The sequence below is a fragment of the Teleopsis dalmanni genome, chromosome X (assembly GCF_002237135.1).
Source record: "Teleopsis dalmanni isolate 2A chromosome X, ASM223713v2, whole genome shotgun sequence".
Classification (NCBI taxonomy): domain Eukaryota; kingdom Metazoa; phylum Arthropoda; class Insecta; order Diptera; family Diopsidae; genus Teleopsis; species Teleopsis dalmanni.
This window is the reverse complement of record NC_051848.1, coordinates 11,869,953-12,099,150: the sequence shown is the minus strand read 5'-3', so window position 1 is coordinate 12,099,150 and position 229,198 is coordinate 11,869,953. Positions and strand designations below refer to the sequence as shown.

The 229,198-nt window shown below is 29.7% G+C and overlaps 10 protein-coding genes and 1 long non-coding RNA gene across 20 annotated transcripts; 4 read left to right on the top strand and 7 right to left on the bottom strand.

Moving 5' to 3' along the window:
• Positions 1–1,420: 1,420 nt before the first annotated feature.
• LOC119687050 (cullin-3) lies at positions 1,421–9,258 on the top strand. Of its 2 annotated transcripts, none has more exons than XM_038101204.1 (11): positions 1,421–2,001; positions 3,446–3,829; positions 3,887–4,150; positions 4,211–4,708; positions 4,767–4,937; positions 4,992–5,162; positions 6,383–6,497; positions 6,563–6,714; positions 6,785–7,008; positions 8,579–8,717; positions 8,815–8,967. In XM_038101204.1, the coding sequence occupies exons 1-11, from the start codon at positions 1,942–1,944 to the stop codon at positions 8,965–8,967; spliced, it is 2,331 nt and encodes a 776-aa protein (XP_037957132.1). In that variant the 5' UTR covers positions 1,421–1,941. The 2 variants fall into 2 exon arrangements, with proteins under 2 accessions (XP_037957132.1, XP_037957131.1); XM_038101203.1 differs by lacking the exon at positions 1,421–2,001 and adding an exon at positions 2,915–3,355 and having other exon boundaries at positions 8,815–9,258.
• A 6,182-nt stretch (positions 9,259–15,440) lies between these two features.
• Positions 15,441–15,843, bottom strand: LOC119687049. The gene is made up of 2 exons (XR_005253085.1): positions 15,608–15,843; positions 15,441–15,526 (listed from the first exon to the last, which is right to left on the bottom strand). It is a non-coding gene; the product is annotated as an uncharacterized LOC119687049 (long non-coding RNA).
• A 7,390-nt stretch (positions 15,844–23,233) lies between these two features.
• On the top strand, positions 23,234–41,419 carry LOC119687888 (putative uncharacterized protein DDB_G0282133). The gene is made up of 14 exons (XM_038102430.1): positions 23,234–23,655; positions 23,901–24,179; positions 24,679–29,544; positions 30,377–30,617; positions 30,707–30,795; positions 30,914–31,066; positions 31,135–31,215; positions 39,352–39,652; positions 39,991–40,196; positions 40,317–40,585; positions 40,652–40,777; positions 40,833–40,934; positions 40,993–41,023; positions 41,124–41,419. Exons 1-14 carry the CDS (start codon positions 23,374–23,376, stop codon positions 41,229–41,231), a joined length of 7,134 nt encoding a protein of 2,377 aa, XP_037958358.1. The 5' UTR covers positions 23,234–23,373; the 3' UTR covers positions 41,232–41,419.
• A 1,693-nt stretch (positions 41,420–43,112) lies between these two features.
• Positions 43,113–73,117, top strand: LOC119687424 (protein spire). 4 transcript variants are annotated; one of them, XM_038101727.1, is made up of 19 exons: positions 43,113–43,309; positions 44,241–44,763; positions 52,079–52,107; positions 59,324–59,441; positions 59,877–59,983; positions 60,220–60,334; positions 61,989–62,065; positions 63,184–63,314; positions 63,391–63,502; positions 65,167–65,299; positions 69,205–69,407; positions 69,477–69,663; positions 70,095–70,154; positions 70,540–70,715; positions 70,797–70,923; positions 71,011–71,282; positions 71,338–71,541; positions 72,412–72,830; positions 72,897–73,117. In XM_038101727.1, the coding sequence occupies exons 2-19, from the start codon at positions 44,277–44,279 to the stop codon at positions 73,108–73,110; spliced, it is 3,171 nt and encodes a 1,056-aa protein (XP_037957655.1). In that variant the 5' UTR covers positions 43,113–43,309; positions 44,241–44,276; the 3' UTR covers positions 73,111–73,117. The 4 variants fall into 4 exon arrangements, with proteins under 4 accessions (XP_037957655.1, XP_037957654.1, XP_037957657.1 ...); XM_038101726.1 differs by having other exon boundaries at positions 44,129–44,763; XM_038101728.1 differs by lacking the exon at positions 43,113–43,309 and adding an exon at positions 43,899–43,917.
• A 1,953-nt stretch (positions 73,118–75,070) lies between these two features.
• LOC119689538 (la protein homolog) lies at positions 75,071–77,578 on the bottom strand. Its single transcript, XM_038104383.1, has 4 exons — positions 77,487–77,578; positions 75,924–76,729; positions 75,544–75,864; positions 75,071–75,494 (listed from the first exon to the last, which is right to left on the bottom strand). Exons 2-4 carry the CDS (start codon positions 76,569–76,571, stop codon positions 75,300–75,302), a joined length of 1,164 nt encoding a protein of 387 aa, XP_037960311.1. The 5' UTR covers positions 76,572–76,729; positions 77,487–77,578; the 3' UTR covers positions 75,071–75,299.
• A 4,305-nt stretch (positions 77,579–81,883) lies between these two features.
• On the bottom strand, positions 81,884–82,940 carry LOC119689114 (mediator of RNA polymerase II transcription subunit 11). Its single transcript, XM_038103858.1, has 3 exons — positions 82,770–82,940; positions 82,316–82,716; positions 81,884–82,201 (listed from the first exon to the last, which is right to left on the bottom strand). The coding sequence occupies exons 1-3, from the start codon at positions 82,852–82,854 to the stop codon at positions 82,097–82,099; spliced, it is 591 nt and encodes a 196-aa protein (XP_037959786.1). The 5' UTR covers positions 82,855–82,940; the 3' UTR covers positions 81,884–82,096.
• A 1,506-nt stretch (positions 82,941–84,446) lies between these two features.
• On the top strand, positions 84,447–109,203 carry LOC119687177 (rho guanine nucleotide exchange factor 7). 4 transcript variants are annotated; one of them, XM_038101407.1, is made up of 10 exons: positions 84,447–84,720; positions 96,546–96,966; positions 97,044–97,244; positions 97,308–97,506; positions 97,622–97,718; positions 97,776–97,900; positions 97,968–98,216; positions 98,498–100,994; positions 102,760–103,105; positions 104,078–104,163. In XM_038101407.1, exons 2-10 carry the CDS (start codon positions 96,629–96,631, stop codon positions 104,079–104,081), a joined length of 4,056 nt encoding a protein of 1,351 aa, XP_037957335.1. In that variant the 5' UTR covers positions 84,447–84,720; positions 96,546–96,628; the 3' UTR covers positions 104,082–104,163. The 4 variants fall into 4 exon arrangements, with proteins under 4 accessions (XP_037957335.1, XP_037957338.1, XP_037957336.1 ...); XM_038101410.1 differs by lacking the exon at positions 98,498–100,994 and adding an exon at positions 108,122–109,203 and having other exon boundaries at positions 84,453–84,720; positions 104,078–104,332; XM_038101408.1 differs by lacking the exon at positions 84,447–84,720 and adding an exon at positions 93,687–93,834.
• A 12,539-nt stretch (positions 109,204–121,742) lies between these two features.
• On the bottom strand, positions 121,743–137,332 carry LOC119689520 (hybrid signal transduction histidine kinase K). The gene is given in 7 exon segments (XM_038104357.1): positions 121,743–122,171; positions 122,452–122,891; positions 123,557–123,812; positions 123,871–124,101; positions 124,104–124,133; positions 124,220–124,486; positions 136,943–137,332. Coding segments are annotated over 7 exon segments (1,734 nt in total). The 5' UTR covers positions 137,226–137,332; the 3' UTR covers positions 121,743–121,944.
• Positions 137,333–148,788: 11,456 nt separating this feature from the next.
• LOC119688936 (calmodulin-lysine N-methyltransferase) lies at positions 148,789–150,178 on the bottom strand. Its single transcript, XM_038103614.1, has one exon. It carries the CDS (start codon positions 150,120–150,122, stop codon positions 148,950–148,952), a length of 1,173 nt encoding a protein of 390 aa, XP_037959542.1. The 5' UTR covers positions 150,123–150,178; the 3' UTR covers positions 148,789–148,949.
• A 32,192-nt stretch (positions 150,179–182,370) lies between these two features.
• On the bottom strand, positions 182,371–184,545 carry LOC119688966. 3 transcript variants are annotated; one of them, XM_038103668.1, is made up of 4 exons: positions 183,906–184,545; positions 182,707–183,837; positions 182,524–182,624; positions 182,371–182,471 (listed from the first exon to the last, which is right to left on the bottom strand). In XM_038103668.1, the coding sequence occupies exons 1-4, from the start codon at positions 184,435–184,437 to the stop codon at positions 182,457–182,459; spliced, it is 1,779 nt and encodes a 592-aa protein (XP_037959596.1). In that variant the 5' UTR covers positions 184,438–184,545; the 3' UTR covers positions 182,371–182,456. The 3 variants fall into 3 exon arrangements, with proteins under 3 accessions (XP_037959596.1, XP_037959595.1, XP_037959593.1); XM_038103667.1 differs by having other exon boundaries at positions 182,381–182,471; positions 182,524–182,643; XM_038103665.1 differs by having other exon boundaries at positions 182,387–182,624.
• A 9,550-nt stretch (positions 184,546–194,095) lies between these two features.
• Positions 194,096–198,854, bottom strand: LOC119661939 (WW domain-binding protein 4). Its single transcript, XM_038071457.1, has 4 exons — positions 198,733–198,854; positions 198,607–198,679; positions 197,828–198,537; positions 194,096–194,616 (listed from the first exon to the last, which is right to left on the bottom strand). Coding segments are annotated over exons 1-4 (1,005 nt in total). The 5' UTR covers positions 198,735–198,854; the 3' UTR covers positions 194,096–194,396.
• Between the last annotated feature and the right edge of the window lie 30,344 nt (positions 198,855–229,198).

Below are 229,198 nucleotides of genomic sequence, written 5' to 3'. Positions count from 1 at the left end.
GGAGGTGCATCGTCTTAAAGGAAATGCAACCACCAAACATTTGTTCACCTTTTTTTGAAAATATGTCAGAAACAGTTTTCTCAAACTGTCAACATGTCATGAAAAGGTTTTATTTAGGGTATGTATTAATTTGCATTTGGAACATATTTGGAACTCATTCTAACCACGTTGGAACTCATTTATACAGAATGAGTTCCGCTTGAGATTTTGTATGCAAAAATGAATCATCATTTTTGATTTTTGACCAAAATGAACCATTTAAGTCCAGTGTAAATGCCATATAATAACAATTAATTTTGAAAAATATGATGTAAAACAGATTTAATTATTTATTTTTAATATTATTTTAAAATGCGAATAATAAGACTTATTAGTTGATTTTTATTTTTTTAACGATTACTGTTACTGTCCCTGTTATTTACCCAAGTATCCTGTTCAAACTGCAATTATTTATTGTAATAAGAAAAAAGTATTGCAAATACTCAAGAAATAAATATACATATAACCTCGTCATTTAACTATTTTAGTTATTTGTTTACCTTCTGTAAATTCAACACAAATTGTCTTCAAAATATAATATCGAAAAATAAAATAATTACTGCTTTTTATGCTTCGAGTTTACTTATTTTTAAATAAATTTTTTTTATGAATATTCTTAAGATTGTTATCAATTAATCAAAGAGATGCATTTTATTTATTATGAATTAATTACTTATTTTCATTTATTTTCTATTTCTTATTTTCACTGAAATCAATGAAAAATTTAACAAGTATGGCAAATGTCAAAAACAGATTTTAATATTATTTAGGTCTGTCACAAATACTTTGAGTATGTTCAGTGCTTAATTCTTACAAAATTCATATAGAACCTTGCGCTTAAATGGCAATACATCTAGTACTGCAAAATCTGCAATAACAATTGTATGTCACCTCGTTACGATTCGTTTCTTTATTAATGCTATTAGTTATAATTAATTATGCCACTTGAACGAGTAATAAGTGCTATAAGTTTCTACATTTAAAAATATTTATTAAATAAAATTGCTAACTGAAATTATTAAATAATTGTTTGTGGTTTTCAACTCAGTGATAATTTTGAATGTGGAACTTGAAGTGATGCCACTTTGGCCAAATGTCAATCCTAGATATTAAAAAAATTGAATTATTAGTTGTAACATTAATAACAAGTCATAAGTACTCATAATTAATTTATAATGGAAGAGAATTTTTTTACATGTAGTTAATATTTTAGTTTGTTTTTAATATTGTAATTTTATTTACTTTTTATGCGGCAAGTTGAGTGCGTTATCTAGTTGAAGATAGTTAGCTACTATACAATCTTTTCTTTTTTCTTTAAATAATCTTCCATCAATCATTGTGAAAATTTTCCTTAAATTTTATTTTTTAAAATAATATTGTGGATTAATAAAGAAATGAATTTTAATTTCGCTAGGAAGTTATAGGATTTATTTCAAACAGTCAATAAATGTATAAACAGTAATGAACAGAAAAAAATAGTAACTAGAAAACAAGAGAAAACGTAAAGCTGAAAAAAATGTAGTATGTGTAAAATATTTCATTACTGACAAAACAAAAAGCAATTTAAGAAAGTACACATATAACACATTTCTGTTTGAATATTTGTAACAAAGACTATATTTTAGAGGTGTTTTAATTAAAGAAATTCGTTGTTATTCTGTCTTTTGTTATATAAAAATTGAACCAAATCTGCAATTAAAAATCTTACGCCCTGTGGGTGACGCTCTTTATTAAACGCCTTGGATTTAACGTGTTTCAGAACTATAAATAAATTAAAACAGTTTTATATATTTTTAAATTACATTTTCTATGAAAAGTGTATATTTTGTACTTTTAAATCATACCTAAACTACTTTAATATCGTTGTCAAAAAGTGAGAAATATTGTCGTCAACTACAAACCATGAGTTCAAGGAGCACAGCTCCCAAAAAGGAAGGAAAGATGCGTATTCGCGCCTTTCCGGTAAGTTATTTAATATGTTTATAATGAATTACTAAGTATTTTTACTTATATACATTTGTAAAATTAATTTGTTTTCGAATCAATTAACTAATTTATGCATATTCGGCTTAAGTGCAGATATTCGCAATACATATAAGTATGGCGGTGTCTTGCAAAAAATCGCTGATACAACATCTATGTCACATATTTTAGTATATTCTTAAAACTTACTCGTATTATGTCTACAAAAATTTAGTTTTTCTAAATATGAATATTTCTTTGTTGAGACACACAGTGCTTTTAAAACAATATGAAATATTGCAATATCTAAAAGGTAATCATATTGGGTCACAACCATTATTAATTATTTATAATTGCCAAAAGGACGATTTTAAAAAATTAGTTATATAAACTAAATAACTAAATATAACTAAATATGTAATATAAAAAAAAATGTCCAACATGTCCTTTAATTGTAAATTGGTAGATACATGTTCTATTACATTACATGTTTTTATCCATTATCGTAACATCCATTATCTGTGAAAGACATTTAGACAGTCTTTTTTTAATTCTTAGTTCAGTCTTTTCTAATAAAAGTGGAATCTTACTGGCATGGTAAAATACACATTATATGATCTATGCCTTATATACGAACATGCATAAACCCAATATTTTATATACTAGCGCAATTGAATATATATATGCTATTCATATATATATATATATTCATATATATATGATATATATTGATATATATATCATATATATATATCTATCATATCATATATATATATATCTTCGATCCATGCACAGTTTTATGTATTAATTCATAATTAATATAGATTTACCTTAAAAAAAATTTGAATGACAGCTTAATATATATAAATTTATATCTGATTTTTAAATGTTTGTCAAATGTTACAACACTAAAAGTGCATATGAATATTTTTTATTGGAAATTTATTTTGAAAATTTGTGTATCGTTTGTTTCATCCGCTTTACATTCCTGGGGTTTTATGCTGATATGCCAAAATTAAATTTTGGTTAGAAATTGCGATATTCCCAAAAATTTGACAGAGTCAAATATGTAAATTGAGAATATTGCAAACATTTTAAACTAACTTTCTTGAAATTAATTGAAATGTCTACCGAAAATATATTATCTATTGACGGAAACGTCAGAAAACGTCGATCTAGCACTGATCAACATTACAATTGTGTACCTGAGATAAAATGTTCCAAAACTGTAGATGAAAATTTGGATAATAAACCAAGTACTTCGAAGAGTTACGAAGATTCGAAACTTCCCACGCTTGATGAAATAAATCAGAAATATCCATTATGGAGACCCGAGTATAATAAGTATACTAATGTTAGAATCAATTTGATTTTCATTTTTTTAAATAATTAATATTTGGTTTGAGTAAATTTAAAATTTATAATACTATATAATTCATTGCAGGCCTCTATGGATGAGAAATATGTAGAGACGATTTGGGCGAGTCTAAAGAATGCCATCCAGGAAATACAAAAAAAGAACAACTCAGGGCTCTCGTTCGAACAATTATATAGAAACGCATATAATATGGTTCTTCACAAACATGGAAATCGTTTATATTTTGGGCTACGAGAAGTTGTGTCTGAACACTTAGAGCAAAAAGTACGTCAGGAAGTATTAGAAAGTCTGCACAACAATTTTTTGCCTAAACTCAATCAAGCTTGGAATGATCATCAAACCTCAATGGTAATGATACGTGATATACTTATGTACATGGATCGTGTCTATGTCCAACAGCGTGAGGTAGATAATGTTTATAACTTGGGGTTAATCTTATTTAGAGATCAAGTAAGTTATTTTTTAAAATAAGTAAAACAACAATTCAAAGCTCCATTTCTGGAATAGATTGTGCGATACACGGAAATACAAAAAGCTTTACGTGAAACATTACTAGATATGGTAATGGATGAGAGAAGCGGTGAAGCGATAAATCATTTAGCGATAAAAAATGCCTGCCAAATGCTTATGTCATTGGGAATCAATACTCGTTCCGTATATGAGGATGATTTTGAAAAACCTTTTCTAGCACAATCAGCCTCATTTTATAAATTTGAATCGCAAAAATTTCTTGCAGAGAATAATGCAGGAGTGTATATCAAAAAAGTTGAGGTACGTATAGAAGATGACATTTCTTCAGAATCATTCTAAGAACACACAATTTTTAAATAGGCCCGCATACAAGAAGAATCAGCTCGTGCTGCTCTTTACCTGGACAAAGACACTGAGCCACGTATTGTAAAAGTAGTCGAAGATGAACTTATTAAGAAACATATGCGAACCATAGTTGAAATGGAAAATTCTGGTGTTGTATATATGATAAAAAATTCAAAAACTGAGGATCTTGCGTGCACTTATAAGTTATTCTCCCGTCTCAAAGAGGAAGGTCTTAAAGTTATCGCTGATACAATGTCAGCATATTTACGTGAGCAAGGACGAATGTTAGTAAAAGAAGAGGAAACGGATAATACAAACCCAATAACATTTGTTCAAAACCTCTTAGACTTAAAAGACCGATTTGATCAATTTCTACATCATTCATTTAATAACGATAGAATTTTTAAAAATGTTATTTCTTCCGATTTCGAACATTTTCTTAATTTAAATACGAAATCACCAGAGTACTTGTCGCTTTTCATTGATGACAAACTTAAAAAGGGTGGTAAAGGAGTAAGTAATGTTGAAAACCCAATTTAAATAAAATATTAAATATAATTTATTAATTTAGATGAGCGAGCAAGAAATCGAGACAGTATTGGATAAAACAATGGTATTATTCCGGTTTTTATTAGAGAAAGATGTTTTCGAGCGTTATTATAAAACACATTTAGCGAAACGGTTACTTCTAAACAAATCAGTCTCCGATGATTTCGAGAAAAACATGATTTCCAAACTAAAGGTATAGAAACTTAAATATTGTTTATAAACATAATCAACTGTTAGAAATTTATAGACTGAATGTGGTTGTCAATTTACTTCGAAATTGGAGGGAATGTTCAAGGATATGTCTGTATCTAACACTATAATGGAAGAATTTAAGAGTTATGTAAATAATAATAATTTATCACTATCCGGGGTCGAATTAACAGTGCGTATATTAACGACGGGATTTTGGCCAACACAGGTAAATTCCCTATATTATATGTAAATATTTATTACCTTTTTATGTTGTTATGCCAATAATGAAAAATTATAAAAAAAAACTGATTGCGCCATCCTCCCTTGTATGTATTGGTAAAGTCACTTGTGACGTCATGTGATATTGCGTTTTTATTGATCGAAACCAATGTGTTGGTTTGTTCACAATTCCCGCCGCATACATCATGTTGTCAAGTTTTCTGTTTACATATTTTTACTTTGTTTTGTAGTTTATTTATGTTATATTTAGAATTGCATGACAACTTACACTTTGAAATAGTAAAATTTGTAAAATCCATCAAAATATATAAAAAAAATATTTTAGAGTTCTCGCGCTACCTTTTTTTATCAAAATTGTGGAATTAAATTTTTGAGATTATTTGACTTACATTTAAACTGCAATTTCTTTTTAATAATTATCTACAATTACTCGTGAACAACGTAGTTCCTGTTAAAAACTAATTTTGAATTATATTTTTAAATAATAGAAATATTTATTTGAATATGATATGATAACCGTATAAAAAAATTTGGCTATCACGTTATTTCATTTGTGATATGATCTATTGGTACTTCGTTCGAATGTTACAATTTGGTATTTAATCATTATTGGCATATACTATTAAAATAAAAATATTCTAAACTAACTTATCTTCAATCTGATGCAAAACTACTGCCTGCGCACATCTGTTCCATGTGCATATTCTGATTTTTCCTGGTTTTTAACATCGAATGGTTAAATCATCAATACTATCGAATGGTTTCGTAAAGTAGATTCAGCTCAAAATGGCTGAAATTTGTAAATGTTCAATTAAGGATTCATCGAAAACTTTAAAAGATTCAAAACTTTAAGATTATAGTTATAAATAACCAGCTAACGCATACCCAAGCTGGGCAAATCCACTTTGTTACACTACCCAAACCAGTTTTTTAGGGATACCACATTGTATACTCAATGCTCAATGTCTAATTTCGCGCATTAGTTGATCAGTTCGCTAGGGTTGTGAAATACTATAGCTGCGTTGCAGGTTTTCAGGTCTTTTTGCTAGAGCTAAGTTTTGATAGTTTATTTAAATAATAAACTTAAATTTTCAAAATTTTAGCAATAATATAATTTTCAAAAGTGCTTCTAAATAATATATATTACTATTAGTGTTAACTTAAATGAATAAGAAATAAAACATATGAGAACGTTAAATATTTCAGACATCTACTCCAAACTGTAATATACCGGTGGCACCTAGGGAAGCATTTGAATGTTTCAAGAAATTTTACTTAGATAAACATTCGGGCAGACAGTTGACACTACAGCCTCAAATGGGTAAGCATTACATTGTAAATATTACATAAAAGCTTAAAGGATAACACAGTTATTTTTAATTGCAGGTACTGCTTACATAAATGCTGTTTTTTATGGACGAAAAAATGATACAGAGAAGGATAAAGATGGTCCTAGCTCTAGCGTTATGTCTTCAACAACAAATTTTCAGGTGCCAACCACAACCAGAAAGCATATACTACAAGTTTCAACGTATCAGGTTAATCATTTAAAAATATCATAATATAAAATGAAATAGTATTTATAAACTTTTAATTCATTTACTACAGATGTGTGTACTAATGCTCTATAATAATCGAGAGGTGCTTACCTATGAAGACATTCAACAAGAAACAGACATACCTGAAAAAGAGTTAGTACGGGCATTACAATCTTTGTCTATGGGAAAACCAGCACAGCGCCTACTTGTACGGAATTCAAAAACTAAAACGAAAGACATTGATCCCACTGATGAGTTTTATGTAAATGATGCCTTCGTATCCAAATTTACCAGGTACTTGAACTTGATTCATATATAATTTAAAAAGGAAAGCACTGAATGTGATGTATACATGTTTAAAAACTATTTAGTTATTATAATTGTAGTTTCTTTGGTGTTAGACCTATATGAACATTCATTACTTTTGATAAGTTTCATATGTTTAGTTTAAAATAATTTATATTTTATGTAGATCACTGTTTGTGCCATAAACAAAAATAATGTGGTTGTCTGTAAATTAGTTTTGTTTGTATTCAATATTGTAAGTAACTATGTTTTCCAGGATATATATCATGATGATATTATAAATATAATTATTCACTTAACCTGTAATTACTTGTGTACTTGGTTGGTATTTTTCTTTTATCTAGTTTCTATATTCCTAGTGCAGCATATCGATTGTTATGTTCTCACTCTATTGTTCATATTGACTGCTTACTGGAAAACATTATATAATTTAATTTGCGTATTGGACGCCATTGATACATTGTAAACGCTAGACATATGTTGCTTAGTCATACCATTGACGACTATAAACACACGCACTAATGGAGTAGTTTGTTCGAGTTGCATACTGGCATATTCTTTAGTCCTCACCTTGCTCTTTAAAAAGGCACAAATGGAATAGTCCATCGGATTTGCATCTGGCGAATATAAAACCTATTGTTAGAACGAAGTGAAGTGTGGAGCATGATTTTATAATCATTTTTGGTTCACACGAGCTTTATGAGACGGCGCCAAGTTGGTGTCTTATTAACGTCCATGGTGTACAATCGAAATGTTTACATGCCCGCGAATCTAAAGCAACTTCCGAAAGATTTTCCCGATAATAAATTAAATTGACTTTGACATCAGGTTCTATGAAAACGATTGAAGAGCGTCCATCCGCAGTCACAGCTGCCCATACCATTACTTGAGATGGAAAATTACTTTGGGTAGCCATTTATAGTCTCAAATTTTTGGCAGTGCGTTCAGTTTAGTAAACACGATCATTTTGAGCAGTTAGAGTTTATGAATTGCTCAATGGAGAAATTTTTCTCATCAGAGAACGCAATGGAAATTCGATACGTACGTGCAAGCAAAATAACTACTTTGAACTTTCAAGTGTAATTATTTTTTGCTTTGGTGTAAGATCTTGTTCCTTTTAGAATTTGTAAGGCTTTACCTTGAGCTTATTTTGGAATATTCGTCGGATGCTTTGCTAGGATATTTTCAGTTCTTTGACCATTTGATTGCCATTACGACGTGGCTTTCGTTTAAGTCGAGCCTTCACTTTCCGAACCATTTCAGGTGATGTTGCTATTTTTTTTTTCGTTCAACAGCATAGCGTGCTTCTACCGAAATTTACAATGTTGGAACTTATTTTCTAACAATTAAGTATTTATCTTGCGATTTTGGCTATTCTACTAATCACAATAGCTAACTTAGTGTGTTAATATGTCTTAAAAAAATAGCTGCTCTACACATCCTACGATGTAAATTTCTGGATTCGCGCCTGTATATAAATATATTTAAATAATATATTAACACAATTAAAAAGAATATAAATAAAGTATTGAATTATAATTTTTTATTTATATACTAGAGTTAAAATTCAAACTGTTGCCGCAAAGGGAGAATCAGAGCCCGAACGTAAAGAAACTCGTGGTAAAGTTGATGAAGATCGTAAACATGAAATTGAAGCAGCTATCGTACGAATAATGAAAGCGAGAAAACGAATGGCGGTATGTATAAAGTATATAGTATATCTATGTGTGTATTATATGAAAATATATATTTATACATACTACAATAATTATGTTTAATATTGTACAATTCTAGCATAATCTACTCGTTTCCGATGTGACGTCTCAACTTAAGTCTAGGTTCTTACCATCACCTGTATTTATTAAGAAACGAATAGAAGGACTTATTGAACGAGAATATTTAGCAAGAACCCCAGAAGATCGAAAAGTTTACGTTTATTTAGCATAGGCTTTTATAAACGTTACTACAATTTTAAGTGCACCACCCGTCAGACACAAAATCATTACACGAACAGTTTATCTATACATCTCCCTAAATTACGTCACTGAACTTCTCAAACTAATAACCGAAATTTATGGAACTTTGTTTCCTACAGTTATAAACTTTTATTTTATATTTTACAAAAAATTTTTTTGTCTTTTTCCCTAACGTACAACTTTTTTATAAGATTCATAACTTAATTGATTTTACAATAAAAAAATAAAAATAGTAATGTGGAATGAAGTATTGGTGTGAGAGTTGTTATATATGTCTAATATATACATCCATATATATTGTTTATAAATATATGTCTATTTATATGGCTATATATCCATATGTATTGTGTATATATGTGTCTGTATGTATGTACATATATATATGTGTATATATTTGCCTATACATATATCAATATATATGTCCGTATATTTATAAATATCCACCATATGTATGTTGTAATATTTTGGCATATATGAAAAATTGTCTATACATTTCATTTACAAAACAATAGCTAGATACATGCAACAACATAAAAAAGTTTTGTTAACATATTTATCTAATCTAAATATTTATTATTTTCTCTTAAACATTTTTAAGACTGTTCTCACTCTCGGAAAATAACTGCAATAGCATGATCGTGTATACATAAAGCAGTGTAACATTTATATATTTATTTTAAATATTTCTTATAAATTAATTTTAAGAATAGAAAGCTTTCGAATTAAATGAAATTGTATATTGAATTTTTAATAAGAAATATGAAGTGCTTATTTAAATAATGCTAAAATTAATTACTTACAAATCCTTGGGCTTTGAAATACATATTTTTAAAATTTGCAAATCATAATTGAAATTTTTATATATGTAAACAAAAATTGTGTTTAAATTTCTATTTTTATTTAATTAATTTAATTAGGATAAATTTTAAAATTCGTAATATGAATACAGTTTACAGATTTGCAGGGTTGCAGGTTTAATGAAATAAGTTTTTAAAACTATAAAAAAAAACTACTGAAGCAATTGTATTTAATTTATAATCTTGCACATTTAATATTATACAAATTCAGTGCACAATGGGTACTTAAATGTTAATTTCATACTTCCGTTTTTTTTTTTTTGTTCAATTGAAAATGTTTTATGGGAGACTAAAGATGGAAATCGCTTTTCTTTTTTTTTCATATTTTTATTTTCTTCTCACAGTAGCAATAGCAGCTATACTACTAGTATTATTACTATTTGACTGCTAGTCAAATTATAATAATTAAAAAATCTTATCCGTATTTATCTGATGCGAACATAAAACTAAGAATTTTCATGTTTATAATTTTTAAAACCAATTCCCTTGCCTTATATTACCATTTGATTTTAGTTGCACAATTCTTATATTAAATCAACATACATCCTTACTTTTTCTGTCTTAAAATTACTTGTTGCCATTATGAATATATGTTTGGTTTGGTTCTTCATTTCACTGGCAAGCAGTTATTGCTTAACTTATATACATATGTATATTATATATATTGTATATATTATACATATTATATATATTATATATATTATATATATTATATATATTATATATATTATATATATTATATATATTATATATATTATATATATTATATATATTATATATATTATATATATTATATATATTATATATATTATATATATAATATATATTATATATATTATATATTTTATATATATTGTATATATTATATTTATTATATTTATTATATATATTATATAAGTTATCTTAAAATAACCAAGAATAGAACGTGCAAGAACGTGAAAGAAGAAGAATAAAATAATAACAATTGACAAATGAAAAAATTTTGTTAGGCTTATAAATTTTTATGAAAAACCTGAAACATTTTCAATGACTGACTTTATTAATTTGATTAAGAATTTTTGTTGATTTGTTGTTCACTACTTGCCACTCCCTAAGTGATATGAGATAAAAATAAAAACGAATTATTTCTAAATTCTATATCAAAATATAAGTGCCATTTGCACTGAAAAACGTAGAGTCCATAGAGTAATGAAAAAAAGCTTATTAAATTGAACCCGAAAGACGGCAAATATAAGACGCATGATTGAATGTAAAAATAATGTGAAAGATGATAAAAATTATATTTTGAGATAAGTTAAATTATTCGGTTTACATTAAATAAAAATGAATGAATACACCATTGATAATATTCGTTGAAAAGTTTTTAAAACCATTGACTTTTTCCTATTTTAATTATTTTCGATAATACAGTGAAAACTTTATTAACCGAACATCGGCAGTAGTAGCAGTTACATCCGATTGAGAGAGTTGCCCATTTAAAAGAACGTACCTTATATGAAAAGTGAAAATTGAGACTAGCAAAATAACACGGTTAAGAGAGATGTCTCTTCCTCGGAGCGACCGTTTAATAGAGCTCTCACTATAGATACTTCTACAGGCAGTAATCTTTTTACTGTAAAATAATTACTAATGTATTTCAAATATCTAAGAGTTCAGCAATACATTTTTGTTTGTTGATTTAGATATTATTCTTTCTACTTTAGCTCATTGCAATAGTAATGTAAATACATTAACGAAAAGTACTCTTCACTACTTTTGCTTTATTATACTAAAAAGTTGAATGATTCAACCAATCTCTATTAATAAGATAATTCCTCCTGAAGAATCACTGTCACATATTCATACTGAAATTATCAGGACTTCGGGCTGGTAAATTTTTGGCATTTCGATTTAATTAAAACAAATACATGGATGCGATCTGATAAATATATCAGTTTTTTTTCGGTTTTGAGTTCAGTTTCATGTGAATATTTTTTACGTATATACTGTTATAACTATTTGTCATTAAACTATTTATACCCATATATAGGAACGTACCGAACTGTACAATGTTAAACCGATATTTTTTAGTCTGGTTCCAGTTCGGTAAAGGCATAGGTGATTTCTGTTTTCGATTCAGTCTCGGTTTGAAACTGTGCAAATTATAGTTATATATATATGTCTTAGAAAAATTAAATATTTTTTATGATATAATAATAATTTGAACAATGTTGCTCTTTATATATAACATCGCGCTCGGTGTGCGAGGTATTTTAACTGCGAATTGAGTATTTAGGTGAAAATAAATTTATATAACAGAGGTATCTATATATTCTTGTCTTTATAAATCTTTCAGTCTTAGCTCTTTCCACATGAATTAATTAATTAGGTGAGCTAAGATCATACCACACCTTGTAATCCACTCAAACTACTCTAAAGGTCTCTTCCGGTTACGAGAACCACAGCTAAGAATATAGCAACGTATTGAGTTTTTGTTCAAAATGCAAACGATAAATTTATATTTTAATATCGTTTTTTTGTACAAAAGACAAAGTCAAAGAAATATGTTAAGATGCTTTCTACAGAATTCTTAAAGTTAATTTTTAGAGAAAAAAGATTCGGACATAAGAATTTCAATTTAAGACATTAAGTTAAAGTTTTTAGTAAATAATTGTAAGTTCATGCTAAAAAAATTGTTATTAAATAATGTTTTTAAATATAATTTAATTATGTATAGATTATGTTAATGTTTCGAGAATAAGTTAATGATTTTATTTGAGATAGTTATTATTATTTGCTTTAAAAGGTTCTATTGAAGTATAATATTGGAGATATATTAACATAATTAATTTTATAACTGATATTTGAGGATTTATATGTGTACGATGTGGTATCTAAAAAGCTAGAAAAAGAATAGATCCTTAGTTATGATTCAATGAATAGATTTGAGATTTTCATTATTCTATTGTAACATAATTTTGTAATCTTCAATAACAGATATATTAATACTATAAGCGAATAAATTTTTTAAAAAATAACTTCATTTGGTATTCTAATTATTTTGTTTCATATAATATTATTATTATAATTTAAGCTTGTTGCGTCGTATGATTTCGTTTTATATTTAGATAATGACATGTATTTCTAAGCTTACAGCCTCACAACCTTTCACCTCTCCCAAATAGAGACTAGAAACATATATTGCAATGATTTACTACAATAACAATAGCAGTTGCTGGAAATTAAATAATGAAAAAATATAATGCATAAGGAGAGCAATCAGAATATATAAAAGCGAATCAGAGAAGATATATACCAGCTGAAAAGCAGAGTCATTCGGTTTGTCAGACGACCAAGTGCTACTGACCTGCTCTAACAGAGACTTAAGAATCAAGTTTATTGCTTGCGTTACAACAACAACTAAATATATATTTTTTTTAATATTGTATTATGGTATATGTGGCGTCGATGACAGTAGAGATGTATTAGAGTTAATGATGCATCATAAAATTGTTCTTGAAATAGTTTTTTATTTAAATTATATTATATTATTAAATTTGAGTAGTGTATATAACTATTTTAATAGATTAGAATAATAATTTCCATTTCAAATCAAAATGAAGTTGTAAGGATGGAAATTTGTGTCAATTTCCAATCTGTAAAAACTGAATAACACAGTACTACTTCTATCTGCATAATGGTTAATAATAATTGTTGGAGATATCTGAAAAAAAAAATTGGTTAATTTTTATAATTGATTTATTACACGATAAAAACACTAGCACCGGCACTAACAAAGCGGTTTTTATAAAATCAAAACAAAGCAAATAAACTAGAAACGCCAGAATGCAATGAAGCTTTTGTGCAAAAGTGTTAAATTCAATAAATTCAAAATTCAATAAAGATCAACTCAAAGTTATGTATACGTTACACAAAAGTTTCAAGCGGATGCATTTAAAAGACAGCACATTTCGCAGAAAAGTTAGTGAACCCCTTATTGGCCAACGTGCTGATCTAGTTGGGTCCTTTAAGACCTCTGACTTAGAACTAAAAATCAATGACACTCCCATTCAACTTGTTGACAAGCTAAGATATCTATTCACTCCTAAGCATAACTTCATCTCTCATGTGAGTTATGTCATTCAAGATGCCACCGCAAGACAAAGACTATAAAAGTGCACTTCGTCCGCATAATAAGCTTAGTAGCAAGGTAAAAGTACTTTGCTATAAGCAACTTATCCGAGCCCTACTTTCATACGCCTTCTTCATCTAGTCCGGAATTACTTTCCACTAGATGGAACTAATCAGGCTCTTTGAAAGAAAAGTTTTTCGGATTGTGTGAATCTTTCGTCCTTAACTCTGCTAAAATGACTCGTATATTTTAAGATATTTTACTCGAGGCCGAAACCTCGAATACGTTCTACAGGTAGATCCCCTTCTAACAATGCTGCTTGAGACTATGAGGCAATTCCTAGCTAACTATCTTGAGGAAGAACTTGTCGTTCTTCTACTTATTCCGCTCTGTAATCGTGGTTTTCGTGGTCCTGAGTATAGGATTTATTCATAACTAGACCTCCCTCGCAATTTTACGCAAACTCCACCCCCTTTATCAATATTACTAACTCTCCTAACTAAATACGTCCATCTTCAGCTTTAATAAATTTAGCTTGCTAAGCACTAAGCCCTTCTGCTCTCCTTCTACTCTTGATTGCTGGAATGGGGGTTAAGAGGCCTATCCTACTATTCGTAAGAGGCGGCTTTAGTGGATTCAAGTCTCACATTGTGGTTTTTGATGCTTTCCGCCTTCAGCAAAAAAAAAAAAAGAAGAAAAGAACTGGTGAAAGTATCGATGTATTATCGATATTTTAGAATCAACCATCGATGCCACTACGATACCAAGTAAATGCATTTTTGTGCATTACATGTCATAGGAAAATCATCGATGATTTATTGATACCTAGTCATACTTAAAAGCATTATAACGGTGGTGGTTTTTTGATGTAAACGAAGATGTGAAGGAGTAATATAATTGTGTGGTGGAATCAAAATTGTTTTGTGGCGCAGTTTTTATAGCTACCACAATGCATCAAAATGTATTAATAAATTAAAAAATATTCAAATTCAAATTAGTCATTTATATTTGTGAAGAATAAATGTATATATATTTATTTTGAAATAATAAATTAATATTACAAACTATATAAAAAAGTTGTATAAATTCATGATTGATTAAATAAAAAAAAAATTGACTTAAAATTAAAATAAAAATTAGTTACAAAGGATTCATACATAATCCCTATAATTGATGTGTACAGATTTTATTATTGTTATATTTATTTAAAAATGATAATTAAATTATTATTATAATTGAAAAGAAAGAGAAAAACAGATAATGTCTTTAATAAAAGTAAAAGAAGAAAAATGATAAGTAATAGAAAAATAAAAGTATTAAAAACAAATTTTGTAAAATTATTTCAAAATAAATAATAAGTAATAACTATATGAAACAGAAATACGAATATTGAAACAAAATAATTATTGGATATAAAAATATCACGTTAAGTTGCTTCTTTTTAAAGTTCCATCCGCTTTTGAAGATACTTTTTTTATACATTTTTAATTTGCAATTCCGAAAACCTTTCCTGAATGCATTTTCGAGGTCAGTATAGCTATTTACGTCATTCTTAAATGCTTCTGAAAATTGAACATAATTTAAACTAGTAGGACGTTATAATTTTTTATTGTAAATATAATAAAAAAGCGGATGCATATTACCAAAAACAAAGTTATTGATACAATTTGTGGGAGATACAAGCTGAACACCACCATTTATATGTTATAAGCATTCACTTCATCTAAAAGTTCAATGTGCGGGTCTTGTTCATAATTTATCTACGCATGCTATTTCGCAATCAAGTGGTGCATATGTCTTTTGGAAATACCACAAATTCATTTTTGGATTTTATTTACACTTTTTTATATAATTTAATTAAATATACAAATTAAAACACTGATTAATATTAATCATGAATATTTAACAGATTGTTTAATGTTTGTTTTTGAAAACACAACGATTTTCAAAACAGCTACTGCAGCTGTAAATATTTTGCTTAGCATCTGTTGTCGTTGCCAACAAAATATTCTCTATAGAAATAAATATTAATGCACAAGTGCATTAAGATATATTAGTTTATAAATAATATTACTATTTATGAATATTCAACTATTATTATATGACTTTAAATAAATGTTATAACGTAAAATACCAATAAAATATATAAAATAAAATTATATTAAATTAATAAATAAATAAATCCATAGTTGTAGTTCCATCAAATATAAAGAAAAAATATGCGATATTTCTAGAATGGCAATACCACTACTTTGTGTTGAACACACACAAATATTTTACAAAATATTCGGGTGAAATATAGCATAAAGCAACAAAGTCCGCACATTGATTCTTCGAAGCTGACTAAAGCATCGATACCACTATAAACTATTGAGAATAAATATAAAATATTGTCTGACACAGCGGCGGTTTTAAGTCTAAGTCTATACTATATAAAATATATACATTTATGTATATAATTGTTTACAAATATGAAGGCAGTTTTAAGTCAATGTACTTGAACACTATTATATGTATATGTATATATACAATATTTAAAAAAAATATATTTTGCAAATCCGTTTTTCCAAAAGGTAGATCAAACACAGAAAGGATCATAGCAAAAACCGGCATTGTCAACGTTTACCCAACAACAGTATCCGATAAGTACAAGACAAGGGGCGTGAATTTTAAAGGACCCAAACTGGCATCATCAGCGTAGTCACCAAGATATACATATATGACATATCACATCTACATCGAATTGAATCAAATTTTTTTTTAAATATAATTTTTAAATCTAATAACAACATAATTTTTAATAAACTTTTCTCTTTTAAATTTAACATAACTTGAGAAGTTCTGTCCTCGCGAATAAAAATTTATTACAGCGACTTTGGACAAAAACTGAGGATGCCCCAACAAAGATTATAATGAACCGAAAAATCCGTGTCGTTGCAAAGTAGCTATTGTGAAGAATAAAACTAAAGTTGAGTAACGACAAATTATATATAAAATATATCAGTGTGTTTACACTAACGCAATTAACGTAGCGAATACCTAGCAAATAGCATCATTTTTAATATAAAAAATATATATTTATATTCAAAAAAATGTGATGATGAGATAATGTAGTATAAGAAAGATATTAATAAACGAGAGTCGTTATAATATATAAAAAAATATAATATATTTATATATATATATACATATATATGCTTATATATAAATATATATATAATAATTATTTCATCTTCTCGCGCAAATTTTGGTTACTTGTCATTGGTTTGAAAATTGCATAGATAGGAATAGGAATAAGCGGGGTACTAGCTCCCAACGGAATGGACCACTGCGACCATGGTTGATATTTTGTGCTGAGACAGACCCTAATCGAACAGAAGACAATCCGCCTTCCGAATGAAAGCTAGAATGTTGGCCGTTGAGGACCTCCTAACGCTAGAAGGAAATTGCATAGATATGTATGTGGATTTTTGGTATTGAATAGCAAATTTGCCTCTTTTCTTAATAAAATTTCGGACTTATTGAAAAACTTATTGCAAAGGAAATTCAATACTATTCATCATTACTTTAAGCGAAATATCGATTTTTGTTTTTCACCACCTTAACAATTTCAGGAAATGATTTCTCCGATTTAACAATTATTTCTTAAGATTCGTAAGCAAAATAATGATAACTTTTAATTTTGTTAACAAATGTATTAAGTAAATTTTAAATATTTATATCATCCCCTTTACTTTTACCACCGTAGTTTCAGTTTAAGAAATACAGCTGAAATGGTTATTTAGATGTGGTCTTAAGGTCGCTCTGCGATTACGCCATTATATCAAATATTGTAGAAAAGCATTGTTTTTTAATGTGTTTTAAATTTAAGAATTAAATAAAATTAAGACAACCTGTTTAGTTTTTTCACGTTTTTATCATTGGTAAACATGTTAGGACACTCACATCTTGCTTGAAGCAAGATTTATAATGTTTTTTAGAAAGTCTCACAAATGTTTATTACATTCACAACATTTCCATGAAATAGTATCATCGCCAAAGGCTATCTCTAATTTAATTGCTTTGTTAGACGAAATAGCTTTACTAACACAAAAGCTTAAACAAAAAATTGCCAATCACACTTATATATCTCTTACTTATTCATGTGATAAACATACAGTTATGACGTACCCTTGATCTGTCACAACTTATGCATAAAAAAAATTCGACTCGATAAAAAGGTTTTTTTTTTGTTTATTTATCTATTTAATTATTAGAATATAAAGTATAATATTTTACATATTTTCATTTTTACATCTTCATTTTTCTTCTTTATATTAATTTAATTTAATTTTACTTATATTTATATATTTAATTTAACTTAATATCAAACTACAGATGAAGCTAATCAGCCTGTTACCAAAAATTTTAAACCGCCTCCAATCTACTTGCGAGAACGCAGCTCAAATAACCTAGTTGCAAATCTGGCACGTCTGATTGGAAATAATACGTTTCATATTGTTCCTATAAGTAGGGCAATATACACGAAACCAAAATCCAAATCGACTCTGAAAACAAATTTAGGGTCATAACCAAATATTTCGAAGACAACAAAAAAATTACTACACATACCAACTAAAGAGTAGTAAAGACCTTGTTGTCGTTATTAAAGGTATTGAATCAGATGTAGAACCCATTGAGATAACAAATGCCCTAAGCGAAAAAGGCTTTAGCGCTATAGCAGTTATAAATATTGCTAACAAAGATAAAATCCAACAACCTATGTTTAAAGTTGAATTTCACCCGGAAACTTCTAAGCTTAAAAAAATGAGAGCCATCTCATTTACAACCTAAAGTATTTACTTCACCGCAATTAACGTTGAGGAGCCCAACAAAAGAAATGGTCTAGTGCAATGCACAAACTGCTAAGAGTATGGCCATACTAAGTCATATTGCACTCTTCGAACAGTGTGCGTAGCTTGTGGCGAGCTTCACCATAACATAGTTCCGAATGCGATAAAAAATCAATAAAGGACACCAAAACCTAAAAATGTAGCAACTGCAGTGGAAATCACACTGCAAACTACAGAGGCTGTCCTATTTATAGGACATCCTACAAGAAGCAACCCCATTAAATTAGTTGAAGTACCCCAACCTTTAACTTCTAAGTCTGTTACACCAGGTGTTTCATATGCTGATGTCGTTAAATCTGACAATCAACAAGGCCCTCCAGTTCAAAGTAATAGTTTGGAAATCATGATTTCCAGTCTCACCCAGAGCTTAAATCAGTTGTACATGGAATGCAAACGGCTTAAGCCAACATAAACTTGAACTCACAAATTTCATGTCCCGAGAAAATGTGGATGTAATGCTTTGCTTAGAAACACATCTAACAAACAAAAATTTCTTTTCTATTCCTGGTTATTTATTTTATAAAACCAATCACCCAGATGGCAAAGCACATGGTGGTACAGTTATTTTGATACGAAGGCGTCTAAAACACAATTTTCTAGGTACATATGCTCATAATCATATGCAAGCCACATCAATATGCCTTAAGCACAAAGGAAAAAATTTAACTTTATCGGCAGTTTACTGTCCTCCCCGCTTCAACATTACTGAGACCCAATTTACGGATTACTTCTTAACTCTAGGTTAAAGATTTCTTGCGGCGGGAGACTACAACGCCAAGCATACGTATTGGGGTTCACGACTCTGTAATCCAAATGGAAAACAGCTCTACAATTCTATTCTAAATAGAAAAAATGCACTATACGTAAACTCTCCTGGGCAGCCAACATATTGACCTGCTGATAACTATAAAATATCAGACCTAATAGACTTCACCGTGATCAAAGGCATAAGCAAAAATTTTATCTTAACATACACAAGCTGCGATTTGTCTTCTGATCATTCTCCAGTTACATTTTGCTTACTTGATGGTCCTCAGTTAAATGACTGTTCCTATAGCCTTACAAGTCCTAGAACAAACTGGCTCAAATTTAAAAAGTACATTAAGTCACACATACACACAAATTACAAGATAAAATGTAAGTCTCAGCAACCTCGGTTTTAAATTCAATTTTGATTTCAGCAGTAGAAAACTCTACCCCCAAAGACAATAAAATTTACAGATTCAATAAAGTATTTACAAATAGTGACATAGAGAATTTAGTTTTACAAAAACGTAGATTAAGGCGAGAATTACAAAAATCTAGGTCCCCTTTAGCGAAAAACTTATTTAAGGAAGCCCAAAGGAGACTTAGTTCTGCATTAAGCAAGGAAACCAAAGTCAGGCAATATAATTATATTCAAAGCCTATGTCCAAATGGCAAAAACCATTCATCCTTGTGGAATGCTAGCAAAGGTATAAATTCCCCCATAGAATCCGATTCTCCAATAAAAAAATCTCTCGGAAACCGGGCGCGAAGTGATGAAAAAAAATCTAACATTTTTGCTGATTACCTAAAAGAGGTGTTTCAACCAAATCCTGCAACAGGACAATATGATTTTCACACTCAAAATCTACATGCACCATCTATTGACATGAATATCACGGCCAATGATCTTGTTCAAATAATCACAAACAAGTTAGATTGCAAAAAGGCACCGGGATATGATAATATCTCACCCATCATGATAAAAAACTTACCCCTTTTGGCCATACATTTTATCACAAGACTTTTTAATGCCATTATTAAATTTGGCTTTTACCCAACAGAGTGGAAAACATTCATGATTATTATGATTCATAAATCAGGTAAAGATCCCACGCTTGCCTCTTCATACAGGTCAATAAGCTTACTGCCATGCCTTTCTAAACTCTTTGAAAGAGCACTGCTTTTAAAGCTAAAACTGTTCCTTGACGTTCAAAACTTAATACCCTCCCACCAGTTTGATTTTAGGGAAAAACATGGAACTATTGAGCGAGTGAATCGTATAACGAATGAGCTCAGAGAACATCGTTCCGCGGTATTCCCCGATGTTAAACAAGCATTTGATAAAGTATGGCATAATGGACTCATGTATAAGATACGCTGTTCATTACCTGAAAATGTTCACTCAGTTTTAGAATCGTATCTGCATAATAGAAGTTTTAAAGTGAAATGTAAATCATATACTTCTAATAATATCCCAATAGAAGCTGGCGTTCCACAAGGAAGTGTTCTTGGCCCTATCTTGTATGTACTTTACACATCTGATATCTCGATAAGTAGTTTATGTTGTCACCACAACGTTTGCCGATGATACGGCAATTTTATGCCGAAACAAAAACGCTGTGTTAGCTTCAAATCAACTTCAATCTCACTTATTTCGGGTGGAGAAATGGCTGTCAAAATGGCGAATTAAAATTAATGAACTAAAATGTAGACACGTCACTTTTACCTTAAATCGGAGTACGTCTCCAATAATTTCATTAAATAACATTCCCAAACCACAAGCAGATAACATAACGTACTTAGGTATTCACCTAGATAGACGACTAACTTGGCGTAAACATATTGAAGCTAAAAAAATTCAGATGAAGCTCCAAGCCTCTAAGTTGCATTGGCTCATTAATAACAGACCTTCCCTGTGCCCAGAGTATAAAGTACTCTTGTATAACAGCATCATAAAACCAATATGGGTTTATAGTTTCCAGTTATTTGGTAATGCTAGTGCTTCAAATATTGAAATTGTACAAAGCTGAATTTGACAATATAAGAAAAAAACACAATAAAAGGCTGACAGAGCATGTTAATCCCTTATCAAGAAATCTCGCAGTTTTATCCATTACTTCCCGCCTAAAAAGAGCTGATCGTCCAGCCATTAATTAATATTCAACAACTTTAAGTAATAATCGCACCTTTCTTTTTAGTAATATGATAAAGTTGAACCACTTTCTTAAGAAACCACCTAACATTCACTCCAATGAAATTTAACCCATTAGTCTAAGTGAGGTTCGTGATATAAGGTTCACTTATTTTATTTTATTTTATTTTATTTTATTTTATTTTATTTTATTTTATTTTCCTTTATTTTATTTTATTTTATTTTATTTTATTTTATTTTATTTTATTTTATGCAATAAATGCAATGTGTAATAAATAAATGTGTGTTTAAATAAAAAAAAAAAGATAAAAAGGATATAGAGCGCGCAATTTCAAAACGTACGTTATTTTTTGATTACACCTAGTATATAAGTTTCCAGATGACGTATTAATATTAAAAATTTTAATTTAAGAAAAGGTTTTATGTAGAAAAGCTTTATTTATACGAGAGTCACTATTTACATTTTGAGCCTTGGCAACATTGGTTGTTGTCTCGTGTCGATTAGTGCACACAAATGCTCAAGAAGTACAACGGCGGCGGTTTAAAAGAAGTATATGAGTATAAGATTGTAACAGGTGCGGAATCATGGATATATGCGTATGAGACGGAACGCAAACAACAGTCGGCTGTATGGTTGTTTCAAGATGAACTCCAACAAAAGTTGTTCGCGCTCGAAGCACTTCGAAACAAATATTCGCTTGTTTTTTTAGGAAAACTGGTTTGTGTGTGTGTGTGTGTGTGTGGCAACTATACCATTGTATGGACGTAAAATGGCCAATTCCGCGTGATATACAATGGTAAATCATTTGTTTACCGAAAGTCCAACCATTCAGTGAAATATGGAAAACAAACAAGCGCCGTCGGATCATTCTCTATCTCCATTAAGACAATGCGGGTGCTCACACATCTCAACTAACAACCGACTATTTGAACATTCAAAAAATCGAATTGATGGGTCATCCAATGTATAGTTATGATTTGGCACCTAATGATTTCTTCTTGTTCCCGAACGTCGAACATGAAGAATAAATTGTGTGGACCCTCGTATCTTCATATTTTCAACAATTTTTAGAGCACTTCTATTATTCTTATCTCCGACTTCCGGTATTATTGGTTTTGTAAAATGTGGACACGTCTATGCTATATACAATTGTAAATAAATATTAAATTCATTTGCAAAGAATATTTCATATTTTTTAATTTAGTTCTATCTACCATATTAGATCTATTTATCTATTAGTGTAAGCATTGAAAATACTTTTTAACGTGTACTTGTCTGATGATGTAAATGTAATTAAAAATTTTTTGTTTAAGTAGAAACCTTTCTACTGTGAATATTCTCGTGTTCATTTTTTTTCGTTAACAAGGAATTCTTTATAGGTATTTTTTTTTAATCATAGTAGGCTGACTTTTTATTTATTCACTTATCTATAGAAGAAAATTTTGATTCAAATTATTTTAAAATTGTTTCAAACACATATCTCCGATAAAATTACTTCTGCCTACCATTTTGCGTTTACAGAAAATGAATAAATTTTGTTGTGAATTTTCGGTGATAAGTTTTAACAACTGAAATTTGTAGATAGTTTAAGTCGCTCATTGCGCTATATAGAATACAATGTCTAACCATTCACTAGCATCGAACAGCTCATGTAACAACTCACTTGAATCAGTACCATACAAAACAACTGATTGTTCAAACTCAGACGTGTCATTAGTTATTTCATCGTCAGCAACAGAAGTTGAGAAATGCGAGGATTCTGAGCCTGCACAGCAGGACTGTAGTGGCTCAAATGCACAGACAGATGAAGGAGAGGCCTCGCGAATTAATCGGGAAGTAAATTTGCTTTTTAAGCGAAAAATTGAAAGTTTGGATGATGCTCAGGATCCCGATCACAGCGTGAGTTTTTTTTCATATTAATGTATATATATGTACTTATTTAAACAAAAGAATACATTGAGAACTAAAGCTTTCTTTGCGATAATATTATACTTAATACTACACAAAGTGTGCTTAGAAGCGTAGCCAATAATTTTTCTAACATCTGACAGTACTCTCATTTTCATATTTACCTATAACAGAGACCATAGATATTATATAGTTAATAGCTATGTTTAAACAATTTTTTTGGATTCATTTTTAAGAAACGCAATACGGCATACAAGGAGTGGGTAGTAATGCTATTAAAAATGAACGACGCCATTGTTCGAAATTCCGAATTGCTCGAAACTCGAGTCTATCAGCGTATATGTCAAGAGCAAGAAGGTGGGAGCAAGCACGGTAAACGTCGTAAAAGTTGTGTTGAACAGCTGAAGTGTGATTTAGATAAGATAAAAATTATGATAAGGAATGCGCATTCAGATGATGATTGGAATTTTTTTAACGTGGAATTCGATGCCGTACATAAGGCACAATTTATAGCTGTAAGTATAAAATTTATATATTACTCTATATATTTAAATATATGTTTTTCACTTCTTATGGACAATTTCAAAAAGAATTATATCATGCCTTATAAATATCTAGATTTATAGTCTAAACATTATTGCTCATAATAGAATAAAAGCATAAGATAAGAAGAATCATTTCTAAATAAAATTTTTATATAATTTCTATTCTGTATATCGGAGTAAACATATCACAAACTATTTAGGACTATATATATATCAACAGAAGTGTTGTTCATAACATTAAATTCATAATTAATGTTTCAACAATATTTTTGTAAATAAGTATTTAATAAGTAATTAGTGAAAAGTAATGGATAATTAAGTGGCACAACTATGGAATTTCATAAAGTAATTTTAGTTGTCTAATAATTTAAATGATTCAATAAATTTAGTTTTATAGATTCCATTTGACTATTTAAATGATGAACATGTTTTCATTTCACTTAATATAAAAATAATTATTTTTCTTTAGAAAGTTTGTGGAACAGAAGAGAACAATGAGCCTCCGGAATCTGAGGATAAAACGGAAAATGCAGAGACATGCAACGACGATGAACCTGAGAATCCTTTTTTAATAGATTTCAGTAGCTTTAAGGAATGCTTCAAAACGAAAAATCCTTTCAGGACAGATGGATCGGAAGTAGGTTCTGTCATATCTCTAAAAACTTTTGAAGACTTTATAGCTAAAATAGAATCATGTTGTAAAGAAAAAGAAGAAGAAGAAGAAGATATTGAAATGGGAAATGCAGTAACATGCAACGAAAAAGAATTGGAGACAAACGATCCGATTGAAGAATGCAACGCAAGTGAGGAGGATGATGATGTATCGGAACAAAATTCTTCCACAAGTTTTGAGAGTTTTGACGACTGTTTTATTCCAAACATTTGCGACTGTTGTGAAACACAAGATGCTAAAGTACGCTCAAATCTACAAGTTAAAAAAGATAAGAATGTTTCCAAAACTTATAATAGTTCATCTGAATGTTGTGAAGGTTATGATTGGTGTTGTAAAATGCAAAATGCTCTAGAACGCCCAAATATTGAAGGTGGACAAGAGGAGGATATTTCCAGTACTTACAGTACATGTGAAAATTCCGAACTAGAACCATATTCTTCTACTAATTTTAATAATACTGAAGAAGCTCGTAATATATTAAATGCCAGAATATATCCAAATAGTAGGGGTAGACAGAACGATGATACTTCAAACACTTATGATAATTCATGTGAATATTTTGAACTAGAACCACATAATTCTACAAATTTCAATAATACTGAAGAAGCTCGTAATATACTAAATGCCAGAATATATCCAAATAATTGGGGTGGACAGAACAATGATACTTCGAACATTTATGATAAGTCATGTGAATATTTTGAACTAGAACCAAATAATTCTACAAATTTCAATAATACTGAAGAGGCTCGTAATATACTAAATGCCAGAATATATCCAAATAATTGGGGTGAACACGACGATGATACTTCCAACACTAATAATAATTCATGTGAACATTCCGAACTAGAACAGTATTCTTCTACTAATTTTAATAATACTGAAGAAGCTCGTAATATACTAAATGCCAGAATATATCCAAATAATTGGGGTGAACACGACCATGATACTTCCAACACTAATAATAATTCATGTGAACATTCCGAACTAGAACAGTATTCTTCTACTAATTTTAATAATACTGAAGAAGCTCGTAATATACTAAATGCCAGAATATATCCAAATAATTGGGGTGAACACGACCATGATACTTCCAACACTAATAATAATTCATGTGAACATTCCGAACTAGAACAGTATTCTTCTACTAATTTTAATAATACTGAAGAAGCTCGTAATATACTAAATGCCAGAATATACCCAAAAAATAGGGGTGGACAGCAAGATGATACTTCCAACAGTAGTGAAAGCTCATGTAAATATTATGAAGCAAATGAATTATCTTCCACAAATTTCAATAATACTGAAGAATCTCGTAATATACTAAATGCCAGAATATACCCAAATAATAGGGGTGGACACAACGATGATACTTCCAACACTAATGATAGTTCATGTGGATATTATGAAGCAAATGAATTATCTTCCACAAATTTCAATAATACTGAAGAAGCTCGTAATATACTAAATGCCAGAATATACCCAAATAATTGGGGTGAACACGACGATGATACTTCCAACACTAATGATAGTTCATGTGGATATTATGAAGCAAATGAATTATCTTCCACAAATTTCAATAATACTGAAGAAGCTCGTAATATACTAAATGCCAGAATATACCCAAATAATAGGAGTCGGCAGAACAATGATACTTCCAACACTAATGATAGTTCATGTGAACATTCCGAACTAGAACAGTATTCTTCTACTAATTTCAATAATACTGAAGAAGCTCGTAATATACTAAATGCCAGAATATATCCAAATAATTGGGGTGAACACGACGATGATACTTTCAACACTAATGATAGTTCATGTGAACATTCTGAACTAGAACAGTATTCTTCTACTAATTTCAATAATACTGAAGAAGCTCGTAATATATTAAATGCCAGAATATATCCAAATAATAGGGGTAGACAGAACGATGATACTTCGAACACTTATAATAATTCATGTGAATATTCCGAACTAGAACCACATAAATCTACAAATTTCAATAATACTGAAGAAGCTCGTAATATACTAAATGCCAGAATATATCCAAATAATAGGGGTGAACATAACGATGATACTTCCAACACTTATGATAGTTCATGTGAATATTATGAAGCAAATGAATTATCTTCCACAAATTTCAATAATACTGAAGAATCTCGTAATATACTAAATGCCAGAATATACCCAAATAATAGGGGTGGACAGAAAGATGATACTTCGAACACTTATGATAGTTCATGTGAATATTATGAAGCTAATGAATTATCTTCCACAAATTTCAATAATACTGAAGAAGCTCGTAATATACTAAATGCCAGAATATACCCAAATAATAGGGGTGAACAGAAAGATGATACTTCCAATACTAATGATAGTTCATGTGAATATTATGAAGCAAATGAATTATCTTCCACAAATTTCAATAATACTGAAGAATCTCGTAATATACTAAATGCCAGAATATATCCAAATAATTGGGGTGAACACGACGATGATACTTCCAACACTAATGATAGTTCATGTGAACATTCCGAACTAGAACAGTATTCTTCTACTAATTTCAATAATACTGAAGAAGCTCGTAATATACTAAATGCCAGAATATATCCAAATAATAGGAGTAGACAGAACGATGATACTTCGAACACTTATAATAATTCATGTGAATATTTTGAACTAGAACCACATAAATCTACAAATTTCAATAATACTGAAGAAGCTCGTAATATACTAAATGCCAGAATATATCCAAATAATAGGGGTGAACATAACGATGATACTTCCAACACTTATGATAATTCATGTGAACATTATGAAGCAAATGAATTATCTTCCACAAATTTCAATAATACTGAAGAAGCTCGTAATATACTAAATGCCAGAATATACCCAAATAATAGGGGTGGACAGAAAGATGATACTTCGAACACTTACGATAGTTCATGTGAATATTATGAAGCAAATGAATTATCTTCCACAAATTTCAATAATACTGAAGAAGCTCGTAATATACTAAATGCCAGAATATACCCAAATAATAGGGGTGGACAGAAAGATGATACTTCCAATACTAATGATAGTTCATGTGAATATTATGAAGCAAATGAATTATCTTCCACAAATTTCAATAATACTGAAGAAGCTCGTAATATACTAAATGCCAGAATATACCCAAAAAATAGGGGTGGACAGCAAGATGATACTTCCAACAGTAGTGAAAGTTCATGTAAATATTATGAAGCAAATGAATTATCTTCCACAAGTTTCAATAATACTGAAGAAGTTCGTAATATACTAAATGCCAGAATATATCCAAATAATTGGGGTGAACACAACGATGATACTTCGAACACTTATGACAGTTCCTGTGAACATTATGAAGCAAATGAATTATCTTCCACAAATTTCAATAATACTGAAGAAGCTCGTAATATACTAAATGCCAGAATATATCCAAATAATAGGGATGGACAGAACGATGATACTTCCACTACTAATGATAGTTCATGTGAATATTATGAACTAGAACCACATAAATCTACAAATTTCAATAATACTGAAGAAGCTCGTAATTTACTAAATGCCAGAATATACCCAAAAAATAGGGGTGGACAGCAAGATGATACTTCCAACAGTAGTGATAGTTCATGTGAAGATTCTGAAGCAAAGGATTTATCTTCCACAAATTTCAATAATACTGAAGAATCTCGTAATATACTAAATGCCAGAATATACCCAAATAGTAGTGGTGGACAGAAGGAGCGTTCTTCGAAAGCATATGGTTCACGTGACTGTTCGGAATCTGAGCAATATTTTTCTTTGATCTCCAGAAATTCAGAAGAATGTTGTAAAATACAAAATACGGAAGTGTGTGACAACGACAGACGAACTTCTACAAGTTTTGATGAATTAAAGGAATGTTTTGAACCAGAAGAATATTCTATTAATTTTAATGATTTAAAAGAATATTTTGAAAAGCAAATTGCGAACGCGTGCACATGTGGTAAATATAAACGGGCTTCTAAAGAAGATAAAAATTTGAAAGAATGTACTAACTCATATACCCGAATATGCCCTGGTGATACGGACAGCCAGAATTCTACAAGTTTCGATAAATTAAGAGAATGTTCTCAAACGGAGGATTGCTCTTCCACAAATTTTAATGATATGAAAGAGTATTTTGAATTACAAAATGCCCTACTAAGCTCATGCAATAGCAATAAACGAACTTCCAAAGCATCCAATAATTCTGAAGAATGTCTTGAAACATGCTCAAGTGTTTCTACAAATGTCAGTAATTTAAAAGAATGTTCGAAAATGGAGGACGTCCTTACACGTCCAAGTGATAGTGATAGCCAAGACGAGCAAGATTGTACTCAATTCGAAGAATATTCATTTGAAAATTTCAACGATTTGCGTGAATGGTTTAAAATGCAAAATGCTCAAGTAACCCCAAATAGTTCTTCCAAAACTTTCAATAGTTCAAGTGAATTCCTGCAACCAGAGAAATTTTCTGCTGCAAAATTTAGTGAAAGTTTTGAAATGGAAACTCCTGAATCCTGTAAAGAAGATATAGAATACACTTATATGGAAGGTGTTGTAATAGACTATAAGAATGAAGAATGCACTCAGATGGAAGCAATGAGAAAATGTGCTGAGGTTTGTAATGATTTGTACGAAATGTAATATAATTTATTTAAAATGTAACTTTTTCAATCAAATCTAATATCACAACAATTCTATTACCACAACAAATCTAATATCAAAAATAGTTTCTCACATATTTATTAAAATCATTCGAACGACTTGATTATTAGGATATTTTAGAGATCTTCAGTTCATTTCATTATATTATTATTTTTCTATATATTAAAATCATAGTTTTTTAGTTAAAACCTGTTTTGTTTTTTAAGAATGTTAACTTTTATTTCGTGCGTTATTTTTTAGTATAATTCTATACGTATTTCGGCAAATTCGCTTTTGCCTTCATCAGGAGGATTCCTAATATTCTTTTTTTAGTTTTTTAGTTGTTTGGAGTTTCTTATATAGTGACAATCAAACTATTAGTTTAGATTTCACCAGGTTAATTGGTGGGCAGCTCTTAATGAAAATCTTTGTTAAAACGTTTAACAGTTGTGCTTATAAGAAAACTTGCGTTATAACCCGAAATTGTTGTAATCATTTCCTACCTCAGATATGGCAGACTATATATTAGACATTATTTAATTTAAAATTTTTCAAAATTAAAAACTTCGACATATTCCCAATAAGAAAACTTTCCAGTAAAATCTGTAACTATCTGAATTTAATCTGTTTATTTACAAGTGTACTTAACTCGATTCAGTAAAACATAAGGTTTAGTATTATATTTTAGTTTCTTAATACCATTTATTCACCGTAAGGTCTTTATATTTATTATTAACTCTTTACCCAATAATCTAGTATAATTATGTTGTAATAATTCACGTTATATTTTTTTACCCTGATTCAGGAAATGGAAAAAAAGGATATATGTAGCAAATTGGAATTCTTTCGTCAATTTCTAATATACCTAAATACTGCAGATTCTGTAAATATTCCTTTAGACGAATGGAACCTTGTATCATTGGAAGATACAACATATGACCACGACATTCAAATAATAGACTGCGTTAAAGCAAGATTCAAGGGAATGTGTGATTCAATAATGGATCTGCATTCAAATGTGGAACAACTGGAAAATGAACGGGATGGTAGGAAATTTATTCACATATATTAAACGTTATAAACTTAATTTTAAACTGTCTTTAACTATTAATAATTAAATAAATTTTTACTGCAGAACTCTGTGATATCTTGGATATGGAAAAACAGAATTCTCAATGGTGTATTGAAACTCTTCAAGATTTGGCCTGTATTCTAAGACGCTTGGTAAATACAAGAGTACATAATTATAAATAATTATAATTCGCTACTTATAACACATTCACATGAATATATATTGTACAGTCATAGTTATAATAACATATGTTGTTGTTCTGTTTACCAGTGTGATGAAGATCTTTCGTCTGAAGACCTACACATGTCTAAAAAATCTAATAATAACGAAAACCCTTTTCTTGATACTGTTATTAATATCGTAGAAAAATATGAGAAAAGGTGCGAAAAACTTGGGCTTTGTTTAAAAAATGCTGATAACAAAGTAATGAATCTAAAATATATATGTACAATATACTTTTAATTAAATTATTTATTTATATAATTAAACAGTTAAAAATGTTGGAAGATATGATCACGAAAATAAATACCGGAGGAAAAGGAAAAGGACAAGAAGCGTTAATCCAGAAAACAGTATGTTAAATTGATTTATTTATATTTATTATACAAATAATTGCAAAAACTTTTAAATGTATTTTGTAATCTGGCAAACATGCGGATTGCATATTCTTACGACATATATTAAAAGTTTCAATATTCAGTTTAGAACCTCGCAATATTTCTGTAAATTATGGTGGTTCCACTTTTTTTATACAACGTCGTGTCTTCTTGTACACCACATAGATAACTCTTTTAATGAAATTTCAATCAGTAGAGACACTCCAACCACTGTATTTGCCCGTCCATATATTTGTACGATGCGTACATCTAACATTATTACAGTGATGAAATGGAAAATGGAAATAATTTTTGTTGTCAACTACTAATGACAGTTTTCTGCTCTGGTCTCCCATAAGACATTCTTTTTAAAATCGAAAATAGTAATTCAGTTTCCAGACGTTTACTTATTTTATCCCAGAAATGAAGACAGTTATCTAAGTTATGTCAGGGTGTAAACACATATGCTGAGAGGTTCCATATTAATTATAAATCCATTTTATTTCGAACGTGTATCCTTTCTGCAACTGCACCCCTCATAATGTCATCTATCCATCACGCAAAATTAGAATCTAAAGAATGTGATAAAATTTCTAAACTTTGCTATGTATAATAAAAGCTCTGTTAAATGAACGCTATCCCTTAACTGTAAATTGCCCGTCCTCAGTTTTAATTTTTCATATAAACTTCGTTCTTTTTAAGAAAATAGACAGTTTTCTTTGTCGGAGATAATTACGATTTTTGTCGCTTTTCGCTATAATGAACTATCATTGCTCATCTCTTCCTTTACCAGCGTGCAACATTTTTATCACCTAATGCTGCATACATCCTTAGTAGGATATAATAGTAGGGTATTATAAAAATTATTTATGTGGCGCACAGTTAAATAACATTAAGGAACTTCTGTTCTCATCTAAGGTGTAAAAAATCTTCTAACAATGGACACAGTATAATTTTAAAAGAAATCAACAAGAGAAGATATCTCAAAATATGACAAAAAAGTCATATTATCTTTCTGATCCCTGCAGTACTTTTTAAGGTAAAACTACGTTGGTAGCATTTAACTTTCGAATATCACTATCTTTGTGAATTGTCAGCCAGCAATAAAAATAATTGAGTTTCGCACGGTTAAATCAAGAATTATAATAAAATATCGCATCTTACTAATGAATATTGATCATCACACGGTCTCTCTTTGTTGGGTTTCTGGTCATAAAGATGTCGAAGAGTATGAACTAGCAGATAAAATGACTAGGAGAGGCTACGAAATTGACATAAATGAAATTGAGATTTCAATACAAGACCCGATGAGCGTTCTGTTTCGAAATTAATTATGAATTAATTGCGTAGCCTGTGTAGTCGTTAAGACACTAAGTTCTAATTAAATTATAGAAAAACAAAGGATTCAACAAACCTTTGAGATCCTACAAATCGTGTGCTTCAACAACAGTTATCATAAAGAAAAGGAAGTGAAATCCATCAATTATTTTCATTGTTATTGTCCAGAACTACAGAAAAATCCGTTTCTTTTCCGAACTTGCAGATTTGGCGAAAGTAGACTTATTGGATCTGCTTAACTTCATCTAGAAAATCAAACGATTTAACAAGGACAGCATGTAGAATTATTTTGGAAACAATTGTTAGTCTAGCTCATTTCCTTTTGATAACTTAACCTATGTTTTCATTTGGAGCGCTAATGATCAGTGATTTTATATTACAATCGCAATTTTACTTTTATGTGTAGGTGCATATGTTCTTTTTTGTTGCTGAACTTTCGGAAATAGAGACAACATATAATATATATATATATTTATATATATATATATATATGCATTTCTTTGATTATGCAATATATGATAAGAGCAGATTTTTCACAGAAGTTTTTTTTTACTTAAAAACCCGATTTCAATACCATTTTTTTTAATTTCATGTTAAAGAAGTTTGTAAATTAGTTTTTTTCTTCGTTTAACATCCCCAATTGTAAAAGTTTGCGAGTTACTATCTCCACCGACACGCTTCTTTTAATCACAATTGGGGATTCCTATATGGAAATGTTCTCTTCGAAAGCACCAAATTGCAGAAATTCATGCTCAGTATTCATCAATAATCATTAAAACGAGTTTAAAATGTTCGTGTTTTAATTTTATTTAAATTCATTTTACCCATCAATAACTCAGCAAATAAAATATATAAATAATGGGTGATAGCTAAGAGGAGAAGGAGGATGAGGGGGAGAGAAGGGGAGGCAACATGTTGAAAGTTAAATAGAATATATGCATAAATGTAAGACAATGTTATGTTTTGCAATGGAAATGTGAAATAGGTGATAGGACATAAAGGGCGCAAGTGAAGTATAGTGTAGTCGAGTGCGGGGATAATAGAGCGGTAAGTGGAGCGGTAGATGGGAAATGGGAAATGGGAAATGTATTAGGTTAAAAATATTGAAGTAAATTGTGAATTAGTGTCATTTGAGTTCGAAACAAACGATAGACAACATATCAGCAAGTCTGCAAGTTGGCAAGTCGGAAAGTCGAAAAGTCGGAAAGTTTGTGATGATTGAGTTCTTTACAGTTTGCATGCAAGCATTAAAAGTGTATTTCAATACTTGAAAATAACCGAAAATAATTTGTTTTCAATCATTTTATTAATTATTTGAATAAATAATAAAGTGTTTAGCAAATTGTTAAGTGCAGCTCGTGCGTGCAAAAGGAATTTGTAAAAGCAACGGTCAACAATCAACGGTGAACAGTCAACGGTCAACGGTCAATCCTACGATCCATATGAATATTTCTGAATATTTCTTGTATGTGCAAATGGTTAAAGTTCTTCAAATTTGAGAAGTAATTAATAATAATTCAATTAACACAAACATTTTTAATTCTGATATAATTTATAATCAAAGTAATTTTAAAATCGCTTTGAATGTTGAAAGCGTAAAATTTACGTGTATGAAACGAACTTAGTGTGCTATTCCATTTGAATCCCTCCCAATCTAAACCGTTTAAGTTAAATTGTGTTAAATTACTCGCTGTATGCATAGACATATGTGCATATGTTGCTAAGGATTTGACCTACTTAAAGCGCTATTTTGATCAAAATATTGATAGGATTTATTTGTTGAATTGTGTTGATTATTGTGTGTCGGTTTGGTTTGGCTTGGTTTGGTTTGGTTTCTGTAATGTTTACATATAAGGGGTGTTCAGTATTTAGTCCAGCTGACCGGGTAGTACAACATTATTTATAATGTAAAAACGTTTGTTTGTAAAGGAATGTAACACTTATTAGTATATCTTATACTATTTTCACTTTTGGACATTTTGATCACAACTTTCATGGTATCAGCTAAGACCTGAGCGTTTCAAGAGGTTTCCAGAAAAATTCATCTTAGACCATAGGTTTTCACACAAGTAAACATTTCTAAATAAATTTATAATTTTAAGTTAATAATTGAGAATACGCATATGAAATCGTTAATATTTGAATATTCGACCCCAAATTTTAGTGTCTGACAAACGCGTAATCTGAGGTGTGAGGTTTAAGTAACTGGAGCTCATCAATAACTCACACTATGACGTAATTTGCATTGAAATAAAAACCGTAAATAAAATTTGTTTATTTTAGTACGCAATTAAACCGATACACGCTGTTAAAATGCGCATAAAAAATTTATTATTTTTATTATTATTAAAACAACGCAGCATAAAATAGAATAATAAAAGAAATTAATTTCAGGTTTCTTTGATAGGCAAAATTTTAGGTATGGAATGTCATATAAGAAGCTTTAGATATTTTAACAATTTATCTATATTCTCTATAATATTTCTCCATTTTTATCCATTTCATGTCTTCCTTTTATAGTTGGTTATTTTCTCCATTTATGTAAATGTCCTCTTTCAATATCTTCGATCTGTTTTCTGGATCCTTGTAACTTTACATTAAGTGGTGTCATAATCGTTGTGCTTTAAAAAAACTTGTAATATTTTTATGATCATTATCATCTTATGGATATGTATCATCCTTCAAAAGCACCAGGCCAATAAAGGAAACAGAATATAAGGTCTCACTATAAATACTTATTTGTAAAAAGTCCTGTAAACCTTTAAGCATCACCATCCGTAACTATGCAGTCCATGTAGGATCTAAGCCTGTTTAACAACAGTCTTCCATTCTTCTCTGTTTTTTGCTTTTGTTTTCCAATATTTTTCTTGGTCTCCCTCTTCTTCTGTTGATTCGTACGTCGTTCTCATAAATCTTAAGTGGTACTCTCATATCGGGCATTCTTATCACATGTCCAACCCATCCTAATCTCTGCTTTTTCATACCTTTAAGCACACAATACATTTGCAATCATTTGAAATAGTATAAATATAATTTATTTTTACGGCAGATTCAAGTACTTTGTCATAGGTCCGACTAAGAATTATTTTTCTCTTTTATCCCACATCCTCCGCTTGCTGTCATTGCTTCACTTGTGTTAGAACGAAATTTAGAATTTATTAATATCAGGAAATTTTTACTAAATCTTTTTAAAAACTAAACTCTTAAATTTGTTTATGAAATTATAAATAAAATGTGGAAATAGTTATGACAGTCTGTTACAAAATTAATATCCCTGAATAAACATTGATTTAGTGAAATAAATGACACAATCAGAATATTAATATATAATATATATTTAAGAAGGTTTTTGCAATATTGAATTTGAACAGTAACCTGATGGAGGAATGCTCTGGATTGATAGTTTTTTTGTGAAATAAAACTAGTATTTAATTCACTAACACGAGTAAGTACCATACTTAAAATATTAGGTATCTAAAATACCTAATAAGGTATGTCAGATGAAAGTATGATATAATTCCTTATCGTTCTTTCCGTTATTAGCTCTTTTTCTACTTCGGAGAAGACTATATCATACATTTTAGGATACTTTAGGACTTCTTTAATCAGAATTATATTGTATAAAAAATATATCAAGATATTTGGTTTAAAAATATATAATAATGAGATTATGATACCTGCTGGTATAGAAATAGAATTACTTTGAGAGTATATCTTCACTTAAACGATTACAGAATTGGATAATATAGAAATTTTATAACCAAAGTAAGCAGTATCTTTTATTTAGATTAACATTTCTAAAACTGTGATCTGCGAAAAGTATGTAGTTCTCAGCATTTAATTTTCAGCTTTAAAAGGTGTGAGAACATCTGACTTAGATCAAAATATTTAATGTAATTGATTAATATTACTAAGCAAATTAATATTACTAAAATCAAAAATACTTCTAGAATCATTTTATTTGAAGTAAAGTGCTCTACAATTGTAGAACGTATACTATAAACATGAACAAAAATATTTTCCCTTAAAGGACGGACAGACACTTGTTGGTATTTACATCCATAATTGCATTGAAATGTAAATACCACACTATTGAAATCGATTAACTATATGTGTAACATATATATGCGACATTTGGATGTACATACATATGTATACATAAAAAATAAAATGTTATTAAAATTATACTAGATCGATCGTTTGATTAGTCGTTTGTTCGTTTCAAAAACCTTCTTTGATTCTCTGGACCATTAGTTTGGTTGTATTTTACACCAGCGGCTTCATGTGAAGTTTGAAAAGCCACAATTATGCAGCTCAATAAAACTGAATAGTTATCTGAATCCATTTTATATTTGGTTTGATACAAAATTTGCTTACAATCCTGATAAAATATTTCTGGGCTAAGAAACCCCATACTGCGTTAAAATCGTATTATAATTCTTATAATTCTCTTATTTTATATACTCGTAACACAACTTAAAGTTTCACCCGTCCTCAAAAATCTTAATACATAACGTAATGAGTTTATAGGATGACTAAGAAAACAATAACTCTTATATAAAATTTCATTTTATTCAACGGTTGATATATTTATTATCATATTTCTCTAACATTAAAATTGTTTGTTTTAGTTGTAGCAACCATTTTTTGATGGAAGCTCCTTGGACCAATTTTTTTGGTTTGGAAGCAGATAGTACTCACTGGAAAGCATCTCCAGAAAACAGAGTAGATGGAAAAGCGATTCAAAGTAGAGTTTTGTTATTGTTGTGATTGGATTTATTTATTTGAAACCCTTTTTCGCAATTTCTTCACTATTGATGGTTCTTCCTTTCTTTAGGTAATCGCCGAATAAAATATAGCTTAAGATGGTCTTGTTTATTGCTGCTCATTCAGCTTACTGCAGCTTTAACTATGAGATGTAGTTGTGACTCCATGTTTCATTCTTTTTCGCACACATCATAAATAAACTCCTTTTTATTGCGCTAAAGCAGTTCATAAGAGACATTGTTTTTGACATCGCAAGCATATGTCTGTTCATGCATTGGACCTTAGCTACCATTTTTGCTACTACCGACTAAATTGCCTGTAGTTTTTCATGTGCCCGGCAAATATTGGGTATTACGTCATATATTATTAAGACCTCTTCAAAAATGTTTTGAATAGCTCTCTTCTCTCATTGCGAAAGATGCAAATGTTCAAAATTACGTGTTCTGCACTTTCAATTTCGCTCCGAGAATCCGGATAGGACAACCCTCTTTGACTTAGCAAGTGTTTAAAACACATCTTTCACGACAAAAGTTGTTTCGTTGAATAATATTCATGCTTTTAATAAACTTATTTAATTTAACCACCAAAATCTGACCTTATCGGAGACAGTATGGTCATGTTTAAACTACATATTTATGGATAAATATTTAATTTCGACAGAGGAGAGTTATTACAAAATATTTCGAACCATTCCTTTATCGATACGTTACTCTTTTAACTTTTTGAGAGACTAAATTGCAGACAGTAAAGAACTAGGGATTGTGTAACGAGTATTAAAAATTGAAAATTGGATTATTTAAAATTATTAAAATTCACTGGAATCAGCCAAAGTCTCTATTATTAGTCCACGTTTAAAAACATTCTCCCATCTCAAACGTTGTATATGTATTCATAACATCGGGACAAGCCTATTAAAATGAAGTAATTTTCACTATCAACAAAATTAATTAATTTTAGTTTCTTAAGAAGTGGATGGATTTTTTCATATCCAATTATTCCTGATCACTAGTGATAGATGAAAGTGAATGTGGGCTGAATATGGGGAATGTAATTAATGGAAATTTACAGTGGTGTCAAACATAGAAAATAAAATTTTTTCGTCGAAACGATTGACGTTAAGGATGTTAAGTTTAAAGTACTTTTGACCCTTAATTTTCACCCCGATTTTAAAGATAATTTTTTAATAAAATTATCTTTTTTTAACAATTATTCGTAAATTATACATAGTTCTAACAAGTATTTTCAAGGACTACATTAAGACTGAAAAGTTTTCGGAAATTCTCATTTAAAATTTGCGCGCTGTATATTTTTCGATATTTTAAGTTTATGTAGTTTGGCAGCACTGTCCTTAATTACTATGCCAAAAATGAGCGCGATCTGTCAGACAGTTCGTTTACGGCAGCTGTTGAAACCAGTTCACCTCAGTAGTGCGTTGCGAAATGTCTTCGACGGTCTTACGACCGTCCTGAAAGGCTTTGTACCACTCATAAACTTGAGTTTTCGATAAAACTGATTCCCCATAAGCCTTTTGTAGCATTCGCAACGATTCTGCACACGAAATTCGTTCGAAACACAAAATTTGATGCAAACTCTTTGTTCAATATTTTTTTCCATTGTTTTTTTCGCAACGCACTACTGAGGTGAACTGGTTTCAACAGCTGCCGAAAACGAACTGTCTGACAGATCGCGCTCATTTTTGGCATAGTAATTAAGGACAGTGCTGCCAAACTACATAAACTTAAAATATCGAAAAATATACAGCGCGCGAATTTTAAATGAGAATTTCCGAAAACTTTTCGGTCTTAATGTATGAACCCAATGTGATTTATTAATATGATATTATAAAAAGTTTATGATCAATTAATAAATCGATTTGCAATTGGAATAACTGAATCATATTTATATACGGATATATATAGCACAAGTCCCCTATTATGTTAAAGTTGTTTTTGCTATAATCTGTGTGGTTCTTCACTTTTTACCATTATTGTACATGATCTATTTCAGAGTAAGAAAATGCAATGTACTATAAATCAATTACGTACATTGGTAAATGAAAAGGAGGAACGAATTCAGTATTTAAATAATACTATTCAGAAACTTTCGGACGCTGAAAAAGAAAAAATCAAAAAAACCGCAGAGTCCCCATATGATGACAAAGAGTACTGGTGTGCTCAATTGGCTAAGGCAAATGCAGAAATACTTTGCTTGCGGAGTTCTTTGGAGTGTGCAGAAAATCAGGAACATTTGCATGCTTCACAAACCAATAACCTTAACTTGGAGTTACTAGAGCTCAGACGTAAGAATGGTAAGATCAAAAAAAAAATAAGCTTTCTTATGAAAACAAAAGTTATCATTTTTCCAAACTATTAAATTTCTTTACTCAAATTGTTTGCAAACTAAAACGTTAATTAGTATTAATTAATATTTTGGTAATTTGGTAATTTCATAAAAGCAAATATTAAAAATGTAAAAGTCTTAAGTCGGTGTAAATATTCTTATTGATGATACCTAAGTATCTATTGTTAATAATGTACAAAACTAAATAACTTTAAAAAAATATTTCTAAAGTCATACAATCTTATAGTGCTTTAATAATTAAATTATAGTTTTGATGTTGACCCAAATATTTTATTCCTTCCATAGGGGAGCTGATAGTTTATTTACGCAAATTAAATGGTTTATTGCGCAACCAAGAAGCTTGTCGTGTAGGTTTGGTGCAAAAATTTAAAAATATAGAAGAAAATTATGAAGATCAGTCGAAGTGTCTGTCTTCAGCTAACTCACAAATGAAATTCCTTCAGGATCAGTTGACCAAATTTGAAAAGGTAGTGGAGGAAAATCAAATGGAGGTAAGTAAACGTCTCTTTTTGAGTAAGATTTTGAAATCAAAACTGATAATTCGAAAGTATAATTAAGTTATATAATTAAGTGATTTAAGAAGTAAATTAAATTATCTTTACTGCTTATAGCGAGCGCTATTGCGTGAAGAAGTTATGGGACTTAAAGAAAGAGAAGCAGAATTACTGGGTAAAAACAGGTGTATAGAAACTCAATATAGTAAATTGGAACAGGATCTAAATAAAGCGCATGCTATCATCAAGAAGCAACAAACAACTATACAGCACAACGATAATTCACATGATGATCTCATTAAACAATTGCAGAAAAGTAATGAAGAAGCTGAAACGAGCTTGAACTGCCTAACTGAAGAAAACAAAAACCTCAAGCAGGAAAACATGTAGTTTCAAATAAATTTAATTAATTTCATATACAAATAATTTTTATGTTATGTATTTCTTTTTAGGAAATGCAATGAAATTAATGAGCACAACAAGAAAATGATTGACTCTTTTCGAAAATGGAAAGAATCTCAATTGGAGGCAGATAACAATACTCAAATGAGCTTTGCCCACTATGATGCGCACATAAAGTAATTTTTAGTAAAATATTTATAAGTAGATTATGCTATTATTCATTTTTCACAGATTGCTCTTGGAAGACAGGCAGGACTACATGGAGAAATACACAATCTTGAAGCAAGACTTCCATATGCTAAAAGATGAACTGGATCGTTTACGATGTTTTAAGTGATTTAAGTTAAAAAAATAAAAGGATACTTGTAATTAACTTTTATTTTTATTTTAGAAATTGTATACCAGAACAAGCGGATAATGTGGTAAAATATTTTTTTAATATATAAATATTTTATAAAAAGAAAAAACAATTGAAAAATGTTACTTACTTCATTTGCATTTAAAATATATTTTTAATTGCAGCAAATCAATCGTCGTACAGACGTTGTCCGTCACACTTCTCAAAAGGTTTCTGATCAATGTAATCAATTAGAGCGTGCAAAACGTCGTAGCAGATCTAATAAGCTCTAAGCTTGGTTCAACACTAGGAGTATTGAAACACCACTTTATTTTTGACAAATTTATGAAATCCAACAAAACAAAAACAACCATTAATATATTTGCTAAATGTTTTATAATAGAAAATGAAGTGTATGCCTCCATTCAATTAATCATTCAATCATTATCAATCATTTTTTATTCACTGTCATATTATCAAAAACGAAATTCAAAAACTTTTTTGTAAAATGTAAAAATGAGTACGGCATTATACACTGTTGATAATTATTCAACAAAAAAAATTTTGTTTTTTTTTTAAATAATAGCGAATATTTTGAATTTTTAAATAACGGTTATTTCAAAATAAGATCCATAAACTGATAACCGTTGTCATGATCATATGTGTTTATAAAGTAACGAGTAACCAGTCTGTTTGCGTACTTTAATAAGCGCTATAATCTTATTTCCTTTAAAAGTGGCAGCACTCTTATTTTTATTATTTATTTAAAAAAAGTAGTTTTAATAATTTAACGCTATAATTATATTCGAAATATTTATTTTATTTAAAACTGTTATGCTATTTTTTTTATTTAAATATTACGTAGTGAATGATTCGATTAGAGTTGAAACCATATGGATATTAGCATAGAGGAAAAGTAAAATTGCAAACTATTTATAACACATTGATTGAAATGATTGAAATCAAATATATAGTCAAATGCAAGTTTCAGGAATTAAAAAATAATTATTACTAAAATCATTGATATCAGCGTTAGATATTTGCGATGGTGTTATTGAAACTCTCAAGCCTTATATGCCATATAAATTCATCACATTAGTATTGTTTTTATTTGACCACTGTTAATTCCGTAATATTTATGTCATGCCTTTTTTTTATCCTTAAAACCTGTGGGTAATTAATAGTTTGCAATATTGGTAACAGTTTTGTATGCAAAAAAAAACCTTAAAAAACATTCGCTCAAATATTCGCTCATTACCTGAACATAGATTGACAGATGGCAGTGTATTATTTTGGAAACCTTGCACAAGATTAGATGAATTTATTGCAAAGTTCACAATTACCCTGGTGCACCATCCAGAACTGAAAAATATATATTAACTTACGAGTGTCTGGTGATATATTTTCCTGGTGATGAAACAATAAGTCTTGTCGTTTTAACATGTTTTTCTTAATCTTATCATAACATAGCTCAATTTTCTAATAGAATTGTAACAGTAAAATTAAGACAAAAATATTTTCTTAAAAAAATTTGTTTGACTATGATTACTTAAATATGATAAAACATCTTCAATGATATATTGTGTTATACTTTTGTGTTTCACATTATTTGATAATAACATAATTACATGATTTATATGTGGATATTTAGAATTTCACTGTTTTTAATTTTTTTTAATTAATCTTTTCGCACAAGCCCTTTTAACTTGTAAATCTTTTTATTGAATTTAGTAGTTTAATTTGAACTACTTGTGATTATATATTGACGAAATAATTAATATATAATTAATAATAATTAAGTTATGATATAACTTGAAAGTGCGAATAAAAATATATATTAAGTACAAAATTTAAATTTAAATGGAAATAGTTTTTATTAGCAACACACATAAACATAAAACTAAATCAAATTACTTATTAATTATTTACATCACTTGTTATATATAATACATATTCATTACAAAAAATTAATTTTAATTTTTTTTTTCAAAGTTTGCGTTATCATAATTGAATTTCAAATTCGCGGTAATATGCGGGCATACAACACAATAAGAAAAATGAAAAATATTGAATTGAAGAGTGTGGCTACCCTGCACCTAAACAAGATTTTCAACATAATTTCTTCTGTCATTCTCTTTACTTGTTTTCTTTTTGCTGGAAGTCAGTTTAAGTTGGTCTGTCAGTGGCAGTTGACCAATATATGAAAAAAGAGAGTAAACGGTTGATCGAGTTGAAATATTAAAATTTGTTTTGTTTTTCTGTTTGGAAAGTAACAATGCAAATCGTGAAAAATATAATTTTTAAATGAAAATAAATAAGTTATGTGACTTAAAACGTAATTTGTGGTATTAGTTTGCTGCTTTAATCAAATGTAAGAATTAAAATAAAATTATACTCAAAGTGCAAGTTTGAATGTGCTCAAATTGGTAGAATAATAGACGTGCAAAATTATTTTTATTAAAAAAGTCGAGCTTAGTGTGTTAAAAAAGATTTTTTAGAAATTATTAAGGATAGGTTTTCTTTTGAAAATATTGTGCCAGTACCAAGATTCTACGGAAGCTGCAAAACAACGGACGAAAGGCTTTAATAAGATTGTGACTTGAGCTCACTTTAAACCTGTTGCACTTGCAACAAGTGCTTTTGTGTGTATTTACAAACAATTTTTCGGTGTAACAGTAACTCCACTTACATTTTTATCGTGTAATTAATGATAAAAGGAAGAAGAAGAGAAGAACCGATAGATGAAAATGTTTTGTAAATTACAATTTAAATGTCATTATTTTACAATTTTCCAGCAGCAGTCACTGGAAAAAAAAAACGAATCAATTTAAATAAGTCCAACCGTTGTTTATTTCCTCCCAAATAATATATTCATAATAGTGTATCTGTGCAAATAAAAAATAAAAAAGTAAAAAAAGTATATTGAAAGTAATTTTTATTCCTATAAATGTGAAAATTACTGCTCTTCTTGAATTTCATGTAATTTTTATTTTTTTTTTTTTTTTCAACAACAAAACAACAAAAAGCATGTGTATTAAATATATATGAAATTTTTTTATAACTTAGAATGCTTTGAACTATTTTTAAAAATGTGATATTAAAGCACATTTCAAATTTCATTAAATAAATTTCATATATATTTTTTCTACACCAAATCTGTTTTCCAACAAAAAAAAATAAATATTTTTAGGCCAGCAAAACTAGAAATCTTATACTTTCGAAACAGACCCGTCATTTTAATTTTATATTTTTAAAGTCTAAATTCAAAATTTTTATTTTATAATTTGATCTAAAAACTGAAGACATTCAATAATTAATCGTGGTTAATCCCCATCGTCATGACTGAAGGCGAAGAAAATTGTCTGGCGTTGCAAAAGTTCAATTGCAACTCTGAGGGCAAATCTTCACAAATGATGGCAAATGAAAACAGTACGGAAACTATTGACTCCACATCGCCAACTAATTCAACAGACTCATCTAACACGAGTGATACAAGTGAATTAACCGTGCCCAGTGCTACCAGACCAAATTCAATCCATGGTTGCGCAAATCCAGAAGGATGCGTGACACTGCAAAAAATATTGGAATCATTCAAATCTGCTCTTTCGGAGGAACAGGCCTGGGCACTGTTATATCAATACACCGCTTTTTACAAAAACGCAGCACAACTGAAAAATGGCTGCATCTTTCAAATGGCAGAGATACCTGAAAATATTGATCAATTCCACATACAAGTAGATGGAGCGGTGCACTGTTCTTGTGCTATATCCACAACCACAGAACTCACAACAAAAGACGTACCACCTGAAAGAAATAAGGAAATTGGTAAGCATAAACAATTCAAAATTAAGTGCATCTAAGTATATGGATAGAAATAGAATATAAATATATTGATGTTTAGAACAATTTATTAAATTCAATAAGTTAATGTCGTAGTGGCCCTTTGCGCCTTATAGGATCTACGGGAACTAATATATATAATGTTCGTTGACATATTATAAAATACATTAAGATATATACCTATATACACAAATACTATTAAAACTAATATTTTCTTAAAATGCGTTAAATTTATTCGCTTACTTCAATTATTCTTTCCCTTTTAATTGAAAATACTCGTTGATAACAAATAGCTCGTTATATGTTAAAAAATAGGTAAGTTGAGTCATGTGGTTTTGATTTCCATATATGGGCTTTTTGAAATGATTTAAACGCAATGACTCTGCAAATGTCTTTAATTTGATAGTAGCGAATCAGAAACGTCTATAAAAGTTTCGATTATTGAAAATATAAAAACTAAATGGGTGAGGGTATCAATTGGACAACTTATAAACAACTTATATACTAAATACTCGAAACAACTGTATGATCAACCAAAAAATTCAAGCATTTATAATAAAATTTTGTTGCTGTGATTCACTACTTTTCAAAACCCTTCTACTAGTAAAATAGTTTTCTTCTTCTTTCCTTTATAATTGATTCCAAAAAATAAATTTAATAATTATTTTATTTCGGAAAATATAAGACCTAGAAAATTTTAAGATTAACCGGAAAAGCGTTAAATAAAAAAGCTAACCACTTTGAAAGTCAAATCTCAGAAGAATTCATGGCATTGCTTCGTTGGTAGGACTGAAATTCTTAAAATTTCCAAGTACTTAGTGGTACTTGGTGTAAATTACACCAAGTACTGTTCTTAGTGGTAAAGAAACTCTTCTCTGGTTGTAAATAACGGTTTATAACGGATAACGGTTTATAGTGCATTTATAAGATATTTTGATATAAAATGGTTTTGTTTTAACTTCAAAATATCATATTATAATACTAATCAAGAATATATATAGTGTCTAAAATAAATATATAGGTAGTCACAATTTCTTCAAAGAGGATAAAAATTTTTAATCTTTTAAGGGTTTTCAGTATCAGACGGAGGCAAGAGTCCCCCCATATAATAAATTTGCGTTGATAACAATAAAAAAAATGCAAAGAAAGAGGAATTGTAAATTTCAACATAATTTTTGTTTTATTTAGTTGAAATAAAATAGTATTCAGTAATAAAATAGTATCTTCTGTTCTAATTGACTTTAAAAACAAATCTAAAACTGTGAATATCCATTGCAAATTATTGTGAACAGCAGAAAAAAAAGGTCTTCATTTATTAAGAGACCTCTTCGCTATTCTTTAGTACCTTCGACAAGGCTCAGTCATAATATTATTGCATATATTTCTCAATAAGAAATATATAAGAATTCCAAAGACTACAGTGTCCTTATTTGGAGATTTATTAAACATTATTTTTATTTAATATTGTGTATACTTATCTATGGCAATTGGTGTCAGTAGTGTATGTTTTATTCATAAATCACAAATGCGTTTGAATTTATATTATTATGTATCGTTTACTATCTACAGGTAGTTTATAATCACAAAAAGAAAAAGAATGTATATATTATTTATTACTCTTCACAAATTACTACATACTTATTCATATATGTATATATATAACAGTTCCTAATTTTCAGTTTTTTTTTAAAGATATCTATTCCATTTACAGTAGTTTTATTTAATTATGAAAATGATAATAGGAAGATCATATAGTATATTAGAAATTACTAGTGGACATATAAAATAACTCTTTAAATTTAAATAAATAAATCAAATTTAAATCAAATTTGTTAAAAATAGAAATAAATTAAAAATATATAATTGAAAAGTTAAATTTGGTAACGCAGTATATTTACTAATTTGTATTTTCTGTTTCAAATTAAAAACAAAAAAAAAATTGAATTAAAAATATTAGTTTCACTTTTTAGTGAACTTGATATTTAATTGCATTCAGACTTTTGCATAGACCTATATGTACATCTTTTAAAATAATAATAGCGCCGACGACTATCAGTAGAATAATAGCAGTATAAGAGAAAGGGAAGAAGGAAAAAATGCTGAAAGAAAATAAAAATCTTATAAAAGTTATATAAAATAAGAGGAAATGTTTTCTGTTGGAAACCTCCTTTCGAACATTTTCAACGTTACCAATCTCAGAGTTTGTTTATAGTATAATCACAGAAGTATTATTTAATTGAGATTGATAAAAACTTTATGAAAGAGTTTTATACTACGCACTAGAGTTATTGTCACTCGAATATAATTAATGTTCAAAATATATCAACAGTTTTATTATGTAGACAATTTTTATCAGCCCCAATATCAGTTAAGGTTGCAAGAATATTTTTTAATGACCTATTTAATACCTTTGCTCCATATTAGATGTACAAATGCTAACATATATGTTAGTAGACCTCATGGCGTTATTGTGCTCTTAAGCTTATTAAGCTCTATATTGTAGTTGGTCTCTTTGATAACTTTATGCTTGCTGACTAAGGTGCTGCTGGCGACACGAAAAAAATCTAAAGGTCATTCGAGCATATAAATTAAAACATAGACAGATACGTTAGACAATATATATAGTACATAGTCGCTGAACTTATCCATTTGCTTATTCGCTTCTTCGCCTTTTCAGTGATCACATTTTCAATTAAAAATTGAAATCGTCGACAAAATTTTACGCGAAGCGTATATCTTATCAAGAACATCACACATATGATTATGATTATACGTATGCTTGTGCGTGAACTTTCAAAGTACAAATATTATCATTTGTTTTTAGTGGTTTCACTGATAAACGGTTTAAAATAAAATAACACCAAATTATTATTTTATTTGACAAAAGCTTCGTAACGAATTTCATACTGACTCGATTTTTTGCGCTATTCACGAGTATTGATAAACCAAATAACAACAAGTGTTGAGTTCTTCATTCGGGTGATGATTCTTGAAAGCCACACTTGTTAATATTAATATTCCAGTCACATATACTTTTATGATTAATTATCCACTTGAAATGACTTCATTCCCTAATATGCAAATACACATGTTACTATTTACACAGACTTAATTAAGAAATAAATTTTATACATATAATTAGAAAATGATTAAATTATCTAAAAAATATGTGGACAGATATTTTCGGTTACGATGATTTATGGCATACATGGATCCTTCTCTGTCAACGGTTAAGAAAAAATAAAAAATAAAAAAAACCGTTAAAACATATTTGTGCTCTGTTGAGATGTGACATCATTTAGTATTTTCAAATTCTTAGATCATCAATGTGGTATAGGTATTTAGAAAGCTTCTATATAGCATAAGAAGAATGCAGCTCCAACTATTTTGAGTTAAGCTAGCAGTTATCTTTTTTTCACAATATCTGGATTGCAGAATCATACACAAATCTGGGTCAAGGTCTTTTATCAGGGCTGAAACAAAACGTAATTACTGGAAAAGTTGTAAAGCTACTATTATTTATTTCATTACATGCCTGTTCTTACAACAATAAAGATACTTAGGCCTTAATTAGTTGTGCTCTTCATACTATCTAAATCAGATTACAAATATTTGTGTTTTGGTTACTACTCGTAATTTCATTACAATTGATGTTACAATGCAAGTGTTCACTTTTTTAAAGATACAAAACCCTTATCACTTGAAATTTCCTATTATAGAGTTAAGTAATCTCTTTCACAATTAACTTTTATCTACGAAAGTTTGTTTTTATAATATTGTGGATTTAATGGAACTATTTTTTCAAGTTTTGGGTTTTATATAATTTTTGAGACAGAAAACTATTTAAAAAATACAGCAATAGTGATAGTTTATAGTAATAGTTTATTATTTCAGCACTTTGCGCTTACATATTAATTATTGATGTAAATAAACTCTTCAAGTGTTATTCCAACTGTATAAAATCGGGCGTTTTAATGCCAGAGTGAGAAAAAGTCATATGAGTGCAAATCACAAGTGAATATAAAGAGTGGCTCACCTTACTGACGCATGTAATTGCCACTAGATGGTCTTACCGTAAATACCTATTTTATTTTAAAATGTCATTTTTACTTTAAAACGCACATAATTAAATTTTCTTATGACATAAAAAACATCTGCATACCCCTAAGAATTTCATTACAAATGTAGTATATTGAATTTCTTGAGTTCCTACATAGTTCAAAGATGTGAACTAAAGACGTTGTAGGCGGCTGACTTGTCAATTCCAGCGTACCGTTTGCTTTGTTAAGCAGGATGATGTTTTCCTGAGCATGTGGAAAATCTACTTCCGTTTTCTTCTTTTGATTTTAGTGGACGCCTGGGTTTGTTCCGTACGTTCCCAGAGATCAGTATTGGATATGTGCTCCGGCCACCATATTTTCAGTATTCTTCTTAAACATTTGTTTATGAATACTTGGATGCGCGATTGAATAGAAGCCGAGTTTTTCCACGTTTCACATCCGTAATACAAAGTTGATGACGGTCGAGTTAAATAAACAAAGCTTAGTGTGAGTGCTTATTTAATTAGAATCACACATTATTTAACTGCCCGAAGGCTGACTTGGCTTTACTCAGTCGGGTTGAGACGTCTTTTTCAGCAACACTTTTATCCGTGATGATGCTGCACAAATATGTAAATGATTTTGTATCTTATGTCTTTTTGTAGCAAATTATTACAATTTCTGTGACGCTCTGCATAACATGCATTTTGGTCATAGCCAAAAAGAGCTAATTTTGATGAGCCCATGATACTCTACAAAGCATGGCCCTTAGAAAAAAAAATAGTTTCAACTTCTATTTAGCATTGCATAAATTATTATTTTATTTTTAGATGAGCAAATCAAACCATAAATAAAATTATATACAGGTGCAAATTTTTCCATTTGAATATGTCTATCACTTTCCATATAGTTCTAAATATCACAAGTCATTTTTGTCGATTACACACTATATCAATTGTTTCTTAGGTGGTCATAAGAAACATAGGTGGTCATTGCTTTAATGTGTCTAGATCTGGTCTCAAATAAATCTTATAAATAAACAAATAATCAAGCACATTCTGGAACAAATATTCTGGAAGCCAAAATAAAGTGTAACGCTGACGGGTTAGTATAATTGCAATGATTGGAGACAAACTGTAGAAAATTACATGTCGAAAACGTGATTCAAATGAAACGATATATGCATTATGTATATGTATATCCGAAGACCAGAAGAAGATCACCAAAAAAAGTAGGACATAAAATATTCGTTCTTAGAAAAAAACTTCTCTACATACATATCAATAATTCCATAATTAGTTTAATGAAAATACTGCTGATACAGTACCGCATAATAATGTAACTGAATTGCCTCATTTACCGTACATAGCTAGTCCTCACTTGCCTATATACTCCTACATATATGTACATATGTATGTATATAAATTTAATTAACAATAGTCTTGAGCTGTAAAAGAAGTGACTTTATGAAATAGATTGACCCAATATTGAATTGGAAACTGAAACCTAAAAGTGCTAAAAAATGGTATGTTAGGGTAACCTAAAAAACAGAAAAAAAAAAATAAATAAATCTTAAAAAAACATGCTATCATGCCACATCAATCTACATACGTACATCAAGTTCTCACATTATTACTCCGTACATTATACATTATTTTTTATTTTTTAATTACTCCCATAATAATAATAATAAATAAAAAATTCATATTTGTTTTTTACGAGCACCTTTTTCTTCTTCTTCATGCACTTCTCATTGTTTATTTTTTAATAGAAAGACGAGTAGTAAAATTATTTACATACTCGTCAGTTTTTATTGAGCAAAAGTAATTTATTTTATATTTTTTAAAATAATTTCTAAAGAGCATTTATTATCGTTAAGTAATGAAGTCGTTATCAGTTATTATTGAAATCGCATTAAAATATTATAAAGCATGTGCTAAAAAAAGCACGATGACGTACATTTACCGATTTACTGATAATTCCGTAAATTAAATTTGTAATCATTTGTGGTAATTATAATACTTTCTTTTCTTACTTTTGCTTTTCTTGCTCTTATTTCACTAAACTGCGTTAGGATCTTGTACAACTCCACCACCAGTAGTTACAACATCTTAACAGAGTACTTTCTGTAGGGTCAGAATTATTAAAATTTAGTCGTAGGCAATTGCGACTGTTCGATGATTCAATCAGTCAATTAATGGATAATAGAATACTGATCTTTTCTTGCTCCAACTTCAGTTCACAGTGTCAGGTAAGTCTTAGGATGGTGCTAAAGGAGTGGGGAATATACTAGAAAATATTTTTCTTGGGAGTGTTTTTGCAGAGGGAGTGTCAGGATCATACACAATTCTGTTATCAGTCTTTACTAAGTCTTAGCAGAGTAGTATTCAGTAGAGATATACTAGAAAATATTTTTCTTGGGAGTGTTTTTGCAGAGTATTATATACAAATTATATTGTCAAGGGGGATCTATAATGATGAGTATAGAAGTTCGTTCCTTAAAAGGTATGAATATGTTAAAACTATACTATCGACAATTATTTCTGTATTCCAATCAACTCAAATTTAAAGTGTCAGTGCCTCATAAAATTAAAAATATTCTATGGTATTGAATTGGAATCATATTATTTGGATTTTGGACTGTATATCTCTAATCATTTAGTTCTTATTAACAACTAGCATCTAGTACAAAACTGAATAGACTAGTTTGTTTTAAAACAATTAAAGCATATCAGATATATGTTTCAACCAATAACTCTTATAATGCATAATGAAGTTAATTAATTTATTTATAGCTTAATCTTCTGCTAAAGTCTCTAAACAAAGTGAACTGTCGAAACAAAAACAGATTTCTCAGTAGAAATGCCCAGATTGATTCGGCTCAGTGAGCTGATCAAAAATATGCTTGACTTGGTGTTATATTACATATAACACTAGTATGTTGAATTTAGACGGTTTTCAGTAGATAGCACTTTCAGATAAAGATTAGAGAGCTTTATATAAAATATAAATATAAAACTATGTAAAACCTGAGATTAATGTATTTCAAAAGATTTTCAGAACAATTACTGCATTATGAAAACTTTGAACGGTATATAGCGACAGTATATATTTTCTTTATATAAAATAAGGTCTCTAATACTTTCTGCACTAGTTTATAAATATCTTAAAATAATTGTGCTATTATTATTATTTGTTATATTTTTAAATGAATTTTAAATTAGTTCAAGAAACTCACCAATATTAACATTTATTTTCAGATTTTCACAAAGCAGTTGCGGCCAAATTGGTAAGTAACACTTACAATACTAACAATTTATAGATCCGTTATAGAATACAACCCATAACATAAATACTCATCTTTGCAGATTAAAAATAATTTTAATTCAAAAAAAGTTTCAATCATTTGTCAAACTAATACGTATTTATTACAAGGTTTTTAGAGATCACTATTTCAAATTTTATTCTGATTATTAATATCGGAAGATTTCTAAGTAGATTTTTCATAACCATCACAGAAAACTCTTGCATTTATATTTGCTAAACTACTATTTATTGAAGTGCTCTGGCATGAATATAGTTTTAATATTTAAAATATATAAAACAAAGGTAACATATATTACGGATTTACCCTTCATATTTATCTAATCTGTTATAATATCTTTAATGATCTATATAATTAATATATTCAGATTTAAGACTAGAGTTAAAAATTTCGATCATGATGAACCAAATGCTATAGTAAATACTCGATGTTACAACTTCATTTATTCATTTTTAGTTTTCATATTTATTTAATCTGTTCTGATATCTTTAATGATCTATATAATTAACATATTCATATTTAAAGCTATAGTTAAAAATTTAGATCATGATGAACCAAAAGCTATAGTAAATACTCGATGTTACAACTTCATTTGTTCAAAAAAATGTGCATATGTATGTATATATATAAATATTTAGCAATGCAAATGATGCTGAATATCATCAATATATTCCCACTAAATACCTGCTTTGCATTTCATATATTGTACTACCTACGTATGCATAACTTAAATTTCATCTTCATCTTGTTTTTTTCATCTTGGATTTAATCAACACTAAAAACTCCAAAAAAGTTTTACCAACAACTCAATGCCGATACAGTGATACTTGATGTGTTATATAAATGCATAAATTCGATCTGTTTTGTTCGGTTAGGAAGTGTTCACCGGTAATGCAATGCCTACATAATGAGCACTGTAAGACATGCTCATTTAATCCAAAGCATTTAGTATCTTTACCGCATTGAAAATAACCTAGAAATAACCTAGCCTTTTGTGGTAAATGCTGTAGATATTTTGTTTCCGTCATTGCTGTTTGTAGTGCATTTTCAATATTTTGATTATGTACATATTTATTTTCTATGCATAATTTGAGATTTGAACATAAATTGAAATTTATTCGATACTTATCCAAATTGCAAATAAAAATTAGCCATAAAGAATCAAAATTTATATTTCCTCAATTCTTGTATGAAAGCATTTTCCTTCTTAAGCTGTAAGCTATTCTCATCCACATTTACTAGTCTATGGAAATTTATATGATTTCATTAGTGCGATGAATTATTAAATATAATTACTTCCTGCACACCCACAGATCATCTGGCATAAAATTTTAAGTAGAAGTAAGTAGGGTATTGCAATATGTTTTTATTTCTTCTTGAAGCTTATAGAAGTCTAAATACCATTACTTTATCGTTAGACAAACAGTTTTGCAAGAACGATATAACATTCCTTACTATTTGAGACCCAGAAATTGTATACACTTTTGTCAGATTATTCACTTTTGTAAATAGGAATCCTATAAAGACACAGACTCTCAGTCGCATAATTGATATTTAGCTATTTTTTTGCACCTTCTTCACAAAAACTTTTACAGAAGTCTTGATTGGTGGGGATACCCGAACTAGTTATTAAACAATAACTCAATTAGAATAACAAACGTAAGCTTCTTGTTAAATTTGTTATAATTTTTTTTTATGTATTTTTTTTTTGTGGTGCGTGTATTTTGATCAGAGCCTGAATTTTAAAGCTGAACCAAAAACGGGAAAATTCGTGTTTTTGATAGAACAACAACCGGTGCCAAACCGTTTATTTAGATAACGTTTATTTAGACAAAAACAAAAAACAAAACTCAATAAAATCCCTTGCTATAGTCAGTAACTCTCAGAAATAATTTTTATTGAATTCTATCTGAAGCCAAACACAGCTTCATTTCAGCTTCCGCCATTAGATTATGTCTTCCTTATCTATTGCTTTAAAGATTTTTATCTAGAAAATGTTAATAGTACTGACTACAGCAAGGGATTTTATTGAGTTTTGTTTTGTTTTTGTCTAAATAAACGTGATTTTTTCTGACTAGTAAAAGTGAAGGTATATTCCCTATGCGACACATCAGTACAGAAAGTCATACAGAGAAGTAAAAATGTATCAAGTATATATATTGTAAGTTCTTAAATTAACTTTCATGGTCAATACAGGAGAACGTCAACCAAAAATAGCATCTCCAGATTAACTGAAGTAAAGCCATTAGCCAATGCATCTAATGCAGCTAATGCTTTCGTAATTGTTTAGTGTCAGTTTATTTAATTAGTTTTTAGTTTTTTCAAATATAACAAACACTGGGAACGTATATGTAACTTTCTTTGAAGAAACGTGAGAGCCCTTGATTGCTTCTGCAAATACTACACACATCCAAATAATTTCGTTTTACATACAAAACAAAAGAATTGCGGTCGTTGTATTTGCTGCGTTTGTTCTACATATATGGTACTATATATATGTATATAAATATATGCATGGGTATATATTACTTTTTCCATAATTTAATGTCCATTATATACTCGTTAATTTTCCAACCCAAAACAAGGAATAAAACTAGTTTTACTAAAAACAATACCAAAACTCTGAACTCCGTAGCAATATGTGTTTCTGTAGCTAGTCCGTTATTAACAATGCACCTCTGGAAAAAACACTGCTTCATACTGCGAACACCCCAAGTTGTATTTCACGTTCATGCTCCACGATGCGCTTGAATGCCTCCGGTGCCATGTCATAGTCACACATGCACAACATTTTTCGCTTTGCAACTCAAGCATGCAAGTTAATTTCCAAAGAACAGAGCATTTTTCGCACAGTACAGTAGGAAAAACGTGCATTAGAACCAACTTAAAGGTACTTTTGTGTGTTTTCATGGTCGAAATCTTCTGTTATTGCCCAAAGTTCTTTCACAAACTCCTATTTCTCGAAAAGTGTGTTCTCGAAATTGCTTGCAGTGTTATTGAAACGATTTCGTTTTTATAGGAGTGCGTGGAAAAGGTCACACCTTTACTCCATTCCCTTATCAGTGGTTATTTTGTTATTTATGTGTATTTGGATGCAAAATAATCACGCTTCAATTCATTAATAAAATCGTTTGAATGGAGCAAATAATTACGTAGACAATGAGATTGGAGTTGCTGCCATGAGTCGCCATGAGTCATATACACAATAAATAAATGCGACTATTGTTTACACAAATTTATTTTCATATACATAGTATGTATTTTTAAAATCTGATTCAAGGTTTCAAAAAATAATTGATAAGTTCGGTTATTTTGATACTAACCATGTATGACATAGATAATCTGTTATTCTATTTATGGACTATTGTGTATATATTAAAGGGTCTTATCGACTTCTAAGTAGTTAAGACATTTATAGAACAATGTTGACAAAGAAGTATGAGCTAAATGAAGTGAAAAATGGACTATACTAATGATAAGATATTTGATAGAACAACCTTTAGAAAGAGCTTTGAAATCCTCAAAATAGTTTTTTACCAAAGAAATAGAGTATAGAGCAAAATTTGATAATTCGACTTTTAGAATTTTTGTTGCATTTCGGCATAAGAAGAGGAAAGTCTCAGAATACGAATACTGATACAATTTCAAAGAAATCAATGTTATGTTACATATATGTATATACATACCAAGTGTATTCGTATACAGGCATGCTGGATCAGTTTTAGTTTTAATCGTAGAGTTGTAGATGATAAAGATAGTTTTAAATACACTCATCTACTTAACAGTAGACTTAGTAGTGTTTAGAAATCTCTAAATGCTAGTATGTTTGCATTGATATTAAGTCTGTCTTCGATTTTAGTAAACCCAAACCCATGTTATCACTGATTTGTAATATTAGCAACATACAAATCTACATGAACTGTATTTATCTAAAAACACGATTATCTTAAACTTTCTCTGCCACAGGTGATAAGAACTGAAGACGGTTTTAAACCAACATTAGTACGAATATAGAGCTGCTATTAGCAGTAAATTTATGATGAAGAATCACTGAATGACACTGAATCTAAAGAAGCTAATACCATGAGTTTTGTTGGCCTGTTTTTAGTTTTTGTAATTAATGAACATATTTATTATTTATAGAAAAGCATTAGAGATTATCGTAAGTCTTAATTTATATCTTGTGACAGGTGGTGAGTGAAAATCCAGTTTATTTTTTATACAAATTGTGATTAGTCCTTAGCAAAGAATTTACTGGCGAAAATCTCTGCATAGTACTACAAGTTTGAGTTACTATTTTAACGGTGCAGCAGCGACCGATTTGTTTGCATGAGCATGGGCAGATGGGATACTTGGTAATTTCAGAATTTGGAATTTGACACAGTCGGGTAGATGTGTTGAGTAAACTGGCAATCTGCTGAGGGGATGGGTTTGTACCTACTGAGGTGGATATAGGCCCATGAGGGTGACGGAGCTTCAGTCTACTAATTGCCGACTGAAGGTCTGGGCACCAAATTAAAAACAAATTGTGGTGTGCACTTTCGAAGTCAGCAAAAAGTAAAAATTTTACGTTTATTAAATATTAACTACGAGATCTTAATTGAAACAAACAAATTTCTTTTTACGAATTTTTTTTTTAAATTCCGCAACAATTAAAATAAAAAATAACAATAAAAAAGCTTTGCTATCAAATTATTTATACTCTTAATATTAATATATTCATTATGATCTAGTTTTTGAAAATATTTATGATGTATTGGAGGGATATATGTTAATAAATCAATTATATCTGCAAATTTTTCGAATGCCATGAGTCTAGAATGAGTCTAGTACTATAGTTCCAAAGTTCTGTGGTATTCCCCGTGAGGGTTATAAATTAACTGATTTAAAATCTTTATTCTCACTGAATAAAGTTTTAGAGATATTGTATATGTGGTTTGCTTTTTGAAACCCTTATCTAACACATCTTCAATCGATTTTTTTGGAAAAAGTTTGTGCATAAAAACTTCATAGTATATTATATTCATTTTTATCATTTACTAATTTTTTGTCAAAATGGACTTACACTACTTTTAAAGAAAACGGGTCATTGATTGATGAATAGAAAATTTTGATAGTATTTTTCTATTCGTATTTGGTTGCTTAACGATCTTATCTTTATTATTTTTATCAGAATCTTATAAAGCAGTCATCTAACTTTCATGAAGAAATACTATTTTAAAATAAAAGTCTTACAATGCTACTTTTGACATTAATTTACCATAAAACAGTTATTAATTTTTATTCAATCTCTATAATTAATTCAAACTTTTTTTCTGTATTTTTATTAAATAAAAGAACAATAATTGATATATTACTAATTTGAGTATATCGAGTACTTTCAACCTAGTAACCACGTAATTCGGTAAATAATACCGTAGTGTAGTAATATCATGTAATTTAATTTAAGCTTTTTGCAGTGTGGTTTAGATAAGATAGAGTTGCAATTAACAGTTCCTATTTTATTAGAACTATTGCGTCACTTTTTAAATTACAATCAATATTTTACAAAAACTGATTCTTTATCAAGTTTGGGTTTATAGCGGTTTATAGTATATGCGAATACTAAGAGATTCATAATTTCCCTTAGCTAGCTTTACTCTTAATAATATATATTATTATATTTTAATTTAATTTTCTCCGATCTGTTGCAACAACAATAGTGACTAATTTCGTGATCTGAAGTTTGACCTATAGTTTTAATAAGAAAAAAAATTTGCCGATTGGATTTATAAAAAATCTTGTACAATTATGCGGTTAACAGAATGACTAAGAAACAACACCTTAAATTAAAAAACGGACAGACAGACACATTGACATCGTTAAATCATCATTCAAATCAAGAACGGTAATTTAATCATACATAAAATAGTACGATAAGTTTCACAGTCTTCACAGTCAACCGATTTTGTACTTTTTTAGCACTTCTGTCAAGTCTAACTTCTGTCGTAAGTCTTTCAAATAGCATTGATGTTTCACTTAACCAAATTATATTTTTAAAAACTAAATATGGTCCATTCTTTAGATAAAGTAGCGAAGCTTTGTTCGTCTACATTTTGTAGATTAGTTGGTTATATTTATGTTTCACATGTTTTCAATTTGTTCATTATACCAATATTAAGGTATTGTTCTAATTAAGACATGTAGAGAGTTAACCTTTAACATTTTTACTATCGCTGATTTTCATCTGATAGTGTTTTGTTTATTAAAAAGATATTGCTTTTTGCTTTTCCTGAGTATATTTGTTTGCTTGCCTAAGATCACTTTCACAAATCAAATCTACTTTCCATTTGATTTTGTGTCAATAAAGAAAGTTGCAAATACAGGACTTGGTTTCACATGTTATAGCCCGTTAAAAGATCTCTTCAGCTACGTGTGGACCTAGTAAGGTATACCACACTCACCATACCCCGTTAGTTTGCAATATATGAATGAATAGGAATATAAAACATCACTCATAGCAAGGCATCAGAGCAACGTCGTCACCTTAGTAAATTAGTTACGGTTTGATTTTTATAAACAAAACGTTAATTTAATAGATGGAGCTTGAGGTACAAAGCTACAGTTTATACACACATCAAAACTAAATAAGTTTTTAAATAGTACTTCTAAGCATTTAAATAGTACTTCAGCATATGTGCTGAAGTGCTTTATTTCATATTGTAGTGAAATTACAACATAGTCTAATAGTTGGTCTACTATCTCTTGGCTTGAGATGACTTTGAAATCATGTCAAAATAATTTTGCTGCTCTAATCAACCCTTTTTCTTTCTGACAGATGATATTTAAAAATCTGTTGGAACTTTAATTTCTAATATACCTAGACCTCGTCATTATCGGGTTTTAAATTTTTTATACAATTTTGTATATCTTGAGATTTATGCAGTTGTCAAGTTGATTTTTGCTAACCAAATATTTGATTTACTTTGATTTTCTTATTCGTTGAGTTTGTTATCAAATAATTGTCAATTTTTTCTACTTATTATGGCTTATGTCCTTCCATATTTGTTTCATTCAAGGGTTTAAGTTGAGTAAAAAATATATTGAACGAATTTAGGAAACTAAATAATAGCTTCATAATATATAAATATATTTTTTGTTTTGATTATGTAGATAATGTATGTTTCTAATCTATTTGCAGATACTACGCAGGATTGCCATCAATATTTATGCAGTGCTGGATTACAACCTACCAGCAGAAGAACAATGTCAAATGTCACAAGAGCTAGAAAATTTGATAACTTTAATGACAGCTGATGGTAAATATAATATGTGTTTTATGCATAAAAAAACATTTAATTTCTCATATAAGACCCAAGTTCTTAATTACATAAATAGTCTTTTAACTATTTAACTTCTAAAATTATGACGTTAATGTGAAAAGTTTGTGGTTACAGTCATAATGAACTAAAATAACTTTAAAAAGGAATAAAAATTTACCGAGAAAAGTATAGACCTGTACATCCAAAACTTTCTTTGACATTGCAAATTAGCGATATATATATATTTTTTAATGAATTGTAGACAACATCAAGGTTTCCTGTTTTCTGTTTCCGAGAAAACAGAAAACTGTTAGTTTTATTTTTCATCACTTAAACCCGTAGGCATTTTCTATGGTCTAATAACGGTTATACGTACCTATGTGCCCAATCAGTGTTAAGAACCAAATTTTTATATTATTAATTTCTTTTCAGAAAACGATGACGATTGCGTTGATGAAGGAATTGAAGATATTAAACGTTGGGATGAGTATGGTGAAGATAAAGGCGAAAATTTTAATGAATTTGAATATGTATTGAAGGTAATCATATAAATCTTTACTATTTTTGAACCTACATATACCAATTGCAAACATATTCTTAACGAATTTGTTAATTAATTAACAATTAAACTTAAAATATGTTTATTAATTTTAACAGCGAGCAAAGTCAACAAATCAAAATTTTTTATTAAAATTTTTATAAATATTGTTGTTAATATATCAGTATTTTTTTTAAAGCAATTAATTAACTTTATTTCTGCTAAAATCTCTTTTAGGCATGTGAGGAACACATAAAACCAACAAGCCCGGAAGATCACTATAAAGCTGTCTGTCGTGCTTTAGTATCCGAGGCGATTGAATTTAATGCATTTCTCCAACACGTTCTACATGGTAAGTCCTACCTACTTATTATCTAATCATTTAGGACCATCATAAAAGTATTAGAAATTTGTATTCAATTTACCTCATTTTGTTAATTTTATTTCAACGGACTTTTATTTTAGCTTAATTAATAATAATTAGTAATACATACATAAATCTATTTGACGCATTGTGTCACATTTTGATATAGATATGTATATCATATTTAGATAAAGATATGAGTATGAGTATGAGCAATTATAATTAGTATGGTGTATTTATTACAAAATTAGTCATTGTTCATCTGGTGCGACAATCCAATCAAGTGACGATCACAGTATTTAGGTTTTCTAATTTTTATGGCTCATTTATATAATGTATGTATTCTATTCATAAGTTAAATTGTTTGTTGAGTCAGAAATATATACTCACTGATAAAATTATAATATTTCCAAGCAATCCAATCAAATCTGGGGTTACTAGATAAAAATGTTACTGACAAGATATTTTATATTATATTAAAACAATTACCATACATACTTCTCAAATAGCTGCATTCGTCTGTTATACAAAATCATCTTGATCTCTCTAACAATAGGTTTCTAATATTCGGAATTCACTTTATGAACAAGATTAGGAATTCTCTCCTAAAAAACAAAACCGACTTCATGTTCGAGTTTTGTTCAGAGAATGATGATACCATTTCTTTAGTATCTCTTCTAATCTTTTCATATTATTTCTTTTATTGGGCATTTCTGAACTATAAGCGCATAACATAGTTCTTTTCAAACATTATCTGTTATTGAAATAATAACTGCTAAATTTTTTTAGTAAAACATAAATCAAAACACAATTGATATGTTAACATCTTTATTTATTCTTCTAAATAATATTGTATAATACGTAGACTTAAAGATATATTATTGTGGGTAATAGCCTTGAGATTTAACCTTAAGTCCCTAATATTTTTTCGTTTTTGCAAAAGTCTCTCTTTGTTCCCCTTCGTTACGAACGTTAAAATTCCGATTCCAATACTAAGCGTTGCTTCGTTGTAGATGACGAGCAACTCCGTGAAGGAAGCCTACGCCTTCATGGATATTTGTTAAAGCTATTATCACATATTCTCTCTATGTAATATATATATATACTACGTTCAGCAATGCTATTTGTCTTAATTTGTGTGTCTCCAAGGCACATATTCAAGTACCTTTCTTAGTTTGTTAATCATAAACGATAGTATGTTTCGAAAGTTCATTCACACGCTTTATGTTCTCATACATTTTTCAAATTAATGTAGTTTATATTACGAAACCTTTTCAAATATTACTTCTAAGCTTAAATCTTTTATATCTGTGCCATTCAAATAAGCCTTACATATATTGTGTTCTCTCTTATTTGCTATCCATTGTGAAAACAAAAAAATTTGCTATCCTTCGAAATTTAATTCATTATTTTATTATTGTTAACTTTTATTATCTTTTTAATAATAATGTTTATTGATTGACACAATGAAAACTTGATCAATTGCTCTTTAATAACCTTAATATACTGCTATAAGAAAGAGTTCTATCTATAATTGTATCTTCATATCTTATTTATATTCAGTAAATTCTACTTTAATGAGATATTTTTGTGTATTTATTGTTATTATAAAATATTCAATTAATAATATTTATTTTTGTAGGTCCTTCAGATATGCACATGGAAGAAGAATCTCAAACATCACAACAAGAATTAGCACAACTGGGTTTTATGGATTGGGTACGATAATTATATTTTTAATAAAAACCCAATTAAGATATTATATTTTTGAAGAATAAAGAAAATATTATTTATATTACAATCCGCATAAGTACTCTGTTATTTGAGTTTCTATTGAGAGGTATGAGTGACACCTGATTGAAAAAGCGAGTGGGAGTAATATCAGTTTACTTGTCATTTTTTGTCATAATTTTTTACATATATTAATATTTGCAATATTGCAATCTTTTAAAATTATAAATGCTCAATGAAATATGCTATAGTATACCATAGTATATAGTATACCATAGTAAATACATTTAGAACTTTTATTTAAAAAGCATAATATTTAAAAATAGGATGAACAGTATAGACTCTTCTTAGTCTAAAACAATTATACCTTTGCATTATAGCGCTTTACAGGACTAAATGACTGCCATCCAATTTTTATCAGTATAATATTTTTAGCTGGATTATTCAAAATTTTCTTAAAAGTGACTATATGGTGTTTTTACAATATCTTACCTTGTATCGAGACGTCGCACATCTTTAATCAAAGTGTATTAAATAAAAAACTTATGTCAACAATATGGTCGACCAACTGGTAAGAACTGGACCACAACATTCCATAATATTAATTCCAATAGATATGGGTATAGATATATTAATTTTAATCAAATTTACTATATATACAGGATATTTTAAAATGGCGTATCGAAAATATCCCGAATAGCACACATGTTAAAGCACACATATGATATGGCCCAATAGTAAAATATGTACAATTATCGTACTAATAGAACACTATCTCATTTGAAAGCATGCCGACTGATAAGGTAGTTCTTTCAATGACTTTTGTTATATGTTAGCATAGGGACATAGAAAGAAGAGATTAATGTCACTTACTACAAAGCGTATATCCACTCTTGGGTTTCTGTCCGAGAGTAAAAGCGTAAATTACTGCAATATGCGTCAAAGACATTACTTGTTATAATAGAATGACTAAATCCATAATAAAGCTAAAATTACATAATCCTCTTAGAACAGAATTAGTCATTTATCACCTTATATTATTATATATATATAATTATATTTACATTAAGAACAAAATCGTTAAATGTTTCAAAAATATTTTATAGGCAAGATTTTGGGTTCAAGTAATTGATGAGCTGCGACGTGGCGTTAGATTAAAAAAGCGAAACTACGAACGTACTCCTATAGAATACGAGTTGACGCCCTATGAAATTCTAATGGAAGACATCAGATTCAAGTAAATAAAACTAATATAATTGTGAATTTTTTGAATTAACTTTTTGAATTATCAAATTATTAACCCTTTTTTGCAGACGCTATCAACTACGCAAGGTAATGGTCAATGGGGAAATTCCACCTAGAGTTCGAAAAAGCGCACATGCACTGATATTAGATTTCATCAGATCACGTCCGCCATTGAAAAAGGTATAAAAAGATTATTATAACATTAAAAACTTCTCTCTCTCTCTATAACCAAATGTCAACACTTTTTTCAAGACAATAGAAAACAAATATAATAATAATAAATAATAGATTAAATTTTATCAAGTGTGATTTTCACATTAATAACTTACATATATATTTCGAGCATATATATAAATTTCATTATTTCATAATAAATAGTAATAAATAATTTATTAAAGACATTGCAGAGGATATGATAGCCAGAATATATATGTACTACATTATGTAATAGTTAATATTCTAAATGTTGGATCATCATCTTTATGGTTGACGGTTGCATTATAAATATTCATTATATTATAAAACAATGGTTTCAATAAATTCATCAAACTGATTATATGTAGTTATGATGTATGTCATATAGTCATATATATTATGCTAGTATAATTTACTAATCTTATTGATCAATACTTTGTCATCTCTGTAATCCACTGATGTAGTTCACTATTGAAATAAATATACAATCTTAAAAATTAAATTATTCTAGTACGATTAATAAATTGGTATGTGAAAGCTCTAGTTATACCCAGTTTTTATGCTACTGCTATTGAACGGCATATATAATAAATTAATCCAAATGCATATATAATACATTTGTATTTATGTATCTGGACATACATTTATATAGAATCTGGAAATTTCATATTAAAGAAAGTCATATTAGTATCCCAATACTTAGATTTTTGGGTGTCGAAATACTATATTTTCCAAGTAAAATCTTGGACATTGTACTATTTATGAAAAGTTCCAGAAACTCATAGCATATGATGCAACCCTTATTGTTGGATTAATTCTACACATATAAATTTGAGATCCTGCACGCGAATCGTACGGATCTATAACAAAAAAACGTAAAGAAAACTTAAATAATTATAAAATTTAGAAGTATCTAGGAAGAAATTTACAACAAGACGAAACTGTACGACATATTATAACTTTATATAACATATAAAAGTAAAAGTAGAATATCCATTTATTTACTAATATATATCTAAACTGCTATGATACCTATACATATACGTAATAAATACAAATTTTACACGATTATAGCACTAAGCAATAACTTAGTATATGTTATATTCATCATCATCATTAGTGGCGCAATGATCCTAGTTGAATCTTGACCTATCTTTCAAAAATTCCTCCATGTGTCTCTGTCGTTTGCTATCATTCTCCAGTTTCTTCTTCCAAGTTGTTGCGCTGTTTGATCCACATGGTCTATCCAGCGTAAACTCAGACGCTCTCTTTTCCTTCTTCCTTCTGGTGCATATATGAAATATTTTTTTATATTTTTATTTTATTATCTATGCTCATTCTTTGAATATGTCCAGCCCATTGTTATTGCTTTAGTTTTACTTTCTTGCTTATTGCTGGTTCTCTTAGCTCTTTTTGACATTAAATCTTAGCCGATAAGTATCGTCTTCTTCTCTAGTTGCGACGTGTAATCTTGCTTTTGAAAATATATGTTATATTATTATATAAAACAACGTTTTTAATATTTTAATTAAACTTCTTTTTGAATAGAAATCGTTCATATATAATACAATAATATAATGAAGTTGCTAGTTATTAAGTTCCTTTTGCTACTGTATGATTTATATTAATAAAAAATTTTTTTATTGTAGGCCTCTGAGCGGAAACTTCCACCTCCTCGTAAACGTGAACTGTCAGCACGTGAAGAACTCTTGGACTCCATTCGTAAAGGACAACAACTTAAACATATACACCCGCCCACTTTACCGCGACTAAAAGATCGGTGTAAGTTTATACAAACTGAATAACAGAATAAAAAGTATAATAGTATCTTCTATAAACATACACCCACAATATTAATAATATTAAAAAAAAGTCAAACGCCGCCATTATTTAAATACATACATATATGTACTTAGATATCAATAAAGGCTGAAAGCTATAGGTGGGCTTTGAGTAAAAATGCAAACAAATCAATAGTACAAACTCTTTGAAAGTAGGTCAACCGATAAGAACTATTTTTAATATTTATTTACAATGTAAATTACATATTTTTTTTCCATATATTAGTTTACAATAGGGAGATGTTTTCTATATAAATTATAATTCATTAAAGAAACATCTGTGAATCATAGGAGCCTTTGTTGCTCATCAAATATTATTTAAAAGCTTTTTAAAATGCACATGCGCTTCTCCTGAAAGCAGGAATATGGATAAACTTTTCATTAACACTCTTTTCACTTGGGGGTTAAAAGCTTAGAGAGCTACAAAAAATGGGGATGTAGTTCGATATCAGAATTATTCCAGAGTTGCATTTTATATGTAAATTTGCATAACTTAAATAACTGCTTTCCATCTTATTATTAAGAAATTAAATAAAAATATGGTAAAACTAAAAGTAATCACTATTACAAGTATAAAAAATATAACTTATGGTAAGTTTCACTTACGTAGGTTTCTGTGCTAATAGTTGATTTTTACTGTAAATGCATTTTTTATGTTTATATATTATATATATATTCAATCTTTAACTCAAACACTTCACAAATGATGTATAAAAGGGGGCTATAGTATATAAATTATATATATTCTGAATCAGCTGTACTATTGTAATCGATATAGTCGCATTTTTCTATACATATGTATATATTGTAAAGTATTTTATTTTTAAGCAGGGTAGGTAGTATCTTAATATCGAGATAAAGTCAATGTTTCTTTCACACAAACATGTTTTAAATTTCATTTAAAGCGATTCAGATTTCCACATAGCTATCAGAAAAACTAACAGCTTAGATATGTACAAGTTTTTCGAGTTTCGAAAAGTAACTCTCAGTGGTTACTCTTTCAAGCCACAACAAATAAAAGTAAAGCAAATGATGCAATTTCTTATTTCTTATGCAAATGATATTTCTTGCTGTTAATTTGTAGTGTTAATTGTGATAGTATATGAGATTAAGATAGCTTACTCGCCTAAAGCTGCCTTTTAGGAACGACCTTTTGCATGGCATGCATAAAGTGCTGTGGAAAGTGCTATAAAGTGAACTTATATTAATGAGATGGGGTCATATGACAATTGTATTATAATCTAAAAGTACGTTGACATCACGTTGTATTCATATCACTTAACATATCAACATAGGACTTTAGGTTGGTCGAACGCACTATACAGAAGTGCGTTCCACCAGCATATTTTCGTGTAAGTTTTACTTGAGTTCTACTACGTGTAGCTCGTGGAACACACCTATTATATTTAATTCCATTTCATATACCTTTGAATGAATTTGATTAAACAAGGGTTGCATTTTTGAACTAAATAGAAAATAAAAAAGTCCAAATAATTTTAATAAGGGTTGCAAATACTATATATAGTCAATTCAAAACGTATTAGAGAAAAACAAATTTTATATTATATTACCTAAATATATATATTTTTTGCTTTTACCTTTAGAACATATCAATGACTAATTAAAATTAAGCCAATACAAATGTATATAAGGACATACCTCTTCTAAAAACGTATATTCGGTGATGAAACAATTGCATGTGAACCTAGCCTAATTTCTATCGATTCGAATAAAGCACGAACAATGAAAAAATAACAAAGACCTGTGCTTTTCCCATATTCAAAAGCTAAACATCTTTCAGTTGTTTATTGAACTCTGCAATGAAACCAAAGAGAATATAACTCTAAAATTGTTAAACAAATTATAAATGATATTATCCATAATATTAGGGACTATTGAAAGGAATTACTAATTAATTTAGTAAAAGTTATTTATAAAATGTAAACAAAGGAGAAATTTAGTGATAGAAATAAAAAATGTGTTAGAAGTTCGAAAAAGTAGTGGCTGCGTAGAGTTCGCCTAACCAATGCTTTCGAACAATTAACAAAAAAAATAATGTGAATCATAAAGAAAAGTAAAAGTAAATGGTTTTGCTATCACCTTAAAAAGCGTTCATTAATATATGTTAACTCTTTAGTAGAGCGAAAAAAACTTAATCTGTGCATTCGAAATCAAAATGGATAAATAGAACAGCAACGCCTTTGCATTTGTTTGTTATATAGAAGCCCTGAATTAGTGGTTTTTTCTTGGTATGGTTATGAACGGAATATATAGTCTACCTACAAAATGTCAACAACAGGTTATCCATCAAATCCTTTGCACAAGTCATACATACCAAATCGTGAAGTTGACGATACTGACTTGGAAGCAGTAGATCTAGCCAGAGATGCCCTGTGTTGTACACAAGATGATCAGCAGCCGCCTGCAGTTGCGCCACGTTATAGCAAGCCAACTGCTGCTCCACGTACAGGTATTGTCACAAACATGCATGGCTAAAACTAAAACTGATTCGATGATCCAAATCTAAAGACTTAAATACGTGTACAAATCTATCTAAATATTAGAAGAACAGATGTGTGAGTCTTCAGACAATCCTTAGACTAATACAAATTTACAGTTCAAAATTTAAAAATTTGATTTTGTGCCTTCTAGTATATGTATATATTTATAAATAGCACGTTATTGAGCTAGCAAATCTGTATAAACTAAGATCTAAAGCTTCAATTCGAATTCACAAAAACTAGCAGATATCCCTTAATTAAGCTAGTTCATGTTTATAACTGAAATCTTAAAATTCATTTCGGAATGCATTATTGAACCAGTACATGAGTATAGACTAAAATCTATTTAATGAAATATAAATATATTTAATGTGTATCAAAATTAAATCTATTTATTTTAAATTTTTAAAAACTTGCTTCTAAATGCACAAAAGGTTATTAAAATTTATTATAACTTCATTTAAACATTATATATACATCAAATTACGGATGAATGAATTTATTAGAAAGACGCTACATTTCCATTTATCCGAATAATGGATTTAACTGAAGAATTTTATTTTCTCTTATTTGTTACTAACAATTATTATGGGTCAATATTATGGAAGAGTAAAAACATATCAAAGATCAAAAAATTATATCGAGTACAAAGGAAGCAAACTAAATTGGTTCTCTTAATAATAACTGGAACACTATCCGAAGTACAAGAACAATACCTGCAGAAATGTTATTTTTTAATAATGCAAAGCATTAACTCAAAGCCATAAAAAATATATGAATAAAGTAAATAACCAGTAATTTCCGTGACTATATTAATAATAATATATACATACATATATGAATGTGTTGGAAGAAAAGAAATTCTTTTTCTCAACATCATTTTAAACAAATTGGCATTTTTTAACCCCTACTATGGGTAATTGTTGACTGCATATCATATTTGGGAATGATATGACAGTTTAATACTATATATAGTTATAGTTATCGAACCTCATTAGCATACTTTTGTATGGTTTGATATGTATAATGGCACTTATTACTACATTTTTGTGGAGTTAATTGTTATAGTGTGAACATATTTTATTCACATATGGCTTTGTATGAATATATATTTTATTTTTCGTCTTATGCTTTCCTCCCTCCCTTTGGGAGGTGCCAAATGGCACTTGATCGTCAATAACAAAGAGTGGCTCCTGGACGTAGACCCACCATTTTTTGGAATTTTCATGTTATAGCTAACTTCGTTTCACTTGTAATTTATATACTTATAATTTTATAAAATTATTTATTTATTTAAAAAAAAACTAATATGACAATAAATTTAATAAATGAAACTTATTTGTAGTGCTTATGTCATCAACATCATCAATTGTTGCTCCTATTGTTACAACATCATCTGCAACTACCCAATCATCCGCACAACCCACATCTGCATCAAGCTCTAACACAAACCTGCAAAACAAAATCAACTCATTAAAAGAAAACCTGGACCCACATATGTCTCGATCAAAGCAGCGGCTCATCAAGGTGGATTTTTCATTGCTAGAAGTAAGTTTTGAAAATATACAAATCGACTATAATAATTCTGGACAATTTTAATTTTTATAAATCCTATAGGACGATGATAATATATTTGATGAATCTATTAGCGCTTCCGTATATACAACCACCAGCACAATGGGTTTGTGTTCACAGCCCAAAATGCCACCTTATCCCATTGGAGGTTTTGTCATATCAAGTAATAGCGGGATGCCCATAATAAAACCACAACAACATCCCACACATAGCGCCCTAAGGCGAACAAGTGAGTATATTATACTAAACTTTAAATTAGTAAATAAATTATTTACTGTTGTTTTTATTTTTATTTGAAAATTATTAATTCTTTATTATTATTATGTTTTTTTTGCTTTTGTTCCTATACGACTTTTATTTTCAAAAAGGTATTTGATTGATATTTTTATTAGTAGCACCTTCTTACATTAGAAGACAACATCATTTATTTAACGAATATATTCGTATATAGTTCATATTATTTTTATGTTAATTAAAATAATTTGTTGTAAGTAAGCTCTCTTTGGTTACTTATAACTTTTATGGTTTTATTGTTGCGGTATTCCACATAGTTAACAAATAAAAAGTTGCTTTTTTAACTAAGAAAACATTTAAGCTTAATATTTTTTTACAATCAAATGCACTTTGTATTGAAAACTATTTGAAAATCGAATGCTGAAGCTAAAGAGGAAAATGGCTCAGAGGACGTTACCCACAGGTCTTACAACACTGAAGCAGAATGTAAATATTGACTACTATAATCTATATTACTATTATAATTACATTCTACCATTTCTACCATTTCTCTCGATTCAAAACGCTTGAATGCTTGTCTTTGCGTTGCCGCTAAACTTTATTTTATTATAGGATTTTCATTGTATTTAAATATATAAATATGTAAACATGGATATTCATTATATACATATATAGATACTCATTAAATCTGATTTTGACATGAAGCAAATGTTTTAAGTAACTATTCTACATAGACACAGTATTCATTAAGACAAAGTTTTTAGAGCATGAGTGCATCCTTTTCATTAAAGTAATATATATGCATATATAATATATACACGAGCACTTGTATATAGCAATAGTTAATATTTTTTTGAAATTGGTTCGCTAGCATATGGTCTATTTTCGGAATGTGAAACACGTCGAACTGCCTCACGACGACATACGATTGTTGGGTGTCAAAGTAATTTCGATGAGAACCACTCAACCCCACCATCTCGATCAGAATCTCGGCAATCGGACGTCAATTCCAATTCTAGTAGTAGAGATATGAACAAACCCAATAAGGTAAATAAGACATTTATTGAAATAGAAATAGCTTTAACAATAAACATCTAATTTATATTGTTTACTGTTTAACAATTTTAGTTGAGCTATTCAAATCAAACACTACTTCAAAGACGAAGAGCTAATAATCAACCAGAGCAATCAAAACTCGTTTCTCATCCCACAGAAGTTGTTCCGGTTACTGATGTCGTCGATTCCAATAATGAAAGTAAGTTATAAACAATAATGATGTAATAGTGAAGTAATGAAGTAAGCGTTAAGAAAAGCAATAACTAATATTGGGTAATTTCTATAGGACCGTGGAATAAATCATTTTTAGATGAAAAAACATGGCAGGAACGAGGTGATGACCGTTTATCTCTCACACTAGAAGAAATTGTGCATATTCGCTCTGTAATGACAAAAGCTGAACTTGAGGGGCTTCCCGTAGGTGTACGTGTTAAAGAGGATGTTGAAAAACGAAAAGTATGTTTCTTATGCCTTCGTACACGTTTTTCCATATTTGGACCTTGGGGTATACAATGCAAATTATGCCAGCGAACTGTTTGTTCAAAGTGTTATACCAAGGTAAACAATATATTCAATTATTATATTTAATTTCTATATGTATTATTGTTTTTAGATGCGCATACCATCTGAGCATTTTCGCAATGTGCCCCTAGTACTTATATCACCATCACTGCTGGCTAGTCCCGCTGGCTCGAATACACCTTCTCCATCACACTATTCTAATCATTCACATTCGGCATCTACTGGTAATATTTTGGATGAAACATTTCCTAAATCCTTAATTGAACGACTGTTACGAGCAGAACCACAAAGAAAGGTACAAAATTAGTTTTTTATAAAAAACTTATGAATATCAAATACGCAATAAAAAAATTCTTGCATACATATAAAATTAGTGAGACAATTGAAAAATCGATATCACGTATCAATTATCGAAAATACATCCAGATTTTGTCAACTAAAACAAAAGAGTGAAACTCGTTCCCTGCTCTCGTAGAGCGTCTCTTTTACACCATTTCTTTTATCTGTCGTAGGCCTATGTTATGTAGAGTGTGAATAGACAAGTCAAAATAAAATTGTTGTTGCTTTCAATGCTAATTAAAAAACTGATAGTCAGAGAAAAAAAGCAAATGCCGGTTTAAATTTGATTATAAGATCCGAGGCTATCTGTGTGTCCTCACTCAGTCAAAGCCGTGTTGTATGCATGTAAGTATATATTTCCTTTACAATTTAGGTACAATAAAAAACTTCAAAAGCAATAGGGGTGAAATAGGGGTATCCGTGGAAGAGCCGCCTAGTCTAGCAAGCTCGTGAAAAAAATGCTGTTTCTATGTAAATGTTGGCTCAAAAATATTGACATAAAAATTATTATACCGTAGACTTTCAAATAATCTCCACAATAATAAAAAAATTCTCTCGCGGGTACTCGGTTTGTCTCTAACGGAGGATCTATGTTTGGCGTAGATTTCATGAACGAATAAAGTAGTCTAATACGACATTTTAAGGAAGCGTTTTCTATTTTATATCCTTCTAAAGCATACAACAAATTCAATAGCAGAAATTGTTAATAACAATTTGTTACCGACTGCTGTCGATATGCAAGTTATATTATATTGTAAACAATTAAATATAAACATTTTAAAGTTTGTACATACATTTAAATAAAATTATTTTTATTTATTATTAGACTCGACACACCGTAGGTAGTGCACCTTCTTCCCCAAAACACCAAAGATCCAATATGAGTACTCCCGGCATCATGACTATGAGCGAAATTACCACTAATACAACAAATTATGCTGCTGCAGTAGCCACAGGTCAAGCGGTTGAGGCAATGTACGACACGGCAACAACATCCTACAAGAGTGGCGTTAATCTAACATCTGATGCGGCATATAATGCTGGCGTTGATGTTATTGGAAGCAGCAATTTCAACAACAACAAAGAATACCACTCTGGTGGTAGTATAATTGCAACGGCAAACTCGACAGCCCAAATCTGTAACAAACATATTAGTAATATGTCTCGTAGTGTAGAAGGTCCTCGAAGCTTGCCTGTGAATAGTCCAGCTCGTCATTATTCAAACAATAGCACCCTAGATAGAAAGTAAGTGAGAACAATTTTAGTTTATAATTTTTTGTTCATAAAATTACTATTACTACCTTTTTTTAGGAATAAATTTGCACGTACATTGGCACTGTCCTCCTCTAGTGCTAACTTTGGCCAAGATCTGAAGGAAAGCATTCGTGGCGAACAAGTACCTGTTTGTAATGACTGCAAAGGCCTTGTTATGGAAATTACAAGATCATCAAAACAAACACGATCATCTGCTCGTAATCGAACTATACGCAATTTGACATTAGACTTATCTCCTGTTTACAAATGAAATCATCCATTACACATCGTATTCTGATTGTTGCCCAATGATATAAATAAGTACGCCCACCTCAACAAATTACATTGTACATTATTATGTCGTAGACATCTCATGGGCTATTTATTAATAATATGGGTTTTTACTTTTGTTTGTGCAACAGTACAAAAATTTAAGAGCAAAGAACAAAAAACTGGAACAAAAATATATTTTAAATATTAGCACTTCTATAGAAATCCAGTTATCGAATAGCAACCTGTATTAAATTAAAAATTAATGTTTCAAACCTTTTTTGGTATAACGTGGATCGATTCCTAAAATTTTTTTGTGTATCATTAAATGTATTGCCTGTTTCATTGTTTCGTAAAAATATGTGTTTAACTATTAAACAATAAATAGCTGTGCTTGTATTAAAATTCCTACAGTTGTATTTAAATTCTTTTTATTTCTATTTCAATTATTTGCACTAGTAATAATTATGAAACAAACACACAAAAACTGATATTTATATACGTATATGAAGAAATGTTAATTTATATATTTAGACTATTCATAATGTCTTAAGAAACTAAAGAATTAATTTTAATATAGTGTAGTTTTCTTTTTAGTTAATTTAAAATAAAAGAACAAAAAATTAATCATAGAGAAATATATCCAATATATGTAAAAAACCCTATACCTTTGATTGATGAGATATCTTATTTGTTTGTTTGTTATTTATTTATTTTAAACATATATAATAAAATGATTTAAAAGCTAATAAATGATGCAACCGTATGTATAAAAAGAAAATTAAAATGCATTCTGAGCAGAACATTTATTTATAATAAACTGAACTAAACTTATCCATATTTATGTATATCAATTGACGCAAGCAGGAATAAAAAAATATTTAAACAAATAAACTTTGAAAGTAGTTTATTTTTTTATGATTCTATTGTAATCTAAAGTAGAGTGCAGTCCCGGTCATCTATTTTATTTGAGCGTTGCGATATTTTTATTGTAAACGTATATGCCCTTATTATGCAAAAACAAAAATTTAATTAAAATATAAGATTTTAATGTTGTTGTTGTAACTCGGTGCGACCTGAAAGCAGATAACATGAAAGAATTTATAAGACCATTACTTGGGTTACGATGAAAATGATTGGTGGGAGATGGGGAATAGGAAATTATGAATAAGACTTTTATAATTTAGAACGCTTAAAACGATCCAGTGTTCATCTTAGCACGCGAATCTGACTGTAGCGCACATTCTAAATAAATGTTCAATTCTTGTTAATAGAGGCGTCATGTTCGCTTATATACGATGATTCCTAATGTGATGTCCACACTAAACACATTTTGTAATATTATACATTAAATACTTTTATAAATTTTTGTTTTTAATTTTTTTTTGTACATTTTCAACCGACAAATAAAAAATTACTATGAAAGTGAAAATAAAAATAATGGTTGAATATGATTAACAGTTTCCATTTTTATATTAACAATGTAAAAATCCAAGAAAACAGTAATTGTTAGGAAACCATAATTGAGCTGATTATGTTTTGTATATATGTATTAAAAAATTTCCTAGAATTATAATTTAAAATATAATCGTATTAATATTCATTTTTCGCATTTGTCTTCGCTTCAGAGATAACCTCGCATCTCTTAAAAATATTAACAATCAATAATACCGGAGGTAAAATGGCCTATAAAAACCCAAACAACCCATTTATAACTGGAAGCAACAGTAGCTTGAAGTGCATTTTGCAATCAAATTATTACTTAATAAAAATTGTAATGTATTAATAAAATATTCTGCTAACATTTCTATATAAATAGCTGCCATTTAGTTTAATTAAAGTACAATGATTGCATAAAAGGTTAGACAGTGTACTACCTAGTGCCCATAATGGAAGACAAACGAATATTTACACAAATAAGACGTTATTATTAAATTGTTATATATTTTAAATATACATTTTCTCTTAGTATAAAGGTCCTTATGTTTATTCTTAAACAAAAGTGGAAATTAAAAAAAAAAGATACATTTCGTATTTAAATATTGAAAGTTTGGTAATAATTATTAATGATTAAAATTCATGTTTATAATCAAAACTTAAATAATCAACTTAATTCGAATGTAAATAAAAACAGTTTAGTTTACACCAAATTCAACATATACAATATGATGTATTCAGGAAATTTTCTTTTTATTCATTTCGAGGTTTTTTGGCGCCAGACCTATCATTTCCGTTGTAACCAAATCCTCGACGCTTTCGACCACCTTTATTCTTCTGCGTTTTACGTCGAGTGGACATTTCGTCCGCTGCCTTATTTAGATATTCAGTTTCCTCTTCGTCACGTAGCAATCGAATTGTCAACTCATCCCCATTTTTTAATTTTAACTAAACGAAAAACAAAATATTAATGATAATGATAAAAGAAGTAAATTACCTTGTTATCCTGAAGTTTTTCGACGAACTTACAAGCAGCATTTTCTTCTTTAAAACGGATATGACCGTCCTTATCACCTTTTGAAAAGCATACATAAGCAACTTCAAAATCACCACCGCTTATATCTTCTACCCCCCATCGAAGCATTTCACGCGTAACTTCATCAGTCACGTCTTGGAAATGCACCACAGCGCCTTTTGGCAATTTCAATACTTCCTCGGCAGCTTGTTTTTTTCCTTTCTTCAATTTCGGTTCTTTTTTCTTGTCATCCAAATACTTGTCTTGCCACAAACGTATTATTTCACGCTCCTTGCACACAACCTAAAAATACGCGATATTTATAAAAAATGAAAGTTAAAATTTTTTACTTTATAATTTACCCTATCCTTGTTGATAAATTCTTCCGCCTGCTCACGTTGCTCAAATGTAACGAAAATGCTTCCCTTAAATTTATAGGTTTTCGAAGCCTTATCGAGATATTTTCTCATAACTACATTAACAACAGTGTCAAAATCAGAGAAAAAAGATAAGAGATCACTCATTTCCATATCCAAAGGAAAGCCTTTAGCATATGCTGTGCGTGCCATAACATCTTTACGTCGCTCCTCGTTATATTCTGGAATTGGGCGCTCTGGGTGGCGGCGAATCTTTTTTTTATCATCACTGATTTCAATCAAACCTTCATCTGATTTCATTAAAGCATTCACTATTACTTCAATATCTTCGGTTAATGATGCAAGCCGCTTAAAGGTAATAAGTACGGAAAACGGAACCCATCCATTCTCGTCCTTCTCGATTTGCGTCAAAAGAAACTTATCTCGATTCAAGTTGGCGTCTCCAAAATAATATTCGACTTGTCGTATGATATCATGCTCGAGTTTAGATGGAGCACCTGCAGCGTCTGTCGCGACAATATCAGAAACCTTTTCTACCTCAGCGGTCTTTCCATCTTCAGCAGGCGCTTCAACCAGTTCCTTTTCAACAATCAAAGCACCAGTGCCAGCGGTTTTATCGCTTTCTTCACCCATAATGCAAAATGTTTTTATATTTCAAAATCACTGCGTACCCTCCAACCAACACGTGCAATCACCACGATAGAAATGAACGAAATGCGTAAGCGGCCTTCGAACATCGAACAAATAAAAAATTGAACATACCGCACGTCATGCACGTCCGCAAACCATATCTTTTTTACGTGAAATGAAGAATGAGAATACCGCATATTTTTAAATTAAGCCTTACAATATTAAGAAAACCGCTCAATATATATAAAAATTATACAAAAAATTCTGAAACAAAAATCATACAAAATATCTACAAATATTTCCACAACATTGAAATTATGTAATATTTTACTCGTAGTAAACTCAAATAAAACATAAGTAAAGTACAAACTGATATGGCGTTTACACTGGCCAAAAATGGCTCATTTTGAATGAGCCATTTGAAAGTGTTTACTTTCGTTGTAATTCGTTTGTTCTCATTTCAAACAGTTGATTTTTCAACTTGCCTGTTGGTTTGATTTTTGGCCTGTGCCAAAAATGTTGCATGAAGGTTAAATATACCTTCAAACCATACAATATAAACTTAAAACATATTTTTAACTTCGATTAATTATTTTTTGGGAAGTAGACGTTCTAAAAAGAGGTGCATCGTTTTCAAGAAATTGCAACCACTAAACATTTGTTTACCTTCTTTTGTAAATGTATCAAAAACCTCTTTCTCAAACTAAAGACAATAAGTCTTTAGTTCAAAAATGTACTCATTTTTCCAAGCTCTATAATTGAACTTTTGTTCAGCAACCAAAAAATTGGTAAAGCTTTTGATACATGTTGAAAAGACCAGAGCTGTTTTGTGGAATTGCTTAAATTGATATTTTTAGCAACATTCTGTTACAAACGTATGTTGATAATGATTTGGTAGTTTATGCAAAAACAAATTACCTTGTATGAATATTGTAGTTTTTAACATCGTTTATCTTCTTCTTTTTGTTTTCAATATGGGTATAGAGACAAGAGTTTTTTCTTCGATTTAATAAAAAAAAAATGCCATTATCTTGCTGCCGAATATTGATATAAAATGAAATAATAAACATGCATCAAAATAAGCAATGCTGTTTTTTTTTGTTATTAATGCATTGAATCAAAATTACAACTGTTATCCTAAAAAAATTCTTATGCATAAATATATTTTTCTTATGTTTAACTTGATTCTAATAGCAATGATAATGATATATATACATATGTACATAGGTACATATATATTTGCGTATTGTTTTTGGTAGGAGGACAAGAAATTGTGAAATTGTGTTACTTGTAGAGATTTTAATAGAACTAATTTTGATTTTATTTTGCGGAGTAATATCGTCTGCAATCCAATTTTAGATTTTAATTAATACTTAATCACTTATTCATAAGAGTAGTTTTTTTTTAAGTTTTAATTTTTAACATTTTTCGATTTTTGTTATTTCAAAATATTAACTTATTATTGAAAATGTCACATTGAAAAAAAAGATATATAAAAATATTGAAGGTTAGTTTGTGATCAAAGCCCAACAAACCAAGCCATTTATAGAAAATCCGATATTTCTAAAAATAATCCCTTCTTTATTTTTGAAACTGGGAATGACAAAAAAAAATATTTTGTTTCTTTGATATTCCTCACATATTTAAATCGATTCGTAATAATTTATTGAGATATCGTTTAAAAGATGGTGGTAATAATTGTGCCAATTGGGAAGTTTTGAGAGAGTTGTACCGAATTGACTCGCAGTCATCTATTCGAGTGTGTCCAAGACTAAGATCTAAGCATATTGCCCCGGACAGATTCCAAAAAATGAAGGTGAACTTAGCTGTTCAAGTTCTCAGTGCCAGAACCAGCGAATTTGTGTACCTGTGTTGTGAATACCTGTTGTGTTTATTAAATAAGATTCATATATATCCCTATTATTTATTAGTCAACTTTATTTTCAACTTTTGTGAATTAATTTTTTGTTGTAAGAATATACTGTTAAGATAGATGTTAGTGTAAGAAATATAATTTATAAAAATAAATTTATTTAACATAATAGAAAAATTATTTTGTACATATTAATAAAGATCATAATTAAAAATGATGAATATTATTATAATGCATTTTTATTTCAGAGACAAGTTCAGATATTGGATTTTTTCCGAGTAGAAAAGCAACAACCTAGCTGAATGGTAATGCCTTGCGGTGATTATTCAAGGGAAACTCCTAAATACTTTAACACGTGCATGTCATTGCGGGCAAGCGCTGAATCGTTCGATTACCTTTTCAAATTTGTAATGCAACATTTATTTCAGCACTGACATGTTCGCTTACCTTTTCGAATTTGTAATGCAACATATCAGCGCTGACATGTTAGCTTACTTTTTCAAATTTGTAATGCAACATATCAGCGCTGACATGTTAGCTTACGTTTTCAATTTTACCTGTGCTATTGATTTTTAAATAAAATACTAAAATTTTTTTGGATGAATTATATTTTATATTTATGTTTTAAAAAATTAAAATATTAACATTTACATAAAACAATATAACACAATTACATATTTATATAAAAGAATATTTTTCTGTAGAATTGACTTGAGGCTTGAAGAGATTTCCAGACTCGACTCGATCACTTGTTCCGGCTTACCATCTGTCCTTAAAGCAACTGTAAATACAAAAGTATGTTATTGTATACACTAAAGTAAATTATGTACAATATACCATACCATTAGTAGACACAACCATTAATTGTAATTTATGAGTATACTTTCTCCTCTGGTCTAATTTACTTGAAAATTTGCTGATGGAACGCACTTATGTATACATTGTGTAATTAAAAGTTACTACGAGTAGCTCGTGGAACAGACCTATTGTATTTGAATTTATATTTAAATTTTTTATTTATTTATTTATTTAAAATTTTTATAGCTCCACCTCTTCAGAAAGCATTACGAAATCATCAGTAAATTCGTTTATATAATTTTCAAACTTCTAACATTACTAGTTAATACCAAATAAACAGTATTTAACATTATTTTATTTTTCATGCAATTGTCTTATAATTTTTTGCTTTTTTTATAACAACTGTGTTTTATATTTGTTTTTGATTTGCACTTGTGAATGAGCATAATGCATAAATTATAAATTCCCTAATAAATATTTAACGAATATCTTCTTCACAATTATTAACCTGTCAGTCATCTTTACGAATTTTATTAAAAAAAATACTTTCATAAAATATTTAAACTTTATTTTTCATTAATATTAAATATTCACACACTTGTTTTAAAAATTGAAATCGAAATTGCACTCAGAGTTTATTTTCATGCGAGTTTTGACTTATTTAATAACTTGTTAAGTGTCTTTCGTTGTTCAAGAATAATCACCGCATATTATACTTTATTTATTTTTAAACTCTAATTATTATTTTCTAATTATTTAAAATTATAAAAAAATTATTATAAAATATTTTTTAAAACTAATATATAGCATAATGAAACCTCTTAAACCATGTCAAATATAAAAAAATTTTTATATATATATTATATTTTTTTTTATATTTATATCGAACTCATGATTCTTTGTATTCCATTGTTAGTGTTTAAAATATGAAAAAAAATGTATAAGAGCATTAAGAAAGAAATAAATGTATCCAGCATGAATGCATGGAATTTGTTCAGAATATTGAATTTCACAACAATTTTTCAGAGTTTTTAGCAATTATTTGCGGACCATCCTTCTTTCTTTTTTATATACAAATATAATGAAGGATTTAACAATACATTGAAATTAAATAAATAATTCATCATATTAAACAATTTTAATATATGTATATGGCATCAGAGGAGTTCATTTAATATTTTAAGTATTGACGTTAGATTATTATAATGCTTCCAAAAATAATAATTCAAATTAATTATTAATAAATTACTAAATAATTAATTAACTTATTAAAAATTTATTATAATTAGTTAACATATTTACATATTATTGTGTTGTAATGTAAATGTGTATAAGAAGTTTTAAAATTTGTATGATTTGCGGTATGTTCAATGATTACGTTTTCTTTTAATGAAGTGAAATAATAAGCAAAAATTTGAACAATTGTAAAACTTATTTTACATTTAAATTTATCACACAATGATATAAATTAAATTATAAAAATTATGCTCTTTTTTTAATTGAAGATTTCAAAGTTTAGAAAATTTTGTTATATTAAAAATAATGGCAGATTTTTATTTAAACGCAAATATGAAATTATTAACTGGGTTAATAACATTCAAGACAAAAGATCAGCTTATTTTTTAATTACATGTTTTCAAATGTTTGTTTTATATTTTGTAAAACATAATTTCGATGTTTCCTGCTTGATGTTGTCAGGCGACAGGGAACAACGGAAATATAATAATCAATTAATTAAACCAACACAGACAATTAACTAACTGTTTCCAAAAACCTCTGTTGATGCATATTTGGCGGTATACAAAATTCTATGATCAGTCCAGAATTTGCTTCATTTCAAATTAAAAAGTTTTTATAATTTTCGTAAATTATTAATTTTAGATTTAGTGTTATAATTTTAGTTCTTAATCATGAAAATAAATTATAAATACACATCAATTACAACAAAAATAGCAACAGATCATATATTCGTAATAAGTGCAACATGTTATTGATGTTATATTTTTCTAGACCGCGCTTTCATGACAGTTCATATATTTAGTAATCCATAGTCCAGGTATAATCTGGAGCAAGTAACAAGTTCTCTACTGTACCGCTCTATTCTTTATATGCGCATAAACCACAATTTTTTACTACAGGACATAGTGCATCTGTTGTATTAAATGCTTTCTATATGCGTGCAATATACATAGGTGTATACACATATACATGTATATTTTTATATATATACTGTGTGTACATATATTTATTCCCTACCATTGATGTAGCACTAATATTGTGATCCAAGTATGAGTTCTACATGTTGGGCATACCGGAATGGATGGCATTTCGTGATTGGCTGCAATAACTGAGAAACATGACTTTGTACAACCAAAAACAATCTTATTAATTAACCATGCGATATGTCCGTGAACCATACGACATGATGTATTATATGCAATGAAGAAGTGTGCTTTTGAATTCAGCATATACAACTTACATATCTAACAAAATGAATGTCGGCTTTTACAGGAAATAAAGCCAAATGCATAATTGAAAATTCCGAGTTTTTTTTTTTTTTGAATCAAAAAAAAATTCGCATATTCAAATGTTCATTTATTAATACTAAATACATGATAAGCCATTTTACTTAAATGTATAAAAATGAGAAACATCTAAACGCTTCTAATTAAACATTTTCTTAAATTTAATAAATGTGCATAAAACTTCGTTAATGTACTGAGTTAGCGAGCACGTGTGAATATCTATGAAACAGTATATTAGGTTTTTATACATTGTGAGCGTATTTACATTTTTCATATTAAAAAAAATAAATTTTTATTTAAAAAAATTCTAATAAATCGAAATCCGGATATATTCATAAACTCCCAGTGGTTGTCGCCTCTAAAGGTGGTGGAGTATCGTGACTGCTGCTGCTGGCATTACTTTCAGGAATAGGAGTTGGTGGCTGTGATGTGGATGGCTATTTAAGTAAAAATAATATATGGCACATCAAAAATTTTTTATTGAATATAAACAAAAATTAGTTTAACATTATACAAATAAAGCAATGTACAAATGTTTGAACTAAGCTCACCAATGGATTAATAGTTGTTGTTGTTTGTGAACTTGGTGATCCTGGAGTTTCGGTTTGTGCTGGTTCTTCCTCTGTTGTAGTAGATGCGGCAGCAGCTTGTTGCTGTTGTTGACGTTGCTGTTGTTGTTGTCTAGCTGCATGAGTAAACTTAGCTTTGGTTTCCTCCAATTCACGAATACGTGATCGAGCGTGCTGTATACGATGCCATGCCATTTGCAATACCTTAGCTGAAGAATAACCGGAGCCTTCGTGAGGTTGACCAGTCGACACTTGGGTTAAGTACATAATTTGTTCTGATAGTCGATTTTCTATATTTGCAAGAGATTTGATGTATTGCTGAGTATGTGTCTCTGCATTTTTCTGAGAAGACTTTTCCTTACTAAGTTCTTGAATAGCTTGACCTAAGGATCAATTATATTAATTAAAATTATTATATTACTTGCAGTAATTTTACCAGCGCTTTGCAAACATAATATTATTTCCTTTTCTATGTCATCTAAGTGATGCATTTTATCAAGTGGATTAATTGGTACATTCATTGTAAATTTAAATTCAGTCGCACAATTTATATTTAGTAACTTTAACAATTTTTGTTTCTGTTTGATTGAGTTGTAGAGTACAAAACAGTATTGCCAAGCCAAAAAAAATTTGTTTGTTTTAAAATCAATACTTGAAACCAACATTTTCCTTTTTAGGAATTTTTTAAGCGGATATTGAACATCATACCTGATTGTCAACTTGATGCACTGATGTGTGAAATTTCAACAAAGTCTTAAGGTGCATCAATATCCAAACGAATGCTTGCGAACGAACCAACATTAGCAGGTAATGTTCGTTCGCTCATATTTGCTCTAATGTGGGTGTACCGTCAATCAATTTCAATTAATTTATTTGCATCAATTTAATTTCTAAGTATTTGTCGATATCAAATATAAATTGGAACAGCGTTGCATGTATATATCCAATCGTATTTGACAGCTCCGAATACATGAAACTTATTAGTGAAAAATAAGTTTCCACATGGAAAAACAATTTATATTGTAAATGAACTAAACTTTTTTTTTAAAACATCCTTTATTGGATATTAGTAGTACAATCTTAACTATTTGTTAATTTATTACTATTGCTGAATTGTACTTAACACGTATTAAGTAATACGAGTGTGCCTTTACTAAACTAATGTTTAGTACCCATACAATGAACTAAATGGAAAAAATTTTTAATTTTTCAAAACTATAAAAAATTCAACAATATGTGGAAATTGCTTATTACTATTTACTAACCTTATTTTATTATGAAGTCTTAATTTATTTAAAATTAATTTATCTTAATTATATACCGAATAAAGGATACACACACATTATAAATATTTTATTTTTTCTTTATTTTATTTTATGAACTAATAAAAATATAGTGTGTAATAATGAAGTCTATTTCATGTAGACTTGAAAAAATAATTTAACATTTGCACAAAAAGTTTGTGCATATCCACTTTTATTGACACTTCAACGAATACTTTATACAGATGCATGTTGAAAAAAATGATGATAGTGAATGTCGGGAAATCGTAAACGCCATCATACCAAGTCTTCAAGTATAATGAATGTATATTAACCATTTTATAGTTAATAAAGTTAATCATTTAAAACTTAAAAACAATGTGAATGTAAATATAGAATATATTGAATTAAATTATTCAGTTAATTTTAGTTTTAATATGACATATCTGAAAAATTTGTTGCATTTGTTTTAAAACATATGTATTTAAAAGAAATGTTTCTGCATGAAATGTTAAATTTTAAGTATTCTTTGAATTCGTTTTCTTTGAATTCAATATACACAATTGTGGACATTTATTTAAATAACAATTACATGAATTTAATGTTTTAAAAAAAATACAGTGCTTGTGATTAGTCTTTCATCTTATAAGATCAATATTAAATAATTATAACAATAAATTTATATATATATGTATAATTTATTGTTATAATGACCAAAAATTTTTAGTATCAATTTTGTTTTTAAAGGGACTGATTGGTCAAATTAAGGTAGCCAATTTTAGGTAAAAAAAAACATTACTCCTAAATAAAAGAGGGTGTTGGTAACTCTGTCGCCATATGACAGTTGTCGAATTTTTTGTGATTTTCTTGCGGTGGCGTACTTATCGCCAATATTATTTTGCATGTATATTTATAAAATAAAAGTGTTATACCAAATAAATATTATTTTAATAAACCAATTAAAGACAGTGCTAAATGTAAAATGAAAGTTGAAAGGACGTTGTGTTAAGATTATAAGATTGATAGAGTGAATTCAGTGTTATGTGTCATAAACAAAGAATTTAAATGTTCATTTCTTTTGAATTCTCTTTCTTTCCCATATAAGTAATAAACACTCAAAATTTGGTAAGTAATATTTTTTAATAGCAATATAAAATTTTTTTTTATGTTTTTAGGCTGATTATAAATAGCTGTTTTTATTTATTTTAATCACACCGTCTGTCCGTCCCCGGATACAAATTTTTACTTAGTAATTTTTGTTAAAATGATTATTTGATTCAACGAAAAACTTTTTATTAATAGAACTAAAACTGTTTGGGTTGGACTTGAGAAAAGTTGAAGTTTCTTACTTATTTAACTATATGCTATAGCAAGTAGTTTATTTAATTAGTTAATAGTTAATTTTTATGGTGATAAATGCTCCTATTCACATATACGCCAATAGGTCGTATTGTGTGCTCCCACAGGGAATTACATTTTGTATTCAGTTCTAACGTTTGGAGAGTTTTTCAATTTCTTATTACTCTATAACTAATTTGAAATAGTCTTTATTGACAGTAAGTATGCAAATTGCATTGCTAACTGTCAATCAGTTTACTTATTCCTTGTCACAGCAGTTGCCCATCAATACTTTGTAGATCATAACAAACATATCTGCATTGAGAAGATTAACGATTTTTGTGCAGAAAATAGAATTTTACAATTAACTGAATTAGTGATGACACTAACTAACTCACAAGTATCCAATAGTTTGAACACTTACAAGGTACAAAGTATCGGTAGTAGAACTCTTACGATATGGTTTATATTGTCTAGTAAAAATAGATTTCTTTCATGTTAGTGTAGGTTTGAACAGAGTTGAGATTGCTGGTGGGATATTTAACGGGTCACCATGGACTGTATTATCACCTTAATAAAATGGGTCTGTCCGAAGAGATGGAGTGTCGACTCTGCTTAGAAGTAGACGAGACTCCCAGTCACATTCTCTGTGACTGTCCAGTTTTGATCTGGGCCAGGAGAAAGTCATTGTGAGGAGAGTTATTCTCCCCTTCTGACATTAGGAGATCCACAACGGCCGACATTCTGGCCTTCATTCGGAAAGCGGAATGTCTTCTGTGCGGTTAGGATCTGTTGCAGCACAAAAGATCAATCTGGTTGCAGTGCTCCGTTCCGTAAGGAGCGAGTACCCTGTTCATTTCTATTCCTGGTGTAGGTTTATTCTAATTGCTGTATACCCTCTTCTTTTAACGATAATTTAAAGTTTAAACTTATATGTTTTTTAAACTCACTCTTTACTCTCTCTTTATTGTTAGGAGTATTAACATTAGAATTAATTTCTATTACTCTGATAAAATTAAAATTATTTTTGTGAAAGGGTGGTTATAAGTCAAACTTTTAGATATCTTATAGATTGATTACTATATTCCGTGTAAATATTTCTGATTAATAAAAGTTAACGCATCTGAGTTGCTAAAATAAAATTATTTTGAATTTTAAACTATTTTAATTATAAAATGATAATATGCATTAGATATTAGTTTTATGTGGTAAACCTAAAATTGACTGGTATTTTAAATCTATAAAAAATGTAGCGAAAGCTACCTTTTACCATTTACGCGTATTCAACAAATAATTGACCATGTTACTATTGTTGTGGGCGTGGTATTCTTCTGTATACAAAACTTCTGTGGACATTGAGTACTAGTAATGTTTTAATCAATTTTGTCTTTCAATGTTTATCATTTCCTACAAATGAAGTTTCTTAAGATCAATTCTATCTTAAAACTTAGCAACAAATTTCTCGACATTGTAAACATTTTTCAAACCCCATATTTAGTTGTCTAAAGACCAATAGAAGTAATAGAAGTTTTGTCAATAAATTTAATTAGCCTTGATTGCGTAGGAATGTATTTAAATGCTACGTAGATACATTTCAAATAGTAAATACAAGTATTTAGAAGCGAAAACTTATCTTGTAACAGTGTCCTATATCCCAATTCACGTATCGTGGATAACTAGTACTTTAATAAAACCATTTCAGATGCGTAAACGATAAATCGGAAACGTGTTTCAAAGTAAAACAGGCGATCATACAAACAAATAGGCAGACAAATGATCCAAATAAAATGTACTACCAGGCAATATTTAGATTAATACAATTATTACTAAACAACTTCAACAACATTTTCTCTAATTAACATATATACAATATGTTTTATAAAGATTACAACAAAATATATACTTTTTTCCATAATTAATACTTAAAGTTTTCAATATTTCAAATACCAATTGATAAATATTTTTGCGATAATAATTTCTTACGGGAATTAGTTGTTATCACACTATAATTAATAATGTTTTGATCATAAAATTATGATTCATCTGTTATTTTTTCTATATACATTGTTTTGTTTACGAAAAAAGACAGTGGCATCTGTGAAGATCCCTTCTGTATATAGGGATATATACGATATATATATAAAACTTATATTGTCACCACAAGACAGGTTTTTCACAATATATGAACTAACTTTCTAGTCTACTTATTAGGTTAAACTTAAAACTAAGATGATCACTTACATACTGTAGGCTCGATTAACTACAATTATGTATACACAGAGAGTTTATAGGAGACCCAGGATACACTCTTCCAGGTGCTATTTTAGTGTGGACAGCATTTCTACTCGCATCAGTAAACAAAATAATTTTCTATTTCAAAAATGGTGTTTTTGCATTGCAGAAGAAAGAAGTAAAAATTTCTTTAAAGAGTAATTCTCACAATATTAAATATATTCTCAAATAGACGCAAAAATATGTCCCCCATAAAAACTTTTAAACATTGCCGTATGCACATGTTCCCGTTCAATGTATAACAATTTTTTACTCTTCAGTATTTGTTTGTTAATACTTATATATTTTATACACATGTATTTATAGTTGTGTATATGTATATACATAAATATAATTTATTTAAAAAAATTGAGTTTTTAATCATATGCTCAACCTCCGAAGATGGCACAAGTTCATCTGCGTCGCAATAAAAGTGTCAGCGGAACATTTCAAAAATTTCAAATTCTTGAATCCATTTTCGGAGTACGAGCTATATTGAGAAGAATGCTAACAGCTTCTCTCTCATTGAACGAAGGATAGCAATTAACCATGTACAATTGAATTGAAATTTTAATGATTTTTTATGAAATTAAGTAATGAAAAAATAAATAAATGTGCTTTTTAATTATATCACATATAAAATTTATAATTAAACACAGCTCTCTATTAACATTCACGATTGCTAAATATATAGAAGTGTTCTGAAATACCTAACATACAGAATAAGAACAAGTTTTTATGAAAAATTTTCTTGAGTAATTACACGTTGTGCTCTATTTTTAATTTATTTAATAATTAATATTTATAAATATGTATTGTACTTGTACACGTATTAATTTGTGTTAACATTTCTATAATTATAAAATTAATAACGATTCTACATTATGTATAAATTGTAACCAATACTACCTAAAGCCACTTCAAATACTACTTCTGAATAGATTGTTTGTTCTTTCGTTTTGTCATAAAGAAAAGAACACAGTTCTCGATTCTGTAAATGAGTATTTATTTATTATATATAATAGGTGAAAAAGTGGTTTGGTATGTGATTCGATTCAATTACATTAGAACCGGATCCTCATGTGGGATAAAATTTCCGTCAGGAAAAGATATATTGTTAAGTTTTGTACAAATGATAAATTATAACGATGAATGAATAAATGATATACGTTGATATAAGTGATATAATTTGACCGGGTTGAGAAAGCTGTGTGTTCTCAATGCTATGATCGAACACAACCCTTTCCTTTTAATTAAAAGGATTAATTAGGTCGCTTTTTTAAAATCTTATTTTTTTGGTACGAACGAATCAATATAATAGTTCGGCAAGTTGGCAGTAGTTCATAATGGATGAACCCCTTTCAATTATATTAAATACATAGCATCACCTTCCACAAATGGCTCAATTTTGTTCTAAGATTTAATGCAATAAATTTTTTTCTTTCTTTTTGTTGTATTTCTTTTTGTTAGGACTTTGTTGTTTTTGTTAATTAAAAACTATTTAGTGGTCGGTCTTCAGTCCGTTAGCGATATCGTACTTGTTCACAAGTTTGTTGTCTGGAGCATTAGTTATTATTTTACCCTCATCATCAGTAAAAGTAAATGCAGAGAGACAGAGAGTGTCTTTATCATTAACAGCCATTTGTCGCATTATACTATTTATCGCAGTAAAATTATTGTTGAAGTTATAGTGTGAAAAGCTAAGATGTGAGGACCTGTTGCACATAAACAGACTGGCTCGGTGATCATCACAGATCCCATAATAAGCGTTGTGACGTGATGTGGAAGTTATCCAAAAGACATGTATTAACATTCTGAAGTATTGTCTCTTCTGAAGCAATTAGTTTTTCTACTTTGTATTCACCCAAATATTATAAAATTTAGGCTGTGCATAAGGATATACTTAACTGATGTATGTAATTGCCGTAGAATGCCTAATCTTATAAGATACTTTTTACTTTGGAATACAGCTTTTAGTTTATAGTTTTTCTGATATTATTGCTTTACAAATTGCCGGCATATTTAATTTTTGCACTAAGGATATAAATGAACACACCTATAAGAAAGTATAAACCGCACCGGCATAATGTGGTTGTTTAAAGCACGTTACGATGTACTATATTAAAATTAACTGATATAAAATGATTTCTTTACTACCTAAATGAATAAGAGAATATCTTATCTGCCCTAATCGGTTTAAGTTTTTCCATATACATGGACTACGTTAAAAATGCATAAAATTAGAGCTTCATATATTGTTTGAGCTGAAGATTCAAATGTTCGAATTTAAGTATAGCCGACCTGTTCGACGTCGTAATGATCAAACGCTTTAAAGCACTAAATAAAAGGTTTAATTATAAATAATTTTAATAAAAATTTTTTAATTAAAAAATTAATCTTAATAGTTTTTAATTATTGTTTTACCCTTCTCACATAAGAAATGCACATAAGAAATGCACATAAGAAATAGATTCCTGCGAATGTATATTCTTACGGAAGAGGTAAAAAAACTCTGTAAAGTAGATTTCATACTACTTTTTATTGACGCAACAGGACTTAGAGACCTACTCTACATGCCTATCAATGATAATAATTATTGTTTTAAAAACAAAAATTAAAAATAGACATCAATTAATCTATATGTCAATCTGTACTTCTATATTATTAATAAACTAAAATAAATTAATGGATCTACAATAGTTATATCCATTTGTCTGGTTGAGGCAAATAAAACCTACAACACGGACTTTTGTGAATAGATCATTGGCATTTGAAAAATCTTGTGCACATGTGGAACCATGTATGGTGTTCGTTCAGATCTAAAGTTATATTTCAGCCAAAATTGACGATGGGTTTCTGTGGTGCTTTTTGAATGCAATGCTTTTTTTTATATTGTCTTGTAGTTTGTTGTGTAAGTAAAAACTTATTACTACATAAATAATTAGAAATTTTTTTAAACTAATTTTTACGCTACTATGTTAAGGTCGTGACCATTTGAAAATGCAATTTGAATTAAGCTTTTCAATGCTACATGATAATTAGTGAATTATGTTATTGCACTAATGTGAATTGTTAGTCTAAATATTAACAAAATTTAGTTTTTAAATTGATATTCATTGTCATTAAACATCAGTTATTTCCCTTTAAAAAGTAACGTGGTAAAAAAAATTAGTAAAATTAAAATAAAATAAATAAAATAAATATAATTTTAAATAATATATTAATTAATATTTTTAATCAGATAACTTTTTTGCTCTCAAATGCACTTACGGGCATTTCTAAAACGATTTTTCTTCTAGCTCTCCAAAGATTATACATATATCGAACGAATAGGGATAAAGAAACTTCAATCAATAGTATCCTTTTAAAAGTTACGAATAGTTAGTCCCGTTTTTAGCTAAATCTTAGAAATACGATGCATGAGGAAACAATTTAAAGTCGATTGTTTCAATTTAAAGTCAATTGTCATTGTGAAGAACGTCTTTTGACTTATGTCTCAGAAAAGAGCAATTATTTTTCTCTGTCCAATGCCGTGATTTCGTCCTTAAAACGCGCTAATAACCTAATATAATATTGACTTTTAATAAATTTTTCTTTTTTTTTTTCGTATTTTATGATGTATTGTATATTACTGACTTTTCACTTTGAGGCTGGAATAATATTTGGAATATTGCACAAGATCAACCAAAAATGTTTACAAGTGGCATTAAAAATTCAAAGACGACAGATAAAGCGTTGAAGAAAAAAGTCGCTCTGAACGATCATTATTATAAACATTATCATTTCCAAACATCTTATTTATCAGCCTATTAAAAACAATTACTGTTAAAAATATGCTTTTCATATATAAATATATTAAAGCCTGTAATTTAGTCAATAAAATTTAATTTATAATATCCGAGCTGAAGGCCCTGGCAGCTAGCGATCGTTTTTCCTACCTTAGTTATAAGAATTTATATTTTGTAATTATATGCAAACCTCTTTATAACGAAGTCGTTGGTGCCTACACAAAACTTCGTTATAGGGAGGTCTTCGTTATTGAGAGGTTGAACAAATTTTTTTTTGTTTGAATTTTTTTCCTTTTTAGCTTTTGACTAAGAAATATGTACGTATTTATTTTAAAAATATATTTAATTCATGTTTATTCATATATATATACAAAACATTAAAAACATTAATTGTATATTGGTAAGTCTGTAATTTTAGTTTGTTCAGACACTTTTACTTTTTCCTTATTAAGGAAATCTTCCAAATCCAAATCTTCTAACAAGTCAATAGTTTGCATATAAAGAAGTTTCTCATATGTGAAAAGTTGAATATTTAACTTGTATTTGAATGAATTCATTATAGAGAGGTTTTTTTGTATGCAAAAATTTGTTTGCATACCTGAAAAAAACTTCGTTATAGAGAGGAATTCGCTATAGAGGGTTTTGTTATAGAGAGGTTCTAATATATGAAAATCGCTATCTTCAACAAAACTTCGTTATAGAGAGGAATTCGTTGTAGGAAGGTTCGCTATAGAGAGGTTTGGCTGTAGGTTTAATAAATAAAAAAAAAAATAGAATTACTGCGCGCTTTGAAAACCATTCCAATAATTTACTTTAAAACTGTTTCCAGCATTGGAAATAACATTAGCGAGGAGTACTTTGAAGAGGATGAAATGAATTTATATTAAAAAATTTAAAAGTTATAAATAATTTCACCTGAGTTTTTGATCACATTGTTATAGTATATAAATTAAGATGTAGTTCTGAAGAATTAAATATTAAGCACTATGTAGTGAGTTATACTATTTACACTATTTTCCTTATCTCTCTCAGTTATCTCTCTCAAATAAAGCAGAAGAAATTAAAAATCATTCACCAAATAAAATAGTTATGTCGGATATTATAATTATTATTAATTATAATTAATTATTATTTATTAATTATTAATTATAATTAATTAAACGTCATGCTTTGCATTTACTTGTATCTTGCAGCGTTTTAAGATTCTTAAAATAAATAAATTAATTTTAAATTAAATTAATTTTCACTTTCATTTAGAATTGTAGACTACAATAATAATAATAATAATAATAAAATTTTATTATTTTGTTAATTAATTGAATTTTCAGCTGACGTGAGCATACAGTTATTTCATCAGTGGTTTTGGCATTATTTCCTATATTTAATTATTCATGAATAATTTTATGAGACTGCAAGTACCATGTATTGAACTCGTATCTAGCCAAATTTGAAGCTCAGAGTTAGTGTTCATTAGGCAACTGACCCACAGCCGTACCTGACTTGTATGTTCGAATTTTGAGTTTTGGAGTTTTGGAGTTTTGTTAATTTGCTGTGAAGATTCATTAATAAATACACTTTTCATTTAATTCTGTTTCGGGCAGTACCTCTCTATTGAAAACAATAGTTTATGTTAAGAATTTACTTTCTTTCTTCAAAACGAAAGTAAATCAATTTAATAATAATAATAATATCAATAACAACAGCAGTAGTAATAGCAGGAGTAATTCATTATACTTCTCATTGCATTTAATATTTACTTATATTATATACGTGGACATAGTAGATATAACTATACATTAGAATACATTAGAATTTACAAATTAGAACAATAGTAGCAGTAGCAGTAGCCGCGGCAGTAACTTTTGTGAAATAAAGAAAAATGAGGAAATTTAAAAAAAACCCAGAAAGTAAATAAATTTGCAGTTAAAATTAATTATTAAATTAAAATAATTATTTTCTGTTAAGTATCTAAATGGTCAAAGATGTATAAGTACGTGAAAATTTAAACAGCAAATCTCTGTATTTTGATTAGCCAGTAATTAAAAATCTATGGTTGCAAGTTAAGGAAATGGTGATTGGTTCTACATAACATAATAATGAAGAGTCATTCCAGCTTTTAAAAAACTTAATAAGTTTTATTAACATTCATATATCTTCTTGTGCAGTACATCAAGTCTGCTTTGCAAATAGTAGCGATCGAGGCGACGTTCCATTGAAATATTGAACTGCCTGGCAGCACACGCGAAAATTACAATTCATCTCTAAAATATGTGATTCCGAATAAAATTTTTGAAATGAAAGCCGAACAGAATCAGAGTCATTCAACGGTCGAGAAGAGCGGATCCAGTGAAATGTTCGTGCAAATTGCAACGAGCAAATAAATAACTTTTAAATATAAACTGTATCCAAACGAATTCATTAAAAAACAACAGGAATTTCCACTTATATCAAGAAAAATCTAGCCGTCACATTGGGGGAAATTGAGTAAAAGGGCGGAACATATGCAGAAAAAAATTCAATATTAAAATTAGTAATTCGCTCAGTGAGAAAACTGAGAAAGAGGAACACTGTTCACGGTAGTTGTGGAAAGCGCTCTGTTGTTCTACTTGACAATGTATCTCCTCACATGGGCGAAGCGAATCGTCGAGTCGAACTGAATGTGGAAATTAGTGTCCCAGTGATTGTGAGGGTCGAACGATCTGAGATAAAACGTGTGCACTGTTTTAATATTCATTTTTAAATTTTTAGAGCAACACTTATGTATGTGCTGCATATTTCTTAATATTTTTTATTTCCACTTAAAAAAAAAATTAGTACCATTTGGGTTCTCACAGAGAAAAGTGTATGTATTTAGTTCAATGTGTAGAAAAAATAAATAAACAGAAAAAAACAACAGGAAAATCAACATAGGAAAAATGCTTGTAATTGTGACCTTGCTGCTAAAAAATCTACCTAAGAACATAAAATAAATACTGCAAATCTTGTTATTGTCTTTAGATTTCATATAAGTGACTTGGATCGGATCGCTTCTTATTGCTCTTCAAAACAACGCGAAGGTGTTCCGGAAGTTGTTTTGATGTTTGTAACTATGATTTAATATATGTACTAAACATATATGTGTGCAATATCTGTGCGAGTGCGAACAAAATTAAATATTCTCAATATATATCACATTAGGATATACATGTATAATTTGGTATTGACATAAATAAAAGAAAGCTGGTAAAATCTTAAGCACCCGGCAATATTCAACGTCGAAAGTGGACACATTATTTAAATGAAAAAACAAAAAAAAACTCATTCATTACATCCGGTATATTATTAATAGACAATATTAAAAATTTATTATAAATGTGATGAGAGGATCGAAAAAAGGGAGAAGATCGTAAAAAAAGTTGTGTGCTTGATGCTCTATTATATCATTTATATCGATTAAAGTATCAGGATATAATGAAAAGAAAATATTAATAATTATAACATTAAATGAGTAACAAAAGTTCTAACTAAAAGATATCATAACAGATCTTTTTGTCTCTACCCCCAATAGGAGATTATAAGTTTAAAGATATAAGATGAACAACAAAACTATTGAGAAATTGGGGCACTGTAAGTAGTAGATCTTAGCTTATACTTTATTTAAAGAGTATATCTATTTTAAAACAGGAATAACAATAACAAACTGAGTTACAATGCCAAACGATTAGAAAAAATATATGTACCCTTGTTACTAAAGAGACTGTTTTGATTTTAAGTTAAAATTTGATGTTAAGTTTAATTTAATGTTAAGTAAAATGACAATTTAAACTTATGCTAATTCTGAACATTTGATATTACAATACTGAAAGAAAAAGAATTGATTCGATACAATCGATTCTTCTAAATGTAGGAATTTTTCTAAGTTGAAACTACTGGTAGTAAATCATCGATAGTTTCGACAATCTATAATAGGTGACCATATTTGCAACAATAATAATAACTATAATCATGTGTGCAACTATAACTATGTCTATAAAAAAAGAATTTAAGTAGTGAAATAGTGTGTCTACTGTTTTCCTCTCATATGAGATGTGACTATAATATGTAATATATCAATATATAATTAAATATAAACAGATTTTGTTTATTTCAAATCTAATACGTATTGCAATCATCATATAAACTGTTTTCTTTTAGTATTATACAAACTATTCAATTGTTTTAAAAACTTATAATAGAGACAAGCTTCGTCTAAGACTAAAACTCGATTTAGGTAGTACTACCGTTTAAGAAGAAGAATCTTTTATATCACTATTCATCGGTTTTTTTAAAAATATTTAAGCATTTCGTTAGTAAAAGCATTTCGTTTCAGTATTTGCGAAGCACGAAAGAAGCAGGCCTTTTTCAAGCTGTCCCTCAAAATAGAAGACAACTAAAGCTGGTATAGAAATTCACTTTGTTAAAATAAAAAACATGGTTATATCACCTGAACGTTATTCAGACAGACGAATTAATACTTGAATGTATTAAAAACTTTAAATTCCTTGGTAAGAATAGAGGAAAGGTTCTAAGCAGTCAATATAAGTTTTATGGACTTAAAATAACCTGATTATGAAAAATCTATCCAAAAAGATTAAAATGAAAACACACTATTGTTAGCAAAAAATAAGGTGAAGTTTTTAATTTAAAATACGCAATGATATGTCACTGATATTTGTTTTAAATTTCCTGTCAATATCTGCATTTTTTTTTTGTGCTAACGTAATATTTGAACCAGTTCCAATCATTTTAAAAGATGTTTTGTGCCTGAAAACAGTGACATCTCATTTAGTGCCAAAAATCATCAATTTATTTGGAAAAACAGATAACGCTTTTTGACTATTACGATCAGATGAAATGCATAATGCCTAGAGATGAGATTTAGATCTATGCACAAACTAATTAAGCAAATACAGTGCAAAAGGTGAGCCAAGACAGAAGAGATCGTAAGAAACCGAAGTCGTTCCAAATCAAAGGTTGTGTTAAGAGTTTTCTTAGATTATCGTGGTGCGGTGCATTATGAATTACTTCCAACGGGACGAGCATGATTTATGTCCATTATAAAGCTTTTTCGATCAAATTTCTTGGTAAAGCATATTTTTGACGATTTCTACTATGATTGCAGTAAGAGTAAACACAATTTAGCTTAGATTATGAACAATTAGTTACAGGGATAGGGATGTTATAGCCCGAAAGAGAGTGTTTAGCGGCACTTAGTTTTCAGTGTTGTTTCGTACTTCGGATACGTTTACTAAGACGATTGAAACTTGTTATATTAATTGCTGAAGATTCTTTTGATTAAAGTATTTTTAGACATTTTAAACTTCATAAAGTCTATACATTCTATTATTTTGTATATAAGTAAATATACTTTATTGTCTATTTTTAGTGAAAGTTCTCATACAGTGTAGGCAAACACTATTAAATACTCATTGTTAATAAATAAAAAATTAAAATGTATTCTAAATCTATTATTCTATTTTAATTATTTTTAATAATTTTTTTATTCTAATTGACGTAACTTTTTTTTTTTTGCAGGATTCACTTTCCACTCGCAAAAGAACACAGTAACCAGCAGCTTGTAATCTGCACAACGTACAAAAACAGTGTTCGATTTTAAAATGGAATCACCACTTATCGTGCAAGCAGAATATCCTTTCAAAGGTGGTAACAACGATGAGTTATGTTTCAAAAAGGGAGATCTCATTACAGTTACTCAAAGAGAAGAAGGAGGATGGTGGGAAGGTACACTTAACGATAAGACTGGCTGGTTTCCTAGCAATTACGTTATAGAATACAAAGTGCCTTTAACCAAAACAGATACAATGAGACCTCCAGAAGAAATACAAGAATATCGCTCTGTAGTACTTAAGGATTTGCTTGATTCAGAAAGAGCGCATGTCGCTGAAATTGAGGGTCTGTTAGAGAATTTTTTACAGCCTTTATTGGAAACAGAAATGTATGTACAGTTTTTGTTTATAAAATAATTTGATAACAATAAATTTATTAAATTTATTAAAAAATCAAATCTTATAGATTGACGCAGGATGAATATGTTCAACTTATGTGCAACTTTGTCGATGTTGTCAATACACATAATGAATTACTTTCTCAGATGGAGGAATGCAATGATCGTATTGGAAAACTATTTTTAACGAAAGCACCTTTAATGAAACATGTGCATCAAGCGTATTGTGCTGCTCATCCAAAAGCGATTGTGGTATTAGATAAACATAAGTTAGTAGCCGTGCAATATAAAATTCTGTGCATATACTGTATTGTAATTTTTCATTTCATTAGAGATGAGCTAGAGAAGTATATGGAACGTCAAGGCGCTGCTACTCCTGGACTTCTGGTATTAACAACAGGACTTTCAAAGCCTTTTCGACGGCTCGACAAATACTCGGCTATGTTGCAGGAGCTAGAACGTCATATGGAAAGTAGTCATCCAGATCGGGGTGATACGCAGCGAAGTGTAGCCGTCTATAAGGATATTGCTGTTAGTATTTAGTATTTATACGTAACTTAATTCTTTTACGTATAGTGAACACTTTTTTCTAAAACTTATGGAGAGAAAAGGTGCTAATAGAATAATTTTATAAATTTTTTTTAAGGCCACATGTTCAGCTACACGTCGACAAAAAGAATTGGAACTACAAGTACTGACTGGTCCTGTCAGAGGCTGGCAAGGTCAAGAACTCAGTTCTTTAGGTAAGAATACAAAATTAAGTCTAAAAAAACTGATATAAATTAGTTTGTTTCTCGCAGGTGACATAATTCATATGGGCAGTGTTGCTGTTGGGTTTGATCACCGTGATCGCTATTTTGTATTATTCCCACAAACACTCTTAATTTTAAGTGTCAGCCAAAGAATGAGTGCTTTTATATACGAGGTATATATTTATATTTTAATTAAAATATATTTCATCGTTGTAATATAACTTTGCTTTCGTTTATTAGGGAAAGTTGCCTTTAACGGGTATTGTTGTTAATCGTCTTGAGGATAGCGATACTTTTAAAAATGCTTTTGAAATAAGCGGAAATTTTATTGAAAAAATTGTTGCTGTTTGTCAAGGTCCGAACGAAGCAAACAAGTGGGTGGAACTGTTAACATCAGCTAACCCCACTATACCAATAGGCATTAAAAGGCAGCTGAGCAATTTAAGTAACTCATCAGTCAGTGGAGCTGCGCCGCAACCACCACCACATGTATGTCATTCATAAGTCAATTGATTTTCTTTGAAAAAAAAGGCACAGCATAGCATACACAGTTATACACTCTTAAATGTTGTGCTGTGACTTTTTTGTTTAATGATATTTTTATTTGTAACATTTTTTGATTTATAATTTAATTTAATTTATAATTTAATTTAATTTATAATTTAATTTAATTTATAATTTACTCCACTACAATATGTTTTCGTATTCTACCAATACCATTACTCTATTTGACAAATAATAATCAATTACAATAACCTACTGCATCGCAGATATCTCATTTCTTGGATACGCGAGGCTATTGTACGCGTTTCTCACTTTGCGCATACTATACAACGCCTTTATCCAATTCATTCCGCGTAACATTACCGCCCAGTAATTATCCACCTGCTGCGCCCTATGCTAACTTGAGTGCACATTTTGCAAAGCTTGTTAAAGACGGCAAACTGTACGATGGTATTGTTAAAATGCTTTTGTATCCACAAATACGTCAGAGTATTGATTTGAAGAGCATTTTAATGAGAAAAAAGAGGAGCCACAAAACCACTTTGACGCTTGCGAAAGAAAAGTGTAAAAATGCGAAAGCCTATAAAGCAGACGATTCAAATATTTCAAATAAATCTGAACTAGAACGGCAGGATGCTTTTGAATTACCAACAGACTCTGAAAGTGACAGTGAAGATATTTCTTTCGGTTCTAAAGAATGTGGTGATTGTATTTCGAATCCATTTGAATATGTAAAATTTTATACAAATAAGCGAAATTCGCTCTATGACTCTTCTCAAACGTTTATTGACTATGGATCTGCAGCAAATACTTTGCAACATGGAAGACACTGCTCGTCAATAAATCTCATAAATTTTGATTCATCTGGTGAACGTCAGTCATATAAACCAAGTTCAGAAGACGCTGATAAAAAATCTATTATTATAGCATCAAATGCTGTTCGTATATTATCTCGCAAGTCATCCGGACAAAATTCCATTATCCATACTTCCACTGCTCATTTTAATTTAAAATCTAATGCTGCACTCAACTTCGGTAAGAAAAATTTTGAAGGAGTGTGTGCACGCGCTGGTGACTTTCAGTATCAAAACTCAGATCTTTCGCAACCTTCTTCTGACTATAACGAACGTCTTGGAGGTGCGTACTTTGCTTGTGAAAATTTAACTGAACTTTCTGATGAAACTCGAATTCATATTGGCTGTGATAAAATACCGGAAGTTCGAGAAGATCGACATAGCATGCCAAACATTTTTGTTAAAAACAGTTTTCAAGGCGATTTTCCATTGTATAGAAGCCAAGATCAAATAAATAAGAGATATACTGCAACGAGTGATGAAATACATTCCAGTTCTATAGATATTCCAGCAGCTTGTCGTTATGCACCAGATAACTTACAAACAGAACTTTTGTATAATAGTGGTGGAGCTCCAAATGAAGAAAAAAATTTAAATCTTTTTGCTGCGCCGTTCACATCCAACAAATCAATTAAGAATAGCACTACAAATAATATGCCATATGAGATATGCTTTGATGATGCATCTCTGGAAAGAATGTATGGCGAACAGAAAATATCGAACTCATTGCGAAATTCTTCAACAGTCGAATTATGTATTGACCCTAAAGATACTCTTCATAGTTCTACTTTGAATGCTCGGCCAAACTCATTAAGGCGCTGTATAAGCTACCAATTTGTTGACATAAGTAATAATGAAGATAATGAAAGCAAAGAAGGTGTCAATATGAAGACACCATCAAATAATAACAAGGAAGCTGAAACGTTTCGAAAATTAAATGAAAAACATTCTTGTGTATGTAAATGTTGTGAAAGTTCACAGTGTCCAAGTCCACGTTCCAGTGATTCTGGTATGGCTGGAAGCTGTACAATCACCTCCCCAGATCCACCAAATACAATTAAACCATACAATGACTACGATTTTACGGATGACGTTTCTTATATGTTACCATCGTTTTCAAATTGTATGGACTCAAAGCATTTTGAAGTTTGTGGAACGTTTCGTAAAAAATTCTTTCCTTTAAGAACGCAAAGCCTTGTTGACCCTGAAGTGCAACCGTTTATTGGGACGGATACACAAAGGGCAAATGCATATCCTACAAATCCTAATATTAGTCCATTTCACTTGAATTTGAAAAAACTGCCAATAAACACAATTGAACCAAAAATTTCAAGTTTAGAATGCCCCACAACATCTGCCGATGATATTTCTAATATGTTTTCACTGCCACTGACAAGCAGATCAGAGGACAATATAATAACAACTCAAACATTTCGATCAGACTTATATGCACATTGGTGGAAAAATGAAAAATTACCAATGGAAGTGGAACGGGGTATCGTATATACTCATCCAAGACATGTGACGATGCAAAATTCGCAGGGTAGCAAAGATGAGAAGTGTTCAGCCTGCACCAACTCCTTATATTCAATAGAGGCAAGGGGATACAGTGAAGGAAATACTTATTGTTCTATTTGCCAAGATTGCGCATCGCTATCAAGTATTGCATATCCGACTACGAATACCACCAATACAACAACAACAACGTTGTCATCCAATAATTCACTTTGTGAGCATAATCACAGCAATGATAACATAATGAATCCAGCAAGAAAATTGGTGACAAATCGTTCAAATGAGTGTCCAATATGTTTGAGAGTTTTAGCACAAGTAGAGTCCTTGGATTCTGGAGATATCGCTGTTGTTGACAGCAAAGTCTTCAATGTCAATACCGTTGCAGTTGGAGAAGGCAAGCAAACTAAAGAGCGTGGTCGTTTGAGCATGCTCTTGTTTCATAATATAGTTTTAAAAATAATATTTTTTTAATCGTATGTTGCGAATATGGCAATTTTCTGTTTCTTCATCAGCATTTTAAAGTTCAAATTAATCGAAACTGTTACTAACTTAAAAATTAGAAGAGAATTCATATGCTTTTTTTTTAAATATATGCTTAAATCTGATATAAATTATTTTTGATTTACCTCAAATCTAAGTACTTTCAATATAGCATTATAGAAATCAGTTGAAATGCTTTACGTACGTCCATCATATCATATGTACCCCATATTATCTTTATGGCATAAGAAAAGTTAAATTTACACATTTTTTTATGCTTTACTATAACGTCTCAAGTATTTTTATATATTTCTATTATATTTCTATCTACCATCTAAGGAATTTATTATTTAAGTAAAACTGGAGAGATCTTGCAGAAAAATAGGACTTCATATACCAGTGAGGAAAAAATTTAAGTTATTGTTATTTGTTAGTCTTTCAAAAAATCAGCAAGTAACACAGCACCGAAATAGGAAAACAATTATTGTAATAATTAACTATTATATATTTATATAGCTGTGGTTTATACGTGTGTTCTAAAAATAGTAAAGTGACAAAATTGAAATTTGAAAAAAAATCGATTTGGTGATTTGAATTTGACAGATTCAAAGTGCTGGTCATGTATGTATATTGTGCTGCGAGCATCACAATGTTCGAGTATGTTTGTACATTTGGTTGGGGGTCAGCAAAACGCTCGATAATATTTGAACATCATAAGGTCTCCAAGTATCTATTGTTATACATATTTGTATAAAACAAAAAATTAAACATAAAATGAAATATAGCACTAATTTGCTGTTTGAACATTTAAAGTATTTGAGGCAAATGTTCGAATTCGAGAATATTCGAGCTGCTCGCACATCACATTGTTCTGACACTTTTAACCATTAATTGAAAAACTTTCCATTTTTAATACTCTGAATTAAGTTTAAATTAAGTGGAAAATTCTATAACTACAACAAATTGCTTAAGGTAATCTAATGTTATTTGCATTAATTCGAGATACTCCAGAATACATATTCGTATTGATTTCAAAACAATACGAAGAGATGTCATCAGCTAACGTATCCATATCCAAAAGAGATTATGTGATTGATAGAAGTTCAAGAAATCGTGCTTTATGTCACATTGCAACATACTAAATATTCTTATATCAAAAATGCTTTTACCAAGTGTTCGTTGGCCTTCTTTTGACTGGCCAAAAAAAAGAAAGCTGTGTGTTGGCATGATTACGCTGGTGACTAATTTTATTAGTATTTGTTTAGAAAAGAATTTCGTTTTGTTGTCAGCTTGTTACTTCATTAAGTTCAATCATTTGCCTGCCAAAATTTTTAATTATGTCATATTATTACTATAACATATTAACAAAATTTGGATTTAAAAAAATATTAAAATTGATTTTAAAAGAAACTCGATCAAGAGGAAATTCAAACCATGTTCACCACAAACCACACCGCACTCTTTTACTGCCTTGCTTGCGCTTTTCAGCTGTGACTGTGGATACATTCACGACTAACTGCAGAAATGTGTCCTTTTGTTATTTTCAATGTTCAATAAAAACAATACCTTATATTTAACCTTTTAAAGTTATACTAATTAAAAGTGAGATAAAAAAATTTAAATATCTGGTTAATTTTTTTTATTAATAAATAATGGTTATTTTATATTTTTTTCCACAGATATCGCCTCCAACGAACATAACTCTTCTAAATCAACGGACAAATCAATCGACACCACTGACAACAACGACCTCAGTTGCAATGTCACATCAGTCACAACACAAACGGAGTCTATCGTTCAATCACCACTTAAGCTACAATCAATACACGCACACTCAGCTTCCACAACTTCTTCATCATCAGCAACAACAACCAAATCCACCAAATCATCCAGTGCCTCTAAACCGCAAATCAAATTTAGTCCAGACATCGAACAATTTTTCGAAAACTCAAAACCCAAGCACGGTGGTAACAACAGCAGCTCCAACAATAACAACAGCAAACGCAAGGACAGGAAACACAAAAGGTTTTAATTAAAATATAATAAAAAAAATGCATTAACAAATATATATTGAAGCAGTCATAGATTTCTCATCTGACGTCTTTCACTTTTAGTAAAGCATATGTTCTTTTATTTTATTATACCATTCTCCATTCTCGTATTCACTTAAACAGTGAGAATAACTTAACTTGCATAGCAGAAAAGGATGGGGAAGTGATGAGATATAATATAGGAGTGAGGATATGGGTTGGGTAGGGAACGTTAAACTTAACCTGAGTCCAGATGATGCAATCTCCATTGTCGGTGTATTTTCTCTATAGGGTTTTAATTTAGCTATAATTGTTACATCTATATATGTTATAGATGATCTTATGTTCTTAAGTTGTATTGTTCTTAAAATTTTTTATTAGTTCACAGCGAACAATTTTTTCTACATAAAATCAATAGAAGGACTGTAGCATTTTTTGGTCATATATATGAAAATGTATTAATATCAAATAAACTATATATCTATGGACCCTGGTATTTAATGAACGGCGTTTTCAAATCATTTCATAAAATTTAGTAGTGTTTAAAAAAATCTATGTACCTACATATATATAACATATATATATTCTGTTGTGAGAATTAAGAATGGATTTCAAACAGTGAAATAATTTTTGAAATAATAATTAATAACTTGAGGATTAGGGAAAAATGATACATTAATAATTAATAGTTATATGACAAACTTAGCTTTAATAATATTTACATTCCAGGAGTAGCAGAAATTAATATTCAAATAAATTTATATATCTCTATCAAAGAATCCATAATCGCTTTAAAATTAAATTTAACTGCTCGCGTTTACTAAAGTAATAGGTTTAATAAATAATTCAATAATTTTTTTATTTAAATAATAATTTATTAAATTAAAGTAATTTTTTTTGTTTTATAAGTAATTTATTTGAATTTGTTTTTGCTGAAAATAAATCTATTTTTTTTTAAATTTGAAAGCTAATTGGAGTATTACAACTTTACGTCCAGCTCCACCATTGCGTCCAAGTATATATAATTCAAATGCAAGTAATAATGTATCTGGTGGAAGTGGAAATGGTTCAGGAAGTGGGAGTGGAGGTTCCACCGGTTTATCAAGTTATTGCAGTGGCCGTAAAAATCAGCCAACTTTTGAAGAGGACGCTTTGGTGTTGCGTGTCTTCGAGGCGTATTGTGCAGCTTATCAGAACAATGCACGCAATACGGTGCATTCAGGTAAGAACACTAACTATGTATATATTATAGTAAGGATTATTTGTTGGTTTCAGTAGTTCAATGGTTTATTATGATTGCTTGATACTGTTTTGTATATTTTATTTTATTTGTAAGCACTGCTTAAACATTTGCTATTCTTATTGTGTTCCTATTTAAATATTTTAATATTTTTGAATTTTCTTTTAAAAACTATTGTATGGTTTGGCTCTATCCAAATCGAAATGGTATTAGTTTACAGATGAATTTATATACCTCATTTGTTAATAGAGTATTTAAGCATTATTGTTTGGCGGTTTATTTAAACAAATATAATGGCTTCATATTTGTGCACCTGTGCAATAAGTATCTCTCATTTAGTTTAACTGCTTTTTGGTAAAAGGTTGTTTATGTTGTATGTTATGTATGTATTGATATAATAAATTCTGCTGTATATTACAGGTTTGAAATCACTTTCACTCTTTCGCTAGTTATAGTAGTTCTTGCATTGATTTAAAATTTTGAGCATAAAATCAAAAATATTGATAAGGTCGGATAATAGTCGGTGTATACATAGTGGTAAAAAATTACGGTACTATAAATCTACTGTTTTTACGATTTTGAGATGAGATCATATTGCGCAGTGTGCCCTCATCGGTGGGGTCCAGTTACAAATATATTTCCATGCTAAAGTGGCAGAGTTGTAGTGCCGCAGGTTTTTTGTCGCAAGTGTGTATTGGCAATAAAGTGTCGTTGGAATAAAAAGTTTATTTAAAATTTTAATGTTTTATGTATGTTAGCTGTGGTTTTGAAATGATAAAATGTAGATGCAATGTATGCATTTAAAAGAAATTGATTTTAAAAATAAAAAAATAAAAATCCTGAAATTGGATTCTCGGTTACTCCAATTTATTATTGCATTTCAACCACATGTGCCAATTTTTAGGTTTTTATTATTATTTGTGAACTCTAATTATATATTATTTTACTTATTTAGTTAGTTTTTTTAAGTAAAGTGGCTAATCCACTACACAGATGTGCATTTTGAACTCAATTTTGTTCTGGGTTTTTGTTGTATACTTATATTTCCTTAACATCAATTATTAATGTCAATTATTAGACATGTGTAAACGCAAGTGGTTGTATCTCACATTTTTGAGGTTAGGACCTACATGTATTTATTAAGTAATCTAAAAATATTTGCAAATACTAATATATGCATTCCAAACTCATATGTATTTGTTTCGTGAGATACTCGCGCCTCATATACTCATATACTCTGCGAAATCCGTAAACATATTCTAATTTTTCTTTTTTTTGTGCAAATTTTCTGTTTCTTTATTGATACCATCTGTTGTGTGATATAAGAATGTATGATATTATGAGTTGTTGCCGTTTCTAGTACAGTAATTTTCTAGAGCACATTATTGAAGTCGTATATGTTATAATTGCTAATCGCGTATTAGTCCTCTATTAATCAGGGATATTGGCGACATTTACTTAAAAGGTTTATCTTTTTGAATAAAATACTATTAGCTGAGCTTTTAAAGAATGTTTACAGAAATATATTGGAGTAGTTTATTTAAGACATAAAACATTTGGTTTGTCATAAAATTTTTGGTGTCCATAACATAATTTTTCTGTTGGAGGTTGTTTAGAGTATAAAAGAAACATATGAAATTTTCCTTAATTGTATTTGGACTCAATATGAATTTATGTCAACTGGTTTATGTTTCTATCAAGTTATACTTAAGTGGTACTTTTAGTAACCTTATTATATAGCTTTTTTATGATTTTGGGTTCTGAACTTAGACTTTAAATTTTAATGGAACTGTTTTAACGATTTTGATACTGTGTTTGTGATTGAGACAAAAATGGAGAGTTCAAGCCTGGAAAGGTAAAAATCGAATAGGAAAAATGAAATTAAAGTTCCATGCCACCTATGTATTGTTGGTGTTTAAAGTCATTCATATTGTTTTTGAGTATCACCCTCTCCGAGTGCCATATTGATGGTTGATACTGTGACCTCATATATTGATTTTTTTACCTGTTTGTTGATTGTTTCAAGTGGTAACAAAGAATTGCTAATGCCTGTATATATTAAGCGATTGACTATTTCCCATTTTTGGTGCGCTTTCAAACTGCAACTCCAAGCGGCGTATCTTTTCGATATAACAATAAACTATATATTATAAGACCTTAGTTCCTTTCTCATTAATTTTAATTATAAAAATATTTATTCATGTATTTGTGCGTTTATAAAACATAAAAATATTTAAATAAAATAATTCGTTTCATTATAGAACATGATATTTGTGAAGTGTTATTTCTGTAATTTTTTTGCAAGATAGTTGTTGTGTTGACATTCTATATTATTATTCACCCAGTTTTTTGGCAAACATAAGGAAAAACCTAATATATATATATATATATATTCCATATCAACTATTGCTATTTAACCATTCTTGATAACTGTGCAAAACCAACTGTACGCAGTATTTAGTCGTCGTAGAAGAGTAAGGTTTCAAAAATTGACGAACTCATTACTCTCATTACTTACATGATGTATATATAGGGTATGCTTTTTTCGTTAGTTCTTAGTTCGAATAATATCAAATTCTTATAAACGCCTTAAAAACAGTCCCTTAACATGACTCTAATACACAAGAAAAATATTAGTATTTAAAGTGACGTTTAAAGTGACATTTATGTAGCAAAATGAAATGAGTTAAGTTGGGGTTCGTCAAATGATAATGTGACTATCAAACTCCAATTATTATTTTGTTCTAATTTTCGAGATATTTTGTAAGTAATTATTTTATTTGTACCGTTATGATTCTAATACATGCAGTGTAAGGCAGCGGTAAGGAGCTGGATAGGTAACCCATTCCATCGTCCTTAAGATTAATGAAACTGCAATGAAGTTGCTGCATACTTAGTTTTTCATAGATGAATAACTTTCAAATGTAGATTCAGTTATTTAAACCAGTTTTTTTTAATATGATGGTTCTATAATGTATTGTATTATTTCCTTGACAAATCTATACCCGAAAATAGTAATAATATTTATTGCATACAAAGCAAAGAATGTGAACAAGCTCTCTCTATCTGGGCTTTCTCGTGTTTTAGCTTCCTGCGGATTCCAGGGGATGATATTGTGTATTTATATAATTAAGTACCTTAGTATTTTGTACCCGTTAAATTCTATCATCAAGTCCATGTAGTATTTTTAAACTTCTTATTGTAAGGCTTTCGAATTAGGCTCGCTTTGCGTCCTTTCATTTTAAAATCCTTATCTATTCACAGTTTAAAAGTTGTTAGACAAATCTGAAGAAAAACATTGCGAGAACACTCCAAAATTTAATTATAGTACTTTTTCTTTATATATTTTCTTTTTACATTTTTGTTTAAAGCAATCGCTGCTGGAGAAGGAACTGCTCCTTCTTTTTCATTTTGTGTCGCTTACAAAATCGCTCTTTCGCCCAAATTTAGTAAATGTTTTAAAATATTTTAGTCAATCCATGTCACAAGCAATTGGTAACCTGCTATGCGGAACGTACAAAAACACATCCCCTCCAATAAGAGAACGATTTTTCGTTCTGTGCAAATTAAAATTAATGATCATCCCAATTTATGTGTGTGTATAGCAATTAGATTACAATAATAATTTAATAGTCTATATAAGTCCATATAATATTTATTTATTTGCTAACTCAAATATTGTTTCTTTTTGTGCTTTCGTTGTTTTGTTCTATTCTTCCACTATTTTATTTTTCTCTATATCTCTCTAAAATCTCGTTTAAAATTATATAGCACTTGAGCGTTGGACACCATGTTTACCAATACGAGGCGGCAAACTTAAAACCAGCAAACTGTTTTCCACATCAAATCCACAACTTCAATTTCTATGTAGGAGTGGTGTTGGTGGCACAACTGGCAGTCGTCAGAGCTCTACGAGTAGTCTTAATTCGTCATGCATATGGCGGGAAGTCAGTCCAAATAATTTTAACTTGTATTCAACATCAGTTTCGTCTCTCAACGCCAACGGTTATCGTAATTCAACTGTTGGTGCGGGTAGTGCAACTGGTGTGCTAAATCGTGCATTCTCTGAAGAGCGTGCTACGCGTAAATCTTTAAATCGTCTGAAAAGTGGGTTTAGTTCTGGCTATGACAATATTTTTACTACACCGAAAATGCAACAAAAAAACATGTCCCCGCCAAGATTTACAAATAATGCTGTGCATCAAGCTCATCTGCAAATGACACCAAAACGTAACTGTTCAATGGAACATACATTTAACAATCCCACAAAAAAAGATGGCTATTCAACGCCAGGTCTTTACGACCGACGATTAAATAGATCATTCGAAACAACAGACTATCGTTATGCAAATTATGGCGGCATTGGTGGTGGTGGTGCTGGTAGTGCTGGTGGTGGTGGTAGTTATATGATCGGTTTAGGTTTTCAACCGACTTCGTTGCGGCGCAGCACACCTCATTTGATAGATCATAATGATTGTGCAAGGGAAGAGCTACTTAATAGTGACGATGCTGATGGAGACTGTGAAAATGATTTTGGTAGGTGTGGAGTCAATCCGTTTGGGAACAGTATTAGTTCAGACAGAAATGCTCGCGATATCGATGATTTTAGAAATGGTCGTAATAGTCATCACAAAGTAGATGGTGATAGCCAGAATCATTCTGGTAGTTGGTGTTGTGGTAATTTCGTTATGAAACAATGGCGGAAAACTAATAATTATTGATTTAAACATAAAATTATATTGCAAAAAATATATGTGGACATTTAAATATATTCAAATGCCGATGCGCTTGTTTTATTACTGCAATTCTTATTTCCGCTGCTTATAAAGTTGCGAAAATACTAATTTTATTTTTTACTTTGACTTGATAACTGTGACAAAAAAATATACTTCTTTGTTGGTTTTCTACTTTTTACCGAAGAATTATTAAATATTATTATATCCATAGTTTAAGTTTAGATAACTTAGTTAATATTCAAATACAGAATTTTGCAACCTTCTCAACAAAAAAAATTCCAATTATTTCTTATAAAAAAATAAAAACTTATACTAATTAGTATTGTTCTTCTTAATTCCTGGCATTACTAATTTTTAGCGTGTTATAGGTGAAAATGCCCTAAATGCCCTAAAACAACTAAATATTTCAAGTTAAGTATGAGTATATTAAATTTAAATATATACATTGTAGTTACACATTTCAGTCAGTTCCAGATCACACCGGTCTTCAACCGTCACTAAACCAAACCAGTCTTCAACTGGTTCTTAACCAAACTGGTTTTCAACCAGTTCTTAATCAAATTAGTTTTCAACCGGTTCTAAATCAAAACAATTTTCAATCGGTTTTAAATCAAATAGCAACTGGCTCTAATTCAATCCATTTTTCAAATGGCTTTAAGCAAAACCTGTTTACAACCGGCTTTAAACTAAACCAGTCTATAACCGGCTCTAACCCAAACCAAATTTTGACCGATTCTTGATCAAATCTGATTTTACCTGCTGTAAACCAAACTGATTCTTAGCCGATTCTGAATCAGTTTTTAACCAGCTCCAAATAAAACCAGTTTTCAATAATCTATGAATTGAACCGGTTTTCAACTGGGTTTGGACCTAACCGGTAGTAAAGCGAAAATTCTAATTACTTAATAAAAGTAAACCTATTTACGGTCTTAACTGTTATGGCTTTCCTAATCTAGGCTAGAACCAATGGTTCAGAGTACTGAATCACAAAACTGAGCCTCTTTACAAATTTATACAAGACAATTTTATTTACAAATTTTGCTTCAAATTACATACACACACACTCATTGGAATATAAAATATTGTGAGTTGTAATATTATATTGAATTTATTTTAATGAAGTTTATATTGATTAAATACATGTTAAATAATTAATAATAAAAAAAAATTAACAAAATTTTAAAAAAGCCTTATTTAGTAACTCTGGGTTTGGTCAAATTTGAGAGGATGACCAAATACATAATTTATTACTAATAATCATATTTAGATTTGTATTAACTAATCTCTAATTAATTTAATAGACATTAATTTAAGTCTGTAACTGCACTTTTTTAGACCCATATTAATAATAAAACATTTTTCTAAAATTTTAGAGAATGTTATAAATCATTCTTAGGCACCTATTAATATTTTCTGAAGAAAGTAGTAAAAACTATTACGTTAGAAAACGTTTTATTTATATCTCATATGGGATTTATTTTTCACTATATATTCTATTTTTAGACTCTTCGCACATAGCGAAGAAAGCGTATAGTAAATTTGCTAAAATGTGAACACTTTGAAGATACTACAAAATATATGTACTGTTAACGAGACGAGACGATTTGATGAGGTCCGTCTCTTTTTTTCAGGTTTAACAAAAACCAAAATAAACACTTTTAAATTAAATTTAAAAAAAATGTTTCTATTGAGTCTTTAATTAATTAATTAATTAATAATAATATGTTTTATATATAATTGTATTTTTTTATTAAAATTTTAAGTTTAATTTGTGTTTATTAAAAGAAAATAGCACCTATAATTGACGCTAATCTACGCTAATCTATTTTATTTATGAGGAAAATGATTAATTGATTAAATTAATCCTAAAAATTTTTCTCAAGAAGTGATTTATATTAAATTGAAAGAAGTTCTAATAAATATATCAGTATTGAGTAATTATATGAGAATAAATGGTTATATATAATTACATATGGAAGTGCAAAATGGAAGAGTTTTTTAAATTATAAATTCTGGACATTTTATACACAGAATGTATGTGTAGATCTCATTTTCATGTAACTCCTTTCCAATTTTCAGAAAAATTATTTATACAAAAGAAAAAACATCTGCATCTCACAGACAGTATCTTTGATAAATTCCAGATACTTGGTACATTGAATGTAGTGTTTCAAATTGCACAAGATTTGTATGTAATTCTTATGTAGATATACGTGTAATTTAAAATTATATATTGTTTTTTAGTAAATATTTTTTTATTGATTATATGTTGTTTAAAGGAAATATTTTATTTGTCGTAAAAGTTGTATTCAGATTGTAAATAAACAGTAAATATATTATTTAAAAATATACTAGTATAAATTTTATATTTTAAGAGTATTGATTGAGACTGACAATGATTAGGTCGAACTTAACATAATTGGTCCTTTAATTATTTTCATTTTGCTTAGTTATTGTTTTAATAACTATTATTATGTTAGTATATAATATTATTTTTTAAACTGATTTTATTATTCACAACATATTATGTTTTTGTACTCATATAAGTTCATTTTTTTAAATATATTTTTTATTTTAATTTTTACACATTTAATTTTTTTTTAAATATATTTTTTTGTAATTTTTATACATATATTTTTTTTTTTAAATTATACATTTTTTTTTTTTAAATTATACATATATTTTTTTTTATATTTTTTATACATATATTTTTTTTTTAATTTTTATGCGTATATGTTTTTTTTTAGTTTTTATATTTTTATACATACATTTCTTTTTTAATTTTTTTACATACATTTGTTATTTATTTTTATTTATATATTTATTTTTTTAAAGTTAAATTTTTTTTTTAAATATTTTGTTTATTTGTTATGTTATTTTTTAATTTTTTTTTTGTTTTTATATTTTATTATTTCTATTTTTATTTGTTCTTTATTTTTTCAACACAATGGATCAGCGATCCACAGTGGATCCTTACAACTATCTTAATAACGAATACTGTGGTATTTTATATTGTCTGCGGATATATGTTTTTATTATTAAAAAAGTTACTTTTAAAATATTTTTATGTATATCTTTTCATTAATTATTTTTCTTCTTCATTTTTATTATTAATTTCAATAAATAAAAATAAAATAAGGACATTATTATTTTTTAAAATTGTTTTATTGTGACATAGACATTTTAACCATATACTGGACAGACTGTGTACTTCAATAATATTGATTCATTTTCCATCAAAAGTATTCTATAATTTTTGTGCTTTGCAATTATTTAAATTTTTTATAATAATTTTTTTTAATAATTTATTATAATTTATTTTTTTATAAAAAATTCTATTAAATTTTATCCCAATCCTAGCAGTTATTCCGCTGTCTAATTTTTTTATATTTAAAAATTGCTTTACCATTTTGTTATAAAAGTTTATAGATTCTAGGTTAAAAATATTGAGAGATTTTTAATGGAATGTCCCTGTAATCGCACCTGAACGATGAATTCATGTTACAAGGCTCATAGTCTTTTACCTGCGCTGATCATACCCTGCATAGCGTTGATGACGGTATTAAGATTACTTATCATTGATTATCACTGAAGCGCGATAAAAGCATTGTTTGTTCGATAGTTTATTATTGGCTTTATATAGGCTCTTAGTAGTTATTATGCTGAAAAATGATCGTTTATCTTATATATACTACTATATTTAGTAGTATTATAATATAAATCAGAATTTTAAGTCATTGGGCCGATTTACACTATCATAAACGTAACATGAACATGAACTTGAAAACCGGTTACTTATAGATGAGAGAGGGAAGAGAGTGTGATGTGAGTTCATGAGTTTCACGCAATGAAATTTGCTGCGTTTCTTCAGCTTAACACGAATACATATGCAATATTATGTTTATGTTTGCCTTTTAATACTGAATATTCTCAATTTCTGTGCTCTGCACTACTACACACAAGCATTTTATATGTTTACACCAAACAATACAAATTTCACGCTCATGACAGTTCATGATAGTGTAAACTGAACTGACAGTTCCCAGCGGGACTTTCAGCGCTGAGGGAATCGATTCCCTCAGCGCTGAATGGTAATGCCTAGCGCTGATTATTCAAATGAAACTCCTAATTACTTTAACACGTGCATGTCATTGCGGGCAAGCGCTGAATCGTTCGATTACCTTTTCAAATTTGTAATGCAACATTTCAGCGCTGACATGCTCGCTTACCTTTTCGAATTTGTAATGCAACATATCAGCGCTGACATGTTCGCTTACTTTTTCGAAATTGTAATGCAACATATCAGCGCTGACATGTTAGCTTACCTTTTCGAATTTGTAATACAACATATCAGCGCTGACATGTTCGCTTACCTTTTAAATTTTACCTATGCTATTGATTTTTAAATAAAATACTATAAATTTTTTTGGATAAATTATATTTTATATTTATGTTTTATAAAATTAAAATATTAATATTTACATAAAAAAATATAACATACTTATATATATGAATATTTTTCTGTGAAATTGTTACTAAAACCTTGAAGAGATTTCCAGACTCGACTCGATCACTTGTTCCGGCTTACCATCTGTACTTAAAGCATCTGTAAATACAAAAGTATGTTATTGTATACGCTAAAGTTAATTATGTACAATATACCATACCAAAAAGTGCTGCTGTCACATTCTCTAACGCTCTTAAGGACTTCTTGCCTTGGGTACCATTCTCCAAAATTCCACGAAATCTTTCGCGTAATTGGTTGTGTTTTAATAACGCGTCTCATTGATGCAGTCTATAAATAACGTAATAGATGAAAAGAAATGTATGAATTAATAAAATTGTTACATGTGAATATATTAATAAGTTGAAATTGAAAGTAAGAAACATATATAATTTAACTTACAACTACTTCAACGGCAGTGATTTCTTCATTAAATTGAATTAAATCCTCCTCAGTTTGAATTGTAAAATTTTCCAATTGAAACAGCTGACTACATTTTACCCCTTGCTTTAGAATGACTCGTTCTTGACGCAGTAGCATCTACATAATACAAAACAAAAATTTCAATTATCACTTTAAATATATTTACTTAATTTTGCATATACTTACAGTGAGTTTATGATAAATTCACAAATTATATTTTATTTATATTTTTAGATTTTATTTTGATTTTAAATATTAAAAATTGTTCACTGCACGCACTTCACTAAAATCAAAAGCAGACTAAATGTATACAATGTAGGCAAAACAAGAAATTCTTAATACTCCTTTGCTTTTCTTCTTCATTCTTTTATAATTTCAACCCCGAAATTGCCTATGTCGAACACAAATGTCGAAAACAAAGAAAAATAAAAACGAAGAGCTATTACCTCCTCGCTTACTTTTTCAGCGCTGGCATAATGGTGCCGCTGGGTTCTTGTTGTCGTCAAGTTCATCTCACGTTCATGATAGTGTAAATAGGCCCATTATAAAGTCGTTAATATAGATGTCGCTGGGAACTTAGTCTTGTTGTTCGGTCACTGCCAGAAAGTTGGGCTTACATTTAAATAAAATTTAAAGGATAAAAGCTTCTATATGTGCTCCGTTGGTGCAGTTTTGCTTGGAAATAACTTTAGTAAACTACATTAATTCTTTTCCTATTACACTTTTGAACTTTCAATAAAAAGTTCCGTATTGTTTTTCACAGTTTTTAAAAAAAAGTTTTATAAATGGTATTAAAATTAGTCATACGACGTAAATAGTTGCCACTTTTAAGTAACGTCTTCGCTAAGTAAATATAGATTTTAAATATATTCTATACATATTACTAGGCTATAGGTTTTGCTTATTAAGATTGTACTATCTGACTTTATATTTAAAATATATTTGTTTTCTATTTTTAGTGTACTTACTACGTAAATATTACAATAGATTTATATTTATACAGAGGAGTATAAAGAGAAGGACGTGACCTTTTAAAGGTAGTTAGATATAGTTCGTGTGAAAGTCAAATTCGAATAAGAAATCAGTTAATAGGTTTTATAAAAAGAAAGTTATAAAGATTTGCGTACCATAAATAAGAGGATTCTTTGAGTAAATAGGATTGATAAAGGAATAAAAACAATAATAATGATTACAAATTTTTTTAAGCCTTATTAAAAATTTATATACATAGTAAATAAACAAATATGATTAAATATTTAAAGGTTTATTTCGATCTTACCACATTTTGAAGTCAAAAAAATCATTTTCTTTAGTTTTCAAGCTATAGGTTATACACTATATATATTCTTATTTAGCAATATATATTCGGGTTAGCAATATATTCGTATGTTTGTTCAAATCTGCAAATACATTCATCCCTTATATTTTGAAATCAAACGCAATTCATATGGTGATTTCTTGCAAATCAAGTTAATAAATCAATAAAATCATAGATATAGTCATAGAGCTTAGTTCTTAAATATATATATATATATCGTATATGCATTCTTTTTGTTGTTCTAGATTATTAAAAAATCTTGTAACTGTTACGGGTTTAATTTTACCTGTCTTCGGTTTTTTAAGTCTCGAACCACAGATATTGGTTCTGTGTCCAACTGTAGCGAGATTTATTCATAGTATGCGCTTTGTCATAAGAATCGGAAGTCTAAGGGAATCTTCGTCATCTAAACCAAATTTGTTAGATGATATTTGAGTTTACAGTGACTTTTCAATAGTTCAGTGTAAATTTTGATATCCTTACTGCAGAATTTAAAAACAATTTCCAATTTAATCCTTTTTTAGTCTTTTGAAGAATAACTTATTTTTGAAAGTCTGTGACAGAATCACTTGTGCCTCTTTAAGCTAGACAGTCTGATCTTTTAATACTCTATATCTCTAATAGAATAGTATTAAGTTTACACTAATCTGGATCAGATCAGTTCTTTCTGGATCGGATTTGAAGAGTTTGAATAATTCGCAAATTCATTTCGAGGGAATTGAGAATGCCCATAAAAATTGTAAGGCTCCGCTTTTTTTAGATGACATTTAAGTTAAAAGTAATCTGTCTTTAACTCATATTACAGTTTTACATTGTTTTTGTTAAGGTTTAAAAAAATTTCCATTTAAATTTAATTAAACATCAATTAAGATGTGCTTAGTCTTTTTACTTATGGTGTGTTCTTATGAGGTCTTCAGAAATCTGGATGTATTGTTTGTATTTGCAAATTAAATTGTTTGTAAAATAATTGTTAACTTAGCAAAATGATTCGAGGTCTATAATGGAATTATCTAATTATATTAGTTAGAAAATCTTCTCTTTATTCCTTTCATATCCTTTATGACCTTATGTAAAGATTATATCAAATGCTTAAGAAGACTAAGAAGAAGGATTTGGTGGTTTGCCGACATTTACAGTATTTATAAAATCATGAATAAAATATAGAAAATGATGGTAGCTTTTCCACTTCGATTGGATGACGAGTTTAGTACGTGAATGTAATAAATTTTTCTTTAGTTAGTGGTAAGGGAAGCTATAACATAAATAGAAATTGCTTTATAAAATTGGATTTGGTTATTCTAACCTATATGTAATTACATATATGTATACGTTAAGTTTTAATGTTTCATTGTTTTTATTGTTAATAATTTTTATTTCTGTATATATTTAAATTTGTAAAATTGGCAAAAGTAGTACGTATAACTTTTTTATTTCTTTTATTTTTGTATGTTAATTTAAGTAGATTAATATGGAAAATTTAAGCAAGAAAAAAAGCAAACCACAGTTTTTCTTTAATTTTTTTTTCTCTTTTCAAATTCGCAAATAACATTCAAACAAAAAAATTGAATTACAAACTGAAACTATCTAAAACAATGTATCCAACTAATTAACCAACGAACCTATCAATTTAAAAAACAACCACTCAACCACTCAACTAATCAACTAATTAACTGACCAATAAAACTAATTAGGTTTGGAAAATGAGGACATGACTCCAACCCTACGGCAGTTGTGGACCGCGATACGGCAGATGCAGCACGACATGTCGCAAATTAAATTGCAAATCAATGAGGAGCGCGCACTGCGGGTCAATCTGCAACAACTGTTGATGCAACACTTCGACACCGGCGGCACTGCTACAAATTTACCAAAATGTTAGCCTAAAATTAATACAAACCATTTATATATTATATATAATAATGCTTTATATATTTTTTTATAATTAATGTAATTTCTAAAGTGTTATTTTATGCTTTATTTTATATTATATGTACATTTACATATTGATCAGTTGCGGAAATGGCATAAATTCTAACATTTTTAATATATGCACTTCTTCCCTACACTTTGTATATATTGTAGATTTCGATTATTGTTAATATTATAAAATTTAGTCTGTACAATATTGTAGATGCTTTCCTTTTTTACAAGCAGTTCCAATAAAAATTATTGTTTTATTATAGCAAAATTCTTGTAAACCACACCCATAATTTATATTTTATATATATATTATATATATACTATATTATATATATATTATATTATATATATATTATATTATGTATATATATATTATGTATATTATATATTATATATATACTATAATATATATATATTATATTTTATATATATTTATACATCAATAACATTTTTGATTCTGCGAGTAACGGGTATCTTAATGATATACGAAGTCTTTCCGATATGTATGGACCCCATGAGCAAATTATGTGCCTCCATTATTAAATTATCTTTAGGTACATAGGTCTTAAATTTAAAAATTTAAAAGTATTTAAATTTAAAATACAAAATATTGGAATTTTGTTATTATTTGAATAATTTGTTAAAATACAAAATGGCCAAAATTTGAACATTTAATTCAAATTGATTGTAAAAGCAAAAAAAGAGTAAATAAATTGAATAAAGAGTTTATTATTTTTTAATATTAAAGATAAATATATTTTATAAATTAACAATTAAATAAAAATTATTTATAAATTTTTTATAAAAAAATGGGTTGAAAAATAAATTGCACTAAAGATGGTTCACAATATGGATCAAAATATTTGTAATAAACTTAAAAAAATAATTAAAAGTAATATTATTTCATATTTTAATAAAATATTTAAAAAAACAACTAATTTTTTATCAAATAATAAGTAATAATATTGGCAAAATAATTAGATAAATTGTAAAAAATGAATTATTTTCTTATAAAAATATGAAAAAAAAAATATCAATTTCATAGAAAATTATTGTTATAATAAAAAAATTGTTATAAATTAATAATAAAATAAAGCCCAACATTTTTTAAATAATTGTTTTTATATAATTTTAAAACTGTTCCTTAATTTTGTAATTAACTTAAATAAAATATACTAAATAAATTAAAAAACACAAGTGTATGAAATAATAAATAAAATGTTTAGAAAAAATATTTTTCTTATAAACAACAAAAAATAAAAATAACTTATTAGAAATAAATCATAAAAAAGTTGTTATAAAATAATAATCAATTAAAACCAATAATATAATTCAAGAAATAAATCAATATATAATGATTAATATAATTAGAATTAAATTATGATATGTGAACTGCCAAAATAAATTAAAAATTACTTAAATACATTTTACAAAAAAAAAAAATAAAAGTTATTAGTCATTAAAATAACAAATAAAGTGTAACAAATTAGTTATTTTCTTACTAATAAAAAATGATAAAAAATAATTATAAAGAATGAAAAAAATGCAAATTAAAAAAAATATTTTTTTTATAAATGAATTATAAAAGTAATTCATAATTATTAATAAAGTATTAAAATATAAATATCAACAAAATAAATTTAAAAATATATGAAAGAAAAAGATATAAAATAAAATAATATAACACATAATGAGACAGATAAAAAAAATAAAAAACTGTAAAAACTATAAAAAATAGTTTAATATATGGTAAAACGCAGTTAAAAATAAATATTTTTTATTTTTTTTGAAATAATTTTATTTAAATAATTTGTAATAAATTAATTTTTAAAAATGGATGGTTATAATTGTATATTTGTAGGTGTGATATTATATAAATATATGTATTCTTATGTATATTATTAATATCATTATACTTACAAATTATATAGTATATAATATATATTTGTGTGAGGGAGAGAAAAACAGAGAGTGTGAGAGAGAAAGAGAGACAGACAAATATATATATATCATGTAAGTCAAATTATACTATTTTTATTCATTATTAAAACTAGAAATATTAAATACTGCAATGTTAATTTTGTATTATGATTTATGACTATTATTTTAATATTAATTATTTACCGTTAGCAATAAAAGCAAATGGTATTATTTTCTTCCTACATAGTATTAAAATTGAGAAGAAAGTTATATACTAGTCTATTAAGAGATTAGTGCCAAATTGCTCATGTTTGACATACATAAGAGTACCTGAAGAAAGCTATATATGATCTGACTATAATCTGTCTACGATCTAAGATTTATAAATATTTTTCTGGTTTTTTGATTTAATCACAATTTTTTTAAGTTTCCTGACCGCAACTGACTGTTTCATTTTTAGAGAAATTTTACATTTTTTCTAGTGTAATTTAGAGCCCAGAAATAAGATTAAATACTAATATATAGTTTGTCATTTAACAGTAATTGTATTAGTTGATCTGATTATATATATATATTGATAAATTATGCAAATATATATTTACAAATATATTTCAAAATGAAATAAACAAATGAAATTTTCTTTTATATTTATTCTGAGATTTCAGGGTAAGTATCTATATTTGTTTTTCTTCAAACTATTACATCTTCATTAAGGAATATATAGGTAAGTACTTCAATTGGACTTGGATAAATTTAAAATAAATAGGCTTCAATACTCTTCGCAGAGATTGTTATAGTACAAATCAGTTATTTACTAATTTTTAACTGCTGAACTTTATTTATATGGTATTTAAAATTCACATATGTCTATAATTATTTTTTTAAACAAAATTTAATCCACATACATATATGTCAATTTAAATTACATAATTTTTTGTTATAGGCGTTGCCAATAGTAGAGCGTATTTTAATAGCCGCTCAGAGTGTAAGGATTGTACATTACACAATGACCCATTGCAATTGAATGCAATCACTGCAATAGTCCATTCTCCCTTTAGTTTATAGAAAATTATATTGAAAATAAAGAAGAGTTATAATTGCATAATTTTATCAAATATTAACTAAATTGAATATTAATTAAATTGCTTATTCTACTATCTAACATTTTAACCTATTTATACGTATTTGTTGTGCCCGAAAAATACTATAAAGTTTGAAGCACTTAAATAGTTATATGCAAGTAATATTTATAATTGCAACCGCCAGAGATTCAAAGTCTATAATCTCATATAAAATGAATGACTCCAAGACTCAAGGATAACCAGTCAGCAGAAAAATACACAGTCCAGAACGCATATCCATTGTATTATTACAAAAATAATCATAACATACTACCTAATATATATATTTCTTCTAAATTATATTCTTTAATATACCGAATGAGTTAATTTTTTCTCTAGTAAGTATAGTCAAGGTTTTAAGAAATACATACAACTATTTGTGAGGCCGCTGTGGCGCGAGGCAGTCGCCGACTTCTCAGACGTCACTGGCCCTATTAATGGTATAAGTGGGACAGATTACAACAAAAATTGACTTTATCATCTCCTCTTCGTATATTGAGATTTTTAGACTCTTTTGTAAATAGCAATATTTTATAGTAGGCTCTGTTTATGATAGAGACCTTCAGATTTTGAATATTAAAAATAAATGGTTGAATATTTCATTATTAGTTTGAACAATTTTTTACAAACTGCATCTATAGTTTTCGATTGATGTTTAATATTCATACTTATACATAAATAATATATATACTTATAAATAAACCATTTTGATTGTTTGAACGATTTTTGAAAGGTTCAATTAATTATCTTTAATATTTTCAAAAACTTTCAGTAATTATAATTTACAGAGTCTATGTTATACAAAAATTTGTTAAAAATGCAAATTTTCAAAACACCTAAGAAAAAATCTGAAGATACTGGAGTTTTTATTTTATTCAAGGAGCTTATAAAAATTTTTTTAGCCAAATCGGAAGAGATGAGGCAAAAACCCATCGCGTTTTTAAAAGAATGACGCATAAATAAAAGTAGATAACAAACACTACTCATGAAAATAATATTATGAAAATTAGCTAAAGTTTTAATATTACATACACATTGTAGAAATTTATTTATTTATTTATTTTCTGATATCTGCAGTCTAAAAATAATATAAGGAAGATTTAATCAGTAGATGTTTCCAGAGACCATTGCCCTTAGATATTGGACAATATCGAATTCACTTAATTAAAAATTAAAAATAATATTTTTGGGTTTGAAAGTGTTTTCACTCTAAGTACGAGTATTACCAGCTTTTTCTATTTGAAATTTGTTGAAGCACATAAAATGCTTAATGAGATAATTGTATAAAATTATTCAATATACCTTAATAAAAATTAATTTGATTAAAACAAACAATGTAGAAAGTAGTAAATGTTATTTATTATTTATTATTTATTTTAATGACAAATATTTATCAATAATTTAATTAAAAATAAAAATAATATTAAGTAGAAATGCTTTTACTCTTGAAAGTCATAGTCTAATCTAATTTTGGTAGTGTTAGGTTTAAAAAGAAACAATGTTCTATTAATCCTCAACGAGCGTTCCATACACCTTCCCTCACTTATATCAAAGAAATAATTATAGGCAGATTGCTTACGTATTAAAATTATGAAATAAAATTAATTAAATATAATTAATTAAATGTAAATGTGAAAAATTAAAAATAGATTCTAAATTCTACATTGAAGTTTTTGGTGCAATGAGATGGGCGTTGTTTTTGGTTGAAATTGTGGGTTTGTAAAGTGATCTCTAACTCTTACTACTTCTCTCAAATTTTGTAGTCGCACTTCACGATAAACAACAATAATCAGTGTACCCAGAGCAACCATAAAGAGTGTAGCTGCAAGAATTGCACCACCGAAGTTCACGGATATATAATGAATTAGAGACGTCATAACTGAAAAAAAATTACGAATAATTATAATAATTGTGTTTTTATGTTGTTTTTATGTACATTATAAATATTATATATAATAGTTTTATAACAAACATATTGTCGTAATATACGTAAGTATGTACAATTTCTATAAACATGCGTTTATTCATACATTTATTACTTAAAAACTTACTATAAACTTTACTTTTGACAAGTGTGCGATCAAGGCTATATATTAAGTACTTATTTATTATACATATACATACATATATTATACATGTACAAATATATTGAAACTTACCTCCACTATCTTTGTATTCATCCTGTTCAGTCATTAATTTTGCATACTTTGCCGATAATATATTTTTTATTGGCAACTCTGTTTTATTTTCTTTAGTATTAATAATTTTTTTTTTGGGGCTTGATTTTAGACCTCTGATTTGTTGGTTTGTTTCCGATTTTTCATTTACATTTTTTGAACTGGTGTTTGTTGCACTTTTGTTTTCTTCCATAAAGTTTTCATTTTTTTTTGGAACAGACTTGCTCTCACTTGAACTACTTGGTTCTTTCAATATTAACGCACTTTTATCCACAAAACGCATCTGACGCGGTTCTCTACTTGCGCTTTCATCTGAGTTGGCGAGTTCTTCAACGGATGAAGCTTTTCCATTTTTGTCGGGTACTGTGAAGCTAGCACGAACTGTTTGCATTCCAGATTGAAAACTACAAACTACAACGAATCTGTAAGACACAAATGTAATGTTGAAAAGCATAATTTTTATATTATCAATATAGATATTGTGCATATAGACTTCAATATAATAATTGCAATATTTTAATTGCAGAAATAATTTATTTTTCAAAAAGATGCGAATATGCGAAAGAAGAAATTAATATTATCTTTAAGATTTATAAAGAACCTTGTTCAAAGTGCGGGCTTTAAGAATACTTATCAATAAACATTTTAGTCTTCTGTATTTTTACTTTATTCCAAAATTTCTTTAATCGTAATCATATATACCACCTATTTGCCTTGATATGTAGTATTTACTTGAAAAATTTTGCAGATATTTTTCAGTCTTAAACAATGTAGTAGATGCTATATAAGTATCTATACTGTACCGTCCTTGCTTTAGTAGATATTTGAAACTTCTTGTTTCATCCAGTAACTCTGAGTAGAGCATAAGGTTCAGATGATTTCTATAAATCTTGATCTCTTCTTAGCTTAGTTACAGATATCGTTCTATGTATAGAGTGGAGATACGAGTACATGTTGTGTATTAAAAAAAGTCTAAAAGGGGGATCAACATTTGTAAAGACGAATAGGATCATATACATGTAATAAATTCTTTAATTTTAATTCTTTCATTAATATATTATTTTATTCTCATTATATTAAAAATTACCTTCTAGTACTATGTGTAAAGATGTCTAAATTTTCCTGAACTGTGATGAATGTTTCCACAGTGTTGGTTTCTGGTTTAATTAAGCTGCCACACAATTTATGGTCTATACGCATCGTATAATTTTCTCTAGGGTCATTCGAACTCCCTTCTATGCTACAAGCACCACCGTCTACTATAATTTTTCCACCGAAATAGGGTCCAGTTTCCACCTCGATTTCTGAAGCATGTGGCAGACATTTGGTTGCTTCTGCTGAAACTAATAAGGCATTTGATATGATAGTGAACCACAGCAAATAGCAAAGTAATCAACTTACATCCTTTCGTGGGCACTACTATTGTTTGACCAGTGCTGTTTACTCTGTTAACGTCATTTTCGAATTCAATATCCAAAGCTTCAGATCGTTTGGCAACTTTTGCTGCTTTATATATTTGTTGCGGATTTATTTGAAAACTGTACTTGGTTGCCATTCGCAGATTATTAATTGTGGCTGTATAGTGTAGAGTCGGTCTGGAATTGGAGTTAGAAAAGAAATGTTTCACGTCTACTTGTTATTATTATTATTATTATTATTAGAATAGAAATGTAGATTATATAAAATGTTGATTTGAATTAGTAAAGTAGATTTTGATTGGTATATTTATTACATTAAGCATCTACTTGCCTCGAGTTTTGCCTTCCTCTCTTATTTCTTAATTCAAGATGTTGATTACCATTAATTGTCTTAGAACGACACCGCTGTGGTCCTGTTGACTGTAATTCACAGAAAATGATTTGAAATCCTTTTGGTGGTTCCACTTCACTACTGGTATTTGTCACTGTATCTATATTGGATGAGTCTGTAGACAATACTTGAGCCGGTGTCACGAACTCGACTTCCCATGTAAGATTTACTGATTTATAATTTGGATTTCCGGATATAGAAAGTATTTCTGAATAAAGTGAAATTATATCAAATTTAAATTTTTACAATTATTTTAAAAATGTTTCGATTTCTATTTTCGAGTACATCAAAAATACATACGAGAATACTCGAAAAACGTTTAGCAAAAATGTTATGATTATTTTAAAACAGTGTTTGAAATCTTCGCTACTTCCTACTTCAGTGAAGTAAAAGTTTTTCCATCAATCCATTACTGGGATAAAATATGCATCCATTCAAATACACTCGAGATAAAGGTAAAGCCAAATAACGGAACGCACTGAATGAACCTTCTTACAAGAAGAAGGACGGAAAGTTTTAAACCTTTGCGATTATGTCTTATTTTTAAATCTAAAGAACTAGTTAAGAGTAAAGAGATTTGTAACCAAAATACATCATATTGATGAGACTTTCATAAAGCTTGAAGGATTGGTAGGATTGAATCGTGGATCAATCAGAGCAAATAATATGTTTTGATATACTTTTCTAAGAACTTCTTTTACTACGCTTCGTAATTATGCTACTTTATTATCACCTTTAAATCTCATTATCTCTAATTTGCCTCTTTTAATTAATTATTTTCATTTTAACAATTTTTTACAACTACGCATTTAAACAATTTCAAAGTAAGTCTAATAAACTTCAAATGAATTTTTTTATGTCAAAAATTGTACATAGAGGAAGTTAAGACAACCGCTAAGTCCATATTGACCCGGGGTTAAAAGATCTACAAACGCGTTCGTCACGTTTGGCATTACTGGTAATGACCGTAATATTTCGCTGGAAGGAAAGCGGATTCTCGTATAAAAAACGCATTAAATAAATTAGTTTTTGTTTTGTTTTCGTCAGCCGCTTCTTTCTCAGAATAAAAAAGGAAAAAATAAGAAAAATAATATCGAAAATAAGTTCAAAATATTTTCTATTCAGATACATGTAGTTCTTTTCTTTCCAAATTCTGAAGACGCACAAAAAGTGTTAATATATTATTTGACGTATTTGAGTTCAGTTGTCTTGCAAATTCTTTGGAAGTATTGTATACTTATATATGATCTCTTAATACATTTAATATATGTAATATAACAAAAAAAAAACAATAAATTAATGTAATATATAAAAAAATTTAAGATTCTATATTGTTTCTTTAAAACCCTGCATGCGATTTTAGATAGTATTCATAAAGTTACTAATATGTTAAATGTATTGTGGAGGATGGTTTGCATTAAAAATTCATTTTCTTCCAGCATCGTTGTGAGATTTACAGGCAGCAGGGGTAGTAGTTGCTATGGATCAAATTTGAAAAAATAGTGATTAAGCAGACCATTTGAAGCGCAATTGATCTAATTTGACGATTGTAACTACATCATATCAAACATTCTAAGCAAATAACTTATAAATCTATCTCCCGCATCATTTAATATTTACAAAAAAATAGAGTTGATATTGCATACTAATATCTTTTAGGTATTAGGTATTCGCTATATCTCTGAACTTTACTTGAGAATCATTGGAATTTACTCTTTATAATATAGTCAAACTTCCATAACTCGAACTTCTATAACTCGTATTTCTCTATAACTAGAACCAAAAACAGTGCACCAAGGTTTTAGAGAGCAAATTACATACAATTCTGCTTCCATAACTCAAACTTCTACAACTCGAATTTCTCTATAACTCGAACAAAACTTTTGTTCCGTGCCAATAGGAATATGGGAAAGTGCATTTTATAAGTCGAATTTTTGTTTTAAGTATAAATGCATTTTGCTGTTAGGGGAGGTCCCTTTTTCCAAACCAAATGTTTGATTTTTTTCTTTTTTATGCTGCTTCTTTGTTCAAATGCCAGTCGTTGGCAACGTGGTTTAAAGTAAATAGAATAAATTCCAATGCTACTCTTAACGATTATATTGAACTTGACAATGCAATTTGTGCATCGAGCTTTCCTACAGAAAACGATATTATTAAGCACTATAGCTCTAAATTACTGGATCCAATTCTAAGCGCAACGGAAAGTAATGATAGGGTTCGGTGGATGTAATTGTTCATCAGCATTCCATGAATGAAGTAGAAGACTCATTCAATATTTTGAATTTATATTTGCAAACGAATGTTGGTACAACTGATGATCACTATAAAAGTATGAATAAAGTGGGGTCTCTTTTTATTGAAAATAAGAAAAAAAAATAAGGTCCCAAACCCCAATTTCTGAATATTTTACTTCACTATAATTTCTGTGCTTTATTTTATTGCAAATAAATAAATATCTTAAAATGTAATTCTAGTTTCTTTCAAAAATAAAAAAAATATGAAAAAATTATCCCGAAGTCTCCATAAGTCGAACCTTTTCTTTGCAAAATTGGACTTCGAGTTATGGAAGTTTGAGTGTATATTTATTTTATTAAAAGTTAAGAATTTAATTTGAATTTGTTAGATATAAAGCTATAGAGGGCTAAGCTCCTTAGACATTTTTAACTTTATCATATTATTATTATGATTTTATGCGATACTCCATTAGGAACTGAAGGATACAACAAATGATTTCCAACTATATCTATTTTGCGAAATTTGTCTAAGTTCGTTAAAAGATTTGCCAGTTTCAGTATTAATTGTTCTTCGCCATGTTGTCGTTGGCCTGCCTCTACGCCGGGTTCCCATGATAGCGCTGCGTGCGGTATGTTATATCATCATATAATGAACGATTAAATGAACACATGAATTTATTTTATTGAAATACTAAGTATTTCACTAAAACAGCTTTAAATCAACGAATAATGAAATGTCATGCTATGATCAAGTTATGACGATGCTTTAGTTAGGAGTTGCAACTTTCATATATGTGGCGTTATGTGATAATTAGTTATTGGTCTCATGCACTGTCATAATAAACTATAAGTTAGTTAGATTAGAATAGCAATCTTGACCACCAAATCTCAGCCAAACACAAATAATGTATTAGTTTTATAATTTTTTAATACGTAGGGATCTGTATGTACCCGTACCATAGTATTGAGTTGATTCCGCTTTAGTTAAAATAACTGACTAATACGAATTTTCGTTCAATTTTGACTTGGTGAGTCCGGTGATCTGACAAGAATCTTCATTTGCCAACGCTTGTGAAAATCTCTATATATATGTATATATATATATGTATATGTATATATATATATACTCGTATATGTTTAATATCTCGAACGAATCATTTGTTCGTTAATATGCTAAACTTGTTAATATGAACTAACATTCATTATATGCATATATTAACCAATATATAATCTCTATATAGTCTTCCAATTTTATTTAATCACATTACATACATTCTAGAGAACTTGAAATAATACAAGGGTATTTGAAATATCAGTAATTACGATTCTACACTACAGCAAAGATGCAATAATTTTTGTTTAATAGTTCCAGCTGAGAACTGAAAGTACACCTCAATTGGCAATTAAGCTGTAATGAACTGAAAGGGAAATGTCTTATAATTAAGGCCATATTCCTTAATTTCGTTCTAATCTCAAAACTGAAGTTTGAAAGGAAAAAACAACTTAATTTCGCTGAAACGAAGATGAAATTAAGATTTTTGCGAAATTAAGGTATGTCTGAACTTAGTATAACGCAGTGACATTGATTCTTCCGATTGTACTACATTTATCAGGGCATATGCAATTTTATTAACAGATAGTGAAAGTTCATCAAAGCTAGATATATTTTTTAGCGACTTGAGATATAGTCATTGGTTTGAACATTTTGTGCTGAAAATATCAGTGTAAAACATACTAGGTGTGTTCCTCAAGCTACTCGTAGTAAAACTCAAGTAAAATACAAGTAAAATACAAACTGACAACGTAACACAAATAAAGTGCCAAATTAGATTTTGATGGAACAGTTGGTGCGAACACCAGTGCCGTGCAAATTAACAACACAAAAATTTAAACTCAAACCAAAACAGCTGATTCACACATCACACAAGTTTTTACTTGAAATAAAATGTACGAGTAAAGTCTGTGTAGCATTTTCAAATCTCGACAGGGTTGTTACGCTCTCTCAGATGCTCTGATTTACTCGAAAATTTGCTGGTGTAACGCACACTGTTACTCAAAGTTACAACGAGTACCTCGTGGAACAAACCTCCTGAAACACTTTTTTCGGTCAGTTGGTAGCACTACACTCTTTTACAATGAACGATATGTAGCCCAGAGTGGCAACATCAGCAATTTTTGCTATTATATTTTGGAGTGCTCTGCGATGGTATAAAACCATCGCAGGAGTTTTTCGCAACGAAGAAACGAAGCTACAATTTCGAGAAAGGTGTTTCGAGTTAATCGTAATTGTAACGGAAAATTCATTGAGAGAACTGGAGGACATACTTTGAATTGGGTCATCGCTGAAATGATACTAATGCACTGGACAGGATGCAATTTGAAGACGACAAAATAAATTTTTATTGATTGTTGATTAGTTTGTCGTTTACTATGGTTTCCTTAATTCAAAAATTTATTGTTTCTAATTGTAATCATTGAAGCTTGCCCACTGCATTAGGAAACAATTTGAACAAGTATGAATAAAATGATTATAATACTTAATTTAACCTTGAGCTATTACAGTTTCCTTCAATGTGAACGTGTTTTACTTTGATCGGACTGCCTCGGTATGAAGTTGGCACCGCATGGCTGTTCCATAAAGTTCCGTTTTGAATTATTTTCCACTATAATCACGATAATTATCACGAGAAGGTTTTCAAATTGTGCACTTTTACTGATGGCTTTATAACTAATTTGCTCTTTTTTGACTCGAAGATAAAACAAACAAACCGATGTACGAGTATCTGTTTCTATGACTTTTTCTTTGGTTTGGTTTCTTTTTGATTTCTTAACTTAACTTAAGTTAGGTTATTGTAATTTAAATAAAAACGAACTTTCTTCTTATAACCTTAATTAAAATAGAAAGACTGTTTTGTATCTCTAAACTCTATCAACGGTGGTTTCATTTAAATTACTTGTTTTACGTTGCTTCGCTGCCTTCTATTTATGAATTTCGCTTAACCCATTTATTCTTAATAACAATAAATTTGTAACGCAACTCTGCGTGGTTAGGTCTATGCACTTAAGTTACTACGTCGATCTTAATGATTTCTTCGCCACGAGATAAGCGCAGTTCTGAGGCTGCCATTTGTCAAAAGCGTTTGTATCTAAATGAAGTGTAAAGACCGCAAGTAGAAAGATTTCATTCGAAATTAAGCTATCATTTACAAGAATTACCCGTCAATATCGAAGCATTTATAGAGTACGATAGAACCGTCTCATTCAATTTAAATTAGCAACGCAGTTTGAAAGAAAATAAAGTCCTCAATGAAAATTTCACAATCATTGAATATTTTGTGAAAATCAGCACTAAAATAATTTAAATAAGCCGATATAAACATTATTTTAAATTATTAAAATTTTTGGAAAAGCCTTTTACATTACCGACACAAAGGATATTCTAGGTATGAGTGAATTTATAACAAATTTTTGCTATTAATGCTCAGAGAAGTTGATTTGAACTTTATGACAGATTTGTATTATGACAAAGTTTTGTAGTCCTCTATCTAATTCTTTTGTCCAGTAAGTTTTTCTTTGGGTATTACAATATAAACACAAGTTTGTGTGTGTTTTTTTTAAATATTTTTCAAAATGTGTGAACATAAAAGTCAAGTACGGTTTTAGGGCAGTTGGTTAGGTGCGCTGACTCTGAGCTTTAAATTTGGCAGGGCACGAGTTCGATTCCTGGTACTTGCAGTCTCAAAAAATTATTTACGAATAATTAAATACAAGCTTTATTTCCAAGACCACTGATGATGGGTATATGACAATACTCGAAACAGCTGTATGCTCAGGTCTGCCAAAAATTCAATTAATTAAAAATAATATAATATTAATTTTTGTTCTTGTAGTTCACTACTGTTCGAAAAACCTGTTTGCAAAATATTTAGTTTTATTTGAAAATAGAATAAAAATTCTCGGAGATGATATGATATTGTCTTTCACACAATTAATGTTAAAGGGTATATATGAATGTCTATATACTCTGAATCAGCTCGATGAAATAATTCATCGGGGTAATCTCGATAGGGTAATTCCACCATCAGTGGGGTAATCTTTTTTAACCATAAATTTATCTATCAGGTTTTAAGCAAGGAGAATAAGGTGCTTTGTATAGATGTTTGCATATTTGTGAGGGTTAGTGTAGCTGACTTCCTTCTTCAAACTGGAGTGTATCACAATGGGCAATAGATGTTTCCGGCAGGAAGTGTTGAAACTTGTATTAACTCGCACTTTTTTAATCAAATCTAACCTAATATTTTTTTAATATAACTTATCTACGTTATCTATTTATCTAGCTTCAATATGAACATATATACTTATATATTTTCATTAAATGTATTTATGCTTAACTTTTTAAAAAATATTTTCACTTCATTGAACTAAGGAACTATTACAAATGCATCTATTTAAATTGATTTTAATTAAATTGTTTGATTTAATTTTATTAAATTAACTTCAGATCTGAACTCTAATGAGGAGCTCTGTTCAAAATCTTAACTTTGATATATTTTGAAATATTGTTAAAGTATATATTTTAATGCCCAGCAAGTTTACTATTACCATTCTATTTAACTCTGCAGAATTAAATGGAGCATTCGAAGAACAAATAACAATATAATCTGCAAAACTGTGTCTTTCCCAGTTTGGCGCCAGTTATCGTACATCACTCATGTAATAAAGATAAAAACCTGATCTATGACGATTAAGTCAGAAGCAGTTGAAAGTCATACCAAAATTGGAAAATTGGGCTATGCAAATTGTTTTAGAGTTTGAAAAATGATTTGAGTTTTTAGTATCATCCTTTGCGATTAATTTAAAAGAAATAAAATAAGCAAGGGTAAAAAATTTATCTTCTACTATTTTATTTTTAAACTTTGGATCATATTTCAATCAAATAAGGTGAGGAAATAGATTATACCTCATAACATACCTAAATCAGACCAATATATATAAAAAAAAAAACACCTCAAGTTTATTGTCCTCAAACCATGAAATAAATAATACGCGGACGACTAAGGAAATAGATAGGAAAATGAGTAGGTTAGCAACTTGAGTATATAATAAACCTGAGTTTAAGACAAAGATCTCATTTGTTAGGAATATAAATAATTTATTTTGACTGATGAAGTTTTCCCTAAAACAACTATAGCAATAAATATTTATAACTCAAATAAAAGGTTTATGTACGAATAGTATTCAAAACTTAGTGTCATATTTATTAATTTGTATTATAAAGAGGTTTTATTCGAACAGTAGTGAACTACAACAACAAAAATTTTTATTTTTTATATTATTTTAATTAATTGTATTTTTGGCTGACCATACAGCTGTTTCGAGTATTGCCAAATACCCATCATCAGTGCTCTTGGAAATAATTCTTGTATTTAATGATTCGTAAATAATTAGTTTTGATAATTTGTTTTATTTAAAACTAATTAAATATTAATTACACAAATTTGCAAATTGTTGAACAGAGTGAAATTAAAAGTATAGTTCCTTTTTTTGAGTGCATGAGTGGAAGTTATAGCGATCTGCGTTAATTAATTATAGAGACAATTAACTCATTAAGTTTAACTTCATTAAAATTGCAGAACTTAATTATAATTTAATCATCTTAATTGAATAATAATTAAGAACATAATTAATGAAATTTAAATTGAAAGAAGCAAAAGTGATGAATTAATGATATTCTATTAATAGATAGATATGTCAACAAGTTTTTTTATTAAAAATCAAACGATAGATTGAAGAGATTGTTTTTTTTGTCAAAAAAAAGCTTTTCATAAATTAGAATGTAATTTTGGATATCAGCTGCATTTCAAATAAATATTAGAAATTTATTAATAGAACAATATTAAGTATTGAAATTTGGATGAACACATAAATTATTAATATTTCATCGAATTTTCGTATAAGAAAAGTAACATTTAAAGTATCAAATAAGTGTGTTAATTGAACGTAGTTAATCTATGTCAAGTAGTTTATATTATTTCACTAGAAAACTTTATTACAAATATATTTGTGGAAAAATATTGTAAGGATTTATAAACCGTAAAAGTTTCATATATTAATAACAAATAAAAAAAAATAATTGTTAATATTTTTTTCAATTTACACAGCAAGTGCATTTGTTAACAAAACTTTCACAGCAAATTAACAAAAAAAACTCTAGAAAAATGTGCGAACATAAAAGTCAAGTACGGCTTTAGGTCAATTGGTTAAGGTGCGCTGACACTGAGCTTCAAATTTGACAGGGCACGAGTTCGATTTCTGGTACTTGCAGTTTAAAAAAATTTATTTGCAAATAATTAAATATTATTAAATAAATTAAATATTATAAGAATTATTTTCAAGAGCACTGATGATGAGTATTTGGTAATACTCGAAACAGCTGTATGCTCAGGTCAGTCAAAAATTCAATTAATTAAAATAATATAAAAATGAATTTTGTTGTTTTAGTTTACTACTTTTCGGAAACCTCTTTATTATTTTTTTTTTAATTACGTATTTACATTATTACATAATAATTGTATTAACAATTTTAATAGTAATTAATTTGAAGGTGTAGGAAAATAATTCTAATCGTACTTTCAAAAGAGCTTAAAGGGTCTATTTGAAATCAATAAAAATAAAACAGTATTTTTAATAAGAAAATTGTTTAGAATTGCAATCACAGAAATAAAAAACTCAGACTTGTTGAGATATAAAGGAATTCTTTAAATGGGCAAACACATTATACAAGTTTTCATTAATTGAACTATTATATCTGTTTAATTTTCGAATGATCTTCCATTTACTATATGTGATTTATAATGATAAGAAAAATACTTGAAATGCAAGCATTTCGATTGATTCGTTAAATAATAAGTTTAAAAATTAAGTAAGATAAGCTTGTTCCCATAGAGCAAGACATAGTTCTCTTGAAGGATTACACATACCTGTAAAGAGGCTAGTAAATAGTAACAATGCAATAATGAACAGTCATCTAAGATAATGAAGTCACAGTAAATAATAACCACTGATATATTTGAATCATCCTTAACTTGATACCTTGGGGAATATCTTAACTGACAGTTATATGAAAAAACAAATCTACAGCAAATCTACAGAGTTAAATAGAAAGTGGTAAATTTGTAAGTCTCCTCGTTTTTTACTCAAATATTTAATCTAAATATGTCTTTTGATTAAAAAAAATTTGTAATGAAATATTTAAAATTTAGAGAATTTTCCTATAATTTTCTGGGATTTAAAGATATTTATTCTACAACTTCAAGTCCTAGAATAAAATCAAGATATTTCAAATAGTTTTTGATGAATTTGGGGCATAAAATACTTTAAAAGATATATTTTATGAGGTGAATGACGGTTATCTCCCCAATAAGTGAAATATAGTTAAACGAATGAAAATACTTATCTGATGAACGGGCAACATGGTTTGATGTGTTCAAAAAGAGTATATTTTTTTTGAATGATTCTGTCAAATATTTATATTTAAGAAAGAGAACAAATTATGCATTATAATATAAGACTGTAGTTATTGACATTGACGAATAATAATTAAAAGAAACTACATTTTAAGTCCCGAATGAAGCCCAAGCACTATACACTAACAGACCTTTTGTAATCAAATTGATTCCTTACAGGAAAATAGCATTCTGTCTGTTTATAAGTGATCAGAAAATTTTCTATAGAAAAGTTTCTGAATACTATCCTCGTGACACAAAGCCTAGTTGAATATTCAAGCAGAAAATGACATATGGTTACTTAAAGCTGAACCAAGGGCTCAATTGCTTGGTTTTTAATTAGTGAAGACCATTAAAATTAGTTTCTTTTTAACTTTACTACCTTGACAGGTGTTTTAGATGCTTAGTCAAAATGCAATTCGTTTACAAGGAAAACAAATAAACAAGATGAAAACTTAAGTTTGGCTTCGCCATAGCTCGAATACCCTTCCTACAGATAATTATGTAAGTAATTAGCCATTTATTTACTAAATGTTTTTAGCTTTATTTGCACAATTATGGTTTGACTTTAAATGCAGTGCACGAAAATTTAAAATTACTTGTTAATAGTTCTTTATTGGGATGCTACATAATCAGGTTCATAAATATTACATATTCAAAATTGCTCTATCTGGCTACACAAGAAGCGTATTACTGATAGCGAATCTGAGAGACAGACAGATAGGTATCACTTAATCGATTAGTATCGTGTTGCTGATCATTTTTCTTGTCTCCAACATCTGCGTGAATCAAAAATAATAACCTATTTTAAAATTCCCTTTGATTTGTTCCAGTTTATTAGCGATTAAATTATCTATAAACAAGGAAACAGAGAGACGGGTGGAAAGACAGATAAATGTACATCGCCAAATAGATTTGTTGTTTCATGTTGATTTGGGATATAAATAATTTAGAATATCTGGCTGAACTCAAAAAATGTTCAAAGAATTCACGAGTACCAGATATATAGAAAGAGTTTTTTATTTCATAAGAAGGCTGCGTTCACGAAATTATATGTCTGAATTGGTTCTTGTGAAAATATATTAAGTTGAAAATTACAATAATAGTTTAATAACTCTGCAGCAAAATGGAATGATACCTGAATTTCATTCTCCCTTGAATGGCATTCTAATGGATCTTGTCAGTCTAGCCACCCTAGCACCTCTTTGTTGTACTCTATGATATAAGACATTGACAGTTTGGATTGCAGGATGTAGTACACATGTAAAGCTCTTAATAAAGTATTATGGATTCATTTTCTTTTCAACTTATGATAAGTCATTTCTTGACAGCGGATAGAAAAAGTACGTAACATTATCCCTTAAATGAAATCCTAAAACAATTTGTAGACTTGGTCACCCTTGTAGCAGATTGAAGGATTGTAGAAGGAGATTCAATGTAAATATCCTGTTGAATTAGTATCGGTATCACTGTTGTACAGTAAATTCGTATGAATGAACGAAAATCGAATGCTCCAAATTTTCATCGAGCAATGCTTATAGAGAAGAATAGAGACTTGTTATACAATGGGTTTGGTTGAATCTATTAAATAGGAGATTCATTTCTATAAGACAACATTTTTTTTTATTTATTTTTTTTGATACATTCGTATGTATACTAAACAATATAATAAATTTTTGTATAAAAATATTTAATTTCATTTTTTTATGATTAAAATTACTTGTAACATAAACTCAATAGTATTTGTACGCATATGGAGTTAAGCAAACCACTCAACCACTTAAACTAACCACTTAATTTTGAAGAAAAGGTTTTATAATTTTGCATAGAGACATTATTAGCATGTAATGCTTACAGTCTGTCCTATAAAAATAACTTTTACAAAAAATACTACAATCATTTAACCGAACTCTTCATCCACCACTAACCTTTTTACTGTGCAATCAACCAAGACAGAACTTCGCTACGGGAAATTTCCTCCTTAATGGTTAGTAACTATGTCACAAGTGAACTTCAATATATGTGAATATATGTCTACTTCTTTAATATAAAACAAGAGGAAAAATTTATACAAATTACTATTCTCATTGAAAGACCCAACGCCCCAATTTAAAGTAATCCTTATGAATTATTACTTTTTAATTAAATATATACAGTAGAATTTTGTTTATGTCTTCAACTTATTAAATACTTTTACTTTAAGACGAAATATTAGAAAAAACACAATTCAGACCACAAATTTTGGCTGCATCACTTGGATAATTTCGCAAACCCACGACGCACTATGGGCGACCGCTTGCCCTAATATTTCTCACAAAATATTATCGAACATTGTTCATCTATTATCTATCATTTATCATCGCCAAGTTGAAATAGTCATTAATTGCATGGTTTGCGCACATGTATAGGTTTAGGAAGAATAGTGAAAAAATTAAATAAAAAAATAAACATATTTAAGAAAATAGAAATTAAGAGGTGAAAATTGTAGTTACAGTTCTTGGTAAAGTCAAATTAATTCGTTAACTTCGTCTCGCCTCTTTTCTCAGCAAATGTTATTGTTTTTTTTTTGCACTGTAGATTTCTGCGGAGAACAGATAAAATGTAACGATTTGTGTTTTGGCAGTAATAATTACTGGCAACGGGGCCCTATGTGCCACTTGAAAGGTGAAAGAGACGAAAAAAGAAGCGGCAGCAGCGAGAATTGGGTTTCATTGTTCAATTTCGTACAGCATTTGCCGTTTGCTAAATTTTCGTTCTTCTTTGTAGTTAAAAAAAACGCTTTATTTGAAAGTACGTCTCCTAATATGAATCTTTCACATTTTGGTTGTCTTCAACCAAATGAACATTAGTACACCAGAAAGCAAAATAAACAAAATGTTTACGCAGCATCTAAAAATGCCGTCATTTTTAGATCACAGAACTTACCATATTTACCGGAAGTCCTTTTCGTTGCGTTGACTTTATGAGGCGCCTTGATTTTGTTGTCATTTTTTTCATTCGTCTCTGATTCAGGGTCTGTTAAATTTCTCATAAAATGTGCTGGATCATAAACTTTGTTGGTATTCAGTGATCGCGTGCGAATGACTCCTTTAGCTACTGGATCATATTCTGATGTCACGCATTGAATTTTCCGGTGAAGTAACAGCAATTGTGTGACAATAACTAATGCTCTTATGTTTAACACTTTGCTATATTCACAAATTAGCATATTTAAATTTATATTAAATTTCAATTTACTTCAAAATCAATAGAATATTTTTCCGGTAAAACACAGAGAACTTTTTTCTAATATAAAAATGTCGGTAATAAATTCACTCTACGCATTTACGCTTTTTCACACTTTTTTTTAATAGACAATATTTATTTCATAAATTATACAAAAATTAATTTATTATTCCAATTTATTGTACTAATAGGATGCGATCCTACTTGGCGGCGTTCCGGCGTTTATATATCTCTTCTACAAATTCTGCGAGTTCCTTTTCTTCTTGCCTCCACTAATATAGCATTCAGACCATCCGCACGCAGTCATAACAAACAACTAATTTAAGGTAGCAATGAAATCAACAGCTTTGGTGTCTTCTTGCTTAAGCTTTCTTGGTTATTTATTTCCTATTATTTTTTATTTTCCGTTTTAACATCTTACATTTTTATTTTGTATTTCTCTTTTCTTTATAAATGTGCTTTTATGCCTAAAGATCGGAAGAAACTGCATGACGCAGGCACAGTAAAAACTCTTTAACACAAGCAAAAGCATAAACCAGATTTGTATTACGGCCTAAGAGAATGCAAGCATCTATATACTACATATGTTAATGTGAAAACCTGTTAGCAGTTGGAGAAACTTTATAACCCCTGGTTCTATTATAATTACTTTAACATTATATTATTTAAACATACAAGCTGCGCTTCTTATAAAATTTTGGATCTATTTTAGTAAAACCTGTAAGTATATTCTTTTAATTTTTGTTTATGTAGAGAGTTTTTATATATAATTTTATTGTATACAATTAGACTAAATAGTATACGTTCCTTAAAAAAAGTACTTAACCCCATTTTTTATAATAAATCAGTAACTGTTGACTTCCTCTAGCTACGGTCATTGGTTCTTCGTAAGTATACAATTAAAATTTGGATAAAATTAAATTAAATAATCCTCGAAGAGCAGAATCTAGTAGTAACAACACTAATCAGAATTAAATTATAGAATCTATTTCCTATATATCATAGTTCTGTTATATAAACTCATATTACATTCGATTGGAGTAGTAATAGCTTTAGAAAAAATCAAATTATATATCTATTTTATAGATTCTAAAATTCAGTTATATTAATTTATATATTATTAAACCATTCTGCTTTAAAGTATTATTAAAGTAAAGTATTTAGTAACAGCTCTAGACAGAATCAAATTAGAAAATCTATTTGCTATATTCAAGAGATCAATTATATTATCTAATATATTAGGTCTGATCCACGAGCAACTCGTAGTAAATTTGAGTAACACTGTGTATATACAAGTGCGTTCCACCTGTAAATTTTCGAGTAAATCAGAGCTTCTGAGAGAGCGTAACAACCCTGTCAAAATTTGAAAATCCTGCACAGACTTTACTCATACATATTAGGGCTGTTCTACGAGCTTCCACGAACTGATTAACCGATTAAACTAACATAAACTATATAAAATGCGAGTTCACTGTACTAGTACTATTGCAAAGGGGAGTTGTGGGTAAATGCTGCTCTACGTTGCAGTGCTCTTCTTAGTACTAAGTTCGAAGTTAAGAGAACTGTACGCACTCTAAGCTCATGTTGGTAAGACCTAAATACGCTGACCCAAATTGCTCTGGTAGTACGGCAACTACCAGAGGAAGTTCGTTCGCTCGTTCGTTCGTTCGCTAGTTCGTTCGCTCGTTCGTTCGTTCGTTCTACAGCAGAGCTCATTTAACGCAAAATGAATAACGCAACATATTACGTTACGCGAAACTGTGCATTAATGTGCTCCAATACAATAAAGCGTTTTCCATTTCAAATCATTTTGACTGACTGCTCCGATTTGTGAATGCTAGCTAGCGTCTGACTTCAGAACAGCGGTGAAGATAATTGCAGAGTTCATTTTATTTTTATTTATTTATTCTTTATTTTTTTATTTTTTTATTTTTATTTTTTGTTTTTAGTTTTATTTTTTAATCACACCACAAAAAACTAGTCTTCTTTTGGTCACTAGGCAGGCGTCTTAGGCAGTCTTCGCATAATTCATTTTCATTTAATTTTATGACTTCAACTCTGCGAACTCTACGAACTCTGCGGAAATTAGTATCTAAGTATCTTAGGGAATGGCAGTTTTATTTCCTTTACTAATTTTGAGGTAATATACATAGACGTGCTTTTGCAATCGGTTTTGCCGTATTGTTTTCATTCTAAAAATAATGGAATGGAAAATAAAGTTTCCATAAATATGCAAAACTGTATTGGGAATTACGTTTTATTTATAATTTTAATGACTGTGAAGTGGGGATTGTTATTAAAATAAAACATTCATACTATAAGCTAAGCAAAACACCTCACTTTCCTCAGTTTCTGTTGATCCAAACGAAATTGTGTTTATTTACATCCAAGAGGAACAAACTGAAGTATAAAAGAAATTAAGTGTATAATTATGTCATAAAGACGACATTTTGGGAGCAGACCATATCTGTGCGAGATCTGCATTGGTGTGCTTGAGCCATCAAAGTGTGGAGAAAAATGTTAAAATTGGTTCACAGTTAGAGCTTCGGCACCGTTGTTCCCAATTTGGTATTGTTTTGCACACTCTTCTATGACGAACCTTTAACAAAAAATGCAAAAGACAATGGCGAATTTGTTTAAATAAATGAAAAAAATTCCAAGTCAAAGCTCACTGAAGTTTCTTTAGCACAAAATAAATTAATTTTTGAGAAAAGTAATTATTCAATAATTCTTTATGATGAGAAGCCATGCGAGTTCTTGACGAATACAAATTGAGTTAGTTTTTAAATATTTTGCATTTTTTGATGACTTTCTTGGTGTCTTGACCGCGGTGGTCCGTCGGAGCGTTTAGTCAGTGGGTCAGGTGTTTTTGTGCGAACGGATGGTATTTATGAATTGTAGTTAAGATTAGCTGTGGTTCACATACTGGACTGACAAATATAAGATGGAAAAAGGTGTCGCTAAATCGCAGTTTAAAAGAAATGTCTAATATTTTTAGAATACATTTATGTTAAAGATCTTTCGAATAGTTTTACAGTACGAACGCTATCTTTATTATCTGGAAATTTCGTTTCAATGGGTAAAACTTAAAGTAATTAACATTTTTTAATTAAAAAAATGGCTAGAATTATTTATGCATATATTTTAGAGATAACAATATATAAATATATATTCTTTTCTGTAATACGAGTCGGCAGTACCTTCTTATGTGGTTTTTTGCTGGTCATTACGGTAACACTAAAGAAAGGAAAGCGGAAGTTCGTTCTACTTATATATTGACTTGTCACTCCAATCCATGTTTTTTATAATTCATTGTTATTTTAATGTGTTCCGAAATTTTTTTTTAAGATTTTTGTGCTAATTGTATAACATTGTAATAATAATTTAAATATGGATATTATTTCAAATTGATAGGCACTATTTTAGTATTCGAAAAATCCAACAATTTTTTTGTATTGAATACTTTTCTTATTACAGTCGAAGAGGTAGGTAGTATTTGCATATAACGATAGTGTTATGATAGGTATCTATGCAAACGCATAGTTAGAGGAGGGGTTAAGTGACTGAATTAACCTAGCATATATTGATAACATTGTTGTCTGCTTTTAAAATCAACTGTATATAAGAGATCACATTTATATTTGAATATAATAGGACAGATTTAAGTTGGAATTTTATTTTTTTTAAACTATCATCAATGATCTTCATATATTTGAATCAAGTGCTCTATATATATATATCTCCCTATCTTAAAGATATGATGCTTAGGTTAGGTTAAGCATCATACCGACGATTCTAAGCGATCCACTTAGACATATAGGCCCATTGTGTTACCGAAGGGTTAGAATCACTTAGAACCTTTGGCAAAGCTTATAATGCTATTCAGAGGAAGTTCTTATAGTTCGCCAATATCCTCAAAAAAGAAAATATTAAGTATAATGTATAAAGGCGGCATCGTACATGTTGTGTAGAGAAATAAAGCAGATGGGAGGCAATTTCATCGTCCTCACCACAACTGCGGCAGGTGTCGTTGAAAGGGAGATTTAGTCCCCTACCTGAACCACAATGACCTCTAAGTAAACCTACTAGAAGATATTAGTCTCAATGGAGCATCTGAATGCCCCTTTTATTAGAGCATGGCTAAATTGCAAGTCTATCAAGATCGCGAATGGGAGGGGTGTAGTCAATGTTATTGGAGTGCCCATGGTCACTAGCCTTCCATTGTGATGTAGCTTTGAGTTTCAGAGCAGATAGACGGTGTGGTGCAGAGAGCATCACTAATGCAGAGTTCAGCTCTGCGTTGAACCCTATTAAGTACATTACAGTACGAAGATTTATTAAAAGCCGTCCACCAAACACGGTGGTGCCTTATGAAAGTATTGGCCTAATGACAGTCGTGTATAGCCATTGAAAAATACCCACCTTTTGCCAACAGCTTTCTGACATAGGAGCAACGTGAAGTTGGCTTTCTTAGCGCGCTCTAAAATATTTTTCTTTCACTGTGTTTTTTACCTAAAAAATACCTAAAAATTTTACTTCCTCAGTAAATTGTACCGCAAACCTCAAATATAGGATGGGATGACCATATGTGTTCTGGTAAATACGATTTCAGTTTTGCTGGGGTTAACCCCAAGACCACTAGTTCAATTCCATCCATTGAATGTATCAACACAAATTGATTAAAATGTACTTTTATTAAAAAATCTATCTTTCAGTATTTTCAGCAACTATTTCTAACAGCAACTAACATCTAATTCTGTTAAGGTTACAGTAATATTCGACACATATCGTGAAAAGAGTATATATAGACATAGTTGCGTTGATTGCTTAAGGGCTCTGTTTGTGGATTGAATTCAATTACTGTCGGTTTTAGTCGATTTGCATACCTAATAAAAAAATATAAATAACGAAATAAGATATTTGTAAATTTGCTATTATTGCAAATTATCCACAAAGCCGAAAAGAAGGTATAAAATTTAAGTAATAAAATCTAATCACACTTGCCTAGTCACAACATCCTCCACATAAGTAATAGAGCCCATGCTATTCCTGAGAAAAGAAAATATTTATTGAATATTTAACGAGACATTGTAGACTAAAAATAATAATGAAAATAATTTATCGTTGTTACTGATAGATTAATGACTTTGTCAGGCAGGACAGGACATTCCTTCACACAAAATAGTCCGTTTCGTTGCTTTTACATTCATATACCACCCACCGGCGTGGTGGCAGAGCTTATGGCGTGCAATTTGCAAATCCTTGATGCAATGTCGTCATGTATTTTATCTTCATCTTCCAACAAAGACAACATTTTCAAAGACTTTGGCATGCTCATGTGCCTTCCATTGTTGAACATAGCTACCAGAGTATTAATGTGTCTTATTATAAACATTCTCCAATGCTCTGCTTCATGAATTCTAATATACAATATTCGTAGCACGAGTGTTCGTTCATATCCTGAATGCAATGAAAATGTCCTTCAATTTTTCAATATTATTTTATTGATATTTTTTTAAATATTTGCCTGCTTTCATTTTGCGAATCAGTTCACTATGAGTTTACTATGCCTGAAATTTCGAATGCTTGGCAAATAACATTTCCTAAGCTCTTTAAATATTTTTAAATGATTTTTTATTAAATGAACTATTTGCGTGTAGGCATGTAAAACGTGAGTATGGCACATAAAGAATTTTATAGAAGAAATCCAGTGCAATTGAAAATACTGCAAATGTATTTAAATCAAAACTTTTTCGAGAAAATATGAGATATTGATTTATTACTACTACTTATATTCATTATATATTCAATATTTAGATAAATCTCTGTTTCAGCCTGCACCAATGAGATAAGGCTTACTTAGATTTTAATGGTCTAATGACACCACATGTATAGAATTATATATGCTTTGATGGAGATGTTAGTGCAGTCATCGGTAAATCTGAATACACCACAGATCAGGTTCACCAGGTTCTAGGGACATTACTATCAACTGTAAGGCCGATGAATTGGCCAGAAGTGACACCGTGCTACAATATTAATGCCAGTAATATTAGAGTGAACTATTGTAATATTTGGATATTCGTAAATAACACACATGCCTTAGGTAATGTAAGGCATTAATAACTCTCATTAAAGAAAGTAATTAACGACCCCAATCTGGTATATCTACAGCTTCATCAGGTATGTATGTCGGTGATGTTGGTAACAGAGTTGGTAGCTTATTTTTATTTTATTAACTAAGCAACTAGATTTTGTTTACATATGTCAGACAAGTATTATGGTAATACGTGTTTCTGGATATTGATCTGGATCTCATTCAGATGAGATGTATTCATGGATAGTAGCATATTTTTGTATAGAAAATTCTAAGATCTATTTTTTGCTTCATTTTGCTGTATATATATTATTTACATCAAAATATTAAAAATTTTCAACTACCAATACCAATATTCATGTCTTATCTAGTCGAATGTAGTCAAAATCACTGCTATTGTTTTTATTCATTTTCTAACTCTATTTTACTAGATCTCTACACAATACCGATGAGAGCTTATCAATTTTGCTGCTATTTCCAATGATTTGAAAAAAAAAAAAAATAGTTGTGTCACTTACTATGTTGAGGCTAGTTGAGTTGAATCAGTGCACCTGAGCACTTTTACTCTCTATTAACTGCGAGGTTTCTACAATACCCCTCTTTGCGCCTTGACTGGATTTTTGTTTATCACTTCATTAGACTAAGCAATAATTGACCTCAGATCTGCACATCTCCCCGAGGAGCCTGTAACCATTCTGAGATTTGATAACGCGGTGTTAGTAAGACTGTCAGATTTCGCAAATAATTTCAGGGCTCTAATATATCTATGATTTCATGATAATAAATTTCAAGGCAAAAGAGTCACAACAAGACGCAACAAATTATTCTCTTATTATATCTTCTATATCTTTTTTAGTTATGATTTGTTGTGATATTGTTTCGCTTTAAGGAGATTAATTGATTGTCCAGATACCTGAAAGTAAATCATAATTTCAGAAAATAACTCTCTAATATGTAGCTTTGAAATATTTGAAGCTTGAAAAGAAGTGATGTGGTTTTGTTATTTTTATAAACTATGTATATAGTACTTGTATAAGTACCTTTACTTTATATAAGTGCTTGCATAATTACTTTTGTGAGTACCTGCATAAAAGTACTTTTGTTAGTACTTGTTAGATCTTAAAGTAGATCTATAATAGATTTGACTAGAAAAAATGTACGTTCAGTTTTAAATAATGTAGACAATAGAATAGATAAAAAGGGATATACAGTTTTAAATAATGTAAAAGATCTGCAGTTAGTAACTAGTAAGTATAGTAGTTTTTTAATTTCTCGTAGACTGTGGATCGCAATGAGACTCAAATGTTCAATAAAGTTTGATTGCATTTTTTAAGAATGTTAATACATTTTAAAAACCTTTAAAGACTGCAGAAAACTCTGTTAATGGATTTTTATGTTATTTTGTATATAAAATAATTTAGAACTTTTTTGCCGAAACTCCTTCTAAGAATGAGATCAAGGGAACATTGAATAGTTCAATGATTTCATTTAAAATTGTTCACATTGTTTAAGTTAAAATTAATTTACTAATAATTTACATGCATTTTAATCAGTGTTCATATCTTTGTCCCTTTCCAATTAGTAAGAGCCATTCTAAGAGCATTTGCCAGTTAATCTTTGTTTAGTTTGCACTTCTTGCTTCTCTGACTACTTCGATGCGATGCTTCTTTTTAATACTCTATGCATATGGTTGTTCTTGAAGAAGACCTTGACCTATTAACTTACTATCTCTTCATTTTTATGCATTTCATTTCTACACATTTAAATGACAATGCATCGATGAGTCAATGAATCAGTGGATTAAGATGTCTTTTATGACAAACACGTTATTTGGTATTCATCGAAAAATTCCAAAAGAAAGGGAATTAAAAAAATAATTAAATTGAGAAATTTTATTATAAAAATTTTATAAGAAAAAGTTTGTATATGAATAAAATAAAAAATAAATTTGAATAAAATCCAAATGTTTTGTACTCCTAAGTAAAAATTAATTCTTCATTAGCTTAAAATACTTTTTATTTAAAATTAAAAGATTTATGTTAAAATTAGAAAACTGAATTCCGTTATTTTAAATTTATTAATTTTTTGTTTAAAAATTATTCGTTAACTAAATTTATTGAAAAATATTTAATTTGAAAATAGCATCGATTTTGGTTTGCATTGAAAAAGATACAATAGTTTTGAGGCACTCGCGAAGTTGCGCTGATAGAACTTTGTGGAACTACGGATGTCATTGCGGATGTTCATTGTGGTTGGGATCTGTGCGGGACTATGTACTGAAACCGCTTACATTTGTTGTAAGTGCTACTTCCTACACACATGCCACGAAACCTGAAAAATGACATGCAAACTACTTTCAATGCATAAATTGACATATGTAAAATCCCTCAAAGGCAAAATAAAATATCATAAATACACTTAAATATGTGATAATCAATGCATTATTTATTTTGAATCAATTAAACAACTAATCTAGATGTCTAAAAAGACTAGATATCTAGACATTAAGAGGTTTATTATATTTGCTATTAAATATTATAAAAGAAATGTCTACGAATATTACTTTTATTTATACATACATATGTTGTGAATATGGACAAGCAGGTCCAAGATTTTACCCCAGTGCTTAATAAGGCACTTAACCTTGCTGTCCGACTACTCGACCTTGTAGAAAATGAAATTCACTTTGGTGGAATAAAAGATTAGGTGTTTTGCGAAAAGAGTATTAGAGGCTTTTTAATAATACAAAGCTAAATAGCAAATAGAGTGATTAGTCAGATAACAAAATCTCTCCGCAGAAATATAAGAAAGAATTACTTAAGTTTAAGAGGGCTAGTTGGCAGTCGTACTATCAGGAAATTTCTAGTAGCTCTGAAACCTCTAGGCTGCCCAAAATCGTATCTAAGAACCTAACTGTCCCTGAGGTAATTAAAAAAATCAGTGGGCACGTGGTTTATTAATAGTAGTAAATAGTTAGAATTGCTACTAAATACACACTTCCCGGTATCCTGTGCTTCGGCAGCTATAACCTTTGAGTGCTCGAATTTCTCACGGTTAACACAATGCTCATAAACGCAGAATTGTGGTAGATTTACTTACAAGTTATTGTAGATTAGGTAACCATGTTAGATGCTTGAACCTCCCCTTTAATTATACCCATCAAGCCATGTGGAAGACGATGAAAGTGCTTCTCATCTGCTTTGTCTTTACCCAGCGAATGCACGTCGGCGACTCAACACTTTAGAGGCAACTTTTTTTTAAGAATTTTAATCAACTTTATGACCACTCACTAAACAGAATCTTAAGCTTCGCTGAAGGTTCAAGGTGGCTTTGAACCTCGAGAACCCTAGATAGGATTCTAGTTTGAAAAGCGTTTTTTATAAGAGCTTATCAATAGGTTATATTAAGTGAACTTCTAAAATTTAAAATCTCTGTACCGAATCATTCCAGACTTATCAAAGGACGCAATTAGCGGTTAGCTCAAGACAATGTCCTTTTGATATTTAATGAAAGATGTTTCCGATTAGTTATGAGTTATCGATTGGGTAAATTATAACTGAAACATAATTCATACTTACTTTTATACACACTACTAGTAACAAAATATTTCAACAATATATTGTTTCTATATCAAACTAAATTTATTTTAATTTAAAATTAACAAAGGTGCTTTTTACGTATCATAACAATTCATAACAATATTTTTTCAAATCGTAAATATGCTGCTACCTAAATAATCACATAGTTTACATTTTCATTTATCGATAATTAATTTGCGATAATTGTAATTTTACTAAATTATTGTTATACTTAATAATTGTTCTAACATTGTAAAAGGGAATGGACGTAACGGTTATATATCAAATATTAATTGTTTTTAATATAATTTTTAAGAACTTTCTAATTATTATTATTTTTTAAATAATTCATTTATACCTTTTTTTTAATAGCAAAGTTTGAAAGCACCGGATAAACACTTTTAGGAACATTTTTACGAGGACGTAACATCTTATATTATATGTTCAACAATTCGATCTATCCTTTGAATATCCAACTATTATTAATTGAACACAGTTACAACACGTGGTCTTAAAAATCTTGGCTTCTGTAATAAGACATGGGCTTTGAAGGTAAAAGAATTCAACCAGATTATCAGCAGGGATCGCTTCGTTAATTAGCCATCTAAATTCAGGAAACCGCCTTTTAAGGTGAAGGTACTTCAGTGCTTCATCGGCTCAATGAATCCTAAATTAAGTTAGTGGACTTGCTTCATATGAGAATCGCATGACATAAACAGAACAGATGCATCAGAAACTGTAAATGTTAGTGTTTGATATTTGTAAGTTTTGAACCCTTAATTAATAAAGAAACTGGTCAAAATTTATGTTGTTAATCCGATTGAACTAATTGGATTGTCTTAGATGTTTAATATTACCTTACAACTTTATATATGGTTTATATTCGATGTGTCTAAGAACTAACTAAGAGAGACTAGAAAGACTCAGAAATAGAAAACTTCTTTACTAGCTGAATATTTTCAAGAGTACGCCAGCTAAATGCATGCTTAAATCCAATAGATTACATTTTGAACTGTTCCTTATCATGCCTTATTACTTCTATAAATAAACTGATTATCCATTGATATCTAAAGTATAAAGCCAGAAGAAGATTTAAATTTAGTCGCATCATAGTCAGATAATAGATGTGGGTGGATGCATGGTCATCTCTTAACGAATTACAAAACTGTCTTTTGTAAAATGAGATTGTAATAATATCTTCACATTATATTCTTATAATTTAGAATAAAACTGTTCATTAGTTTTAAATCAGGTTTCCCAACCGATTTTGATGTGACCTGGTCTCGAACTGAAACCTCCAAATTTTATATGCAATTGAAACTGATGTTCCATAAGCTAAAAATATTTGTTTAACTTAACCAATGGTTCAAAGAATCGAAAGAGGTTTATAACTCGAACCAGTATTTAAAAAACATTTTTCTATGCACCTGTGGTCTTTAAAAGTAAGCGTGTGTCTTTGTTTAAAAATTTCGGAATTTTAGAAAAGATTTCACCTCTCAACAAATGTTCCTTAAAGTTTTTGTGGTGTGACTTTCTTTGCGGTCTATTTAATAATATAGCTTAGTGTGTACAATTTCCATGGAGTCGTCTTAAAAATTTAATTGAATATGTGCTACATGATTTGCAATTTATATTTTTATAAGTACATACATTCTAAAACATCGGAATTGTATATATAAAAAATAACTTTGGTCATAGTTTTTCATATTAAAACGACAAGATACTTAACATTATTTTTCGCATTTACGAGTATTACTACTTGGTCTATATAAGTCTATTCAAAACATGTCGGTTAAAACGTAGTTAAAAAAAATGTTGCTTAGATAACTTTTATATTAACTTTGGTTTTAAAATATGAACAAATACTGGAATAGGTTTTGCTGAATGTAAATAAGTTAAACGTTTTATTACAGGTGACTTTAGTCCGGAATAAGGCATGGAATTTTTAGGACAAAGAAATAATTGATTTTAGGTAAATACAGCATTTAGAATTGAATTAATAATTAATTTATAAATAATTAATTTATTTCCTTCAGTGGAGGTATGAAGGCTTCTTTGATATATGCAACAGTACAGGATAGTGGAGATCTTCATCATAGAAATCTGAGTTTCGCAAAGCAATATGTTTACGCCAGATATCTTCGTTATATCTCTGAAACAAAACTGCTTGAAACCCTTTGACATAGCACTCATCAATAAACTGTGTAAGAGTTTTGCCTCGTCTAGGAGCCATAATTAAAGCAGTGCCTTCATTTGACAAATAATACCAAATTGTGTCCACTAGAGCCGCACGTGTTTCGTCAAAGAATAAACAATCTGCCGATAATATGATATCAAACTTGCCTTCCTCAATTGGCGAACGAACTTCTTTATCTTCCCATTTAAGTACAGAACATTTCGTGTAACATGAGAGTTCATTTAGACAAAGCGTTTTCTTTACATTTTGCACCGAAAATTCGTTACCATCTGTTAAATGTACAGCATAAGGTTTAGCATACTTCGACAACATTAGACCAGTGAGACAAGTGAAACCGCCACCAAGTTCAAGAATATATTTGCCTTCATATGATTCAAGTTGTGACAGTACATATACTGTAAGCGCTTCTTCGGAAGGCCAAACACATATATTACCCGTATTGTTAAAGCCCATTAAGTCACTGGCAGACCATTGTCGTGGAGCCTGGTAAATATTTACGAAGTACTCCTGCTGCGTTGAGTCACCTAATGCAACACGATATTTGTACCAATTTTCTGGGTTACTCAAACACTTTAGAGCCACTTCGTCTTCAAAACTACCCTGGCGTAACAAGTCAAATGTCTTAAAACGACGTACTGAGGCTGATTGCTCGTCTAGGTCATCAGTTGAAGTGGTTACAGTTTCATCTCCATCCTTCAATAACACTTTTGCTAAAAGCTTCCAACGCTTGCGAGCGTTACTCTCTAAAGTTGGTGTGGCTGGTGGTGTGGGTGGCAGCTCGGGTTTAATGTCGTCGGTATTTGTTTCTGGCGAACTGGAACTTGGCACTTCTGCATCTTTTTCGTCACTCATTTTTAAAAGATTTACTCCACTTTCTTTGATTGAGTTTAGTGTATTATCAATATCGTATTCAAGCATAAGCGATATTGACGATAGTTGTTGAATAACTGCGACGGTTGAGGGAACCGTTCCGGAACTAGTTTTAGAATTTTGTACTATTGTCGACATTTTTTTTTTCTATTTTTTATATCAAGTTATAAATTTATAACAATTCAAATGTTGCTCAGTTTTTCATATATTTCAATTTAAATTTTTGAAATCTGAAAATAAAAAAAATTTGATTTTGTTAAAGATTTAAGTGATACTCAAAGAAAAAATTAAATGCGTTAAAATTACTTAAGCAATCTAAATTTAAATAATAAAATAATTATAATTGCTCTATAATATTCTCATATATTCGCACGTATATATAGAAAGTTAAGAAAAAATTTGATCTCTATTCGACAAACAAAATGTCTTCTGTTGAATCAAGGATTAATTACTGAACACAAATCTTTTAATCTGCTTTACCGGGATCTTAAATATATAACATATAGTCTTATTTTAGTATGCAATTTTGTGTGAGGAGTTCATTAATGTTGTGCAATTTTTTTTCTTGAAAATGTTATTTCAATTTGGAAGTTCATTAGTATGATCGCTATATATGTGTAAAGAAAGTTAAGCAATCGAAGTTTTTGAATACTTTTTGCTATTCAACATTACATTATCATGATCATTAGGTTATAATGAAATCATTTGTATCACACCTCTTTAGTGATAGAATCTATTGTTTTTAAAGTGATTACCTGTCATTAGGTCTTAACACCACGATGCTTTTAACACCCATGCTATAATGCGCCGATAAACGCCCCCAGTAGAATTCCAAGGAGTCTACCGGTATCGATACAAGTCATACGATCAAGGTGTAATGCAATCTATACAGTTTATTCATTTAATGTTATTTTGTTAACAATAAAAACAACGACAACTGTCTTAGTTCTTATAGATATAGTTCGTTAGATTTATAACTAGTTTTTAAATACTAAACGCTCCTATCAGATTATTTTGAAAGAAGTACATTTTATATAATATAGTGTAAAATGTTTATTAATATTCTCTATTCGTATGCTGTAATAAAAAAACCGTTTTCAGTAACTTCAACTATCTTCCGTTGGGTCTAAAGGAGTTTGTAAAAGCTATTCTCATATGGGGCACCTTTTCCTAGTCTCACTACTCAAAATATGCAATTGTTACTACATATTAATAATAACAATAATTATTCATAACTTAGACTGCTAACTTAGGTTATCAAAGTCGAAAGTTGAAAAATTGGACACCATGTAAGCAAAGAAATATATCAGCAGAACACCTAAAATATAACAAATAATAATTGGTAATTAACAAATTCATGTATTCAGTAAGCCAATTTAGAGCAGTAATGCCACAGATAAGGTCGTAGTATGAGTTATATTCATACTGTTCTAGCACTTTCTTCAATTAAAAATAAATTTCACGCATCAATCTGTCGCTACTCGCATTATCAGATATGAATATGCGTTCGGTGATATTTCAGAAGTAGACCTAAAATAAAATCATTAAAGATGGGGTCCAAAGGTGAAAAATTTATAAATATATGAATTATAGAAACATGTTCTGCTCAAATCAAGTGATTTTCAAATGAGTGGATGTATAAATACAAGAAAAAATTATTTATGGAATCAATTTGTATAAAATGGCATATGAATAGCATGAAGCGATTTCGAATGAGTGAATGCTTGTACCTAAAAGTGAGTGTTACCCCAAATATTATCAGATTAATATATCCTATGTCGTCATTGCTCTTGAAGTAATGCCTTATAGAAAGCTTATAAAGTCAGTGATAAAAAGGAGACTTACAGAAATTATGACCTATCTGCAGAATATGATCCATACAATGTTTGCTGTTTTTTTTAAATAAAAAATTAAAAATGACAAAAATCGTAAAAGCTTTTACGGATCTAACGCGTAGGTTCCTCAAAGCGTCAACAGGCGAGACCGCCGCACTCAAGTGCTGACGTTTCAATCAGAATCGCCGTTGCACACAATCTTGTGTTGCGAACCGTGACTTGTGGCACTAAAAACGACGAATCCATTACAAAATGCACACAAACCGAATTTTTCACAATAAATTTTAATTAATGCATAATTAGAGAAAGTTTTACGAGACATGTTTAGGTGTTAAAATAGAAGTTTCAAATACAAAGAAGATTTTATTAGATTTTATATAAAATGTATACATTAATTTTTGAACTGAACCATGAAGTGCTTGCATTTGTTCAAAATCTGTAAGCGCAGTAAGGTAGATGTGGTGGAACATTCCTGAACGAAAACTTCTTTATAAATATTTTAGAAATTTAATTTATGCATTAACATTTGTTATTTATAGAGAAGTTATGCAATTTTCGAAGAAATGTAAACATAAAAATTACTGGAAAAGTAATTGGATTCATGAATTAATTTTACAGCAACTACAAGTTGTATCCATCCAAGTGTTCTCGGTTCTCGGAGTATTTTGTTTTCGATGTCATAACAAATCAATTGAGCTATTAGCTTATACATCCTTCACATATACGATGAAATTTATATTCATTTCTTAATGGGTTGCCTTTACATTTTTATAAAGACATAATCTTTATTAGTACATAAGAGTCCCTCAACCAGCTTCATAAATTGATGTAAAGAAAACTGAGCCACAATTAATCCAAATAAAAGAAGAATGAACCATTATATATCATAGATTTATTGTAAGCAAAGGATTCAATTGTCTTATTGATATTTAAAACTTTTTGAATCAATAATTACATATGTAATTCTGCTCTGGTGGTCAAAACTGAAACAAAGAACCACAGAACCTTAAGTTAACTGCATAGGATAATATTGTATAGCACCACAGCTGAAACTAATTTTGCAGAACCACTTCTTCTATGCTTCCATTTATAAATTAAAAGCATATGAGAGTACATCTCGTGCACTCAGGAGATATTCAATGTCATTCAGGCATACTAAATATAAAATTTAAAGATTCTCAATCATATTCCGCAAGAGTTTGGCTCCAATAAAAGTATTTAAAATTAATGTTTTAAAACTTCAGCCTGCGATAGATTATAGGGATAGTTTTATTTTCCCTTACGCATTAAATGTCTAGTGATCTATTAAGATGGCTTTTCTGTTTAGATAATTTTAACCAGATTTCATAGTTTTTGTTTTATTTTCTGGTATATAATTTTTATGTTTGCATTGCTTCCTGTTACTCGGTTCTAATCGTTTACTCAAATAGCTCACAATTCATTTGTGTAAAGTACGTCGAGGAACAAAATAACGAAAACGCACAATAATTTTATTTTTAATTGTTTGTAGGTGAGAATGTGGAATGCTTTATGCATCTCTAAACCGACCTTGGACAAAATATTGTGATAAACTCCTACTGTGTAGTAAATGACTCCTCTTCGGGATGACTCCTCCTTCTCGAGGTCGCTTTCGCATTACTTTGAAAAGGATCCTTTATTCATTGGCTTTCCCAACCGTATGCATTTTGTGGAACCTGTTTCTAAGCTTCAACTCCAATTCCAATTTGGAAGGTTTCCAGATTAGATTGCTGTTCATTTTAGTTTAGTTTGCATTCACGTCTTTTTTCTTTTTCTGGAGAACGTTTTCGACGAAGTGTATTCTTTTTTTCAATTATCTGCTCGTGCCTTTATTTTTCTTATGATATTCTCGACAGTAAAGTGATCAATATTCTCTTCTATCACATTTCTTGGTATGGAGACCACTTTTTGCATTTGAAAAAAATGTATTTAGCATTGTCTTCGTCACACCCAATATATACAACATATATACAATATATATACAGTTTGGTTAGTCTGCTTTTTTCATCTCGTATAGATATTGTTAAAAAAATATCCATGATTAGATATGAACTGTATGACATGAAAGTCAAACTACACGAAGTTATTTTTAGTCCACAAAATTTACATTCACGAAGCTTCGTGGATGAACATCGTTATCCGTCTTCTACTTGAATCGGAGTTTCACACAAATCTGGAAGGTTTGTTCCTTTAGACATTGAAAGCTTGTTAAATTGTTGGTCGATTTCTGCTTCTAGCATTTCCTTCATTCATAAGCTAAATAATATGAATAATAATAACAACGACAACAATGATAATCCCAGCACCAGTGCTTAAAAAATAAATAAAAATACCGATTGACTTAAAAGATTTTGTAGGAACCCAGTTAACAAACATTGTGGTGAAATTTAAAATAAAAGAAGGGAACACTCAACAATATGTAGGTATCTGTGTGCCAACTGGCAACATTCCGATAAAAGGAAATCCAAAACTCTCATTGCGATACCCCGTAGAGATATCGGTCTTTCGGCAGGTTTACTTACAGGTCATTGTAAATTAGGGAACCATGCTAACATAGAAGATTGTGAGTAAGACGATGAGCGTGCATCTCATCTACTATGTTTTCGCCCAGCTCATCCACGACGTCGACTCAACACATAAGGAGCACCCATTCTTGATGATCTTGAATAATTACAAGACCTGACATTAAATAGCATTTCAGGCTTCGCCAAAGGTTCTAGGTAGTTTTAAACCTTGAGTTTTTCCTACATATACGGTGACACAATGGGTGAATAGGCCTAAGTGGAAAAAAACCGAGGCAACATAAAAGTGCCATTAAAATTACGTGTAATTAAATGTTTTTTTTCAAATATTCTCAAATTATGTACCACACATTTAATTTATAGTACAGCACTCGAAGCATATATTTTTAATTGCATTATTAATAATTCATGTAAAATATATAATTTTCTTTTTGACTTCGTTACGTCGTTACTTTGTTGCGCTTAGGTTTATCTTATCTATTTATTTGAAATAAATAACAGCGAATTAATTGAAGACAGCATAACGAGAAAGCTCAAAAGGGCGAGGCACGGTAGTGACCCTACACTCCACACGGTCCGACTGACCTCATTCATAGATACGCTACTGATGTTTGAATAAGGAAAACGTAAGCACACATGCCTCAAATTGCTTTCATAGAAATGCTTTTCGGAGCGAACATGTATAGTCCAACATGTATGTATGATCGAACATGTTGGCGACCAAATAAAACATTGTAAACAAAATGTATTGCAAATGAAAAACTGCAAAGAACTTTATAATTTGAATTTCTGTTTCGGTTTCTGTTTCTGTTTCTGATGGCAATCGAGTGTCCAACATGTTAAGGCAAATGTATGCGACTGTGAATATGTGTGTGTATGTCTGTGTGCGTTCTTTTGTGAACAAGATTATGAAGTTATTCTGTCCTTAGTTGTTATTATTTTTATAATATTTCACTTCGTACTTGCATTTATTTCTTTTGATTAAATTAAGGTTTTTCTTTGCAAAGTTTTTGTTTTTGTTTTTGTTTTTGTGGTTGTGACTTTTAATAAGGCTAGTATTTCTCTGCTTCTAAGTGTGCAACTGAAGCAGACATGAAAGCCTCATGGTCCACAACTATATTTGGATGCCAGTACTTTTTGCTGTACGAGTACCAAACACCATCCCGAATAATTAATGAGCAGTGCATGGCATGGGTTTGCTTTGCAAATTATCTTAATTGAAATACAAACATCAAAATCTATTTAAAATCTCAATGCAACGAGTAAGTATTATATAAAACGTTTTTAATTAGTTAATTATTTCATCTTAAAATGATTTTATATCGTTTAATTAATAATATAAAAAGCCCTATGGAGGCATATGGGTAATATGATCATATGATGGTTATATGATTATCTGAATTTTTCCTCAGACATTATACTCAGATTTTACCCTAATTGTAATTCTATTGAGATCACGAAACTGATTATCTTCCAAACTGTAATGTTGACATACAACATAAAATCAATAACATGTTATCACAGTACAAAATCTTCTGGTTTCAGTAACAACAAAGATCAAAGATATTAATAAAAATCTCATTGCAATACTTTCTTTAGGTGTCTTGCCGTAAAATCTGGAAATCTGCAGTTACAGTAGACTTTCCAAAAAATTGAAAAGACCTTTATTTGCCTGAAAATTGAAGACCTTAAAATTAGCTGCAAAAAAAATAACAGTATAAAAATATAGTTCTAGTCAAAAACATTATTCCCAAAAACCAGTTCATATTCGACTAGCAAGATGTTCTTAAACTAAAAAAAAGCTCGCAGGGAAGTAAATTCTATAGAAGTGGTGTAATTTGATATCGCTAAGACGTTTGATAAGGTGTGGAAATGATAAAACTTTTAGCTAACTTTTCATCTGATACAGAGTTATTGGTCAAAGTTCAAAATCGTTTTTATTTTTCATCTATTAAGAAATTTGAAGCACGCGTTACTCAAGAATCCCCACTATCTGCTTTATTGTATAATTTATACACAGCAGATTTTCTTTTTATAATCCATGAACAGTTTTGCTCTATGTTGATGATACCTGTATTATGCGTGATGACCAAAATGCTAATTTTATTGTAAATAATTTATAACTACATTTTGATAAGTTGAAGAGACACTTCCGAAGATGGAGAATTAAAGTAAATGTTGAAAAAACAAAAATTCAGGGAAAATAAAAGTCAATAATAGGATGGAAATATGAGTGGAAGATATTATCAAATACTATATCCAACTTTTGACAGAAGATACACTAACCAAGTGTGAGAATAAGGCATTCAAAAAATTGGTTAGTAATATAGGTCTGAATGTACTGAAACCATTAATATAGTGGAAGAGTGTGAAAAATAAAAACCTCTACGGTATATCAGAAATGAAGATATACACAAAAACTTGACAGTCGAGAGTATGCAAAAGTATATCAAAGATGGAATACTGAAATTGCAGTAAATGCTCACTATTATCTAGAATTGCATTCTCTTAAATTAAATGCTATCAAATTTAAACTATACTTCTGTAAATTGGAGCACGTATTTCCAAGACCAAGACGCTAGAAGCATACTTGCGTTCATATATTTGATTAAGCTGTTCATAAATAGTAACCTTGGTATTGTTATGTTTATCTTCTATCGAGGCATACGAGTGTTAGCCGATGTAGTACAATTTTACTTTAATACAGATTTTAATATGCATTTTGTTGAATGGTGTGAAGATTCAAGACCAAGTTTCTTCGTTTTACCGCAAATTCAACTCCAAATTCGTGGTTTGTTGCAAGGCAGCTATAGTAGATGTCACAATCTGCTCTTTTATAGTATCATAGTCCCATCCATTGCCTTTCCTGGAGAACGGTAGTGTCAGCTTTGTATTTCTTGGGCACATTATACTGTATAGATATATCAGCAGTACATATGCACCTTCTCTCTAACGAGTTCGGTGCATTTTAAGTGCATATTCTTAAATTATGTGGATTTAGGCCCGACGCATGGGCTTATTTATTCACGGGGAAAATTTTGCAGACTGTTAGTCATTAAAGTTAAATAGCATTTTTAATTTGATAAACAGAAAAAAGAAACAAAGAGATTCCTACCACCACATATCAATGGAGAGCTCTATCTTCCAATATTATATTCACAAGATATACTTCGATCAGTAACAGAACCGTCTATTCGATTAAATAGATGCTTTTTTTAACAGCTATTGTCGTGTTTGTTAGTTAGAGGAAGCAACAGAATGTGTTGTTTATTTGCTCTGTCATTACCCGACATTCGCCAAAAGACACCTATACAGTGAAAGTGCTAGTGGTTCTTCATGCAATCATAAAGAATTCATCAAAACAATGCAGTGGTGTTCCGAATCAGAACAGCGATACTTTTATTTAAAAATCTTTAGAGAGACAGACAATAAAGAAATCGCCAAATCAATTTGTTTTACTATGATGATTAAATGAATAAACTATATGGTTTATTAGATATATGAAATTGCATAAAATCGATATACTTAGATATGTTTTATATATTATATAGTATACAATACGATAACCATTGTTAAAAACTAACTCTAAATAAAATAATCGTTATCAAATCGGTTCTTACAATTGTTAATTTTGCAATCTTGAGAACCAACCTTAATCCTAAATGTTATAAAATTTCTCTATGAACATCAATTTTGTAAATTATTCCTAGCCTTGTCTACAGTATCCATTCTTGATAAGTTGTAGTGTTGTAAAATTTAAGTTTTAATTATAAAATTTAGAAAAACAAAATTTTTTGTCGACATTTAATTTAATTAATTTGACTCCATTTGATTCCTTTAAGCTGTTATTTTGAAACTGCTATTTAATCCAAATTCCATGGATTAATTGAGATGTTACGAAATGGGGTTTAAGTTTTACAGCTACTTCTGATATTAAATAGGTGTGAACCGCTAGCACATATTGAGATGAATTCGGGTTGATATAGTTATGGTAAATATATTTCAAATATATTTCATTTTTAAAAATTTTTCTTATGCTTCATTTCCAATAATTATTTATTATATATATCGCATACATATAAAAAAGAAAACAGTTCTTCATCAACTATAACGTCTGTATGTAGGTCAAAATATGTCTCCGAAAGTTCTTTATTTTTAAGTACTGAATACTTTTAATTTATACCATATTTTCCATTGATTTTGGCTTTTCGTTCATATTCAACTCTTTAAATTTGATACTGAAAACTTCTTCAGAAGACTTCTTCAATATAAAATATAGTCTTAAGACGTCATTGTTTGTGGTTAACCGCTCGCGGAATGAACTAAGACCCAAATTCAAATTATTCATACAGAATCAAATTCCTTTCTAGAACTTAAACTGTTTAAGATTATTTTTATCGAACTTTCTATAGTTCTATAGTTTCCATTTACTCTTTCATAATCATAATTGCTTCAAAGTTATTTCTCCATTTTTTATTTTTTGTGCTACTAATTCTTGTTCTTATCCTTAATGTTTCTTATCGGTTTACGTCCTCAATATCCTCTAGTATGTTAGTCTTAATTACTTTTTCATCATCTTTTCATCTATGAGAATGAAATTATAAGATAACGTTAAATATATCGAAACATTCTTTTTTTTTAAACTACAATTTCAGATAAATTTGTTAGATCTGATGTGGATCAACATAGCACATATATAATGAGTTTATCAGATGAGAAAGAGCAGTTACCTATAGAAAACTCTAATATGGCATCTAACACCTTCTATCCAACAGACTATAATTACTTTATTGTATGAAAATATTTTAAAGGCTTAAAGTTCTTGAATTAAATTAAACTAAATTAATTTAATTAGATTTGATAAAATAAATAAAAAATTAACCGAATACCGAAGTCTGCAAAGGTTGAAAGAGTTTCCTTCTCAGCCGAAAACAGTCGAATTACATGACTAAAATTTCTTCGATAGCTGCTCTGCGATATCACATCGAACGAAATCTGGTGCAAATTCTTGGACTCGTTGCCAAATTGCAACGTGACGCAAGCATCTTCTGGGGTTGACATGCTCTTCTTTGATACAAGAAGTGTCGAGATGCGACGCTATGCGATGTAATTAAAAATACAAATTATGTGTAAAATATATATTATCTACGAAGTACAGAACCTAGCGAATGCTGAGATGAAATTGTGCTTTCATGACGCCGTAATTAACTTTTTGCACGGCAAAATTCTTAATTTGATTTCGAAATATCAAAAAAATGTCTTTTTTTCTTATAGTTTTAATTAATTAAAAAATGAAAAATTTTAATGAATGCACAAAAATATAATTTAATCAGGTCTGCACTCATTTATTTTGTCAGAGAAGTACTTATAATTCTAAGTACGTTACGTCAGTATTTATGCAGTTCAACCAGATCTTGGACTAATAATGGATTACGAAAGATCTGATCACTATTAGAAGAAAAAAATACATTTTTTATCGTTATAATTTCTTTCTACCTGCTCTTCGTTTTTTAGCATGACCAAAAACGGTCTAATTTATTTGTTATTTAATAATTTATTAAGACAAATTTAGTATTAAGAAAAAAAAAATTAAAAAATTAATTAATCGATTTTATCTTACTAGAGTGTTTCATTATTAACATCATAATTTCGACTTTCAACAATAGTACCATCTATTGATGGTTAGCTTCATTATTTAGAACTTTAGTTTGTTATTATATTGGGGCTGTACCATAGCCAATTGTATATATTGTGGTTTTTTCTCCTTCCTCATTTTTTTAATTCAGTAGTATTTTGTACAGTTTTAGGCTATAAACTTTTTCTACGTTTATTATTTATTCTACTTCATTTACAGACGTAATCAAAGCTTTCTATACAATCAACTTTAATTTCCTGTCAAAAAAGTGCAAAATTGCGGCGATCAATATACAATTGGTACAAATTTTTGCAAAGTGGTGGAACACAACCGAAAAATTTTACGAGGAACTAATAAAGTAAGTAATTAGATATAAATGTAAGGTGATGTACAAGGATCTATACTGAGTTCATTGATCGACTTCGATCAATCGCGTTTGTTGATAATAAAACATTTGGGATAAAAAAAACAATGTTCATAATAATAAAGCATTCCGTTTATCTGGGAGATATAGCGCAGTACCGAAATTCGTTTTGCACTGTCCGAATATTTAAATAAAATATGCCCTTCAATAGATCAAAATTTCTTAATTTCAAAAAAGACATTGGGATTTGAAATAAGATTTTATACGAACATATTAAAGCATCGGCGTACCTAGTAGTTAAAAACGAACACTCCTCCTGAGCATACATACGTATGTCTATGTATTATATCCTGACTGTAACTAGACAGATATTTTAAAAAATTTGCTTTACTGAGATATTAATATGTATACATATATTTTATGAATTGTTTCATTCAAAATTTCAGTAGTAAATTTTATATTGGGGGTGATATTAGAAACTATAAATCTTTTTAAGGAAACACAACGCTTGCTTTTTTTCTGAACATTGTGTAGTGGTAGAATCGAAGTCTACGTCCAGCAAGTGATTCACCAGACACCCGGTTGAAGACTGTTGTTCTATATTGATATATTGATTAATGAAATACTCGTAATTTAAGAATAAAACAAAAAAAAGTAACAACATATAAACGATAAATCTCTCGAGTCAAAACAGAATTCAATTGTCTGTAAACATGCACAATGAATTATATGTGAAAAATTACAATATTAAAAATAATTCAATTATCCTAGTTCGTTTTCCATCATTTTCCGTCTAAGTTAAGACAAGAAAAAGTTAAGACCAAAAATAATCGATGTAAATAAAACCAATATACTTACATACTAAAAGTTTTTACTCGTTCAATGACAATACCATAAGTGCTTGAGATTTTTAAACTGCTTGTTACAATTTACCATTAACACGTCCGATAAAATATTCACACAAAATCTTTACTGCATCGTTTTGAACTCATCAAAGGGAATCACTGTAACCCTGCAGCATTCTACCATAATGTGTGGAGATAACATATAAAACGGGCATTATACATAACCGACCCCAAAACACGTAAATGTAATCCTACAAAATCATTATAACATTTATTAAACGTCAACAAAAGGAATTGCTTTAAATCCTACAACATTTAAGAAGGTCTATCATAACTTGTGGAAATAATATATGATATCCGCCCTCTATACAACAGACCACAAAAAACGTTCTTGAGATCATTATTGATAAATATATCGAATATTTTAAGAATCATAGGGGTCAACTATTTCATTTGGGAAGGTCTTTAATCAAATGACTAGGGATGACCCCAGCAGACGTTATTGTCATTCGTCGTTATTCACCTTTAAGGTCCAAATAAATTTGTTGATTTTAAAGAAATATTGTGTTTGTTTTTTGCTAATAATGAAATTTTGTTAATTGCATTTAAATTCTTAACAAAAAAAAAAAATTATTCAAGAGATAATCACGAACGCACAGATTGAAAAATTGTTTTAAAATGTTTTTGTTTATTTGCTTAATGTTTATTTATTTGTTTTTGTTTTGATTTAATTTGTACAATTGGCATAAACACACTATATAGATGAGTCGGCCCATGTACTCGTACATGTCTACATGCAGACAGACCTACATACAGGCAAGTACATAGATGTGTGCAGCGATGTGTACTCATCATATGTTCAGTCAACGAGCGTGTCTGCTGGCTGTTTAATTTAGACGGTAAAAATTTTCATCTCAAAAATCGGTCACTGAAGATCTTACAGCAATTCTACTATAGCATTCAAATGGATTTATGCTTCTTCTTAGTTGTTACTCAATGTCATAATTGTAGCTATTAGATTTATTACTTGAGTTTAAGATAAATATATAAATTATATTTATGAGGATCCTTAAAATATTCTTAAATATCAAACAAGTGTGATACTATATATATTTGGAGAAACCAAATTTTACAAGGTAATACTAATTTTTAAGGGTCAGTTAGGGGACAATTAAAAATACACGGCTCCAATTACAATAGAAATTCCTAAAAAAAATTACAGGAACAAATAACAATAAAAATAAAAATTTACAATTATGAAATTATAGAGAGATATCTTTAGATCTTATAGGAACTTGCGTAAAACCACTGTTGAGAATTAAATTTAAGCTATTAGTGGTTACAACAATAACAACAACATACCAAGAGATGAACAACGAAAAGATATTAAACAAAACTTATAAAGAGCACAGTATTGCTTATCCAGGGTACTCTAATATATAGATATCCTTAGCGAAAATAAAATTATTACAAGCCTCGTTTCAAGAAGAATATTTGGAAAGAAGGAAGCGTGTGTGTATAAATCGATTGGAAGTTGTGTTTAGATTTCCTTTAAGTCATTGGAGAAAATAAATTTTCCTTTTTATATGTTAGATTCAATAGAGAGGTTTCGAAAAGTAAAAGTTGCATAGTAGAAGGGATAGAAGTAGAGAAAAACAAACCGTAAAAATTAAGCCCATTGATATGTGGATCTATTTGCTTTTGTAGATAAAAAATTTTAGGTAGAATAGATAAGGCAATAGTTTTTTATTTTCAAATTTATTTATGAAGATTGAATAGTACTTAAATAAAGTTCACTGAGAAACGCCTGCAGCTCTATGAGTTAAACTCATATTATAAAGTTTATCAGATATGAAACAGACCCAATATATAGTTTATTAAAACACAAATTCGTAGAATTTATAGGCCATGGGATAGCATTATTCTATTTTTAAAAGAAGGGATCGTGCACTTCGACATAAAAGATCTATTGTACCCCTTAGTCGAATTAGAGTGTCTTTCTAAGTCCAATATCTTTAATGAAAAACAGTATAGAGCCTATCTTTCCTAGTCTTGAATTTTTACGATCCATGAAATACAATTCTATGTGTTTCTATGGCTTGTGCATCATAAACGCGCACTTCCCAAGCACATGGTATGCAGTTTCTCACATGGTATGCTTTATAAATGCATCATTTTAAGTCTATTAAATACACGATTCGTGAGTTTATATGGAACTGTTGAAAGGTGAGTAATGAACCATTGATCACCTTCACTGATTCACTTACAGCGAACATTAAGATATTAAATAGAGTCGTAATAAATGCGAACATAAACGTTTTTATTGTATTATACTATATACTCTTAAATAATGATTAAAAGTTATAAAATAAATATCGAATAAAAAATTTCTGCATATTTAAAAATATTTGAAAAATTTATTTACATTATAAATTAAATATGTTCGATTTATTTATTTATTTACTTTTTTTGTTTAATAGGTCCAACGTAACAACAAATCATAAAATTCAAAAATAGAACAAAAAATCGAAAAATCGAATTTTTACAATAATTAATGCTTTCATATACGTAGACTACTCGAATCTATAAGATTCAAGTTCCAGCAGAAATTTGCTCGAGCAGAAATTAACAGTGGAGAAGTAGAGAAGTAGAGCAATGGAGCAATGCAAAAAAATATAAAAATTATTTATAGTTTTTTAAACGTTTTTTATGTTTTGATTATTAAATTAGTACATAATCTTATTCTAACTATGTACGACGCAATGCTAGATTGCTATATAACCCAAAAACAAAGATTCTCCATTGGATATATATACCATCATTGTACCGAGATATGCGATTGTGCCGAGAGTCAAAAATATGTATTTGTACCTATGGATTCTTGTACTAACTACGAAATTATAAACTTGAACGCTCTGATATTTTTGGTATTAAGTTTTGAAGGAGATTAAAAGAAATTAGTATCAAATACCATTTTTCTAAATATAATTTATTATCGTTTCAAACTATATAATCTTACAAAAACATAAATTTAAAATTATTTAAACAGATTCAAAATTCAAATAATACTCAACGCTCTATTTTGAAACAGATTAATACATATTTACACTTTAATAGTATTAAGTAGAGCACTTAATAAGTTGAGATTTTAATATTATTATTTTACTTTATTAAAAGGGATTGTCATACCATATAGGCACAGCTTAGTACTCTAAGTACTTAAAAGATTTTTAGTTTTGGATCTAATCTGGTTTTTGTCAAAGAATGAGCCTAAGTGCTTCAACTTAAGAGCAGTTTGCAAAATAACATTTTGTGGTCCTATCTAGCACTTCAGTGCTCTTTGAAGCACTTTTAAAATTTTGCACTATAAAAGCGTTATGTCAACTCTTGAGAATGTATTATTTTAATAAATTGAAATTGTGAAGTATTGAAAGATAATTCTTAGAGCTACGGAATCGTTAGACTTGCATATACTTTTCGTTATGAGTCTATTTTGCCATATTTTGTTGTAAAAATTTTATTTGTAATACAAAATCGATTTTAATGTTCGATTTATGGATCTAATTAAATATCAAGATAACTTGATTTGTGAGTTATCTCTATTTGATACAATCACAGAATATCTCATTGAAGTCTGATGAGGCAAATGTTTAGGGGTTTGATGCTGAATGAGATATATACGAATTTTAAAAAATTTTTGTTGGAGAATTTTCAATGAATGTATGAGAAATTTCGTTTCAGCTATATCTAAAGCCAAGCTTTTTACTTGTTAACTTTAAACGAATAATTTCAATAAGTAAAAATAGCACTACTTTCTTATTGCAATATGACTATAAAAAACAACAAAATTAATAAAAAATGGGCTCTACTTCTTTTACAAAAAATACGAATTACATAGTGAGATTTGTGGAACTAGCTGAACGTGAGTTAGGTACTAGCAAGAATATAAACGTTCCTTAAAGCTGTGCACTATTATATATACTTTTATGTAATACTAAATAGTATCATAGCATTGATTTCGAAAAGGATCGAATAAAATATGATTTTAGCAAGTCTACCCGGCTCGTATCAATGTCAACTTTCAAAAGAAAGTTTATGTGTAGATCCAATTTTCGTTTAATGGCTAAATGCCAATATAGTTAGAGAGAAAATTGTGTAGTATTGTGTGAACACAGTTTAGTTTCACAACAATTATAGTATATATGACTCAGTGAAAAAATAATTTTAGAGACAGAGCTCTAAAATTATTCACTAAAGTTAATACGCTGCTTAACCCCGCCCTAACAATCCTCAAGTCCACTTCTGGATACTCAGGAAGATATGCTGATTTAAGGTCCGGCATCAACTAAAAGACAAATAAATTATATGACTTCTTAGTCTAGTTAAAGCCTAGTGTGGGATAGTGACAAGCCCTCCAGCCATTATAGAGTAAAAGTGCGTAATAGCACTAACTCAAGAACAAGAAGAAGAAGAAGATGTGTATATGACATGGAATGTTTTATAAAAACGACATATTTGAGATATATATTTGGTACAACTAACCTAATTTTAGTATTTTAAGCAGAAAATATTCGGCAATTTAATATACGATTTAAAAAAATGAAGCCAAATAATTTGCCGACGACTTTCAAAATGGAATTTAATCAAAAAAGTTTTTTATATATACCATATATCATTCACATTCATATATCATTCAATATATCATTCATATACTAAAATGATACAATTTCTAAAAATATTAAAATAATAATAAACACTACAACAATCAGTATTTCTCTCAATAAATCGTTTCGATTTATTTAAGAATTGCAAGTGAACCGTGATGATTGATTTTATCTCTGTAGGGACAAATGTACGTCGTCTAACTCAGAAGTGTGCGAATATTCCTCATAACGGCCCGTCCCTGCCGGATTGGCATGCCGCTACAGACAACCTGGCAACGTATTGTTTGCGTAAATGTGCAAAGTATATTTGTATCTGTAAAGTGCAGAGTTTCGATGACAAGTTTTCAGGCCGCAACTGTTCTTAGCTCATAAAATTGTTAATGACGTCAAATATAATTCATTAAAAATTTATTAAGCAGAATTTATTGAGACTGCAAATTCGCGTTTAATTGCGAATAATGAATTTAGTTTTTGAATGGTTATGCCCCATTCCAGTAAAATTGACACTTCATTTATTTTAAGCACCCAACGATTTTCAATCACTGTACAATAATAACGGTACAATAACATAGAACACCCCATTCGATTTTTGAGTACAAAGTCTTCTCCGTTTCAAGCAACACCAGCACTTCGTGTTGTTCCTCATTAAGGGGAAGTGAAAATATATAATAAGCAAATAGTATTCAAATAAAATTGTATTAAAATGCGCAATTAGAAAACAGTGGGCGTCGAGATATACAGACTTCAATGTCGGTTTTCGTGACAAAGGCACTAAAAAATTTAAGAAAATAAAACAGAAAATTATGGCGCTAAAACGTCATTTTTATAACAAAAAAGCACGCAAATTTTTATTGCTTTACGAAGTTGACATACCTAGGCCAAACAATTTCACAAATTCACATTAGATACGGGTACTTTCGTCCAATGGAGTTCAGAACAGGACTGTGTACACATTCGTACTTTAAAAACTTTGAGCTATTGAAACTGAAAATATATTGTATAATTTCAATATAAACGTATTATAACTACAGAAAAAAAATGAACAATGATTCACGAAATTGAAACCCAGGTTCATTTAGTTATTCATTGCGGTTTTGATACATGATAAGATTAGGCGCCAGCTCAATTAAACGATAGTCGTAAAATCTAATTAGGTATAAATAGTTGCCATTAGTGTACAGAATGCCCACGCACGGAATGGTTGTAGATTTCTTATTTAAGAAAATGTTATATTGTAATTCGAATCAATGTGGATTTAATGAACGAAGAAATCTGGACTGGGAAGCATACTCGCTCTTGCAGAACTTTCAATCATCCATTAATCCTAAAGTTAAAGCCTCTAACAAGGCACAAATCAAAAAAATAATTCACTTTTTTAAGGCTAACTGAGCAATAAATAATATCGGAAACATACTCAGATAGGAGAAGGACTGAACATTGAAACTTCTGGGCGCTTTCCAAGCTTATCTAGCTTTTCCAGAAATTGTATGTAGTGCATGTAACATATTTTGCAATGCTAATCAATAATGCATATGGTTTCTATGGTACTCAAAACCTTTCTCACTGCTTCGCAAACTTTTCGATATGAATAATCGGTATACTATATGTGTATAATTGTGTAAAAGGCACTGAAATTTCATCGGAATCAAAGCTAATTTTTAACATTGTTTTATTTTAATCATGAAAATAACTATTCACCAAATGGAAGTTAAACAATTTCGTAAATTTAAAGCAAATAAATTTGAGTGTAGAACTGTCATTAATACGGGTAGCAACTGCTCCATTGGTATTTTATCGTCTTCTCATGTCCTTTGGCATTTAAACGACTTTAAAGCATTCGTTCTTGATGCAGTTTATTCCATTGCTAAAAAAAATACAATTTCTTAAGATTACGTGAGATTTAACTGCTTTCATCCCGACACAAGAGCACATGTTTGAGGATGCGAAAGCTCAGTATGACCCAAAACGAGTTAAGAGAAAGGGGAATGAAATACTACTTTTCCTTAACATAAAAATGATATATAAATAAAAGTTTAACAATCGTCTTGGCTTACTAAGAACTCGAAGGAATTGCAAGAAAGTTGGTTTTGAAGAAAGTGAAGTATTGGGAAAATTCATAGCTATTATTCAATATTCGTGTATTGCTAACAGATGGTCAAATAAAATTTGTCTTAGCCTTGGACTAAACTTTTTTGTGTCAGAAACATAAAGAAAACTGCACATAAAGCACCAAAAAATTGACTTAACTTAAATTTAATAGCTATTTTCTCTTTTATTGGAAAGAATGATAGCAACCTGGTGGATTTAATTTTGTTAAAAGCCAATAAAATAATAAGTTTAAACATAAAAAAAATAAATAACATGGCACTCATTATGTTAAGAAAGTAATCGGGCTTACATCAATTTATTTTCAAGTCATAAAAGTATGACAAATTCCTCTCTTAGAAAAAGATGTATCAAACAGTCAACGAACATCCCCAGTGTAACTTCAAGAGTAGTAATGTTCCAGCTAATTCCTAAAAGGTATCTAGCAGAAAACATAGCCAGTTTTCTCATATCAGAGATATCTTGATGAAAAATTAGGTTATGAGGATCACAGAAAGGACGGGGTGGAAAAATCAATTAATATTTGTATTCAGTTTAGTGAACTTTGCCACCTTGTTGTGGAAGGTACTATATATATAAATTGGCCTCAACATTTTACCTACAATGAGATCATTAAATAGGTAGATGTTAGCACAGATCTGCAATTATTTCCATTACTTTGTGGTAATTTAACACATCGTTATGCGTAGGCGGTTACTTTTTGTCCCTAGTAGAGGCTTCCGTTAGCTACGGTTTACTGTTGGCAGGCCATGTCACATAATCTATGTTTGATAACAATGGAAAATAGAAAATCTTGCAAATTTTAACGAAAAGCAAAAAGTGAATTCTATTTACTTATAAAGCATTCTTTGTTTGAATTATTGATTTCCAAAAGTAATTACGTGTTGAAATTATTAAAGTCCCTATTGCTGAAAGTGTTATTACGTTATTATAGCGTAGTGGTATAACATATATTCTTGCAGATACAATACCCATCTGCTAAACGTTAAGTTCTGTTTCAGCAGAAAGAACTTAACGAGTAAAAACAGACTTTTGTTGTTGTAATTCATTACTATTCAAAACCTTACTGTTAAAAATAGCTTCTTTCGTTATAATGACTTTATACTGAACTGAAATTATAGTTTATTTTTCTTTCAGGTGGTGTGCGAATATTACGCACCCCGACTCAAGTAATCTATTGTAAACACTCACATAAACACTTTGGATTTTTTTCGAAGGATAATAAGTTTGTCCCCAAGTTGGATAAGTCTGAAACTGTTAAATTTTGGACATCCACAGAAAACAGAGGTATTCACTCGGTCTTGCAAAGTCATTGCAAGCTGCACGAAATGCAAAAATGCTATACTAAAATATCAATATGAAATACCTGTTTTTGCAACACACCACATCCACATGAGAAGCAACACGTGTCAAAACAGCTGTTTTTTTCCTTTTTTGTTTCGTTGGAAGCATATATCCATGGGTTTAGCATATATCCATGGACTGCAAGCAATTGCAAGAAACTTTGTGTGTATATTTTGTTGTTGTCCATTGCAAGCTCGCGCAATCTGTGCATTTCGTGCACCTTGCAATGAGTTTGCAAGCCAGTGTAAATACCTCGAATGTGTCGAAACGTTCAAAAGAGCTAATACGGAAGAAACAAACAGACAGAAATAAGTGAGCAGGGGTTCAATTCAATATATGTCGGCCACATTGTTATCCATATAATACAATGTTCTACTTTATGGTACATCGGGTTAGAAAGACACATATGGAATTACCTATAATTGAAACTATATATTCTGTTAAAATTTTGCTAAATTCCAAGTAATTTTTAAATTTTTATTATTGAATAAATTTAAATGCTGAGTTGGTTCAGATGGTACGAGAGGAAATAGAAAAGGAAATAGAAGAGAAATAAGATAAAAGCGAATAATGAAAACTCAATTTAGAATAGTAAAATGAAGATGAAACTAATAATGGGTATCAATGGTGGAAAGTTAAATAAAAAGTAACGATAAAAGAAGAACGCAAACTATCATTATTAACTTTTTCAAGAAAAATATGAAGAGGATTCAAAAAAAAAAAAATAAGAAATGAAGTGGTTAGCATACAAAGTAAAGACTGTTAACAAAAAAGCTTATCGCTTACTACAGTCATGAAGTCAGACATTTCAAATGCCCTTATCATGAGAATTAGTAGACTTAATTCCTTGTCGATATTTTTGTTATTCAATAAAATGCAGCTTAAGAAAAAAAAGTGTCCATATTATTAAATTGTTGCATTTTCACAACGCAAATTAAGCCAGGGAAGCGATAGAGTTGGCAAATGAAAGTTTGAATCAAATTCGAAATATTTTTTGGAAGGTTCTTTCATAAAAAATCATAATTTTTATATTTCTTTTACTTTTAGAGAATAAATTTAAATGCTAATATTTGTACTGCTTCAGAAGAAACATCTAGAAACCAGAGGCGAGGCGTCGAATGGTTCAGAGTGTTCACTGAACACCTTAACAAAGCTTCCTTTTTAGATTTTTTTTTATTAGGTAAATAATCTCGCTATATTGCTACTTAACATTTTTTATAATAGCTTTTCCAAACAGATTAACATAAACACAAAACGTAGAATACAAACAAAATCACACATACATACATTAAGACCCAACAGTTTTGAAATTACACCCAACATTCGCCTGTATATATTTTCGATAAAATAGAGTTGCAGCATATAAAACATACTATGAATGCCATCTTGTCAAATCTACTGTAACATTCTAGTAGTGCGTGCAACAATGAAAAATATGAACAAAGTTGCATAATGGCAACGATCGTGCAGAATCGTTGCAATGCTACAAAAGCTATGAGTTTTCAAACTCAATAATGAAGCTTAGAGGTGTACACCGAAATTTCGCAACGCACTAGAGTGAACTGGTTTCATACAGCTGCCGTAAACGATGTCGACAGATCCGCTCATTTTGGCATAGTAATAAGGACATGCTGCAAACTACATAAACTTAAAATATCGAAAAATATACAGCGCGCGAATTTTAAATGAGAATTTCCGAAAACTTTTCAGTCTTAATGTATGCTAGTTACACCCAACATTGCTTATAATTAATAAAAGAGAAAACACATTCCTCTTGAAATATACTAAGGTGCAGAATAAAAACTGCACCGCGTTGCTTACAAAGCATGCAAATAAAATAACATTCACATTGGGACTATGTTCAATATGGAATACACAACACAAAACATACAAACAAATATATGTACGTAAAATAATCTTAACTCTTAAATTAATGCGTGCAAGCAGTTCAATAAAAAAAGTGCACTTCCAATGTTATGCAAAGTAAATACAAAAGAGAAAAGAAATAACTGAGAGGATCATTCCACTAAACTGAACCAAAAGTTTATACAAAGCGTGCAAATACAATCAAAGTCACGGTTGCTGTTTTATATGGGGAAATGGTTCAGTATAAAAACTGAACCGGGTATTGTAAATACAAAGTAAAAGAGTAAATGAATGCATGAGAGTTTCTTACTCTTATATAGAGGTTGGAAATAAATCAAAACAAAGTCATTATTGCAATTTTATACCAGCAAATGGTAAAAGTAAAGAAAGAAATTAAAGAAATTTGAAGTGAAAAATAATATTTAGAAATGGATAAATGTGTGATTAAAGATTTGATTTAATGTCTTTTTTTAAACGATCTTCTGAAAAAAAGATTTTAATTTATAGAACGAATAAACCAACTCCAGATATGAAGAATTTGAAACCTGTTGTAAAAATGTCGAAATCTATGGTAAGTCGTCGTTTTCCTACAGCTACAGCTTTATGGTAAATAAAAACCAGTGGATCACAGGCTGCGAACATTTAAATAAATTGTTTTATTGGTCTTGTACGCTATTTGCTTGTGGAAAGGACAAAACTTAGAAGTAGGGGGAATACGTTATAGTTGGAATTCTGTTTTGATTAAATTGTGAACACCTTGCCAAAAAGCTGACGCCTCGCTACTGCTAGAAACGATAGTTTTATGAGCATACCATGTATGGCTATGTAGACATGAGTATATATGAAAGGATAATGAACAAAAGACAACGCCAGGGTCAAGGTGCTGAAAGCTATTAAGGAGCTGAAACAGAAGGGTGATCAATCTATCTCAATCAATCAATGAATAGCATATACAGTGTTATGGATAAATTTAAAGGCAAAACCATAAAAGGTTTAATGGTATGACGGTAAATTCTTCAATAAACATATATACTTAAAAAGTTTTAATTCTAGAAAAGAATTTAATTTTGTGTGAATAATTTGAATTTTTTTATAATATTCGAACTGACTCTCAGCTCTCTCAGATTATCTCGCGAGCGGATAACGAACCGTAAAAATTGCAATGCTGAGGTGCCCTGAGCTATTGAAGAGGTATTGAAGAAGTCTTCTTATTTCCAGTATCTAATTTAAAGCGTTAAATATGAACGAAAAGCCAAAATCAATTGAAAGTATAAATTAAAAGTATTCAGAACTTAAAAATAAAGATAATAAAAATTTAAATTGTGTGTAAAAATCTTTCAGTGACATATTTTGACCTACGAACAGATGTTATAGATGATGAAGAACTGTTTTCTTTTTTAATATAATATATATAATATATAATAAATGATGAGAAAAATAAAAGCATAAGAAAAATTTTTATTAAATAAAGAACTAGGAATTTGACGATTTTAAGAAATGTTAAATGAAACATATTTACCATTACTATGTATATATGTATATGTATATTTATTTTCATTTTAAAATTTCATTTTTATCGTACGTGAATCTTAAATTAATATATAAATAAATATAATCAAAATAGCGACTGTAACACAATGTCGTCCGTCGACTTATAGTACAATGTATAATAGTAAATGTCTTATCAATCGTTATGGTATATGTTAAGTACCATAACTATATCAATCGTATTTCGTTGCAATATTTGTCACAGATTTACACCCGAGACTCTAAAGTTCATATCTCATTCAGCATCAATTCGATTTCATCTCTATACCTATTTTAAACTTCATACCTCATTCAAAATAATATCAACTGATCAACACAATAGGTTATTATTCCTTAGAAGATATTACTAAAGAAAAACATGTTCAGCTTTTGAGGAATACATAAATTAGTCAGCGAAAAGGGTGGGACTCTGCAGAAACCCCCTGCTATCAAAGAGTAAAAGTGCCCTGATCCACTAACTCGAAAAAGACACAACATAATAGGTGTTCTTCCTTCAAGCAGTAAATGGAAAAGGCAGTTAAGATCACTGAGTCGAAGTCTCCTACTAGTCTACCTTGATTTATAAGAAGCAGCTGGAGTTATATCGAAAAAAGGTTTTGCTCTATCAAATTTTATATCTGTAGTTTCATTTAAAATTAAATTCTGAACTTTGAACTTTTTAATAAATATTGCAATGTGGGATAATATTTAGCCCAACCGAAACCAGCAGGCTAGAGACAAGTTTCAGCAATAGAGGTATTCAGATAACTTAGATATATGAGATTCGTTTTAGATCACAAAATATTAGTATTAGTAACAAAAAAAAACATTAACTACAAACACTAAATATATGCAAAAATAAAGTCTTCGGGATCAATTAAACAAAAGTTTACCGGTAAGTGTTTAATTTTAAATCTTAAGACCTTGACACTTTGGAAAAGAAACTCAATCATTCCATTATTATTTTAAATGATTTTCTGTCAAAATTATCAAATCTATGTAAAATAAAATCCAATAATATTAAAACCCCATAACACAATTGTACAGAATCCTTACATTGTATTACAAAAATAAAAGATTAAAGTATTATTATAAATATTTGATAAAAATTGTGTTTTTACTATTGAAAGGTCTAATGTCAAAGTCTTGCGTCCGCAGTAAATACAATTGATGATTACAATGTCTCTTCAACATTCTCAATGTAGGCATTAGGCATTGTAAGTATCATCAGAATGACGAAGTGGTTTACCGATTAAGAATACGAGGGTTACTATTTATATTTTGAACCTAATAATGAAAAAATACAAACTTGTCGTTAAAAATTGCTTCATTGTTTCTCGAAGTATTCTTCTTTATGATTAATACACTTTTACATGCGTTCGAACAATTTGTCAAAGCATTTTTTGACATTTTTCTTCAAACACCTCCAAAACATGGTTTTTAAATGCAATGACCCATCAATGATCCATCAATTCAATTTTTTGAATGTTCTAATGGTCGGTTATTACACGAGATGTGTGAGCACTCACATTGTCTTTTTCGCGAATGACAACGCTTGTTTGTTTTCCATATTTCACTGAATATTTCCAATAAACAAATCGTTATATACCATTCGGAGTTGACCTTTTTATGTTCCTGTAATATTATAGCTGCCATATGACCAGTTTTCCCGAAACAACAAGCGATCATTTGTTTTGAAGTGCTTCGAGCGCGAACAACTTTTTTTCGATTTGGTTCATCTTAAAACACCCATACATTCGACTGCTATTTACGTTCCGGTTCATACACGCATATATCCATGATTAGTCATCTGTTACAATCTTATACTCATATACATCTTTCGAAGCACCGTCATTGTACTTCTTGATCATTTGTGTACACTTATCGGCACGGACATCTTTTTGAGATTTTGTCAAATGATGAGGGATGGATCTAACAAGAACAAACCTTTCTCAAGGCTAAATCATTTTGCAATATTTTATATATGCTGGTGGAACTAAAGCCTAGTGTGCAATAATGGCTCAGTCTCACAGTATGTCGCATGATGATTTTGCATTACTCGTATCAGTTTTTGCACAGCATCAATGTTTTCTGACACAGCAACTGAATTTGGACGACCTTCACGAATTTCGTCAGTGAGCGAACCTGACATAGTATCTGTTTTTTTTAATTATGTAGACGTCGTAGCGTAGCACTTCATACAAGTTACTCTAACTGCCATTGATAAGTCAGGGCGGTGGGCTGATATACATGTAAATGCTGATAACATAATATATAATATATAAGTAATTTTCTATCTCCTAATCATATAATACTATAAAATGAAAGTATTTCTGTACAAAGATAAAAAAATAAAGTCAGCACAAACAATTCTTTTGGAAGATTATATGTATAATGCATTAAATTTCAACACACCGGCAAAAAATAAAGAAATACTATTCTATAAAATGAATATAATCTTAATGTATAATGTAGAGATGTGAACTATGAAGAAGTCTGATAAGAGGACGTCAAATGTTTGTGAGCAGCAAATATAACGACACTTACTCGATTCAGTAAGTCCCAATATACTTCGACAAAGGCATACTGTCAAGTGTGACACAGGGCAAGCACACCTAGAAACTAGAAAACAAATGAAACTAAATTTGAGATTGTTGTGTACAGAGAATGGATACATGCATCCCGATAACAAAAAAATATAAACTTGGTTTCGAATATGAAAGAGTAGAGAAAATCTGAGCTGGATAGACAATGTAGGAGAAGAAACATCTTGTTTAGAGATACTCGAGAACAAATGAGCCAGAAAAATAGAGAATTTTTATAGGTAGACAAATATTGAACTATATTCGTGCTTTTCTGCCGATGATTATAATTATCAAATAATAAAAATATGTTTTTTATTATAAGTCTTTGAATGTTTATGTGTCAAAATGAGGCATCTATTTCTATATATTGGTATATGGTACAAAGCAGATATGTTGATAATAGAAGTTCATGTTGTAACTTTTATTCTGTACTTAAATTTTTTTTTGTAAAAAAAATTTGCAACATTTTAACAACAATAACACAAGTGAGAGTTAAGTTGTACATGCACACATATACGGTAAACAAATTAGTGGTATTCAGACAGAACTCTGCAAGTGGGTAACTTGGCATTCGGCAAAGTTAGGAGAATATTTCATTTCAGTGCAATAATTAAAAAAATAAAATATCAAAGTCACCAAGATCGTTCTGCAACCCCTGTTGTTTGTTATGCTTAATATTGTCTCGTGTATGTCTCGTAATTCTCGTGCGCAGAAAAATCAATTTACTATTCTATCTAGGTCTATAGCTTTTGTTATAAGGAAAATTTGAAAACTTACATATATCAAGAAAATCCACAACTCTACGGACTCTAAGCAACTCTACGGATTCTAATTTAATTTGAAAAACTTAAATCCTAAGTATTATATTTAATGGTTATATTGATGTATATATATATATATATATATATATATATACATGACATTGGCTTTCGTCATCTCTCACAATAACACAAAAATTTCAAACTCTAAGATTAGCATCCATAAATTCTTGTAGACAAAATTGGATCTAACTTACTGAAGTATTTACAAGATACCATAAACAGACAAATGTCAAGAAAATAGTAATTATAGTAGTTTTCAGTTGAATAGTAATGATTGTAACCTAATCAAAACGGTTTTAGGGCTAACTATTGCATAAAAGTGTAAAGTGTTAGCAAGTGTATTTTAAACTCGGCTTTAGAACTAATTCAAGATGGTGTCATGAAACCAAGCCAAGCCAAGTGTCATGAAGCAAATACAATAAACTATTTGATATGTCCCAACGACCAGCTTAAGATCAAATTGTCTAGAGATTTTTAAAGCAAGCAACTAACTCGCATTAAAGGTCAACAGTACACTGAACTCTAATATGTATTTTAATGAAGACGGCTGAACAAAATTGAGTCCAGCTAGATGGCGCATAAACACAAAAGTCATTAAAACCGTACACTAAATATTACAACAACAACTACACACAGGATATTTCAGTACTCACCACGAATCGCTGTATTGTTTTGATTTCCGATATCCGATATCCGAATAGTGTTATTTATTTAAAGCTTTAACCACTATGATTAATTAAACAGTTATTCTAATTAATTAAGAGTATCATTAAGACACTTATTCTAATAATAGTTGGTCCGAAATTTATTAGATAAGATTGAAATTCATATTACATATACGATCTAATTTATACAATTTAATTGTTAAATTAATTATAATATTAACGACTTATTATTACTTTTGTTATTATTCCTATTGATTTGAACACTATTGCGTACCATAAGGACAATAATAACTCCGCTCGCTGATATCAGGTAGAAAACAATTCACCATTAGACCATTAGAACTTCCGCTTGAGCTCACATATTTCGCTTGCCTTAAATTGAATTTGAATAATTGAATTAGTTTTCGCAATTGTCGTATTTACACAAAACAGCGCGCACCGATAGCCGTACATACTCGTATCTTAATCGCAGGCAGACATTGCGAAACTCCGATAGGAAACCAGGCGACAGTCGACCGTCGACCGCCTTTTGTCAGTCCTTTCTTTTGTTTATTTATTTGTTTTAAAGCTCTAACTTTTCATTTCCGTTCCACATTTAAAGTAACATATGCAGGTGTACGTGCAGTTAAAAGGTCATTATCCTAAAAAAATACTTTAACGTATTTGCTTTAACGTATCCGGAAATTTCAAGAACGGCGGTACGATTTTTGACCGTAGCTCAATTCCCGTTTCGATAGTAACTAAGTCGCTTTAAGGGCTTCTCGAGTAAATAATTTATTGCTGATATGACATTCAAAAAATCATTGAAAGTGAAACAACTTCAGCTGAGAACAGCAAACAAAACGAAGGGATACACAGAATTCAAAACAAAGTTTCCACACTTCTGTGCTATCGCCGTGGAACTGTTAGTTCATTTGTGGCTTTTTTGCTTGTGTGTTCGTCGCCGAAAAACCACCCTGCGCTCACATAACGCATGCACGAATTCATTCGCGACACAGTTACTACTGAAAACTCTTTCGGAAGCGGTCGCCACAGATATTTTGCCAGTTTGCTTGTGTTTGAGTTCGATTCGAACACTTGAAGGTACCCAACACACCGAATGGACTGCTGCCGTACAGCATTTATACTATTTTTACACGATAAGTGATTATTTTATCACGTCTGCCCAGAGGCTTTTGCATTACTCGTATTTGTAGCGCCCTTTCAAGACCCCAGACAATTATAGACAATTTATTGATTCAAAATAATTTCTGAATGCTTGTCTTATGTGATTTATACGAATCATTTTTTTTTTTTTCTAACAACACTAAACTTTTTGCCCAACACACCATTGAACTACAGTCACTGGCTACAGTAGTAAGACGTGCCAAAAAGCGTTGAGCACTATTAAGCCCCAGTTGCTGAGCATAGTAGCTTACTCCTCATTGTAGTCCAATAATACTGAATACAGTAGCTACCAACTGTCTACAGTAGGCGACTCCTCCACAATAGTGCAATAATAATGAATACAGTAGCAAGCGACTGGTTACAGTAGGAGTGGCGACTCCTACACTATAGTCCAATAATACTGAATACAGTTGCTAGCGACTGGTTACAGTAGGAGTGGCGACTTCTACACTGTAGTCCAATAATACTGCTACCAATTGTCTATAGTAGGTGACTCCTTCACAATAGTCCCATAATACTGAATACAGTTGCTACCAACTGTCTACAGTAGGTGACTCCTTCACAATAGTCCAATAATAATGAATACAGTAGCTGGGGACTGGCTAAAGTATGAGTGGTGAGTCCTCCACTGTAGTTCAAGTATAATGAATACTATTGTCAGCGACTGGCTATACTAGTTGTAGTTCAACTTTCACTGTAGTTCAATAATAACGAATACTAGCGACTAGTTATAGTAGCTGACAACTCCCACTGTAGTCCAATGATAATGACTACAGTTGCAAGCGACTGTAGTTGTACGTACTGCAACCAGCGACTGTTGCTTAAACGTCAGTTGAGTATTGTATTGATGTGGTATTCGAAATTGGTTTATTGGGGCAGGAAACGAACCAGTTCGAACATACTACATACTTGTTGTGACTTGCTTTAAACACGTATGTGAGTCGATTTATTATTTATTTTATTGGTGTAGCGTCAGTAAGTTTTTGTGAATAGACGTGTTTATGTATGTGTATATGACAGGACAAACTTGAGGACGATTTGCAGGAGATGTCGATTTTTCGGTGACGTTTTCTTCGACGCTCAAAAAATGTAACACATGTTTAAATACATGCCATCATATAATATTCATTAAATTCAATTCCCGATAGTGCATGACTCTGGCTTTGTTAGATAAATTCCCTGACACAGCCCACCAGTTTAACAGTTGACGTCCCAGCACCAAATTGAATTTCTATTCGCTTAATATTAAAAGATATTTTAAGAAATAATTACAAAGTTTGGCTGCCCCTAAACCCGTGCGAAGTATGCTTGGCGTTCATGTGTGAATATCTGAAAATAAATATCTGAAAATTCTATTATATTCAGTCGTCCTATAGCAGGAAGGAAGAATATTGATTAATAATGCCCATTTATTTTATTTATTTATTCGGAAACGATTACCGATTAAACTTGTTGGTTGAATGTTGTTTAAATATAAGTAACCCTCAAGGGTTTCCGTAATGTCCTTTCTATTTTAAGATACCGTAAATAAATTAAAGTTTATTTAAAGCTTTTTGAATACACACGAAAAGGATTCAAATACGCAAATATGTACATTCGTACACGTAATTTTCGTATGTTAATTTGCTTTATCACGTCCGTATCTGAATTTGTTGATTTACTGGTGTGAACATTTGCGAAAGTAGTCTTGTAGTTCCCAATATAAGTAATGGATAATAGTTATTTTTCAATGTCATTTTATTGTATCGTTGTATTGTCATATAACTTTGTCAGACACAAACAGTCAAACTCCTACTAGGCGCACTAACTACACCTCCTACACGCCTTTAAATCATATAGGTAATATGAATATGGGCGTAGCCACTACGCCACGTATTCACCTCTTTTTTTTGACTAAGTACCACGTATAAATTATGGTCTTCATATTAGAAAATTATAGTATTCATAGGAACAGTACGTTGCTACAAAAATATCTTTTTTAATTACTAGTACAAAAACAAGTACTTAGTGAACTGAGAAAAATTTTACAAGCCCCACCAATGACATAGTAATTCTGATTCCATTAAGTTCTTTGCTGTTATTAATTGCATTTGTCAAAGAATCTTAGTATCATTAGCATTTTATGAAACATCAACACTCACAGAAACAGAAAAACGGACACTTGAATTTTCTAAAAAATTAATGACTTTCCCAAAAACCTTAATGGAATTACTTTGAGTTTAAGTGTACATGCCGGGTTAGGGGTTAGCGGAATGCCAATTTAATATTTCATTTTTTATAAGAAAAATGTTAAAATTTCATTTCGATCTATTACTTCATTCCTTGTCGTATCAGCGTATTTTTAAACAACGAACATAAATTGTTTATTCAAAAGTTTATAGGCCGTGAGAAGTCATATCAAAGTAGTATACCTGTGTAGATTAGTAAACGGTATAGTTTGTTTAAAAGACTTCGAACAAGTCTTGGCGGATATCCACATGAGAGAGATGTAAAAACTGCATCAACAATAGAATTGTTATAAATATACAAAACATGGTTTTGGAAGACTATCGATAAGTTCAAATATATCTTGGCATTGCATATGGAGCTGTGAACAATATTTTATGCCAAATTTTAAGTTTCAAATAGATGTTTGCTTAATGTGTGCCATATTCGTTAACGATACCACATAAAAAACACTCACATATGGCTTTGATATTGATATTGTGCATTACTTTATCACTATAGCGGAATTTCAGGTCTTCCACTTTGATCCGATGTAAATAAAAAACCCTTAGAAGTGTCGTGAACTACAATCTTTGGTTTCTCTTCGTAAATTGGCCAAAAAGGTGTGAACAAAAGTTTTTTGGGTCGTTAAGAAAATTTTGAGGCTGAACTATCTCCAAACTGGTAAAATAATAAACTCTTATTACTTATAGAACTTTTTGAACCAATTGGAAATTAAAGTTTGAACAACCAATTTATTTGATTTCGCTATCTTTGGCTTCTATATGTCCTTATATCTCAAAAATGTTTTCGATTTTCAAAATGTTTTCATTACACGAAAAGGTAATAAGTGCCGTAAAAAAGTATTCTCCATGAGTTAGAGAATCGTTGAACTACGTATATTGAAGTTGAGAAGGACTATACTAAAAAACATAGTCACTCTAACAATTAAAAGTTTGGTTTTTCATTTCCGTTTCATACAGTTTTTATAAAACCTAGTATTCAATTGTGAAATTATTAAATATCTTATTTCAAAAAACTAAAAACTCGGTAAAGTTATTACTTTAGTGGTTTGGTTAGACAAAATGAAGATTCAATCTATAAGTCCAGTTAGCACTTTTGGTCTATTCTGTTATAATCTTTTTTCCTATTGGTTATTTGGTTACAACGACGGATTCGTTTCAGCAACCTCTTAAGTTCGTTATTTTTATTTATACTACTTCCTTGAGATACTTGAAAAGCAATAAATTTAGGCTGGTCTTTGATTTTAAGGTCATGAGTATAAGAAATTGCTTGCAACTATGACAATAAATATTGTTAGAAATTTTAACTGCTTGCTCTTCATCTGATCAATCCAACTGATCTAAAAATATTTCTTTTTTTTCCTACAGTATGGAATATGGATACTAACAAGAAATCAACCCTCTTAACAATGTGGCTTTTATACTAAATGGTGAACATTAATTATTTTTACTTAACCATGGTAATTAAACATTTAATCCTAATTTCTTTATTGGAGAAAAATTAAAAGAAAAAGTAAAATATACTCTCTCTCTTAAGAAATTTACTGGAAAGAAAATTCAAGTCGAGTGTTTTGAATGTTCGTGTGTAACAGGACTAAGCATTACTTTTACGCATGAAAAATGCAGCTGAAGCGAAAGAATAGCTTCTACGATAATTTTCTTAATGGAAACTAATCATCATATTACACTAGATTACTATATCGAGATACCATAGACATCAATGGTATCATTAGACGATCAAATAACTGACAACGAAGAGATTACACTATTAGTGAACCCTTACCTTTAGTGAGTCCCATAAGAATATAGACAACATCGAAACTGATAGACGAGTTTTGTAATATGTGATCCATTTTATACAAATGGAGCACTTTCATTTTATATATGATTACTGCTAATACTTACATGGGTACCATAAAGCAACAACATTTGTTTTAAGTTTAATTTAATTGCTTTATTAAAAAAACATAAAGAATTCTATTCAAATATTAAATATTTTAATTTTTCTTCAAAAATATATTAGGTGATTTGAAAAGATCTGCTTTCTCCAATTTTTTTATCAATTTTTTCACACATTCTTCAGAGCCGGTTGTACAAATATTTGGGTTATAGTGAGACTTTGGGGTAGAGTTCTGCACTTTTGAAGAAATATTTCCGTGTCTAATTCTTTCTTCCCACTCCAACGAAGATTGGCCTATTTTCGGGTTCATTTTTAAAAACGTTGGAACAGAACCACACATGTCAATATTGGGGTTTTGGATTTTAAAGTCTAAGTCAGTGTCATGTTTTACAGGGCTACGTGTTAAATCAGCTAATTTAGAAATTTCCGTACATGTACTATTCTTACCAATTTTATTAGTTGCTCCTTTATTGAGATATGTCTTACGGAGCTCAGCAACGTTGATCTTGTACGGTTCAACAGTAACATTATCTTTTGCAAAACTTGATCTTATTTCCACATTTGTAGCTATGAATTTATCGCAATTATTTGGAATATTTACTGATACATTAGTATTCAGGAATAACTTACCTGCCTTAGCCGCTATTGGAATCTGTTGCTTTGCCTGGTACTCGATTTTCATTCTCTTAACTAGGCCGTGACAAACCATATCTAATTCTAAATCAGAGTTTTCCAACTTAGAGGTTTTAGCCTGTTGATTAATTTTAGTACTATTATTAAAGCATTTGAATGTATTTGTTTTCAGAAGAACTGAATAGTTCGTTGAGAACGTCGAATTTATGACTCCCAACTTCGTATCCCATTCCAAACACCTTTCTCTTGTTGTTGCACTGCCTGGACTCACACCATTTTTTCCAGTAATTTCTTGTTTCCATTTATTTATATAAAGTTTGGGATTAAAATTAATATAAGCTGAGCGTAGATAGTCGGTGCGTTTGTTATTTGGTTCGTTTGATTTGGAGAATAATTTATTTGCTTTAGTCATTATTGAGATCTGTTGATTTGCCGAGAAAGCATTTTGTAGTTTTTTAACTAGGCCTTGACTAATCACGTAGAAGTCTCTATCATATTTTGTTGACTTACAACTTTTAACTTGTTGATCCATATTTTCACTTTTATTGAAGCGAGTACTCCGAAACGACTTATTTATGGCTCCCAACTTTTCTTCCCAATCTATGCAACGTTGCTTGACCTTTTTGTTGCATGGAACTATAATGTTATCGGTCATATGCAATGTGGAAGCAAATTTAGTTGCGAGATCTAAACCATTATTTTGATCTTTCTCGTTATAAATCAAACTCGGATTGTACACTTTTTGAGTTTTAATAGTATGGGCTGGACCGAACACTTGCTCTACTGGAGAACTGTGTAAATACTTTTCAGTTGGTCTGTTACATAGGTTTATTCCAGATGATAACAACTTTTGATTGATTTTCTGTAAATTATTTACACATGCATACATAGTATGGCCAACAGACTCACATTTGTTTGCTTTATCACTGATTTTAAAGCATCGATCAGCAATCAACGTTCCTTTCTTCATAATGCTTTTTGGTGCCTCAACTACTTCCATCTGTGTTCTATTACCTACCATACATGGCCTATTAAATGTTTCTGTTAGTCTCTGCATCTGATTTTCCTCAGCTTGTAGTTTAGAAACTTCCTCAATATCTGGTGTAATTCCAAGATCTTTAATACGGTCTAAATAAAAAAAAATATATTAATAAAACTGCCTACGTTTAAACGTTTGAGGATTATTCACGAATTACCTTCTTCAGGAAATGTGCAGTTTTGTCGACGCAAAAAAGGGCAATATTGATCAATCTCAGAAGAAAATACTCTGTTTCTTTCTGTTTCCGCCTCACTGTAGTGTCGTAAAAGTTTTTCAGCGTCAGTCATTAGTGTAGATTGTATTTCAGTACGTTTGGTATTTTTATTAATCCCAGTATTAGCATTTAAGCAAAGTACACGGCTCTGATCCCACAAAGACCTACCACTTGCCGCATTATAAGGTTGTACAATTCTAATATTAACTGTATGCTTTTTGCATACATAACAAATTCCGGACTTCTTTAAAACTTTTTTTTGGTCCATAGATTGACATTCCCGCGGATTGCGTGAGTGAATAATACGTTCTTTGAATTCATTTGGAGTTGTAGAAATAGATTTCAATACTCTGCCCTCCAACTCTGTCGCTTTGTCAATCAAATGTTCTGTAGTAGGGGATTTATCTTCTTCCATTGCTGCGGATTGCTCCAGAACTGAACTAGTAGTGTTAGCATTATCATTTGTGGGAAGCATTTTCTTATATCAAAATAAAATAGATCGAGTTTAAGTAGTTTGCGGATTATATAGTAATATATAAAAACACTTTTATGTAACGAGTTCCTAGGATTGTAAAATGATTTGTAAAACTTTTTGTTTTAAATATCGATTATATTTTCATTTTGAATTGTGTTTTTGACATTGATTGCTTGACATATTTGATTAATCCAATGAAATGTATTAGAAAAATATTTTTAATTATAAAATTACATACATAAATTAATTGTGGAAGAAAGAAAGTAATAGAGGATGCATAATCGCACCCAATCACATATATTCTGTACATCAGATCATATTATTGCGCTGTTTTAGATGGAGAACAAGATTGTTTATTATCTTCTTTTATTATAATAGAGGCATTGGATTAGAATGTGGACAATTTTTATATTATACATTTTAAGAATCGTTTATAAAGCATTATTAAGTGTTCAAAGATTTTAGTAGCAACTGACATAAACCAGTACGTGTCTTCAATTATCAACAATGATAATTTTTATCATTTAATCAATAAACATTGATTAAACTTTATCATGTCAGAAAGTTAAGAAGTATTCAAGCGCCATACTTTAGACTCACTATGAAAAAACTAAATGGACATCTCTACAATTATTAGTGCTGTGTTTTATGGTTTGGTTATAAGGCAGCATGTATTCCTTCAAACTTCACTCTCTCACATCTTCATAGATCGCACTATTGTATTTTAAAACGCTTAATTTTACACTCTTTTCAATTCTACCTTCTATCTATTTAAGACGAATACTGACTAACCACATACCTTCTGCACATGCCACTTTTAAAGTACTCTTAAAATATAGATCTCATATAAAATTTGAAAGGAAAAGAATAAGTATATTCCAACATCTTATTATTTTCTTCCCTTAAATATAGTTCACTATCTTTCAATTCGTCTGTTGTCATTCTCTTCTTGAACTTGAACAATCTCAAGGCCTCAACTTTGTCTTCAATTTGTCTGGAGTTGTATTTTACTTTACTGGCTCTACTACGCAAAATCAGCTTTCTCAAGTATGCTTGCCTTTAAGCGTATAAGCTGGATATGTAGATAAATCTGAAATCGTTGATACAGTGTAACAGACCTTGTGCTGCTTTCAAATTTTTTATAACCATTAGATAGAGTTTTAAAACCCGCCAAACATATGTTTTAATATCTATTCGTATTCTTTCTTTTTAAAATGACCCACTGCGTGGGTCCCTGAGATTGACATAGTAATATTGTTATATGTTGGGATAATGCTGTTCAACATTTATTGTTTATACTGTTTACACATAAATATGCATATTATTGTTTAAATATATACCAGGAAGGACTTTATTTTTTACAAGATTAATGTCAAATTGGCTAAACTGTCTTTTATTGATATTTTAGCTTATTTTGTGGGTTAATAAGAGACTGGTCATCACATTTGACAAGTGACCTAGCAGCACCCTGGTACTCTATATCTGCATATAATGAATATATTGATCGCTATTGTCTGACATATATCCTCACTATTATTATATTATCTCACACACTATTCTCACTATACCGGATGTACCTAAGTAGGTATCCTCTTTGTGATTTATAGTAATTCGAATATCAACAGAATTTAGTCCATCACCTTTAGAGTAAAAGCTAAATTAAAAGCAGATTTAGTTAACTCATCTTGCATTTGTTATTGTTAATGTTTATTTTAAAGTGGTAACAAGAGCGCCTTCATACAATTGTGTACAAAAAGTTGGTATCAGAGTCTACTGACAATATAGTGTCTGTAACTTTTCTATTGATGTGTGCCAAAAATGTAGATTTTCATTAAATATCACACTATCACGAATATCGGCTAATAAGTCAAACAAGAACTCCAACGCAAAACTTCAGTCAATTAGGTTAACATTTACTTCTAACGTTATTAATTGCTGCAGTAGAGTGATATCCAAAACCTATACCCCATCTTCGGCAATATTCCGAGGTATATGCAAATAGACAAAAATTTCTTCCTTGTTACATGATAATAAAAATAAAACTTTTGCTAATAGACTAAGAGAAATTTGTCAATTTACCTATTTTCAACCTGGTTAGCTATTTTTTGATACTCATTCTTTTAGTAAACAATCTAATACCTTTCTTGATTCTTCAAGTTTTCATGATCGGAACTATTCAAAGTGGATTTCTTTTTTCACAATCAGCTTTCTTACACGAGTTATATTGAAGACTCTAATCGCTGATTGATCTTAAATAGTATATAATTAATAAACAAATAATTTACAATATCTGAGAAATAATTAACTGCGTTATTTTGTGGTGGTTATATTACGTCAGGCAAAACGAAGGTCTTAACATCAGTTAATTGAACCTGAGTGATTTTATGGCAGGAAAGTGCCTAGTGAATAAAATCAGGTACGTACCTAGTACAAATTACTAGATTAACTTTAAAGACAATAAATAGTCTAAAAAATTGATCAACTATATATGACAGTCTCTAATAGATATTTATAAAAGATATTAAAATTCTTAAGTGTTCTCTGAAATGTTACCGTAGGTTAAGGTACCATCTCAAGTGTTTCAGAGACCAGTGATTGCCGCTTTTTTGAAACATATATTGACACACTTAAACATATTATCTTTGAATGCCCTAAACTGAGCAGCAGCAGTCTTGGCTATGAAGGGAACAAACTTCTTGCTTCTCATAACATAAAGAATAATACGAAACCGTCAAAGGTGCTCAAGTTCAATATAACAGACCAACTCAGTTGCGGTGGATAGTATTTAAATCTTAATAATGTCTATGAAATATATATTCCAAAAAAAAAAATTATTTTTTGGAAAGTTGTCGAAAATGTTTTCAAGTTTATTAATCAAATTTCTGTGGATTTTGAATAATTTACATATCAGAAAATATGTTGAAATTTTGTTAATAAACATGCACGGAAAAAGATAAAATTCATTTACATAAACAATATACAAAAATATTAAGATTAAGAAAAGTTATCTAAAATTGATAAAACCATACAAGCCGCTTATCACAACAACGTTACACATAACGTGAGTCGTTTTAGTTTATGAGGAAAATTTTACTGCTGAACTGGCATTGGCTTTAACAGGGGCAACGTCAACTTAGTGTAGACTCACATCATTTCCATCATTTTCAAATAAATATAAATTGACTTAAATAAACCGAAGGGTGAAGTCGACCTATCTTACCAGATTTAATATTATTTTTATATGCACATATGCAAATACCAGGTCGCATCAGAAACTTACATCATCTGATAGAGACAACTTTCGGTAGTGTGGTGTAACAGAGAAACTAAGAAAAAATACCTTATGTCCCGTGCAAAATAAAAGCTATATGGAGTAGAAGTTCAAAGTTTCCGTAAAAAACATCAGTGATTGTCGTGAAAGTTGAGTTGCTTTCACTTTGGTAATGCAAAATCTCAAGCGAACTGTGTCAGAATCAGAGGGGTTTGCAGCTTCCGCGTTTTTGTTCTGTGCCTTGTCAGCCAAATATACAAAACTGGGGAGATACTAACTTAGTACTACCACTAATACAATATTTAATATTGAAGGTGAGGGACTAACAAATGTGAAGAAAACAAATATTATATACTGCAGTTTAACTAAATCTGTTTGCCGATTTGAGTGCATCAACTACATCAACTACATCAACTAAACGGCGATCAGAGGCACTCTTTAATGAGGAGGTCCGTAATATATTAAGCAGGTGTAGAGCATTCTGTATAAATCTATTCAAAATAGAAAAGCTTTTTTATACGCAACACATAACAAGTTGCAAACTTGCTTTATTCCATGGAGTAAAATTGAAACTAGATAACAATGTGAAGCTCACGGAAATAAATTTGGAAGCTCAACATGAATGCAAGGACTTACAAAACAATAGATACACTGCACTTATGTAAAAAAACTTTTGTAAGAAAATGGAAATTGTCGCGCAAAATTATTACATTAGATATACACGTCTACAGTCAGACACATGTCTAGTATCATGCCTTAGAAAAAGTAATTTATACCAACTCCTTAGGCAATGTTTAGAGTTTGGCAGCTGTTTTTACAATGGGGGCCTTGAGAACTACACAGTATGGATGAATGTATACAATAATAAAAATTTAGAAATAAATGTAGGGGTTGGTTATTCTTGGAAACTGTTAATAAGTTTTCTAGCTTTAGACGACTGGAATATGGTAGTGCTTTCTATACTGTCATGCTAAAGTCAAGATCATCCATAAAGTTGGAAAATTGTAAAGTATAACATATTGTATAGTGATCTCTATATTATCACATCGATGTCTATATTGCTATCATTCAGAGGTATTGTGAAGCTCTTCCATTTTTGCGAAATTTAAATTCTTTCATTGTATTGTGGCGTATGAAATGAGACTTAAAGTTAGAGATTCGTCATCCTAAAAATTGTAAATTAAATTAGGATCTATTTTTTATTGATTGTTTATAATTTATTAAAGAATAATAAATCAAACAAACAAAAAAATTTTGGCCATATATAAAGAATAATGTATTTATTTTGCTTTTATAATTGTGTACTTACAGCAGGTAAACCACTTCGCCGAAAAGTGGCTCCGCCACTCATATCATACTGAAATGATTGATTTTAGGACTTCAGAGATAATTCCTAAACATATAACATACCCATATTTTAAGGATTAGTAATCAATATATCGTCAGTTTAAAGGAAAAAATCACTAAGTCTAATTTAGAAACGCTTCAAAAAATATGCATAACCATATAACATACCCGTACCTTAAAGATTAGTAATCAATATTTAGTCGTTTTGGAGAGAAAAGGAGTTAAGTCCACTTTACAAACGTACAAAACGTTAACAATAATATGCTTACAAAAAAGGTTTACCGTATATATAATAGGAAAATTATGGATTTCTTTTATTTGACGACAAATCTAAAAGCACAAAAACTATATTTTAGATTTCCAAAAATATTAAAACCAAAAATTATTTTCAGTTTTTCGCCTCTCCTAAAGTAATAGAACATTTGGATTTGGAACCTTTTCTCTTTAAGCCGACGATAAGCAAAATTTAATCGTTATATTTTAAGTTCACTACAATCCTTCTCAATTTATAAAATAATTTATTAAAATAATGTTAGTGAAAACAATTACCAATAACATTTTATTGCAGAAAGGTTTATATACTATAAAAAATTCTAGATACATATTGTACTATAATTCAAATTAAATGAGCTGTGAAATAGCACCATTTAATTAGTACAGGATTGAAAGATTATTTTTAATAAAACCAGATTTTTTTTATTAAAAATGTTGAACTGCATATAAACTTTACTATTAAATTAACTCCTTGTTTAAAGACCGTTTGTGATTACATCTTCTCCAATACTATTTCTTTCACGACGCTAGAGAACTTTAAAATGAAACATTCTTATGTAGACTAATATAGTCAAAATTCAAAACATATTAAATACAGAAAAAATCACGGAAAAAACTGGAGTGGACCACGGGAAAAGAATAGGATAAGAACTGGTAGCGGTAGAGTTAAGAGGTAGGCTTTAAAACCTTTAAGGAACATCTTTTTATAAATATTTTTTATGTTTTTAAGCAGATGATTTTATCTAAAGATGTAGTACATATTGTTTTTTTGTATTTATAGCCAAAAGGATTTTTTTTTTCATTCATTTCTTTCTGAGTCTCATTTATGAAATTCTTTTGAAAATGAAGTTCTACGACACAAATGAAAAGCAGAAGTTTAATTACGAATGTATGAATGAAAAATCGTCTTTGAAATACTTTAGAAGACAGTTAAGTTAATGCGTTAAAGTCGCTACGCACTGATCTAAGATCATCCATTAATATACTCATAAGTAAGAAACACTTTCTCTTCCGAAGAACAAAGATCATGTGAAACTTGCAATGTAGAAAGATAATTTTTATAATTAAATTTTAGAATAAAAATAAGAAGAGATAGATTTGTAAAATGAGAAAATGTTTTCATACAATAAACTGACGATTATGATCAACCAAAACGGGGTTCTTCAAAAACAAAACAGAACAAAACAAAAAACCGAAGAAAACAATTAATTGTGACAATGGATAAATGATAAGATAAACAAATATCAGAATTAAGATAAAGAATTTAATATGAAATTAAATAAATGGCAGGTTGAATTCAACCTGAATATTAATGAATATTAATAAACGGTAGTGTTTTTTATTTTTTAGTAATAAAAATGATATCAGTTGAATTCAGAGTATGTCTGGCGCGAATATTTATCAGTTTTCACATTACTAGAACAAATAGAGACTGTGTCTTCTTGAAAACCACATTTCGAAACATTTTGAAAACAAAAATTTGATTTGATTCTTACTTGTTCTCATTTCATACTACTCCTATCCCGAATAGTGATTGCACACTATATATTATATATTGTTCTAAGTTTCACACAAAGATGCAACTGAGTTCGATGACAAACTAAAATTAGTTTAGTCTGTCCGTCCTTTAGTTTGTCCGTATCTTATAGATAATAATTTTCTGTCTGTCCATCCAGAAGTTGTGTAATATTTTGTAAATAGCTCGAAGTGTAACTTCGATACTAAGGGAATATTCCTATATGAAGTATATTTATTTGTCATATATCAAACTTAAATATGTTTCAATCAAAAATGAAAAGTTATTATTATTTAATATAATATCCATTTAACTTACTTAATATGTATGATTATTACCATATGTACCATACGTGGGTTGTCACGTCTCCCATAAAACGGATGAGTTCATTGGAAAGTTTATAAAGTGACATTTAAATTTTGAGTTTTTAAAAACGAAGAACTTCTATGCAAACAGTCCTTGAAGGCTGTATCGTAGTCCTTGAAGAGGTTCTGGTGTCAGCAAAATACAACGTCTAAGCACCATTTTTACTGTGCTTCGTTGGATGATGCTCAGTGTAGATAATATAAGATGCCAATGCATTTATATCAATCATGAGGTAGAACATTGCCAGAGGCCAATGCAACGTTCATCGTTTTACTGTGTATTCACTCAACATTTATAGAATTTGATTATCTCTGGATTGGTGCCAGAGATATCTCCTGTCATGCGTGTACTTGATAGAAGCACAACTTTTTTTTTTTGTTTTGGCACATAGTAACAGATTTTTCCTTTATTTTGACAGCTGCATGTTGCTCGGTAGAAACTTTTTATTTTTCTGACTATTCCAACAAGTGCCAGGCATACAAGCAAACTAAGTCAAGCACAGTTCGTTCACCAATGTTTATTTGTCGAGGATCATCTGTTGGTTTAACAGTATAAATGTGACTTTGTAAAATGTAGGCGTGTTTGATGCATCACACATCCAAAAAATTTTAATGCCGTGTTTTACCGGCTTACAACAGGGTTCATATTGTGTAAATTTAATACGGCCTCTGAATGGAAATAATTGTTTGTCGACAGTGCTGCAGTCATATCGCTTATAGGCTTTTTCCAAATTTCTGTTCAACATTTCCTCTGCCACCTCTTAACGTTGTAAAGTTTCCCAGTCCCACAAGAGTTAATATAAAGCGCTTGACCTGAAACTTTTAAAATCTTTCTTATAATGCCATATTTAATATCGCAATAACGGGCTTACCTGTTCTAGATATCGCCTCTACTACAATGTTTATAAGACTCTTTATAATTTTTCCATAAAATAGTAACACTAACAATGTAATTAAACCAGAACCTGTACCACAAATAAAAATATAGAAATATTTTTACCCAACCATAGGTATGTAGAGAATTACAAGACTGGGTATACTTACCAATGCTAACTGTAAATTCTGTGATGAGAATGAGGAATCGGCCACATCCCTTAACAATAATAAATATGTAGAGAATTCGTTAAGTATAGAAGTACTTAGGAAAAGTGAGTCGATTTTTCTAATACCATTAATATATAATAACTTAAATATCTTATCAATATTTTCATTACAAAAGAATGTTTACAATGCTCGTACCACTGTTGTTAATTGAAAGTACGAGTACGTATTGGTCGTTGCCCAACGTTGTTGGCAGGTCTTCATACTGAATAGTTCGGTGATTTAAGCGTCTCATCAATCTCTTTGAAAGGAAAAAAATTCTTATAATACTCGAGCCTTTATAACTCGATCGACTGAAATTATATAGTCAAACTAAATAGTTCAAGGAAGCTAAACTAAACGGTTGTGGCATTATTAAAAGATTTTATTTGGTTTTTAATATTAAATAAAAGATATAATACTTATTGCTTAACAGGTATAATAGCCTTGAACATATTCCACATAGCAGACATTTTTTTAGAACACCTTACAAAACGGTTTTATTTGTATTATATTTAATGATGTAGGCTATATATATAAATAAATATACATAAAAGTTAATTAAATCGAAAAAATGTTTAATGAATGAGCCCATTCGTTATCTTGTAGAGTTCTAAATGTCAAAGTATTTAGATATTTAATAACTTTTACTGACATAAATTGATAATAAAAATTATATCATTGCACCTTGAGTACAAACGAATACTGTGTGCAGCTATTAAATTAAGTGTTCATTATTTAAATTAAATTAATACATAGCAGTGAACTTTATGTTGAATAAGTTTGGTTTACCTTAAATTCATTGACGCTATTTTGGTGCACACCACCAAATGGTGGATCTATATGGGCTCTGTATTTGTTGGGAAATAAACTAATATGATAGATCGATATTTCCCATCCTTTAAATTCAAATGCTATACCTCTATTGAGAGCTCTTCTAGCCGTTCTATAGTCTATTCATTAAAGCACGACCGAGCATAATTTATTCTTTCGTAAATGAAGCTGTTGATCATAAAATTTTACAAAACTAACTCGCACAAGTTCCCCCACTTGATAGGTACCTCATCGTGGTGTGGGGGTCTAGTGCTTCAATGATATGCTACCTTCTGGTAGGGTTTCTCATGTTAAATAGGCCGGCTGGTGAGTAACGAACTAAAACCTACCTGCGTGTACGTCTGTGTTCCTCAAAGTAAGGGCGTCACACAACGACTTCTGTTTTCTCCATATTAGGGGCAGTCGAATCCTAGTCGTTTTGTGCGTGGGGTGGTAGATTTATAAAGAAACCTGACAGAGAGGAGGTGTTTGCATGGCTAATGGCATCAAAAAATTCTAATGTTACGATAGGTGTCGAACGAGAGGGGCACTTAGCATCGAGATGCTGTGACCTCGCAATTCCAATTTCAAATTTATATTTAAATCCAAATTCTATTTCAATTTCAAAGACTAATACTGGACAGGGCGCGGTCTCCAAGCCAACTTTGGGTAGTCAAGGAGCCTTGGAGGGGAAGATTGAGAGTTTAAATTGGATCTCGATTTCTGAACTTGCGCATCGATACAGCAACCGACGATGCCTCGTTATCACAGGTTAGAAACGTCGACGACATAAGTACATAGATCGAGAAATTATTACTCCTACAAGTGGATTATGCAGGAGTTGCCAACATAAAGAGGACATAGAATCCATCAGCCACTTCCTGTTTATGACGGTAAAAATTTTACATTCAACGCCTTAGCCATCTAACTGATAACTGCGGGGATATAATGGATAGCACTAAATAGTGCTATCCATTATATCCCCGCAGGAGAAGGAAATTATAAAAATTTCATTGGAATCGGAATAATCAATTAAGAATTTCTCCAATATGAACAGTTAAATGTGTATCTTTCATAAAAAATATACGATTGTGCACACCACGCATCGTATTGTGATTAATAGCATCTCCACAGGACAAAATATAAGACATAATTAAATTTATATGTAAAATTTGTACATTTTTCTGTTGTCTTGCCATAGTAATACAGTGACAAAATTTCAGTGTTTGTTAATGTTGATCTTTCGTTACACGTTTTTTTCTGAATTAAATTATTTATCAATAAAAATATTATATCAGTCATCCTCTAAACGTTTGCGTGCATTTCCTTTACTGAAGTTCTTTCTTTTTTTGAAAACGGTTGTCTTTGGATCAGAAGATTCATCGTCTAATGATGTTATGGTTTTTTCCTTAAAACGCTTTACTGGCGGTTCTGGCACAATTTCAGATACAACTGGAGCAATATACAACTTGTCAGATTTCGGTAGTTCCCAATCGATTGCCTGTGGTGGTGGCCTGTAAAAGAAGATTTGACTTATATTATATTTTATGCAAAATGATGTAAATATTCATACATATTATTGATTAAATATGAAAAAGTGTTTGCTCAATAGATTTCATAATCATACCTATTATAATTAAATGATTTGGAAATTGATTAGTTCCTTTAATATTAGGTACCCTAGATATAACATTTCCGCGAATAAAATAAATAAAGTCTATAGCAATATTCAGCCGGGACTGAGTAAATCACTACTCGGCAAGCTTTTGCGTATATTATGTTTTTATTAAGTTGCCGTAGAAAAACAAACAAAAGTTTACTTAATATCGAGTTAGATCTGGAGACACTTAATATTTACTAACAGTTTTTGAGTAGGCTTAATTTTGAAAGTTCGGAAAATATCTATTCCGCAGTCAAAGTTTAACTTACCAATACGCTGAATTATAATTTGTTTAAAAAGTTTTAATAAAAAAATATAATTTATACACATTGAACATTGTAATCATTTTATCTGCGATAATAAGCATTGAAAATCTAGCATGTATTGACATGTCCATGAGCAGCTGCGACAAGCACAAGAATTTTAATATCCTTTCTGCCCAATGCATGGAGTTAGTTTATCTTGTATGAGTATGAATACTAGCTTTTGGCTTTCATATCATCTAGCTTTAAATAGTTCTATACATTAAAGCACTAGTCATGTATTGGTATTTCTATAATTAGATGCGGTAGAAGAAGAATTTTAATATTGTTTCAGTTCAGTACAAAAACTTTATTTAAAACTACTTTGGATAGATTTATGAATCTCATAATATTCCTTTGGTGTTTATATTTACTCAATAATTCTCAATAATTCTGAGTTTTAATACAATCTATTCTTTAAAGCAAAATTAAAGCAAAGATTAGCAGGGCTCTAACTTATTGACGTTGAATCCATTCCTATATGATTTTTATATTCTTCATGCACTGGAACCCTCTGCAATTTGGTTATTCAGAATTGGTAAATCCCAATGAATTTCGACCGAAGCTAAAGCTGGTAAGATCTTTTGAGATTAAAAATTCTTTTCCGATTAGATTATATGAGATGCATATTGAACTCTTTATTAATTTATTGTTTTCATCGTTTCCAATCCGCTTAAACATATTAGCAGTAACACTAATAAGTTCATAAGTTTTGTGAATTTTCTTTTAGAATTTTGTAACCCACTGGGACCTGTAAGCAGACAACAGTAAAGGATATACAAGGATGGATGGATGGGTCAATGTGTGGTTAGTGGTGGGGGGTAATGGAAACTTTATATTTATTTTTTATATACGATAGACACAAATTTCGATTTCATTACAATTAAATCTGTAAATCATTTGTAAATATAACAATATATGACAATAGATATGCAATATACATTTAACTTTTATATATATTTGTTAATTTAATGTCTTGCTTGCATTAATACTAAAACAAGCTTTATGGATAATTATATCAATTATGGTAAGATGTGTAATGAAGATTCGAAATTATGAAACTTTTAAGTTAGCCAACGTCTGTGTAAATTTCACGAATAGGATTTGATAATATCGTAATTATATTAAGTTTCCCGCTGGCTTGCTGGTTTATTAGAACTACATTGATACCACAATGGGACTATGATTTGTAGCTCATAATAACATATGTGATTACATTATCTTGACAAATTTGTCTATGCATCAATAAAGTTATAGTTAGTCTGTATGAAAAAAAAAATTGTTCTCTAGAATTAACCAGTGCACCACATTCTGCTAATAATGGTTTCCATTTTATATTTGATGTTTTAAAGTCAATTATGACCAAAGAAACCATATTTCTATTCTTTTAATGGAGACGCATTTTTAACAGTAGTAAAGTGCACAACAGTAAAATTATATTATTATTAATTAATTTAATTTTTGACTGAACATACAGTTATTTCGAGTATTGCCAAATACCTCTCATCAGTGATTTTGGAATTATTTCTTTTATTTAATTATTCGTAAATAATTTTCTTTCTATTAAAGCAATAGTAAATATTAAGAAACATGATTTCAAATTAAATATGGAATTACAATCGAAAATAAATAAAGACACGATATTGGTTTAAATTTTCTATTTTCGCCTGTGCGAATCGTAGAATAACAGCACAACTTTGTAGAATAACAGGAACTTCTTTGTATTAAGTTTCCAAATAACGTTCTACCATATGTACAAAAAATAATGTAATAAATAATGTCTCTACAAAAGAATAGTTTCGAAATTTAAGAATTAATTAATTCAATTATCCTACAACTGATTTATGATTTCGTTCTAATATAACACAGCAAATAAATTTGTTAATAAGCTTTCACAGCAAATTAACAAAAAACTCCAAGTCCGAATATACAAGTTAAGTACGGCTTTGGGAAAGTATTTTATTTGCCAATTCATAGAAATTGCAATTCTCTGAGACAATTTTATTTTCTACGAATGAGTTTTCAGTTTATAATGCTAAATGAAAAAGCCGTGCAAAACTCATTATTGTTTCTGTGTAAGTGTCAAAAGCGACTTTGCAGTATTTTATATTCGAATCTTAAATAAGAATTAAAGATTATCAATTTACACGAAAGGGCTGCATGTTACTTTACTGCTTTACCAAATTGTGTAAATGTTACTTTTCTTAAAAATTATATATTTCCTTATTTGTACGTTTCTCTCAAGTTGCTGATTATATCAACAAAAATAGTACAATATTTTGGAACTGACGAAATCATCAGTTATTTTTTTGTGTTCCAAGTTTTCTTAGTACAAGTACCTTCTGCTATTGTTCCTGATGGCAAGAATGTAGATCTGTTAGTTTCGCAAATATTTTCCATTTGTTGTAAAAAGCTTTAAGCACTGAGTATATTATCAACAAATTACATATAATCGCTGCAAAATCCAGAGAATTAACCGTATTTCATTGTATGCAGTTTTTGATTATAAATTTTAACAAAACTTTGCAACATAGTTTGAAATGCTTTTATTTTGCATTTTGAATTTCACTCTTTTAATTATTTTATAGTGCTTATACGACTTATTTCTACTTCTTGTTTTGTTTTATATAGTAAGGGGAACTTATTATTCCTGTTGGGAGTGTATATTGCCCGGTTAGCATCACATACCAAATTTTGTTCGTGCATTTAACAAATTATTTTAAATTAAAATATCTTAACTGTAATTAAAAATAATCAACATACTTTTCTTCAACGGTTTGCCATGCTCCTATTGTAACTGCAGCAGCTTCTTCCTGCGTTTTATAAGTAGCTCTAATTTCTTGAGAAGTTTTAGTTTCTTCTGTTCCATCTCTTTTACAATATTTTTTTAGTTTCTCCCTATTATAGCGAGCCACTTCCTCGTTGACATTCTCACGAAATCTCTTTGCTTCAGCTGCTTGTTGCATTTCTTGTTGTTTAATTGCAATATCGTTTATGCGTTGATAATCTTCCCAAGAAAGATATCCTTCCTTAGGTTCTTTCCAAACGGATTCATTAGTTTTAACATTCCAATAATATGTATACCCTTTATCACATTTGCTCTCTACCCAAAGAGATGCATTTGGTACTTGTTCATGATCAACTTTATCTGTGCGTACACGCCGATCATCTTCATCATCCGAATCGCCAACTAGTCGCATAGGATCTACTTGTGCACTAGTTTTACTGTTGATTGGACGTTCACCAGCAGAATTGCCAACATTATTCATAACACTAACCGATTGAGCTGTCATATCACCTTTTGCTTGTACGTCATTAGCATAAGAAGCTAGAGCTGCTGCCTCCATTTTTCGTATATCAGCATCCATTTGGCGACTCTCCTTATCTGCTTTTTCACTGAAACGTCTTATTTCAGCTATACGCTTCGAAACATTCAATTTATGGCGTTTACCATTTTCATGAAATGATACACTCTAAATGGAAACAATGAAATATTAGCGTTTCATATGAAATAAAATACAAAGTTTTATATGAATATTTACAACTTTATTGTCACTGATCCAACATTTGCAGAAGTCGCAAAATTTGCGGTCGTTTGATTTCCAATACTCAGTCCTACAAACGTAATGTATATTATCAACATATATTTAACATATTTAAGGACTTACATTTTGGTAAAATTATTGACGCAATGTAAACAAATTTGTTTTACTCTACGGATATATTTCACAATGTATATCGTCCGATTTTCAGTATTGTTCAATAATCTAATAATTGCTTTTGATTTACAATGTTAGAATAATTAGGTAATTGATAAATTTTACTTTATACAACTATTCAATATCAATAATTTGTTAAACTAAAACTATGCTATCTTACTTTTCAATAACAAGAAATAAAATGCCATCAAAATCCAAATGTCAAATAATGAAAACAATTCTAGAGCTGCCAACTCTGTTATTTGTATTTGTCAGAGTTAACCACTTCAGAATTTCTTAGAATAAATTATATATTGTCCAACAATTTACAGAGGTATAAGTTAAGTAATAGACCGTATGCAAGTTCAAGTAAATTGAGGTAAAGTAAATTGAAATTTCCTAGGGTTTTTTGCACTGCACTTATGTAAATATTTATTTATTTATTTATTGCACTTATTTATTATTTTTGGTTAAAAATTTTCAAATTTATTTATTTATTAAACATCTTATGATATTTTCACAATGGTAACACCTAATTCACCTAATTTTTTTCAAATTTACCCTACGCGGAATAAATGTCTGATAAATGTCAATATCGCTGCCATGCCGATATAACTTACTATTTTCCACAACTTACCATCAATTTACTCAAACTCGCACACGACCATAAAGCCTTTTCGATGGCTCGCAAGTATGGCAAAAATGCATGATGGTCTATATTCATAAATTGAAAATTAAAATGAATTCAAAATTAAGAAGAATGGTAAAAATGTTGAAAATTTCAAAATAAAACATTGAAATTTTTCTTTTTTTCCAATTTTCAAATATATATATATTGTTGTTTTGCGTACATTTCAGCAAGTATAGACCAGCAACTTGCTGTTTTTTGCCATACTTGCGAGCCACCGAAAAGGCCTATAGTTGTTTATCAGTTTTGAGTTTTTAATAAAAAAATTTCTTTAATATCAATATAATACGGGGCTATCAGTAATTTAATAATGGAGAATATATTAATGATTTCGAAAAATATTGGCGAGTGTGGGGAATTCTAAAAATTTTCTTATTTACTGTAGTTTGCTACTCTCACTTAAAATTTTAAAAGCGAATAACATAATACGTCTGTTCCACGAGCTGCCAAATTACGTTCTTTACACAGATTTTCATGTAACAGCTTTGTGTGAGGTCTGGTGAAAACACCACTGCCACGCAAATAAACAATACAAAAACTTAAATTCAAACCAAAACAGCTGATTCACACATCAACACAAATTTTATGTGAAATAATATGTACGAGTAAAGTCTGTGTAGTGTTTCAAATATCGACAGGGATGATACGCTCTCTCAGATGCTCTCATTTATTCGAAAATTTGCTAGTGGAACGCAAATACACAGTATTACTCAAAATAATAGCGAGTAGCTTGTGGAGCAAACTTATTATTAGGCGTTTTCGGTGGCTCGCAAGTGTGGCAAAACACAGCAAGCTGTTGGCTTATACTGGCCAAAATGTACGCAAAACAAGTACACTTTATCCTCTCCATAGGCCAGTTGTTGTTTACTTACCAAAGACTTCGACCAGTAAAGAAAAAAGTGTTAACAACGCAATAAGCGAACTATTGTAAACCTTCATTGGAAATTCCAACGAATATTGCAATCATATGTCAAAAATCATATGTAACACAAATTCAAACAAATTTTAAAAATTTCATAAATTTGAAAATTGGGAAAAAAGTAAAATTTTAGTGTTTTATTTTGAAATTTCCAACATTCTTACCATTCCTTTTAATTCTGTATAAAGAATTGCGTATCATATATTGATTTAAATTTAAAAATCGTCACTTGTCTACAGCACAATATATCAGAAATAAATGTAATGAATACTTTATAAGCGAAAATAAAAAATTTTTTTTCATTCATTTTATTTTTTAAATATGTACATAATTTATTTTTTTGTTATGTAAAATAAAATAAAGTAAAATATCTTATTTATTAATTGGAATTATTAATGTTTTAACTACAATTTGACTTCTTCTTCAAAAGTCAAAAGTCGTATTTATTTTTATAAATAGGATAGAAATATCCATCAATTAATTAACTGTAATAAGAGTTTATAATTGCGCAGATATTACAATAAAAAAGAAGCAATGTTTTACCTGCACATAATGACAAAAAACTATATTTAACTTATTCCAGGAATCCCGTTCATTCTAGGATTTGGTTTCCTTCCATTATTCTGTTGTTTTAAATAATAACAGTTAACGCTTGAATTTGTGGAAAAAACTCATGTGGATAAAATAAATAAATAAATAAAAATTTAATCATATTAAATTTGTTATAATACTTTTAATATAATAATAATTTAAAAAAAGTATTTTAAATAAACATTTAAATATATTAAATTTTTTATAATAATTTTATAAAAACATATTCGAAATACTGGTCAACCCATGTGGATAAAATAAAAAATATTAAAATAAAAATTTAAAAATATTAAATTTATTATAATAATTTTATTATAACAATAATTTTATTAAAATATATTCAAAAATCTCATCATTATAAGTCACTCACATATTAAATTAAACTCTTTTTAATTATTTTTTAACTTATCTCCCACAAAATTTGCTTGAAAAATATTTTGTGCAAAATAGGGAAAAAACTCCCATTCCCATATGAGTCAGCATAGGGAAACAGGGAAAAGAAAAAAGTCTCATTCCCATATGATTCAGATTAGGGGTGAAATTGTTTTGCTTCAAAGTTTTTCGTTTTCCATTCGAAATATTGTCTGAAAATTTCTTTTAAAGTCTAGGCACGGATACAGATAATCCAATATCATCCTATACAGACAGTATGGGACAGCACCTAGAATCTGAATATGTCCGTATGTTCGGTCCGACCACACGTCTGTCGGATCTACAGTCATAATCGCTAAGGTTTAACGTGATGTAGTTTACATTTTCTCCTATCACTTACCGATTTCTTCTAAAATTTACAAATAAATATCTGATTTGATGTTCGAGTTAAATATTCGTAGATCATAGATCATAATACACTCGTATATAGTTTTGTCCCATTTAGACTCATTGCCTTAAGATATTAAGCTTTAATTAATAAAAAAACTTTAATTTTAAGTTTTTATTGATTGTTAAATAATAGTATCAAGATATAATACGAGTTTAAATACTTTACCATTAAAGTTCCTTTGTCTTATGATATGGAAAATATTCCAAGACTTTTTCAATGAAACTCCATTTGTCCTATAATTTTAGGTGTGCCAATAATTTTAGCCATATTAGTGTCCATATGTATATGTGTACGCTTTATATCCTTAAATTTTTTTATTAGTCTCTTCATTTCATAGTATATAAACAGCTTGAAATAATTTTTTTTGAAGCTTTTGGTTTTGCTATATTTTTGGTTACTTTAATAAACTTAACTAATTTTGTGCCAATGCATCAATTCTATATGCTTCAGTACTAGCCTCATTCTATTACTAGAATGCTTTAATGGATGTCTTATCTGTTTATTTTTTGCTTTGCATCAGCCATAGGAGCTTTGTAATGCGTTGATGATGATTAATAATGGAGTCAATCCGAAATCCAATGCCTGTCGCATAATTGAATATTATCCCATGCGCGCTTATCCTCTACTGATACCGACTGTGCCACACGAGTACATTATTCCTTATATACTCTATACATTCTCAAACTTTATATCGCCCCTATCCCATTCGTTGGATCAGTGATGCGGTATTTAAAAAACGACGAATTTTCACTTGGCTATAGCCACTGTCATTTCGTGTGAGTTTTTCGTAGGTAAAGAATGTTATGTGGGTCTGCGAGGGTCTGTGAGGGAGTAGAGTTTCAGCAGAAAAAGCATTGATTTTTCAAATGGAAACATTTTTATGGTTTGCATAATGTCTGCTAAATTGCCCACATCCGCTCTCGCAACTACCTCCCACTCACATCCGCCATTCACAGGCTTAAATCCATGATGTGCTCATCATTCAAACGAAAACACATATGCGACGTTAATGTGTTTGTATTTCGCAAACGTTTGGGATTTGGTAAAAAGGTTTTCCATACACGAAAAATATCCTCGGGTAAGATTTGCTGGCATTTCATTCATTTCATTAATATTTTCTATGTGACAAAATCAATTTTAGTTTTGTGCAGATTATATTTTTTTAATATGCTTCGAGTTTTATTTTGTTTTTGAGCAGACAACACAGAAAAATACGTTTAGCTGATAGACTCTGTCCTCTGTCCTTGCTGTTGGTTTAATGAAAATTTGGTATTCTTAAATTTTTTAGCCCTAGTGCAGGTACTCATCACTTTTATGGGTGTGCTAGTTAAAGTAATTGGTAATAATTTTATTTGCATTAAAATTATTTTTAAATACCATGCTTAACTTAATAGAAATGATGAGCTATAGTAACTACCAGTACGAGCAGGAAGATCTCATTACTCTAAAAATGATTTTAATTAGACTGTAAATTGAGCACAAAACAAACGAGTCATGCTGTGGATGCTTAAAAACTGTTTTAAACTACAATAGTTCCATAACGAATTCCGCATTCTCTTTTTCTCCTTATTAACTCGTATAAACCCTTTCCACCTTGCAACATAAAAGCCGTAAAAGACATTAAAAAGAAGCCTTTCTATATCTTACGCTTAACGAAAGAAACAAATTGTACAAATTCTCGAGCGAAACACACTAATCCAGACAGATGAGTGTAAAAGGATAACAAATGACATCAGTTTTAAACACCAGCTTAGAAATTTGTTCAGTTCTTGAGCTCGCACGCAGGTTAAGGTATAAAGAGTGACTACCCGAAATCATATAAAATTATTAGTGATGGCAAGAACTAGTCTGCTTTATTTTGTTGTTGGCTTGGCTTTGTTTGCTCGACTACTGACTACTGATTCCTGATTAGCATTCGCGCAAAGGCTAAGAAGGCAAATGCAAGGGTTCTAAGTAGTGTTTAAGTTCACATGCTGAGCAGGACGATCTCATTACTTTTAAAAGGATTTTAATGAAGCCGCAAAATTAATCTTAAAACAATTTTATGGGTTTGTTGCTTCGTTGCTATTTGGAACTTTGGATTTGTGATTGAGAAGCTATTGCTACTAAACTGCCTTTAGAAAGGATCTAGAAGATTTATTTTATAGATTCATATATAAAATAAGTGTGTCTAAGTGCAAAGTAAATTGGTGTTGGATGAATAAATGAAGCTGAATTCAATTATCTTAAACGTCATAAATGCCATAACGACAGGGTTTACAAAAAAAGATGCCATGTATGAACTTATAGCAGTTTGGAGAAATAATATAATTAATAAAGTCAATAAATATTTATTATGAAGTAATTTAAAGTACTAAATCAATTAATGTTTACAATAAGTATTAATAATAACATGCTCACTTATTAATATAATTCAATATTTTGAGATTAATACACAGAAAAAAAACGTATAAGTTTTTATAGCTTTTGGTGTTCTTATCAAGCATTTTAAATCAGTCCTAAAACACCTTTTAAAACAAAATTCCTATAATGGAGTTATTCACAGTTTTCAATATGTTGAGATTTCGTATATTATTTTAATATAACGTTTCAATTACATTTCAATTAGCTTGATACTCAATACACTGATCCATGGCAGTAATTGCTGCTCCCACTTATAATCTGTACAATTTTATATACTTTGGGTGTAAGTGGTACACTTATAGCATCAAATATGCTAAGAGGTCGGGACGTCAAAAAAGTTAATTCAATTCAGAAAAAAATTAGTTCTAATTGCAGTTTAACAGTTCAATTTATTTCATAATATAATCCGGTTAGTTAAATCTAAAAAAAAAAGCTGACTTCTCTAACATTGTTTAGAATAATCAATAAAATAATTTTTGATAATTTTTGATATTTTTATAAAGCATTTTTAATCAGTTCTAAAGCACTTTTGAAAACAAAATTGATATAAAATACTTATTCAACGTCTTCTACAGGTTGAGATTTCATCTATTGTTTTAATATATATTCTTAATTGGACTTTAAGTTCCATGACAATTAAAATATTGATCCATGGCAGTAATAGCAGTTTCTCCCACTTGTAATCTGTAAAGTATTGCATATCTTAGATGTTATTAATACGCTTATGTTACGATTTAATTTTCGAAGAAACGTATATTTGGTCAAATGAAATTAATATGGAATAATTCTAGTTATCTAGATTTGTTGTGATTGTATGAACGTCAAATATTCTAAGCGACCAGAACATTAAAAAAATTTCATTCACTACAGAAAAAAAACAGCTCTAGTTATAGTTCAACAGTCCAATTAATTTCATACTCGTAATATAGTCCGATTACGTATATTGGAGGAATCAGTTTTATGAATTGAATTATCTTAAATATGCAATACAGTTGGGATGCACAAGAAAATTCGATGTAGGGTTAATAATCCGGACTTTAATTGAAATCTTAAATTTTATTTATTTATTTAATCCTTTTATTCCTAGGTGGAACAGAGGGCCGTAACAAATAGTTTCCATTGAACTCTATCTAATGCAAGACGTCACTCCAGCTCTTTCCAGCATTTCTTAATTCGGCTTCAGTTTGTCGTTTCCAAGTGTTGCGCGGACGCCCTGGTCTTCTACTGCCTTGAGGGTTGAAATCTAAGACATTTCTTGCGATATCATCAGCGGGTTTTCTTAACGTGTGGCCAAGCCATTTGTATTTGCGCATCATTATTTCATCAGTTATAAGAGGCTGATTCGTTCTAAACCAGAGCTCATTATTGGTTATGGTTGCTGGCCAGAATACATGAAGGATGCGTCGTAGACAACGATTGACAAAGGCTTGTAGCTGTTGTGCGTCTCTTGCCGTTAGGTTCCAACTCTCACTACCATATAGTAAAGTTGATTTTACGTTTGCATTGTACAGGTGTATCTTAGTGCGTTGTGTGATGTTGGATGAACGCCAGATTTTGCTAAGGGTTCCAAACGCTTGCTTCGCTTTCGATAGCCTGTACTGTATGTCTTGCCGACTGCCGCCGTTGTTCGAAATGTAGCTTCCCAGATAGCAGAAACTTTGTACATCTTCGATGTAGGAGCCATCTAGTTGAAACTTCGTTAAGCAGTTTGAATTGAGACGCATAGACTTGGTTTTGTTGATATTGATTGACAGACCAGCTGCCAGTGCACGCTTTGCGATGTTGTTTAACGATATTTGCATCTGGGAAAAGTTATGCGTTAGTAAACAGATGTCATCAGCGTAATCGAGGTCAGTAAGTTTGTTATGAAGGCCGAATGATATGCCATGATTTGTGTTCATAGCTTCCGACATAACCACATCTAAGACTATATTAAATAGTATAGGTGAAAGAATGCAACCTTGTCGGACGCCAGACTTAATTTGGATTTGCCCGCTGAGACGCCCTTCGTGAAGTACTGAGCAGTGCGCGTCAGAGTACAAGCCTTTTACTAAATTTATTAATTTACTCGGTATACCTTTACACTCTAATGCATACCAGATGGTGGTATGGAGAAGTGTATCGAATGCACGTTTAAAGTCGATAAACAGCAAGTATAGGGGAGATCGCCATTCGCTAGACTGTTCGACTATTATTCGAAGGCTGTTTATGTGGTCGGCACATGATCGATTATGCCTAAATCCTGCTTGCTCGGCTCGTAGTGTAGGCTCAGCGGCCGAAGTTAAACGTTTATGTAAGATTTGAGCAATAACTTTATAAGCTACATTTAGTAAAGTTATGCCTCTCCAGTTGGAGCATTCCATCAGGTTACCTTTCTTTGGTATATTAATAATGATGCCGTCTTTAAGATTAGGCGGTAATGACTCTTGGGACCAGAAGTTGTTGACAATTGGTTGAATAATTTGAGCAGCTGAAATTTTGTCTGCTTTGAGCAGTTCGGGGGCAATATTGTCCGGACCAGCGGACTTACCTGCTTTAAGCTGAGTTATTGCTGCCTCAATTTCACTGATGTTAGGTACATCTGTGTTTATATCGTTGCGAGCAATATGTTCGTGGTGTCTACTACATAGTTCCTGCTGAGGATAGGTGTTGTTTCCCGCTAGGAGATTTCTGTAGTGATCTTCCCAAACTTTTAGCTGATCTTCGGTAGAGTGTACTAGTTCGCCTCTGGTATTTTTTATTGGCTTTGCAATCCTGTGTTTACGTCCCACCATAGCTTTAGTGATGTTGTGTAGGTCTTTGAGCCTATGTGATTCGCTTGCTTTTTGGGCTTCTGTTGCTAAATTGTCGAGCCATCTGCGCTTATCGGCTCTAGCGCTGCGTTTAACTTTGCGGTTGGCAATCTTAAATAAGCACTAATAATATTCATACATTAATATAATTTTTTATTTCTGGATTAAAGCTAACAAAATATATTATATAAAGTAGTGGTTGCGCTAGGTTGGGGTCAGAAGTAGAAAATCGGTTCAAATACAGCAGCAGTAGTTGATAATGATATTCATTATGATTATGTTACACGATTTGTAGGGCGGTGTAAAAAAATCTATTGTACCTCTTTCATAGATTTAGAGTATTTCCCCCAGTCCAACTTCCTAAGTATGAGTATTTTATTTTTTTTTTTATTTTTTTTGCGGTGAGGCATGTCATGATACCGGTCTGCCAGACTATTACCAACTAAAACAACATATCTCCTTATCAGGGAGACCTTCCTGGGAACATTTTCGTATTACTTCGAGAAGGTTTTTGTTTTTTTTTTAGCTTCTTGTCACAATTTTTGTTTGCTAATAGCCTGCGTCCAGACTTCATCCTTGCTTACTCACGATCTTCTGCATCGAAAGATAAGTTGTAGTATTGAATTCACATTACAGAGTTACGTTACAGAGTATTGAATTTACTGTCAAATTTCTTCGCATAATTCTTTAATTAGTTTTACTTAGGGTTTGCATTCAATTTTTAAATTATTTCAAGTTGAAACTTTCGATAAGCGATTTTGATTGTTATAGCCCTGGTATATTATCTTAACATAGTTTTATTTGTTTCTCTTCTTCTTTCTGAGTAGGTGAGAAGAAGGAGTAAGGCAGATGCCATGTGGCCATTTACGATGACTTGTCAACACACAGCTGACAATAGTTGGGCCATAACTTGATAGATGTTCGTTTTCAAAGCGTTAAGAGCTTGAGAATTGTCTGCATAAAGGCGAACAGTAATGATCTCGAATCGCATAATTTTGGTGACCAATTAACATAACTAATACCTAAATTCACATGCCCGTAAAATTTCTTGAGCAATAAACTCATCATCATTGTTGACATCATTGTGGCACTATCCAGTTAAAATCATATCTTTTCCAAATCATATCTACAATTTCACATTAACAAAATCAATTTGGTAATGAAGTGACTGTAACGGTTAGAGATCAGAATTGACGATTTGTGTCGCAAATTCATCCTTTTCAGAAAATATATAATAGACTATTCAGTGACTTTTTGTCGATCAAGCAAAACAAAAAGCTGATTGTATTGGTATAATAAGACAAATATTGCTTGATCTGTAACGATCATCAAAAAAATTACCTTATAGACTTTATTCACTATCAACTTTTATGAGACAAGTGCTAATATCTTGCTTCAATTCGATCTTAATTTCTCTTAGAATATAAATCAATGTCTATTGAACTGGAAAACCGTCTTTTCAATTTACGACTACTTCTTGCTTATATTTATAAATTAATTAAACTAAATTATTACATTTTATATCTGCCGTGGCTTCTATTAGAAGCTTTATAGTATGAGGTGTGTGTTTAGGACTCAATTCCGCACCCATTCTGAACAAGTGTGAAATCACTAATATTTAACATACTTTGAGATGATTGTATTATTTATTTTTTTTTCATCGATATGTATGTTCATCTATTTTTACTGGTGTAATAATTCATCGAAATAATAACTGGTAGTTATTTGGAAGACCAGAAATCCGCGCTGCTTTAAAGGACTGAAATCAAATAACATAAATTATGAATATAATAAAAAAGCATGAATGACAATTGGTTTATATGAGACCTGGGTAAGAAATTTGCATATGTATAAGTATCTAATAAGTATTCAGACTAAATATTATAAATAAATAAAATGATATTTTTTTGATAAAAAAATATTTATCAAAATGCAAAAAAGGACTTATTAAACTTGCCTTTTTCCTTCCAATATGACATCTTTAATTCCATATCTAATTCCATATTCCATATCAATTTCATTTCGGTGTCTCTGAACTGAAACCTTCATTGTCTTAAAATAAAATTTTTGTTATGACTTCTGTTGATGGCTTACAATCTCTTGTGTAATGCAGATTGAGAATTATTTTTTATGCTGCAATGAAATGGAAGAAATAAATATTGATTAAGTTTTTACATTGTCGTCAATATACTTACAGATCAATTACCAATTACCTCAGAAAGCTTTATTTTTTTTTTGCTTTTACCCATCTTTTGACTCTCCTTAATCTTCCCTTTTTAAGTATTATTCACACCACGTTTTACTTCATATTTTAATTCAGTTTTACAATTGAAAAACGGCAGCGAAACTATTCATAATTTGTATTGGTTGTGCCTTTGTTTGCCCTTTGAATGGAACAAATTTTCCAGTACTTACATGCTGCGGTCTTATGAATTTCACGAGTAGTGAATCAGAGGACATGCGGCTTGCTTCGAGTGCTGATTTAAACGTCAAACGCTTGCAACTGACAGGATAACGAGATTTTCGAGTGGGTGCTGCTCACGCCGAAGTGCGTTAGTGACGGCTTTTCAAACGAAGTGCCAATGAGAATGTTCACACTCTCCTCCTCTTCGGCCTAGTGCGTTCGATGTGTTGATGTTGTGGGTTGATAACGACGGATATGAAGAGATTGCATACAAATTTATTGTGCTTTTAAATGGAGTTTGATTACAACGAATGATAGCGTGGCAGTGGCTTTGAAGAGGACTGCGGCAAAAGTCATATTCTATATATCTTATCATTGAGTTTGAAAATTCAATTTTTTAGAGGCAGATGAAGTCGATTTCACTAAATATCAAAGTATGAGTAATCTGAAATAAGTCAAAACCAGGAGCGATAAGAATTCTTAAACCATCTAAGCTAATAATGTGTACATATAATCTATTAAAATATTAATTAAGATGATGTGTTTGAGAAATGAATAGGTCATCGTAAAAAATAAGAAAAATATTAATGATTGATGATATCGTTATGGAATGATATTTTTAAGAGGGAGATCATTTATTATAATTACTCACTTTTTTAATTTTTTATTAAATTTAGTTATTTATTTTTTTTTTTTTTTCTTAACATTAAATAAATTTTATCTCTAAAATTTGTTTTTATTTATTTTTTATATTTTTTCTTATCACTGCATCGCATCGCACACTTTTTAAAGTAATTTTGTTAATTGAATATCATTTACTAGGTAAGTTGGGGATTAAACCAAGCTTCTGTACTTAACGTTTAAAGCACCCGGTCATTGCCAACGTCAGGGTTTTGTCATAGCAATCAGATTTCATAATACACAAAAGCCTTATCTGTCTTAATATTACAGTCGAAAAATATTATTCCGTATTACAAATCCAGACTGTTTGATTTGTCAAAACTTCATTAAATAAATTCCAAAATATTTTTGATTTTTGAAATCTTTTTTAATAATCTGGAAATATATAAAATCATATGTTTAGATTATTTTTTTGATATGGACGTTTCCTCTATTTTCACAATTATTTACCGCATACAATTTTTTTGTACATATTTTTGAAAAAAGCAGAATTTCGCGTGTTAAGCTTTATATTTTGGAATAAAACTTTTCAATTTTTGCACAATATATACGAAATTGTCATATGAAATGACAATACAACAGGTGCATGGATATACCAATGTAATAAAAAGTTGTGGTTTCCTTGAATAATACTTAAAAACCTACTACTTCTGAGTTATTTATTTAAAATTTTAATCTACTCACCAAAAATATAGGGTTAGATAAAAATATTTTACTTCACAAGAGTACAATATCAATGCTGGAGTTGCTCAGGGTAGTGTCCTTGGGCCGTTTCTATAGTTAATCTACACAGCTGACATTTCACAATACCCAAACAATTTACTGACGACCCTGCTATAGTCAGTACCGACCATGACTGCACTATACTGTCACAAAATTATAACGAGAGAAACATGCCCTGAGCTGTGGACATAGCTCAATCACATTCTGTAAAATATCTGGGAATTCATTTAAATAGAAGACGTGGACAAGTCATATTGAAGCCAAAAGATCCTAATTAAATCTTTAATATAATGAATTGTACTGGCTTCTATATTAAAACTCTACACTCAGTCTCGATAACAAATTGTTAATTTACAAATCAATATTAAAGTCAATTTAGACCTATGGTATAAAACTGTATTGTTCAGCATGTAACTCAAATATAGAAAAACTTTAGAGAGTATAAAATAAAATTCTTCGACAACCTACGTGCGCTCCGTGGTATGTCAAAGACACAAATTTACACAAAGATATAAATCTACAAATAGTTGAAGAAGTTATTCGCCAATACACACCAAAATTCTGAAAGAGATTCAAGTCGCATCCAAATCCTGCACTAAACCTCCTTAAAAGAAAATCATAAATATGAATACCAATACAATCCATGTTAGTTTTTTAACATTCGCAAGATTATTGTTAATTTCTATTTAGAAAGATTCAATAAATAAAAAAATGAAAATAAAGACCGTTACCCTATCTTTCATACATCAAAGTTAGGGTTCCTGAGAGAAGTACCCTAGAACCCATAGTTCTTCTTCTTTATGCATATAATATCTCCATAACAAAAATTTGTCAAAATAGCTAAGTCAGCTGGCAGACTAAAATGTATTTGCTCACTAAAGATGGAACCAATACAAATATTGATCTTACAGATAAAAGATATATTTATAAAATAAATATATATACAGGTCTTCGATACGGAGTTGAAGAACTATATATTATAACAATAGAAACAAATATGGAATGATAAGTGGCCAGGACGTCAAAACAATTTAATTCAAAGCAGAAAGAAATATAGCACTAATTATTACTTAACATAACAGCCCAATTTATTTATTTCAAACTGACTGTTCTAACATCGTTCAAAAAAAATTAATAAGATAATTTTTGATGTTTTTATAAAGCACTCTAAATGAGTTCTAAAACACTTTTGAAAACAAAATTGATATAAAAGAGTTATTCCAACTCTGAGAGTTCGTATATCATTTTAATATAATATTTTAACTATATTTCAGGTTGCTTAAGACTTAATGTATCGATCATTAATTGAATATAGCTGTAGTAATTGTTGCTTCCAATTTTGATATATAAAATATTATATGTTACGAGTATATTATAAATGTTGGAAAGTTATCGTATACAATAATGGATTTATGAATTTTTGTTTTAATATTTCTTCTTTTATTTCAATGATGTTGCAAATTATTTTCAATTTTAACTTTCACAATTCCTCTTCTTTATTGAGTCGCTCCTGCATTTTCTAATTGCATGTTTGTCTATGTGATAGCGACTTTTGACAACTTTATCTTTCATTTCAATATTAATAGATTATTGAACGAAGGTAGTAATCCCACGTCATTCCGCTATATAACCGCGGTTTTCGTGATCCTAGACACACGATTTACTTCTATGCTCGCGCTATAATCCCATCCCCTTTACTATAAGCCTATCTCCCTAATTACGTCAATGCTTTCTGGCTTAAGTAAACCCAGTCCGCTAGATATTAAGCCTATCTGCTCTCATCTCTCCTGATTACTTGAATAACTGTGGCTTTCGATACTTTCCACTTTCTGTAACAAAAAAAAATGTAATCCTTCCAGAGATGTTGTGTAGTTCCATACCAAATCCATTGTATCTCAAGAGACTTCTTTGAGATGCTGAGGCATTTAGAATATAATATGTTATTAGAGCATTTAGCAGTATTCAGAAGTGTTTGAATTGTGAGTGGTTACGATTATCGGAAATAGTATCATCAATTCTATTATCTGAATTTTGCAGTTTTTGAGTTTTATTTAAAGCATGTATACTCGTAAAATCATTTTAAGATTCCTATATGATTGCCACAATCACATATAAATAGTCCTGAGTAAATTCCAAACTCTACCTATTTTTGTGTGTGGGCTGGGCCGTTTAAGACTTTATTCAATAATTTATTTTCACACTTGATATGCACACGCTTTTTAAGTAAACTGAAGTAATTTGGGATTATTAAATATCTGGATAAATACTTTGTTTAAACCATTTGATCGCAGTTGGTGCCGAGATTTAGTATTAAATATTTTAAGGTATTAAATATTTTATTCACAATTAGTAACAGGAAATTACAAAATTTACAAATATCCTTTAAGAAAATCTACCATGGTGAATCGAAGGATACCTATTACGACTCTAAAGACTTAATACTCTGTTTCTATACACCGATAAATATGTATTAATATTTATGCATTAATAAACATCTATTGATAGGTACACAATAATGCATATATATATGAGCATTATATGTATATGTATGTATATATGTATGTAGCTGTAGATATATACAACTTTTTTTGTAGAGTAAATAACCAATCAAACACATATCACTGAACATTTTTTAACTTACAGAATTCGTTAATCAGTAAAAGAAAGAGATGGCGAAATTAAAAATAACAAGAGATAGAGTGAGTAAGTGAGAGGGAGTAGAGAAATAGAACAGTCACAGGCTTAAGTGCAGGCATAAAACGATACAATGAAATACCGATATATCAATGAAAAATGGACAGCAATATTTTAGGGAACAGCTTATCCTGGCTGATCCTTGTTGTTTTGTAAAGTGGCAGAGTGGCAAGCAGAAGAAAGAAAAATTTATAAAAAAAATATGTTATGAAGAATAATGTAAAAAAGAAAATGGAAAAAAGGTCTTCTATTAAACGGTCAATTGAGAACACAATTGAGAACATTTGTTTGTTGCAGATCATGCGTAATTGGAATTGGTTAAATAGCAAATAAGTTCGATCGATATCTGCGATCCAAAACATGTGGGATAACATGGAATTAATGCATTTGTACATTTTGAGAATGTTTCTGTAAAGATTGGCGTGACTGAAATTATGTTTTTATTATCTTGTGTTTACTGTGATTTAATTTCCTTTTTTACTTTTCTTTTTTCATTTTTTTGCGACAACAGTTAAAAACTTAGCAGGTGAGCAGCAAATCCTTGGCTTCAGGTCCTTTTTAAAAAGTGTCTCAATAGGAGAAGAATTTCATATTATTATTTGCTCTTTTCCTCGAGTCTAGCTTCTTTTTCAATTTTCTACAATATAATTGCCTAAAAATTGCAATTACTTGCAAAGATTGTGGTTTATCCTTCGCATGAAAAGGTGACAATTTGCTTATATTTGTATCTAGAAAAAAGATTTGGTCCTCTCACAATAATTATCACACCCATAAAGTTTTAATTTAATGAATTTTATAGCCATTATACTTAAGTTTCGAAAAGTGTTGAGAGATGTGGTTAAGCACGTGACCCATATTTACTGATTTTGTGAACGAAAAGAGCAACAGCAGAAGTTCTATGCCTACAGGAGACTTATAGTTATATGTATATATACAATTATATACAATGTGGATATAAGAGTTGCATCGTATAACATTTTAATGTAGGGCTCCAATGTTTCCAATGTTTAAATATTAAAATTCAAGTTTTAATGAAATATACTAACCACTTATATAGACTATCGGTTATATGGTATATTGCACCGACATGGTGCATAATAATAATAAATAATGTAATAAATAACGCTCGTCGGTGTAATATATAATCATTATGTTTAATATTCGCAGAAATTGAGTTAGAAATGCTCTGATTGTCACTTGATAATATTTAATTTTAGACTGATTTATGCAAATTGATGGTGATTATCATACACAATATATGTATATACATAATATATGTCCACGTGTACTTGTGTGTTGCCGATAGCACGGTGGCAAGCCCGGTATGTTCGCCCGCATTGGAGTGAAGTTCTTGCTATAGCAGCACACAGCTAACATAGCCTTATAAAAGATATATGAAATCAGTACACTTTCTGAACACGATACACAGTCGAGACAATACCAAATCTAACTTCCCATTAACATATATTCGGGGATGAATTTCAAAACTATATGAACGAATCGGACGGTGAAAATATAACAGCTTTTTCCGATGTTTGGATAGTTACAGTAGATACCAGGCAAATGTTATAGCTAACAGTTATAACTATGAGATATTTAAAGTAACAATATGAAGGAAGATAGACAATAGAATAAATCAGTGAATTTAGTAGTTGTTCAAACAATTGAGTTATGTACCATTAAAATCAAAAACTTTGACTGATTGACATTTCCTTAACATAAAAATATAGGAATTAATTGAAAAGTTGAGCTTATAAACCATTAAAATATTTTTATATAATAAATTTATTAGGATATTATTTATGTCGATAAAGAATACCTAATAAAGTGAAAAAAGTTGTCTTAACAAACAATGCACAGGAAAATAAATTGGAAGCCCAACTAAATTCAAGTGAAGTCCAGAGCTGTACTTAAGCAAAGTAATAGAGAAATAAATGATTCTATCAGACTTTGTAGTTGGTAGTATGAACACATGTCTAGTAGTTGATAGACGTGTGTTCACCCTAGAATTAAGATATTTGTATCATCAAACTTTGCAAAACAAGACAACATTAAGTATTTTCTTTGTCACTGTCTATTTTTTCAGAGCTCCGGCAAAAATATTTAAGATATTATCTTTTAGAAAATGTAAAAGGGACCGACGTATCGATACAAATAAACGGAGAAAATCTATCAAAGGTACTAAATGGATTAAAACACAATTAGGATCTCAAGAAAGTATAATAATATAATACAGCTGATGTTAGATGTTGTTCTAACATCATATGTGAGATATAATCAAAATGAAACTCTTTAAATGCCATTGTTTTTTTTTATTCAGATACCTAAAATTTTATTAATATTTTCATTATTTCAATATAAGGATTATTTAATTATATATCGATAGCTATGTAATAAAATTAGATGTTGATAAATCTTACTTCAACTAAATTGTCCGTATTAGACTTTATAAGACTAAGTAGTTATAGCAATTAATATTATTTTTCTACTTGAATATATGTAAACTATATTCAGATCAGCAACAGTGTTTAAAGTGCGTCCTTAAAGACGAAATGCATAATAGGCCATACGCATAAGAAACGGAAATAAAAAATAAGAGAAGCAAATGGCAGAGTGTTAGTCATATACTTAAACTCTAAGATCATACATCGTAGTTAAAAACCTAGAGAAGAACGATAGATATTGAACGTAAATGAGATTCATATGTATGATGGATATATCACTATGATATAAAGGAGACGAAAAGATAAAGATAATGCAGTAATAAATACTCATTTGGAAAGTTAATTTTTCATGAAAAATAAATTATATGATTTTATTGCCTTTTTCTATTTTTCTGCTTTAATAGCGTTTAATTTAATATAAATTGTGTCCTCACGAATTCTGCTTCTTCATGTGACTCTATCCACTGATTTCCTAAATCAGCTTCTAATCTTATCTTTAACACAGTGATGGCATGTTCTGCTATATTATCTTGCTTGTGTGCCTCTTTGCTGTCCTGTTCCAATATATATTTGTCATCCTTAGTATTATTGATAGATGAATTAAAATTGGTGGTTCGTAGTGGACGTTTGATTCATATGTCCCTTCTACCTAATTAAGTTGTTTAAGCACACGGAATATTCACAGCCATAATTTTTTCTTCTTCATCATCAGAAATACGCTGTGTCTGGTTGTGTTACTGGACTATTCACACTAAATAGCCATTAGTAGTAACAGCCTATGGTTTTGTGTAGGCATATATTTGTTTGTCTGTGTAAGTTTCTGGACGTATATCTAATAGCAAATTAAATGGTAAATAATAATAAAATACTGAATAGCTATTAATTAATTAGCAATGCAGAGGTAATAATTAGGAAAAGTGTTATTTAATATTGTCTTTTTAATTTTTAATTAATTACAATTTAAATCTATTGATGACCTCTACTTTCACTCATTTAGCTCTAAGATAAATGTGAAGCAAAATCTAGTGATGACCTCTACTTTCACTCATTTAACTCTGAGATAAATGTGAAGCAATTTTCGGGATTAGTTTGGAGTTATCAAATGTTGGCTCGATGATTCTTTGTGTTTAAGTATGTAACGTTAAAAAGTAGTCCAATGTTAAACTATATTGGAATGGATTAACTATATTGGAAATCAATAGATGCATTCTATTCTATTCAAGAAGGTGTGTATTTAAATGTTCATTTTCATTTAATGAATCTGGTTATATTCTCTTAAAGAATCTTTAGATGTTTGCAATCCTTTTCTTCTCTTTCGCTCTGATCCTATGGTATTTTAATTGTTCTTCCTCCGTTGTTTACACATGTTTTGCTTAAAAGTGTGCAGATTTCAAAGCAAAACAGAATAATAAATAATGATTTCATTGGATCCTTTTTTGTGATGATCGTTTTTATAGCTGCCAGTTGAAATGATGAAGTATGAAAAAGAGTGGACTGTAGAACGTACTGTAGATACACTGTGCACACATTGCATCCTACGCTTGTGCGTAGACTTCAAATCATCTTTGTGCGCGATTCCTTAAAGCTGATATATCAGTGTAAAGAGTTAAAATAAATAAATATTTGATTTACAACCAAAACACGAAGCATGTCACTCAAACAATTAAACAAAATTTAATGAAGCAAAAAGCAAAGACATCCTTTAACAGGACGTTAAAGGATTATTGAGAAACTATTCTCATGTTTTCATGTTCTCATGTATTTATGTATTTATTTATTTTTGTTCTGAAGTATTATATCTCATATAACAATAGTCACGAGTATATTCTTCAATCTGTTTGAAATTGTCGTATTCAAATTGAGTGCGCAGTATTTCTATAAAGGATACTAATTCCATACACTTCTTTCACTTCAAAGATAATTAGGTATAAATTTTGGCTATCGAAAAGTGACTTTTGACTATTGAGAATCATTGACTGGCTAACAAATTTCGGAAGTTTTGCTTCTCCAAGCATTGCTATTATGGTTCTCTACGCTTGTATTCCGAAGTCCATTGAATTGTTCTAATTAAAACGGAATCGAGCTCATTTTTATAATTGCATTTTAATTTTCATTTAAAATTTTAAATCCTATGGGTTTAATATATCAAGAAAACTTTACTAATAAATAATTTATGATCAATGACAAAGTCTTAAAATCATTGATTATAAAAATTAAAATGTTAATTAAATAAAATTTTTGAATAACCACAGAATTGTTTGAGATATTGTCAAATTTTCAAAAGGTTCTTGAAAATATTTTTTGTTTGTATTGACTATACCTATATAATTTTAGACCACAATCGTCAGCTATTGAACCCAACCAAATCTAAAAGTTGGACTCTAGATAATAGTGTATAGCCGATTCACTTCATTCATAAAATATATTAAAGTATATAATAGAGTGTGGGGAATATGGCTACCAAGAACTGCTGGAATCTTTTGGACTCTTTAGAAATGTATTCAAAATTTCAAATCGGCCTTTAAAATTTCCGGTCTGATAAAAATAATTTTTCTAAATATAAACCAATATATGATTAATGTTTTTAATGTTATATATTTTTAAAATAAATACGTACATAAATCCCAGTAAAATGTGAAAAAAGTCACTTAAGAGAAAATTTGTTTAATGAAGTTTTTTGCAGATACCAACGGCTTCATAATAAAGAGGCTTTACTGTGTATTAAAAAATTTTGCTAGCTTGTATGTCAAATATTCAAAATATTCTATTAAGTTTTATTTTTCTCTTAGGAAGCAGATTACAGTATAAAATATATAAAAAGAATTTAAATTAAAGCTTAAATGTATACATTTGAAATAAATCTATTTAATTACAAAGAAATTAAAAGCGTTAATTAGTTTAATTAGTTTACTTTGTTTTTATACTAAGGATCTAGCACGACGGGTTATCAATTATTAGGAGAGTGTTGTTTATTGAATAAATTTTCAGGAAAGCACTTTGTTGAAGAGACTGTTATAGTAACTTTTATCAAAGGCCCAAAATATGTTCTAGAAATTAGGCTGTCTATTATATCTTATTCTTAACTGTTGAGTGTACAATTACTACTATTGTATTATATTATCTGAAGAGAACCATTAAAAATGTTCAAATTAAATGTGCTATTTATTTAGAATAAGGTAAACATAATAGACCACAAAAAATCTTTAAGCTAATATTATATTATCTATTAATAACCCATCTCTTTAAAACGGGCATAATGGTATATTGTACTATTCGTAATTTAAATAGTTTTAAGAGATATGAACACAATAAAAAAAATATATTTCGTGAGCATCCAATTTTATGATTAACTAAGGTCATTATTTCTGTAATGTATTTCTGTATTTCTTCTCCTGAAACGAAACGTATAACTCTAAGACTATTGTACTTCACGTCTTCTGGCGGTTTAGAAAACTTCAGAACCGTGCTTATTTGAGCTGCTGCCTATTATTATAAGTCATAAAGTATAAATAAGATAAATTGTAGGTATTAATGTTAATCAATATTTGCAAAGACTTGAAAGTTTCTTACAAATAATTAAAACCTTAAAGTATATAAGCCTTTAATTTGATTTAAGTACTTAATACTAATTTTATAATATATTTAAAATTTTTTAAGACAGAGTTTAGAAAAGTAATTTAAACTTAAAAGAATTAGTTTCAATTACCAAAAAATATAATTTTAACTTATAATTTTTTGGTTCCTAATAACAAAAGACGGTACTATATTACGTTTAGTAAGCTCCTTTCACTATGCTTGACGGTATTTGGCTGTGCTTGATGTGAGTATGCATCAAGCAAACAAAACAATGAAATAATTGAAACATTATTTTAATCTAAAGTTTCCACATTTAACAGGAAAACAATGTGCAAATCCCAAGAGCTTTAATCTACAAAACCTAGTTTATCTTGTGATAAAATTATGACTAAATCCAACAGCATTAACAAGGCTACAGATATGAGTTTGCGGAGCTCAAACATAAACCATTATCCATTGTGTAACTCGTATGCCAAGCATTACGGTTGATGGATTGGTTTGACATATATGTATACTTGAACATATTCCCACAAGTATTTAAAATTCTAAGCGTACTAACAAAAGCTCCTAGTCACAGAATCATGAAAGAACTTAAATTTAAAACAAAAGCTAACAATAGCATTAAGTTTGGGAATGACGACGCCTCACACACCTCACACGCCTGACTTCAAATGGAAAACCGAGAACTGAGAACCGAGAACAGAGAACAGAGAACCGCACTGGCAACGTAACATAAGAACGAAAATCTGCAATATGCTTACATCCTTTTGGAAATTATTCAATAATTAATCACGTGTGCAAACGAATAAAGTCGCTAATAGAATTTTCAGTTTAAAACTGGCGACATGCATACAACCATGTGTAACATGTGTAACATAAGCAAGAGAGTTGGCCCCAGGAAAAATAACTTTTAACCCTAATTTTAAACCCAGAAAAAGAGGAGAACTAGAAAAAAAACCAAACAAGTAACTACAAATAAAAAACGAAAAAAAAAAATTGTTTTAAAATTTTGTTTAAAGTGAATTAAAGAATGGAAAAAAAATTTAAAAATCGATTTATTGCAAATAAGTTTGATTGAAGTACATGTACATAGGAGTGTTTGTTGGTTTGTGATGAGTGATTTCTTATTCTTCTTCAACTATGGGCTGCTTACTTGCTTGATGCTTGCATTAGTTTGGCTCCTTTGTGTATGACGATTTGTTGCTCGCTCGGTTGCTTTATGCTTTTGTAACAACTTTGGTTTGTGTTGCTGTAACAGTATTTGACTTAGCTATGAACTTCTTATGCCCTCTTGCCAGCTTATTTGGACGCACATGTTTATGCACTTGTACAATGTACCTACTTACAAACATTTCTGTGAGACAAATGTATGTTGGTACTAACACAACCAAACAAACAAAACTATACATCATACGTTGTGAATAGAACCCAGCGGCACCATTATGCCAGCGCTGAAAAAGTAAGCGACGAGGTAATAGCTCTTCGTTTTTATTTTTCTTTGTTTTCGACATTTGTGTTCGACTCAGGCAATTTCGGGGTTGAAATTATAAAAGAATGAAGAAGAAAAGCATATGAGAGTATTAAGAATTTCTTGTTTTGCCTACATTGTATACATTTAGTCTGCTTTTGATTTTAGTGAAGTGCGTGCAGTGAACGATTTTTAATTTTTAAAATCCTAATAAAATCAAAAATATAAATAAAATATAATTTCTAAATTTAAAATAAACTAACTGTAAGTATATGCAAAATTAAGTAAATATATTTAAAATGATAATTATAATTTTTGTTTTGTGTTATATAGACGATACTGTAAGACATTATAAATATTTGGTGAAAAAGAAAAAAGAGGAATTTTTATCGTTTAAAAAAGAAGGTATAAGTGAAACAGGGAATTTAAATCGTGCATTTATTAAAATATTTTATTCTTTTATAGAAAATGATTTTCAAAATTTTGGTTCGAAAACAACACCTTTCTGTAGTACAGCTGAATATATTAATAGTGATATTAATAAGTTAATATTTAAATAAATTAATATGAAAATATGCTAACAATTTAATATCTAAGTAAGATAATATAATTAAATTAACATATAAATAATTATATATAAATAATTGAAAATGTAAATAAGTTAATATGATATGTAAATATGTTATATTCTTTTATGTAAATATTAATACTTCAGTTTTATAAATCATAAATATAAAATATAATTTATCCAAAAAAATGTATAGTATTTTATTTCAAAATCAATAGCATAGGTAAAATTGAAAAAGTGAGCTAACATGTCAGCGCTGATATGTTGCATTACAAATTCGAAAAAGTAAGCGAACATGTCAGCGCTGAAATGTTGCATTACAAATTCGAAAAGGTAAGTGAGCATGTCAGCGCTGAAATGTTGCATTACAAATTTAAAAAGGTAATCGAACGATTCAGCGCTTACCCGCAATGACATGCACGTGTTAAAGTAATTAGGAGTTTCCTTTGAATAATCAGCGCTAGGCATTACCATTCAGCGCTGAGGGAATCGATTCCCTCAGCGCTGAAAGTCCCGCTGGGAAAGTAAAGGAAATTTTCTCGGCGTAAAGTTATGGTTGTAGGATTTTGTTAAAAAAAAAGTACGTTGCGACCGCAAGCTTAAAACTTTTTCGATTTTTATTTTATAATTTTTTTCTTTTTCTATTTATTCCTTCTTGCAATTTTTTTGTTTTAGGAAATTTCTTGCGTTTTTCCAAAGGCGATTTAAAGTAGTTTGCTTTTTCATATTTTTATTTTTTTTTTTTGTTGTTATTGTTTTGTTTCTTGCCTTTTGAAATGTTCGTTTTATTCTCACTTTTATTACTGGTTCTATTTCAACTTTTTACAACACTTTTGTTTTAGTTCCTAGATTGAATTTTAAATAAAAATTAAATTAACTTGGGTATTTGTAAATGATTTGATTCCTGTTCTTTTCATTTTCATTTTCATTTTCGTTTTCAGTTTTGTTTTATTTTATTTTCTATTTTTTTTATAACTATTTGCACATACCACTTGGGTGTCATGCATGTGTGTGTGTGTGTGTTGAGCAAAAGGCAGCTTTTAGGTAAACTGCAAGTGGGCGGCGGCGGTGTTGTGTGTGTGTGTGTGTATGCGTGTGTGCAATGATTTCGAGTTAAGTAAACATTGTGGAATAAAAGGTTTTTCTACTTGTGGAATTGATTTTGATTTAATTTCATTTTTCTACAACTATTTTAAGTGTTATGCTTTTATGGCAATCAACTCACACACATATATACGCCAAACACAAAAAAATAAATTAATGAACTATTTTTAATTTTATTTTAAATACTTAAAAAAAATTTATTCAATTATATATGCTAAGATAATTAAATAATTAAAAATACTTTTTAATATAATATTTAATGTTTAATCTTTTCCGATCGAAAGCCCTGTAGTCTGAGATTTTAAGTTTTTCCCTTCCCAAATTTTAAATTTTTATAGATGGATAATAATTATAAGTAAATAATGTGTGTATAAATATTTAACGGTTTAATGAATATCCGATCAACCCTACGAATAAATTGTTCCCGCTTGGCAGCATTACGGAGAACAAATTTAAACTGAACACTTTATGCACATACATATACATCCAAACAACTCTGATAAATATACAAGCCCACAAATAAAAGTATATTTACACACACACATACTTTTATATGCGCATAAATTTAATAGCTACTCGTCGGTTTAGTGACATTGTACTCGTTACCTTAGTATACTAAAATCGGCTGCAAGAAACATCGCATCAATGCCGTCGTGGAATATCAGTACAATGGATCAAACGGATCAGCATAATCTGCAGCCGTCATAGCGAAATCGCACATGCGGCCGCCCTGTCCTATTTCTGCTCTGCACTACATAAAGGATTTGCTACGATTATTATTGCTATTACGATTAAGTTTACGATTACGTTTTCATTTGTGAGACGAGTAAATTTAGCGGTGATTTGCGATTGACATTAATCCAATGGCATTTTGAATTAACGAACATACATACAAACTTACATGCAAACACAAGCACACACACACTCTATGTACGACAGTTGCAGTCTGCGTTTCGTTAATTGTATTTGTATGATAAATTATATACGCTGCATTCACTTATGCGGAAATCCGAAAATGGTTTCATCACAAAGAGAGGGCAAACTGCACAAAGACCTCAACTCAGCTTATGGGTACATTACGCCGATTTCAAGGTAATTCCAATACGCAGGATCCCTCAGGTCAAACTTTTTTACATATTTTTTTTATTTTGTTGACAACTGTTTTTGTTAATAATGTTATAAGAAAACTATTAATTTTATATTAGTTCATTTAAAAACTTTTTCTAATAGCTGGGAATGAAGACTGAACCGATAGCTGTATCTTTTAGAACTTTATTAGGAACATCTTCTTGGTACTATGTCTTATATCTTCTCTGTACAATTTGCCAGTTCTGCAGTCAACTGAAAGGAGTTGATATGTTATCTTCAGTCACACTCTTTGTCAATGTGCAGCTTTGACATTGGCCATAAGAAGAATGCTAGGCCGGGGTACAGAATGCCAGTTCTGCTTGGAAGCAGTTGATGTCTCCAGTCACATAGTAGTAGGTCCTAGTAGGCCAAATGCTCTTATACCGATCTGATACAAAAGAATTCTGAACAGATGACATAGGTAATTTACGAACTTTTTTTAACAGCTGGAAAAGAAGTGTGATCAGAATATTTGTTAAAAAGATGTTGTTGATACTATGCCTTTAGTGTACAGAATACCAGTTCTGCTTAAAAGATAATGATATCTTCAGCCGCATGCCTTGTAACTGCCTTGTAGCTTAATTATTCAATCCAAAGAAAAAATAACATAGATAAGTGTTTTTTAACTTTCTGAGTAACAGAGAGTGCTAACTGAGAGTGCTACGCTATTACAAAATAATGAAACAGCACTAGAAGTTTTTGAGAGAAAGTTTTTTTTTAGGTCTTTAGTTCTCTATGAATTGGCAATGACTACCACATCCGAATAAATTACGAGCTGAACAATATAGTATAGCGAATTAACATCCAGAGACTTTGCTGGCTTAATTATGTCATTAGAATGGATAACGATGCTCCAGAAAAAAAGATATTCAAATACGGTATTTCCGGAGCGGTGTCTTCGATGGAATAATCAAGTTTAAAGAGTACTAGCCGGTCTTGGTGTACGACTGAAAAAGGCGCGTGTGTGGCAGATGTGCCAAGAAAGACTACTGCGTCAGGCTGAAACCCGGCAACGTGTTGTTATGGCCATTTAAGGAAGTAAGTAATGAGTAAAACTGTAGGCTGTATCGGTCTTGCTTCTAAAATGAGTTAAATATGATTAATAAATTTTTATGGATTCAAAGAATAAATAGCAATAAATACATAACAATTTATTAATGTAATTATAACGGTCGTTAAGGCACATCTGATTATTCCACTAGAACGTTACATGATAGAATTTCAAGAAAAAAAAACTAATGCACTAAGTCTGTGTCCATTATTTATGTTAGGTAGTAAATCTATTTGACAGACGGACAAACACATATATAAGCAGATGTCTACCGCTAAATCGATGGTTAAAAATATACTATATAAGATCCATATAGAATCCAATGTTTGATTTTATGCGTTACTAACATTTTGACAAATCTAATATAGCCTTCATTCCTGATTGAGTAAAGAGCATCAACAATAATTTAAAATTAAAAATCAATTTTATTCTATGTAAATATTTCATAATTAACGACTGATTAAGTACATTAATCACAATCACATAAATATTAACAAAATTCATATAAATTCAGTTCAAATACTAAGAAAATAAATAAATTCATAGAAAAGGTCCTTTGGTTCGGTTGGCACTGTAATGCAGCTTCCCCTCTTCATATCCTGCGAGTATTGTTTCAACTCAATTAATTTGGATTACAAACAATCAAAATGGCGTTTGTTGTGCTCGAAAAGTAGATGAATTTCTGATGATGCCGGATTCGCCTTAATGAGAAAAGTAATGGACTAAATCAACGGATTGTAGATGTAGATCCATTAGGTTTATTAAAAAAATATCCCATTAACGTTTTAATTGCGTCTTTGTTTCAATTTGGCAAACAAATATAAATTTATTATGTACATTTTGTTTTGTATTGAAATTATTTTTTATTTATGAATTTTGACAACAAATAAAAGTTTTTCGAATAAGCGAAAAGGGTTCTATTTTGGTTGTGGAAGTTCCATGCGCCAACCACGAGTATTCATGGAATTCATATGAAAGATAACATTAATTTTATTGCATAAAATCCTATGGAAGCATGTGAAAAACTGTTTTTTTTTTGAGTAATTAAAGTAATTAAATGAATTTTAATAAGTATTCTTAAGTATTTAGTTATTCTTAGGATAATCTTCATTTTTCATATCGAAGAATATAGAGATATGTTAATAAATTTCTTGAATGGCATATGCGGAATGTTTAATTATTGACAAAATAGTACCAATCAAATATTATTTAAATTTTGTGACAATTTATTTAGCTGATCTAAACACTTCTGTATTTTTTCTGTGATTCTTTTTAAAAACAAAATGACTTCCACCTATCTCTAATGTTGGGTTTTGGATCCAGATACCTAGCATGTGTCATTTCAGATGTAGACTTTTGTATATATTTTACAATAAGTTACTTACCATTGTACTCTCATTAGTGTCCCAACATGATAGCCACAATCTTAGTCACATCAACTGTTAAATGGATGGAAAATCAATGAAAACTGCTGTTTAAGGTCTCTGTATCTACATTATAATCAGCAAGAATAGTAGAAATTTCTTTAAATTTTTTATTGAAAGCATGTTCTATACTTAACATATCTGAATATATATTCTTAACTGGATTTGCGCCTATTAACAACGACCTTTCAAAGAAAGAAGTGCAAATTCTGTGAAATTCAGGAGCAGGAGCATCTTAGTTCCTGTGATTGTCGGCAAATAAATTAAATATCTCCATATGGCTTTCAATAAACCTGAGGTGTAAGATAAAGCTGAGGTGTAAGATCTTAAATCAAGCTATATTATTAGGTTTAAAACGACGCTAAAATTGTTTGGATCAGCTAAATTTTTTAGGGATCTCGATGTACAATTGGTTGTTTTAATAATAATAATAGGTATTAATATGGGTAGAGACAAAAAAATATGAGTTAAGAAATTCTACTAGAAAGAACTTTAGATTGTTTAAGTATTTTCAGATCATATATGAGTTTGATTTGTTGTGTTAATAGAGTAGAGAAAACTCGTACAGAAAACTACATTTTATAATTCACAACTGCCTTAAATAAGTGAGCTCTATTCAAGTACTGCATTTTTATTTATATTCCTAGTTGCGTCACCTCTTCTATTCTAACATGTATCTGTATTTTAAACTATAAAAATGTTTCCTTTTTCAATAAATTTATTTACGTTTAATACAGAGTCTTTAGATCGTGTCTCCGATGGAGTGATCAAATTGGGATGCACTAACCGCATTTTATGTATGAGACTGGAAAACGCACGCACGCAACAGAGACGCTTGGATAGGAATGCTGCGTCTGGCCGAAACCAGAGTAAGTAAGCCCTTATTATACATTTAGCTGATACTTAGGTTTCAAACAAATGTTTTACAATTTTTTGTCTGATACAGAATAAAAATATAAAATCAATGAAATGAAGATGCTCAGAAACCAGTGGCGAAAACGTTGTTCAATTTATTGAATTACAAGGATTGAACTAAATCGGAGGTGATGCTGGGATGAGCATTCAAGCTCAGAAAACTTGACGAAGTTAACAGAATTAAAACACTGTTATTATCTGTGCTTCATGCAAATCAAAATTATAGACCCGCTTTCATGGTTTAGGTTGGGTTATACCGGCAATCTTAACAATCCACTTCGGCTTATTGGCCTATTGTGTTACCGTATAAAAAACTGAGAGATTTAAAGATCCCCTTAAACCTTTGGCAAAGCTTAGAATGATCGTTAGAGGGAGGTCCTCGAGTTGAGAGGTCCTCAAAAAATTAAGCTCTTAAAAAAAAAATCACACCGCGCATACACTCGCTAGTTATAATGTATATGTGGATCACTATCATCGTCGTACTCACAACTGCGACAGAAATGATTAAACAAAAGATATAATTTTCTTGCAAGGTTCCCTAATCGGCTGTGACCCGTCAAGAAACCTATTACAAAACTAAAGTTTTTACGGAGTCTTTTAATGAGAGTTTTAATGAGTTTTTCCACACTCATATACCAAAAAAGAAATGGTAATCATGAAGAAGATAACAATGTGGATTTATAGAATATGGTTATTAGGAACTCGAAGGAATTTGTAAGGGAAATATCGTTATTGTGACAAATTCTTAGGTTGGATAAAAGTCACCATGCGCTGTAGAGCCAAAGGATGTTGATGACAATATGTCCAAGCCAATGAAATAAATCATTGAAGAGATAAGTGGTTTGCTAGTCCTTAAATTTTTACTAAAACTTAATGAACTTTATTTTTCCTAAATAAATTGGTGTGTAGATCAACAAAATTATATAAAGTTTAGATATACTAAAAATAAAAGAAAGTACCTTAAACTTCCCGCTACTAACTGCTACCCTTTCGTCTGACTATTGTTGTGATGTCCTATATTTAATTGCACTATTTTGATTTTATTTTATCTAAAAGCCAAAACCTAATGTATGTCACTCTTACGAGCTACGTTTGGATGTATTCTAAGTGCGATTAGTGGATTTTGCATAATCAAATGCATATAAGAAGCTCCTTGGTCGGGAATTTTAAATTTGATACGCCAGAGATAAGCAAATAAATGCGTCACTTTTTGTTCGCATTCGCATAAATCCGCAAAGTATATAAATTAGTATGAAAATACATAAGCGCCTAAGTAGATAGCAGAGCATCTGCTACATTCGCCTGCAGAAGAACAGAAACGACAAGATGAGAAAAAAATCTGCAATATTGCGAAAGGTGGAAGGTGAAGGTGGCAGAAAATAAAAATAAAAGGAATTAAGCATAATAAGGCAATAAGAACATATAACATAAGTCCAAATACACAAAAACATTGCATTGCATTGTTGTTATTGTTGGCATTATTGTTTTTATAAATGTTGTTGTTGTGAATGTTGTTATTGTGGTTGTCTTCAATAATGCAAAACAAATCAGAAAGATTTTAGCAGTTCTTAAGTGTAATAATGTAGTGGGGTAGTTGCAGTAAGAATGTCGTAAGGCAGCAAGCTATAAGGAGAAACGGAATCCAGCGTCTCATTCATTAGCATACCTCGTGCGTTTAGTAGCTGCTCTGACTTTGCAACCCATACCACTACGCTTTCTTAGTAGACTCACAACCGCGCATACCCATTGTAGCATGCACGACGCAACGGCTCAATTCAACGATTCAACGAATAATAATGTTTATATATTGCCAAAACATAAAAGCATTAATTTAGTCATTATCTGCTTAAGATACGGCAGCAGCAACAGCAGCAGCACAGTAGCCTCCATTAGACAAGCCAAACGCTAAAGGCAAATACACACAATAGGGTACTTCCAGTAGTAATGGGTGTGCAGATATTGAAATGACATTAGCTAGAGTAAAAGAGATGCAAAAGCATTTATGAATAATAGAAAAAATTAAGTTCATGGTTCATGTTT

Coding starts and splice junctions, on each gene's coding strand:
- LOC119689538 (XM_038104383.1), bottom strand. CDS start 76,571: ATGGGTGAAGAAAGCGATAAAACCGCTGGCACTGGTGCTTTGATTGTT. Junction 75,865..75,923: donor AATTTATCAACAAGGATAGG/GTAAATTATAAA, acceptor GCGTATTTTTAG/GTTGTGTGCAAGGAGCGTGA. Junction 75,495..75,543: donor AAAAACTTCAGGATAACAAG/GTAATTTACTTC, acceptor TTTTTCGTTTAG/TTAAAATTAAAAAATGGGGA.
- LOC119689114 (XM_038103858.1), bottom strand. CDS start 82,854: ATGAATGTACCAATTAATCCACTTGATAAAATGCATCACTTAGATGAC. Junction 82,717..82,769: donor ATTATGTTTGCAAAGCGCTG/GTAAAATTACTG, acceptor ATTGATCCTTAG/GTCAAGCTATTCAAGAACTT. Junction 82,202..82,315: donor CAACAACTATTAATCCATTG/GTGAGCTTAGTT, acceptor TTACTTAAATAG/CCATCCACATCACAGCCACC.
- LOC119688966 (XM_038103665.1), bottom strand. CDS start 184,437: ATGCTTCCCACAAATGATAATGCTAACACTACTAGTTCAGTTCTGGAG. Junction 183,838..183,905: donor CTGCACATTTCCTGAAGAAG/GTAATTCGTGAA, acceptor TTTTTTATTTAG/ACCGTATTAAAGATCTTGGA. Junction 182,625..182,706: donor TCCAATAGCGGCTAAGGCAG/GTAAGTTATTCC, acceptor TGTGGAAATAAG/ATCAAGTTTTGCAAAAGATA.
- LOC119688936 (XM_038103614.1), bottom strand. CDS start 150,122: ATGTCGACAATAGTACAAAATTCTAAAACTAGTTCCGGAACGGTTCCC.
- LOC119687050 (XM_038101203.1), top strand. CDS start 3,125: ATGTCTACCGAAAATATATTATCTATTGACGGAAACGTCAGAAAACGT. Junction 4,938..4,991: donor ACATGATTTCCAAACTAAAG/GTATAGAAACTT, acceptor AGAAATTTATAG/ACTGAATGTGGTTGTCAATT. Junction 7,009..8,578: donor TTCGTATCCAAATTTACCAG/GTACTTGAACTT, acceptor TTTATATACTAG/AGTTAAAATTCAAACTGTTG.
- LOC119661939 (XM_038071457.1), bottom strand. Junction 198,538..198,606: donor GGATCAGTGACAATAAAGTT/GTAAATATTCAT, acceptor GTTTCCATTTAG/AGTGTATCATTTCATGAAAA. Junction 194,617..197,827: donor TGGCAAACCGTTGAAGAAAA/GTATGTTGATTA, acceptor CTTCTTTTACAG/GCCACCACCACAGGCAATCG.
- LOC119687424 (XM_038101727.1), top strand. CDS start 44,277: ATGACTGAAGGCGAAGAAAATTGTCTGGCGTTGCAAAAGTTCAATTGC. Junction 59,442..59,876: donor AACTTTAATGACAGCTGATG/GTAAATATAATA, acceptor ATTTCTTTTCAG/AAAACGATGACGATTGCGTT. Junction 62,066..63,183: donor AACTGGGTTTTATGGATTGG/GTACGATAATTA, acceptor AATATTTTATAG/GCAAGATTTTGGGTTCAAGT.
- LOC119687177 (XM_038101407.1), top strand. CDS start 96,629: ATGGAATCACCACTTATCGTGCAAGCAGAATATCCTTTCAAAGGTGGT. Junction 96,967..97,043: donor CCTTTATTGGAAACAGAAAT/GTATGTACAGTT, acceptor CAAATCTTATAG/ATTGACGCAGGATGAATATG. Junction 97,507..97,621: donor CCGTCTATAAGGATATTGCT/GTTAGTATTTAG, acceptor ATTTTTTTTAAG/GCCACATGTTCAGCTACACG.
- LOC119687888 (XM_038102430.1), top strand. CDS start 23,374: ATGTCTAACCATTCACTAGCATCGAACAGCTCATGTAACAACTCACTT. Junction 30,796..30,913: donor CCTGTATTCTAAGACGCTTG/GTAAATACAAGA, acceptor TCTGTTTACCAG/TGTGATGAAGATCTTTCGTC. Junction 40,197..40,316: donor TGGAGGAAAATCAAATGGAG/GTAAGTAAACGT, acceptor TACTGCTTATAG/CGAGCGCTATTGCGTGAAGA.